This window comes from Homo sapiens, chromosome 2 (assembly GCF_000001405.40).
Source record: "Homo sapiens chromosome 2, GRCh38.p14 Primary Assembly".
Classification (NCBI taxonomy): Eukaryota; Metazoa; Chordata; class Mammalia; order Primates; family Hominidae; genus Homo; species Homo sapiens.
Window position 1 is genome coordinate 103,868,678 of NC_000002.12, and position 224,891 is coordinate 104,093,568.

A 224,891-nucleotide genomic window follows, 5' to 3' on the forward strand; every position below is an offset into this window, starting at 1 on the left:
CACTGACAGATACCAAGTGTTGGCATTTTTCTCTCAAAAATTTTTAACTATCCTGCATTGCTCCTGGCACACATTTTGGTACCAAGATCCTAGGTGATTAAATCTGGTACCATACTTTAAAATATTATCTGCATACTGATTTCCAATCTATTGTTTCTACCAGTAATCACTTCCTTGAAGCCTCAAGTTGTGTATCCAACCACCTATTCATCATCTCAACTTGGATATCTAAAGGACATCTCAAATATGTCCTTGACAGAATTGCTGTCACCTTCAAACTGCACCACTCCCTGCGCTGATCTCCACACCTCACAACCTTACCCCCCGCTCCACTTCCACTGGGGGTTTCTCCTCTCCGTCAATGGCATTCTCATTCTCATTCTGGCCAATTAACTCTGGCTAAAAATTTCAGTCTTCTTCACTATCTCTCTTTCTTTCACTGCCTTCTTGCTTCCTATCAGTAAATCCTGTCAGTGATGACCTATGCATTCCAAGCCTCACCTGAATCATGTCTCACCTGGATCTTTCCCATTGCCTTCCCACTGCTGATTTCCTTCTTATTCTCATGTCCAGAGTTGTCCTCATGTCGATCAGGCCCTGTAATTCTCCTGCTCAAAGCTCAAAGGCCAAGGACTTGGTAAAACTCATAGGATGAACATAAATCCTTTTTCATGGTCTGAAATAGTGATTCTCAACCAGGGGCAATTTTGCTTCCCAGAGGACATTTACCAATGTCTGGAGACTGTTTTGGCTGTCATATGGAGAGGGAATGCTACTATCTCCTTATGGACAGAGGCCAGAAAGACTGCTAAAGACCATACACCTCACAGACAGCCTCCCATAACAAAGAATTATCCAGCCCAAATACCAATTGCTCCGAGGGTGAGAAACCCTGGGTTACACAGGCCATGAGTTCTGGTCCTTGCCTAGAGATCTTACCTGATTTTCCACCACTGCTGCCTTTCATGGAGACTGACTTTCCCATTCCTCCTGCATGTCAAGCACTTTCTTACCTCAGGGGCATTGCCTCTGGTTTTTGTTTTGTTTTGTTTTGTTTTGTTTTGTGACGGAGTCTCGCTCTGTCGCCCAGGCTGGACTGCAGTGACGCGATCTCGGCTCACTGCAAGCTCTGCCTCCCGGGTTCACACCATTCTCCTGCCTCAGCCTCCCGAGTAGCTGGGACTACAGGCGCCCACCACCGCACCCAGCTAATTTTTTGTATTTTTAGTTGAAACGGGGTTTCACCGTGTTAGCCGGGATGGTCTCCACCTCCTGACCTCGTGATCCGTCCGCCTTGGCCTCCCAAAGCGGTGGGATTACAGGTGTGAGCCACTGAGCCCGGCCCGCCTCTGGTTTTTTTTTCCCCCTTGTCTAGAATGCTGTCACCCCAGATACGCACATTTTATTTTGTTTGGGCCACTCAAATGTCCCCTCTTCAGCAAGACCATTCCTGATCTTCCTATCTAAAAAAACTGAGAAGGTAGAGCCCCGTTCAGAAGCCTGTTCACATGAGGAAGTCGGGAGATTCCAGAGGAAACTCAGCCCAAAGGAAAAGAGATGTGAGCCAGCATGCATGGCCTCCTGGCCAAGGACTCTGAGAAAATTAGATTTATTCTGAGTGTAGCAGGGCTCTGTACTAGTCTGCTTTGGCTACCATAACAAAATACCTTAGAGTGGGGGACTTAAAACAAAAGACATCTGTTTCTCACAATTCTCAAGCTCAAAGTGCTCGCAGATTCGATCCCTGGTAAGGCCACTCTTCTTGTCTTGCAGACAGCTACATGCTCACTGGTCCTCACATGGCAGAGAGAGAGCAAGCTCTGATTTCTCTTCCTCTTCTGTTAAGGATATTAATCCCATCAAGGAGGTCTCACCCTCACAACTTCATCTAAACCTAATCACCCCCCAAATACCCCGCCTCCAAATCCCATAATGTTGAGGGTTATGACTTCTACATAGAAATTTTGAGGACTATAAACATTTAATTCATAACAGGGTATTTTAGATTTATCTTTAAGACATCATATTGGATTTACTAATGATTCATGATTTGTGCGTTTGTGTATGTGTGTGTGCGTGTGTGTGCAAGGTTATAGAAAGAATACAAACTCGGGTAACTATGGGGTTATTATGGAGTAAACTATAGAAACTACAAGTAAAATCATTTTTAAAAAACTACCTCACTACTATCTTATATTTTCTAATATTTTTATTGATCATAGATTGATTTTTTTTCTGAAAAAGGTCTGATAAAAATTTGTCAAAACCAATTAGTTATTATAGAAAAAATATATAAAAGTCCTATTTAGTGCTCTCAGACAACAATGTTATACAATACTTTCTTAATTGATTTTATGGAAATACTGTCTCTGGTTCATAAACTTCTTAAGTTCCTTCTTTAGAAAATGCATATCTGTTATCAGAGAAAGACTATAAAAAAAACATAAGTTTCTGTGACAACTTTAAATATAAGCCATAGGGTCGACTGGGTCAGCATTAAATATCGCCTCCCCACTTATGAGCTATGTGACTATGGTCCAGTTGTTTCATCCCCCTGTGCCTCGGTTCACTTATCTGTAAAGTGGGAATAATAATAGTATTTTCCTCATAGGACTAAAATGAAGAGTAAATATGTTAATGGAGGTAAAACAGCTTACAGTAAGAGCTCAAATAATCTGGGGTAACTATACGTCCAGGTTGCCTGAGACAGCCCTGGATACATTCTATCTGTCTTCCAGTTTATTTAAGAGCATTTTTTTAAAAAAAATTCTACAAAATGAAATGTTTGGAACATAAATTACATGTGTCAATTATATGGCACTCTGGCTATGAGTCTCATATTCTCCGTCTCTACCTCATCATCTGTAGACAGCAAGCTTTAGATCAGACCTCAAAAAAAATAAAAATAAAAAAAGACCTAACTGAGCAAGTACATTTTGAGTTGCCCCATGTGCCTAGTATTGGAGCAGAAAACATAGGGAATGCCTAAACATGGCCTGAAATTATAGCAAGAATATGTGGTACATAGGAAATAAAGCGAAATAGTATAGAGGGAAGAGCTAATGAGATTCAACCAGTAAGTGCTAAGGATTCTGAAAAGAAAGAGAACTTTGTGGGCTGGTGAAGAACAGAAAAGCTTCATTATAGTTAGGACGGGCAAGATGTGGAAGGAACAGTGAAGAGAAATCAGCAATGGCCCCGTCCACTCCTTTTGAGGGAGAGTTTCAAAAATATCCATTAATTGATAAAATAATAATTTGCATGCCAAGAAGAGATTATCATGCACTTCTTCTCATTTAGTGAGAATACTCACTTTCTTGATAAGAAACAAGGAACATAAAATGGAAAACGGGAATGCATGCTAACAATATTGGGTATAATAATACAAGAGTCATTTGTAAGAAAGCCCTTTCGCTGTTGCCAAATGAGTGTGGCAAGGCTATTGAAAGTTGCATTTATTTCTAATGTCAGCATTGGCAAAGTACAGCAATGTTTACATACATTCAATTAGCAATTATTGTTTACATTTGCACATTATACCACTAATGATGTATCCTTATTACTAAACTGAAATTCCTCTGTGAAATGCTGTAGAACTTGAACTTTGTAATAAAAGGAATAACAACATACAAATAAAATCCTGTTTATCAGGATACTATCCTTGTTTATAACTCGCATCTTGCTGGATGATTTAACAAATTTGATTTACACAGTGTTTTGTGATCCCAGAATATCCTAGAAATGAAGAATTGTGCTTAGCTCACCTCAGCAGGCTGCATTAGTTATCTTTAAGTCAATATATTGATTTGGGAATTGCTTGTTTATAAGATGTCAGAGACGACCGATTTATGTCGATATTTTTGTATCATATGTTCTAGCCAATCACAATAGGCCTGAGATATGCCATTATAAACTTTTTTTTTCAGCGACTGAAAACTACAGATGTTCTCAGATATCAAACTTGGATTTTCAGAAATTATCAATAGGCTTCTTTGTTTTACAAGTGGGACAGTGCTTCCCTGGTGGAAGGATGAAGTGAGTCATAGGGTAATGGTAACCAAATTTGCTCTACATAGTAAAGGTGCCCTGCTACTCCAGTAGGTAACGTCACGAAACAGAAGGTTTCAGTCCCTGAAGTATCTGACTGCCAATGATTTGAGACTCAGTAGCTGTATGGACAAGGAAGGTTGAAATTAGGATAACCTGCAATGGAGTCTTAATTTCATAGCTGATTCGATGTGTGGCTTCATATGTCTTTCTATCTTTTCATTTTCCAACAAATATCCTTGTGAGATATTTGTGCCCACTTGATTGATTCACTACCATAGAATGATAAGAAAAATGAAGAAGAGATGGAACACATTTAAAAAAAATGGTTATGCCCTCCTGTGGTTACCATTTAGAAATATATTTTGCAGAATGTCTGTTTTGAATGGAAGCCTGATATTTGGGCCTCGTTTGCCGGATCCCTCTGTAGATTGTATATCTCCTATATGGTTGGGGTAAGCCTGCCAAAGCTTTTCCTTCCTTCGTCTGCTAACCTAATCAAACATTTGCTCTCCTAAAACAAAGATGGAGCCAGGAATGTTTTTCTTATATTTCAATTGCCACTTGAAACTGAAGACTCAATTTCTCCTGGATCATTTCAATACCTCATTTATGGTTGGCATTTACCCGAATTCACAGGTTGTAAACGCTTTAAAAGTTACACTGAGTCCTTATGGAGAACAGGGGTTTCAGTTTCTGAAATGGAGCTGCAAATGTGCCCTACACTGTTCATGGCATACACCAAATCCAGTTTTTAATGGATCAGGTTGGCATCATTTAGGTATGGCATGGATGCAAAATGTTCCTGGAGCCCCCGCCCCCCCCCCCCCATCAAGGATACAATTGTTTCTAAGTTTCAGAGTTGAATGCTTCATTAAATGCTGGAGCATGTGACATAATGGGCTTCCCAATTGCTAACTTAATATTTAGCTTCCAAAATTCTGAGACAAACACCTTGATGCCCCCTCAGGTCTCCACAATTAGCCACATTTGCTAATCTTTCCCAATAAGTCTCAGTAGACAGAAAAGAATGCAAAGTTTTAATTTGCTAATCACCCAGTTGGAGAGGGGCCGTGGGGGGAGATGCTAATCATCTGCAGACATCTGTAATGACCCTTGGACAAAACCGAGGAAAACTAAATCAGAGCTTTGACAAGGGCAGGAGAGCGGAAACAGAAGCCCTAATTGTGGCCATGTGAAGTGCACTTTCCCGTTTTGTAGCTTTTGTAATAGAATTGCACAATACTTTATAAAGTAACTTTTATAGACAGACCCAGAAATGACTTTTTCCATCTTTGGGGATAAATGGTCAGACTTGATCTGTGAAATATGCGAAGAAGAACTGACATTATGGTGCAAATGTAGCAGACAAAAGGGTTTGGGCGAGCTTTTGCCGGTTAAATTTGGCTAACCTGCAGAAAGCCTATTGTCAAGCCAGCCATGCTTCACTGAGCTCTCTTCCCTCTTTATGGTTAAGTGAACCTCAAAACAATGACAAAGAAATATGCACTGAGTCACATATTCTAAGAAATAGACTGTACTCTCCTCAAATCGAAATAACGGCACTTTAATTCTTGGATTTTCCACATTTTCGTTGGTAAAGCTCCTATTTGCTTTCTCTGAATCTGTATCAGTTCATGCAGTTCTGCCAAGTGGGGAAGCTTTGCAGGACACTGCCACTGTAGCACTTGAAATATTAAGATGAACAGAACAAGCAAAAGGTAAGCTTACTTCCTTGCAGTATTTTGAGTGTCTGTTTCTTTGCTTGCAAAAGTTTACGTGTTCTTGATTGAGAGAGGTTTTGTTTAATACCCATCCTGATTCAAATAAACTACTCTTGTTACTGTTTTTAATAGCTGAGGTATAGAAGGGAAGAAAAAGAAAGAAAATGTGATGCCAACTCACTTATAAAACAATAAAAATCCATAGGTTTTGCACTTAAATATAGATATACACGGACATAATTGTCAGAGTTGAATTGTATTCTCAAATGGGAAAACTGGGAAAATGGTTCATGATTTTTCGTAGCTTCAAAAGTTAATTTTTGGATTATTTTTAGTGAACTTCTTTTTAAGAATGAGATTTAGGAAATTTGATAGAGAAAAAATAAGCATGGTCGAACATCAAACAAGCAGCCACTTATGAAAATATTTTCCCATTCTCCCCTGCTGCACTTTCTTGTGATTAAAATAACCTTTATAAATGGACATTTTAAAGAGTTTTAGTTTAAAATGGCCTCCAAAACCGGCCAAACATCAGAGATCTCGAATTTTTTGTTGGTAAAATTTGCTCAGTCAACTCAGGCTGACATTTAAGTAGTCCAGTAATTGCCCCTCCCAGAGTGGTGTCCTTGGGAGAGGGTCTAATGGAGTGGTGAATCTTTTTACTTGTCTCTTCCCACAGCAAGTTCTCTGGTTTCAGTGTTCCAAGTTCTCCAGTATTGAGTTTTTCTTGCTGGAGTAAAGGCAACCAACTTTCTCTAAAACACTTCCTAAAAGCTCCCAGTCAATAATTCCGTGCTACTCCCTCCATGGTCTTGACAGTTCCTCACAGGGTTCCTTACTGTTTTTCAGCCTCAGTTTTCTCATCTCAGCAGGGGTCTAGCAACCCACATTCTGATTTAGTAGTCTTTTACCATCTCCAGGAAATGCAAAAGCTCATTGATTGCTCCTGCTCTTTTTGTGTTTCCTACCTTCTCACATAGGAGTAAATGGAGTTCTTAGATGAAGAAACTCTCATGTTCAAAAACCTTTCACCTTTCTAGGAGTACCCACCCCTTTGGATGAACAAAAAATAGGAAGAGTCTATATGCATTTCAAAGGCTGCTTGGAGTATTTCTGTAATAGGAAAGGAACGCCTTAAAAAAAAAAAAACTTCTTAAAGATATGTAAAAGCTGCCAGATTCTGATTTTGTAGCAAGTTACTCTGCTTTCCTGGGAGTATATGGATTGTGAAAATTGATACAGAACTGGAAAAGAGTTCTGAGTAGAGCATCCCAAAAAAGTATGGCACCCATGTGACCAACGTCATCCATTTTTGAGGATGAAGGATCCAAACATAACATTCAGTGTTATCATGTTGATATGCTCAGTAAAGCGCCTTTCAATAAGTTAAATATAATACAGAGAAACTTATTATGGAACAGGGAATTATGTGGTTAAAATTATATCTACCAATTTCACTTGCTAATCTCTCCTAGGAAAGAAGTAGATTTATAGTGAAGTATAAGGGCTTCATGATGGCTTGCTGATGTCATGTTTAAACTCAGAGAACTTTGCCACAGAATGGCACTTCAAAACCTTTTCAAATACAGACCATAACAATAAAGAATACTCAAAATATAACTGTTTGGGAAGAACTGATAGGACTACAGATATTCACTAACGTGTAACCAATATGTATTTTTAGTGACCTTACTGTGGATATATGTCATTTTTATAAAGATTGGGGAGTTCTCTAATTTTTGAATTTGAATAAGCAACTATGAGGGAAAGTTTACAAAAATGATTCATAATTTATCTCTGTGGAATTAGAAATTCAAGGACTATTCTTGTAAACTTAGAGGATTTTCTGATGATTATTTACTTTGAAGTCTAAGATTCTGTTTGCTGATAATTATTAAAATGCAGTTTAAACAGTATCTTAGCTACAAATATGTGATAAATTACTATTTGTAGCTTTTATATTTTTCATTGCTTCCAACAATATCTGATAGTAATGTAAGGAAACTTTTGAAAAGGTACTATGAAAAAAATCTTAGGAATGATTTGTAACCCTCTAAAATGTGTAATTTCCATAAACATCAATTACTTCAAAACTTAATACATTCTTTAAATTTTTGGAACATAATTTATATTTCCCTTTCCATATCTGTGTACTCAATGCCCCGTGTGTGAGTGCTGTTAAGTTTATATATGGGGGTTAATCGAATCTGGAATGGAAGAAGGAGTTGAAAACGGAAATGGCTAACATATGTCAATTTTACATCTCAGTTAGATAAATCATTAGTTTCTAGGGAGAAAAAGCAATTAAAAAATTGGTGGAAATAAAAATATTGTGAAGACCGTGGTACTGCACTAGGGCTGTAGGCAGCTTCAACTATTGCTCTTAAGACCTCAAGTGTGGTGCATTCCTGCTCCCAGCTCCCTGCACACCGTCTGCAGTTACAATATTTTACCAGTTAAAAATGATCACTTTACTCTTTTACACTAAATTTCCAGATTTTGACTGTTTAATAAGTGACCTAAAATAATAACCTTTCATATCTAAAGTACTCTCCTAACTATGATCAACCTTTACCAGAAAATCTAATTATTTTTTGAAATAATCTAAATTACAATGAAACTTTAAAAAAGTGAATACTACTTAGTTAAATTGACATCTTATAGGTACATATATATTTGTATGTGGGTATACATATTTTGTGGAGTATATTTGTATGCGGGTATACTTATTTATTTATATGAAACCATTGCAGATGATATGCCTACATGTATATGATTATATGAATTTGCTGACACTGTTATCTCTTAAAGTTTCTCACACAAGTTTCCTAAGCTTTTAATAATGACTGAACACACAGCAAATGATCCAGAGCAGATTACTATTTAATTTATTTGCTAGGAAATGAATGGATCCACTTGTATTCAATAATTGTGATTGGAATTAAATTAACCTAGAATGAATAAGAGTACATCTTCTTTTTACTTTGTAACTAGTATGAAATTTCTCATGGATTTCATTCACTACCCTACTTTTATGAATTATATGACTATGATTTTATTGCTGTCAGTTTACACTAATACGATTTTTATATGTCAGAAATATATATAATATTGACATGAATGTAATATTAATCTAGCTATGCATTAAATATCTAGGTTCATATCTGATATAAAGACAAGAACCTTTCAAAGTTTGAAAGACTCTCATCTTCAAAACTGTACATTTTGTTTAAAAATGTTATTTATAATCTTATTAACATACTCCAATTATACATATGCTTAAATTGCATTAGCTAATGGTGAAGATTCAGACTTTTCTAAGTTTTGATTTGTCTATTATTTAATTTGAATTATTGATATGATGACATTGGAAAAAACATATAATTTATATTTTTGCTTTAGAATATTCACTTGTGTAAAACATTGAAAAATAATAGGGGAAACCATCTATCCCCAACATATACATAGTTGTAGATAACTATGCACCCTTGCCTTTTAACAAGTTATATGTAATACAGAGAAAATTTATTATGAAACAGGGAATTATGTGGTTAAAATTAACTGAAAAGTAATTTTTGTTTCATGGAACCTGACTTTCCTTACTTTTAACTTTCATATGTATTTTGTCTTTCAAAGAAGGCCTACTCTATGCGGTATTTAAATGGTCTAATTCAGCTTCCTTTAACCTATTGTTCATTTATTTTATTCAATTTATTTTTATAATTATTTTATAATTAAAATTATTCTTGCTCTATGTGAGAGTGTTATAACTTGAGTAAAGCAAACACGAACTCAAAGAACAACATTAACTTTGGACTGAAACTAATCACGGAACATTATAATCTTGAAGTATGATTCCTAAGGAGGTTATTACGGAATGAATAAGTTGATTATGATGGAAATTTTCCTCCTGGTGTCATTCTGGTCCTCACTTGCATACAGTGCAATAGAACTTCACTAGCACTCATGTTCTTCAATATTTGCTGGTGTAACAATTCACAATTGAAGTCTCAACAGTGATGGTAACACTTAAATGAAATTGTTCTACATAATTTCATGATATATGAAAGAGATTAAAATAATTAAATTGCTTTAATATATCCCATTAGTGTTTGAGATATCTTGATTCACATTTTCTTTTAAGCCATAGAAAGTGCAGTTTCTGTCCTAGTAAAGCAGCATTTCATGAAGTTGGGGGTGGAGAGGGGTGACTCCAGATGCTGAGAGAGAGGGTGTTGGGGCAGCGAGACCAGAGCTGAGGTGGAATAGAGTCAGTAAAGGACAGTGACAATATCTAAATTTTTATATGAATCTGTGAGTTTGAATTAGGAGAAATCTTACATGCAAACTTTCATTTTACATTTAACTGTTGCTCAAAACCTAGAGAGTCCATTTTAAGACCAAAAAAAGCCTGTTTTACTTCTTAATTTCTATGCTTTGAGAACTCAAAATTCAAGGAAAACATACAAGAACTAGTCCTCAAAATTTTTCTGAGATTAATTGACAATTTCAGTGTTATTGCCTAGTGACTGCACATCTGAGCAATGCTTAGAGTTGGAACAATATGTGTTCTTCATTTGAAAGGGGTTCTACGGTGGTAACTTGTCTCCTTTTTTATATAGATATATTACAATTGAGTGGCTTCTTGCTGCTACTGTAATTTAGATTTATAATCAAACCACTGCACCCATATTAGAGTGCAATTAATTACATGGTATCAAAAGGAGAGTGAACATAAGAGGAAACTGAGAGAGAAGTAAGTTGCTTCAACGTGGGGAGAAATGATGAAACCTTATGGTACTCTATTCTGTGAGTATGGCTTTGCCCAAGAATGTAAAAATTGCTATGGTTATTCACTGACAGGATCTTGTCCCTTTTACAACACCAGAGTCTGTCTTGAGAGACTTTGCCAAATGTACCCTGCCCAGAACTCCAAAGGCTAGGAACACACTCCCAATCACAGTCAATAGCATTAATAACCCCCCTCCCCATGAAATCATTATGCTAAATGCATCCAATTCTCTTCTGAAGACATTTCTATTTCTAATTCTATTCATTACTCACATGGCAAAAAGCAAAGTTATTTTAAAATCCAGCCTCTGTATGGCTGTATGGTAGAAATTGATGAGGCACACAATTTTTCCAAGTGGATATATTTTTGACATTAAAATTATTTCTTTAAATAAGAAACGTTTATAGGAAAAGTGAACTCAGTTAGACGGACTCAATTTAGGTAAAGAAAACTTTGTGAGCTTTGCTCTGAAAGATTATTCATATTTGACCATGATGGGAGGCTGTTCTCTGCAAGGCTTTCTATATTTGTACGATGCCCTTTCTAGGAATATGAGCAGGAAAGGAATTTCACACATCTTTCATTCCATTCTTCGGATAACAGTACATTTCCATGATACTTTGCAACATTTAATGTTTTACAACTACCACAGAAGGGTTTTTTTTTTTAAATAAAATTAGATTTGTAAAAATAGGGTAAAAAGAGCTCAACATGTGCAAGCTATGCAGCAAATAAAGTAATTTCCTCTAAGTCTGTGATATTGCCACTTACCTTAGCAGTCTTGATTCTCCTTCATGATGGCAGTTGCTTAGGACTTAGAGCCACAGAAAACATAAAATACCTAGGGGACATATTCCAGTACTGTACATTAAATTTGAGGATTTTACATGTGATAAAGTATGTCAGTGTTGCTTACAGGGAATTCCAGTGATACCTCAGCTTTCTTGGACTTATTATAAATCCTTTGTTGGAATTATTGTGGCTGGTTCAATAATTCAGATTAGCCCTCATGTTTATTAATGCACTACATCTGTGCAAACAACATGTCAAGCAGAGAGTTTATTGTAATTGCCTGAGCAAACAGAACCTGAAAGAAGCAATTTCCAGTTACAATGTGCTATGACAAGTAATGAGGTAATTGGCATTCTGTCCTGATTACTTCCACCTTCTTTTTCATCAGGTCTATATTGTGTGTGATAGATAGTTTTATAAGAAATGAAGGTGTTTGATAATATGGTTCGCTGCTGCTTAAGGTTAGTGATTAAAGACAATCATCATTTTCTCTCAGAGATCTTATTAGCTTTAACATTATTTATTCATATGTGTAAGGATGTGCGCAGGACCCAACTTCTCAGTGCACTGCATGCCGTTAAAATGTAAACACAACTGCCACTGAGTGAATGCAGAGCATGTTCTAGGTTTCCAAGCATGATGGGACACAGTGACTTTCTGCAAATGAAATCTCTGTACTAACAGTGTGTGTTAGAATAATGGCTTCGAGCTGCATCTGTATCCAACATTCACCTGCTTTAGAATAACAGAAGCAGCATGATATTTAAGGGCAAGATGGTAATTTGATGCTGAATCCTCATTTTTGTGATTTTATAACTTTCTACAGACATTACCCTTTGCTTGCAGCCTGCAGTGAGGAAAAAAGATGAAATGCATCATGATTCCAAACCCATCATTAATAGTTTAGAAAGTTTAGGAGTCCCAGTCTTAGAAAAAGAAAGAAATTAGGAAATAAGCAGAAGTTACTTCAGGAAGAAAGAAGAAAAACTGTTGTATTTTTATTTCAAAGAAAGGTTTTCTTCTTAATTTATACCCGTTGCTGTTGACATTTTCAAATCTATCAAGAAATTTAAAAAAGCAGTACCTTTAGATGAAGAAAATGCCTGGAGAATAATGCACATTCACTCTTTTTGCTCCCATCATTTTAAAGCTATCTTTAGATTGGTGTTTTCCCTGCTACTGACCTCCTATCATTTTCCAGGTTTCACCCTAAGTGCCCCTTCCTGACTGCCCTGGCTATGTGCTCTCAAAGCTCCCACCATCCTTCATGTCACAGGTCAATAGTTGTTTACATATCCATCTTTCCAGCTAGACACTATAAACTACATATGGACAGGATCCTGTCTGCTTACTTGGAAGGGCTATAGCTGATCGACAGTGATCTCAGTATTGAAATTGTGCTGTCCATAGTGAAATTCCAGTTCTGCCCCTAACAGGTGACATAAACTCAGACAAGTCTAAAAATTTTCTTAAACTTTATCAACCCATTTGAAAAATCAGTCTAATAATTCTACATTTCTCATAAATGCCATTGAAAAGATCCAATATCAAGGGTGTTAGAACAGTGCCTGGCATGCGTCAAAGAAACTCAGTCAATATTTCAGACATGGATAAATGTCCACTTGACAAAACTCATCTTCCAGGTCTCACTTTCTAGAATGCCCCATTTTTCCTAGTATTAATAAGTCAAGCAAAATCAAGCAGGAAATGCCAATCTATTCAGCCATACCTTACATTCTGAATGTACTCAATTCTATAAGATTGCTAATAGGAGACATAATGAAAATGGGGGAGTGGGTACACGTAGAGAAAATTGGTATAACTTTTATGGTTTATTTCCTTAAAAAGGCCCAGAAGGGCATTAGATCTTTCAGAAGCTAGTGGAACTCATCCTCACAGTTGGTAAGCCTAAGAAATCTTCAGACACTCATGACCTACCTTTGACAAGATTGTGGGCTACACTACAACATTCCAGTCTTCTAGTTGGAGAGGGACTCTCAGTTCCATACCCAGCACAAAATGAATGAAGACCTGCAGGAAAATTCCTATTAAGTATCCCATAGTCAGAAACTGATGACATTCCACATATTCTGATGGGAGGCCCCATAAAGTCACTATTGCTAAAGAGAATTCTTCCTCTAATCCATTTGCAAATTCCAGTACCAACCTGTGCTTCAGTCCTTGTGCTTACATTTTTTTCGTTGTTTTAAAGTGTGGATAGCTTTGTAAAAAAATATCCAGGGCAATTGCTTATGCCTCAGGAAGTGGAGAGAAAGAAAAATAGTGCTGGCACACAGAGAAGACTGTGAGTCTGGGACAGAGCTGTAAGGAAGACAGGCCATGGTGAGCAGGAGCAAAACACCACACTGAGACAGGACCTCTTCAACTCCTCATTTTCTTCTTTGTTTTCTTCATTTTTTCTTTACTTTATCAATATTTTTGAAGGCATATTATGAGCCAAGCCCAGTGTCCAGCAAGAGTAGCTACCTACAAGCCCTTGTTGAAAGAATGGATAGCGGGGTGGATAAATTGATGAGGGCTGTGCCAGGTGTCTCTACCTGGATTTCCTATTAGTTACAGCAGACACTCTGGGGAGAAGTCCCAAACTGTATTTAAAGGTAACAGCAACCATTTATCCAAATGCCATGTGCTTTCTTACTTGTGTCCACCTTCTCTGATTCAGAGTAATAATAACCATCTAACTTGGAGATGGCAAGCCTAGAAAGGAATCATTCCATCACGATTGCAGGATTAGTGGTTCAAAAAAAAAAAAAACTTATATCCCCACCCAAAAAAATGCACTTTCTACTGAAGAGGACACTTTATTGAGTGTCCCCGATGTAGTAATGGAAAAGCAAGCACCCAGCACTAACTCTTGCCTGAGAAACTGAGGGGCATCTCCACAGAATTGAGGCCTATTTCATGCTCTGGTCTTCAAAATCTTTGATAACATCTGATGCATAAGGTGACAGAGCCGACAGAAAGTCCAGAAAACTTTGGAGATTTAGACAGATATAATTAGTCAGAAGTAGTAAAGATTTGTATTAACTAATTTACAGAGCCTTAACTTTTATTTCTTCCAGATGAGCTTATGTTATGAACTTAATGCTAAGTACATTCCAGAGGAGGGAGAATCAAAGGAGAGAGAAGGGTAAAATTAATTAGTGCATTATTTATTTAGTTAGTTAGTTTAAAACCTAGAAAAGGCAAAAAATGCCGTGTGCAAAAGGTTTAGGTATTTCCATAGAGTGAGGTTGACCCCAGGCAGCAGTAGCATCTAGCACTTATGTACCACTCATTTTGTATCAAGATGTTATGTCTATATTTGATATTTAATTTTCACACAATATTCTGAAAATATTGAAACTAAGAGGTCACACAGGTAAAAAGAAAAAAGAACTTTGTCCATCCCCAATGTCCATGCATTTTCTACTATTCATCATTTTTACTCAGGGGACTTGTTAGAAAACTAGAGAAATAGGCTATACATAAAGGATTAGGAGGTGGAAAAGCAACGACCGATTTGTTTCTGTAGAGGTCTTGCCCAGATCAACTCTTGGTGAGGATATGAGAAGCGGCTGTGGTGCTGGTTGAGGAGGTGAGCCAGGCTGGGGCCTTCTCTGGAAAGCGGCTGTGAGTCCGGAGTGCAGGGAGCTTGAAAGCAGAGACCCAATGATTCCAACAGAAAGGAAGTGAGCAAGAGGCCAGGAGCACAAAGAAGCGACCTTGCCTAGAAGTAGCTCTGTAGCAAGAAAGGGCACAGACTTGACCTCACAGATCCTGAAGCCGGTATTGATCAGAGAAAGGTCTGCAGCCTCAAGAATGGGCTGTCCTTTGAGCTCAGTCGGCTCCCGAGTGCAGAAATGAGCCTGAAAGGACATGGAGTGCCATTGATTACAGGGTGCATGTATCACTGCAGATTTGGTGGGATTTTAATTTCTGTGAAAATAATAATTTAAAAAGGAGTAGCACCCCTCCCTCACACAGGAAAATTGCATGAAGGAAAAAATAATACGTATATATAATTTTAAATAAATATAAGAATGCATTTTATTAGTTGAAATTTACATGTACCCGATCCAGCTAAAAAATTAGTAAAAGCATGAGTGCTGGCTGAGAGCTTCAATAATTAGGATCATTAGTGAAATCATGAACTAAAATTATATGTATACCTTGATATTCTTCTTTCATTAAAGCCATTAGTTTTCTGTGACTAAGTAAAAGGTACTTTTAAATATATTTTAGGTGCACGTTAAAATCCAATAAATCTTTCCAATGCTAAAGCCTTCAATCAAGATTTTTCTTTAAAGATGGTTAGTTGTGTCCATAGAAGTACAAAGTCATGGTTCATGAGCTTACTAAAAATTCTGTTCTAACAGAGGTATTACCTTGTTATAATAGTTAAAAACAGCATTATTTTAGGTGGCTACGTATAGATTTACCTAAGGATACAGCAAAAAACAAAACAAAGCAAAAACCTATACAGATAATCAGACTTAAAATAAATAGCCAAATAACCGAGTTGCCAAAATAAAAGGACTGTTTTTACGCCTACTTTTTCATTCATTCATTCATTTGTTCATTCATTCGACAGATATCTTCCAGTATATAAGGAAGTTTGCTATATGACAATGAAGAGATCAATGGTCATCTGTACCCTTTATCACTCATTCGTGCATGTCTACTTAGCCCTCAAATACTTACAAAGTCTGTTTTCTTCATAATTCTCAAATGATGTTCTCATTATATATTTCCACATCCACTGAATTAGGAAGTCATCATTTCTTGTCTAGAATTGCAGCCGCCCCTTAACTAAATTACAACTCTCATAGCAGAAGAAAGGAATAGGATTAAAAGATGGCATGGGGCATTTGAACAACATGTAATTCATATGTCTGTGTAAGTGTGGAAAAGGTATAATACCTTCCTAATCCATCATAAGAGTCATGGTTGATAGTACTATAACAACAACAACAAAAAAGTTAACAAAGAAAGGCATAGCAAATTTATTTCATCAAAGTTTTACATGACACAGAACGCTTAAAAGTGAAGACCCCAATAATTAGGAAAAACTGTTTTTATGCTTAGGTTCAATGAAGAATGGGCAGCTATGTAGGGACAAAGGGTATGATCTAACAGTAATCCAGTGAGGAGAGAAACCCAGCAAGGCCTATCTGCTCAGACTCTTCTTGGCTTCTGTGTAGCATTTCTTCCTTCCAGGTATGAGGCAGGACCCCTCTGAAATGCGGATCTTCAAAGGAAACAGGAGAAGAAAGAGAGTGACCGTTTAGGTTTTATGGCTTGTTTAATGTTCCAGTTTCTATGACCCAACTTACGAAAGAGGAATTCTGGTTTCTACGAATGCTTCGGGGAAGGAAGATGAGCAGGAGGCTGGTTCTGAGGCCTCTCTATCGCCTGTAGTTCAAAGTACTTAGCACACCAAAGTGCCACAATTTGGGGTACATTTTCTGAGCCCAACAACTGGAAATAGGTAGACAAGAATGTCTAGTGGGTACAGCAGTATCTAGAGAGGTAAAAGGGGGCAAAATTATCTAGTACCAAGTTGACTAAGTCAAGGAGTTTATATCCTATTTTGGACAGCATAAGAAAACATGAAAGGTTTTAAACAAGGGAAAGACATTCTGTGATTTGCTTTTAGAAAGTTTAGCCAGTGGATCTTGGGTTATATGAAGGGCTGTTTAATTTGTAAAGTACCATACAAACTCAAGGTATGACTACTGTTATTTTTTCTTACTAGTCTAACACTCTTGAAATTAGGCATACTGTTCTTTGTATTATTTTATATTGTTTTATTGCATTTTATTTTTGTATTCCTGGCATGAGTTAAAGCATATAGCACATATTAAGAGAACAAAATAAAAAAGGAAGATCCTTACCTCATAAAAATCAGTTAAATATGCTTAAAACCTAAATGTAAAGGGGAAAACATTACAACCTTTAGAAGAAAGTATAGAATGTTTTTAGGTCCTCAGGATGAAGGAGTTTATATATAAAGCACAAGATGCACTAAATTAAAGGAAAAGTCTGACAACAAATTACCTTAAAATTAAGAACCTCTATTCATCAAAAGACTACCATAAAAAAGTAAAAAGAAAAAGTACAAACTGACAGTGGATATTAGCCACATACATAACCAACTAATATTCAGATTCTATGAACTCTATTAATTAAAAAATTAATAGAGAAAAGGGCAAACAATATAATAGATATGGACTGGAGGAAGAAGCATGAAGAATCAATAAATATATGTAAAGTCATTTGATCTCCACAATAATTAAGTAAATTAAATCATAATAATATCCCACTTGCAACCTCTAGATTTTCAAGAAAAGAAAGGTAAAAGTCTAACAATAACAAATATTGGCAAGGATATAGAAAAACCAGGGACTCCCAAAGCTGCTAGCATTGAGAATGGCACTGAAAATTGGCATAACTTGTGTGTGAACAACTTGGCATTATCTAGTTTACTTGACCTTCATGTATCCTATGATCTAGCAATTTCACTCCTGGAGAAACTCTGGCACACATGCATCACTCAACATGTAAGAAAATGTTTATAGCAGCACTGTTTGTCAGAACAGAAGTAACTAACTCACTCAAGTAAATTCAAATGTATTTCTACAATTATATAATGGAATGAAATATGGTGGTGAAAATGAGTAAACTGGAGCTACATGCAACAAATATGAATCTTAGTTACATCATGTTGAAAAATCACCAAGTTACATTTTAGACTTTATTACTAAAGGTAATAATTAGGTCTTAAAAATAAAGTTAAGAAATAATAAATAATACATTACATAGGAGTATGTCCAAGCGTGATAAATCCATAAATAAAAGTAATAGTTTTTTTTTTTAAATACAGGATAATGTTTACATCTAAGGGAGAGACAAGAGTTTGGGATTTGACAGGAGAGAGCTACAAGAGATATAAATGGTAATGCTAAGATCTATTAAAGAGATATAGTTGCTGACATTTGTTAAAGACAGTAAGACAGAATTTATTCAATAAGAGGCCATTTCAGTAGGTATAGGGACCATTGCAATGGGAGAGAGATTGGATTAGGCTCTGAATACAGCACAGGCATGTAGGAATGTATAGCCAAGTAACAGGGTGGGGATCAGTGGATAGAATATTACCAAGGGGAAACATCAGGAGTAAGAGGGAATTCTGGCAAAACCAAACAAATAGAATTTTCTCTGAAGACAAGCCGGGGTGCAGACATCACATGGGAGGTGGTGGAGGATGAGGAACCTGATTAGATATCGAGGGTGATCAGATATGGAGGATAGGAGATTCTGACTTAAAAACTGACTTAGGATTCTTACTAAAATTGGACAGTGCAGAAATGAACACAAAAGTCCAAAAGTCAAAAGCTACTTGAAAGAAAGTTCAGAAGAGCCTGAGTAGAATTTGGTCTAGAAAAGAATCTTTGCTGGATTCAATTTCTGAAGTTGGGTATTTGTTTCAGAGGCGTTTGCTTTATTATTATGCTTTATAAGGTATATGTATGACATCTATATTCTTATGCATGTATCAAATACTTCCCACTAAAACATATGAGAATAAATAATTAACAAATAATTCCATTAAAATAAAAGTCATGTATAGGCATTTCTCAAAAGAAGATATACAAACACCCAACAGGCATATGAAAAAGTGCTCGACATTACTTATCACCAGAAAAATGTAAATCAAAACCACAAGAGATATCATCTTACCCCAGTCAGAGTGGCTATTATTAAAAACACACACACACAAAAACATGTTGGTGAAGATATGGAGAAAACTCTCTCTAGTGGTGGGAATGTAAATTAGTACAACCACTATGGAAAACAATATGGAGATTTCTCAAAAAACTAAAAATAGAATTACCAGTTGATCCAGGTAACCTACTACTGGGAATTTACCCAGAGGAAAAGAAATCAATATATCCAAGTGATACCTGTACTCATGTGTTTATTGCAGCAAAATTCACAATAGCAAAGATATGAAATCAGCCTAAGTGTTCATCAGGTGATGAATGGATAAAGAAAATGTGGTGCATATATGCATATACACAATGGAATACTGTTTAGCCATGAAAAAGGACGAAATCATGTTATTTGCAGCAACATGGATGGAACCAGAGGTCATTATGTTAAGTGAAATAAGCCAGGCACAAAGAAATATACCTTAGATACCTCGTGTTCTCATTCATATGTGGGAGCTAAAACATTTGATCACACACAGGTAGAGAGTGGAAAGATAGAAACAGAGAAGTGAGTGGAGGGAAGAGGAGGATGAAGATAAGTGGATTAAAGTGTAGAAACATACACCAAACCAGGAGGAATAAATTCAATGTTTGCTAGCTGAGGAAGGTGACTATACTTAACAAAAATGTATTGTTCTTAGGTGATAGACACCCTAAATACCCTGATTTGTTCACGATGCATTCTATACATGTAACAAAATTTTTCATGTACCCCATAAATTTGTAAAAATAAAGATAAAATCATAAAAGGAAAAATCTAAGCAAGCTTCTTTTTAAAAAATAACAATTTACAATGTAGAAAAATAGTGAATGAGTGCATGATGCTCAATGTTAACATCAAATAAATTAAGCAATACACAAATATTATCACAATGGGATCTGAGATGCGGAAATACATGCATAGGTTATGTTTCAAATTAAGAGCAAATTCTCTAGGATTTATCCCACCATCTTCTTCCCACCACTGTGTTGGTTTTGAGTGTCATCCTTTGGCTGAGGGCCCCTCTACAGCTTTCCCCTCTTCTACTCCCTTCCTGTAGTTCAGACAACACCTTGATCACAAGCTCAACTATATATTGTGAAACTGATCATTATTCCCTCCTTGAAACCCTTCAATAATCCCATGGCTCTCAAAAAAAGTCCATGCTCTGTAAAATACCACATGCTTTATTTTCTTACATAATCCATTCCTTGTGGCCTTCTGACTCCTTCATCTTCCCTTTCCTTGCTACTGTCCACTGCTATCTAGGTGCTAGGTACAGTGAAAACATTAGGGAACACTTATACAACCCATCCTATGTCCCAGATGCCCCTCCAAGCACTTTATATATGTTAGAGTCACAGCAATCTTAAGAGGTACACACTGCTTTGTTTTCAGTATTTGACCCCTCCAAAACTCATGTTAAAACTTAATACCCCATGTCACAGTAGTGAGAGGTGGAGCCTTTACAAGATTATTGGGTCACAAGGGCTGTGCCCTTAAAAATGAATTAACCCATTCATAGATTAATGAGGTAAGGAATTAATGGGTTACTATGGGAGTAAGGCCTGCGGCTCTATAAGAAGAAGAGAGACCTGAGCTAGCATGGTCAGCCCCTCTCAGTGGCCCTGTGATGCCTTGTGCTGCTTTGGAACTCTGCAGAGTCCCTACCAGCAAGAAGGCTCTCACTAGATGCAACCACTTGACGTTGGACTTTCTGGCATCCATAATGGTAAGAAATTAATTTTTTTTTCTTCTCTTCTTTTGTTTGAGACAAAGTCTTGCTGTTTCACCCAAGCTGGAGTGCAGAGGTGCTATCTTGGCTCACTGCAACCTTCGTCTCCCAGGTTCCAGCGATTCTCCTGCCTCAGCCTCCCAAGTAGCTGGGATTACAGGCACACACCACAACGCCCAGCTAATTTTTGTATGTTTAGTAAAGATGGGGTTTCACCATGTTGCCCAGGCTGATCTCAAACTCCTGGGCTTAAGCAATCCACTCACCTCGGCTTCCCAAAATGTTGGGATTATAGGTGTGAGCCACCATAATTACAAGAAAATATAATTAATATTTAAAATTTTAAATAATATTAATTAGTTAATTGTAATAATATTATTAAGTTGTAATCAGGTATTCTGTTATAAGCAATCAAAAATGGACTAAGACAATTACTTATTATTATATTAATTTTACATTGAGGAAACAGATCCAGAGAAGTAGATTGTCCAAGCTGTAACAGCTAGTTAAACAGCAGGGAATGGAATGGCTGGCCCTTCATACGTGACGCTTTTTTCCTGCCTGATTCCTGCTTCTTCATTCAGACCCACGTCAGTCACACTCTCCTTTGTGAATCCCACCCTCCAACCACACCCCGTCCCTACGACTAGAGTTGATGTCTTAGTGTTCCTGCGTCACCTGGTACATGCTCCACCACAACACAGTTCGCAATTGCCCCCTTGTTATTTCACCATTACCATCATCAGAACATTGTCAGTTGCTGGCACACAGTAGTACTCAATGCATATTGACTAAATTCATGAATGAGTAAAGGCATTTAGCTAAATAGTGATCAAATCCAAAATTTACAGAGTATTTCTTTTATGTCTTTATAAATATTACTTTCTGTATTTCTCCTTGCTAATTGATTCTTAATATTATTACACTCTTATTAAAACAGGAGTTAAGCATTTAGAAGCCATGCAAACAAGTAACATTCAAATGTGTGATTTACTACATTTATATTAAATTAAGAGTTATTACAATCACAATAAAAAAAATAAACTTGAAATAAGAACAAAAATGAGCTCCTAAAAGTTCTCTAGAATAAATGTTGGAGAAGTCTGTATTCTGCAAGTAAGTATGGTTTTAAATAATTTAATTCATTAACTATGGCAAATTGAACCCTTTTAGAGAATTAACTGATCACCTCCAGCTGTGGACTAAAGGGTTTAAGATTACACCACCAGGGGATAAATAATTTCATTAGTCAGTCAATTTCAGATCTCTTTGATTGGGCAGCTTGTCTGCTGTCCCTGATCAAGGAGCTTGGCTGACTCTGGTCCATACGAGGTACCATCAGGAACTGGGCTGAGAGAAGTTAGGAATCAGTCAACTCTAACAGAAGTTACGGGTAACAACCATCATGAATAAGGAGATAGAAACCTGCAGTGTAAGTCACATAGCTTTAGACATGATTCATTTACAAGTACTTTCTACAATTTTAAGAAGAAATATTATTTCAACTGTAGAATTCAGTGATTTCAATATTTTCTGAAGCAAAAAATTACCAATTCTTTCAAGATCCAGGACAATTCCACCAAGGCTACCTGTTGGCTATGAAATGCAGCCCAGTCTTCTTGTGTAGGGGGTACAAAAATCATGAAAATCAGGTTCTCCACTAGAGTAGTCTTGTGGTTATTCTGGAATTAACAGGTACCCTAGAGATACTTCCTTCAGGGAAGCATGTGGGTTGTGAGGTGCTCTTTGCAAAATCATTAAAACATGGAGAAACCAAAAAAAAAAAAAAAAAAAAAGAAGAAGAAAAATCAGTCTCTTGAGTCTTTCATTTATTATTTGATGCCAATAAAGTAATGGAATGGCTTTTTCTTCCCCCCTCCCCTACCTTACTTCTCATCTCCTCCTCCTCTTCCTCCTTCTTTATCAGGAAATGTAATTTCTTAGTTGTTGTGTCATGTCCAAATTGCCCGGTATGATGGTATAGCAAGCAATGGAAGAAAATGAGGTGAAGAGGAGAATGAAAGGATATTGGTAAACATGAGATTTTGTAGAAAATATCTAATTCGCCCAAAAGTGCCCACTGGAAGAAGTCAAGCAGGTGGGGGAGGGAGGCAAGGAGGGATTGACCATCATCTGTGCTCACACGTGCACCAACAGCTGGGCTAATGGGAGATCAAGAGACCACATGATTGCAGAAGGAGATCAAGCCAGTACATCAACATGACCTGCAGACTCCTGAGCCCTATTTGAAGAAACTCATTTGCAAATCCCTCAATAGTTTCATGCCTTCATAAGGCGTTAAAGTGCTCCATCCAGGATGGAGAGGTCAAGAAGGGAATCCAGGTGGGAAGCATGTGTCAGGAGCGCCTGATTATGTCTGATAAAGAAGTAAGAATCACTGGTAATTCTATTTAAAAACATTATATCAAAGCATCAAATACTGTTTTCTACAAGTAGATCATTTAGAGATTAAAATAAATCATTTTTCTATTTAAGATATTTTTAGGATTTCTTCATTTTTACAATGTGGACTGTAAACTAAGTCCTTCAGCAATCTTTATTTTTTCTTTAATATTTCTAGACATGTGACCCTATTAAAATTAGAATAACATCATCAAAAAATCTTTATTGTGTACCTACCAGGTGCATGACTCTTTGCTGAGGCAGAATTTATAACTATTTATAGTGTAATACTGCATATAATGTATTTTTTAAAGCCCAAAGATAACTGTGCTGCCTGCCTGTGTTGTCAATAATAGAAGTTCATGACATTTGATTTGAGTCTTTGTGAGAGGCAATGTTATTCTCATTTAATAGCTTCCATCTGCTCTTCCCATTTTCATTGCTCCTTTTACAGTTTCCAAATTCCACCCTGTACCCTCCAGGGAAATTTTCTCAAGCATTGATTCTATTCATCTATGAATTGGAGGAGGGGGAGGGTTCTTCTACAGCCTTATGGTTTTGTTTATTGATCTTGATTGTGAGGCAACTTGTTGACATGCATACACTTGCTTTTTTATTTTATATACATACATATATATCTATGTATGTGTGTATGTATACACACATGCACACACATATCTGGTGTTGATAAGTGCTTAGTAATCTTAATGATTTAGCTCCTAAACAAAACTTGGTGTTGAAACCTTCCTTTACAAAGTAAAATAGGGGAACATTCCATGAATAAAAATGCATAGAAGAGAAACTCCTCCTATATTATTAATCCATCACCAAGCAATTTTTCCCTGTTACTATAAAAAGAAAAAAGTATGTTAAAAGTTTACTTTTTTGACTTAAAAGAATGTGAATCTAAAGCCTTATTTACAATTATTACAATATATTGCAATGTTAGTCAAATATAAAATATTAACACAAATTTAACACATTTGGGAAGGTTTATAGACATACTGGCCACATGTGGCATTATTTTAAACTTTTTCATTTTAAAAGTAGGTATTATTTTCAAGTGAATAAAATAATGTAATTCTGTCTTGACATTATATACCATCAAATATTATACTAGATTTCTGAAGTCAAAAATTGAATACAGAATATTTTTACTCTACTATCATCAAGGTTTTACAAATGTGTTTATCCTCAGACAAATAAAGAATAAAAATATTTTACAAATACTCATCATAAGCATGATTCATAATTATTATAATATGTTTTATCATTATTTTTTGAGAAACTGTGTTTTATAGCTTAACACTGAAATGCTTTCAACATAAAAATCTCAGATGGGGAGACTAAGGAAAAGTTTCAGTAATCTATACCTTTAGTATAGAACTTCCCATACTTATTGGCCTCAGAATAGGATAAATATTTTTTAGATAAACACTTTGGGGAAATTCGCCTTAATTCCTAAAGGAAAGGTGAAATATATTAAAATGAATAAAGTTGACTGTGGTTGTGGTGATAGGAGCTGCCTTTGCAGAAACTTGGAAGAACCATACATATGACTAAGAGGAACTGGACTTTAAATTTTCCTTCTGGGCTTTTCCAAATGCCATTTCCATTGCCTCAGTGTCATTTAACTATAGACCTACCTGAAGGGTTTTCGGCCCAGCTCTCTACACTCTGATAATAAATAATCAAGTAACAGTGCACAAGTCAATATATCAATATTTTATCTGCTTCACCTAGACTCTCCCCTCTAATTCAGAATTTTTAAATGGAAAATTAAATTCATGCTTTTGCCTTTACTTTGCTGTGGTTTCCACTTTTTATTTTACGTGATTCTTACCTACCAGCTAGATAACAAAAATAATTCCATCTGCCCCACAGTAGCCCAAACTGTCACTGCAATCACAATACATTCAACTACTATGTTAACTATACTTTGCCTTATTTTATACATACTTCTATCCATGTCATCTACTTAACTAAATTTTATATCTTTTGGTGGCAGAAAGCTTGTCTTTTTATCCTCTGTAGCACAAGACACAGTGCCTTATACATAGTAAGTTTTAAATGCTTTTTTTTTACCAAAATGGAACCCCAAAATAGTCATCCATGTCTATGCTGATAAATTAATTAATTGATTCATTCATTCATTTATTCTTTTATTCCACAAACATGTAGCAAAGGCCTGATGTGCTAACCATTGTTGAAGATGCTTGAGATATAAACATGCATAACACAAAATCCAGAGAATCTGATAATGACCCTGGGTTTGAGATTATACCTCCTGAAACAATGAATATATTATTTAAAATAAAATCTGTAGTAGATTCTACATGAACGGATATTCTTATATGTAATGAAATTCAGATATCTACATCATCCCAAATCAATTTCACACTTCAACAGTTCCTAGAGCTTGGCCCTTTTTAATTACTCAGCTGGATCCTCTATTAACCAGCTATTTCTCACATTTTCAACTTTTTCAAATAATTCATTTAAGAGTTTCTCTAGATGATTTAAATAATTTCCTTAAATAGTTTCTGGAAGACTTTTTTTTCAATACCACTAGCATCATGTTAAACAATACTTTTTTCTTCTTTTCGTTTCCTTTCTTAGTCATTATTTTGGTCAATTTTAACTTGCTAATTCTCTACCTTAAAGCAACTTTTTCATTACTTGAATCCAGATATTTTAGATGCTCTTTTATATCTAATTGATTTTTTCTCTTGATGTTCTTGAACTCATTGTTGAGTCATTAATTAAAATGTTGAAGTCAATTCTACCCCCAAACAATAAAACAAATTAAATGAATTATAAATGCCTTTACCTTAAAAACCAAGTATGGGAGGGATAGCATTAGGAGATATACCTAATACTAAATGACGAGCTAATGGGTGCAGCACACCAACATGGCACATGTATACATATGTAACAAACCTGCACGTTGTGCACATGTACCCTAAAACTTAAAGTATAATAATAATAAAATTAAAAAAAACCGAGTATATATACCAAGAGTATAAATCCAGCATATTGAGGCAATTCACTGTATAACAAACATAATTTCTGTCTAATATTTACCAAAATTCTCAAAGCTGCATCAATTCTCCTGATTAGTCATACTTTACTTCCTTTTCCTTTATGCATTTTCTAAATTTAAATATAATTTTATTCTTTTAGTTATATTTTTAAATGTATTTTGTTCCATTGCGTTTTTAGTTTTTATTCATGCCAGCATTAGTAACACCACTCAAATTTTAATTCTAGTACAGAGCGATTTATATATAATCATTCTCACATTTTTTCAAACATGTAATATATAATCATTTTTATGAAATGTCAATTGCCTTGACTTTCTACTAGAAGCTCCACTCTCTACACTTATGATCAAAACAAAATAATATAAACAAGTATGAGCACCAATAAATACATGTGCAATGGCCCGATATAAGTTATATAAATATTTATGAATGTTTAATCTAAAAAACTAGACATTGACAGAATATAATTAAGAGAATGTGCTATGCAAAGAGCTAACTTTTGTAAGACCAGCCTACTTTAAAATATTGGTAAAGTAATTAATCAACTAATATTACCCAAATGCTGATGACCATCATAAAACATTCCAGGGGAGTACCAGTGCCGTGTTATGAAGTTTTATGAAAAGCAAATTATCTTTGTTTCCTTTCCTACTTCCAGTGCCAGTAACTATAATCCACAAGCAAACATCTCATCACCTGAACAATAACTGTCTGTGGTTGTCCAATCTTGAATTAAAAGAGCAAATTTCCCTATGTGTTTAGTGATGACAAGATGGCAACTGATTTGGCTTAGTGACTCGACAGACTTAATAATGACGAAATGTTTTCAAAAGCTGAACTATTCATACAAACTAAGAACATGGCATGTGTTCTTCTGAATATGGCTGAATGGGATAAAATAGGGAGGTTCTTGCAAATAGACATGTTTTTGAGATGGACAGAACATGAAATGGTGACTGAGAAGATTAACATTGTGAAGTCACTCGCCTATGGTAATCAATATCGACCTATACATTTTCTGTATTATTCTTATTCACTGTTTCCCAACTTAATTTTTAAACCATTTCCACGAGATAGAACCTCATATTTTAATATGTGAACCTGAAATGTGACATTTTGCTTTTCAGTTGGACTGAAAGAGCATATAATCAACAATTCTTTCTAGGATCAGTGTATTCTATGGGCTCTCTTGTTCTCTCTCTCTCTCTCCCTTTCTCACCATTCCCTTCCCTACCCTCAATAAAGCATCTGCATCTGTTACTTTCTAGAAACCTTTTAGATATCTCAGTCACTTTTGTTAGGCTTTTGTGTTTCTTAGTTGCCACAATTTCTCCCTTCTTTCAGCCACAACCCCAGGCAATTCCTACTAAAGAATGACACCAAACAACATGTCAAGAGCGTTTCAAAATTGCTGCCAGACTTCAGTGACATTCTTACAGCATATGGAGTACTGATGTGCTGAAAATATGGCAGAAAACTACCTGATGCTTACTGTGTCAGGAAGTTCCAGCCTGATGGAGTGCTCTGGTTCAGATTTGCAACATAAACAGGACTTTTACTGTTCTTTAACAAAGCAGCTAAGCAAAACTTACCAAAAATGTCTTTTTCAGTCAATTATATCTCCCAGCCCCCATTTTTCAAGCTCTGCTATTAAAAAAAGAAATAGTAAGATTAAACAAAGACTAAAATCCCTAAGCATGACATATAATCCTAGTAAAATAATTTAGCTATAATTTAAATGTGTTATATGTTGTCTTAAATCATCAAGACGATGTCACATGAGAGCTATGTGCTTGCTATTGTCTTTTATATAAGGCAAATTTCTTATAGATTATAAAACTAAGGCATTCAGTAAATACCCATTATTTATAATAAGCACACGTTTAATTGAAATATGAACTTTTAATTTGCTAATGAATTAGTATTTGTTTAACAATATGGACTGCATGCATATAAGTATGTAGGTAAAGTCACATGTATACTTATGTGCGTGTGTGTGTCACTAACAGTTTTTTCTTATTCTATGAGAACATTGTCTTAATTGAATTCTAGTTTAGAATTACATATTGTACAACAATTTCAGGCAGATGTGTTATTGCATGGTTTCCAGATGAAGGTAAATTTGTCCCACAGATTCTATATTTCCAAAAGTAAACTATATTCCTTTTTATGACAAACAAAAATATTGAAATTAATAATATTAGAGGATAATACAAGTGCCTTGGATGGGTCCTTGTAATTCAGTTTTATTATAGATAAAATCAAGAACCCTCAAGAAGATTGTGTAGTATTCATATACTTATTGTTGCCTTTTAATAAATATTTTTGAAATTTTTTTGTGTGTAAACGTTTTTTGGACATAAAATGCAGGTCACTTTAATAGGCCTTGAGCCCTTGGGCAAATTGCTAAAATTCACAAAGCTCAGTTTGCACAATATATATAATCATTGAAGTGTTCTTATAATAATAGACTGTTCTTGTAAGATCAATAAGATAATGCACATGCATTTAATAGCATGATATCTGGCAGGTGGTGAGTACTCAACAAATATGTCATCAATTTTATTTAAATTTTCTACTTTTTGATACATTTTTTTCTCAAACACATTTTGGAAATAGATATTAACTCTTGTGTATTTCTAGGAGGAACAATTTTTAGGTGAATTATTGGAGCGTTGGCTTCTCTATCCTCCATGTGTGACTATCCTCGAATCTTACTGAAAATTCTCTTAGGTATCTCTTGAATCTCTCCATGCCAGTCTGTCCTCATTCCCAATACCTAATTAGGCAAAATTCACCTCAACTTGAGCCTTCTATTTAAATCTGTAGTTGGCCTCACCTACCTTTTGAATCTATTCCCCCCACTAATTTGTAATAGAATCTCTTTTCTCCAAAATGCTGTTGTACTTCTCATCCTGTCATTGTTCCCAAGTAATAATTTCATACCCTAAATAAAGTCCCCATCCTATCTAAATTGCTCCAACACAAAATATAAATATTTTAACAATGTCGTTTTTGATGCTGCTATGTAACCACAATGCCAAAGCTTGACCGGAAAAAAAAGCATATGAAAAGAGAAGAAAACAGAAAACCAAATATATTAATAAAACACATTCTAAATAAATATTAGTGATAAAGTATGGTATGTGAAAGCATTAATACTTCAATCGGAAGTATAATTTATTTAGGAAATAGGAAGATTAATCTTATAATACTATTAAAATAATTCATTACATAAGTCAAAAAAAGCTATATCCATAGATATTTCAAAGTCATGGCAATCTAATCCAAATTTTTAAAATTAAAAATGAAATATGGAAATATTACCTACACCAGCATTAGAAGGATGCTTTTTTGACGTGAAGAAAGAAAGCTATTTTAAACTAACACATTGTAAATAGGTAAAGTAGAAAGAGAAAGAAGGAGGAGTCTGGGGAGAGAGGGAGAATCATTAAGTTCAGGAACAAAAGATGCATGTATATTATCAAGTGTTACAATTGCAATATTTCATATAAACTAATGAGGAAAATAACCATTGTAAAGGAGAGAAAATTTTTTTATTATTTATAAACATTTTCTCTCTTCATTTGAAATACTTAGAATAATAATCAGCAAAATATAAAATTAAATTATAATGTTTAATTATAAAATTAAATTGAATTAGAGTCTAATAAGAATAACTACAACAAAATAAATGAAGTCAATAGATTCCCTAAAATGAATAGAGTATGATGTAATGGAGGAAAATTCCATGCACTCCTGTGACTAAGCATAAAAATCTTTGGAAGTGGGCGTTCTCGTATGCGCCTTTAGTCCCAGCTACTCAGGAGGCTAAGGTGGGAGGATCACTTGGACCCAGGAGTTCCAGGCTACAATGAGTTATGATTGCACTACTGGGCCTCTCAAAGGAAATTTTTCAAAAAAGCCTTTGGAATAAAAAGGAAACATAGGAATTATTTACATGAAAAACTTCCAGGTATTTTTTTCTGAGAGCTATAAAATGTCTAAATGGTGACATAAGACCATTCATAAGAATAGTTAAGGCAAAATTGCACAGTTATCAGTTTGTCCAAATTAATGTGTCTGTATGCTACTTCACATACAGTGAGATAGGAACACCCTAGCTCCCCAGTTCCAACCAATCTCTTAATCTGTACCTTCCACTGGCCAAACTACCCAGTGTAACCGGAGTTGGCAGGCAACATACATGAAGGATTGGTCCCTTCAATTGGAAAGGAGGAGAACAGATCTAAGAGCAAACAAGTATGTACACGCACATTCATTGTGTATCTCACTCTTGGCTAGCATGATGCTACAGTTCTGTTACTCACTCTTTGCTATTTTTATACTTATAGCTATATTTAACTTGTACAACATGAGTTTATGTTTCCTTTTAATATGATGTAACTGTAAATAATACAAAGATGCTCTCAAAATCGTGCAAAAAAAGAACAGGGGCTGGAGGAACTCACTATATCCACTACTGAGGATGTTAATTCTTCAGCCAACATCTTACTGGGCCATGCTAAAATCAACAAACTGATTACAAAATTAAATACTTTCAACATTCTTCATACAAAATAGTAGAATAAGTAGAAAAAAAAGGAAGGATTTATTAATTTTAACGAATATATGCATAAGAATATGCTTTCTTGGTTTTATTCCTAGTACTGTGAATTAGCCTATAGCTGATATTTACGAATTTCTTTTTTTATGACTGTGTTTCCATTCCTTCATCCAAGGCATACAAGACTTAGAATTTCAAGTAAGTGCGCCCTTAACCTACAAATTTGATGGAATCCAGCTTTTAGACTAACATGTTTAGAACTCATTCCACATATTTTTGGCTTGTTTGTTTGTTGTTTGTTGTTTTTTTGAAGCAGAGTCCCGCTCTATCCCCCAGGCTGGAGGGCAATGGCACGATCTCGGCTCGCTGCAACCTCCGCCTTCCCCGTTCAAGCGATACCCATGCCTCAGCCTCCCGAGTAGCTGGGATTACAGGTGCCCGCCACCACGCCCAGATAATTTTTGTATTTTAGTAGAGATGGGGTTTCATCATACTGGCCAGGCTAGTCTTGAATTCCTGACATCAGGTGATCCGCCCACCTCGGCCTCCCGAAGTGTTGGAATTACGGGCATGAAGCACTGCGCCCCGCCATTCCACATATTTTCTTAGATATCCCACATCAATAATCAACATTTTGCAATTATTTTGCACTTGTCTTCCTGGGGATGCTGGCCTCTGATTTTGGTTACATGTCTGAAATCGAAGACAGACAGTGCACATGAGCCTTGAGGAGAAGAGCTTTCTCTTGCAAGCAACTGCTTATGATGAGGGCCATATTAGGTCTTTATTTCTAAAATAAGAAAAAAAGAAAAGAAAGAAAACCTCACCTGACAGAAGAAAAAGAGCTGCTTCTGTTGGCAAGAGAGGCTCAAAGTAACTGAGGGATTCAAAATTCTCAGAATTATCTGAATCCATCCAGATCGCCCCATCCAAGTTCTTTCCCATTCTTCCCAAATCAGTAAATCTGTATCCCAAACTCTACATAGAAGATGTGGTGAGGCTTTGCATTCAACTTTTCTTGAGATTCTGCTACAAAAACAATTAAGATCTGGGGCTTTTTTTTTTTTTTTTTTTTTTTTTTTTTTTTTTTTTTTTTTGCAATTTCTGTCCTAGAGTTAAAAGAAGTAAGAGTTAATTTTAAGTTTTACAAAAACCCTAGCTTTGGTAAAATGTGCTTTTCTAAGGTAAGAACTAATTCTTAAATTTTCTGATTTAATGTCATAACGTTGAATTTTCTGAATATCTTTTGGAATGTTTATAGAACCTCTGATGTTGACTGCTTTTTCATTACTGATGCTTGGTCTTGGTGCCTTTGCTATATCTAGATTTGCCTTGGCACCTGCTTATTAAATTTATTAGCCTGTTCAAAGAGTTTTTCAAATCCAATCTATTGAAAAATGATTTCTATTTTACTAAAGTCCACCCTAAATTTATTACTTATTTTTCATCTGTCTGCTTTATTTGACTTAAATTATAGTTTACATTCTAAACTCTAGAAATAAATAAGATTATTGATTTTCAGCTTTGTCCTTTTCTAATACATTCATTTAAAATGTCTGTATTTGTATAATTATAGCTGCAATTACACAAGAATGATATGAAGTGTTTTCATTATAATTCAGATCATAACTTCTCTTTTTCTCTTTGTTACTTTGTTGACCAATGAATATTACATAATTTCTAAAAATAGGAGATTTTTTAAACAGCTTTTTGTTATTGATAACTAGCTTAGTTATACTATGGCTAGATAACACAGCTAATATCCTTTCTGTTGTCGGGCATTACTGGCCCCTCATATGGTCAATTTTGGCAAATGTTACATGTACACTTACTCATACTATGAATTTCTTGTGACACATGTTTTTGTTGTTGTTGTTGTTTTATTTGTTTGTTTTCTTGAGACAGAGTCTTGCTGTGTCTCCCAGGCAGTGGAGTGATCTCAGCTCACTGCAACCTCCACATCCTGGGTTCAAGCGATTCTCTTGCCTCAGCCTCCTGAGTAGCTTGGATTACAGGCGCGTGCCACCACACCCAGGTAATTTTTGTATTTTTAGTAGAGAGAGGGTTTCACCATGTTGGCCAGGCTGGTCTCGAACTCCTGAACTCAAGGAATTCACCTGCAGCAGCCTCCCAAAGTGCCGGGACTATAGGTGTGAGCCGCCTGTAAGCCCAGCCAACCCATGTTTTAAATATGTCAATTAGGTTATCTTTATTTACAACACTGTTCAAATCTATATTCTTACATTTTGACTGCTTTTTCAATCTATTCCTAGGAAAAATTTGTTAAAATCATCCCCTGTGGTTTTGATTTGTGTCTATTTGTCTTTTATTTGGGCAATTATTGCTGTATATATTTTGATGACATGTTTAATTACATATAACTTTGGAATAAGCATATCTCCTGGTTTATTAAAAAGCATGATCATTATTAGACACAACCTTTATAATTATATTCTTAAATTCTATTTTTTAAATTAGAATATTTACGCAACTGTTTTCTCCCTCTCACATTCTGTGATATAATTTTTTGTCACTACCTTCAAACATTTTATTCCTCTTATTTAGAATATGTCTCTTTTAGCAGGATAAAGTTTTATTTTTTATCCTGTCTGACAAGTTTTATTTTAAATTTCATTATGTATAATAACATTTAACGTAACTAATATTGTATTGAGGTAGGTTTTTGACCTCTTTCCTGCAGTATGTAGCAACGGTTTAATGTGCTATCTTTCTATTTGTTTTATATTAGATTTTGTTTCTATTTTCTCTCCTTTTTATCTTGTTTTGAGTGAAATGAGTATTTTACTGATATTTCTTTTTTTCTTGCTATATTCTCCTGTTAGTTTTATATTCTTTCATTTTTCTTTCAGATAGCCTTCAGATTAAAATGTGATCCCTTGTCTTAATTCTTATATGTAGTAATACATTTATTATATCTGGACAATGCTATGACTAAAAATATTTTTTACCTTAATTTACCATCCTGCTATTCCCCATATGACATCATCATCATCATTAGTATTGTTGTATGTAGTCCATATTTAGTTAGATTTACTGAAATATCTACTTTTTTGTTACTTTCTTCTTTCCTGAAATTCAGAGCATCCATCTGGTATCATTTCCTCTTGACAATTCCCTTTACTATTTCTGGTTGAATGGTCAATTTTTTTTTTAAATGTGAAAATGCTTCTATTTACCTTCACTTCTGAAGCGTATTTTGCTGGATGTATATTTCATTTCTTAATAGTTTTGGAAAGTTCCTAACCATTATGTCTTCATGAACTCCCTCTCTCTCTCATTTCTGCATTCTTTAGTTCCTGGACTGCAATTATATCACCCACTTGTTAAGCTCTTTTCTGTTTTCTGTCATTTTATTTCCTGTATGATTTTCCCTGGATTTTCATCTTGCCTATCTTCTGGTTTATTATTTACACTTTACTATTATTGAGACCTCTATTAATCTGTATTTAATCAGCCGTTAAATGCATCAGTTGAGTTCTATTTTCCAATTATTGTGTATGTATTAGTTTTCTACTGATGCTCAAACTTAGTGCCTGAAAACACAACAGTCTATTAGCTCACAGTTCTGCAGGTCAAAACTCCAGGTGGGTTTCTGCTTTGAGTCTCATAGGGTCAAAATCAAGGTGATACCTATACAGGCCTCTTATCCAGAGGATCTGGAGAAGAATCGTATTCCAAATTGATTCAGTATCAGCTGAACACAGTTCTGTGCAGTTGGAAAGCAGAGGTTGCCATTTCCTTTTCTGCTGTTGGGTGGGGGCTTTCAGCTCCTAAACCACCTGCACTATTTGATGCAAAACACTTTCCAACTGCAGAGCCAGGAACAGCACATCGAACCCCACCATGATTTGAATCTCTGGCTTACTCTTCTGTTACTGACTGGAGAAAGCTCTCTGCTTTTAAACTGTCAATGTGATTAGATTAATTCCACCTGGATAATCTCGCTATCTTAAGATCAACTAATTAGTCATCTTAATTACATCTGAAAAATCCCTGTCATGCTGAACCTTAACATAATCATGGGAATAACATGAGAGGGCAAAGGTCATGGGCCCTCTGGAATTCTGCCTACCACAGTAAATCTCAGTGATAAAATCTCTATTGATTATTATTTTTTTCAGTTTTTGCTAAAATCGTCCGACATTTTGTTTTATTTCTTAAACAAATTAATCATAGTTAAAGAATTAGCTGATAATTCCAAAATCTGGGCTATCTTGTACATCTGTTGTTTCTCTTTTTAAAATTTTGACTTGTGTTCAATTGTTTTCTTTTTTCATACCTTGCTATTATTTATTTAATGACTGACATAGCATACAAAAAATTATAGAGTTTTTTGCCTGAAATACATGATTTTAAACTTCTGCCAAAACGATTATTTTATTTATTTATTTTTTGCCTTTGACAGACATTCCAGCTAGAAAAAGTTCATCTGGGATCAAACTAATATGATAAAGAATTTCAGTCTTTAAAAGGGCAGCTCTATCATGATGCGTCATAAATTACATGTTAGGTTCCCAGTTGAAAGCCCCAATTTATCAGCTACCTCCGACTTGGTGAGACTAGAGTTTCAAGTCTTGCCCCCTTCTCCAGAGACTGCTCAAAGCCCTAGTCTGCTCTCCCAGTTGCTCTTAAGCTATCTTATGTTCAGCTTTACCATCTTTCATGCATAATTTTAGAATTAATAAGTGCATGAAAAGGCAAAGTGGTATAAAATATTAGACTCAGCTCTCTTAGCTAATTTTCTCTTCATGATGAATGCCTCTATTCTTCATTGTTTTGGTAGCTACTTAACATCTTAAACAGTGGGCTTTAAAAGATCCACATTACTTAGTTGATTTGATTTTAATCAACTTTACTGAGACATAATTTATAAATGATGAAATGTACACATTTTGATTGTAAAGCTCAATGAGGTTTGACAAATGAATGTATCCAATGAAATTACCACCTTAACAATAAAGATAGAGAGCACTTCTATCATCAAAAAGATTCCCTTGTGACATTTCCTAGGCATTCCCTAATCCTTACATCTTACCCCAGGTTACCATTGATTAACTTTCTATCACTGTAGATTTGGCTTTCCAGAGTTTCCCACAAATAGAATCCTAATGTACTATGTTGTCATTTATCTGGCTTCTTTGTGCAAAGCAATGCTTTGGGAGGAGTCCATTCATGTTGTTTCATATAGCAATTCTTTTTTCTTTTTATTACTAAGTATTACTATATAGAAGGGTTTATCTTGTTGATGGACATTTGGGGTGTTCCAATTTTTTAATATTATGAATTAAACTGCTTTAATTTTTTGTAAAAGTTTGTGTTGTCATATGTTTTTACTTATATTGGGTATCTAGGAGTTAAAATATTGGGCCATAAGTTACATGTATATGTGACCTTATAGAAAGTTGCTAAACTAATTTTCAAGGGTCTCTCATTTTACATTTTCAGCAACAATGTATGAGATTTTCAGTTCTTCTACATACTTGTCAACACTTGGCACTGTCTGTATTTTAAATTGCACCTATTCTAGGGAGCTTACAATGATATCTTATGGTAGTTTTACTTCGTATTTAATTTATGAATAAAGATTTTAGTACCTTTACCCATGCTTATTTGTATATGAACTTTGTACAATATATGTGCAAATTATTGCCATCTTAAATTGTTTTGTTTTTTAATTCTTGAGTTGTAATGGTCCTTATACATTCTGGATACATATCCTCTTTCAGACATATGGATGGTGAATATTTTTTCCCAATGAGGGTCCTTGCCATTCCATTTTCTTAATGATATATTTTGAAAAGTAATTTTTAAAATTTTGATAAAATTAAGATCCTTATTTTTTCTTTGTCTTTTTTGTCTCCTATCAAAGAATTTATTGCCTATTTAATGTTTGCAAAAATGTTCTTTCATGTTTACTTCCAGAAGTTTTGTCACTTTACCTTTTCCATTTAGGGCTTTAAGCCAGTTCCAGTTAATTTTTGTGTAGGAGTGGGAGGTGATGTTTGAAATTCAATTTTTTCATACAGTTATTCAATTGTCTAGTACTATTCATTTAAAAGACATTATTTTTACTTTTGTAAAGCAATGTTTGAATTTTTGGCATTATATAAAAAGGGACTACATACATAGAGAGATAAGTTAATTTCTGAATCCTATATATTTGTGGGTTTATTTCTGGACTCTATTATCATCTCTTTCTTATATATATAGCCCTTTTTGATTGATATGATGACCTTTTGATATGAGATTTATGTATATATATATATAGAGAGAATCCTTTTAAAATTTGATATATGTGTGTGTGTATATATATAATACATATATATATACATACATATATATATATACACATATATATGAGGAACTGGACTATATTCCAATCATTGATGAATATGCCTATTCTTATACCAAATACCAAATATTGTTAATTATTTCAGCTTTGTAGTAAGTGTTGATTAGGTGTGGTCAGTCCTCCAATTTTGTTTTCCTTTTCAAAATTACTTTGGCTATTTTATATCTTTTGCATTCTTTTATAAGTTGTAAAATCAGTATGTAAATTTCTATCATTAAACAAAGGGTTGTTGGGCATGGTAGCTCATGTCTATAATTCTAGCACTTTAGGAGGCTGAGACAGGAGGATAACTTGAGGTCAGGTGTTGGAGACCCATTTGGGCAACATGGTGAGACCTTGTCTCTACAATTTGAAAAAAAAATTCATTGGGCATGGTGGTACCCACCTGTAGTCCTAGCTACACAGAAGGCTGCGGAGCTTGAGCCCAAGAGTTCGAGGTTGCAGTGAGTTATGATCATGCCACTACACCACTCCAGCCTGGGCAAGAGAGCAAGACCCAGTTTCAAAAAAAAAAAAAAAGATGCATGTAATTTTTGTTGCAATTGTGTTAACTATATAGGCATATTTTTGGAGAGAATGGTTATTTAACAATATTGATCCTTCTAATCCATTAATTTTGTTTTACTTATATCATTCTCAATTATTTAAGGCTTCTTTAATTTCTCTTTGTAGTGTTTTATAATTTTAAATATACCCTTGTATATTTTTTAATGAAACCCTATTTAAAAATCATTCCCTGACAACTTATACTAAAATAGTACCGTATTTACTATATAATTATTGTTTTATTTTTCTTCATACTACTTATCATTACCTAGCATTATATCCTATGTCAATTTTGTTTTCTACTGCCCATCTCACTGAAGAAGAGCAACCTTCATGAAGGTAGAGCTAGTACCTCTGTCATTCACTGCCTCATCACCAGTGCTAAGGAAAGGTCTTGGCTTACATTTGGCACTAAATGAATATTCACAAAGAATGAAATAAGATTCTTGCTCCAGCTATGTTACAATTTGCCTGCTCACAAGAAAAATTCTTTATTACATATCTTGTATGTAAGATCTTTTTTCTTTCCCCATTGATCTTGGTTCTCTTTTTCTGCCTTTACCCATATGTATCTATGATCTCTCCTTGACAAAATTTTCTGGAGAATGAGAGTTTCCAGGGAAGTTACTCTACATTTTCTCTTAAAGGCTGATTTTTTTTGTTTGTTTTAGTCACCAAGGAGTGGGAAGAAATGGGGTTCATTTCCATTATTCATATTACTTCTGATTATTATACACATGCACTTTTGATTTTTACAGGAGTGAAGTGGAACTTCCTTTAGCTTTTTACTCTGTGTAAAGAGATCCCTTCTCTTCATGCTCTAAAATGAGGTCTTCAGAGTCCACCTCTTAAATATAGTGTGATATAAGTTGGTATACCTAATCCACAGCACTGTTGTATTGGATCTAATTTAATAAGTTTGTTTTATGTATACCCACACATGCGCCCGTGCACACACACATACACACACACATTCACCACATATCATAGTGTCTGATACAGTTTTTTTCAGGACATTCCATTAAGTATCATATACTTCAGTGTGCAAACATTTAATAATATACAGGAAATTAAATAAAAGCACATAATTAGAGAGTATTTGGTACTCATTTTGAGGGAATATGTTGATAAATATAGGATATGTCCCCCAAAATATTATTTACTTAAAAAAAATGAAAATTCATTTGAAAATAATTAAATTTAAGCTCATTATTTTTTCTGACTCCTAACATATGAACATTACAAAGTGTTAATAGCATCTCAATTTCTTTTCCATTTAATTAATTATGTCTACTTACATGAGATCCAAAATCTACAAGACATTGCTTCTCTTAGAGAATTTGGTAATATAAACTTTATTTGTTGAATTTAGAAATATTTTTGGCAGCCACAGAAGTATCCCAGGATTATCTTATACTTTTGCTTATGTACAGGCTACCTCACAATATCTACTACTCAAAAAAAAGCAAAACAACATAAATTACTAACATCTTTTTCCCTTTTTTAAGGCTTATTTTTTTAGCGCAGTTTTAGGTTCACAGCAAAATTAAGAAGAAGGTATAGAGGGTTCCCATAAACACCCTGACTTCACACATGCATGACCTCCTCCATTATCAGCATCCTTCACCAGGGCGACACATTTTTTACAATTAATGAACCTACATTGACACATCATAAACAGCCAAAGTCCATAGTTTACAGCAGGAGTTCACTCTTGGTGTTGTACATTCAATGAGTTTGAACAAATGTATAATGACATGTATCCATCATTATTGTGTCATACACAGTACTTTTGCTGCCCCTAAAATCCTCTGTTTCTCCTCTTCATCCCTCTCTACCTCCACCCCTTGCCAACCACTGTCTCTTAAATGTCTTTAACTTTTGTCTTTCCCTAAATATCATAGAGTTGGAATCATACAGTATGTAGCCTTTCCCAATTGACTTCTTTCACTCGGTAGCATGCATTTAACTTTTGTCCATATCTTTCTATGGCTTGGTAGGTCATTCCTTTTTAGCACTGAATTGCCTGGATGTAGCAGAGTTTATCCATTGGCTGGATGTACCACAGCTTATTCTTTCACCTACTGAAGGACATTCCTGAATATTTCCAAGTTTTGTCAGTTAAGAATAAAGCTACTATAAACATTTATATAGCAGGTATTTGTGTGAATGTAAGTTTTCAGTTTCTCTGGATGAATGCCAAGAAGCGTGTTTGATGAATCATGTGGTAAACATACTTATAGCTTTGTAAGAAATGACCAAACTATCTTCCAAAGTGGCTGTACCATCGTGCATACTTACCAGTAATGAAGGAGAGTTCCTGTTGCTCCACATTCTCATCAGTTTTTGGTGATGCTAGAGTTTTATATTTGGGCCAATCTAATTCTTAGGTAATGGTATTTCATTTTTTATTAATTTGCATTTCCTTGCTGACATAGAATGTGGACCATCTTTTCATATGCTTATTTTCAATCTGTATATCTTCTCTGATGAGGTGTCCATTAAGATCTTTGGCCCATTTGTAAAGTGGAGTGTTTTCTTATTGTTGATTTTTAGGGGTTGTTTGTGTATTTCAGATAACAGTCTTTCATCAGATGTGTCTTTTGCAAATATTTTCTCCCACTCTGTGGCTGGTCTTCTCATTCTCTTGACATTGTCTTTGACAGAGCAGACGTTTTTAATTTTGATGCAGTCAAGTTTGTCAATTATTTCTTCCATGTATTGTGCCATTGGGGTTGTATCTAAAAGTCATCATCATATGAAGGTCATACAGGTTTTCTCTTATGTTATCTTCTACAAATTTTATAATTTTGTGTTTGCATTAAGGTTTATGGCTCATTTTCAGTTTATTTTTCTGAAGAGTGTAAGGTCTGCATCTATGTATTTTGCATGTGAATGTCCAGCTGACCTACCATCATTTGTTGAAAAAAGTATCTTGGCTCCATTGTACTGTCTTTGCTCCTTTCTCCAAGATCAGATAACTTTGCTTATGTGGGCCTATATCTGGGCTCTCTATTTTGTTCCATTGATACATTTTCTATTATTTTACCAATAACACACTGTTTTTATCACTGTCACTTTATAATGAGTTTTGAAGTTGGGTAGTATTAGTTCTCCAACTTTTTCCATTTTCTTCAATACTGTGTTGGCTAGTCTTGGTCATTTGCCTCTCCTTGTAATGTATCAGATCAGTGTATTGATACCCACAAAATAATTTGCAGTGACTTCAGCTGGGATTGCATGCAATCTACACATTTACTTGAGAAGAACAAAAATCTTGACAATATTGAGTCTTCCTATCTATGAATACAGAATATCTTCTTTGATGTCATTCATTGGCATTTTTGTAGTTTTCTCTGATTTTGTTCATCTGCAATTTGTAGTTTTCCACATATTAATACCTTTTATAGATATTTTTTTTATTTATACCTGAGTATTTCATTTTGGGGTTTGCTAATGTAAATGGTATTGGTATTGTTTGTAATTTCAAATTCTACTTGTTTATTGCTGGTATACAGAAAATTGGTTGACTTTTATATATTAATCTTGTATACTAAAATCTTGCAATATTAGTTCTAGGATATTTCTGTCAATTGTTTTATATTTTTTACAGAGATGATTATGTCTTCTACAGATAAACCCAGTTTTATTTTTTCCTTCCCAATTTATATTTGTTTTTTTCCCTTCCTTTTCTTGCTGCATTTGTTGGTTCCTCTATTACAGTGTTGAAAATGATTGGTGAGAGGGGACATACTTGCATTGTTGCTGCATCTTAGTGAGAAACCTTCAAATTTGTTATAATTATGATGTTAGCTGTAGGCCTTTTGTAGATATTCTTCATCAAATTTAAGAAGTCTTCCTCTATCCCTAGTTTACTAAGAGCTTTTATAATGAATAGGTGTTAGATTGTATCAAATTCTTTATCTGCATCTATTTATATGAATATGTGATTTTTTTATTTTTTAGCCTGTCAATGTAATAGCTTACATCAATAGATTTGGGGTTTTTTTTTGTTTTTCTTTATTTCTTCTAAAAAAATAAAAAAATGGGATACATGTGCAGAACATGCAGGTTTATTACATAGGTATACGTGTGCCATGGTAGTTTGCTGAACCTATTTACCCATCCTCTAATTTCCCTCCCCTAGGCCCCCAACCCCAACAGGCCCTGGTGTGTCCTGTTCCTCTCTCTGTGTCCAAGTGTTCTCAATGCTCAGCTCCCACTTATGAGTGAGAACATGCAATGTTTGGTTTTCTGTTCCTATGTTAGTTTGCTGAGGATGATGGCTTCCAGCTTCATCCATGTCCCTGCAAAGGACATGATCTCATTCCTCTTTATGGATATTCCTTATATGGAATACTGCATAGTATTCCATAGTGTATATGTACCAATTTTCTTTATCCAGTCTATCATTGATGGGCATTTGGGTTGGTTCCATGTCTTTGCTATTGTAAATAGTGCTGCAATAAACATATGTGTGCATGAGTCTTCATAGTAGAATGATTTATATTCCTTTGGGTTTATGCCCAATAATGGGATTGCTGGGTCAAGTGGTATTTCTGGTTATAGATCCTTGAGGAATTGCCACACTGTCTTCCACAATGGTTAAACTAATTTACATTCCCACCAACGGTGTAAAAGCATTCCTATTTCTCCATAGCCTCGCCAGCATCTACTGTTTTCTCACTTTTTAATAATCACCATTCTGACTGGTTTGAGATGGTATCTCACTGTGGTTTTGATTTGCATTTCTTAGATACTCAATGATGTTGAGCTTTTTTCATATGTTTGTTGGCCATGTAAATGTCTTCTTTTAAGAAATATCTGTTCATATGCTTTGCCCACTTTTGGATGAGGTTGTTTGGGTTTTTTTTTTTGTAAATATGTTTAAGTTCCTTATAAATTCTGGATGTTAGACCTTTGTCAGATAGGTAGAATGCAAAATTTTTCTCCCATTCTGTAGGCTGCCTATTTACTCTGATAATAGTTTCTTTTGCTGTGCATAAGCTCTTTAGTTTAATTAGATCCCATTTGTTAATTGTAGCTTTTGTTGCAATTGCTCTTCACGTTTTTGTCATGAAGTCTTTGTCCATACCTATGTCCTGAATGGTATTGCCTAGGTTTCCATCAAGGGCATGGAACTGGACAGAGGATCTGATGGACAAATTGACAGAAGTAGGCTTCAGAGGATGGGTAAAAAAATCTATGCTGACCTAAAGGAGCATGTTCTAACCCAATGCAAAGAAGCTAAGAACCTCAATAAAACTTTAGAGGAATTGGTAACTAGAATAACCAGTTTAGAGAGAAACATAAACGACCTGATGGATCTGAAAAACACAATACGAGAACTTCGTGTATACACAAGTAATAACAGCCGAATTGACCAAGTGGAAGAAAGGATATCAGAGTTTGAAGACCACCTTGCTAAAATAAGACATGCAGACAAGAATAGAGAAAAAAGAATGAAAAGGAATGAACAAAGCCTCCAAGAAATATGGGACTTCACACAAAGACCAACCTACGACTGACTGGAGTACCAGAAGGAGACAGGGAGAATGGAAACAAGCTGGAAAACACACTTCAGGTTATTATCCAGGAGAAATTCTCCAACCTAGCAAGAGGAGCCAACATGGAAATTTGGGAAATACAGAGAAGACCATTAAGATACTCTACGAGAAGTTCAACCCCAAGACATAAACATCAGATTTTCCAAGGTAGAAGTGAAGAAAAAACTGCTAAGGGAAGCCAGAGAGAAAGGCCAGGGCACTTATAAAGGGAAGCTCATCAGACTAACAGCAGACCTCTCAGCAGAAACTCTACAAGCCAGAAGAGATTGGGGACCAATATTCACCATTCTTAAAGAAAAGAATTTTCAACCCAGAATTTCATATCCAAACAAACTAAGCTTCATAAGCAAAGGAGAAGCAAAATCCTTTCCAGACAAGCAAATGCTGAGGGATTTCGTTACCACTAGGTCTGACCTGCAAGAGCTCCTGAAAGAAGCACTAAACATCAAAGGAAAAAGTGGTATGAGCCACTGCAAAAACACACCAAGATATAAAGACCAATGACACTATGAAGAAACTGCATCAACTAATGTGCAAAATAACCAGATAGCATCATGATGACAGGATCAAATTCATACATAACAATTCTAACCTTAAATGTAAATGGGTTAAATGCCCCAATTAAAAAAGACAGACTGGCATGTTGGGTAAGGAGTCAAGATCCATTGGTGTGCTGTATTCAGGTGATCCATCTTACATACAGAGACACACATATAAGGCTCAAAACAAAGGGATGGAGGAAAATTTACCAAGCAAATGGAAAGTAAGAAAGAAAAAAAAAAACAGGGGTTGCAATCCTGGTCTCTGACAAAACAGCAAAACAGACTTTAAACTAACAAAGATCAAAAAAGACAAAGAAGGGCATTACATAATGGTAAAGGGAACAATTCAACAAGAAGAGCTAACTATTCTAAATATATTTGTACCCAATAAAGGAGCACCCAGATTCATAAAACCAGTTCTTAGAGACCTACAAAGAGAATTAGACTCCCACACAATAATAGTGGGAGACTTTCACACTCCACTATCAGTATTAGACAGATCAACGAGACAGAAAATTAACAAGAGTATTCAGTACTTGAACTCAGCTCTGGATCAAGTGGACCTAATAGACGTCTACAGAACTCTCTACCCCAAATCAACAGAATATACACTCTTCTCAGTGCCACATGGCACTTATTCTAAAATCCACCATGAATAGGTTTTTTGATTATTGATCCCATCTTGCATACCTGGAATAAATGCTATTTAGTCATGGTTTATAATATACATTATAAAGTACACTTTGTACATTTTTGGATTCAAATAGTTAATATTTTGTTGAAGATTTTTGCATCTATGCTTATGAGACATATTTCATTATAATGCCTTGATCTGGTATTGGTATCAGGGCAATGATGGCCTCATAGGATAAGTTAGAAAGCACTCCATCTGCTTCTAGCCCCTGAAAGAGATTGTAAAGAATTGTTGTAATTTTTTCCTTAAATATTTACTGGAATTACCCATCTAGGCCAGATGCTTCTATTTTGGAAGGTTATTAATTATTGACTACATTGATATTATTATAAATATCTATATTAAATATAGATATAAGGAATAGCTAACAATGTCTTTAATAGATATAGACCAATTCAAATTGTCTATTTCTCCTTATGTGGGTTTGGCAGGTTTTTTCTTTGAAGAAATTGGTCTATTTAATCCAGGATATTACAGTTGTGGGCACAGAGTTACTCATGGTATTTCTTTATTATCCTATTAATGTCCATAGGAGCTGTAGTGGTGTCCCCTCTTTCATGTCTGATACATGTAATTTATGACCTTTCTCAGTTTCTCTTAGTTAGCCAGATATAGGCTTATCAAGTTTATTGACATTTTAAATAACCAGATTTGGTTTTGTTAATTCTTTCTACTGATTTCCTGTTTTCAATTTCATCTATTTCTGCTCTAATTCTTATTATTTCTTTTCTTCTGCTTCTTTTGGACAGAATTTGCTCATCTTTTTCCAGTTTTATAAGGTGGATGATTAGATGATTGATTTCAGACCTTTTTTTCTTCTCTAATATATGCATTCAATGACATAAATTTCCCTCTAAGTGCTATTTTTGCTATATTTCACAAATTTTGATAAGCTTTGCTTTCATTTCATTTGGTTCAATGTAATTTTAATTTCTTTTGAAATTTCTTCTTTAACTCATGTGTTATTTAGAAACGTGTTGCTTGATCTCCATGTATTTTGGGCTTATCTTGTTATCTTTCAGTTAGTGATGTCCAGTTTAGTTTCATTGAAGTCTGAGAGCAGACATTGCATTTCTATTTTTTAAGCTGTGTTTTAATGCCCAGAATGAGTTCTATCCTACTGATGTTCCATGTGAGCATGAAAAGAATGTGGATTTTGCTGTTGTTGAAGTAGTTTATAAATATTGATTATATCCAGTTGGTTGATAGTGTTGTTGTGTTAAACTATTTCCTTACTGATATTTTGCCTGCTGGATTTATTTATTTCTGATAGAGAGATGTTGAATTCTTCAACTATGATAATGGATGTGTCTATTTCTCCTTGCAGTTTTATTAGTTTTTGCCTCACATAGTTTTATTCTCTGTTGTTAGGCACATACATATTAAGGATTGTTATCATTATCTAATGGCCTTCTCTATATCTGATAATGTTCCTTGCTTAGAAGTCTGATCTTTCTGAAATTAATATAACTATTCCTGCTTTCTTTGCATTAGTGTTATCATGATATATTTTTGTCTATCCATTTACTTTCAATCTATATGTTACTTTACATTTTAAATGGGCTCCTTCTAGACAACACACAGTTGGGTCTAGTTTTTTATTCAATCTGATAATCTCTGTCTTTTAATTGGTGAATTTTGACCATTGAAATTCAAAAGGATCATTTATATAATTGGATTAATCTCTGCTGTATTTGTTAATGCTTTATATTCATTGCTTTTGTTTTTTGTTCTTATTTTTGTCTTTTACTTTTTTTCTGGCTTTTGTAGTTTTAACTGAGAATTTTATATAATTCTATTTCCTTTCTTAGCATATCAATGATACTTTCTTTTTTACTTATTTAGTGGTTGATTTATAGCTTGTAATATGCATTTACAGCTAACTCAAGCTACTTTCAAATAACGCTATACCACTTAAAGGATATCTTATAATAACAAAATAATCTTAATTTATTTCTCTCCTATCATTGATGTCATTCATTTGACTTATATATAAGCATACATGACTATATATGATATATACATAAGCATAAGTAATATAATGCAATGTTACCACTATTATTTTGAGGAAACTGTTATCTGTTAGGCCAATTAAGGACAATAAAAGTAATAAGTTTTATTTTACATTCCTTTATTCTTGCTCTGATACTTTTCCTTTTTTATATAGATCTGAGTTTTTTACTCAGCTCTATTATTTTCCTTTATTCTTTTTTATAATCTTTTTTGATGGAGTTTCTGTCTTGTTGCCCAGGCTGGAGTGCAATGGCATGATCTCAGCTCACTGCAACCACAGCCTCTCAGGTTCAAGCAATACTCCTGCCTCAGCCTCCCAAGTAGCTGGGATTACAGGAATGCACTGCCACACCCAGCTAATTTTGTATTTTTAGTAGAGACAGGGTTTCACCAGGTTGGTCAGGCTAGTCTCAAAACTCCTGACCTCAGGTGATCCACCTGCCTCAGCATCCCAAAGTGTTGGGATTACAGGCATGAGCCACCACGCCTGGCCAAAAGTAGTTTTTAAGAATAAAGGAAAATAGGCCCGGCGTGGTGGCTCAAGCCTGCAATCCCGGCACTTTGGGAGGCTGAGGCGGGGCAGATCACGAGGTCAGGAGTTCAAGACCAGCCTGACTGACATGGTGTAACCCCATCTCTACTACAAATGCAAAAATTAGCCAGGCATGGTGGTACACACCTGTAATTCCAGCTACTCAGGAGGCTGAGGCAGGAGAATGGCATGAACCCGGGAGGCGGAGCTTGCAGTGAGCCGAGATCATGCCACTGCACCCCAGCCTGAGTGACAGGGCGAGACTCTGTCTCAAAAAAAAAAAAAAAAAAAGACAAAACAAAACAAAACAACAACAACAACAACAAAAATCTTCTTTTAACATTTATTGCAAGATAGGACTATTCCTTCAATTTTTATTTGTTTGAGAAATTATTTCTTTTTTACTTTTGGAACACACTTTCACAAGGTACAGAATTCTAGGTTGTTATTTTCTTTTTCTCTCAACACTTTAAATATTCCACTTCACTCTCTTATTGCTTGCATGATTTCTGAAGAGAAAGATTATCTTTGCTTCTATGTAGGTAAGGTATGGTTTTCCTCTAGCTTCTTTCAAGAAGATTTAAAAGAAAAACTTTTTGGTTTTCTGTAGACTGAAAATAACATGCCAAAATGTAGGATTCTTTAAAAATCTTGCATTGTGTTCTCTGAACTTCCTCGATTTGTGGTTTGGTATCTGACATTAATTTGGGGAAAGACATTATTGCTTCAGACATTTATTCTGCTTTCTCTCTTTCTTCTCCTTCTGGTATTCCCATAACCTGTATGTTACATTTTTTACAGTTGTCCACAGTCCTTGCATATTCTGCTCTGTTTTTTTCAGACTTTGTTATATTTCCTCTTTAGTGTTTGAAGTTTCTATTCATGTATCTTCAAATTCAGAAGTTCTTTACTCAGTCATGTTCAGTCTACTAATACGTCCACCAAATGCCGCCTTTATTTCTGTCACTGTTTTTGGTAATTTGCATTTCTTTCCTGTCCTTCCTTTGCATTTTTGTCTGTCTGCTTACATTGCTCACCCGTTCTTGCTTGCTGTTTATTTTTTCCATTAGACCCCTCAGGATCTAATTATAGTTGTTTTAAACTTCCAGTCAGATAATGCCAACAGTCCTGTCATGTCTGGTTCTGATATTTTCTCTTGCCTTTTCAAATTGTGTGGGTTTTGTCTTTTGATATGGCTGGTAAATTTTCTTGATAGCAAGATATGATAGTAGCAGAAACTGCTGTGAATAGGCCTTCAGTAATATAGTGGCAAAGTGTCGGGGCACAGGGAATGTTCTATAGTCCTGTGATTTGGTCTCAGTCTTTTTGTAAGCTTATGCCTCTGTACTTTGAACTTCACGAGTGTTCATCAGCTATTTTCTTCCATCTTAGGTAGGACAGAATGACTAGAGTGAGCTGGAGTTGAGTATTTCCCCTCCCCTACATGGAAGGCTAGAGGGAGTTGAAGTTGGATATTTTCCTTTATCCAGATCAGTTTGGCTCTGATAATGTACCAGCAGATTAGACTCTAGTTGAATAGTTTCTCGTGAGGGCAGGCCTTATTTAAAAAAAGAGTGTTCTAACATATTTCAGAATGGTTCCTTTTCCCCTCCCCCTGGTGGAAGCATGAGGGGATTTTTCTATTATATTTATTGTGGAATCTGGTTGAGCTCCTGAAGGTAAATCTCACAACATTGTGCGGACTCCCCTACATCTGGTTCCTCTCGAGTTTTAACTCTCAAACTTGTCTACACTGCCCCTCCTCCAGCAATTTGTCAATTAAAATTGTTTTCTCTACCCCAACACTGGTTCTCATAGCAGTTCCATGACAAGTCTCTGCTTCGCTTAGTTGGGACTTTCTGTATTCACTTGTCTATCCCTCCAATCTTTAGGGCAGTGGGTTTCTCTATGTCCTCCCTTCTCTTATAAATCTATGAAAAGTTAATTTTTCAGTCTATTTAGCTTTTTCCTTGTTGTTAGAATGAAGGGGTGACTTCCATTCTCCTTCCAAGTGATACCAAAAATTAGATATCTTTGCATTTTAATTTTTATTAATAAATAAAGGTGCAATGGGGAAAAGATTAAAACATAAAATGTAGTCATATAATAAAGAGGTGACCCAATGACTGCTAGGCATAATTTTGTGTGTGCACACTTTAGAGTTATACAGAACAGATTTAGAATAAATGTTAAAGGACTTTCTATTGTCTCTTATTCTTAGTGATATCATCCAAGCACTGGTAAAACTGAAAACATTGTAGAGAAAGTGTAATACGGAGAATGAAGGCAGTATGTCCTAGCTTCCGATACTGTCTTCCTCTTAAGCTCCATTTTCTTTATTTCATAGAAATTGATTTCAAATAGGTGGTTTTAAAACATCTGTTTTGTTTAAATCGTATATGTTAAGCATTAGTCATCTCCATCTAAAAGAATTTTTGGAAGAGACTTTATTATTTCACACACCTACCTAACATAAATTTAAAGCTACATGTAAACTCCACCTAAGCAGGTATTATTTTAGAACTTGTTATGTCTGTATCCCCAAAGCCTAGTCCAAACTTTGACATATGATAAGTACTTAATAAATATATATTGAATGAAAAATGAGTGAACTGAAGTAATAAGATTTAAATATTAAATGAGGAAATTAACAAAATAAAAGTTAGCATTATTATATGACCCTCATAACTCTAAAAATTTTGTGCTGCTAAGTTTTGGTCTAAAGTATTAAAGGATCTTTATGGACCTCTAAAGAATTATTTATTGGTTAGATACCAAATCCATTAGGTCAAACATAGGTTGAAGAGGAAAATTTTGTACGGATGATTTTGGGTACTTATTTTCTTGGTACCTAAAAATACAGATACACTTCTGACATTTGACGAATACTCTCAGAATGCATAAATTGGAAATTAATCACGTGCGGTCATTAGGGCTCGTTGTTTGCTCATCTATGTTGAGACTGAAATCAATCAAGCGAACTAGCCTCTGTGCAAAATGTCAGTTGATTCCAGGCTTATGAACAATAAAGCTAATAACATTACCGTTATTGAGTTCAGATATTATTAAATTAATAAAATACATCCAGGATTTTAAAAAATCAATTTTATTTCAATACTCATTTTTTTAACTAAATAAAATTAACTTCAGGCTTTGTTGCTGTTGTTTTGTTTTTCTGTTAGTTTTATGGTTCACCTTGACACGTTGATATTCTTAATGTTTGATCTATTGCAATAACCTTTTAACAGGTTTCACTGTCTTGGGCATCTCATCCATTCGATTTATCTTGAATTGCAAATGAATAGCACTGTTCCTGGCTCCTCTGATCAAAAACCTGCAGGGACTCCCCATTACATAAAGAACAAAATCTGGATTCCTCTCCCTTCAAGAAATGCTCCCTGCTGCTTCTACCTGCCTCTTAAATATATTTCAAACACAATAATTTCTTTCCATCGTCACTGCTAACATCTTAGTTCAGCCTACCTCCACTATTACTTGGATCATCACACGAGAAACCTCCATGGTCTTTCTCTACTCTTGCCTTTCTCTACCTGCAACATCATACGGACAGCAGGGTGATATATATTTCAGATTAAACCTGATCACATTCTCACAAAACTGTAGCTTTGCACTCTTTGGTGGTGTGGCCATTTGCTGTTAGATATATTTCCAATCTCTTCTGTGCCAATCTTTATCACCGGGAGCTATTTCTTAAACTTCCTTGCTCCTGGCTGGTTTCACGCTGTAGGTCGCTAAAGTGGGAGGGCAGTATCTTCAGCTGTAGTTTCAACTTTTTCCACTTGAAGTCACTTCCTCTGTGGCCCTGTTTATCACCAGAATGCTAACCACGTTCCTCTCCTTCATACTACCTCCTCCCTATATCCCTTCAGCTTAATAGTAAATAGTGTCTTCCATCTGTACTAAATTTATAAATTGCTTCACTATCCTCTTCTTGGCTTCCTAACTCTTCCATCACCTGTGTAATTAGATCTGAGTATAAAATCCCTTCTGCTTGAAGCATGCGTAGTGGTTTCTGTTTTTCTGATTGAGCCGTGATTGATACATGGCTCTACCTATTTTACTTGGGGTAAAATTCAGTGGCCTTGTGGCTTTGAGATCCTCTGTGACCTGTTTCCCCTTACATTGGTAGCTTCATCTCTGACCACTTTCCTCTTTACTCACTGGAAATCCACTGTAATAATATCCTATTTTTGATGCCAGGAACATCCTTGCTTCTACTGAGTCTAGGAACATACTACTTATCTTTTAGTTCTAAACATGAATGCATTTTTTAATAAAAACCTTCACTGACTTCCTAAAATCATTAATTTTCCTATGGTAACTTAGATTGCCATAAAATATTTTATCGTGTTATGATTTCATTAAGTTACTATCTCCCCTATTAATCCGTGAGCCCCAAAGCAGAGGGAATGTGGATTGGACAAGAGACTAGCAGAGTGGCTGACACAAAGGTAGCTGTCAGTAAGTGTTTGTTAAACTCACTTCAAAATCCCCATTTGTTCAGGTAAAAAGAAATCTTGAATGCTAGGTACTAGGGAGGCAAATAATTTGTATTCTGGTAGAGATGAGAAATAGGAGATAAAAGATTGAAATAAGATGTGTTAGAAGCCATGGGGGATATGAACACATAGGAGCATCACAGAGAAGATTCTAGCATGGACTATGGAGGGGTTGGGTGAGTCAGCATGAAAAAAACAACGCAGGTGAATTTGCAGGTATAAATATTTACAGCAGGGAATCTCTGCTGTTGACATACACAAGGATCCAGCGTTTTAAAAACCAGTGCCCATGCTGCCTCACTCCTGAATAAATAGACTAATGAATTCTGGTGTGGTTGCCTGATTTTGCTGCTATTGTTATTCTATTCTGCAGCCAGGATTGAAAATAGCTGATTTGTTAAAGTATTTAGTACATGCAAAACCATGGAAATATTAAAGAAAGGTGAGTAAGTAAACTTCGCACAGCACATTTATAGCTGGGCCCCTGCAAATATTACTTGGGGTGAAGGAGAATAAGGTAAAACAAACAAACAAACAAAAAACAAGAAATGAGTTAATGGAAGTAGGCAGGGACCTAGTGATAAGCTACTTCTTGGAGTTTACATTTTATAATGACAGAAATGGGAAGCCATCAGAACATTTTAATCAGGAAAGGAGGGACCTGATTAGATAAGAGTTTGAAAGAGATCACTGCTAACTCTAATGGAGAATAAGTTAATAGGCTAGACTGAAAGCAGTTCATAGTACCAAGCGGATGTGTTTTGGAGAAATGCCTGTGATGGGGCATCAAGACAAAATGCCTGAGAGTTGTTCTGAGTGTATTTGCAAGGAGCTATTTTCTGCATTTACCTGTGTTGCTTGAAACATCAATTCTAACCTTTTTGTGATTAAAGGAGTTTAATTCAAAATACACATCTAAAATTAAGCAAAATACAATATTTTTATAACTGAAAGCATCCTTATCTCATACATTCTTCCCAGCTTTGGAAGACCAAATTTCTAGACTGTGTCACCTGTACTGTACAGATTACATGTAAGGTGTGATGTCATCATTGCCCTTGCACTAGGGTATTTGAGTGTGCACTTACAGCTCAAAGGACATGTACCTTTAGATTGGATTTTAAGCTGCCTTTTACTTTGTACAATTCATTTGAAAACAGAATGGTCAGCCATGATATTGGAAGATTCAAAGCAGCTATTCTTTTAGATTCCTCTGGCCCTGTAGAAAAACTGTGCAAGTTTCTGAGGGTGAAAAAGTAAAGGATAACCTCCCCCGCTCTTACAAGGAGAAAAAACAGAAGTGTGCATTCCTATATGTCACTGTTCCTTAAGGCTAAGAAGCCTTATCCTGCCTGCACTCCCTCCCTACCCCCCAGTAGCCCTTCAATATAGTTGGTGAGAGTTCTGCTCTACTCTGGTCGCTGCTCTCAGGCTCAGGGGGCCCAGTATTCCATGGGGTTTCCTATGGAGACACTCAGCCAGTTCCACCAGCTGTGTTGAATTGAATAGGGTCACCCTGAGTAGTGACTTTTCTTCCACCCCTGTAGGAGACAAATAAGCACATGGCTTATTTGGACTTGTGAGTGGCCTTCTCTCTGTGTGCCCTATGTGGCCAGTTGTTTCAAGTGCCTCTTGTTCCAGCTCTACATATCAGTTAAGCTTAGGTTACTCAATTGCTTGCAGGTAGCTGAGTGTGTTGGATGTTTTAGTTGGGACTAATCTCTGGTTCCCATATGGGGACAAGAGTATTATCACACTTCAGCCCACTAAAAAAAATATATATATAAGTGGGGGAAGTAAAAGCTTTGCAGGTGTTCTCCTCCCTAATGGACCAAAACACTGCAGCTTGTGTATACTTTTATTTGTAAAGTGTTTTTCTCTGTCTGCATGTTTAGAATAAGAGTAGTGTAAAGCACTGCTGTTTAATTACTAGCAGGGCCAAAGATTTCATTTTAATTCAAGATTATTTAAATAAAAACATTATTTATAAATGAAGTGCTGTTTTCTGTCCAAACATGTAAGAATACTGCTCTAGCTGAGATCCAACACTGTTACAGAAGAATTTAATGTTTTTATGTTAGTTTTTTTAGAATTAGAATTTCTATTAAACCACTCATTATTTTAATCATTTCCAATTTTAAGATAAAATAAAACACTGTAATACCCATATGTACCAGTATTTCACTTATACCAATACTGATTATCTTATATGCTAGTAAGATATCAATATTACTGTTTTTCCATCTAGTGGATAAAACCAAGTGATTGCCATCATAATCATTATCATGATGAAAACTTATATTAACACCATTTATATTTGCATTTTACTTGTTACTTTTTGAAGTGCACATGTATTCATCATCAATCAGCAAATGTTTATTGGGAGCCTACTTTGTTCTGTGTAGTTTGCCAAAGTGCAATGGAGATTGCAGTCAATATGGGAAAAACTCAAGTAAACCACCTAAAATACTTATAGAGTGATATTAGACTATGATATTTCATCTATCTACATAATTATATATCTCACTATAAAAAACACTGAGGAAGAGTACCAGCTAAAAAGTTTTATGGACCTATATCTTTATCTGGAACATGAAAAAGCCCAAATGAAATCATTTGTAGGATTTTTCTTCTTCTGATGTGGTGTCCTGTAGCATATAATCTTTATTTCTAATACCAAAAAAAGTGTATACTAGAGTTAGGAATTTAGTTCAAACTTAGTAGAAGTGTAAGGACCAGTAAACAGAAAGAGGAGATCTGAAAAAAGACAGAGAGACACGATCATGGCCACATCAAACAGGAGTAAAGGCTAGGAGACTTTAAGAAACTTAACATCGTCTTCCCAATTAAATGAAGAACAGGCCGTATTTTCACAATTTTTGTTTTACACAATATGTCTCATTTGAGCAACTTCAGGTATTGTTTTAGGGCAGACCCAGCAATTTAACTCATGGAGTGCCCTTCTTCTGTAAATTACCCCAAAACTGGCCTAACACAGTTAAGTAAGTTTTAAAACACAGATACTTTTGCAATAAGATATATTTACACACACACACACACACACACACACACACACATTTATAAGGAAATTTCCTGAAACATAAAATAGGCAAGCAATTTATAGAAAAAGGTTTGAATTGGCTCTAGATATCATTTTTAATCTGTCAGCAGATGGGTTGGAAAGGAATTAATTACTCTATAATCCAGTCATTTATTCATCAGTCATTGACTGAGACACAACAATACATAAAAAAGACTGACTGGACCTAATCTGGCCTTCCAGGACTTTGAATTTTCATCGAAAAGACAGAAAAAATAAATACGAACAGAAAAACAAATATTAATAATTGCAGACTTGAGAATATGTTAGAAGGAAATAAATAAGGGAGAGCAGTGGATAATGAAGGAGGCTGATTTTAGTTAGCTTTGTTAGGAAAAGGAAGCTTTTGAGAAATAATCTTTTTAGACCAAGGGAAGAGAAGAAATTAGGTAGCCTCAGTGAAAGTGTGGGGAAGAATGCTTGAGGAGGCCCAGAAGGCATGTGCAAAGGTCCTGAGGCCATAGGGTGCTCATCCCAGCTCGGAAAGTAAATAAAGGAAACAAGCCTGAATGCAGCACAAAGGTCTTTGCACATACATATATTCCAGTATTTATAAAAATGTTATATAATTGGCAATTCATGTGTCTGATTTTACATTTTTAAATAATGTTATTAACTCTGTAAAAATTATAATCAATACATATGCATATAGAAACTTTTGAGAAGCAAAAAAAAAAAAGAAAAAAGCAAAAACCCCAGAAAATAATTAGGGCCTAAGGCAAACCCTAATCCATAGGCAATGACTGTGACCATTTAGGTGTAATTTTACATAATCTATGCATATAGACAAATATGTATATATATACATTTCTATATATGTACATATACAGATATAGACCTATATACATAATTATTCTGTATTATAAACAATAAATACTTTGATATACACACTGCCATCTCATTTCTAAAATAGTTTTGTAATCTATATCCACTTAAAAAGATACCAAGAAAATATTTACATACATAAGTATCACAATTATGCTAAGATTTTAAAAATCAAAATAATGTGTCACTTTTCATGAAAAGGTTTTTGTTTTATTGAAGTTGTGTATTTTTATGTTAAAATTTTTCTTTACTGAAAACACATTAGAAAATGTTTTAATGTTCAAGCTATCATATAGTAGTAGGATAAGTCATCCCACTTATGATTATTCTTTTAGTGACTTGAAGAATTCTATTTGATAATGATTTTTTAGGATTTTTATATCTATATCCTAAAGCAAGACTGACATATAGTTCTCTTTTTCTATTTTTTCCTTATTTCATGGTAGAATCAGGCTTTATTTATTATTGTAGAATTAGCTGGGGAAACTTTTCTATGCTCATAAACCTCTATGTGATAAAAATTATGTGTCTATTTGATGATAGATCTCTGACTATATTTGTACTTATTCTCTGGCTTTTGGTATATTCAGCTTGTCTATTTTCTTTTGGGTTAATTTTTTTTTAATCTTTTAATGAAAATAATTTATTTTATGTATATTTTAAATTACAAGGATATAAAATTGCACCTAACACTATAGTGTTTTTTCTTATTTCTTCTTGTTTCCTTCCTCACTACCTTAACCAGGGTTTGTTTCTTTACTAGGTTTCTTGTTTTTTGTCTAACAAAGGACAACATATAGATTCCAGAGGTAGGATGGGAATCTACCCCTGTTAAATGTATTTAATCAGCTTATCTTTCTTTTTTTTTTTCCAATACAGCAAAATTCATTCAATTATTTAACAAAAATATTTTTGAGCACTTGTGAAATGGCACTCTTGTAATCAACATTTTATAGAGTTAAAATGAATATCTCAAAGACTTAAAATCCTGAAAGTCACCTTGTGTTGGGGATGGAGTTGAGATTTTGGGTTTCTGATTTAATCCAGCCCGTCATCTTGAGTGGGGACAGGAGAGAAGAGGAGCAGTGACTTGTGACTTTCTCACCTGGCCTGCAGCATGGGGCTGGGAGGAGGCCGGAGCCTGGGTCAGGATTTCCTCCTGTTTTATCCCTGGATCAGTGTTCTTGCCATCATCTCACAAGGTCACCTCCCATCACAGCTCACGTGAGCCATCCTCAAGCCTGGCTTCTCATCTAGTCTCAGTCAAGCGCTTTGCCTTTTTCTGTGCTCCCACAGTGCAATCTGGAGCCTGTAGCATCCTGGCTTAAAATGTTTTCCAGCCTCATGCCTCCAACACCACAAAGGAAGATAAAGGATTAGAGAACTTTTAGAACAGGACCATCTACTTTCACTAACATCTGTTATCTTTCTACAAACAGGAGTTGCTCACACCTCAAAGTAATGCAAAGTTCTCTGGTTGCTAGTCCCTTTCTAAATCCCAGATTCCCTCACTCTGCTGACTCTCTTGTCAGGGAGCTCCACTTCCATTTTATTTTGGGATTGTGGTAGGAGTGGGATAGGTAGGCAGTCTATGTACTGCAAGGTAAGTTGGTGCTCTCTGGCCCCTTTAGTGATGTACCCCCAAGCCACATGTGGTCCATGTTCTGATATTGGGTTTCTTCTTGAGTTCTCTGGAAGAACTATCTAACAACGAAAAGCGTTTGAATAGGGTTCAGCTCTGAAGGAGTTCGTCGACAATTTATTTGTATTCATTTTAGGATTTCCAGAAGTGTTCTAAAATAGCGTATTGTTTATAAAGTAACTAAAATACTAAAGTTAACACAGAAACATACAGAAATGGCACATTTTATGACTTGAAAAAGCTTTGAAGACTCAAAATAGCTACCTCATAAAAATATGCAATGTTGCCTAATATTTTCTAGGACTAGAAATGCATGGCACAAAAAGAAAGTTTAGGAAAGAAGAGAGTATAAATTCTGTAGTATCTGGAGACTTCTGAAACTTTACATAGATGTCTTTACATAGATTATCCCATTTCATCCTTGTAACAACATTGTGAAGTAGGAATTCTTAACAGCACCTAGGAGCAGAAAGGTTTAATAACTTGGCCAAGGTCGTACAGCTAGTTAGTGGTAGATCTAGAACATGAACCCAAAGAGTCCAATACATGGTCAATGTGATTTATCAGTAAGTGGTTTCATTTAGTGACAATTAAAAATTAAAATTGGACAATTGTCATGAATTTCCCTTGGTGATATATAACATTATGTATACATATATATGTCAAATCTATTTATAATTCTATGTCACAAAGTAAAATATATATATATATATCTGTTTCAATCAAATACCAATTTGATAACTCAAATTTTAAAATATTGAAAGTTACTTTATCAGGAATGTGGCGATACAGGTCTTTGGAACTATTTTTGATGTCAAGTTACTAATGTATGTTTTAAATAGAAAAGTCAGAAATCTTACGTCTCAGAAAAGATTATGGGGTGACTTGGTTAATATCGTTGTTGTTACTGTTATTGTTTTCCTATGACATCATTGACTTCAGCTGTCAATGGTCTATAAAAGCCCAACTGTGATTCTATGATTCTTTGATTTTGTCAATATTTGCAATACTCTGAGAATTTATTTTGTAAACTGAGCATCATTATTCCCAGTGACATTTTATAGTTCCAGAGATCCTACAATAAAAAATTTTGATTTACTGTAAATTGGCATTTATCTCTTATAGCTGTACCTCTCTCTGGCTGACCTCCATGTTAAATAAGCAGGTACAAGTTTCTAGTCAGCAACTTGAATTTTCCATAAGACAACATTGTTTTCAGGTGATAAATTTTTTTTTTAAATTAGCTTTCTTAAAAAAAATTGTGTGTGTGTGTGTGTGTGCGCATGTTTGTGTATCAGGTATGAATCTTGGATTACAAATTGTTTTCTTATAATTTGACTTAATTTCTGAACCCCTCTCCAGTTTCCTTTGACTAGCAGGAATTTTAACCACATTGATTTTTATGACTCCTAGCAGTAGCAGCAAAGTTGAGCCACCAATCCAGGCCTTCCCAAATGTGAACCAAAATGTAGAAATTACAAAGAAATGTTGGGAAAACTGAGTAGTACATGAAAATATAACCACACATCCAGAATGAAGACTAGAAACCAACATCTGGTTGATTCTAGTTTCAATCCAATATTGAGAAAATCAATATCCAAGAAGGAAGACTTGGGAAATCTATAAGCTTTCAGAGACCATATTTTCGGGATGGTGGCAATTTAGAAAAAGACTGGAGATAGACATTCTTAGAAGATTTAATAATTTAGCATGTATTTTTGTCTTTAAAGGGACCCTTTGGGTATTATTGGATGATTTAGTATCTCAGGGAAACAAACAACAAAGCATCAAAATTAACTATGAAATGACTATTGTCTTGTTATAAATTATGAAACTTCAATGTTTCAGTGCACCCTAAGAATTGTGGTCTTTCCTCATTATTAATTGCCAAGAAATAACAAAGGAGAGAGTTCATCACAAATAAATAACATTTGTAGAAAAGAGAATCAATGCTGTAATACTATAAACTGTGAAGAGTTAAAAATCAAGAGTGATTTTGATTCAAAATATTCTAGTAAAAGTGTCTATGGAGAAACTTGCTTATTCTTTCATAAAGTGCAAGGTAAGTAACTGAAAAATCTAAGTAATTAATTTTTTAAAAGAAGGTCAGCAAATATGTTCTTTGAGTTGTGAGTTCACAATTTGCCATAAAATCTGTAGTGTTTATTTCAACAAGGGAATACTTGTGTGAAGAAATTTTTAAATTATTTTTTCTTTTTTAAAGTTGTCACTGTCATGGGAAAACAAATACCTTTGAAAATTGGGTTTTGAGAAGACTTTTACCCAGAAACTGATACTTTCCCCTTATTTAATGGATCAGTTTGGATTTTACTAGCATTCTTTAAAATTCTCTTTCATAAAATGGAAAAAGAAGTTTTGTTTGAGAAAATGTTTTCCTCATATGAATTCATTCTGAACAAGAACTTTTCTATTAAGTGTAGAAAAAAAGCTTATTTTCATTATATTTTGTATTTTAAATGCAATAAGTCACATAAATTCTACCTACATTTCATTGCTTTTGGAAAAGAGGCACTTCAAGGAGCTTTCCTTCTTAGAAACCACTGGTGAATGACTCAAAACAAAGATCCTCATGCCCTGTAGATGATCAGAACCTCGGAGGGACTTACTCCAAACATATGACTGCCTCTAGAATCCTGTATTTGATCAGAAGGTCAGTACAAATTAAAAACAGAGCAATTGGAAAATTTGCTTCATTGACAAGTAGCTGCTTAGGACAATTAGGAGCTTTCTTTTCTTGACTTTGCTAAGATAACCAAATTTTATTAAGTAAAACATAGCTAAGACAAAGTGCACTGAATCGTTATAGTATGCTGGAGCACGTGGGGCTTAGAAAATTATTGAAGAGAAGCAAGTTTGTAGTTCTATACCTGCCCCTAAGAGGATATTTTTGCTAGGTTCATGTAAGAGTAATCCATCCATTACCTAAAATGTCAGCTACTAAAGTTTTAGGTATCACTGGATGAATTTGTGAAGTAGTGCTAAATATTTGCTTCATTCTAAAGAAAATGCGCCCAGGGCTAATTAATTAACATGACAATCAGTAAAGTTTCTGGTAGATTTGCCCAACATTCACCACCTCTTCTGCTACACTTTCCTACTTCTGTCTAAAGTAGTCAAGTTCATCACCACTTGGTGGTCCTCGTCCTCACGATGTTCATGATTTCAGAGGGAACAGTGTACTAATGAAAGTTGATCAACTGAGGACATTAGATTTGTTTGATTTGTAGATGAGTATGTCGAGAGCCCTTAATTTAATGGGTTGTGTACTCTTCATACTCGTACATAAGCCAGGGTTTTAGAAATCTTAAGGGTGTAATGTAAAAGGCAAAATACTACAGGCAAAATTGAAAAATAAATATAACTGTGGCTGAAAATTGTCATGCTTAATTTTTCTTGAAAGGATTTTGATTAGTGCTTCATATTCGTACTAGTAAAATAAACAAAAGTACTTCATTTTTCTACTAATATTGATTTGGTATACCTTTTAAGTATTCTCAAATATTTTCTTCTTTGACTATTATATTGGTCGAAAGTAGTGGCATTCATTAATGATAAAACCCACATTACTTTTTAGTTGAAAATGACAATTTAAATAAAATAATTTGATATGCTCTTTGAAAAGATTTTGCCTTATTAAGCACTTGTGAACTTTTAAATTTTCTTTTATTCACTTTTTCACAGATTCTTTATTTCAAAGAAGTCAGAGCTCTTTACAAATAACGAAAATTATTCAAAAAGTTACATTTCAAAATAACTTTGAACGGTATAAGTGAGAGCAGAATAAATAGCTTTTTGAATAATGATTTGGATGAGACTTTTCTCAGAACTCAAGCTAAATTAGTTATTTTTCAAGCTTGAAAATGTTTAGCTAGCTTTTTGCTCTCTACCTTACATTATCTGCCTGACACAGTCTGCCTTTCCCTGAAAGTAATAGTGTTGAAATAGACACAGAATCTACATGACCGTGTGTGGGAAAGTGTGGCTTGGTGGACAGACTGCTGGATAAATAGGCAATGCATCCAGACATCTACTTCTCATCTCTCTCTCTTCACATGGTACTTGATTTTAATACTACAATTCAATTGCTTGGGCTGCATGGACCCATCTTGAAAATAAAGAAAGAATGTCTGGTAACAGCAGTATGAACAACTGGTAATGATCCGTCTTGCCATTATAAACAGTAACACTTATCTCTCAGATTTGGTCCTCATCATCCGTTTTGCTTAGTTACTTTATGAACATAATGAAACTGTTTACCATTTTAACCTAGAAGGTTCGAGGAGAAAACCATTTCTAGCCAAATCAATTGTCTTCCTAACTCAAGGAAAGTATTTACGAGCAAACAAGTTAAATGTCTTCCATACAGAGGAGAGAGCCCAGCAAACGTTAAAAGAGGTCAGCTAGACTTTGTATCCATCTTAATAGTTATTGCAGCTCATTCCTCTCACAGAATCTCACAATTCCCACATTCTGGTAATGTGAATGTTAACAACGTAGTTCTGGTATATTGTTTACCATCTTTAAAATTCCTGCAAATTAAAGAAATCTCTCATTCAAATAATAGTATAAACATGACTTTCTTAGCCAACTAAAATGTTTAGATTATCTAACTTTTGGATTTTTTGGTATAATTGCAAGTTGTAAAATATTTGTATTAGACATAGTTATAAACATGAAATGGATTTTAGGCATAGACTGATGAATGTTATTTCTCTTCTTAAAAGCTTGAAACTAAAATAATATGCTTTTGAAGCTATCATTTTTGTTAACAACTTCTGATTTTAATTTCTATTTTTATCTGTTGATCTTTATACGTGAATTTGTGCTTTTATTTTATTTTATTTTATTTTTAAAGAGGGAGTTTCACTGTGTCTCCCAGGCTGGAGTGCAGTGGCGCAATCTCAACTCACTGTAACCTCTGCCTCTCGGGTTCAAGTGGTTCTCCTGCCTCAGCCTCCCGAGTAGCTTGGATTACAGGCATGCACCACCACGTCCAGCTAATCTTTGAATTTTAGTAGAGATGGGGTTTTGCTGTGTTGTCCAGGCTGGTCTCAAACTCCTGACTTCAGGTGATCCGCCTGCCTCCACCTCCCAAAATCCTGGGATTACAGGTGTGAGCTACTGCACCCGGCCCTGAATTTATTTTTTTAATAATCTACAAACCCTAAATTGCATTTACAACAGATATTACTAAAATAATACAAAATAACCAAAAGACAAAACTGGATATAGCACATTTATTTACTGTAATAATTCTCTCACTGTTACAGAAAATTAACATTAATGCTATGACAGTGTTTTAGTTTGAGTTGCTTCTTACAAAAGTTTTCACACTGGGTATTCATTGTTGTTGTATCAGGCTGCTCTTGCATTGCGATAAAGAAATTCCTGAGGCTGGGCAATTTATGAGGAAAGAGGTTTAATTGGCTCATGATTCTCCAGGTTATACAAGAAGCATAGCATCATCTGCTTCTGGGGAGGCCTCAGGAGGCTTACAATCATAGCAGAAGGTGAAGTGGAAATAGGTACATCACATGGCAAAAAAAAAAAGAGAGAGAGAGAAAGAGAGTGGAATGGTGAGGGAGGTGTCACACACTTTTAAATGCCAGATCTCATAAGAACTCACTATCACGAAGACAGTACCATGCCATGAGGGATCCTCTCCTATGATCTAAACACCTCTCACCAGGCCCCAACTTCGGCATTACAATTAACATGAGATTTGGGTGGGGGCAAATATCCAAACTCTATGTTATTTATCTCTTGGGAGTGTATGAATGTCAAACATTTCATAACTATGAAGTGATGTTCCTTAGAGATTCCTGAAGTGGGGGATTCGTGGACAAGGGGTTCAGTGTGGAGGCTTCCCAGGGTCACTGCCCTTCCTGATCACTATATTATTTGGAAAAGCAACCATCTGTGAGATCCACAGAGAGGACTGGACAGCAAAGAAGCATCCTGAAAGAAAGAGGAATAGAACCACAATAATAAAAACGTGGAGGGAGACCCTCTGAGGAATGGCTTTAGAAGATATGATAAGAATTTAATGTTCATATCATTGCAAGGGTCAAATGCCCTGGAAAGACGCATTTAAGTTTGGAAATGTAAGTTTGTGAATGTCCTATTGTAATGAAAAGGTGAATGGGAAGCATCATCCCATACCCACTAGATAAGAAAGTCCTAAGGTGGGGCCTAGGTGTCTGCGTTTGAAATGTCCACTCTCATGAACAGCAGGATGGAAGACGGTTCCCTGGATGCAGAAGGAGGCTTAGGAGGCTGACTGAGGAATCAAAGAGGCAGCTTCTTATCTCAGAAGATCTTCAAGGACACAAGATAATAGTTACTGAATACAGTTTTAACTCTGCCAACACAATAGCACCTACATGCAATAAACTCTCATGAGTTTACTACTATAGTTTTTTGCTTCATCAAAAATAATCAATTATGAGGCTTTTGCTGGTACAGAGAAAGTATAAGAGGAAATTCTGGGGATTTGTCTCCTCCATCATTCTACACTGAGTTAGACATAAGCAAATTCTATCCAAGTTTTGTCGTCCCCTTCAAAATGCTCAACGTGTACTATGACAGGAAAAATACTACGATGTTGTGTTGCTTCCCAAAAGACATGACCAAAATGAAAAATACCCTTCTACCTTAATCAAAGCATTACTGACTTTTGAACTATTACTGACATTTCTTTTAACCTTCCAATTCATTGCCCCTTCCCTTGAGGGAAGGTAGGAAAAGGGAGTTAATGAAGATAAAACAAACCCAAGCTAATAAATATGTGTACTTTTTAAGCAAGTGGTATGGGTAAAAAGTTTGAATGATTAAGGATAAATGGGCTGTGTGCTGTAATCCTAGCACTTTGGGAGGCTCAGGGGGCTGATCACCTGAGGTCAGGAGTTCGAGACCAGCCTGGCCAACATGGTAAAACCCCATCTCTACTGAAAATACAAAAGTTAGCCGGGGGGTGTGGGGTGGCGATGGGCACCTGTAATCCCAGCTAGTTGGGAAGCTGAGACAGGAGAATCTCTTGAACCCGAGAGGCACAGGTTACAGTGAGCCGAGATTGCGCCACTGCATTCCAGCCTGGGAGACAGAGCAAAACTCTGTCGAAAAAAAAGAAAAAAGAAGGATAAATGAATCTTATATGTGGATCCAACTTATTTTATTATTTCCTATTAAGTTACATAATTCTCAGTTTTTTGGAAGGTATGAAACATCTACAAAATAAAATACCTGATACCATATTACCACAATGATATTTTATGTATTAATATTTGTCTACAAAACCTGACATGATGTAAGTCACACACACTGCAGTTATACACTGGAAAAATAAAATGTCTATGTTAGAAATCTAGGTATCCTTGTTCTTAGTAAATGTTCATATTTTTCCTACAATAAACCTTTCTTCAAAATTGAAAATTTACTGTTAGTACTTTAGCTCCATAGAGGAAGTATAGTTTTGGTCATGTGAAGAACTGGGTGTTCATTTTAAAAAGGATGAGCAACTGAGTAGAATGCTCTCCACACTGGTCAAAACTGAGAGTGGAAATTTAATGGTGCCCATGCTACCACCAGCATCAGCCATCGGTTTTGTGTTTCCTCTGACTGAGGCTATTGGCTTAGTGAGAAAAGTTGCTAGCCTTAGAAAGAATTTGGATGACAATGGTAAATTCACAAGAAAAACTATTTCCATGGTTACTATTTTAAATAATGTGAAAATAAGGATTGTTTAGATATGACCTGTATCATTTCAATAAGATAACAAATATCTTGTTTTATTTATTTCATGAATCACTTCAATGGGGATACCAAATAAAGGTGAAACATAGAGCAGAATCATTCTCAAAATATAATTAGTTAAGAGAGAAACTAACTTAGGAATTGGTGTTTTACAGAATAAAATTACACACAGTTAAAGACTATTGAGCATGTATATGTAGCTGTGGAAAAATGTATTAAAATACAATAATCTAACTATTCCAGCCATGAATTTTAATATTTAAAATATTTTTTGCTCTTTTTAAAGAGATGGTTCCTAAACCTACCATTCATTTTGTTTAAAGATATTATAGTATTCTTTTATCCAACACATATGTTGTGAAGTGTTAAGCATTATTTTCAGTAGGTATTTATTAGAATAAAAACTATTTAAGACATGAACAGTTATTACTCTCTCAAAGTTTAACATCTAGCAGACTAACTAATAATTTAGAAAGTGCCTAAAATGTAAGGGAGTGATGAATGACTTTTGAATATTTAAGAAAGCAAATTATTTCTTCTGGATAAAGCATTTAAAATACATGGTTTCAGGTGAATTTGAAACACAGGTAAAAGTTTGTCAGTCAAAATAAAGGCAGCAAAACCTACACACTTAATAAAGTAAATAACATTAACAAACCCACCAAAATGCAGACACTGTATATGAAAAACAGAAATAAAAATTGACTCACAAGTTTGGAAAAAGCAACAAGAACCATCAAACAAGAAAAAAAGAAAAAAAACACGTAATTTTTAATACTGTTAGTACTTTCTTCGTAGATAGATGGTCATTTTATACTGAGAAAGATATAACAATCATAAAATATAATAATCATGAATCTGTATGTGCTATATAATATAGCATCAAAACTATAAAATCAAAGGCACTGTGTTAGTATAGACTCTGAAAGTATGATACCTATATAGTAGAAGAACACAGCAAAAAGTAAAACAAAAATTTCATCATAGTGACTGAATGCACAAGATTCCAGTGATGGAGGGAGGGAGAGGAAGGGACAGAACACACACTAGAGAAAAGCTTAACATTTTTTAAAAACCGGAAATCACATGAAGAAATACATACCATGATAGAGAATGAACAGAAATAACAAAAAAAAGTAAGCCCAGATAGATCTGTAAAATTACAATACATGAAAAATGCATTTAATTTGTCGTTCATGAATTTACAGATATTCATATAAAATTTTCAGCATAAAATATAACAGCACAAAAAGTTTTAAAACAAATGACAAAATGCTATACTTAATAACAAATAACAAATATTAGACAGCAAAGAATTACTAATATCAGATCACATACATACTAAGAGAAAATAGCTATTACAATTACTGAGGGATATTACATAATTGTATAGAAATTTTTTTTAGGAAAATACTACAATAATGCACCCAATAATATTTGATAAATATTGATAAAACAGCTTCTAAATATATAAAGCTTTAGTTGAGGAAATTACAGTGTAGGATTTTAAATAAACAAAACCTAATGCAAATTTTTAAACACCTATGATAGAAAGTGATAGAATACATAGAACAAATGATAATAAAAACACTGATTTTAAGTATTCAAACTTAAATGTTAAGAAGATTGAGCTAGTTAATATTCACAGAGTCTTGCAACCAACAATTAGAGAATAATATATATTCACTTCAAGTGTACATGAAATATTTACCAAAAAATATTTATGTGGGACAATAAGAATATATGTATTGTAGAGATCATATCAGGTCCTCCGACCACACAGCAATAAAATTAAAAACTGTCATCATAAAACCATCTTCAAAAAAAAATAAAGAAAAGAAAAAAGGTACAAGGAAGGGGAGGAAAAAAAAGAAAGGAAAAAATACATGTGAAAAATACTTATTAATAAAATAAAAATTTTAATGGAAACTGTTCTATTTAAGACTAAATAACAAGGAAAGAATTGCCTATTAAAACATGTATCATGCAAATACATTTTTAATTTTAGGCAAAATTCAGTATTGGATGCATATATCAGAAAAATAGACCAAAATCAAGTAGCTCAGCATCCAAATTAGAAAGCTAGTTAGGAAATAAAATAAATCTAGATATAAGAGGAAAGAAATAATACTGACAAAATATTATAGGGGAAATATAATGAAATGGAAGGCAAGGATACAAAAGTAAAATACTTTTTAAAATATAATAGAATGGGGAAAATGAAAAAATATTTATAAAGGTGAAATGGGTTCTTTAAAATACTCATATAACAATATCTCACAATATTGATTTTAAAAAAGGGAAGAAAATGGACAAACTTCTAGCTTATTAATTGTAGAGGAGACAAATTAATGTGGAGATCTTAAAAAAAATTAAGAGTAAACTATGTACTAGTTTGAAACAAGCTGGCCATTCTTGTTATTTATTGATGAAGCTGAAAACTGTCCAGGTTCAACTGTTCCTGCCCTATTTCTAGGCCCCCAATTAAATACCTTGTTTAATAAGTCTATTAGATCCTTTACACTATCAGCAAAATTGATTCCAGTCTGATTAAAGAGCTAGATAAATAAAGGTAAGTTCAATACTTCTAAGAAGATTTCAGAAAATTTTCTTTGACTTTGGAACAAAAGTGATTAACTCATAAAAAGCACAACTCTTAAAATAACACCAATAATAATAATAAATAAAATCATCTACAGTGTAAAGCAGCATAAATCAGATTTTGAAAAAAACCCACAGACTTAGGAAAGATAATCATAACACAACTTTCAAATTGACTCACTACCTGAATAACTTTTACATTTCATAGGAATAAAAATGTTCATCAACCTAAATATAAAAAGGCAAAAGAACAATATTAAGTGTCATCTGAATGGTTAATAAACACATAGATAAAAGCTCAACTTCTTTAGTAAGCAGAAACCAAAAAATGCAAATCAAAGCAGCCAAAAGTTTCCACTTCATAATCATCACATTGGCAAAAATCATAAAACGAGGCAATAAAACTTTTTGAGAAAAATATGGAAAAATGGAACTTTCATACACTGTTGGTAGGATTAAAAACTACTGGCAACATGATTAACTTGAAAATGAAGATAGTATACAACTCAACAATTTGCTTTCAAATCCTCCCTTAACTAAGCTGTCAAAAATGTACAAGAATTGCCATTGCAAAATTGCGTATAATAAAAAAACTAGAAAACATTGTTCAAAATACAAGAAAGATGATGTATTATGATTTATTCTTAAGAGGAAATACTGCATGGTGGCTCATGCCTGTGATTCCAACATTTTGGGAAGCTGAGGCAGGAGGATTGCTTAAAGTCAGGAGTTTAAGGCTAGCCCGGGCAATAAAGCGAGATGTCATCTCTACAAAAAATACAAAATAATAATCAGGGGCTGTGGTGGCACATGCCTGTAGTCCAGCTTCTCGGGAGGCTGAGGTGGGAGGATCTTTTGAGCCCAAGAGTTTGAGACTGTAATGAGCTATAATTGCACCACTGCACTCCAGCTTGGGTGATAGAGTGAGACCCCACCTATTAAAAAAAAAAAAAAAAAGAAAAAAAAGAAAGAAAAGAAAGAAAAAAAGAAAGAAATAGTTCAAAACCCTCAAGATTAGAGTAGATTATGTCTAAATGTAACAGCATGTTAAATCTGGGAGGCATAATATTGACAGAAAAAAGTTGCAGGATGAAGAGATCTTTATGATACTAATTATGTAAACTTTAAGTTCATAACATGTTATTTATATTATATGGATAAATAAATATATTAAAGTATAAAACTTGCTTGGATTGGTGCATGCCATCTTTAGAATAGGCACCTTCAAGAAAGGAGGGCAATAAATGGGAGAAGACACTCAAAGAAAACTGTGTCCACAACAACAATGCATCAAATATGGCAAATATGTACATTTTTATCATGTGGATGATGAGTGTATGTGCACTGAATTATTTTTGTAATCCTGTGTATTGAAATATTTGATTAAATTAAGTTAAGTGAGGCGAGACTTGAATTTCAACTGACACTAAGAAAACTCAAATCAGCTAAAGCTGATAGAAAATCTATTGACTCATGATTTTAAAATGTATAGGCAGCAGGCACAGATAGATTCAGGTGTTCAAATAATATAATGAGTAGTGATTCTCTTTCTCTTATTCTCATTCTCTCCTTTGATATTTACCCTATGTCTTTTCTTTCTTCCTCTTTTATCTCAATTTCTTCATTATTTTATTCTGGCTAGCCCTCTCTACATGATGGGATATGTGGTCTCAAGTACCTTTCCCTTTACATGGCCTCTGCATTTTTATTATAAAGAGATAAAGTATTATGACCAATCTCCCAAAATGGAACTGAGTGGTCTGACATTGGACAAAGGTTGGACAAAACCTCTCAAGGATTAGAGGAGAGTAAGACTGATACTTAGAAAATGTGCATGAGTCAGACCCTATTGGTTCTTTATGACTGGCATCTGTTCTCAGTGGTTGGCAGCCTATTCAGAATGGTCAGTACAGGCACTACACTGGTTATTAACTACTTTTAATGATATTTCTTGGAATAAAGTACCTTCATTGGTTGGCCTTAGTGAATGCTGGGTGAAACAGCAATCCTGATTAACAACCAAATGCAAAGGAAAAGGAGAACCTCCTAGAAAGACGTCAGGCAGGTTGATGTCATGCCATTTGTCCATTTTTGCTTGGATTTCCTATGCTTTTGAGGTCTTACTCAAGAAATATTTACCCAGATCAATGTCCTCAAGCATTTCCCCAATGTTTTCTTCTAGTACTTTCAGAGTTTCAGGTCTTATATTTAAGTCTTTAATACATTTTTATTTGATTCTTCAATATGGTGAGAGGAGTCTAGCTTCATTCTTTTGCACATGGATATCCAGTTTTCCCAGCACCATTTGTTTAAGAGACTGTTCTTTTCCTAATGTACGTTTCTGGCACCTTTATCAAAAATCAGTTGACTGTAAATGTGTGGATTTATTTCTGAATACTCTATTCTATTGGAATATGTGTCTGTTTTTTATGCTAGTACCATGCTGTTTTGGTTACTAGAGCCTTGCAATGTATTTTGAAGTAAGGAAATGTGATTCTTCCAGCTTCGTTCTCTATGACTGCTTTGGCTATTCTGGGTCTTTGGTGGTTCCACATAAATTTTAGGAGTTTTTTTTTTTCTATTTCTGTGAAGAAATGTCATTAGTACTTTGAGAAGGATTGCAATAAATCTGTAGATCACTTTGAGTGGTATGGACATGTTAACAATATTGATTCTTCTAATTCATAAACATGGGATATATTTTCATTGATTTTGTGCATGTCCTCCTCAATTTCTTTTATGAATGTTTTATAGTTTTCATTGTAGCAGTCTTTCACTTCTTTGGTTATGTTTATTCTTAGGTATTTTTTTCTGTAGCTATTGTAAATTGGATTGCTTTCTTCATTTCTTTTTCAGATTATTCACTGTTGGCATACAGAAATACTACTGATCTTTTTATGTTGATTTTTTATGCTGCAAACTTCCTGAATTTATTAGTTCTAATAGTTTTTTTGTGGAACATTTAGATTGTTCTAAATAAAAGATTACATCATCTGCATAGAAGGATAATTTGACTCCTTCCTTTCCACTATGAATGTCTTTTATTGTATTTATGTATTTATTTATTTATTGAGACAGAGTCTCACTCTGTCGATCAGGCTGGAGTGCAGTGGCATGATCTTGGCTCACTGCAACCTCTGCCTCCCAGGTTCAAGCAGCTCTCCTGTCTCAGCCTCCTGAGTAGCTGGGATTACAGGCACGCACCACCACACCTGGCTAATTTTTGTATTTTTAGTAGAGATGGGGTTTCAGCCTGTAGGCCAAGCTGGTCTTGAACTCCTGACCTCGTGATCAGCCTACCTCAGCCTCCCAAAGTGCTGGGATTACAGGCATAAGCCAAAGCGTCTGGCCAAATGTCCTTTATTTCTTTCTCTTGTCTAATTGCTCTGGCTAGGACTTCCAGTATTTTGTAAATTTAAAGTTGTGAAAGTGTACGTTATTGTCATGTTTCAGAGCATACAGGAAAGGCTCTTAGTCTTTCCCCATTCAGTATTATACTAGCTATGAGTTTTTCATATATAACCTCTACCATGTTTAGGTATGTTCCTTCTACACTCAGTTTGTTGAGGGTTTTTAATCATGGAGGGATGTTAAATTCTATTGAATCCTTTTTTGACATCTATTGAAATGATTATATAGATTTTTTCCTTCATTTCACATCATTGTTGATGTGATGTTATCATGTTTTTTGATGTGCATGTGTTTAGCTGTCCTTGTATAGATAAAAATAGTGGATGCAGATAAGGATGTGGAGAAAGGAGAGTGCTCATACAATGTTGGTGGGAATGTAAATTAGTACAACCACTATGTAAAACAGTATAGAGCTTTCTCAAAAAAACTAAAAGTAGAACTACTTTGTGACCTAGCAATCCTGCTGCTGGATATATATCCAAAAGATAGGAAATCAGTATATCAAAGACATATCTGCCCTCCCATGTTTATCACAGGACTATACACAATAGCCAAGATGTGAACTCTACCTAAGTGTTCACCAAGAGATGAACGGATAAAGAAAATGTACAGACACATAACGAAATATTATTCAGCCATTTAAAGAAATGAAATCCTGTCATTTGCAACAACATGGATGGACCTGGGGGACATTATGTTAAATGAAATAAGTCAGGCACAGAAAGACAAATATCATATGTTCTCACTCATATCTTGGTGCTACAGATATGATCTTATTGAGGTAAGAGGTGTAATAATGGTTAGCAGAGGCAGGGCAGGGTAGTAGTGAGGGAACAAAAATGGGTTGTATAATAGGTACAAAAATACAGTTAGATAGTAAAAATAATATGTAGTGTTTGGTAGCACAACAGGGCTACTATAGTTAAAAAATAAACTATTGTATATTTCAAAATAGACAAGTGGATTTGAAATTTTCCAAACAATGAAATGATAAATATTTGAGGGAATGGAATATCCCAGTTACCCTGATTTGATCATTACACATTCTATGCTTGTTTCAAAATATCACATGTACCCTATATATATGTACAACTGTTATATACCCACAAATATTAAAAATAAAAGCAGACAAAGTAAACTTGAAGTCAAAGAAGTCAGGCAGGGAAGACAACTGATAGCATCCAAATATGCAGAACAGCAAGTTGACATAAATCCAATATAAATATGAAATTTCAACATACTCCTCTCAGGTGTCAGTAGATTGACAACAGAAAATAAGGACGGAGAAGATTTGAAAAACATAACAAATTAGGTGGGACTAATATGTTTGCATCCTGTGAAGAACACAGTTGCTTCTCACACTTTCATAAAAAATTAATCATGTAGTGGATCAAAAAAATACTCCCGACTAAAAATTGTTCAGGCTGCAACTTCTGATCACAATCCATTAAAACTGTAATTAACTAAAGAAACTAAACAACTCCCAAAGTTCTAATAACCTCTTTAGTTGAAAATAACTTTTAAAAACTACCCTTCTCGACAACAATTAAATCCTGAGGAAATAAAATCTACCTTTGAAAATAATAAAAATAAGAATGGTTGGGGGAACACATATTCATGACTGTACATGGTTTGCCTCCAAATTATTACTCATTATTCTAAAACTTTAATCACTAGCAGCTTATTTTTATTCCTAGTCTTAAAAAATGACCAGGACTTCATGCTATTGTGAGCATATAGCAGAAAATCTAACTTTTGTGTCATCAGAGTTTAAGAATGAGAAGAAGAGGAGGTTAGGGCTAAAAATACTTGAAGAAATAATGACTTTTAAAATTTGCTGATTGATAAACACACAGATTCACAAAGTTATGCAAATCCCAAAGGGAATTCAAACCAAGACACGTCAAAATTAAACTTCTGAAAACTAAAGAGAATGAGAAAATCTTACGAACAGCTAGAGATAAAATAGTTCCATATCTGTAGAAGGAAAATTTATATTTTCAGTGGATTTTTTTTTTATCAGAAACTATGGAGGTCAGAAGGACTATTTCTAAAGTGCAGAAAGCAAAGAACTATCAAATCCAATGCTATGCCCAGCAAAAATATCCTTCAGGAGTAAAATAAAAATCAAAGCATTCTCAGACAAAGGATGAAAAGGATAATACCTTGTCAGAAGATTCACTCTAGAAGAATGGCTTCAGAATGTTCTACAAACAGAAAATAAACAGTGAAAAGAGGAACGTTATAAAAAAGAAAGAATATATTAAACAAAAATATGGGAAAATACATTGGTCTTTTCTTCTTATTTTATAAATTATGTTTGATGATTGAAGTAAAAATTATAGCATTGTCTGACGTGATTCTAAATGTATTTAGAAGGCACATTGAAGATAATTATGTCATAAACAACAGGGAGTAAAGGAATATAAAGGGAGGTAATGTTTTTAGACATCATAAGAACTGATAAAATAAGAATACTAGTAGACTGTGATGGTTATGACATAAGTATAAATAATGTAATAACAAGAGAAATAACTTTTAAAAGCTCTACAAGAAGATACATTCAAAAATATAATAGATAAAACAAAATTCTAAAAATTGTTCAAGTAACCTGCCATGAATTAAGGAAAGGAAAATAGTAAAACATATACCAGTAAGAACAAACAGAAAATAAAGACTTTTAAAATGATGACATAACCTTTAAAATGTCAGTAACTACATTAAATATAAATGGCCTAAATATGCCAATTAAAATACAGAGATTGAAAGAGTATATTTAAAAATATGATCCAACAGTATGCTGTCCATAAGAAATTTACTTGAAATGTAATTATATGGTCAGGTTGAATTAAAATAATAGGAAAAAATATTACATAAATATTAATGAAAGGAAATCAACACTATCTTAATAACATCAGATAATATTTTAGTGCAAAGAAAACTAAAGGGAAGAAGAGATAGATATATAATGATAACAGAGTCAATCCACGTAACAAGTCTAGATGGGTATGCATCAAATAACAAAATGCAAAATATTCACAACACAACTGGTAGAACTGAAAGAAAAAAAAAATCTGAAATTAAACTTACAGAATTCAACACATTCTTTTATCAATTTATAGAACAACTAGAGAGGAATAAACAAGAATATGTAAGAACTCTCCAAGACCATCATCAATTAACAGGATCTAATAGAAATTTGTAGAACATTTCACTTAACAACAGAAACATATACACTCTTTACAAGTGCTGAAGAGCATATGGAAACACAGACCATAAGCTGGACCAAAACCAAAAATCTCAAAAATGTCTTTAAACAATGAAACCAGACAGTGTGTATTCTCTGACTACAAAGGAATCAAACTAGAAATCAATAAAATAAAGGATAGCTCCAAACACTTGGGAACTGAATAGCATATTTCTAAATAATTGATGGGCCAATAAAGAGTCTCAATAAAAATAATTTTAAATTAAAAAGAAAGAAAATAAAAATATAACTAAAAATATATAAAAATATAAATGTTAAAATGTATATTTAATTTTAGTATATCTTAATTTAGTATAAATGTTAAAATTTATACTAAAAATATAAACGTTAAAATTTGTAGTACACAACTAAAACAGTGATGAGAGGAAGACATATAGCATGAAATGTATACCTTAGGAAAGAGGAGCAACTTTAACTCATTAAGCTATATTCTCTCATTAAGAACTAATAAAAAGAAGAGCAAAGTAAATCCAAAGCTAGCAGAAAAATAATATTATAAAAATTAATGCAAAAATCCATAAAATAGACAACAGAAAAACAATGTAGAAAATAAATTAAGAGCTACTTCTTTTACAAGATTAATAAAATTGACAAACTTTTTGTAAGACTGACAAAGAAAGCAAGAGAAAATATATAAATTACCAATATTAGAATGAAATAAAATATTACTACAGATCTTCAGTAATATAAAGAAAACTACAGGTCAATATCCTCATAAATATTAACACAAAAACATTTAATAAGTGATTGCAGCAATATAGAGAAATAATTATATACCATGATCATGTGGGATTTATTTCAGGGTAGCAAGTCTGATTTTAATATTTGAAAATCAATAATTATAAGCCACCCACTAACAGGCTAAAAAAGAAAAATGTATCTTATATCAATCAATATGGAAAAATAATTTATAAAAAAAACACTCATACATAATAAATACTCTCAGAAATATAGGAAGAGAGAGAACTTTATCAGCAAGTTGATAAAGAACACTTACCAAAAAAATCCTACAGCTAACATAGAACTTAGTGGTGAAATACCGATATTTTGTGTAAATTTAATGAGATATGCACAGTTCTTACATCCTGAAAACTATACAATATTAATGAAAGAAATCATAGATCTAAATAAAGGGAGAGGCATACTATATTCATGGATTTGAAGACTGAACATAGTAAAGATGTTAGTTCTCCCCAGAACGATACATCATTTTGATACAGTTCCTTCAAGCCAAGCAGATTATAAAATTTATGATGGAAAAGCAAATAAACTAGAATAATCAATACAATTTCAAAACAGAAGGACAAAGTGGGAGGAACTTGACTACATGACTTCAGGACTTATTACATAGCTACAATTATTGAAACTGTGTGGTATTAGCAGAGTGATAGTCAGACAGATAAAAGGAAAGGAGCAGAGAATCCAGAAATTGGCTCATACAATTATGCTCACACAGTTATACTTTTGACAAATATGACAGAGATTCCAAAATAATTCAGTGAGGAAATGATAGCATTTTTTAACAAATGGTCCTGAAACAATTGAATATCCACAAGGGTAAAAAAAAAATTAACTTATATTTTAGTCTCCTACTTTATAAAACTTTAATTCAAGATATTTTAAAGGCTTAAATGTAAAAAATAGGAGAAATGTTTTGGTATAGCATTGGAAAAAAGTATTCTTTGATTTCACACCAAAAGCACAATCTACAAAAGGAAAAATTGATAAACTAGATCTCATCAAAACCAGTTTCTCTGAAAAAAAAAAAGAATAAAAAAATCCCTGTTAAAAGGAATAAAAGAAAAGCTATAGATTGGAACAACATATTTGTGAGCCACATATCTGACAAAGGACTCGTATCTACACTATATTAAGAACTCTAAAAACTTACTCCGGAGTAAAAGAACAATCAGAAAAAGAACAAAGGCACAAAGACAGATTTCACATAAAAATGTAGAAGGCAACTAAGTACACAAAAGATATTTACCATCACTAGTAATCAGGAAATGCAAATTAAATCCACAATGAGATATTACAATACATTTATCAGAACAAGTGAAATATTCTGACAACACCTAATGCTGCCATATATGTGGAGAAACTGCTATTGAGTTACTATTGAAATGCAACTCACTTAAGGACTCTGAAATACTAAGAACTAACATAGCTATTAATGTTGATATTAATGTTGCATAAATGTTAAGAATCTCATAGCTAGGAGAGATGCTAGTGTATGTGTGTGTGTGTGTGTGTGTGTGTGTATAATTTTAAATCTAATGGATGTCAGAATGCTACGAATGATTATCCATACATTGCTAGTGGAAATGTGAAATGATGCAATCACTCTGGAAAACGGTTTCTTACACATGTATGGGAATCTATACTTTTCTCAATAAAAATGTTAATTAGGAAATATCTGTTTTTAGTGTTTAGTAATATATACTGGTGCACAACAACTGGTCAATAGTTGTTGACATGCCAGTCAGTTAAAATTTCTCCTGGGATCACTAATAACTGTCCACTGATAATCATTTTTCAAATTTACTTAAATTTACTTCCTAATTCACTTTGTGCCTGCATATATCATAGCTAGGAGAGATGCAAGTGTGTGTGTGTGTGTGTGTGTGTGTGTCTGTATGTGTGTATAATTTTAACTCTGATGGATGTCAGAATGCTATGTGGCTATTTGTCTCATACTTTCACAAAAGTAATTAAAATGTTTTGGGATTTTGGAGTCTATTTTCCTTTGTAGAGTACCCTTATTAGTATTACTATAGCTATTATTATTATTATTATTATTATTGTTATTTGATGTCCATTACTTTGTAGGTAAGGTATAAATTATTGAAATCATTTGCTTAAAAAAGTCACATCACTGGTCGATAATAATGTGTTTCAGACTCTAAAGGCAATCCCAAATAATGAATTCCAATAATTAGCCTTCTTAAATTTTAGATTTGTTTTTATTTCTGTATGAGAACTATATCAAAATAAATATGAAGAATCTCACCAAAGAAAAAGAAGATGTAACTAAAAGGCATTGGATATGTACTGAAGCACCAGGTGGTATAGGCTCAGCACACCAGTCTTCAGTATACTCCACACCAGTCTTCAGTAGTAATGAGGACGTTACTATTCCCATTTCACAGTAAGGAAATTGAGTTTCAGTGAAACTGAATTTTTATTTTAGAGAAAATGCTAAAATGAAAAAGCTAGTATTACAAAATCCACACTCTTTCAGTATATGAAACTCCCTCTCAAATGGTGGGAAGAAAAATCACCAGGATGTTTAAATTATGGTATGTTTACTTTTAAAAATGGATATAAATTTTTTGCCTTAAGTATACACACAGAAGAAATATTTAGAAAACTAAAACTGTGTCCGGTGTCATTTAATCCAATCTAATGATCTCATCTACTAAAAATGTATTGGTACTTTCCCTATTTATTCACAAGCAACATCCCTTGAAATATTATCTGACATAGATGTCTTTTTTCTAGATTTTTCTCAATAGTGACCTTATTTTGTGGATATTGCTGGAAATAATCCTCCAGTCACTCTTCTGGCCCCCTAAAATGCTTGGTTCCAGCATGTCACTAGTGATTTATGGCTACCCACTACTTGGCTTCATCAAGGTGGTAGAATATACATTTGCCCTCAGGAAATGAAAAGGAAACATAAATAAAAATTGCATGGTTGATTGGCCTGTTTCTGGTGAGGTAGGCCACAGTTAGAAGAAATCACTTTTTTCCCTCTCTTTTTCTAGCTTTCTCTATCACTAAAATAAATGGAATTTTTGTCTGGATGCCTTCCCTCCCTCACTTTTAAAATATAATTAAGCGTTAAATTATGTGATGTGAACTCAAAGTACTGAAGCACTACCGGTGGAAAAAAAGTTCAATTAGGTCTTGTGTAGTCAGAAAAGACCAGATTAAGAGTGTCTCACGATCAGTGAGAGAGGAGACCACTCCTGGCAGGAAAGTGGCTGGGCCAAATGCAAGCCATCATCCCTAAATATATGGGGTATAAGGAGATGGCTCCAGTCACAGCAGAGGCTGTGGTTGAGATAGAAAAGAATATAAGCTTATAAAACACTGTAAAATAATCCACAATGTGTCAGCAAAAAATGAATATGCATATTGAAATTATTTTTCAAATTATTTAATGATCATCATGAATTCAGAATAATGTGATTGTTGCTGAATATACATTGATAATAGGTTCTGAACTTTCTGTAATGCTTTAGAGTTTCAAAGGTGTTTCTTTTACATTTCTGCATTTGATGCAATCAGCAGCACTCTGCAGTACAGGAAGCAGGCATTGAACATCTTTTTACAGGTTGTAAAATTCAGTCTCAGAAAGGTAAAGATCTTGTCTAGTTCGTTCCAGGGAGAGTTGCCAACTGCTAGCTTATTTCCTTCTTCATGATTCTGTGTTGTGGATAAATTCAGACTATATGCCTTCACCCCTTCATCTATCTCCACATTCCCATCATGGCAAAAGTCCACCGTATTGCAAATGAAGTAAACATCTTATTCACTTCTCCTTCAACAAACTTCTTGTCTCCTTCAGGGAGGCCAAATGAAAAGAAGATAAAGGGGAACTAATCTATTGAGCAGCTATGATTTGCCTCTAGCTTTAAATCACCATAAAATTTGTATATAAAGTATTATGTATAAAGCACATTTCTTTTACACATACATAAATGCATGCATTCACATACACATGCACAATGAAATAACACCAAAATCAGTCAAATAACTTCTGCAGGTATACACAGCCAGGTGATGGAAGAGAAATGGTGGTGGACTCAAATATGCTATACGTTTCCAAATAGTTCTTCAGAAAAGTATTTGTACACAGCTTTTTTATATAGGATAATTGAGAATGAACAAACTTATTTTTATACTATTTATATAACATTGTCATAGAATCAGTATTATGAAGAATCCGAAGCTGAGAGATGCTAATGCTTACACTCTTTTACATTATCACACATTACCTAAAACTTCGGAGTTGTAGTCTGAGGATAGCACACATGTTTGCTAAAGCCTTAGATAACATTAGTCTTCTAGGTACCAGTCATTTTGTATTTGCATAAGTAGCTACTTTGCTACTTATTACAATTAGAAGATATCTAATTGAGACATAGAAAATCTATGAACAAATGATAGCACGATGTTTTTTAATGCTGAAATCACCAAAGAACATATAGCTTTTGTTTGAAGAAAATATGCATTGACATTAGCATGGTGCCTGCCTATTGGTGGGGATTGAATACATGGGACTTACAGCACAAGAGTTTGTGGTGATTATGGTAATGAGGGTAACGGGTAAAGTTGAAATTAAGTTTATCCTTGAAGTAATCTATTTGCAGGAGAATAAGTTTTGTTCTCTCCCAGAAAATCAGGTGTTGGGGCAATAAAAGGATAAGGAGACTGAAACTGACCTTTAGTTTCCAGTTATATTTTGGTTTAATTTTACATGTTTCTCATTTGTGTGTCTGTATGTTCTTGATGAAAGAAAACATTAAGTCAGTGTAGTTTTAGAACACCTTAAGTTATTGTTATAACTACACAGTAATATATAGATATTTAAGACCAAAAGCAAAATTTCATGAAGTATTCCATTAAATTTGTTAATGTCCCCTATGTGGAAAGACATAAATAGAGTTTTAGTAGTTATGTTTAACTATATTGACTCCCTTGAGAATCCATCCACAATGGTCACCCCAATCTGTTCCCAAATCATTAAGCCAGTTATGCAAACATCAAGATTGTGTATAATTTGCAGATCCAAGAAGAGGATACTTTTTTTCTCTCTTCTTCTTTTTTTCCTTATTCCTCAGCCATCCTTCCTTCTATCTCCTCTATATTTTCTTTTGCATTGTCCTATTTTCCTCCATTTTACAATGTATGTGACTCTCCCTCTTCCTCTGGCTTTATCATTGTACAGGTCATAGTAGCCATTCATCTACCCCCAAATGCCAGAGAAGGTGAAACATACCCAGAGTGTGTAACTAGGATCTCTGTGCAAGGGCCAGATTTACAAGGCATAGACAGAAGGCTCCCAGACACTCTCCTGCTACTGTCTATCTTCTTTTTGCTTGTTGTTCTTGGATTCCTGGATTTTCTTTTAAATTATTGGTATTACTATCTATAGTGTTAAAAATGCTATAGTATATAATACACGCTAGCCTAGTTTGTATAGTCATTATTTACAGTTATGGGTTTTTGAGTCACAGACCTGGATGAATTTCTGAGTTCTCCTATTTACTAACTATATGAACTTTGCCGAGTTACCTAAATTCTGTAAATAGCTTATAGAGTTAATTAAACTAAAAAATGACATGTAACAATGGTATGTAGCCCATAGGCTTATTTTCATGGTGCTAAGTGTTGAAAACTTTGTTAAGTGTAGTTCGTGGACCTAATAATAGAACCTTCCCTTCAAAGATGTCCATGTCCTAATCCCCAGAACCAGTGAATACCTTACCTCACATAGAAAAAAACACTTCTAAAAGAAGACATTTATGCAGCCAAAAAACACGTGAAAAAATGCTCACCATCACTGGCCATCAGAGAAATGCAAATCAAAACCACAATGAGATACCATCTCACACCAGTTAGAATGGCAATCATTAAAAAGTCAGGAAACAACAGGTGCTGGAGAGGATGTGGAGAAATAGGAACACTTTTACACTGTTGGTGGGACTGTAAACTAGTTCAACCATTGTGGAAGTCAGTGTGGAGATTCCTTAGGGATCTAGAACTAGAAATACCATTTGGCCCAGCCATCCCATTACTGGGTATATACCCAAAGGACTATAAATCACGCTGCTATAAAGACACATGCACAAGTATGTTTATTGCGGCACTATTCACAATAGCAAAGACTTGGAACCAACCCGAATGTCCAACAATGATAGACTGGATTAAGAAAATGTGGCACATATACACCATGGAATACTATGCAGCCATAAAAAATGATGAGTTCATGTCCTTTATAGGGACATGGATGAAATTGGAAATCATCATTCTCAGTAAACTATCGCAAGGACAAAAAACCAAACACCGCATGTTCTCACTCATAGGTGGGAATTGAACAACGAGAACACATGGACACAGGAAGGGGAACATCACACTCTGGGGACTGTTGTGGGGTGGGGGGAGGGGGAAGGGATAGCACTAGGAGATATACCTAATGCTAGATGACGAGTTAATGGGTGCAGCACACCAGCATGGCACATGTATACATATGTAACTAACCTGCATATTGTGCACATGTACCCTAAAACTTAAAGTATAATAATAATACAATAAAATAAAGAAAAAAAAAAAACAGAAAAAAAGACTTCTCCCACGTGATTCAGTTAAAAATCTTGAGATGAAGAGGTTATCCCAGATTATTCAAATTGACCCAATGTGATCACAAGGATCCTAATAAGAGCACTGTGTAAGGGCCAAAGCCATAAAGAGAAGAGAAGTGGCAAAGGGAGCAGAAGCTGGAGTGATACACTTTGTAATGGAGGAAGGGGTCACTAGCCAAGGAATGTGAATGGCTTATAGAACTGGAAAAGGCAAGGAAATAGAATGGTCTCTAGAGATTCCACAATGAATGAAGCTCCCTAAACCCATGATTTTAGCCCATAAGACCCATTTCAGACTTCTGTTCTCCAGAACAGTAAGATAATATATTTAAAGTGTTTTAAGCCACTGAGTCCACAGTAATTTGTTATGGTGGCAACAGGGCACTAATACAATTCAAACATTCAGGACTCTGGAAGAAAGACTATAAGTAGAATGGCTGTCATCATTCTCTCCTTTCCCTTTCTATTTGTTGTTCACCATCTAAGCCTGGTTATTTATCTCCTTACCTACTTGCCTAAGGGAGAAATGGTGAGCAAAGGTGGAATAGACTGAGGGAGAACAAAAACAATATTTCATTTAGGTAGAGAATAGATTCTACAGTTGTCTTCATCTAAGAGAAGAGAAAAGAAATTAGAGACTTGAAATCAATAAATACATCATGAAAATAATGTTTATAAAAACAAAAGCAAGACATCCTTTGTTTTATTTTGTCATTACAAGATATCTAAACCTCACTCATTCCTCAACTCAACACAACCAGGGTTCTACCCGACCACTTCAACTGAAAAAATGTTCTTGCCAACATCTAATAAATGTCATTTCTAAATCTGAAATTATCTTCTTTCTCAACCCTAAAATGACATCAAACAAAATTGTACAAGACAAACAAGAAATAAATAACCTTGTCTCTGTCCTGTATTCACAATTTTGGAAAATTTAATTACCCTCAAAGTATAAGCCTTAGTATTTTCATCAACCATTTCCTCTCACCTCTCTTCAGGGTATTTTATCAGAGATATGTATCTTGAGTCTATTCCCCCCTCATTTTCCTCATCACTTCTTGCTTTAATATTTGCATTAAATATTTCCCTGGGACTGGCAGATGGCAATCTCTGCTTCCCTCACTTTAGCGACACTGTTGTCACACTTATCCATCCAAAACACAAATTTGACTGTGTTTAAAAATGTGGATGATGAAAATGGTTGTTTAAACATGAGCAGCATAGGAAGAACAACCATGTGATAAGTAACAGGTGCTGGCAGTAAACCAGGTGGGGATGGCAGAGCAGGGAAAGTTGAGGCACAGGGATGGTGTCAATGAATGAGTTGGATATGGGGGAGAGATTATTTAAGTGTATTTTGGACAAGAGAAGCAGGTTCTTCACTGTTTGAAAAGGGAGGTACATATAAGAGTGAAAACTAAAATGTATCCTAGAATGTTGAATTGATAGAGATATCAATATTAATTCATTATTTTTGATATAAACAAATAGATTTAGATGTATAGATATAGATATACACGTGTTTATGTCTATACATGTATTTCTATCCAGTGGCAAGACCTGGAAGAAGAGTCACCCCAGTGTTAATGGGGTGACACTCCTAATATCTTATGTTAAGAGTGTCACCCTAATATATAGGGGTAACTCTCCTAGCACCTAGGTATTGACTTCTAAATATGATGCTACTGGCCAGGGCTCCTTGGGGAAATGACTACATCGAGTGCTGAGGCAGAACAGGTGAAACATTAACTTGGAACATCTTACTGTGTCCCTAAGCAAAGCAGTGTCCCAAAGATGATTGTGACTTGTCAAATTCACAAGATAAAAACCCTTTTGAAAAGCCTGTTGCTGGTCAAATAGGGTGCAATTTGATTATCAAAATAAATAATGATCATAATAGGTTATAATCCTTTGATTAAATTAGGAATTGATTAGGCCATCTGGATATAAACAGATAGACATTTCAATAAGGAGATGTTTATATGGTATCCAAATATCTTCCAACAAAATACTTATTAAATTACATTGGGAAAAAGAGTTATTCTGCATTGAAGACATCTGGGAGAAACCACCTTAATCAGGTGATAAAAGACAACATCAGTATTATGGGAACAAATTGAAATTGGGTGCCACCTGATTGGATGCAACAAAAAGGACACTTGATCTCTTCTGCCAAAGTTGTACAACCTGGATCTAAACCTGAAGAAACATTAGACAAAGGCAAGTTGAGGACATTCTACAAAATAACTGGCCCAACATGTGTGATTGTGTCAATTTCATGATAATCAAGGAAAGGGTGAGAAAATATTCCACACTGAACAAAACTGAAAAGCATGACAACTGAATGCAGCACACGTTTTTGGACTCGAGCCCTTTGTTAAAAGAAACATTTTGGGGACCACCGGCAAAACTTGAATGGGGCCTACCAATTAAATACTAATATCATATCAATGTTACTTTCCTGATGTTGACGACAATATTATAGTTAGGCAGAAGAATGTCCTTATTTATAGTGAATATGCACTAAAATATTCGTTGGTAATGAGGCATCAAGTCAGCATCTTACCCTTAAAAGATTCAGAGAAAAATAATGTTCCTTGCACTGTACTTGAAATTTTACTGTATGTTTGACATTGTTTCAAAGTAAAACCTTTTAAAAATGTTTGATGGCCTTTTAATGCCCATGGACATAATTTTGCTACATTAATATGCCATTCTCATTCTGTCCATGCCTACCACTTTCTTTATGAAATATTTTATTTATCTTTATTCATGTTGGCTCTTTGTGAACTTCTAAGATGAATATCTTTGTGTGAGGTCTCAACTTTTCCAGAGTCTTACAGGCAAAGTAACTTGATGAAATCTTAATATGCTTAGCTTAAAACAAAGTATAGTTGACAAAAAAGAAAAGTATTGAAAAATCTTTCCCTGGGACAGAAACATTTTGTAGTTGTCTACTGTTTCTTGAAACCATCAGACCGTCCTACATGCCCTGTGCACCAGTTTGATGAAACACCTACCCTTTCCCTAAACATGCAATGTCCCCTGGGACTTTATGTTTTCATTCCTGGTTTTCCACATACCTGATAGCCCTTGCTTGTTGCCTCCGTATTTTAATCCCCTAATAGAGAATGTCTGCCCATCTTTCAAGATCATCAATCTCTCCAAGCCATAGAAAGTTCTTTTTGAATACTCCCATCCTGCTTTGTATATAACTGTATTATAACCCTATTATGTACTAAATTATGTGTTTATCAATTTGTCTTCCTGCACCAGAATATATGTCCTGGGAGATAAACTCATAACCATCCTGGTAATCCCCAATGATACTACAGTGCCTATCACATTGTAAACACTTACTGATAGACATTGACTGAACGAACGAGGTAAATCTTAAGAGAATTAATAAATCAAAAAAAAAAAAAAAGAATGAGCAGAAGTTGAATTCTAGTGAAAAACTATTAACCAATTTTGTTCTTTTTTTTTTGTTAAATGTGGGACCATGTGGTATTCCTGTGGTTTATGAAAGACTATCAATGTTGGATTTTTGTATGTTTTTGCTATGGTATCAGTGATTTGTTGTTTGTACAAAATGTCACATATTTAAATATTGTTATTTTGTTAGTATGTGAACGAAAATAATATGTAGTGGGAAGTTGGAAAGAATGAGAAAGGGGAGGCTGAAATATAAAGTGCTCATAAAATTTGAGGAAATACAAAATCAAACCAAGATGTTCACCCATCTCTATTTATAGTAGCAGTTAATATTCAATGACCTTTGTAACACTGGGAAGCCAAACATTCATAGTGTTGGCCTTTTGATAATTTGGGGTGAGAGGCAGGAAACTCACTAAAGATGTATGAGTTTATGCTACTCATGGTATCTCAAAAAATTACAAAGGATTTGCTTAGTAAAAACTTATTTGTATATACAATTGCATAATCGTTATAAAAATATGCTCAGTGTTTTTGGAAAATTTTATAACTGTCTCAAGAACACCAGGAAGACAGAATTTTATTTGTTCTTAGCTTAAGTCAAACATTTTGGCTATTCTAAGTGAAATAAGGCAGGCACAAAAAGACAAATACTGTATGATGTCACTTATATATGGAGTCTAAAAAAGCTGATCTCATAGAAACAGGGAGTAGAAATGTGGCTACCAGAGGCTGGGAAGGAAGAGGTGAGGTGGGGTGGGGAAAAGGAAAATGTTGACCAAAGGGTAAAAAGTTTCAGTTAGACTGGAGGACTAATTTTTAGTGAACAATTGCACTGCATGGTGACCACAATTAATAGTAATGTACTGTACTTTTCAAAATTACTAAAAGAATATATTATTAATGTTCTCGCCACAAAACAATGATAAGTTTGTGAAGTGATGAAGATGTTAATTGGCTTCATTGAATCTTTCTACGATGTATACATAGGTCAAAATATCACATTGTACCCCATAAAATACACAACTGTTATTTGTCAAGTAAAAATTTTAAAAACTTGAGAAAAATTTGGACAATGCTTTTGTTTAAAGTATATTTCTAACAGATAAAACTCCTACTTTTAAATATAAAATACTTTTTAAGCTCCTTTTGTAAAGGATTGAGTCTTTCTCATCTTTCTATATCTCTTTCTAACTCAAACACTGAACTGTGTAATTTCTAGGTTTTCATTCCAGAGTGACTAAATGAAAGTAAAACGACTTTTTTTTTTGAAAACAGCACAACACTTAGCCAACAATATTTATGTGACTTGAACTATTTCTTTGAGTTTTACAGCATCCCATTATTCCAGTATTTTTATCCTATAGGCATTAAAATACTAAAAAAGGTAAACATATGTTGATGCATACATAGGATATATTGTTTATATAAAATTTCAAAATGTATGTGTGAAGACAATGATTTTAGGGTTCCCTTTCTCTCTAATCTGAACCAGGATTACTATCTGAATAGTGAATTACTATTATTATTATTTGCATTAGAAAAATGATATGTTCCTAATCTTTTGAAGTGAGATTATTCAAGTTTAAATGTCTCCCTAAACCACACAGTGATGTTGAAAATGGAAGCTTTATACACATGTAGACTTTTCCAATAAAGCTTTGAAAAATCTTTAATAGGATGGGTGCAATGGCTCAAGCTTGTAATCCCAGCACTTTGGGAGGCCGAGGCAGGCAGAGCACGAGGCCAGGAGATCGAGATCATCCTAGCCAACACGGTGAAACCCCGTCTCTACTAAAAATAAAATTAGACGGGTGTGGTGGAGTGCGTCTGTTGTCCCAGCTATTCGGGAGGCTGAGGCAGGAGAATCGCTTGAACCCAGGAAATGGAGGTTGCATGCAGTGAGCCAACATCGCGCCACTGCACTCCAGCCTGACAACAGAGCGAGACTCCATCTCAAAAAAAAAGAAAAGAAAAGAAATATCTTTAATAAACATTCTCTTATTAACCCCTTTACAAGGGGTTGGTATGAATGTGGAGATGGTAAACTAATAAATCTATCAAAATAAAGAGAAAATCTATTTTATAAGAAAGCAATCTCCTGATGCGTCTTTTATTTGAAATTCATACTAATTAAATGTCAACTTTATGAATGTTATTAAATGGTGGAGAGTTATAAGAGTTTGAAATAGTGGGTCGAATCTCAGTTACTCCATAATTTTTCTGTTTTGTAGGGAATATTCGTATCCAACCTGACCTCCTCATAGGGTTGTTATGAAGATCAAACACATACAAACATTCTCTGTAAATTCTCACTTTAAAATATCAACAGAAACCAGTTCAGAAAAATAGAGAAATATTCTATATAAGCTACCAGTCAATGCTTAGCAGGAATTCGGAGGATTTGTGCTTATGTTTTGGCAATCCAAAGGTTTCCTTGTATCCACCTTTGCTTTTTAAAATTATTCTTCCCATCTTAGTGGAGCGGCTTGATACCCCACCTAAAAAGCCCTTTAAGAGCTTTCCATCTTTCTTTGCACTTAATAACAGTATATTGAAGAAGAAAGGGCTCCCAGGACACAGCTGGCCTCCCCTGGGGGGAGCTGGCAACCTGGGGTTGCCTTCCACTCTGCTCGCCCTCACTGTACCCTAATCCCACCCCATTCGTCTTCCTCCCGTCCTCGGAGGCTTTCCCACTGCACTACCTTTACCTGTGCGATGCTGCATTTCTCCCCTGCCTAAAGTGCTCTTCCTGTAACTTCCTTGCCACTCAAATGTAATAAACACATCCTTCCCTACATTCTTTCTCACCTTCAGGATCCCATTACTTCATTCCATTATCCTTCACTGAGTCTGACACCAGGTGTCAACCTATTCGCCTTTATAAGATCTCGTAGCCTGATTCTATTTGGCCCAGTGTAACACTTTTAAAAGCGCAATTCTATTTCTGGTTGTATAATTATTTCATTCACATATATCTTCCCCTCTAAATTGTAACCTCCACGTGAACAATGACTTTGTTGTTCATCGGTACATCTCCAGTTACAAGTGCCATTACCTGACACTAAATAAGTATTAGTTGAACAAATAAATTTGAGACAAAAGTGGGATACCAAAGTGCATAACACATTTAATCATGTTTCCTGATAAACTCTCAAGCTAAAGTTGAGGACCTATTGTTTACTTCTGAAAAGGCTCAATCTACTACCAAAAAGGATAAAGTGGCCACTCTCTATATTGCTTTGGGTTAGACAACTTTGAATTAAGGTGTGACAAGAGATGATCTAGCTAATTCATTAATTTTCCCAAATGTATGCTTTTATGATACCTGGAACATTTCCTCTCTGATATTATTTAAAAAAGTGATAGAAAAATTTCACAGTGCAATTTTATTGCGCAGATGGAGAAAGTGAGGAAGAATGAGTTAATTAAAATATTTTACCCTTAAAAATGAATCCAATATAGTGGTATTTACAATCAGCTTCTGTTGATAAATGATAATAGAAAGAAATAATGTAGTTTACCTGAATCTGTACATAATACAAATTACTTTTTCTTGTTTGAAATTTAGGATAATTGTTTCAAAATTTTAGAAAATCCTATTTTGTTTTGCTAAAGAAAATATTAAAATCCGTTTGTTTCTTGTTTGTACATCAATTACTAATAGTCTACTACTATGAGAAGGCATATTGGATGTTAAAGAAATCCTACAATGAAAAATCCACTGAAATAACTGTCATATATAATGCCTTACAGAAATACAAAATTCTTCTTGTATCAGAAAAGAACAATAGAGTATAGTCTGGATTCTGAGCTTTAGGCAGATCACCCAGTTCCCTGAGCCACTGTTTCCTCATCTTTATTCCAGGATTGTATGAGCCATTGGGTTGAGGTAATAAAAACCCACCAAACCAGAATAAAATAAGGCAAAATGACTATTCTACTGCATGTGTTAGAAAGGAAATTATCATCACTCAGATTTCTCATTGATTTTACATAAAAAGAAGAAAAAGTCTATTGTGACAGATCATGTACATCTTTCCATATCTGATTTATTTTATTTCCCCCAAGCTTCAACTCCACACATTCACTCAGATCTAATGCAATCCCCAAGGAACTACCTTATTTCAGTCTCTACTGAGATCAGATCAGCCCCTGCAGGACCCCTTTCAGTGAAACAGAAGATAAGTGTACTTGATTTTCCCCTAGTTAGCTGCATATAGACAATTGAAGATTTAGTATTAGGATTCTGATTAACTTGGAGACAAAAAATTTTACCTTATTTGTATATTTGCATATTGTTGAAAAAACACTTGATTCTATCAATTTATTGGTAATCAACACCAATACCATTTTTTAATTTAAAAACTTTTAAATATTCTTTAAGAAAAATCACTCTATACATTTTAAACAACAATGATAAGAATGATACCCATGTGGGTAAGAGTGAGTTTCTCTTCATTTCCTTAAACATTAACTTAAACTAATTCTCAAAAAAGCCTGTCCTTTAAAAAGAGAGAAACTAAGCTGTTCAGAATAGGTAAGTCATACGTGCATTTACATCTTCCCTTTACCAAAGAATTCAATGAATAGTGTGGAATGGTAAATCCTAACAATTATAGGTAAGACTTGGTCCACATTAGTCATTCCTCATAATACATTAAGAAACTTCAGTACATTTAGCCATGATTTATATCCAGAATTGAACCTTAATATTTCTTTGATTATAAACTAGATCAATGCACTTCTCAATAGCAAAGTTTATTTGTATGTTACATTGGATGTAGCAAAATTCTTTAACTTATATTTTAACCATTTAAAACTCAAACCCATAGTATTAATATTTTTATAGAAAAACAAGAAGGCATATGCTTTTGATTTCAGTATTATGCTCAATACAGTTTCTTTCAGATAAGTTCCTGAACACATTTGGGGTTATTTGGGGTTAGAAGCTGTTGTAAGGGGATGAGGGTAAGCTGATGTATTTTTAAGGTGCAGTGGTGTGGCAAAGGGCTTCACAACTAGGTTTATTTGTGACACCATTGTTTCTGACATCTGGGTGAGACGTCATTAGTGTTGTCGGCGCTGTTGTTGCCGTGGCTGCTGCTGTTTTTGCTGGTATTCCTATAGACGGGCCACTGTGCTGACCATGCACTGAGTCCTATGGAAGGAAGTCCAGGATTATTTTGGGACAGCCCTTCAAGGTGCAAATGGAGTGGCCCCTCATCTTCCTTATTCTAGCTACATGGACTTTCAATTCCATCCTGGTAGCGGCGGCCAGAGGAGGCGGGGGGAATGCCCTACTACATGTTGTTTATGATTTTGTTGCATTAGTTGGTTTCTTTTATTAAACCAGATACAAGTTGTGACATGCTGTTAATTCAATCATTAATAACTAGCTCAAATTGCAATTCTATGTCAGCAGGTTGGTGTTGATTAAGATGTAGCCGTCGCTAGCATATTGTTTTAAATGCTTGATAAATTTTATTTTCTGCAATGATGACTGGGTTGGCTTATTTTTTTTCCCCCTTTTCTCTCTAAGCCAAAAGAATTACACAAATGTCCCTCTGTGGGTCCTCTGAAGATCTCGGCATTCCCTGTGCTGCAAGGCGGGCTGGTAACCACTAGAGGGGAGGAGACAGCCGGATTTATTGAAGGCCTCACCACAGAAACTGATGGTGGGGAAGCTGTCAGAGGACGAGATGCCAAGCAAAAGGGTTTAAGTATATTATAAAGGTCCCCAAAAATGGAAAAAAAAATAGGCTTCTTAAAGTATGCAAGAAATTTGCTTCTAATAAATTTGAAATGACTGGGAAGGTAGTTAGAATGCTAGAATGTGGTTACCTGTTAACCCGTAGTCTTAAGCATTAGCAAGATGATCTATGAAATCAGAGTTAACCCTTATGAAAATAAATGGCTCTCTCCTTAGGCCTATAGCTAATGCACATACAAGTTAGGAAAAGTAGCTATAGGGGAAGGATGAGGGAGGGAATCAAAGATGATTTGGCTGTTCAGGGTAAAGTGGAAACTCAGCGTATAGCTCATTTTCTAAAGTATTCTAACACCTGCCCCCTCTTCCCATCACTTTAAATCCCTTCACTCCATTGCTAAAAGGGGAATAGAGAAAGAGACATCACAGATAGTAAAATATTGATATAGTAAACAAAGAGAGAGGGGGCAGAGGAGAGAAACTTTATTTAACCTTCCTGATCATTCCAAAGTACAATATCCTAATGCGGGTAACTTAAATAAAAAATAGTCATCCAGGATTTATGAGGTAGCATATATACCATGTGAGCATTATTTTTGTTGATTTTTAAAATCCAACTTGACCTTTTTAATCTTTCATTTAAAAAAATAAAATATACTTAATATTAGTATTGTTAAAGCACTATAATGTAGAACTAGAGGTTGTTCTATGTACTCTCCTGAGTGTAATTGCACTAAGATCATTCAGTTTCCATTTGGAAAGCCAGTGGCAATTACTGGAATACAATGTATCATGCATTTGCTCACTGGATATAAAATGTATATACTAATTCGCAATAAAATGTAACAGCTGTCAGTGCATTTTCTGCTCTGTTACTTCAATAAATTGGAACTCTGACTAGAAAATGGGAATATTGCATTTTTACACACTCTGTAATGTGTTTGCTTTTTGCAAATACAATTTATTTTTTTCATGGCAAAAATTGTGGTTTGTTATTACTGCTAGTGGATAAATATTCCTATATCAGAATGAATTACATATGGTATCTGTAAAGAAGTAGTAATATTTTCTGCTTTTTATTGTAGCCTGTCTCCAGTAAACAAAATACACTTAACCTACTTCTGTCACACACTGAGTGTGTGCGTGTTGTTTTATCTTTTTTTTTCCTTTTTTTTTTTCTTCATTGTAATGTGTGTGTGTGTTGGGGATAGGGAAAGAAAGTAAAAGTTTATTTTTTACTGTACATTCTCAGGTGTCTGAGTTGATCGTTAACATTTATTTCCAGATATTATCAATTTCCTTCAGAGCTTATTTTTGTTGAAGTTTCAAATCTCTTCTTTCATACATTTGCTAATCAGATTTCTTTAGAATCGGAAGCAGTGTCTCTGAGTTTTATTTAAAATAAAATGCCTGCACATTTCTGTAATTTTGTTACTTGAGGTCAGACTTTTCACAGATAATTAGCCTTTTACACACTGTGAAATCAACCTGCATTGGTTATTTGGCTAGACTCTTTGCTTCTGTTCTTATTTCCCAGAAGGTTAACGTGCTGAAAATCTAGCTTCAAGCTCATAGTACTGTCTCTTTGTGTTGCTAATTATCCCGTTGCATAATTATTAATATCAGGAGCAGGAAGAGGAAACAAGCACACCAAATAGTCGTGAATGCTGGTGTTCTGGCAGGAAGCAAGCCCTGCATTAATAAAATGTGCCTGTGCCAATATCACAGGAGATAGGAGCGTTCCTTGTTAAGGATCATTTATTAACTGAGATCATCTTTTAGTTCGCCTTGGGGTAATGACTAATGTCAATGGCAAATTTCACAGTTGTCTAGAGAAATGAATTAAATTTGTAATAAAAAGCCCTTCGGCTTGTTGTACATGTTCATTTATTGGAGTAGTTGAACTAGGAGAACTGTAAGGCAACCAAGAACATCGGCTTAATTTTCCTTACATATAATAGTGACCTTTAGCTCCATATTGAAAAAGTTACCTATTATGGACTGGTAAATTAAATGAGAAGTTCCTCTAATGCAAAATAAACTAGATGACTGAGCTAAGTTAAACGGCCTTTGAGCCTATGAGATTCTTGGTAGAAAAATATTCTTTCTTTTTTTAATATGACTTTTCTATTTAAGCATTTATAAAATTAGTCACTTGACATATAAGCAAGAGAATAAGATAATTCAAAGTGAGATTTCACAAAGAGTTACACCTACTTACATTACTACAACTTCTTTGGGTGGTTTCATTTTGTGTTCTGATGCAGAGTTTTTAAAAGTGTTGTTTTAACATTCCTTAATTCTAAATATACAGCGTGTTTTTTTTATTTACTTGGCATAACATGTTGTTACTGTAATTATTTATAGAAGTTTTTGTGTTGCTTTATGTAGTTAAGGAAAAGCATATTTCCCAGGAGGAAGAACAATTACACCACTGTCTCTTTTTCTGTTTTAGAAAGACTAATTCTGGATTCCTTTTCTGAGAGTGAATTGGACTTGGAAAACGATAATTACTTTTAAAACAAGCATGATGACCAAGCATGGTATTCTCATTTTATAGTAGAAAATATAGAAGCGCCAGTCTTCTTATGCAATCTGTTATCTATACCGTAGTGCACTCGAAACAAATTATCCTAATCAAGGCACCAGCCCAGCTAAGGATAGCAAGTGAAAAATGGACACTATTTTCAGGGAGTAAAGACAATTGCAATATTTATACAAATCAAAATGTAATATTTCTTTCAGAGAGGTAAATTCTCATCACATATTTTAAAACTTTAAGGTAATGTCTCAATATTTTCACCTCGAAATCATATTAGTGAAACATATTCACAGTCTTACAAAGCTTCATTCCCATTTACAGTGGGACTGACCATACTCAGACAAATACACACATGTGCACTACATGCCCTCCCACACTAGATGTGTTGCTGAAGATGAATAAAAATATCTGTGAGACTCATGGAAGATAAAAACAATAATAAAAAGACACAATCAGAAGTATGGTTAATTTTAGTTGCCCTTGTTTTTAAACACGTATGAAAATGCCTGCTTGAAGCTTATGCCTTCCAAAATTACAGGCTTATGGAACTATGACAAAATGCTGATTTTTTTCTCAATTGTAATTAATTTTCCAATTACTTATGTTTATGTGTCCTCTTTTGAACCTAATATTCTATCTATGTTATACCAGCCGTTGTATCATCTACAAATGGGTGGAGTTGCCCCCAAATTATTTTGTCTCTCTGGCTTATTAGGTGTGCTATGGGGTGTACTATATGCTTATTCATGACGTAGGAGAACCCAAGAAATATGGACATCTTTTTCTCCTTAATGCAGATGCTCACAGCATTCTAATAAGGCCAGGAAAAGAGTTCCCAGTCCCCTTTTACCCACTCTCTCACCTCAGCCCTTTTCAGCACGTAACCTTATTCTCTGTGGGATTACTTGGATGAAAACCAATTAGGGAGCAGCTCGCAATATAAATGCATACAGATTACTGCAGATTGAACATTCCCCATGCCAACTCATCATAGAGTATATAATGCCCTGAATGGGATAAATATTAAAGAGTTGAACGGAAATAGACACAAAATATTGAGAAAAGACTCTGAATGCCAAATCAGGTCTAATAAAATATATTAACTAAAAGTGTGGACTTCTCTTCACCCCACCTCCCACGGCCCTCCTGTTCTCTGCTTTTTGTGGAGATAGGCCCACAGGCCTCCTGAAGTGTGTTCTCCTCCGCTAATCCTTCCACAATGGTCCACATGAGTTTCTGAGGGGTCCCTCATGCCCTTCATTCTATGTCTGTCAATTTCTGTCTAATAAGCCAGTCTCCCTCCCTGCTTCTTCCAGAGGGCCTCATTCTCAAGCTGGGAGGGGACAGCTGTCTCAAAGGCCTGGACAGCTCTAAGAATTACTGAATGGGCAAATCAGTATTTAGCGACCATGCTTTTGAGCATGCTTATTGGAATAAGTGCAGCAAAAAAACCGGCAGGGGAGGGAAATGTATAAAGGTCCTCCAGTTAGGACTTCTGGGACGTGGTTTGGAAGGCTAACTTGGAGTCCCAGAGAAACTGCAACCAAAGTTAATGATTAATGTAACACTTTTGAATGATAGAGTGATGGCGATCAGCTTGGAAGCTTTTTTTTTTTTTTTTTTCAGTAACCAGAGGGAGCAAAGGGGTTTTTCTCTTTCTCTCCACACCTCTCTCAATGTAATTGTCTTTCCATGCTCTCTCTCTCCACTTCCATTAATTAGAATATATTGACAGTGTGCAAGCTAAACACACTAAAACATTAAGGTTATACCAATACTTTTTGGTTACATATTCAGACCTTTTTTTTTCCTCCCTTAGATCTGTCTCCCTAATGATATTGCATATGCTAACTTCTTACTCAGATAGAAAGAAACATTCCCAGACTTCATGTGGACTATTTGATTCCTGGGCATAAAGTTCCTATTAAAGTGGACCCAAGTTTCATGATCCTAGGTATAGAGTGAAATGAATCACTGTGCATAATTAATCATCATCATTATTCACTCAGTTCTTTCCATTGGCCCTTTGTGAGAAGTCCAGCGAGTCATAAATCCAAGAGGATGGGGAGTTTATTCAAAAGTGATTGAAAGAGTCTGCAGGTTTTGGCCAAAGACTGGTGTGGCCCCTTTGAACTTACACCTTTCTCTTCTCCATTTTTCAGTTTCCACCTATGGCTTCACTTGGCAGGTCACAAGCTAAAATGCTTTTCATGGGATCAAAATCTGTGACCATTGCAAATTAGAATACTGGAAGGAAGAGGCGAATATACTATTTTTTCCATACACTGTAGTATTAAAATGACATTTCTAAGTGTTTTAAATAGCTAAGTGGGAAGATGTTACCTGAAAACAGAATTGTTCTTACGAAGTTGTATCTCAGGAGAATAGAGCTTTATGACTAATGAAACTCTATAAAGAAAATTCTGGGGTTAGAGACACAAAATATATGTTTTTCACACCCTTTTCTTTCACTACATACTCTTTTTTTTTTTTTTTTTTTTTTTTTTTTTTTTCCCTATTACTCAGCATCACTCCTTTGACCACGACAGGGAAGATCCACTGGGAAGGATCTGAACTCTAGAATCTAACTTTCTGGAATCATGTTTCTAACTCTATCACTAACTCTCCACATGAACTTGAGCAATTTACTAAACTTCTCTGTGCCTTAGTGTCTCTTTCATAAAGATGGAAATAAAAGTAGTTGCAGCCGGACGTGGTGGCTCACGCCTGCAATCCTAACACTTTGGAGGCTTAGGCGGGTGGATCGCAAGGTCAAGAGATTGAGACCATCCTGGCTAACATGGTGAAACCCCATCTCTACTAAAAATACAAAGATTAGCCGGGCATGGTCGCACATGCCTGTAGTCTCAGCTACTTGGGAGGTTGAGGCAGGAGAATCACTTGAATCTGGGAGGTGGAGGCTGCAGTGAGCCGAGATAGCACCACTGTACTCCAGCCTGGCGACAGAGCGAGATTCTGTCTCAAAAAAAATTAATAAATAAATAAAAATAAATTTAAAAAAATAAAAAATAAATAAAATAAAAAAGTAGTTTCCAATATATCAAGACTAAAGAAAGAGGGGCTCAGGGCAGTGCTGGGCACAAAATAAGTGTGTGATAAATGTCAAGTCTTATTGTTTTTGTTGACAAAGAAAGAAGCAAGGCATAGGTGCCTACAATTGTTATTTAAATTTTTGGGGTAACCTATAGACAATGCAATAACTCAATAAAAGTAAATAAGTGTTCTATATAATAAAAGAGAGAAATAAAATTTTTTGATTATCTGTATTTAATAGATATTACCAAGAGTGCTTAAGTAAATCAAGTAGAAACTGTACAATCAGTTAATATTTTTACTGAGATGGAGTTGACACTAAATATACAAAATCAAAAAACTGATTTATAGAACTAGTGATAAAAACATGTACAGCTTTGGGGAAGGGAAAATCACATTCATTCACAAGCACATTTAGTAACAAATAATTAAGTCTTAAAGGAAGAACACTAAAAATATTGTCAGGACATCAAGAAGTCTTGAAAACATGGAGGTGTCAATCAAAAAATCTTGTATAAAATTGAAAGTGTACAAAATTAAACTTACAAATACAATTATTTCTAAGTTAAATATATAAGTACAATAAAATTTCAATAACAACAAAAATAGTGGATTATTTTAAGATTAACCAAAAAATTTCAAAAAGTAAATTAAGATAAAAAAGCAAATAAAAGTTTGAAATAGAAGAATTATATGAGGGTTTAGCAGTATCAGCTACTAAAGTATGTTATAAAGCTACAATAAGTTAAACAGTGTGGTAGTAGAGGAAGTAGAACAAAGATAAATAAGTGCAAGAGAAAGTTCAGAAACATGATGAATGAATGTATTCAACTTAGTCATAGTTTAAATTAACATAGACAGAAAGAGTTAATAACTACCACTGGAATAATTGATTAATTTATTTCCCATAGGAGTAGGGTCACAGAATATGAATAACAATTCACAAATGAAGAAGTCAAAGGGCATGCAAAATAAAGCTACAATATCTACATTTTGCCTATCCAAAAAAAAAAAAAGTAATACAAGAACTTTAAAACTGTTTCAGGTGGCCTAGAGTATAAGGAAGCAAGGCTTGTCATATAGTTCTGATGTAAATGTTAATTAATAAAAAGCCTTTGGTAGGGCAACTCAGCAATACATATCAGCAGTCTTAAAAATGCTTATTCTGCTCGGCAGAGTATTTCCACTTTTAATAATTTATTCTGAGAAATTTACTAGAAATAGAAACAAAATATTATTTATAAATATTCACCCAAAATTTATGTAATAACATAAAATTAAGAAAACCATACAAATTACCAGCAAGAAGGTATTTTTTTAAAGTATAGCATACTTGTAAGTTGGCTTGCAAGTTGTAGCATTTAAACAATGTCACTGCACAGTATTTAAAACATGGAAAATTATTATAATGAATTGATACTCCTAAATATCTATTATTATTATTATTATTATTATTATTATTATTATTATTATTATTTTTGAGAGAGAGAGAGTCTTGCTCTGTCACCAGGATGGAGTGCAGTGGCACAATCTCAGCTCACTGCAACCTCCACCTCCCAGGTTCAAGCAATTCTCCTGCCTCAGCCTCCAAAGTAGCTGAGACTACAGTCATGTGCCACCACGCCCAGCTAATTTTTGTATTTTTAGTAGAGAAGGAGTTTCACCATGTTGGCCAGGATAGTCTCGATCTCTTGACATCGTGATCCACCTGCCTCAGCATCCCAAAGTGCTGGGATCACAGGCATGAGCCTCTGCACCCGGCCTATTATTTTTTAAGTATATAGTTTTGTCTCAATGTTTTGTAAGCAAAAAACACAGATAGAGAAAAACTACTAGAAGACTGGAAACTAAAATATTTGGCTTTTGTATAAAATGGGATTACTGATTATTGTTGCTTTCTTCTAATGTTTTCTGACTTTTGTTGATTTTCCACAGTAAGCACCTTTTATATTTAGGAGAAAATGTTTATAGAAGAGATTCTGTAGTGTTCCAGTTTGAGTGAAAGCAAGAACTATGGAGTGTGATAATCCTATCATAGTAAACCTGCTCTTCCAGATAGTAATTCTTAGTAGTTTCTACAATAACAAGAGAGATTTTGTCTTGGCATCGTCACATAGTCTGTTTTCTCTGCTAGGAACATATTTTCATATCTCCCTCCACTCTCATGGCCTATGAGATTTTAATATCCTTTGTACCCCCATTTACATGTGAGTTCCTTAAAGAGCCTACTTTGTCAATGTAACTAATAAATACTCTCCCTTGGTTCATTTCCTTTATAAATTGACACTTAATTTGCACATAAGTATGTTTCCTTGCATAGCATTTGTTATTCAATAGAGACTGTAGGTTTTCTTGGAACATGGTCCCTGAAAATGTGCTCATCACCATACACCTGGTGACTCCACAAGGACTGGCATCTGGCAGTTGCTCAAAAATAGTTGTCAGCTTCAGGAATGACTAAGTTAGCTGTGATACGGTGGTCAGATTCTGATTGCTAATCCTCATTATTGTCATCTTGAGAATTAGAAGACGGTTTTCCTCATGGGGTTGTTATAAAAACAAAGTGAGATAATATTTACCAAGTGCTTAGAACACGGTGGTTGCTAGGATTAAACTTATGTATTACTAATTTATTACATAATGATGATTACAATAAGGGAAAGAAGAATGTTTAGAGGTTTAGAAATAGACAATTTTAAAAGTGATTTAAAAAACCATAAATTTCAGAAATAGCTTAGAATGTCCTGCCCTATGGCAGGGTGGGGACAAGGTTGGGGTGGTAATAGGCAAACTGGATTACTTTCTTGTTTTCTGAATCTTCCTACTCCGATAGTGAAAACCATGGTTCCCAGGATTGTTCATTCACTTGCGTAATTGCTCAATTCCAGTATACGTGCACAATGGTATCAGAATTGTTAACCCATATGTCCATGGGTAAAACACTTTATCAACAAGAGTATAACAACCACATACAGTTCCTTTTCCATTTAATCTAATAAATTTCACTCACTCCAAAGTTACTTAGGTTAATGCCATTTTCCCCACCGCCTTCAGGGAGATTCTTTCCCACATTCATAACATGATTAGACTCTCTTGTCACTCTCCATACCATCCTGGAAACCACTAATCTGTTAACCATCTCTAATGTTTTGTCTCTCTCAGATGTCATGTAATATACAATATATAACATTTACAGCCTAGCTCCTTTCACTTAGCAATGTGTATTTAAGATTTATCTACATCTTTTTATGAATTGAAAGCTCATTTCCTTTTATTTCTAAATAACAAATATTCCATTATGTGTATGTACTACGTTTTGTTTACTCATTCACCTATAGAAGAAAATATTGGTTGCTTCCAGTTTTTGGTGATTATGAATAAAGATGATATAAACATTTATGTGCAGGCTTTTGTATGGACATATTTTCAAATCAGTTGGATAAATACCTAGGAATCCAATTGCTGGATCATATGGAAAGACTATGTTTAGATTTCTAAGAAATTGCCAAACTATCTTCTGAAGTGTCTATACATTTTGCGTTTCCACCAGCAAAGAATAAGATCTCCATATCCTTGCTGTCATTTGATATTTTCAGTGTTTGGATTTTAGCGATTTTAATGTGTATTGCTATTTCATTGTTTTATTTGCAATTCTCTAAGTACCATTGATATTGAGCATATCACATATGTATATTTACTATCTTATATCTTTGGTAAGATGTCTGCTCGGATCTCTTACCTATTTTTAAAATTGGTTTGGTGATTTTAGATATTGAGTCTTACATTTCCTTGTATGTTATATATACATAAAGAACATTCAAGTTCTTTATAAGATATATGTTTTGAAAATATTATTTTAAAGCTGATTGCTTGTCTTGATTCTTTTAACACTGTCTTTCACAGAATACAGGTTTTCAATTTTAATAAAGTAGTCAAACCAAATTTATTTTCATGAATTTTGTTTTGTGTGTTGTATGTAAAATATCACTATTAAACCCAAGGTCACATAGATTTTTCTCCTATATTTTCTTCTAGAAGTTTCATAATTTTGCATTTTCCATTTAAGTATATGTTCATTTTGAATTAACTTTGTGAAAAGTGTAAAGTCTGTGTCTAGTTTCTTTTTTTTAACCATAAACGTCCAAAAGTTTCAGCAACATTTAATGAAAATAAATGTTTTTTCTCGTTTGTCAAAGTTCAGGTAATATTTGCATGGGTCCGTTTTGGGCTTTCTGTTCTTTCACATTGGTTTATGTATCTGTTTTTCTGCAAATACCATACTGTCTTAACTATTGTAGCTTTTAATTATGTCTTCAAATTGATTATTGTGAGTCCTCTTACTCTGTTATTCTTCAGTATTACATTGGCTGTTCCAAATCTTTGGGCTTTTTTACATAAAGTGTACAATCGGTTTGTTGATAACCATAAAATAGCCTGCTGGGATGTTGATTGAGACAGTATTGAATCCGCAGATCAAGTTGGGGAGGACTGATGTATCACCATATTATTGATTTTTGACATATTATTGAGTTTTTCAATGCATGAACATGCAGTATATCACAATTTATTTAGGTCTTTAATTTCCTTTATCAGAATTTTGTAGTTTTGCGCATTATAGATCCTGTACCTGTTTCGTTAGATGTATGCCTATGTTGGTCTTTCTTTCTCTTTCTTCCTTTCTTTCTCTTCTTTCCTTCCTTTCTTTCTCTGCTTTTCTGCCTTCCTTCCTTTCTTTCTCTCTCTCTCTCTCCTTTCTTTCTTTCTTCTTTCTTTCTTTCCTTTCCTTCTTTTCCTATCATAAACAATATTTTTTAAAAGTTCAAGCTCCAACTATTCATTGTTGGCATACAGAAAAAAATTTACTTTTGTGTATTAACCTTGTATCCTGCGCTTTACTATACTTGCTTATTAGTTCTTGGAGGCCTTTTCCTTTTATAAGTTTTTAAATCCATTATTTGGGAATTTCTATAGAGATGATTATGTCATCTGTTAATGAACATAATATTATTTTTTCCTTCACAATCTGTATGTGTTTTATTTCATTTCCTATCTTATTAAGCCAACTAGGACTTCCAGTACACTGTTGAATAGAAGTGGTGAGAGAGGACATCATTGCTTTGGTCATAATCTTGGAAGAATGTGCCCAGTTTTTCATGATTAATTATAATATTAGCTGCCAATTTTGTTAGATGTTCTTTATTGAGTTGAAGAGGTTCTCTAGCATTTTTTTATTGCTCCAAGTTTTTATCATATATGGATGTTGACTTTTTCAAATGCCTTTTCTCTAACCACTGCATGATTTTTTTCTAATTTGTTTCTTCTATTGAGTTAAAATTTGTCAATTAGGAATCATCAGAGATAACAAGGATATTTCTCATTCCATATCTTTCTGAAGGTTACCAGCCATTTAAAGTTTTATGTGAATTGATTTATTGATTACTTTCTTTCTCATTTGTCATTTTTCTTGGAAGGCTTTATCCCTTATCCATAAAATGGTACAAGAAAACTATGTATCTCATAAAATTATGGTAAGAAATAAGTAGGCAAATAGCTATGAAGCCTTCAGAAGAATGAATATTCCATAGAAACAACTCAGTCAATATTTCTTATGGCTATCATTATGAATGCAAACATTATAATAGTTTTTATTTATTAAGTTTAATGCTGGGCAGATTTTGATAGGTAGTTAATGCTTAGATGACGGTCTATCCTGAGGGGCAGTACACTTGCGGGAAATATAAAGACAGTGACCACCTGAGGTACTGAATAAGTAGTGGAAAGGTTCCTAACACAAATTAAATATTTTTAATGTGTGCCCAGATTTGTCTCTGAAGATGGAGACTCCCCACCTCTCTGTTGCTCCATTTGATCCCTGCTGACATGCTCTTGTACACAAATGACCTACGGTCACAGTGAAGGCTTATTATGTTTTATCTGGTAGACCCCACGTGCTTTTCATTATATTGTCTTTCCATGGAATGAGAATGATCTCAAGGTTCCAAACTCACTTGTGGGACACTTTTTTTTTTGAGACGAATTCTCACTCTGTTGCCCAGGCTGGAGTGCAGTGGCATGATCTCTGCTCACTGCAACCTCCGCCTCCAGGGTTCAAGCAATTCTCATGTCTCAGCCTCCTGAGAAGCTGAAACTATAGACACATGCCACCACACCTGGTTAATTTTTGTATTTTTAGTAGCGATGGGGTTTCACCATATTGGTCAGGCTAGTCTTGAACTCCTGACCTCAAGTGATCCACCCGCCTCCGCCTCCCAAAGTGTTGCAATTACAGGTGTGAGCCACCAGGCCCAGCCTGGAACATACATTTTCCAAAAGTCCCAGACTGAGGCCACGGAAATGAAACTAAGCCCCCACCAAGAACTGGCTCATCAAATGTCAAATGAAACAAATATTACACTTAGGTTGCAACCCTCTCATTCATATAACTTGTTTTCATTTTGGGTTATGTCCTGCTTTTGAATGATTTTTTTTATCATTTGTGGCTTTGGCTGTACTTTATGTGAATTTGACGCATTCAGGGACAGTCTATCAAATTTAAAATACAGAAAGCCAAACAAGGATATAGGAAAGGCCTAAGGAAGAGCTTGAACGGTAAAGATAGATGCAGTTTATTTTTTTAATTCTGAGAAACAAATTATATTTTGGCAGACAATTATTTTTCAAACCATTTCAAATTTTACTAACCATTTTTCTCTCTTATGTGCTCAAACTATGGTGGAACTTTCATTATTTCCACAATTCAGGTTCTTCCACTCGGGAAATGCAACAATTACTGCATTGGGAAAAGGAAGAATGCCTTTCTGAAGAGAAGCTGCCATCTGCAGCTCGGCTAGGATTTGTCTTGGATGCTACTACCATTTGTAGACTTGTAATATCTTTCTAATTGCAGTTGCTGTTGACTTACAGCAAAACAGCAGAATACTTGCTGGCCATGGTCTATAAATGAAAGCAAAAAAAAAAAAAAGACAGGAAAAATCAACTAGTGGTTAGTACAACAGAAACTGAAACATAGTATTATAAACTTTATCTTTTTGTATAAATTTTTAATTGTCTGTATCAATGGAAAACAGGTCTGCCAATCAACTGATCCACTATTTTTCCCCAAATTTAATTTAGTCAGCCATTTGAACTATTCTACCAAAGCTGCTAAAAATCCAAAGGAAGGGATTTAAACGTTCTTACCTTGCTCTAGTCTAGATTTACTAGCCAGCATTTTACTGCAAAAGAGAAAGAGGCCATGTATCTTACCCCAAATATCCAACAAACATTTAGGATTTTGAAACCTTGATTTGTCTATAATATTCATAAATACTAAGTTTCTCTTATTGGCTAAATTAATACGTAAATATTAGTTGAAATGGTTAAGTGCAGATGCAATTCGACTTGCCTGAATCTGAATGTTTGTTACACCACTTAGTCACTGGGTGAGAAAAATGTGTTACATAACCTCTCTGAGCCTTAAATCCTTACATCCATTGTAACTCTTGGACACATAGCATCTGCATTGTAGGACTGTTGCATAATTAAGTGAAATGATTCATGTAGGATGCTCAGAACCATGTCTTCTGCATAGTAGGTCCTCATTAAACATTTTTTAAAAGATGGAGCCAAATTTTGCACCTTAAAGCTTTGTAGTATTCTACATGCCCCACATTTTTTTCCCTTGAGGACACAAAAGAAATCCTGGTTTCTTTGTTTTTCTTCCTGAATTCTTGCTTGGATTTAATTTTCTTTTCAGACCAAATTAGGGTGTGTTTAGTACAGAACCATACAGCATCAGATGGATTTTCGTTGGAGCAACTGAAACTTCATGTGCAGCAGCCTTTGTTCTGAATGTAATAATAAAATGTGAAGTTACGTTCAGGTGAAAGTAGGGCAGGCCTGCCTTTTAGAGATTTAAAAAAATAACAAAAAATGCCCCAATTCTCTTTTCACTGTTATAGAGATAGCAAGAAACCTCAAAAATATCTATCTCAGATCATCTTAAAAACAGAAGTTCTATAAAGAATATGGATAATGCCACCTGCATGGTTTTCCTTCCAAAATCATGAAGGCCTAATTAATGCATTCCAGGTTTTGTAAACTAGCTGTATTTCATTCTATCAAGTCATGTACCGGCATACCACTAATTGATTATGATCTTGTTTTTACTATGATTATGATCTTGTTTTTACTAGCCATAGATAGTTTAAAGACCCACATGAAGACCTGTATTTGTGTCTCATGTGATACACATTAGGAATTTTATAAGAAAAATAAAAATTAAATGTCATGAAACATTTTATAGTTCACTACTGTTCACTAATTAGTAAGTGATTTATATGAGAACATGATTACTTTTACTTTAATTAATCTGGTTACCTAAAAATAGAATATTAAGATCAAATTATTTTTACTAATGTTGAGAAAGATAGCTCTATTCAGAGCTGAGACAAACCATTTTCCTATACTGTCTACACAAAGCTAGACACACAGCTGAAATATACAGCATGTTGATAATGGATAAGAAATGATTAGAGACTTTGTGTTCAGTATGACAGTAGAAAAGCATATAGAAACAAAGGAGAAAAGGTTTATGCATTTTTCCTAAATCTATGTGTGTGTGTGTGTATTTGGATACATACTTTACATGCCTGCACACACATTCACATGCAGACACAAGCACACACACTCATCTGTATTCTCAGGAAGACACAAAGCTGGCTACTACATAACTGTTATTTGATGAACATTTTCTGAATGCACTGCATGCAATTATTATTGGTATTATGTTTCACATTTCTGTAAGCACCAACATCATGCTCTGAGCCATGCAGAATGACGGAACAGTACATCACATCTGCCCTGTAGGCTCACAATCTCAAGTCAAGAAACTGACAAATATGCTAAGCCTGGGGAAAGGGGGAGAAAGACGGGGACTAGTATTGGGCAGAGATTAGGAATATATAATACCACAGAATTCGTTTCAATCATCTTCGGTTCTTTGTTGTGATTTAGCTTTAGTTTCAGACAAAAGAAATATATCATTAGTGGACCTTTGTGAAACAGAAACATAAATAAGGGAATGAGGAAATAACTCAATGTGTAATTAGTTGAATGTTCTTAGCAGTAAGGCACATATATAAAATTATATGACTATAGGAGTGAAATAAATGAGTAGAAGTGACAAATGATATTGAAAATACACCAAAAGAAAGTTAGAGTGGGGCAAATATAAGCAAGGAAGACCTGTGGCTATGTCTGAAAGACTATAGGAAATATATGCTTATTTATTTATGGGAGTCAAAGAAAGTCAGTCATTTTAGAAGATGATTTCCATATATGTGCTTGTGCATATATCTAAAGACTCATTTAGAATGTTCCTGAGAACCTATGACCTTACTGAGGGGTGGGTCAGTTTAGTTCTCCATGCCTGTGTTCGCCTTAGCTCGGACTGTTAAAATAAGTAAATATATACAAGATATCTTGAGGCCATCTTACCTGCACCCATACCTTTTTGTTAATTGTGAACTGCTACCTAATCATTACGTGTGATATGTTTTTGCTCTGCTTTCGGGATGTTCAATTTTGCTAAATCAAAATAAAAATTTGTTTATCATGAGTCATAGACATGCTGTTGTGAGAAGAATTTATATTTTCAAAAAGACAGGTTATAACATGGAGGCACATTCAAATGCCTAATTTGTTTTTCTTTCATGCCCATTATGTTTTCTTTCTTTTCAAAGAAGAGAGAAACAAAAGCACCGGCTGAAATAATAGTAATAATAATAAAATAACAATCTCTGTCATTTTTGCTAGCCATTAGCAAACTACTGACTCCATCATTATTCAATTTCAATCAGGTCACGTTGAGTCAATAAGAGTTCTTGATTGTTGTGGGTGCTGTAGAGAGCAACAAGAAACAAATTCTCTGAAAATCTAATCATTCAGGATGTAGTGTGTTGACTAAAGCCAGACTTCTATTAGTTAAGCATTACATCAGCGATTAAAAGTCTTTTGGGGTGTGGAATCGGGCAGCGTCACTGGAGCTGAGAGCCAATCTGTGAGGGCTCCTAGGGCAGGCACATTCGTCCCTCACTGCTATTGCAACTTTGGCCCATGCTGCCCCATATTAGTGCCTGCTGCAGTTTTAAGAACATCAGAACCCATCGGCCAACCTCCAGGGAGGCACCCCTCTCCCTGGTTGCTTAGGGCCGAAAACCCCGACCCTCATGTTTTTAAAGAGAATTGGAATCCTATGTGAATAAGGTGAGGAAAAGATGCAAATATATAAATATATATATATTTCAAGCATTGTTTTGGTTCTGTTTTGCTTGGAGGTTTTTCTTTTCATTTGTTTTAATAAATTTTATTGTGTATATTTAAGGTATACAAAATGATGTTTTGAGATGCATATATACAGTAAGATGATTACTATAGTGAAGCAAATGAACACATTCATCATCTCACAGAGTTGCCCATTTTCCCCTCTGTGGCAAAAGCAGCTATAATCTACTCATTTAGCAAAAATCCTGAATACAGTCCACTGTAACTCTAAATAATAATGACAGTCCTTATGCTGTATGTTAGAGCTTTAGAATGTTTATTCTACATATCTGTTACTTTTCCTTTAAGCTATATCTTCTCATTTTCTCCAGCCACTCTCAACTCTGGAAACCATGGATTTATTACCTATCTCTGTATATTTGACTTAAAAATTCCATATAGAAAGTTATGCAATATTTTTCTTTCTGTGTCTGGCTCATTTCACTTAGCATATTTTCTCCAGGTCACCTACACTGTGGCAAATTACAAGATCTCCTTCTTTTTTAAGGCTGAATAATATTCCACACACATACACACTACACACACACACACACACACACACACACCCCACAGTTTATTTGTTCATTCTTCTGATGATGGGCACTTAGGTTGATTTTATATCTTGGCTATTGTGAATAATGCTGCATTGAATACAGGAGTGCAGAGATCTTTACAGCTGGAAACTCCGTTTTCTTTTGGTGTATACCCAAAAGGGAAATTATTTTTAATTTCTTTACGAACCTCCATATTATTTTCCATAATGGCTGTGTTTTATGTCTTTGTACCACCTAAAATTCTTTCTGGAAGAAAGGAGAACTATAAAGAAATAAAATTCATAGTCACCTTTGTATCGTCCATAGCATCTTGCACGGGATTGTACTTGTTATAAGATTAATAAGTGTATACTGAATAAATGAAAAACACTGGATGTGGCTTGTTGGAGGTCTAGATAAGGCCTTGATGTGATTGTAATCAATAGCCATTTCACTACAACACACTGCTTCTTCTGTAGGTAGACTTTTCCTCTTTCTTCCCTCAAAATCTATGATAATTCACAAAGTTATCAACAACAACAACAAAAGTTTCATTCATCACTTTTGATCAAATGAAATGCTTCTTCAATTAAAGGGAATGATTAAGTGTTTTTTATTTTTGTCTTCCCATTCTCACTTCAATGACAAAATCTAAAGTTTTCAGTAACAATGAAGAAAAAGGATTTTAAATTTTTGTTTCTATCTAAAATGGAAATTAAATGCAATAAATAAATATGAAAATATTGATTACTGTATTTCACTAAATCTTATTGCAGACAGTCCTTTATCATTGGGGATTTTATTTTAAAATTGTGAGACGACACAAACATTGAGGGAAAATATTTCCTCAGAGGGCCCTTTTGTTTTTCTTAATCTTAAATTGTTTAATGCTAAATTTGTTTGATATTTTGAGATTCATTCAGCATCAACAGCATCCTTGGGTCCATTTTGTTTTTTTTAATTAAATCTATGTAATGTTAAATTACTTGCCTTTGAAAGCTTCAAGACATTCAGCAACAGCACTCAAGCTGTTTAAATATGACCAAATAATCTTTTCACTATGTCATTATGTTTGCTGAGTTTATTTCTTTAACTTTTTGCCTCTTGGTGTTTATCTTATTTTAGAAAAATTAATTTAGGAGTCTACACATGAAATTCCTTATAATCCATCTCATCGCGAGTAGATTGAAATTCAACCAGTGTCTTACTTAGGGTTTATTTTACAAAATAAGTGGAATTCACTGGTAATCTTCAGAGTGTTTCTCTATACTGTTAATCAGCTAAACATAACCATCAATTATAAATGCAAATTTTCAGGGTTAAATTGAGTGTTCAGATGCTCTAACGTAGCTTTTATTGGCTGTACATTGCCAAGTCTACACAACACAAAATAAAGTGTTGGGTTAATATTTATTTTTGAATTGGTGCTCTACAGAGATCTAATATGGGGGTAATTCAGGTCAAGAAAAAAGAAATAAGGATGCTACAAAGGCAATAAGAAGAGTTTTTTATTTGCGTATTTTTGCATGAATTATCTGGATTATGTCAACCGTGTAGACGTCTGTCTAGGAGTAGGTTCTGGGAAGTTTATTCAAATGTTGACATTTGCAGAGAATACTAACATGAAGACAGTCCAGAAATCAAGAAAACAAATTTTCACATGTGAGAAAAAGAAAAAATCATGGAAATTTTAGACTATTTTTATGTAGATTCATTGTCCACAATTTTCTGGTGGAAGCCTAATTAATAATCCATTTTCCTATTGAAATTTTATAAAGAAAAATAGGCAGAGCTTAATATACAGGTCAATGTTTTCCTTTTTTTATCAACATCTCCAGAATGAAAATCATTTGTAAGCTTTACTAGCAGTACACCATAGTGACAGGCTTCCAAACAAGGAGAAATTATTTATTAGCTCACAATGTTTTTCCAGCCTTCCCTACCACCCCACCCTGAGGTGGTGTATAGGTTGTGCAATGAATAAATTAAGTATATTTCCTGCCTTGTGCTTGGCATAAATCATTACTTTTCCAGGTCCAAAGAGTGAGTGACTATTTGCAACACTATTCTGAGCTAAATAAGCTTTGTAATCAAGTAGAGTGGAGAATTTACTTTATTTTTTTAAAATATTTATTTGCAAGACAACTCTTATGAGTAAAATCACACTTTCTAATGGGAAAATAAAACAGCCTTAAAAAGAACAAGAGAATTAATCAATGCAAAATCAAATTGGCCTACTGAATTTTAACTTAATGTAAAGGTTTTTTTCCCTTTGGTTAAAATGACAGCTTTTACACAAAACAGAACATATCCATAATGTTATTTTTGTTATAATTATTGCAGTTAATATCTCAACTTACAAGGAGGACTTGCTTCGCAAAGATAGTCACACACATGTAAAATGTATCTTATTTCATAATGTGCTGTTTCATGTATTCCCAAGGAGACTGACTATTACTGAAGAATATATTTTAATGTGGGACCGTTGAGTAAATGCTTTAAGGGAAGACAATTAAGCCACTAGTCAATGATGTATATTTACACATTACATTTTATAGCCGTTTTACATCTTAATAAACTAAAACAAATGACATTTTCCCTTTAACAGAGATTTTAGGAAAAATAAAGATCACAGTCTCCTCTCCAGCTCCTTTCAAGCTCCAGGCATTAATGAGATTTTCGAATCAGAGCAACAGATGCAAGCAGTACGTTGCACCACAAGCAAGGCAAAAAGGGTCTAGAACTTGTTTTTTTCATCCACACTAAATCTTGGATAGATGTGGAGCAGAATGATTCTCCAAAGTAGAATGTGGGTCATGGGGTGAATATTTATCAGAAATAATAATAATAATGACTAACTTAAAGCTGATTCAAAAATTAAGTTAGTAACATAAATTCAATGATATGGCACCACTAAAAATGATGTCAATGATAAATTTATGAACATGGAAATGTGCCCATAATGTATTTTATCTGGACAAAACTAGTTACAAAAACCAGTATGTGCATTAGAATATAACTTTTTGAAATTTTCACAGACTTGCAGAAGTAAATGTGATAGGAGACATTCCAAGATTTCAACAATATTTATTTCTTAGGTTTGGATGATTATTACTTCTTGCATGCTGTATTTTCTGGTTGTCCTAAAACAACTGGAGTAGAATTGCTTCAGTAATAAAAACTAAGTTACTTTGAAATTTTGAAGCACATGTTAATTTTAGAATGTTTTCTTCACAGTTTAGCATCAGAAGGACTTTCCAAATTACCAATATTTTATTGGTAACATTAGCAAAGCATTCTTTTACTTCTATACTAACATATTCATTTGTTTTGTCATCCATTTATTTGTTCTTCAAATATGCATATGTTAACTGCTGTGCCGGGCAGCTGTGGAACAGCATTGAAAATAAACAGGCATTGGTCATACCCTCATGGAGCTTCGGTCTAGCTTTGGTTAGGATGTTATTCTCTAGTTCTATGGAATTTTATAGACACTACTCTGTATTTAATTTATGAATTCCACTCCTGAATTTTTATCTAGCATAATATGAGAGATATTTTCCTTATTAGTCTAGCGTAGTGTCCTTGAGACTCAAATGATGTTAAGGAAAGAGTGTGTGTGTGCGTGTGTCTTTGTGTGTGTTTGTGTGTCTGTTTATGCTTATCTGATGCATTCTCAAAGAAGAGCAACAAAGCTGTAACAAAGAACTGCATATTAACAGTTCACAGGTACTGAAACTTAAAAACAAGATAAAATTTTAACTGAACCCGATGTTTAGATACTATTTCAGACTCCATGAGGAGAAAAACAGAAATATGAGCAATGACATGACTAGAAATATTTTAATATTTAATCTGTCAACCCAAACATTACAATTCCTTCACATGGATTTTGTGGAAAAGAGTGAGATTAATCCAAGGGCATATTGAATTAAATATTTTAAGGTGACTTCTTAACCAATATACATTATGTTAAACATGCTTAATAGGAAAAATTATGAGGTTTTTTTTACTCTAAATGGTATAACTACAATAATTATTTGTGATTTCTGTTATTACAACAAAGGATAAGCAGAGTTGAATTTCTGAAAAGCTATGGTTTTTAAATTCTAATAAATATCTTCCCATTCAGAGACCCCGGGAAGTTTTCCTTAGGTCATAGAGACGTGCTGTGTTCAGCACACTTGTACCAGAAATAAAAATGAGAGTCACCCTGGGTGGAACCAAGAAGGGAGCTTGTCTGTGGCATGCAGCATTCAAAACAGTGTGCTGCTGCTTCAAACTGTAATCTACCTGGAATTTTCAGTTTGGTAGTATTCAGAAAAGAGTTTAGAGTTTTGTGTGTTTGTTGTTGACTTTTTTTCTTCTTTGGAGAAAAGATATGCTGTGTGCTTAATAAATATTTATACATTGTAATAAATAATACAACACACCTTAGACTAAGACAGTCTGGCAAACAGGTACAAATAATTTACCAGACCACATTTATTTTTCCTTTTTTTTTCCCCAGGACCGCCAGGTTGGTTAGGTTAGAATTTAGGAAAGTGAGAAGAAAATACTCACTGTTGCTGGATAAAAGAGTCATATTAAAAAAAAAAAAAGTGGAACTAGCTCTGGCATCATAAGACTTGACCCTAATTCTCCCAGGATAACTTTAGCACAGCACTTCCAGTCAGCAATTGGCATCTTTTTTTGTTTTGTTTTGTAAATTCCTTGTTAGTCAGCTGTACCACAGTAATTCTTTTGGCCCTCATATTTCTAGTTCTGAAAGAACTAGAAACAAGTTACTACCCAGTCAAGGTACTAATTTAACACACCAGGTTTAGTCTTTAATTAGAGTGCAGTTGAGCACAGAAATCTCAGAATTTATACATGACAAAGAAAAATTTTAGCGAAAACTACTTTTTCAATGGTGCACCCAAGGTAGCAGAGCACAATTCAAAACTTTGTATCTAAATAAAAAAAATTATCCATTCTGTATTCTAGAAAAATATTTTCTCTAAACATAGAGAGATACTCTCTTTACTGTACCACATTCACTTAAAAAAAAAAGTTAGAAGGAGGACTCACTTGATTACTGGTATGATGTCACTGAATGATGAAAGTTCTCAATTCTCTGTCCCAGGCATTCTGCTCTTGGTTAAAATACTATCCAGCATATCGTGTGTTCAATGAACTCTGGATATAAAAGGGAAAAAAAAAAGAAACCAAAAATAGGCTGCCCAAGATAACTCTTGTCCTCCATTTCTACCAGATCCAAGAACCTGCTGTTGACCAGCATTTACCTACAGAGAATTTGGGTGAGGGATCTTAATAAAAATGAAATCCTAATTAGAGCTGACCTTCAATGAATTACCTGCACGTGAAAGGAAAACAGAGAAGTCATTCTACTTTTGTCTGGTCTCTGCAGATTCTTTTCCAGTTAAGAGCGGGAAAGAAATGCTGAAATTAGGATACCGAGTCTGGAGGGTAGGCAGGCTGCAGGAATATCTTCAAAGGATCGTGTTTTTCACCCCTCATATCAGAGCCTTGAAGTGATTTAAAATAATAGGTTTCTTCTTGATTATATGTAATTTAAATATCTCATTAAACGGTAAAAATTCAATATTATGACTTCTCTCTTTTTACAAAAAAGACAATTTTTTCTCAATTGTTAACCTATATGTTATTTTCAACGTGCTACCATACTTTCAACAATTCTCCTTGTTTTGAGGAAAAATTTTGAAATTTTACCACTGAGAGATGATATACAGAAATAAATGGAAATATAAAAATTTTGCAACCAGTATGTCAAGTCTGTGCTTTGAAAAGCATTATCAACCAACTTGAACACCAAATGAGAGACTGGACACTTTAATAAGATGGTGGTGAACATGACAAACACAGGATGCTAGTCCTGATTTTACAAGGTTCTACATATTGAAAAACTCACTCTGTTCTTGGGAACATAAGCAGCGGCATGCACTCATGGACACATTTGAGGCTTACAGTATGGAGCGCAGAACCAACCACTGTTGAGGTTTCAGTCAGATTGGAACCAGAAGTGAGAGCCAGAGGTGGAGTAAGTGGGGAAGTATGGGACACTGTGTCCAAGTGGGTTTTGTGACAGGGGCCACTTTATGGGCCAACGTTGATTCTGGAAGGAAAATGCAGGGCTTTACATTCAGTCTTTCTCAATTTTACTTGTTGGTTTTGACCAGATTTTTAATTTATCCATTACTTGTGTCTTTTTAAAAATTATTATTGGAAAGCAACACCATTACTGCCTAAATTTTAGAAAATGTTGGAAAGTAAAAAAGAAAACTTAATCCCATCATTCAGAGACAGCATCTGAAATGATAGTATGTTTCCATCCAGTCTTTTTTCCTCTGGACTATATATTTATATATACACACATGATATGTATACATATGGTTTAAAAAATGCCTTGGCGCTAATCTTCAAAAGTAGCCGTTCATGGTGGCATAAGCTTCCCTTTATTAAGTCATAACATACATAAAACTTTGTTTTGGTTGTTGAGAATAATGTCACTAAGACTCTTTCAAAATGTAGTTTTCTTACCCAATATAAGCTCTTTATCTTAGGTTTTTCTATCATCTAAAAATTAAACTACTGTCAATATCCAAATGTTAACTTTGGTTGCCCTGTTGATAATATTATTGATCAAGACTGGGTCAAAGAGGGAATGTTGAGGAAAAAAACTAGAAATGGAATTCTTCTTTCTGTTTCTAACCAAGCAATTAATCAAGTCTTGGCAATTTTTATTCAGATATTCTTGTATTATGCTGTTAACATTTACCTGTCATGTCCAAAAGAAAAGTCTGAGAGTCATTGTTTGCCCTAAATGCCTGACTGAAATCAAGTTATACTCTGTCAATGGCATTCTCCTCATCTACCACTCGTTAACCATATCAAAAATGGAAATGAGTTTAGTTTGGCATAACTCATAATGTCATTTGGGAAGAAGGCAGAGGGAGCCGCGCCAACATTAATGTGCACTGTGTGAATCATTTACTTTAATTTCAATTACAGCACCAGGATGAGATATAGGAAACTTTTCCTGTAACTGCTGTAAGCTCTGGGATTTAACTTGGTTAGCAGAACAATTTAGATAGCTTAGGGACCTAAATTTGGAGCCAAGATGTTATGGATAAGGATACAAAATAAATAGTGGTCTATGGTGTCTGCAGGCTTCACAATAGGAGAATTAAAAGCTAGGAGGAAAACGGCAGGACAATCTGTATGGCTGGAGGCTGTAAATTAGCAACTTTTATGAAGGGCATTTTATGAAGAATGGAGTGGATCAAAGATAGCACCAGAGACTAAGTGAAGAGGTCAGAAGACTCTGCACTCATGGGAGATGAGGTAGGCAGCTGAGCACAAGACAATGTATGTTTTCTTTTTTTGTTTTATTTTTGTATCTCAGAGATTTGGGGTTGTCTCTATTTGATCCAGACTCTTATCTTTGTTTGCCAATATCTGAAACTTTTGGCCAGTTTTTCATAACATCTCCTAGAAAATTAGCCACTATATTCTGAATAACTAAGCTGAGTGTATCCTATTTCTCCTTCATAATTTCCCTGTTCCTCTTTAATTGTTCTCCTGCTGGCTTTGCCTCTTCTCTCAGAAGTCTGAAATGTATGTTTTAGCTACACTCTCTACTGGTCAACACTAATCCAACTGGACATTCACTGAGGTCTCTTCTGTCTCAGTACCTACAGTACCTCCTCCTGTTTACAGGACCATGATGGTTAATTTTAGGTGTCAACTTAACTGGGCTAAGAGATACCCTGAGAGCTGATAAAGTATCATTTCTGGGTATAACTGTGAGGGTGTTTCCAGAACAAATGAGCATTTTAATCAGTAGACTGAGTAAAGAATGTCTGCCCTCATCCATGTGAGCAGCCATCATCCCATCCATTGAGGGACTGAATAAAGCAAAAAGGTGAAGGAAGGGCAAATTATTTTTCTCTCTTCTGGAACTGGAACATTCATCTTCTCCTGACCTTGGACATTGGATTTCTTGGTTCCCAGGCCTTCAGACTTCAGAACTTATGCCAGCGGTCCTTCAGTTTCTCAGGCCTACAACTTTAAATTGAAACTTACACAATAAGCTCCCCTAGTTCTTACACCCTCAGACTCAGACAGAATTACATTACCAGCTTCCTGGAGTCTCCAGCTTATAAAAAAAAATTGTGGGATTTCTTGGTCTCTATAATCTCATGAGCCAATCCCCACAATAAATCTCCTTCTATATATCTATGTCTTATTGTTTCTCTTTCTTTGGAGAATCCTGACAAATACAGCACTTTTAAATCTATAGCATTCTACTGGCCACTTTCTTCCCCTGCCACCCTGCCCGCCATGCCCAAGACTTGCTCTGTCACCCAGGCTGGGGTGCAGTGGCACGAACTCAGCTCACTGCAACCTCCACCTCTTGGGTTCAAGCAATTCTTCTGCCTCAGCCTCCCAAGTAGCTGGGATTACAGGTGCCCACCACCACACTCAGCTAATTTTTGTATTTTCAGTAGAGATGGGGTTTCACCAAGTTGGCCAGGCTAGTCTTGAACTCCTGACCTCGCAATCTGACCACCTTGGCCTCTCAAAGTGCTGGGATTACAGGTGTGAGCCACTGCACCCGGCCTCTACTGGCCACTTTCTTATATCCTGAAAATCCAATTTGACCTCAAAGTCATAAGCAATGCAAAGGCACCTAGTATAAGAACATGAGATCAGGGGCCATGTGGATAGTGTTGCATCTGTTTTCAAGACTGTAGTGTGTAACTATTCTGTGATTTGCCAAAGACAATAAAGTAAAAAATTAGCTAGTAATAAAAGCCACAGCTCCCAAATTTCCCCACTAATTTTAGCCTTCTTAACCAGTCTACCTACGTTATTGAATAACAATATATGAATGATGCAAACTACACAGATAGGCAATTTTATTTATTTAGGATATATTTTATGTGTAATGAACATCACTACCTAGTTATGAAAACAAGAACAATATTAAATATACTTTCAAAATACTTAGAGAAACGGTTAATTCAAATTTCATATATTTAACAAAACAGTATCACACTAGTCATCTATCACTGTGGTTGGCAAACTACAGCCATTGGACCAATTCTGCCCCACTGCCTGTTTTTGTGAATAAAGGTTTATTGAAACATAGAAATATGCATTCCTTTTCACATTTTCTATGTCTGCTTTTGTGTTAAAATGGCAGGGTTGAGTGACTCATGCCCCCGGGAAGCCTGAAATATTTATGATGTGCTTCTCTACAGAAAAGGTTTGCCAAGCCCTGGTCTTCCCCATTAGGCTTTACACAAAAATTCAAGTAAGGGAAAATCTCACACATAATGAGAAGGGAATACTTGCATTTGTCTAATTCAAATGGCTCTGTGAGTAGGAGGATGCTCCCTTCGAAAAATGGGATTAGATGGGCCCATTAAAATGTTCCATTTATATACAGGGAATATCTGTCCTTACTCTTTTGTTATGTTTGTAACCACCTTTAAGGAGTCCCATAATTGCCCTTTTACCGCCCCAGAACATTAGTTCTCAAGAACAAACAATATGCTGCACACTGCGCATGGCTCTAGAAAAATAACCATAAAAAAGAGATACTATTATGATCTTTGAGTAGTTACAATTTTACTTACTTTCATCAGATCATTATTTTTGTGACATTTTCTTCATTATCACATCTGCTTCCAAAAGATGTGTGTATTATTACTTCAATATTCCTCATTGTGTTGAGAGATAATACATATCTTCATATTATTGAATTAATTTTATAAAGAGGCCATTAAATAATAGATAACACACATTATCTAATCCAAAACGATTTCCCATTCTTACACAAAATGACCTGGTATCTTCTGCATTTTTGCAAAACAAAATGTGTGGGGAAAGGAATTAACATAAAGTTAATCTGCCAGCATTCATTTAACCAGTGTTTACACAGTACCTGTTCTTAACTGAGAGCGTAGAAAAACAGTAGAGTCAAGATCCCCATCTCTTAGTGTAGGATCAATTGTAGAAAAAAATTGTATCCATAAACACTTCAATAAGAATAGACGGGGAAAGGCAATGTATTTCGCTTTGCATGGTCAGAGGGGGCACACAAGCTCCAAAAGGCAAGAAGACCCCCGTTGATCTAGCAGAGGAAAACACCTAATGTCAAAGTCCTGTTGTGCTTATTTCATTGGCAAAATACCTCAGCAAGGAGAATGTGGGAATTTGAAGCACCTTCCTAACAAAGTGCTGCTGCTGTCATGCTGGCACTGTTCCCAGCCAGCAAAGCCAGGAGGACCAGGATCTTGGCGCTCTACTCTAGATACCTAAGAATGTTACTTTCCCTCCAATGCCTTCTCCACCTCTATAGTTTTAAATGTCTATGATTCTATGATTCCATCCAAGTGATCAAAAGGAATTGCCGAGGTTTAAAATCATACCAGGTCTCATATTTTCAAATATTAGTAAATCGTCAAAGACAGTCATGGCCAGCATTCCTTGTGCTGATGATTTATCATAGGTTTGTATGCCGTGTTGGTCTTGATGCATCTGTTTGACTTATGTTCATCAAATACTTTTGTTTAAAGAGGATTTAAAATCACCTAGTTATTTTCAAATGGCCAATGCGTATATGGTTTATTTACAAATGCTCTTAAGTTCAAATATTCAAAGGTTTCAAGTAAAAATCTTGAAATAAGTTTCACTGCCATTCACTATGTTGAACACACCTTCTCACACAGTTTGCACTATGAAAATAAATAAATGTACAGCAATGGTAGTGGGTACATAAAGAATTGTTACCTAGTTTCATTTGTTCATTCATCTACTCAATTACTACATAATTAATGATCTCCAATTTTGCTTCTCCACCTTCTCCAATAAAAATTTTCCCACTGATTTTTAAAATCTACCTTTAAAATAAATTAATTCATCCATGAATGTCGGATTCTCTACCTTTTCTTTTAAAATGCAGTTATTTGTGGGCAAAGAAACATAATCTTATAAGTGATTAATGAGTGTCTTAATTTTCTGATGATACCAGCTAGATAGTTTCAGAACTTTCCTTTCTCTTCCCTCTGCTACCTATGCCTACCTGCCAAACCTAACAAGACTGTGGTGGGACAGTTTATGTCTCCACTCTCTTACACTTTGGGGTTCTAAAATGTTGTCATTTCGAAACTGTTATATAAATGCTATAACACAGTATAGGGTTGGCTTTTGAGATTGGTTTATTTCATGCACCGTAATACCCCAAACATTTCTCCACATTGTTGCAAATAGTTCTTTCCTTTGTGTTACTGAGTGGTATTCGGTGACGTGGATATACTATACCCTTCATCTGTTGAAAGACAACTGGACTATTTCTAGTTTGGAACTATTCTAAATAAAGCTGCTAAAAAAATGTGTATTTGACATAAACATACGTTTTAAAATTTTTTTCTGGGTTAAATGACCTAGAGTGCGAATGTTGGGTCATATGGTAATTGCATCTTCAGTTTTACAAGAAATTGCCAAAATCGTTTTCAGAGTGGCTGTATTATTTACTTTCCCATGAACAATGTATGAATAATCCAGTTTCACTGCATCCTCACTAGGAATTGATATTGTAACTATTTATGTTGGCTGTATTTTAATCATTGTTAGGTAGAGATATCCTATGGTGATTTTCATTTGCATTTGGTGATGGCTAATTCCTGGGCATCCTTTCATGCGCTTACTTGTCATTTGTTTGTCCTCCTCTTAGTGAAATGTCTCTTCATGCCCTTTGGTCATTTTCTTTTTTTTAATTATTATTATTATTATTATTATTATTATTATGCTTTAAGTTTTAGGATACATGTGCACAATGTGCAGGTTTGTTACATATGTATACATGTGCCATGTTGGTGTGCTGCACCCATTAACTCATCATTTAGCATTAGGTATATCTCCTAATGCTATCCCTCCCCCCTCCCCCCACCCCACAACAGACCCCGGTGTATGATGTTCCCCTTCCTGTGTCCATGTGTTCTCATTGTTCAATTCCCACCTATGAGTGAGAACATGTGGTGTTTGGTTTTTTGTCCTTGCAATAGTTTGCTGAGAATGATGGTTTCCAGCTTCATCCACGTCCCTACAAAGGACATGAACTCATCATTTTTTATGGCTGCATAGTATTCCATGGTGTATATGTGCCACATTTTCTTAATCCCGTCTATCATTGTTGGACATTTGGGTTGGTTCCAAGTCTTTGCTATTGTGAATAGTGTTGCAATAAACATACGTGTGCATGTGTCTTTATAGCAGCGTGATTTATAATCCTTTGGGTATATATGCAGTAATGGGATGGCTGAGTCAAATGATATTTCCAGTTCTAGATCCCTGAGGAATCGCCACATGGACTTCCACAATGGGTCAACTAGTTTACAGTCCCACCAACAGTGTAAAAGTGTTCCTATTTCATTTTCTAATAGGACTGCTTTTTTTTTCTGTTGACTTTTTATAATGTCTTATATTTTCTAGATACAAGTCTTATGTCAGCTACGTGGTGTGCAATATTTTCTCCCAGTTTGTAGGTTGCCTTTCCATCCTCTTCACAGGGCCTTTGACACAGCAAAATCATTTAATTTTGATGAGACTCAATTCATAACTTGCTGCTTTCATGGATTGTGTTTTTGATGTCAAGTCCAAGAATGCTTTGCCAAGTGCCAGATCTCAAAGATTTACTTCTATGTTTTTGCCTAAAAGTTTTACAGTTTTACATTCACTTTTAATCCATGTTCCATTTTGAGTTCATTTTTAGATCAGATATGAGGTTCAACTCAAAGCTTATTTTTTTGCTATGGACATCTAATTGATCCAGCACCCTTGTTGAAATCAAGTTTTCCTTCCTCCACTGAATTCTTTTTTGCATTGTTTTCTCAAAAAAATCAGTTGAACATGTTTGCGTGGGTCATTTTCTAGTTGTCTATTGGATTACACTAATCTATGTGTCTATCCCTGTGCTATATTACACTTGATTACTGTAGCTACCTAATAAGGTAGCTTGTATCTACCTTGATATAAGCTAGAGGGATTTCTTGTACTTTATGCTCATTTGTCAAAGTCATTTTAGCTATTCTTGGGCCAGTCCTTTCCCATATAAATTTTAGAATAAGCTTGTCTATGTCTACATAAAACTATGCTGGGATTTTTAAATAAGCATGACATTTGTCTCTCTTTCTCTGTGTGTGTGTGTGTGTATGTATAAATATGTATGTATGTGTGTGTGTCTGTGATATGTACACACACATATATAACTATATATAATTAATTAAATATATATAGTAATTATATCCCCTGTTTCATTCATGATATTGGTGACTTTTCTATCTTAGGGGTTTATCAATTTTATGAAATTTTTCAAAGAATAATTTATTTCGTTGATTATTCTTTATGTTTTCCTATTTTCCATTTTATTGATTTGATTTTGATTTTTATTATTGTCTTCCTGTTGCTTTGTGTTTATCTTGTTCTTCTTACCTAGTGTTGAGGTGGAAACTAAAATGGCTCGTGCAAATATTGAGTCTTGGAATACCAAAACTTGCAGGGTGGACTGGCAGGCTTGAGACCAGAAGAGTTGATCATACTGATGAATTCTATAGGCAGACTGCTAGGAAATTCCCTCTTGCTTGGGAAGGCCAGGCTTTTTGTTCTATTTGGGCCTTTAGTCAGTTGAATAAGACCTGCCCAAATTATGAATGGCAATCTGCTTAATCAATGTTCATTAATTTGAATATGAATTTCACTCCAAACACCTTGCAAATTAACATCTAAAATTAATCATTACAATCGTGTAATTTTTCTCTCAGCACTGCCTCAGCAGCATTCTACATATTTTGATATCATATGTTTTTATTTTCATTCAATTCTATGTATCTCTAATTCCTTAGGGATTTACTATTTCACCTACAGGTTATTTAGAATGTATCATTTAATCTCTGTGTGTCTAGAACTTATCCCCTTTTCCCTCTGTTTCTGATTTCTGGTTTGATTCCATTATAGTCAGAGAACACACCATATGATTTCAATTCATTTAAATTTGTTGAGGTTTGTTTATGACCCGGGATATGGTCTATCTTGGTAAATATTCTGGGAGCACTTGAAAAAAGTGGCATATTTGTTGCAGTAGAACATTCTACATTTCCTCCTGCCTTTCACTGTTTTAGAAGAGAAGTTTGCTATCCTGATCATTTACGTTTTTACAGGTAATTTGTTATCCTCTTTAGCTACCATTAATATATTTTTCTTTGTCTTTAGTTTTCAGCAATTTCATTACGGTGTGTCATTGTGTGGATGTTTTCTTTTTTTTTAGTTTGTTCTTTTGGGTATTTGCTCATTTTTGTAAATCTGTAGACTTGTGTTTTTCATCACATTTGGAACATTTTCAAAGAATATTTCTTTAAATATTTTTTCAGCTTCACTCTATTTCTCCTCTCATTATGAGATTCCAAGTGGCCCATTAATAGTCTTGCTCTTTTTTTTTCAGTCTATTTTCTCCCTGTTGTTCAAGATGGGTAAGTTTTATTGATCTATCCTCGAGTGAACTGCTCCCATTCCCTGTCATATCCACACTTCTACTGGGCCCATCAGAGAGATTGTGTGTGTATGTGTGTGTTGTGTATGTGGGGGTGGGAAGCAGTGTTATTAAGTTTCAGTTCCCTAATTTTCATTTGGTTCTTTTACATAACATTTGTTTCTTTGCAGGTTGTTTTTAATTTGTTTCCAGAGAATTTGAAACTGCTGGTTGAGGCATTTTTATAATGCCTGCTGTAAGATCCTTGTTAGATGATTCCAACATTGATTTCATCACAGGGTTGACATCAGATAATTGAGTTTTCTCATTCACATTATGATTTTTCTTGTTCCTTGGTATAATGAGTGATTTTCAGTTGTATCTTGTACATTTTGTCTATCATGTTATGATTCTCTGGATCCTATTTACATCATTTAACAGTTAATTATTCTGTCATGTTTAGCACACGTTTGTGGGATGGAGTTCAAATGACAATTTCATTTTTACTGCCTTTATGGTGTTATTTTGGTCTGCTTGGTTTGTCTGATACTGCTCAGATTCCCACTGTTCCCTGATGGTGCCTTCTAAGGGGGCAGAAGGAGCTTCCTGCCATATTTCTGAGGGTCTCTCAGTGGGGGAGGCAGCAGGCCTGCCTGGACAAAGAGGCTTTTCAAGCCAGCCTGCTTATTTTAGCTATGTCTGCCAGCCCTGAAGCTTCCTGGTGGGGGAGTGGAGTCTCAAATTCACGGGAACAGAGGGTCTGTACCCACCACTGCCCATTGGGAGCAGAGAGTGTGGCCGATCCAGGCCTTGCTGTGGTTGTGTTGCCATCTCTCTGTTTGTTTCTAGGGAGGGGACAGGAGTCTCAGGTCTGTGGTCACAAAGGGGCTTCCTTGTCTGGTCCTCTTGTTGTACATGTTCATGGCAAGTACCATATTAAAAGAGTAAATATTTCAATATTTTGATATTTGTAGTAGCACTAAGCCAGGTTGTTTGATCTTGGAAACTCACATTTGGAAGCCTATCCAATCACTTGCTGTTGGTTTTAAGTGTCTATTAACCTTTACAAAGGTGAAGATGATTATATCTAATTTTGGAAACAGAATACTATTGTGTCACTAAGAAATTCCGTGAAATCCAGGGAAAGGAGGTTGACTTGTTTGGGACTTTTTCACTCCAGAATTCCGCCCCTATTCTTGGTCAAAATGACTATCTGTTCAAAATGCTATGAAGATTAAAAGAGAAATCATGAACAGCCTTGCAAAGTCACCATTATATTGCAGGAGACAGAAATTGCCAAATACCTCTTCTGGAAACTAGAGGGAGATACTGAGCATTGGTGGTTCAAACAAAGAATGAGGCAAGTGAGTATCTTATTCAAAGTCATGAAAGAGCAGGACTGCCCCTAGCCCAGAAGAAACTCCACATCCTATCTATCCCCAAGACTCACCCACACTGTTTCTCTGTTTGCCATCATAATACAATATATGTCATAAAAGCAAAGAGGGTTAGTTAAGTTCTTTTTTTCATTTATCAAGGAAAGGACATCCTTAGGAGACCTGGGCCTATCTGATTTTAGGCAAATATTGTTAAGACCTTTTTGTAAGAAACTTATGATGAAAGGCAAGCCATCAGTAATGTCAGAGCATATCAATGCAGCCACCAAAGTTAATTATTAAGTAGTCACTATCAACAAGTATTTAATATTGCCCTGTATTAAAAAAAGAATATGCTTGTAAACGCCAATGTGGGAGGAAATTTATATGAAGTGTGTATAAAAAGATAGTGATCAGGGGAAGTAGAGCTTATAATAGTTCCATTTTTCTTTGATATGCTCTTTAAACACAAACACACACACACATATACACATTCCACAAACTCCATTTAAGTTAATAGAAAATCCCTCATTATATTTTAATGTTGTCTTAAAACGCTTACCTCTTATTTGCATAATACATATTCAGTCTTAGTAAATTAAACACAATAATCACTTATTAAGATAACTTTCCGCAATCTATTTGGCTACTCCAAAAACACATTGTGGTATCAGTAAGGTGCTAAAAATCTTCACACTCTTACTTTTCTTCTCAACCTCCCCCCGCTTTCTTTTACTCTTCTCAATTTAATATGTCTAGATGCAATCACATCACTGCCCTATCCCACCCTGTGCTATGTTAATGAATATTTTATTTCTAAGCCATCTTTGCTGCATTATAAAAACAAAACAAAATGTAATGCAATAGCCACAGGTGAAAATCACTATGTATCCAGATCTTCTGTGATAAGAGAGCATGGTAAACTTCTTTAAGGCAAAGTTCAAAACCTACAGTAGGTCTAGATTTCATTATTAAATTTTGAAGCCAAATATTTTCTTTTTCTATACAATTTTAGTATCCTTCAGAGCTGTATCTTGTTTGTGTTTTTTAAGGCAACTTTCTCTTTGATTGCTGAAGCATTTCACCCTCTCTAACATGTTATACCCAATTGACATATATTTTCTTTTCCATCTTTTCTTCTGAGAACAGGCAGCAAAAATTGTGGTCTAAAGTTCCCTGAGAACAAGGGCATTGATCTCCAGTTGGAGTTTAAGGCCACCTTCCTCTAGTCACTCTCAGCTGTAATTTAAGATATCAGCTCTAAATTATTTAGCGGTGTATAAGTATAAATAATTCACCAGTCAACAACTGAAGTGACAGCCCATTAATCAGCCTGTGAACGTGGGCACAGGTGTCAGGCGTTGGGCTGAGTCCTGATGAGGTCAACACGCTCAGAGTCCTTCTCCTTTCCTTTCCTTCCCTAAGATGTGACCCATCTCGCTTGTGGATTGGGGCTCATATTGAGAGATATGCTCAAGAACTCTAACCTTCAGAGATGGAACCAAACTCTGTTACTAATGTAGATGCAGTATAGATTTTTTGATACTGACCAGTTACTACTGTATTATGATATCACCAAAGGAGATGTGTGGAAAAAAATAAATTGAGGGATAACACTTTACAAGAAAGTTGTGATTTCTTAAATAAAATATGTATGGTAATGTTGAGTGTTTACATTTATTTTTATCTTCTTGTCTAGGCAGTTGGTTTGTAAGTGTTGACTGATTATTTTTTGAGTAGCTACGTTCCCTTCTTTCATCCATGAGTTCTAGTGAAAACATGACAGTTTATTTCCATAACTTTTGGGTGTTTTGTTTATAATTCAGATTGTTGATAGACTTTTCCTCTACAATAAGGTTAGTGCCTCTCCTAAGTCTATTTATCCTGGTGAGAATGTACGGCACTTCCTATAAAAATAATAATTTACATTAGCTTAAAATTTACTCAAATTTTTTACACAGACTGATGAGGATATGCCTTTAATAGAATCGTAGACTGTTTACAAAAGGTGAACTGGTAAATTCCAAATGATTGCATTATTATACAGACCCTTCTTTTAGATAGTAAGATGGAAAGAAGAGAATAATCCACAGAACAGGTATTTACAAAGACCATTCTAATAGTCTCTAACTGTTCCTTGCTTCCTGGTTCTTCTCCATTAAGTCTCTGAAGGCACAAAGCAAGCCCCAAAGTTTGGTTCTGCCCTCCTTTCCCAACAGAACGCTGCAACCCTGTCTCAGCTTCGGGTGTCTCCATGAGAAGGAGCCCCCAAGGGCATGGCGTCTCTCTGCCAGGATGAGCCTTTATGGTCCAGAGCTTCACTCTGACTTTAAGGACCAGAAAAAGATGTTCTTTCCCCAACTCTGAGTCGCATTTAGATAGCTGGGCCATAAATTGCACAGTTTGATTCCAAAGTCTTTCAGCGCTGATACGAATTGGCCCCATTTGCTTATGTAATCACCAATGCTGGTTTTGAGGTGATGTCCGAAGTTCACAATGAAATTTTATTTCCAAGCAGCAACATGAGCCCCCGACTTGGGACAAGTCTCCCCTATCGTCATGTTGCAGTCATCTTTGCCCTTGCTCAAGGAATTCTCACTTAAAGTGAAGCTTTTTTTGAGTCTCGCGCTCTGGCACCCAAGGCTGGAGTGCCGTGGTGCTATCTCGGCTCCCCAAAAGCTCCACCTCCCGGGTTCACACCATTCTCCTGCCTCAGCCTCCCGAGTAGCTCTTTACTCAAGCTCTGCACAGACCCAAATTTTAGTCTATAGAGTTCACCTGTAGTTTCTTCAGGCATAATGATTAGTCATCTGTTCATTGTCTAGTCTACATAACTATCCTTATAAGAACTGATTATGTGCCAAGCAACAAGGAAATTAGTTTGCATAGTGTTACCACTTAATTCCCCTCATAACACAAACATGTTAGCAAAAATGCTCTAGATTACTGAACTAAGTAGTATCAGAGTGGGGATCCAATTTAGGTCTATTGACTCCAATGCTCATGCCCATAAACACCAACGTGTTGCTTCTAGTTCAGTCTAAACACCAGCATCACTTCCTGACTTCCATCTGAGATGCTCCCCTCCTCCCACTTTATTCTTACTGTCCCTCAATTTCCTTCTCCAATGGAGTCACTTTTTTTAGACAAAGCTGATTACTCCAGCCTAAAAATGCCTTTATCTCTGAAATCTGATAATAATTATTGTAGTGATTGATTTGTCTCTTATTAAATATATTTGTGAATCCTTACATGAGAGCGGTCAGGTGCTATTCTGCTCCATATTCAATAGTTCATTTTAGTATAATTTGAAGAAAGACTGTTCTGCACCTAAGTCTGAATTAGACTGCATAACAAATTGCTTTCCTGTATCCTTTGACTCCAAAAGGTAGGTGCTGGTTCCTACAGCTCTTCTCTTCCTCTGGGCCTCTGTTTCCCCAGGGTGGACACTGCTCCTTTAAGATGTCACTGTGCATCAGATTTTTCCTAAAAGTTTTGGGTAACAGGGGAAATCAGTTTGAAGGGTAGCACAGCACAGCAAAACCAGAAGTGTAAAACATATGCTGGGCCTCTTCAACATAAGGATTTCCTTGTGGCAAGTTTCCTTTAGGTTCTTGTTTCTTGCCAACTTCCTGGACCTCTTCTCTCTCCTAATTCTCCCCATACTTTTCTTCTCCTTGAACTTCTCTGCCCTAGTCCCTCTTTCTCTCTCAATCCCTGGTTGCCCATGAAAAGCCTGACACTTCCATTTTAGTGAGCATTTCACATCAGAACTCTCTTTTTTTAGCCTGTTTTACCCCAGCTCTGCCCAGAATCAGAGCTCTTTCAACCAAAATCATCTGTCAAGGACCATACATGGGAGGCCAAGGCAGGTGGATCACTTGAGACCAGGATTTTGAGACCAGCCAGGCCAATGTGGTGAAACCTTGTCTCTACTAAAAATACAAAAATTAGCCAGGTGTGGTGGTGAGCATCTGTAATCCTAGCTACTCGGAAGGGATTACAGGCGCCCACCACCATGCCTGAGGCAGGAGAATCACTTGAACCGGGAGGCGGAGTTTGCAGTGAGCCGAGATTGTGCCATTGCACTCCAGCCTGGGCAATAGAGTGAGACTCCATCTCAAAAAAAAAAAAAAAAAAAAGAACCATACATGTATTTTCATGCATAAAATCAGCCATCTTCATAAAGGATGAATTATGCTGTGCTCTAAAAAGCATACGTTATGGTCAATCAATTATTTGTTGAGTAAAGAAAGGTGTTTTCTTGTACTTACCATTAATTTTAGTATGTAATTAATAATGACGACTTGTATTATAAAGGTATAAAATCTCTCTAACTAGCCTATATCGTTTTTAAAATTACCCATTTTAGAGTTGAGCAATGAGAACACTGGACACAGGGAGGGGAACATCACACACTGGGGTCAGTCAGGGAGTGGGGGGCTAGGGGAGGGATAGCATTAGGAGAAATACTTAATGTAGATGACAGGTTGATGGGTGCCGCAAACTTCCATGGCATGTGTATACCTATGTAACAAACCTGCACGTTCTGCACATGTATCCTATGACTTAAAGTATAATAAAAATAACATAAAATAAAACAAAATAACCCACTTTATACCCATTTGGAAACTTCCAGGACAACTGACTGAAATGGCAGGCCCAGGGTCAAGCAACAGTAGGTTATGTAGATAGTTACTGAATTTTGCTCAGCAAACAATTGCAGTCACCTATTATGCTAAAAGCATTGCTGAAGTAAGCGCAGAGGCTGTAAATACATACAAGAGACACTCATGCCGTTCTTTACATGGGAAGCTTCCCACACCACAATTTTCCCACCCAAGTAAGTCCCAGCTGTCATTAAGCTTCACCTCATGAGCAAGTCTTCTCCTAGGCTCATTTCTATGCCTAGCACTGTGCTACCTCAATTTCTCTATGTCCAGTGCATAGTATAGCATCTGGCACAGAATTGACAATCACCATGTACTTGTTCAATTAATTAAAATAATGATTCCATCTTTCACGAGTTCCCTGCTGTAAATAAAAGCACAGTGGTCTTATCCAAAGAGAAAGCAATAGCAGTCAATTGTGTATTTCTAAGAAGAACATAGCAGCCAATCTTAGCCTTTAGTCAAGCAGACATTGAATGTTTTCGCCAATATAAACTATTGATAGTGTATTTTAAAAATTATTTTGGTTTCTTCTATCGTTAAAATATGTCTCTTGTTTTTTCATTAATTATTCACATCACATATTCAGCAAATTTGGGACATTTATGCCTGAATAGTTGTAAGAAAATATGGTTTATCAATGAAATAAATGGTTACCTGTCCAAATTATATTGTGATTGGTGATAGAGTAGCTGGAGAGAAGCTCTTGTTATATAAGAAAAACTATGAGAATGTTTAGAATATAAAGGGACCATTTCTGGAAAGTTTTAAAACACAGACAGTCACACCATCAAAACTCAAAGTTAGGCAAAATTTTGCACCCAATAACAAGATAAACATCTTAGCAACATTTTTGATTTTTGTAATTATGGCTTTTTTAGCCTATTATTCAAATAAATGAAGAATAACCTTTGTAAATGCATATTAAGCTTTGTAAAATGCATATGATAAATCAGCATTTTTACAAATACATGCTAAGAAGCCTGAGCTTTTAACTATCAAACTTTATTGTGTAATATTTAGGAACATACAAATGTATTGGGTTAGAATCTGTTTAGTTAATAGGTTTATATTTGAAATAGTGGTTTCAGTAACCTGAGTTCTCCCACAGCTACGAAATTCCCCGTGCAATTTTTTTGGCAGGGGTAGTAGCAATTTCTAAGTGTCCATGTATTAGAAATGTCCTCATAGAAATGCTTAGGACTTCCAGGAATGTCCACTTCAATCTTGGGTTTGGTGCCTTACCCTCTGTTCTACATGAAAACATGTCATTTTATTTAAGGGGAATTTTATCTTAATGAACAAGTAATATCTCTTAACGAGCACTCATAGTCTCGGTATATAGCTGAAGGATTTTCTCCCTGTTTTCTCCTTCTTTAAAATATTTTTACTGGCAATTAGCAGTGAATGGATAAGGAGATGAAATCCAACAACTTATGAGTTCAATATTATCAGGCTTCATAAAAACAGTAGGTATTTTTTAAATGTGGAACTTATCCAGACCCCTGAGGACTTATTAATAATCATAGATAGAGGTAACTAAAAATTGATGGTATTATATAACACATATTATATACACTTAATATTAGAGGTCAGTTTGAAATACTGAAAACTCAGGATTTTAGAGTTGTGGAACAGAATCTCAATGTGAAGAGGACTCTGAAGACAGAAAAGGCAGGTGAGGCACAGAGGTAGAACCTAAATTCCCCTTTTCTAGAACGTAGAGTCACTTGAACCACTACAAGCACATTCAGTCCATTTGATGAAGTGATAAGAACATCTAGTCACAGATATGCAATTTTTCTCAGAAGTTATCTTTTCTCAAAAAAGTTGACCAAGTACTTACAATTCTATTTACACCATCAATTTATCTCGCATTTGTGTTTTTACAAACACTATGATGGGTGGATATCACCACAGGCAGGCAAAGTTGTCACACATTCTATGTAACTGGCATCAAATTAATCAAATTTGCTCATTTTATGGTCATAGCCATGAAAACATTCATGCCATTCATCAATCCTGCAAAATGTAAAAGTTACTTTTATTCTGTGGTGAAAACTTAGCATGCATTAAACAAAAGATGTTCCAGGGAATCCTAGGCTAACCATTTTTTTTGTAAACTTTCATTGAATAGATTTCATGAGTAATGATGAATTTCTCATTGTTTCAGGGACAAGACTGCATGATATTTCAATAGTACTGCTCCAGACTGAAATAATGCAGTGTGAATGTTGTGATAATGACACGTAGCATATGAAACTCAGGAACTATGAAACAGCAGAAATATTTAATGAGTGAGTTCTACTTTGGAACACAGGGAATAGAAAATATTTCTCCTGTACTTTTAGAACCTAACTCTTTTACAGAATTTATAAGTTTTACAACCCTATTACTAGTTTATAAAATTTTATATTATTTATATTATCCAGTAGGTATTCCCCAAATTGTCTCAATAAATAAATGGAATGCATAATTAAAATGGTTTAAATAAAGACCTCAACTCCTACTTCAAACTAGATGGAGAGGAAGATACAGCTATCGTTCTTTTCATATACATACATGTATATGTAAGCAGATAAATACTTAAAGCAAAGAGCTATATTAGAAAATTCAAGAATATAAACAGTGAATTAAAAGACAAATTTGCCAAAGATTGTTGAAGAATATATCTTGTTAGGCTTCCTGAAAGAAGTATACCATTTATCTTTCTTAGAGTATGCAGGTAAGTACATTATATAACTTAAAAATGAGCACAGTATTCCAAACAATAAAAGAAGTCTGTTTTACCCTATAGCATAATGTTTTAGATTTGGAGGTCTGAAAAACATTTTAAAGGCACGTGTTAATGTGTACATAAAATGTAACAAAAGGAGTGGCAATATAAAATAAAAAAACAAATGTTTCTTTTTTTTTTTTTTTTTTTTTTTTTTGAGACGGAGTTTCACTCTTGTTTCCCAGGCTAGAGTGCAATGGCTCAACCTTGGCTCACTGTAGCATCCGCCTCCTGGGTTCAAGTGATTCTCTTGCCTCAGCCTCTGGAGTAGCTGGGATTACAGACCCTCACCATCATGCTACTAAAAATACAAAACAGTATTTCTAAATGAATTTGTGTTTTCCTGGGGGTTTTGAAACTCACTGGGACCATTTTCATAACAGAAATGTTAGCATGTGTGGAAGGTAAAAATCAGCACAGAGTTTAAGGAAAAGTAAGATGAAAGGGTGGCAAATGCGATCTAATACCCTTCCCGTTGCTGTAAAATCATACGTTGACACTGAAGAGCCAGGATGAATGCAACAACGACAAACTTCTGAAACAGAAAGTGTCCTGCATTTCTACTCTCAATCACAAGGCTGGAAAATAATCAGGATCAAATGTCCTTAATGTAAATGACATGTCTATATATTCTATAAAGGAAGTAAGTTCCTTGAGTGTGTGGTGCATTAAAGAAATTCCCAAACATTAATAAGGTGCTAGCATCATTCAGAGACAGTGAGAGAGAGCGGACAAGGGGAAGGAAGAGATAGGGGGTCGGGGGGAGAGAGAGAGAAAAAAAATATCTCCTATTCTGAGAAGAAAGTATTAGAAGTATAAAATAGCTTCATAAAGCTTACAATTAATTCTTAAAATTCAAGAATCAGCTTTGTGATTGTGCACGGTGGCTCACACCTGTAATCCCAGGATTTTGAGAGGCCAAGGCAGGCAGATCATCTGAGGTCAGGAGTTCTAGACGAGCCTGGCCAACATGGTGAAACACTGTCTCTAACAAAAAATTAAAAATTAGCTGGGCGTGGTGGCGCCTGTAATCCCAGCACTCGGAATGCTGAGGCAGGAGAATAGTTTGAACTCAGGAGACGGAGGACGCAGGGAGCTGAGGTCACACCACTTCACTCCAGCCTAAGCGACAGTGAGACCCTGTCTCAAAAAAAAAAAAAAAAAAAAAAAAAAAAAAAAAAAAAAAAAAGAAGCATCAGTTTTCTGAGAAAAAGACACTGTTATAAGTCAGGAGTTTGGGAGCATATCTTTAGATAAAAAATAGGGAAATAAAAAAATCTATTTATTAGCAAAAACTGAAAACGTGAAAGCATCCTGATTTTGACCCTTGTGCTTAGACTAGCCATCTGGATAGGGAAAACATGGTCCTTATGCTGAATTTAGAGGATATTTTCTGTCTTAATGAAGGACAAATCTTTTTTCATGTGTAGGTCTGTTTGTGGCTTTAATTAGCTCTGCTTTTCTTAGACTACACTTTTTGTAGGTTACCTTTGTGATCTAGGCAATGTCAATGTATCAAAAATGAAGCTACATCATTCGTCAAACCTTAAAATAGAGAATGTCTCAAAATCCATCCTTTCATTGCCATAGCGTCTGACAAGATGTAGCAGTCAAGTTCATGCTGGGAAATACTCATTTATAAATAGAGTAAATGCTCTCTCGCCAAGAATTCATATTTATTAGTGAGTAACTACCAAAAATTTTGAGCACACCTAGAAAATAATGTGTGTTAATTAGCCGGGCGTGGTGGCGGGCGCCTGTAGTCCCAGCTATCGGGAGGCTGAGGCAGGAGAATGGTGTGAACCCGGGAGGCGCAGCTTGCAGTGAGCCGAGATCGCGCCACTGCACTCCAGCCTGGGCGGCAGAGCGAGACGCCGTCTCAAAAATAATAATAATAATAACAATAATAATAATAATAATAATAATAATGTGTGTGACTATAAAAGAAGTAATAATAACTTTAAAACAAATGAACAATAACTGCTGCCTGTCGTCCTTCAAGAGAGTTAGCAAAATTCAGAAAGGGACACATGATGTTTGCCATTTGTAAAAATTGTGGCTTCTTTTTTAGACGTATGGCATAAGCTAAATGTAGTAGAAATTATTTTCAAGAGTCTCTAGGCCATTAGACCTGTCTGTGCTAGGGCTGATAGAGTGGTGATTCCACGTTGTGGTTTGTAGTCAGGCTCAATCAGCTAATGCACACTCGTCCCATCCCAGGATTTGAGGGAGGCAGCAAAGTGCTCTCTAAAGGAACAGAATTTCCTAACATACTCCTTAAAGACATGATCTCAAAAAAAGTATTAAATGGTAGGAAGAATAGATGATCCTATTTTTGACTTAATTTTTGGTTTATATCAGACAAGGAAAGGGCCTTGTGGACTTGACCTTCAAATGATATGTGGTCCCATGTGATACCTTTCATCTCATAGACCTGTCACCACTCTAAAACTGTATCAGCTAGTTCTCCAGCAGAAAACAGGCAACTTAAAGAGATTACCAACCAGACGCTCATGGAGGCCATTTTGCAAAGGAGTGAACTGGTCTGAGAGAAGGAGTGATGAATCACCCAGGAGCCAACAGGAATAGGAGCTGTTACCATGCACAGATCTGGTACCATGCACAGATCTGGAGGCACAATGGCAGGAGCAGTGTGATTAGGATCCAGAGACAGCTGACCTGGAGAAGAGGGTATCTGGGCAAGAGCTGTCAGATCAGATTGCTGTCATCGTCATGCCCTGCTCAGCAAGTGTAAGGAGGGCAGGAAAAAGTGCCCTCACTGCTTCCCCTTCATTCTCTAGACTTCTGCCAGTGCCTCCTGTTGGCCAAAACCTAACTATTGTGTCTCTCCTCGAATGCCTCTCCACTCTCCTTGAAATACAACCTGAAAGTTCAAATATCTGTCAAGGGTCTACCTGAACGAGTTTGTGTCTACCTTTCCAACCATGCCTCTCACACTCCACCCCTGTTGTTCATGATCCTACAGCTGCATTTCATGTTCCTGCTGTTTCTAGAACAGCCCAACTGTCTTCTGTCTAGGGACCTTTCCTGCATATGCTGTTTTCTGTGCCTGAACCAGAACTCTCGTAGAAATTGCTTGGCTGGCTTTTTCTTTTCCAAATGCAACCTTGGAGAGGCCACCTCTGCACATCAACCAAAGTTGGCCTACCCTATTTATGTCCAAGCAGACTACCTAAGTTATTCTCTTCCTGCACCAAAATTACCTTGTTTATCTGTTAACCTGGCTATTGTCTGTCTTTCTTCATTCTAATGTTAGCTCCGTAAAAGCAGAGGCTTTGCCTTTCTTGTTCACAGAGTCTACAACATGATCTAATAGAGGGTAGGAACTCAATAAATGTTTGTTGATTGAATGAATGCATACGTAATTGAATGAAGTGCATTCAGACCAGCTTACCTAGCTCAAAAATGCTTTTAAAGGCCAGGTGTGGTGGCACAGGCCTGGAGCCCTAGCTATTCAAGAGGCTCAGGCAGGAGGATCACTTGAGCCTAATAGTCCAAGTTTGCAGTGAGCCCTGGCCATGCCACTGCGCTCCAAACTGGGCAACAGAGTGAGACCCTGTCTCAACCAAAAAAAGAAAAGAAAGAAAGAAGAAGGAAGGAAGGAAGGACGGAAAGAAGGAGAGAGAGAAAGAAAGAAAGAAAGAAAGAAAGAAAGAAAGAAAGAAAGAAAGAAAGAAAGAAAGAAAGAAGGAAGGAAAGAAGGAAAGAAGGAAAGAAAGAAAGAAAGAAAGAGAGAGAGAGAGAAAGAAAGGAAGGAAGGAAGGAAGGAAGGAAAGAAGGAAGGAAGGAAGGAAGGAAGGAAGGAAGGAAGGAAGGAAGGAAGGAAGGAAATTCTTATAAACATGCAAAACAAGATTAATAGTTATTAAATTTTTTGAAAGGCAGACTCTCGCTCTGTCACCCAGGCTGGAGTGCAGTGGTACCATCACAGCTCACTGCAGTCTCAACCTCATGGGCTCAAGCAATCTTCCTAACATACTCCTTAAAGACATGATCTCAAAAAAAAGTATTAAATGGTAGGAAGAATAGACGATCCTATTGTTGACTTAATTTTTGGTTTATATCAGAAAAGGAAAGGGCCTTGTGGACTTGATGATTTTAAAAAGGAGAGTTTCCCTACCCAAGCTCTCTTCTCTTGTCTGCCACCATCTGAGATGTGCCTTTCACCTTGCTCCATGATTGTGAGGCCTCCCCAGCCATGCGGAACTGTACTTCTAATAAACCTCTTTCTTTTGTAAATTGCCTAGTCTTGGGTAAGTCTTTATCAGCAGCGTGGAAACAGGGTAATAAATGTATGTTGTCAATTTTTATATTGGGATGCTTGAACTTATTATTATGGATCTGAAATAACTTTTTACATTACAAGGATTAAACCTTTCTTACATATTTTTAGTATGTGAAAGAAGGTATCCCATGTAGGTACTTTTGGCTATATAACTTAACATATTTTTATATCACAAAGCTTTCACAATTTTATATAGTCAAATTAATATTTTCATTTATAGATTCACCTGGGTGGTATGCTTAGGAAGCCCTCCCTCACAATAAGAGCATGTTAATATTCACCTGTGTTTTTTAGTTTGTATTGTTTATTTTTACATTTAATACTTAGTCCATGTGGACTATTATTTATTTACATTTAACACAGCTGCTTCTACATTGTTTCATTTGTTTTATTCTAGGATAGGCTCAGTTATTGAATTGTAATGTGTGTCTTCCATTCTAAATTCAACATTTCCTCAATATCTAGGACTATCCATCTGATAGCTAAGCTAAGACTCCTGTGAGAAATGACAAATAAGACATGGCCTACTTTTAAGAAGTAACCAATTTATTAATAGTTTTAGGGAAATATAGATTGACCAGTATAACAACTACACTATAAATATGGATTCATCAAAGCATTGAACTGGATCTTAATTACATGTAGTGTTTCAAAAGGAAAAAAAATGTAGTAATAGACATTCTAGGCAGAGAAAAGATACTCTTTTAGAGTTTTTTTTTTTAAGGCAAACCACAATTTCTAACATAATTTAATGTATTGACATCAGAGGGGAAGAAAGTTTTCTAGTTTTAAAATCATCGCCCTCTGATATGTTGTCTCTGTCTCATGATACCATCTGTGTTTGTATTCATGTATGTATTCATTACATAACTACTCACCCAATAGGGATTTATCCAGTCTCATAATTTTTTTAATAAATCACTTTGCTTTAAAAAGTTATCCCAAGAATTCTGAGACGGTTCATTTCAATGTTTCTCTTCATTTGTCTCTTATTGTTACTATATTTGACTCTCATTCAGTCCTCAAACCTCCTTACTGCCTTAGTCAGTAGGGTTCACAATGAGATTTCACAGAGTAAGGATCTATCTTGGGTCATTAACAGTAAGTTGGCTATAAAGCCATCTGAGTTTTTTTCATGATCAAAAAGTTGTACTGGCTGCAAGATTATAAGGCAGCAAGAAAGCTATGCTGACAACTGCAGAAAGTATTTCATAGAGATAAAAAAAACTCATCATTTTTCGCAAGCTGACTCTCTTTTGCTCAACCTATATTGTAAGCTTGTATTGTTCTCACGCCCAAGCAATGAATGTATGTTGATGCCTTTTTCTCCTTTAAGAAATACATTCCCATCTGAGTTCTGTTTGTCACAAATGTTTAGACACACAGCTGTCTATCTGTAGTGGTTCTGCATACTTGTATATTGAAGAATGCATTCCAGTAAATGTTCTTTATAAGCCAACAGTACAGCCTGTTCCTTTGTTCCTGACTTGAGTCCCAAGATTTCTTAACTTTAAGGAATTGTTACTTCTGCATATGACTAATGGAAAACAGCAATCCTAAGATGACTTGGAAATCATAACCTAGAGCTAAAAAAAAATTGTCATTTTAACACGCTAAAATTCCCAATACTCCTTCACTAGTTGCTGCTGCAAAGACAGTACTTCTGTAACGAATAATACATGATTGAGGGTGTGGGGAAAGACACAGATGTTCTGTAACAAGGGGTAAGGGGAAATAAAACTGTATAAATGCTATAATGCTTTTGTGTAATAGTGCACACTTTCAAAGTAGGAGGACAGTCAGCAAGCCTATTGCAAACTGCTAAATATCCATACGGTGTCCCAGGGAGACCCATCAGCAGAGGTTCAGGTAAATGTGCAGCAAAGGCTCTCATGCCTGGAATGAAATAAGAGGAAAAATATTATAATTTAAACTTTTAAAATTTGATATGATAGCTGTAAAAAGAAACCATTTTAGAGTTCTTGTTTTCAGGGAACAGAAATCACTGTGGGTTATGGCTGGCTGTCTTCAAATAAATTAGTTGAAGGAAAATAGTGGGATAAAGCGATGTACAGGAGACTGGATACTAAGTGTGGGAAATAGTCAGGATACCAAGACCCTGTTGATGGGCAGGCAGGAGGAATCCAGTAAAGACAGGAGCAGAGGTCTGCACTGGTGCTGCAGAGCCATGCCACCCAGCTACCTCCTCCCACTCACTCTGTGCCCAGGTCTTCAGTGATGCCTGCCCAACAAGCCTCTTCTATTCCCCTCTGCAGTTCACGCTCACATTCTCGACAGAAGTTATTTCTCATCTTCTCTATTCTCCTAAGCTCAATGATGCTGCACTAGTTTTAGCCACCTCTACAGGTTGAGGGAGCACAGTCCACACAAGACCAGTCTCAATTCTGACACCAAGTCCAAGTTCAAGGAGCTCCCGAGAAATCCCAAGCTTCAATAATTCACTAGAGGGCTGCTCACAGAAGTCACAGAAACTGTAACACTCATGGTTGTGGTTCTCATGGGGAAAGGATACAGATTACAATCAGCCAAGGGAAGAATTGCTTAGGGCATGGGCTGAGAAAGAAACGACATGGAACTTCCATTGTCCTCTCCCCATGGAACTGAGACATGGTACTTTTCCAGTAGCGATGTGTGACCATACACACAGATATTGCCAACCAAGGAAGCTCACCTCAAATCTAGAATCTTTAACAGGCCCCTATCACATCAGTGTGACTGATTGTTCCGTTGTTCATGTGTTTGATCTCAGTCTACAGGATAGACTAACACCATATGACCCAAAGAACCCACCACCCTAGCTCACATTTTCAGTCTCTCTGGCATTGCCAGTCCCTACTCTAAATCATATTGTTAGACTATCTAACGTGGGTCAAGGCCCTAGGCAAATAAAGACATTTCTGCCAGGCATGAGATTCCAAAAGTTTAAAGATTACCACCCAAGGCCAAGAGCAAATGTCAGACCTCTTTGGGGTCTAAGATTAAACTCTTTACAACACAGTTGCCACCTTTGACCTTACTTTCAGTGGTTGTCTTCATTTTCTAACTCAAAGAGGATAGAAGCAATGAGACAGAAGAGTCTTCAAGCCTCACTCATCAAAAACACCCCATTATTTGCATTTGCATACGCCCTGTTCTCTGAACCTCCTCTTAAAACAGATGAGAATCTTTCTTCCTTTCTAAAACTAATCTCTGTACTTGTGCTCTCAATTCTATCCCCTGATGCTTTTTCAGGAACTTCATTCTTATGACAAATGCCTTCTCTTTCCTTTACGCTCAGTCTTCCTCTCTGTATTCACACTTTTCATTGACATTTAAATATGCTCATGTCTTCCAACATAAATATAAAATTTTCCCAATCCCCACTACCATCTTCTGCTAGCATCTTCAGCTGCTGCCCTCTGCACCTACACTGCCTTTTCTTTTACTTTTTTTTCTTTTTTATTTCCATAGATTATTGGGGAACAGGTGGTGTGTGGTTACAAGACTAAGTTCATTAGTGATGATTTGTGAGATTTTGGTACTGCCTTTTCTAAGGTTACCAGTGCCTTCCTTAGTGTAAAACTAATGGCACTTCTCAGTTTTATCAATGCAAATCTCTTAGCAACTCTGAAAGTGTTTTCACATTCGAGAAACACTGCTTTATCTTCTTCCCTACAAAATGCTCTGTCTTCAGTTTTCTGGCTCTTTCTCCTCAAATTTGTGACCATTCCCCCACCCCCCCACTCCCCGCCTTTTCTTTTAGCATCCCTCAAATGCCAGAGTAGTGACTGCTCTGAACATTCAGTTGGACTCTCTCTGCCCTCTGTTCTGGGCAATTTCATCTATTTTCACGGCTTCCATTCCCATTCAAACTTCCATCCTCAAATATTTCTCAAGCTCTGGATTTGCTCAGCTTCTTGAATCTCTCTTCCTGGGTAACAGATAAGCTCTTCAAACTTAATATTCCAAACTAAATCATAATCTCCATTCTCTCTTCTGCAACTCATGCCAATTCTGTTACTCTTCTTATGCAGTCAGCCTTAGAAATGGATACCAGCAAACTTCATTGCCCAGAGTAGAAACCTGGGAATCCTGTTTGATGAGCCCCTCTCCCTCCACAGAAAATGACTCATGTCACACTGTTGATTCTATGCTTTTGAAAGAACGGAAGAACTCATCTCCATTCCCATTCCCACCATGCTGGGTCAGTCCTACATTTTGTGTCTGTGTATTGCAAAAACAATCACTTTCTTTTATTATCTGCCTCCTGTCTTACCAGGAACTGTTTTCCTCTGTTCTTGCTCCCCAGTGAGACAAAGTTTCCTTGCTAAAATGCAAAGTTTTATGTCATTCTGCTGCTTCGTTACTTCAATCATTTCAGTGACATTTCTCTTAGGATGAAGTCTAAGATCCTTAGTGTGACCCAAAGGACAGTTGTGTTTCTTTCCTACCTCCTCAATGTTTCCATCTCACTTTGTGCCTCTTTATAAATCTACAACTCTGCCCTATGCCCCCATGCTGCCACCTCTTCAGCTTTGAGTATTCCATGCTCCCACTTCAGGCCTTTGTCTATGCCTGCCTAACACCCATTCAGTTGTCGGCTCTAAACTTGGAATCAATTATCCTGGGAAGCAGTCTTCACTTCCCTGAGCCTGAATTGAGCTAGGTGCTCACAAATCTCTGTCCCTTAGCCTTTATTCACTATATTGGAATTGCTTGCCTTGTCTGTTACATTGGATGTTTTATGATGATAGATGCACTGTAACTTTTGAGCACTACTGCATTTTCATTAATTTAGCATTGTGTTTAACACATAGTAGCTACCTGAGAAGGTGAGTGGACAGAAATAGGCTGGAAATGAAAATTAAGACTTAGTTGTGAAAGAACTCGCATGCCAGGCTGCTGACTTTGTCCATGGAAGCATCAAAGAAGGAAAGTCCATGAAAGCCTTTGGAAAAACTGTAACATCATGAGACCTTACATGTTCAAAATGACCACAATGTCAAATCCAGAAAGCACATACCTATTTTTTTCTAACTTTTCTCTATAATTTTTGCTGGCTTATGCATTATAAAGTGCCTTTTGCTCCCTTTGGTTACAGAGATTCCAGGTAGATCCACGGAATGTGTTCCATGAAATCCACTGATCCATTGAAATCCATGAATGCTTTCCTCTGCAAGATTTCTCTAGCCATAGTTTATATTAGTCTTTGCTTTAACAACTTGAGCATTATGTTACGTTAGAGTTTACAAAGCACTTCCAAATGAAAGGTTCATGTCATCATTGTGACAGCTCTGAGAATGCCCATTGGAGGATAAAATGAATGAGGCCAGAGACTTTAGAGACATGCTGGCCCATAGACAAATGCTAATGGAAGTGAATCTTGCTAGGGCACACACATTATTAAGTTGGACCCTATGAAATTGCCATTTTTGTATGTAAAAAAATGATTGAATATTGGCAATTTCATACCCTTCAACCTAATACATCTTGAAATAATTAAGTGACTAAATAACACAATTTACACATAACCAATTGTCAAAATGAGTGACAAATGTAATAAATGTTATGGACAGACAGTAATTACATCAGCTGAGGATGAGCCTGGAAAAGACTGAGTTATCAATCTTTCCTCCATGACTGTTCACTTATCTTCTCCCTTGTAATGGTACCAACTTTTCTTTATGTCCTGAGTCATGTATATGTTTCGTTTGAAGATCCTGCCATAACACCAAAGACTTTATAGAGTACATTGAAACCAACATCTCCCTATTCAGACCTTCACCATGTCCTTCACTCTTATGGCTCCTAAATCAGAAACTCTAGATTTCTCTGGGCCACATTCTTCTCTCTTTTTTTTTTTTTTTTCCTATGCAAAGTCTGGGATCAAGTCCAAATGAAGTAACTTTGAAATAATTAACACACCGATTTCTTCTTTAAAAATGACTACAGTTTGCATAATTCAACCACACCTTACCCAAATCAGCAGTAAAGCCAGTTTTTAAAATAGCTTCTTCATTGTAGTATGAATGCATGGAAAAAATGCATACATTATGACTACATAGCTCAATACAAAGTTAGCTCAATACTAACAAAGTTAGCAGACACATGTAAACAACACCTAAAGAAGAAAACGTAATATTGCTCATCCTCTAGAATCCCTCTCATGCCTACTCTCAGTCACTAACCTACCTCAGATCATCACTGTCCTATCACCATGAAGTTATTTTGCCTTTTTTGAACTTTATATCAAGATGATTACAGATTATGTACTTTTTGTGCAGAATTGGTCTTTTTGGTCAATATGTTTGTAAAATTTATTCCCAATATTAAGTATTGCAGTGGTTTATCTATTTTTATAGCTTTAGAGTATCCCATTTAATTAACCTACTGGGTTGTTTCCAGTTTCTGGCACTTAGACATCTTCCTGCTATTAACATTTTTGTGCATGTTTTGAGGTACACATATACATGCATTTCTATTGGGTATAAAATCAATAATGGATGATGTAATTCTGCTACCATAGATAATGCACTTATTTCGAAAGTATTTGAAATAATTGAACTATTTTTGCCAACAGTAAGTATTGCTCATCTTATTAATATTAGATATTCTCATGGGAGTAAAATGATATCTCATTATTGTTTTCATTTGTAGTTTTCTAACATGAATGAGGTGGGGCTATTCATATGTTTATTAGTCATTTTGATATCATCTTTATGAAATGCCAACTTAAGTATTTCATCTTTAAAAAAAATTATCTGACCTGACTATTCCTTGTCAATAATTGAGAGTTATATGTTCTGGATGCAAGTCTTTTTTGTTATGTATATATATTTCTGTTGCTAATATTTTCAATCACTCTCTAGTTTTTAAAATCTCTTATTGGTGTCTTTTGATGAATTGAATTTATTAATTCTAATACAACCTTGTTTACCAAACTCTTCATTATGATCAATGGGATGTGTATCTTATTAAAAAATAGTTGTATATCCTCAAGACTTTGAAGATATTTTCCTATGGTATTTTCAAGAAGTTTTATGATTATTCACTTGCATAATTAAATCTGTATTTAACCAGAGTTAATTTGTGTATGGTATGAGTCAGGTTCAAGATTTATTTTTCCCATAAGAATATCAAATTGACCTAGTAACACCCATTAAGAAAACTATCAAAGCTTTGCCCACTACACTGCAGTGTCAATTTTGTGATAAATTAATTGGCCATATATATTTAGGAATATATTTCTGGACTCCTTATTCTATTCCATTGGTCTTTTTGTATACACTTAAGCTAATATTAAGTTATCTTAAATATCATTTATTTTTATCTGGAAATGAAATTCATGAAATGTCCTTCATGATTGCCTTAGTTACTTTTGACCATATACATTTCAATATAAATGTTAGGGTCATCTTTAGAAGTGTTCGAAAAAATTAAACTACTGTAAATACACTTGCTAGAGTTTTTATTGGTATTGTATTTAAAAAGTGACTATAGAGAGAATTAACATCTTTATAATATTCACTGAACTCATGTGCCACAGTCTTGCATATATTTTGGTAAATATATTTGTAGACGTTTCATATTTCTTAGTAATACTCTGAATAGGACTTAAAAATATTTCAACTAATTTCTTATTGAAATAGAGAAATGCAATTGATTTTTTTGGACATTAGCTGTGTATCCACTGAGTTTACTAAATTCACTGAAGACATAGGTTATAGACTTGAAAAATGTTATTTATATACAATAATGCCATCTGCAAAAGTTCACATTTTTATTTTATTTTTTCAAAATTATACATGTCTCTTGTCAATTACACTGAATAGAACCTCCAACCCTCCAACATAATGTTGAATAAAAATGTTGATTCTGAGCTTTTTTTTTTTTTTTTTTTTTTTTTTTTTTTGAGATGGAGTCTCGCTCTGTCACCAGGCTGGAGTGCAGTGGTGCAATCTCGGCTCACTGCAGTCTCTGCCTCCTGGGTTCAAGCGATTCTCCTGCCTCAGCCTCCTGAGTAGCTGGGACTACAGATGCACGCCACCACACCCAGCTAATTTTTGTGTTTTTAGTAGAGACGGGATTTCACCATGTTGACCAGGATGGTCTTGATCTCTTGACCTCATGGTCTCCCAAAGTGCTGGGATTACAGGCATGAGCCACCATGCCCAGCGGATTCTGAGCATTTTTGTCTTTTCCCCAATTTAATTTGGGAAAAGCCATTAATATTCTAGTATAAAGAATAATGTTTGTTTTACTTAGATACCATTTATTAATGGTATTTATTAATTCATCAAATGGTATCATTAGTAAAGATATTCTAAGATACCTTTCTCCCTCAGTTTACTAAAACATATTTTTTGTTTTTTAAAATTAAATTGTAGATGTGCGATGAATGTTTTTCATTTACTTTCCATTGTCTTTCTATCTTTCTCCTTCTGTCTCTTACTTTCTCCTTCTCCTTCTCCTAACCTCTTCTTCTCCTCTCCCTCCAGCCACTGTATCTATTGAAAAGATAGTATAATTTATCTCCTCTCATTGTTCATGTGGTAGATTACATGGATGTTTGTTTATAAAGTTAAATTAACCTAATATTCCCATCTTGATGATGATATATTTTTCTTTATTTATAGATCCCTGAATTCGATTTTGAATATTTCCGGGATTAGTTTTGAATATTTTGTTTCAAATATTTGTTTTGGAGTTTTTCATCTATCTTAGTGAGATCAAAGTGTAATTTTCTTATTCGTTAATGTTCTGGAGAGTTTAAAAGCATCTCATAAAATGAGTTTCAAAAGACTATCCTTTTGCTATTGTCTTCAAAAAGTATAAGATTCATGATATTTCTTTCTTAAATCTTGAGAAGAATTCACCAGTAAAGCTATTTGAGCTTACATTGGTTATTTTGGGGAAAATTTTTAATTACCAATTTAATTTATTTAATAAATGTGGTTTCTCTATATTTTTTATTTCTTCTTTTGTCAGTTTTGGCACATAATTTTTCTAGGAGTATATCTATTTTATGTAAATTGTCAGACTTATTGGCATAGAGATTTTAATAATATTTTCCTTTTATCATTTTAGTAACTGCAGGATCTGTAATGAGAGCCTCTTTTGCATCCTGATATTAGTAATTTATCCCTTCTCTTATTTTTATTTAATAGTCTGAATATTATTTTCTCAACTTATTAGATTTCAGAGAACTAATGACAGCTCTGTTAGAATTCCTCTTTTGCATATTGCATTAGAGCTTTGTTCTGCAGTTGTGCTTTTGCCTCATTTTCCTTTCACTTTCTTTGGATTCAATTTGTTATTAATTTTCTAATTTATTGAGGTGGATATTTTGATTATTGAGATAAAAGCCTTTCTTCTTCCAAGCATATGTATTGAAGGATAAGCATTCCCTTGCAGGTAGGACTTTATTTGTATCTCACAAACTTAATATGTTGCATTTTATTATTATTATATATTATTCAGTTAAAAGTATCTCAAAAATTTTATCTTGATTCTTTCCTAGATCTACGTGCTATTTAAAAGTTACCAAATATTTGTAGAATTCATTAAGTGCCTGTATTAGTCCGTTTTCACACTGCTGATGAAGGCATACCTGAGACTGGGAAGAAAAAGAGATTTAATGGACTTACAGTTCCACATGGCTGGGGAAGCCTCACAATCATGGCAGAAGGCAAGGAGGAGCAAGTCACATCTTACATGGATGGTGGCAGGCAAAGAGAGAGAGAGCTTGTGCAGGGGAACTCCCATTTTTTAAAACCATCATATCTCGTGAGACTTATTCACTATACGAGAACAGCATGGGAAAGACCTGCCCCCATGATTCTATTACCTCCTACTGGGTCCCTTCGACAACACATGGGAATTGTGGGAGTTACAATTCAAGACAAGATTTGGGTGGGGACACAGCCAAACCATATCAGTGCCTTTTTACTCTTGTTTAATCTTGCTCTTGTAAGAGAATATGCCTCCATATAATTTTCATCCTTGTATATCTAATAAATTTTGCTTGTTTTGTCAATATTATGGTCAATTTTTAGAAAGAGTCCATGTTCAACTGAAAAAACGATAGGCTGCAATCGTTGGTTGCAGTGTTCCACGTATGTTGATTAGGTCCATTTCATGAATTATGTTATATGTGTCCTCTATATCTCCATAGATTTGCTCCTGTGATTCTGCCAGTGAATTAGAAAAATGTGTCAAAATCCTTCACAATGTTGTTAAATTACCTTTGTCCTTTTATTCCTCCATTTGATTGATATATCTATAAATATATAGATAGCTACATATAGATATTAATATATTAGATATCTATATCTACATAATATATATTTTTAATGTAAATTATCAGACTTACTGGCATAGACTTTTCAATAATATTTTCCTACTATCATTTTAGTAACTGCAGGATCTGTAATGATAGCCTCTTTTGCATCCTGATCATTAGTAATTTATGCCTTCTCTTCTTTTATTCAGTAGTCTCAATATGATTTTCTCAGCTTACTGAGAAACAAGCAAAACTCTGTGTTTTGATTAGGTCCATTTCATGAATTATGTTATTTGTGTCCTCTATATCTTTACTAATTTTCTCCTGTGATTCTGCCAGTTAGTTAGAACAATGTGTCAAAATTTTACAGGGAGATATTCTCTGACAATATATATATCTTTTTATATATATATAAATGTATAGATCTATATCTTTACAGGTATTTATAGATCTCTATCTAGATATACATATAGATATTTATATAGATATATCTTATCTCCCTATCCAAAAGCTCTGAACAATTTCTATATAGATATTTATATCTATATATCTAGGTATACATATAGATATCTATGTATACAGATATATAGATATTTATAGATATACATTTATAGATATATATTTGTTTTTATAGGTCTATAAATATATATCTATAAATATCTATGTATCTACATATTATATTTATATAATGTCTGTATATAGAAAGATATATGGATGTTATATCTATATTTTATTAATAATATTATAATATAAATAGAATACTATAAATATGATATAAATATTATATATAAATATAAATATAATAGATATTTATTTTCTTATAAATATAAATAGAATAGAATATTATAAATATAATTATAAATATAAAGCTATATATTTACTATATTTATATTATACCTATATCTATATTAGATATATCCACTATCTATATTATATTTTATCTATATTATATAGATGCATATAAAATACAGATATATATTTAACCTGTGTTATCAGTGTATACAAAGTAAGAATTATTATCTTTTCCTGGTGATTGAACCATGAATATACTAGTATTGCATCTTTCTTTAAAGTCTAGTCAGTTTTATATCAATATTTCTAATTAATGTCATACCAGGTTTCTTAGGGACAGGGATTTTAGGGTCTTTTTTTTTTTACATTTAAAGTGTTGATCTCATAAACAGTATATAGTTGTTGTCAATCCAGTCCGATAAGTTTTAATTCTAATTTTGAATTATTTAGCTCATTGGCATTTAATTAATTACATATTTCTGTTTAAGTCTAATATCTTATTATTAGTTTTGTATTTGTCCTGTCTGTACTCTATTGCTTTTTGGCCACTTCTTTCCTTTTCTGTTTTGATTACTCACTTATTTACTTTTTTATCATTCCTTTTTCTCTCTTTGTAAGTTTTTCATTATACAGTTTCTTGTTTTGTTAGCTATCTTAAAACATCAGCATGTATATTTGAAATATTATAGTATGCCTTAAATTAGAATTATTTTCCAATTTCAGGACAGTGCAAAGACTTTAACAGTACATTAATGCAATTTATCTCCTTTTGTCATTTGTGGATTTTGAGAATTTATTTTAATAGTATATATATTAAACCACATAAGACATTTTTCCATAGTACATATTCATGTAGATTTACCGTAACTTTTTGTTCTCTATTTCTTCTTGTATTTCGATGTTTCCATCTGTGATAATTTTTCTTCTGCTTGAAGAATTCTTTCTGTCATTTTTTCAGGTCTGCTGTTTGAAAAGTCCTTCTTTCACTGAAAATAATTTTATTTCATTTTTGAAGGATGATATTTTAGCTGGCTATAGAATTCTAGGTTAAATTATATTATTTTAGATTTTTGAAAAAATCGTTATATCATCTTCTAAATTTAGTTTTTGAGTTGAGAAGTTCGTTATTATCCTTATTGTTGCTCTTTTGAAAGTGATTTGTTTTTTCCCTCCTCTGGAAGTTTTTAGTATGTATTTGGATTTCAACTGCTTTGCTATGATTTGTATCTTTTATAATCGTGTTTCAGATTTGTAGCGTTTCTAGAATCTATTTTTAATTATTTAATTGTTTCTGAAAATTTTTCCAAATCATCCCTGAAAAATTACTCTGTTGCATTTGCCTCTAATTTTTTCCTGGAACTTCAGGAACATGTATATTTTCATGCTCTATGAATTTGTTCCTTTTTTAATATTTCCCACGAGTTTTTCTCTATGCGTTTCAGTGTATATGCTCTACTAAACTATATATGAGTTAACTAATCCTAATCAGTAGTGTTCTATCTACTATTAAACTCATTTTTTTCAGTTTACACTCTTCCTTCTTTATATGTGTTCCATTTTCCTTTTCAAAGTTTACATCTAGTCACACATTTTTATTGTATTAATCACAGAATTTTTATCATCTGTATTTCATAAGAGTAGTTCTTGGATCATCTGTACATCTATTTCTATTGTCTCTTTTTTTTTCTTTTGTTTTTGGTCCTATCTCCATTAATTTTTTAATAAAATTTTGTAGAAAAACTTTATATTAAATATAGCAAAGGTTGAAAATAACGTTTTCCTTCCCTAGAAAACATTTACTTTTGCTTCTCAAGCCTGTTAGAGTAGAAATATTTTACTTTAATCCGGTTTGTGACTGAGCTGATTTGACAGTGAATTTTCATCTTTGTGAGTGCTGGTTCATTTTAAAGCTAGCCTTACCTTTAGGGTGTAGCTCTTCAGTGATCGCAAGCAAAAGTCTACATTGTTTTCAGTTCCTTCCCCATCGATAGCCCCTGGACTCTAATTCTTGTCTCCCTAGTCAAAAGCTCTGATCAATTTCTTACCACCGCTTATAAACAGGTACATGCTATGAAATAAAAAGCAGTATAGATGTTGCACTCTTGTCCCTCTGGAATCCTGATTTCTCAATCTTGACTATAATGACAGATCTGAAATATATTCTTTTCTCAACGCCATGGGACTACCAGAAGCTTTGCTCAGCATCTTTGCTGCTATTCTATCTTAGATTCTCAGTCTGAGAAGTAAATGCCTCCAGAGAAAATGCAGAGCAGAATGTTAATTCACTTTAATGCATTTTCCATTCAGAGACCTTGGCCCCTAAAGCCTTGGCTGCCTACGTGACTCTCCGATTCCATATTTTACCAGATTTTCTAGTTATTCTTGGCAGGAGAGTTGGTTACATCTAAGCCACAGTTTAATACTTTTTTGTGCCAGAAGTAGATTCTAAATTTTAGAGTCACAAGTGAGCTTAGAGATTAATGGCTTCTATGCCCTTTGTGAACTTCTAACCCATATTTTTCCAATATCATTCAGCTCTGACATGAGCACTGTAATGGTAGAAAACATAATTAGGTTCAAATCCTAGTTCTGTAATTTACTAGCGACGCTACCTTTGACTTATTATCTAATTAAGAATCAGTTTTCTCATCTGTAATTTAGGGATAATACAAAGGACCTACCACATAATGCTGCTTTAAGAATTAAATGTAAAAATGCACATAAACTGATTTAGAAATCAGCTTCATGAACATCCTGGTATAAACTTTTGATCTCTGATTTTATGATTTTACTTGAGCATTACAGTGTTGTGAATTTCAGATAACCAACGAATATATTTTTAGTATAATTGCACAATATTCAGGACATATTTACACCTCCCAAAAATCATTTATCTAAATTTCAAATTTAACTGGGCGTCCTATATTTTATCTGACAACCTTATGTTAATTTAAACTGGAATTGTCTTTTTCATTTCCACCCATATGTCTAACTACAACCCCCACCCATCTTCCCTTGTTTCTACTCAAGTCTTTCTTTTCCTATGATTCAAAGACTTTGTAACATCTCCCTCCCCCCAGCCAATAAAAGGTATAAAAAGTCATTAAGAATGTTTTATGTTGATTACATGCTAGATGATTAAATTAATTGTAGGTCTATTTATTTTCTTTTTCATATAACTACAGAAAATACAAAAATTGTGCACACCGCTTACATCATATTTCTATAAGGCAGTGCTGTTCTGGAACACCCTAGGCTCCTTCGTATAGGCTTTTGAGCATGAATCCTTACAGCCTGATGAAATTTAGACCATTTATGAATACAAAGATGAAATTGGTATATCTATGAAGCAGCCCCTTAAGTCTCCCCAAAAGAATTATTCTCTCCCTATCTCTGTTCCTAGAGTATATTATAACTATGCCTACTAAACACATTATTATAGGTGGATAATCAGAGTATAGTTTGTTTCCACCACTAGGGTGAGATTCTCTAAATAAATGAATAAATGCTTTAATGATGCTGATTAATTAGTGGATTATGTAAGTGAATTGTCTGTTACCTTTGGCTCAATATTTGGAAAATTCATTTGATTAATAAATGCTTCCATTTATCTTATGAAAGAATATTCTGCTTTACCCCTCTCTTTTCCTTTTGACTCTATAACCTCTTGCATTGTCTTAAAATAGATTCTGACCTGGATGATTGAAACATTTCCCTTCTGTACTTGCTTTCTGTCCCCGGAACTAGTCTTCTGTGCTTTGAATGTTATCTTCTTCATTTTATTTTTGTTCCTTGCCGGAATTTTCTTTTACTTCTTTTTTTTTTTTTTTTTTTTTTTTGTGTGTGTGTGTGTGTGTGTGTGTGTGTGTGTTGGAGTCTCACTTTGCTGCCCAAGCTGGAGTGCAGTGGCATGATCTCGGCTCACTGCAACCTCTGCATCCTTGGTTTAAGTGATTCTCGTGCCTCAGCCTCCTGAGTAACAGGGATTACAGACATGTGCCACCACACCTGCCCAATTTTTGTATTTTTAGTAGAGATGAGGTTTCACCATGTTTGCTAAGCTGATCTCGATCTCCTGACCTCAAGTGATCCACCCACATCAACCCCACAAAGTGTTTGGATTAAGGCCTGAGCCACCATGCCCGGCCATCCTCAATTTTCGCAGGCACTTTCCTGTGCCTTGTGCCTAAGGCCCCTGCTCAGTGGAGTTCATCAAAATACCCCTTTTCACGTAGCTGGTTCCTCATGCTTAGATGATCTAAATTACACAAGATTAAGTTGTCCTTCTATTACTTTTATCTGCTGGGCTGCAACTCCCAGACTATATTCTCTTATCCTCCCTGCCTCTGACTCCTTGATCAACATAGAAGTTCACACACACACACACATTTTTAACTTCAAATCTATGAGACATACCTATTTTAGTAATCATCTAAAGGGCCATAAATTTAAATTATTTCATAGAGAAACTTTCAATTATTTAAATTATTTCATAGAGAATTTTAGCTTTGTGGATTTAATTTAACTTATATTTGTTTTCTCATATTTGGGACATTTGTCTAATAGAAGTACTTTAAAAGTCAGGTGGAATAATACATAATGAATTTTTGTTAGTAAAGCCAATGAATGAAAATCATGAGAAATTAATTTGTAAGTAAAAAGTGCATTTAAAATGTTCAATTATTTGTTTATGTTTCAATAGGCAAGGTTTTTTTGTCTTTATGGTTTTTTATTTTAAAATGAGATTCTTCCACATCTTTATGGGTGGGGACTAGGGGATAGGGATGCAAATATATCTACAAAAATAAGACCTAGTTCTTGTATTCTGCAAGATAATAATTCATTTGATGAGATAAGATATTAAGCAAATAAAAATGAAATATCACCATGTGGAATGGAATGGGCGTTATGAAAAATAGTGCTCTGACCACAAATAAGGGTAGAAAATGAAGCCTCATCTAGCAGGAACTATTCAGAAAGGCTTTGTGGAGGATGAGGGGCTTCAGTGGGGTGTTTCTGTAACTAAGGGTGAAGATGGCATTCTAAGAAGGGAAATAGCACACAAAAGAGGCAGGGAAGCCATTGAGGACAACACATATCTGGGAGCAGGCAAGAGTAAGGTATGAGTTGGGTGTGTGCAAGGACGGGAAGGACCTAGAGACAGAATTAGGGAGCTGCTGAGAATGCAAGGTCTCGGAGTTTGAACTTGATCCTGTGTGCAGGCAGTGGAGAACTGCTGGAGAATATTGATCAGGGATGGGATACAAGGAGAAGGAGTGTAAGAGGAACCGCCGGGAGGGAGACACAGCTTGGAGGGAGCTGAGGGCAGCTTACCCATGTGGTAAGTGATTCAAAGAACAAGTGCCAGCACTGTGTCTGGACACACTGAAGACTTATTAATCTCAAAATGTATTGTGCTCAGATTTGTTGAACAGACATAAGTTGAATTAGTAATCAATAATTAATCTGAAAAATCAACAGTTGAATGGAAAATATTCGGCACAATATTCCAGCACTATTTTTGGAGGAGATGAATGAAAGAATACGAGAGTGGCTCTACATGACTATTTGGTATCTGAAACTTCAAAAATGTTTTTGTATAAAGACTGGATATTCAATATACAGATTCCATCTTATTTGAGAGCATTTTATTCCCTTGAATGTGAATTGAAGGTGGCCAAAGCTGCAGGCAAAAACTAGAGGTTTTATCTAGAGAGACTACATTCATAGGTAAAGAGTTCTATATCAAATGAAAGTAGGTAGAGCATCGAACCTTTAAAAATTTCCTGGTGTTATATAAATTCAGTCGGCTGATTTCACAAGTTTCAGAAAATCAGTGGAACCAAAGGGTTCTTGTCCCGATCAAAACTCAGGTCAGCTTCTGGTTCCCTAGGAACTACAAGTAGATACACTGTCCAGGCCTGCTTGGTATTTCACGCATGTTAGGCAGCCAGGAAGCAGTTAAAAGCGCTGTCCACTGGCTTACAGTTAGTGTGGATATCTTATCACTGTTTTGGCCCTTTTTTCCTATTGTGAAAAAAGGCACAGGGCATTTCATTATGTTAATGGGGCATCAGAGACACAAATAAAAAAAAGCACTTGGTTCATACTGAGTACCTGTGAGAAGAGAATATTTTTAAATATCTGTAGGTGGTTCACTAACACAGGTAATTGAGTTTCAACATATTTCTCCTTTGAGCCCTTCTCCTGGATGTTCTGTCATCCTGTTAAGTAAGGTGGGAAATAAGAAGTGAAACCTTTTAAGGAAGTATTACCTTCCTTAGCTTGATCCTCTAAAAAAGTACTTTGTTAACTTGCTTAATGCTCCCTTTTATAGAAATCTCTTTTTTTTTAACTCAAAAAGAAGCAAACCTCATTTTTAGAGAAATGGCAAAGGTGTTAACACTCCCACTTAAAGTAAGTGACATGGATATTCCACAAAAGACCTGAGTGCTTGCTCAATGCAGTGTTCACGGCGATGATACAAGTGCCCCTCCGCGTGCATTAGGAGGACAAATAGCTCTCTGGGTAATTCTAAACATGTGTAAGTTATAACTTTCCCTCCTGAAGAAAGATTTTCTTCCCTCTCTTTATTGTAATCATATGCCTTTCAGTGTGGACTTTCATCTACATTAAGAATAGTTGGCATTAAGGGATGCATTTAAAATAAGGGTTTTTTTTTCTTGTTCTTTTCTTGATTTAACAAATCTGTAGATGTTCTTCGTCAAAAAAAAGGGGGCGGGGATCGAGGATACGGGAATATGGATGGGATCCCGGGCTCCAGGTACTGCCACAGTCTCTTGGTTTTATTTCCTAGTACTTGTTTTTTCTCATATCTTCCAGTGATCAGGGTAGTTACAAAAGGTGAGCCTTCAATGCTATTAATGCACCAGAAGTCATGTTTTACCATAGAATGGAATTAGACATAAGATGTGGTGGATCTGGGCCGGGTGCGGTGGTTCTAGGCGGAGGCGGGCGGATCACGAGGTCAGGAGATCCAGACCATCTTGGCTAACACGGTGAAACCCCGCCTCTACTAAAAAAAAAATACAAAAAAATTAGCAGGGCATGGTGGCGGGCGCCTGTAGTCTCAGCTACTCGGGAGGCTGAAGCAGGAGAATGGCGTGAACCCGGGAGGCTGAGCTTACAGTGAGCCTAGATCGCGCCACTGCACTCCAGCCTGGGCGGCAGACTGAGACTCCGTCTCACAGACAAAAAAAAAAAAAAAAAAGTGGTTGATCTGTCCTTTACCCTATCTAGCTCATGGGGTACAACATGAAATGCCAAAATTTTCGGAGTAGTTTAGTGCCAGACTGGAAACTAAATCTGTGCATGTATTTTTTAAATGGGGAAATGGAAGTCCTGATGATTCACCAGCTTGTTCAAAACAGGCAGAGACTAGAAGGTGGTTTCTAGGCTTAGTGACTTGGGCTACAACAGGCTAGGTCACTATGCCACACTGCTGGGTCATCGACTAGGTGGACAGCATAGTGCAATTTTTCCACCTGGCCGTCCAACTTCGATAAGGGAAACATTTTCTCGAGTGGACAAAGGGTTCCCTTCCATGCTAGATTTAACGTCAGATGTGCCTTGGGAAACATGCTTTAAAAAACACAGACTTTACTTTGTACATTTGGAAGAAAATATTCTATTTGGCCCCTGAAAGGTTTAGGAAAAGATATTTTCAATAAATTCATTGGCAGAGAATCCCACGTAACTCCACAGGATGGAAAAGAGATATTTTAAATAAATCTAGGCTTTCCATTCATTTATTAATGTAAAAATTTATTTATCCACTCATCTAATCCATATTTACAGAGCTGGTAATATAATTTGGATCAGAGCGTGCAATGGGGATGGAGTAATAAACAAAACAGTCAAAAACCCTTGCTCTGGTGAATTCATATTCTAGTAAGAGAAAGACAGACAAGAAATGAAGCAAACAGGGAAATCCTGGAGTTCAAGGGTAGACAGTATTGCAGAGAAAAATAAAGCTAAGAAGCTGGAGAGAGTGTTCCTTGGGAACGGGGGAGGGGATGGGTAATACGTACCCCTGAATTTTACATGAAGACTTGAAGGGGAGGGCTGTTAGATGCCAGCAGATGTAAGAAGCAGATCTCATGTAGAACTCCCCAAAGCTACACGGTAATTTTTATTTTACCAAAGTTTAGGAATTATGAGGTTCAAAGAGGTTTGGCAACTTGTGCACGGTCACAAAGACAAGATACAGATGCATAAGAACTTTGCACACAGGTAGATTTTTGTTAACACAGTATCAGTAATTTCATATTCACCAAGCTCTCATTTATCACCCAATGATATGCTGTGTGTCTGTGTGGCATTGTGCAATAGAGAACCGGAAACTCCCTCTAATATGTTAAGGGAAAAAAAAGAATAAAAGATAATTCAATGCCTTTCTTTAATAGCAAAAATAAAGTACACCAAATTCGCTTTTCCTAATTCCTCTAAGAAATATTATCAAAGGCATTGCTGCAGTTGCCTGTTGCCACTGAGGCACTGAGTAATCAAACACGGAGCACACACCCTTGTTTAGCATCTCAGCATGTGGAAAATCATCCTGCACAGTCCCTCTAAAACAGAAGGTTACAGCCAATATGTCTGTGCAAGGAATGCAATGAACAAAAAGACATCTGTTTGAGATGAGCACAATAAGGAAATAGTTCAAGAGCCACTGTATCATCCTTTGCATTGTGAAGAATCTTCACATAAATTTCCATGCCAGGTAGTTCTCAAAAAGTTCTTCAGTCCCCACAGGCGAATATCAATTTTGTGTGACTTAGTTCGGGGAGCCCTATCCTTCTACATTCCATATGCTGAAAAATCACACTTGCATGAAGACTACATCAGAAAAATAGTGCACTTTGGGATCCTTGGAGCAGCAACAGCCAATTTCTATGCCAACCAATCTTTCCTTATCACTTGAACTTGCCTCTATCACTGTGATCATTTCCTTTCATATGTATATGTCCTCCATTAGATTCTTAAAGGGATTCATTCATTATTTAATCCATGTGGATTTTTTTCTTGCTTGTTTTCTCTTTTCTTTTTTTGAAATAAAACAAACTAAAAGCTAGACTTTGCATTTCAAATCCACACATTGGAGGAAGACGTGGAGGTGCGGGTGTGTGGGTTGGTTCAATTGCACGTGTCGAGGTGCCAGGATCCGTGATGTACTGGGAGAGATGGTCTTCTGCAAGCTGATTATGCATCAGACCCTGTGTTTAGAGAGCAGATGTTCTGGGTTCTCGGTGGGGATGGCAATGACCCACCAGCACACTGAGGGTGCTGCTGGATCTGCTGTCGCTATTCAAGTCACTTCCTGTAACATTTGGCAGGCAGTGCTCAGGCAGCAGGGAATGATGGAGGTGGAGGGAGACCCAATCAGGCCCCCCGCAATTGATATCTGATTGATGAATGCAGGAAATTTTGGAAACAACCCATTAAAAATAGAGCTTTGAGAGTGAAAGCATTGAGCTGCACTTTTATGTAACTGTAAAAGCTTGAAAATGATTTTACTTTTTGAGGGGGAAAGAAAACTGTTTTCTAGCTAACTTACCTGCTAAAAAGAGAAATGCAAATTGTGTTTTCATATCAAGGAAACTAAACAAAAGGAAAACAGGTTTAAATTATTCACAGAGGAAATGAATTAAGAATCTCAAATTAGATTGAAATATTTAAAGCGTTAGCATTATTGGTCTTGCAACCTTCTTCATGTACAGTAAAATAAAAATAAATAAACATTGCTGTGAGCTCAAGGGAGACTTAGAAAAAAGAACAACTTCTTTTAGTTGAAAAGTAAAGTAAAATAAACTTTATTCTTTTTCACCTGGAGAAATGTTAGTTTTGAAATCCAAGGTTAAAAAAAGCATCACATTGCATTTTGACTCATGTTTATTTTTATTCCTCATTTAAATATAGTAATGAATATCCCCTCACCACATAGTCTCACACCCTCACGTATTTCCTTTAAAAAAAAATAGATTGAATCAAACATTTGAAATCTTCCAAATTTACTTTTCCTATAAAATGTGAGCTATCATTCACGGCTCGAAAGGAGAATTCATTCTGATATTGATTATGCTGTGTTAGATTTTAGATTTTTCTCTAAGTGTGTAAAGGCTGTAAACATCAGCAATCCCTGATGGTCTAACAGAATCATTCCTCCTCTGACCACATAATTGCTAAATTGTGCATGTCAAATGGCTTCAGGATACTCTGTCCCCTCTCCAGCAGGTTATCAAGGGAAACTTGCTGGAGAATGGTGCTGTTTGTATGTCCTTTAAGTTAGGAACTCAAAGGTCAAGAGTTGCCAAAAGCATTTTCACTGGGTAACTGCTCCTTTCCCCAAGCTCTGTAAGGTGTCTCTCCAGTGATCCATACCATTTATTACTAAATGCGTGTTTTTAGTTTCTAAGACAAAGCCAACTTTTACACCCAAGCTTTATTATAATTAATTATAATGATTAGTCATCGAATACATGTTTATTACATGTCTATATGCCAAGTTTACATGATAATATGGATTTATTTTTTCATAATTATTTTTGAAGATATTTAAGAAAAATAAATGTGCATTTTTTCAATGATTTAAATTCCAGTACAAACAATAATTAAATATTTAGTGTATAATAGTGTTTAGTATGAGTACAATCTAAGAATCCTTATTTGTAGTGGGATGGAAATGTCTCTTCTTAATGAGAGTGTTTTTGTCTGATTTCAGTGCTAACTTAGGAGTAGAGAGGCTCTATTAATACACTGTGAGTAATGCTAGAATTGAGTTGTTAGAATCCATTTAGTGTTAGTTCGGAATCTCTGCTCTTCCTGAGTGTTTTCTATGAGTCATACTCCTCAGCAATTGCCATTGGTTGTTCTTCTGGTTAAACTGCTATTGCAAGATTAATCTTTAGTTTTGACAGTTAAAAAAGTTGCAGCAATTAATTACTAAGGAATAATTTCTCATCCCAAAGGTTCAGACCATGAAAACACATTTATAAATATGCTGCAATACTTAACTGTTTTCCTCAAAGTATAACTTAAGACATTTTTGTGATGACAAGTCCTAAAACTCACAAATTGCATATTCCTATAAGTTAAAAGAGTTGAGGGGAGCATTTTGATTTTTTTTTTCAAATGATATGTGGAAACATTTGTCATTCACATTTGATCAGGATTCTATGATTACATTGCATATGTAAACTTCACTTCAATCGTCTATGTATTTTTCCTTTATTCCTCTTTGCTTAATGGTGGCGATATAATTTCAAGAAATGTAGTTTATGAATGTAAAAGCAGAGAGAACAAAAGAAAACAAATGATGAACATGACAGGACACTATATTCAAAATGCAGACAAAAAAACCTAACTAGCAGATGAAATCTCCTGCAGCATCTGAAACAAATGAAAGGAAAACAGATTGTCATCAAATCTTCACTTTTTTCAAAAGTTTGATACATATTTCTTTGGGGAATAGTTTGCAAATGATATATAGAATATGTGAAATACAATTGTAAACAGACAAGCAATTTACCTAGGTTACAATCTGTTCCATGATCTTTGTTCATTCTTAAGAAAAAAGACAGGGCACACCACTTGGAACAGGATTGTAGCAAAATAAATCTGAGTTTGAATTATTAGAACTGACATTATTAATATTTTTTTAATATTCTATGGCTTTCTGGTGATTCTTTGCATGCCACATCTTTAGCAAACTCCAGTGCCTTAATCATTTTAAGATTTGCTGGGTTCTCAATAGCTGTTTGCTGGTATGCAGACAAAATCTCTTTGAATGGCAATAAATATGCATGGCTAAAAAGAAAGCCATAGTCAGAAAATCGTATGTCTAAAGAATTAACTGCTATATTCAGTGTTTCTTACACTCTTGTTCGCTGAACACATGTTGCCCTGGGGTCTGAAACTGAGCTACCCTTGCCCTTTTGTGGCACTTTGGTCTCTTTCTTTCACCAAAGGCAGGGCCCGGTGGGGATGAGGTGAACAGGGAGGGGTGAGGGCGGAAAGGGCAGGAGGGGAAGGTGGATACGCAGGAAAAGAAAAGGAAAGCTCTCCGTGGGTTGCTGGTTGTCAGATCATGGGAAAACCAAATGCTATCACTTGAAAGTGGTTTCCTTCTACCCTGCTTCACCCACACTGGCAGCGCAGCCCCGCCACCAGTCACTGACCACAGCCCAGTCGCGACTTCTTTCACCCTTTGAGGTTGCACATGTGCCAGAGCGCTGACTGACACCACATTTTGAAACCGATTGTACAACATTGTCCGGCACAAGCCATGCAGAAACCTCTGCCGGCTGTGCACAGGGCCAGGACTCACAACAGAGAACGTTTCTTTCTAGGTGGTCAGCCGTGGAGCACGGGCTCTGACAATTGTTATTGTGTATGTATCTTGCTACAGAATCACTGGAGTAGAAATGCAGGAGGCAAGACTGGCAGGGGAATGAAAAGGCAAAAGATCAGATATATACGTTTTATCGTGTATCTTGGGTTTTGCACGATTTTTCTCATGTAGGAAGACCCCAGTAGAAGCGCAGTTCATCAGCCCTTCTTACCGGTGCTGTATAATGTTCCAAGTCAGTCCGTTTTTATGGAGTTATTAAAAGGTGTAGTTTGGATAAGCCATATGCTGATCTTATTCAAACGGAGAAGAGTTTTTAGGAAAAATAAGAAATTGCAGCTGGTAGCTACGGTAGTTTACTATTTTTGAACAGCTCTTTAGTATATGGTATTTTAATTCATCCCACAGATTCAAATTGGACTTTGACTGTGTACACTAGGATATACTGTATGGTGTTCTGAGTAATGCTGCTTTGCTAAAATTGCAATGTAGATTGATGCTAAAGAGGCAGCTTTGCCATTTCTAAAATCTTCTCAGGCATTTTGTACAGAATGAAAATGCTGACAGGCTAGCTACCTCTGCAAACATGGATGCTGTAAATGCATATAGTCTTGATCCTTCTACTTTCTAAGTACAGAATGGGTAATTAGTACTGCTAAGGCTGTTATAAAGATATGCAGTATTCCCATTATACCAAGAATGCTGATTTTCAGGGGTTTATAATCAGGCTTGGAAAAAAAAATGCTGTAGATAAAATTGGTACCCAAGTTTCAGTTATGGACAATTTTATTTTTCTTTTAAAAAATTTGAAGTAAAGTAAAATAATCAGGGCTACTTCCAGGCTACAGAAATCCAATAAGTGGACAATATTAAATTTTCTATATTTCTGTCTGATGTCTTGCTTTCACTTTATTTTCCACTGTGCACTTGGAACATAACCTTTTATGCACTGTGTGTTCGAATCTCACAAATGCTTAAGGACGAAGTCTTTGTTGCTTAAAGTTAGTAGACCACATCAGGGTAAAATACTTCTGTGCTTTGCATATCTGATGATCCCTCGGTAACAGAGCTTTCCCATTGGCCGTTGGCTGCCTTAGCCTGCCAGAGTTCTCTGTCTCTAATATTGGTGGTCACGTTGTGTTGGGTTTCCTTATTAATACTCTGCTAAGCCAAGGAAAACCTTACTCAGGCTATTCCACCACTGAAAGCAATTAACCTGTAACATGAGCTCTAACATCGCTGTGCACTGCAGAGAACCAACAAAGATTTGTTATTTGGCTTAATGACAAGTTTTAATCCTCTCCCAGTAGAACTCTCTAGAGGATTTTTAGCACATGGACATTACAGAACAGACATGTTCCAACTGCCCTGGTATGATGCTTTGGATTTGTTCCAAACAGGGAAAGTCTACCAAAAAGCCAGTACATAATATTAACAATAGACCATAAAACATCCATTATAAACTTCATTTTCCTCGAAACTCTCTAATAAATAAAGCAAGTCCTAATAATAATTTACACAACCTATGGGTGAAAACATACCATGATTGAATTTGTTGAGCTACAAAAACTTTGCCATTATTTACAGCATTATCTGAAGACAATTTTTTAAATTTTTACTTATTTTTTTTAATAATCAATATGGCCACAACCAGGTTATGTTTGCAATCTATGTATCTCTGCCTACCCTGATGGAATCCCTGGCTATGGCATCTTTCATTCATTCATTCCAGCACCCCACAAAACCGATTGTATGCCTGCTCTGTTTTAGGTTTTGCATTATGTTTTTAAACAAGAATTAAGTATATTAACATTTACTTCCTTCTCTATCCCCCAACAGCATTTCATGTGCATATTTCATACATAAAGTCTTTCCCTACTGCCTACTCAACATGATGAAGCTAATTTTGTCTAAATATGCCCATTATTTACTTCTAATAGTTTCTCTATATTATGCTATTAGATACTAGTTGCTTTAAGTGGTTTCCAATTTGAAGTTTGTATGTGTTAGATAACCTACTCGAATTAATGTAACAAAATCCAATCATAATACAATCCCAGTGTTTTACACGTCAGCTCATTTGCCCCATCATTTCACAGATTCTTCCTCCTTTCACTTCTCCATCTTAATCCCCATCAAAACCAGAGCAAAACAAAATTGATAGTGAAATAATGACTGTATAGAGTTATTATCCCTGTCTCTTACAGAAGAGGAAATATAGGCTTAATTTTACTCCTGTTTAACTTCTAAGCTAGTAAACTATCTGATCAAGTTGTTCTGAAGACTGACTGTTTCCTTTGATTAATATTCTCCTTCTAACTAAATTGCTTTACTTAGCAATTTGTGTTGCAGCTAAAGTACTGATTTGGTATTTTTCCACATGGGAATAAGTGGGTCATCCAGTGGCTAAGCCCAATCTCTGTATCACAGTGTTTTTTTCAGTACTATTGAGAATATTCATCAATAGCATATCTTTAGTACAACAATTAGTTTAGAAGGTACAAAATATTAAAAATTGGGTGGTTGCAGTGGCTCACTTAATCCCAGCACTTTGGGAGGCCAAGGCAGGAGGATCGCTTGAGCCCAGGAGATCTAGATCAGCCTGGGCAACATGGCAAAACTCCATCTCTAACAAAAAAATACCAAAAAGTTAGCTGGCAGCGTGGTGCATCCTTGTAGTCCTAGCTACTTGGGAGTCTGAGGCGGGAGAATCACTCCAGCCTAGGAGATCAAGGTTGCAGTGAACCTTGATCACATCATTGCACTCTAGCTTGGGTGATAGAGTGAGATTCTGCCTCAAAAAACTATACAAGGACACAAGGGGAAAGAGGTGAAATGGAAACACAACACGTAAGATCGAAGGCAACTGAGTAAGGGAATGCCTAGAAGAACCATCAGGTGAGATGAGACCCAGCAAAGTAGGATGTTAATGTAGATGAATTCTGCATCTTAGGCATGACTTCAACAAACGTGTAACACAAATGTTATTATTAACAAATGCTGTCCAAAGAGAGTGTTTTGGAATTGTTAATACCTAATTGTGCTCAGTTAATGTAAGTAGCATTCAAACGTCAAGCTGAGGTCTTCTAAGCGTCTCTGGCTTGGATTTAAGTACGATTAGCTGTATTTTTTATTCATTCAAAAATATATGCATTTAAGAATATTGCTTATGATGTCAATAATGGGCCAGTCAAACCCCAACTACCAGGATTTTTTAAAGGACTCAAAGAGAGAAAAAGGTTTATTTTCCTTTGTCCAGCAAGCAATGCTGTGTAATCTCCTTACCCCAAGTAGAGCATGCTGTTTCATTTTCTCTGTGATTACAAGGATGTGTTCTGGACTCTAGTTGGCATATTTATCCACTTCTCCAAAGGCAACCAGACAGAAAAGTTTCACATCTCCTATGTTTTGAGCAACAGTTGCTGAAGATACTGTGACATGCATGAAATGAGAAGAGCAGGCAAACCTGAATGCTGAAACATCAGTTTCCTGATTCCTCTGGCATATTTTGCCATGCAAGAGGCAGAATCAGATCTTGTTGTACCAACAGTAGCTTCAGAAAGAGAAATGATTCAGCCATTAATACTTTGACAGAAGCATTCTCTACAATAAGATTTATTTTAGGGATAGAAAAAATATTTTACAAATTGAAGCTATTTTCAAGTGTAGACAAGAAAAATTTTATTGAAATATTTACTCAGTATTCAATAATATCAAAAATTAGCCAGACACAGAATTTTCTATAGTGAAAGTGAAGGAGTTCATTAATTCTGTAAATAGTAGAACATATTTAAATATTATATAACTGAAGTGAACTATTTTGCCCAATTCTATCAAATCTGGCCATTTGGTCAGCAGCACATCATCTTGAGAAACAAAGGCTTTGCAGATAGTGGTGACTGATGAGGATTACTTATAGTTCTCCTGTTCCCTGGACCTACACAAACTGTGTGCATGCACTGTGGGAGCATGTTGATTCCCACAGCTCTTCCTGGTTAGCTAACAGTGGAACTAACTCTGTATCCATCAATTCCAATGACTACACGTGCCCTTTATTTGCATGTATGTGTGTGTATTTTAATTCCTGCTCTGTTTTAGATGCTATTGATAATCGTCATATATTATTATGTACCATCTCTTTCAAGATATGTATTAAGATATATACCTTAATGTCACTAGATGTGCTTTATGTCAAGCCCCTTACAACTACTCAAAATATCACTCTTAAATGAAAATGTACAGGCTTATTTTTAGAAAATTTTCTGGAGACTAATTGAAATGGTAGAATTCGGTGCCAAGTTACATCTGGGTTATAAATTTAGCCATCCTATGCTTCAGTGTTTGACCTGAAGTTGTGTTTGTTTTCCCACCTTTAAAATAGTAATAATTCCTTTTTATATGTTACAACCAAGTGACTTTTCCTTTACAAGAGACTGCTTTGAAGTACTGTGGGTCATATCTAATGAAGTATTATCACTGGACACTTTGTATTTCCATGTGAAAACTAAGGCTGTCATTACCAGCTTGCTTTTAAAAATAAGGGCTTTTTCTAATGAATCAGATCTTTCTGCCTTTTAAAAAGCTCATCTCTAAAGCTTTAGTTACCTGAAGAGTTTGATTTGCGTTTTCCCTTTTTCATTAGTGGTCTTAAAGGAACAGACTACCTCAAGATATTTTCTTTTCCTTTCCATAATTTATTTTGTAATCTCAACCTTTATGTCAGTTTGGAGTTTTGCTTCTCCTTATCCTTAGGATATTGATTCAACATCAATAGCAAAAAGTACTAACAATAAAACACATCGTTCTGTTTTAAATATGTCTGATTTCCAGAGTGCCACTTTCATAAAAACCAAAAGCTTTGATTAGCCAATATACTGGCCACATATCTAGAGGTGAGATTTTAGAAATGATTAATTGTTCCTTTTTCATGTAAACTAGAAAACTGAATAATCCTATACAGACTTATTGTTTCCAACTTCATGAAATATAAACTTGTCTTTTATGTTTCGCTTATACATTTACATATATATTTAATTTTGAACTATGTTATTACAGAGTTGAATTATGAGTAACACATATTCTGCAACATGTTTATAAATAAGATCTTTATTCATTTGGGGAGGCAGCATATCTTCTTTTAGTATGAGAAGGAATGTAAATTGTCTGCAGATGACTTCTGCTATAGGTTAAAGAAAAAATACCATAGAGTAACATTTACTTTAAAGAGCAAAAGACAACCAACTTTTGCTCATTTCAATACAATAAACAGTTACATTTCTCAGTTTAAATATTTGGAAATGAGATCTATAACATATGTGTCCTTTGTTCAAAATTCAAAAAAAAGGTAGTTTTGTTTAAATTTTTGTTTGCTGTTATTCTATGAAATCTGTGTTCCAGAAAGCAGCAGATGTATAACATGCTCTATTAAAATATAATAAAATAGCACCCAGGGCACTTTATGAAAAGTAGGATTAAAATAATATTTTTTGATGCCAAAGAACTGTATTCTTGGAAGTTGGTTTAGTAAAAGTAATTGGAATCAATGGGTTAATTTTTTCTAGAGCACTTATAAGTAAATATTATTAGCGAAGTATTTTAATTACTGTACTTTATGTGGCCTAAATGTAAGCATTTATTAATACAAACCAAGCTCTCATTACAAATTTGCACAGAAAATGATAAAATATTATGTATGAAATGAAGCATTAGCATGGACCATTAAGTCCTCTATTTTCATTTAATTGAATTTGTCAGTAGTACCCTCTTTAACTGAAAACCAGTCATAACCACAAAATTAAATAATAATTAAAGAAACAACTATTGAAAGAGTTGCTTGGAAGCTAAGGTGCCATTTAACCAAAACATAGCAATTTAATGTAAATTGCAGGCCATGTAGACACAGTTCTGAAAATTATGCATCCTGTGGTTCCGTATATGTTTGATTTAGCAAGCATTTTCAGCATTACAGATTAGAAGTTCTAGTTGAAGAGCCAGTCTAATTTTAAAAGAAGGGAAATGGTCAAAACTTCTGGTAAACTAAATTATACTGTGATAAGTCAATAAAGGTTGCATATAAAAATTCAATTTATTACTAGATAATCAATGGTTTTGGCCAGCTAATATCTGCATCAACATATAGGACTGAGTATATGTCTTCTTAGTGTTCCAGATAAGCCATTGTGCAAATTGTGTACGTGATAACATAATGAAAACTATTGACTCAAATACACTTCACTATTCTAGCATATATAAATGTGGGATATATCTTGAGTATCTTTCATGTTATAACTATGATATTACTCTTTCACATAAAATTTTGTTTATAGATTATTGCCTTAACAATTCTCATCTAAGACTAAGTCTAATTTATAAAAAAATCTAGTTTCATTTTGTGTGTACATGTGTATATGTATTTGTAAACATATATATGAGCGTATGTATTTTTACGAGTTGCCCTTCTGAAAGGTCTCCAACCTTTGCAAATTACTTTTTACTCTACCTAGACACGCTCCATGTTGCACAACCAGCAGGGGGAGGTAAGATTTAAGGAAATAGCAAAATGAACTTCACAGAAGCAACTATAGAAGGCAAATAAACAAACAAACAAAGGAAGAGAGACTTGTCAAGGAGCAGAATGGAGGGTTTCTAATGCACTTGGGATAGGTTTAGTGTCTTAGATATGGTGTTGGCTATCAGAATTTTGATAAACATTTGCCAATGTACTTTAGAGGTCCAGGTTTTAAGTACTGTAGACATGAATTCTAGTTATTGAAAACCTTTGTGATGTTTTTCAACATGCAAACTGTAGCTGAATTTATATACGTGGATCTGTGAGTCAACTGACATAATACAAAAGTATAGCATTCATATAAATATTCCCATAAGCTTCGAAAAAACATCAGTCTTATTTTTAAAATTTCACAGAACTGCGTTTTCCCACTTAACTACTTGTATGCAGCAATTCATAAAAGAAAACTACATGAGTAACTGAAGGATTCTAATTTTTTCAATATTTTTGTTAAAAGCATCATTGAAATTATGTTTCTGTATTTGTATACAAATGACTCAAATAAATGTGGATAAGTTAGATGCAATGTGTGTTACTGAAAGAGAGTTACGTTTCCTTGAAAATGATCAAGTTTAGGATTTGGAGTAAATAATATGATTTTTATATTTACAAACCACATTTTGATAAACTTCAATTTAGCCAGGATAAATGTTAACTCTTGCTGGGTGCTGCGGTGGTATGCACTTGTAATTTTAGCAACTCAAGAAGCTGAGGTGGGAGGAATGATCGAGGCCAGAAGTTCAAGGCTGCAGCGAATTATGATTGTGTGTGTGAATAACCACTATACTCCAGCTTGGGCAACATAGTCAGACTCCCTCTCTTAAAAAAAGAAAAAATAGTTAGCTTTCCTGGTATTTACAACTTTGACAAGTACAGTGAATGTGTCTGCAGTTAATATGAAGAAGTAGATTTCTTACATAAAGATGCAGATTGATGAGAAAAATATATTGCATTACATTAAAATTGTTGCCAAGAAAAATAAAAAATTAAAACCATATCTTAAATTTGTTAAGTTGATTTCTTATTGGAAAACACTTTCACATATTTTATTTCATTCTATCATTAACTGTCTTTTAAGAAGAACTTATTATACCCATTTTTCGGAATGAAAAATATAGCATGTTCTTAATGACATTTTAAAATAAACCTTCGTTCCCCAAATTACATGGATTTTATTTCTCTTTTTTAAGATGTAATAATGAAGTAATTACTAAACTTACAGGACTTAAAAACTGAGCTTTTTCTATTGATAATTTTTCTAATGTAACTCAAAACAGTTAGCATGTGTAACTATACCCTTTCACATTTTAGTTGCCTCATTGCACATATTGAGACCCAAAAGTCAATTTTTCAAGGATTTCATTTCAGATCACCATGTTAAGCAAGAGTCAAATTTTGAAAAAACTGAATTAAGTTGAAAGCAATTAAAAAATCTGCGAATCCAGCTACACACACGTGTGTGTTCACAAGCACATACCACTGATGCCCCGAGGCAACTTTATTGTATTTGCCAATATCCCTTTTTTCTTTTTATGTAATTTTCAACTTTTAATTGAAATAAAACCATTATGTATATTTATGAGGTACAATGGGATGTTTTGATCTATGCATACATCGTAGAAAGAGTTGATCAAGGTAATTAACATATCTATCACCAACTTATATTTTTGTGATGAAAATGTTAAGAATCTGTTCTAGCAATTTTGAAATATACAATACATTATTAATTATGGTCACCATGCAGTGCAGTAGATTACTAAAACTTATTCTTTCTATTTAACTGAAATGTTGTACCCTTTTCTTATCCTTTTCCTTCCTTCCCACCCCCGCCCAGCCTCTAGTAACCATCACCTTTCCACTCTCTGTTTCTATGAGATTGACTTTTTTAAGATGCTACATATAGGTGAGATCATATGGTCTTTGTCTTTTTGTGCCTGGCTTATTTCATTTAGCATAACGTCCTCCAGTTCCATCCACACTGTAATGAATGACAGAATTTCCTTCTTTTTAAAGTTTGTATAGTACTCCATTTTGAGTGTGTGTATATGCACACGCACACACACCATGTTTTCTCTATCTATTCATCCACTGATGAACAAAGCAAGATAGGTTGCTTACCTATCTTGGCTATTGTGAATAGTGCTGAAATGAACTTGGGAGTGCAGATATCTCTTCAACATACTAATTTCAATTCCTTTGGATATATACTCTGAAATGGGATTGCTGGATCATATGGTAGTTCTATTTTTAGTTTCCAATATTCCATTTTTTTCTCTCTCCAGCCAATGTATAATACCTGACTGTGATTTCAAAAGATTAATGAATAAAAAGAATGATTGGGGACCATGAAGTTCCAGGATTGAGGATTATTGTAGAAACAAGACCTATAGTTCACAGGTGTGCTGAGAAGACACTGGGCCCACCTCCCCCCGACAACTGGGCGTTTCTGTTTTGGACCCAGTGTTAAGTTCATGTAAGAGAAAAAAAAGAGACTGTGAAAGACTTTTGCTAAAATATCTAGTTCTTACTAAAATATTTAATTCCTTTAAGCTCCTGAATATTTTATCATATATAGATTAAACTGAGATTCATAGAATTTAATGTGGGGATTTGGGCTATTTTTGGACTTCAGATATGCTGATTTTGTTCCTCCACAATATCAATATACTTTCTTCTAAATTGGTGCAGAACAGTTGATTTTCTTTTATAATACTTCACCTGTCATGCCTTTCCAGAATCTCCCTTTACATTGAACAGATCACTACAACTCTCCATTAACCACTACAACCAATTTCTTATATGTGACAGAAAAACTTGGAGGGTTTTATGCCACAAACCCTCAATATTTGTGATTCTATGAATAGAACATTAATATGTAAGTATGGCCATATCCCATAGTCCTAAAATAATAGGACAAATGTTGAGCTGTGCTTTACTAGACCATTTAAGGGGGATATATGATGTTTTCACCAAACTGAGCAAAGCAATCTATTCAGCTCTGGCATTTAGAATATGAATTCAAAAGACTTTGAAAGTTGCTATACAAAATCCAGATTCAGAATGATGTACAGATAACCAGCCATTTAATAGAGAACATATCATTCCAGATGGCCAGAATTATTCCAGATGGCCAGAATTATGCTCCCATAATTCATAATCTGAGAAACCTCAATAGCTTGAAGCAACAAGCTAATTTTTCAGTCATGCTTGAGGTCTAACATGGATTGGTGTTAGAGAGGAAAGAAGAAAAGTGTTCTGCTCCATCAGGTCACTCAGGGACCCAAACTGATGGAGACTTACCATGTGATGATATTGACATTTCAAAACAGAAATCTGCTGAGGCAGTGGAAGTGAGAACAGGGAACTATGCTTTGCCTTTCAAATGTCTCATCCAGAAGTCACCTATGACATTTACATTACATATCATTGGCCAAAACTAGTTGCATGACTACTACATTCCACTTCCAAGAAGTAGAGGATTGTAACCTGCCATGTGCCTGGAGATAGAGAATACGACAGGTCGGCTAATGCCTAATATCTCCCTTAGAAACCAGTGGCAATCAAATGAGTGTTAATGTGATGGGAATTTTAGAAAGGAATACTTTATTTTTAAATGTTGACTATTTTTATAATCAATTTTAAAACAAAAAATTTAAATCTTCTTCAAGAAACATTTAAATAATTCACCAAGAACTTTAAAAAATCTTAACTGTTAAAGGAGTATTTAGTGTTCTTCCTTTTAATAGGCCCTTATTTCAATTCTGGTGTCACCTAAAATGTCCATCTGTGCACCATATTGTCACACATTGGCATGGCTGATCCTTAGTATTCCTATTTTTTTAAAAAATTAAATTTCCATTACATGGGACAAGTAGGGGCTTCCTGTACTTATATGATCCCTGAGTCATGTTAAATCTGGGTGTTATTTAATCTTTGAGTACTTTTGACAGATTTTGATCCTGATGTTGATGCTTCTAACTTGCCTCCTGCATCTGACACTTTGCTGGTCAGAAGTATGTCTGGATCTATCAGTATACAGTCCTCACTTTATGTGTAAAGGCTGATTTCTAGGGCATCTGTAAATAATGACTCACTCATCTTCCCAATAGAATAATTTGCCTACATTAACTGAGACAGAAAAGCATTTAAGCCACTGTTTATGACCATCGATATAGAATATGAAGGAAAAAAAAGAGATACAAGAAAAGGACAAAGACTAAACAAGGTTAAAAAAATAAAAACCTCACTGTATATTGTACTACAATCCAGAAACAGGGTGCGATAAAAAAGTCAAAACATGAACAGGGATAAAAAAGAAAGTTCTGAATTAGACATAGGTATTAATAGGATCCTGAGTCCTGTGCTTGGAATTCCAAACTCCAAAAGAAGTGTTTGTTTGTTTTATTTATTGTCTCTGTAAATTTGGCAACAAACTCATTATGTAGTAGAACCCAACCTGAACTGAAAAAAGAGCATTTTAATTTTCATTTAGCCAATTTAGTATAAATAGCCATACCTTTCACTGTAGAAATGTTAAGATACTTGTTTATGGGGAAATGTCCCAGATCTGACTGAGGATGCTATGAAGTCTAGATGTGCAGCTAATAATACTCCACTCCACTCTGAAAATGTGTGGTTCCAGGGGTTTCCACTAAGGAATTGTATGCCTGTAGACAAAAGTTAATTTGGAGGGAAATTAAGAGATCTCATACGGTTTGCCACCCACTCTTTAATTACCATCTTGCCTCTCTGTGCCCCACGTCCTTCATTTGCCTGTGAAGAGCGTGTGTGCACTCAAAGACTTACTCCCAAGGTGTTTTATTCTTCTAGTGCTCTTTGACTTCATTAATTTTCACCTTGTAAGTTCTCCATACTTTTTGTCTTGTAGGAGACAAGTATAGTTCTCAGCTCTCTTCTACCACATGCACTGTGCATGTCAAGCATAATGAGGGTATTTAGGGGATTTATCCTCTTAGTTTCAGAGTGTCCACAAGGAAAAAAATACTGAAATTTAAAGCAATTGAAAATTGATTTAGACATAAAGTGAATAGAAGAACTTTAACTTTGTGTTTGCAAATAAGCTTGTCGTTCTCCCAAAATCATTTGGTTTTTATTTTGGCTTTTTAATGCGTTACATAAAACCTTTTAGACCTCTGCAAGAATTGTGGTTTAGTCTAAAAGAAATACTTTATGATGTTGCCTGTGTATGATGGAAAATCAAGCTTTATTACAGATGTTGTGGTTGTGTCCCAAATTCCCGAATCAATGTCATTTTTGTTAGAAGTGGTCGATATTATTCACACAATGAAATAATTCATTTGATTATTCCCTATATTATTCTTGTGAACATATTATGAGCCAGATTCTGTTCTTTATACTCATAAAAGTCCTACCTGACTATAATACTTTGAATGGAATCTAATTGATGTAATTGATTCCATAAGAGTTTGTGTGTTTGTGGATGTGTATATGTGTTTTCATGTGTTCACATCTAGCTTTAGATATTTATATTAATTTATATTAGGAAGATCTTTTAAAAACTAAGTTCTTTTACATAACTATTGGTTATGTTATGTAACTATTTTACATAACAACTTTATTTCATTGAGAGGGACTATTAATGAATAAGTGTAATAAACATTTTGGAGGACATCTTTCAAGTTAATGGATGTATCAGTTATATGTCACTGCAGAGCAAACCACCCCAAATCTTAGAGACTTAAGACAACAGAGTTCTAAGTCCTCCAGATTCTGTGGGTGGGCGATCTCGTTATTGCCTTTACTGGTTTCCCTCAATGCAGCTGCAGAGCTGAATGTTCCAGCGTGGCTGGCAGCTCTGCTGGCTAAGGTGCTTAGGTTCTTCTCCACTTGGCTGTTCATCATCCAGGAGACCGCACTGGGCTTCTACACAGCATGGTCAATTGAGATTCCCAAGAGTGTCCAAGCAGAAGCTGCAGGGCCTCTTAAAGCCTGGACACCAGAACTTACACATCGTCAGTTTCATGACTTTCCATTTTTCACACAAGTGGAAAAGACAGTCATAGAACAAAGAAGGAACACATCATATGGCAAAAGGGATCCGGACACAGGGAGATGTAATTCAGTGGAATTCAGTTTTATGAGTATATCTCCATGGGTTTTAGAACTACTGAGACTCTAAAGGCCTTCCTCAAATGAAAAATTTCTCTCATCTGCCCATTATTTTCCTTCAGAATGACATGTTCTCATCACAACTAATCTTCCCACACTTTACAAAATGAAGCATACTGACTGCCCATCCATCATTGCACTATGCACATTATGCTGAGGTCTGGAACAAAGGGAACCTTCAAAATGTTGTAGGTGTACACTTCTTGGTATTATTTTTCTCCAGTACAGTTTTCTTCTAAGGACAGACTATGATATTAGAAATAGATATTTTAGCCTATAAAATCAGATGCTCTGAATTCAGACATCTAATAGAGTGAAGAGTGATGGTAACTTTAAAAGTTTGTTGCTTCTTTCTTAACTGCCCTACTGTCAAAGAGTGTATCACTTCAAGGGGAGGGTCTTACAAAAGCCAAGCAAATAGAGCACCTGAAGGAAACACTATGGGGAAACCACCCCATTCCTAGCTCATCACAAGGCTCCCTGCTTTTGCTATTAATCTGATCATATGTTTATATTGTTTTCATCAACTGTGTGCTAAATATAGTTATAATGATAACTCCATCCAGAAAAACATAAATCATTATGGTCATAAAATATTATTTTTAGAATTTTTATTTACATACTTTTTTATTGCAAGAAGCAAGATTTGATTATCAATAAAAGACTTCTAAGCATAAAAATATATTATCCCAGAATCAACTTCTTTGGGGGAAGTGGAATGAAAATTGGGTTCAAGGAGGAAAAGGAACAATATAAAATTCCTGACTGTTAAAGAACATTCTGTGCATATTTTTTTTAAATGGATGTTGGTAAAAATCAAATCTCAATGGTATTTAGATTTCATTGGATATATTTTAAGGAGTGGTACAGCAGTTTTATTTTTAAATGTCAATATTTACAACATGCCAGAAGTTACACTCTTTAAAAATATTTAAATTTAAGAGAAAATATTTTGTATGCTTATGTATTATATGCTAGACGGCACATAGTTTGTCCAAATTTTTTAGGTTGTGTGAGTACGAGAAAAAGTGGGGGGAACCACTGATATAGAGAGCCCTCTAACTCATGGTAATGGACTTCAGGAAAAAACTAGTGTCCCTTTGATTATCTGAAAGAGACTGATCAGGCCCTCAGATGCAGTCAGGATACCACTGATTACACAGGGCTTAAGCCAGATTAGTAATCACCAGTCACACTGAACTGCATAAGAAGCCCCACGTCTAGAACTATTTAGCATAATAGCATCACAATGAAAAGAAGGCTAGCATTTGGGCTTTTCTCAGCTACCATTTAGATGTGATCCAAGGAAATTAACAGTTAACATTTTGGCAGTCATGAAATACTTTAAGGATCAAACCAAAAAATGTTGATACTCTCACAACTTATACTACCCTTGGTCCACCTCCCACATCAAAGTACAGAACATTCACACACCAAGGTGTGCATATAATTTCAGGGCTGCCTGGACATGATGCCCAAGCTTTCATTAATCAAGTTTAAGAACATCAGCTTTAAATGTAAATAACGTCTCATCATCCACCTGCTTTGAAAGCCCTGTAACACTGTACATAACTAATACGTAGAATTCAGCAAATATTTGTTGATGACAGCAGCTGATATTTGCCTTCCTTGACACTGCTTTTTGATATTCATTTTCAAGCAGCCTCAATTCAACATGAAAAAAAAAATCATTTTGGAAGGGGGTGAATTCACACAACCCACTTTCAACATAGTTCTCAAAGCATTTTGTAATAGACCAGCCTGACTGAGGCAACACCTAGCAGGCTGAAGCCTGTTCCATTTTGAACACACCAAGAACAGATTCTTGCTTTCATGCTTCAAAATATTCTTGTCTCAACTCCAGATCAGCCTTTCCATGAAGCATTCATTTTCTGTGATTTCTTATTTCACATATTCTACTTTGAAATAATTTAACATCATAACACTCAAACATAAGACAATATAAGAAAGAAAATAACTTGTATGGTTCTGTGAAGTTTCCTTCTGCCCCCATGCTTGTTTAATCTCAGGGGGCACCTCTATTCTAGTGTTTTATCTGCTAAAACCCTAATCTTAATTTTGACTATGGGAGATGCTAGTTAGAAAAGCTCATCCCTATCGATGAGAAGAAGAAAAGTTTCATATGAATTATAGATTTGTGAATATAAGCATTTAAGTTTCCAATAGTAAAAACACATAAATTAGTCTAAACGCTATATCTTTCTTAATTTGAATGTCCTTAGCACCATTGGTTATACAACTAATGTGAAAACAGCATATTTTATGCAGTATATACAAATCAAATTTTTTAATGTTTTATAGCTTTATTTTCACCTGCAGATGTTCAGACTTATTCAACTTCATTCAAAAATAGTATTTTTAGAGCAGACTACACAATCTCTTAAAATCACTGTGCTTCCACCTAAGAAAAGGTTGACTGGCCTGTCACTTGTACCCATTTGTTAGAGAAAGTTCCAGAACTTCACACTTACACTACAAGTAAAAGTTGAATTTAACCTATTTGTTGACATAGTTACAATTATACTTCATTTATTTTGGTTGCTAACCTAAGAAAATAAAAGCTAAGCTGGGTTGACTGCTGTAGAAATACAAACCTATGTGATAGCAATGGCTAACATTTATTCATTATTCAACATATGCCAGGCACTGGTTTAAGGTCTGGTATCTTGTTAAATCTTCATAACAACCTACAAGGTGGGCACTATTACCTGTATTTCACAGATACAAAGACTGAGGCCCAGGGAGTGTAACATCCCAAACCACACAGTAAGAGATGGAATCAAGTCTCAAATGCCCATGTTCTGGCTCTAGACCAGTTGGTATTTAAATATAACTATAGAGCAATTAAAATTAAAGAAAATTAAAAACGAAGTTTCTCTGTCACAAGCCAAATGTCATGTGGCTAGTGGCTACCATATTGGACATGACAGACATAAAATATTTGCATAATCATAGAAACTTCTATTGGATGGTGCTGTACTAGATCACTCTGCCTTACCAATTACTAGGAAAAAAAAATTAGATTACAGGTTTTTGTTTTAAATCACGGATGACTTTAATCTGTAAATGACATCCACATGTTAAATTTGCTGATTTTTCTCCCTTATTGACTACAACTAATATTTTGTTATAACTAGCCATTCATTATGCAGGCAAAAAGTTTTCATTGAGAAAATCTAAGTGGCAACGATCACATCCTATACACAGACACTAAATAATGCTTGAAACATCAAGAAAACGGGCTGAAACGATGAACCAAATTAAAAATGTTTCATCTCCTGGCTCAAAAGGGAAAGATGGCTTATAAGAAAGCATGAAAGGATTATAAAATTAAAATTAAAACGTAAGACAATTAAAATTTCTGCTGACGTACCTCTTAATGCTTAAATAGCAATTGGAACATTGGTGATATTGGCCATAAATACCACAGTCCCAAGTCAAAAACATAAAATTGACATTACATATACTTAAGTTAAAGTGGAAATTTGAGGGATAAATTTTGAAGCCTAGTACATGGCAATAAAAAAATCTGTATAGCAAATTGGGAGTTAACAATAATTTTAAAGTAGGCTTTATTTGATAAAAAATTGCACCATCAATTTCATTTAAATAGCAGTCTCAGGAGGAATTAGAACGTTCTATAGTTGAAACGCAGCATTGACAAGTAAAGGGGAAAAAGGCAACTTTACTTTCCCTTAATAATACCAAAATATGTGTTAAAATAAAGTAAGTGAGCTAAGATTTTCAAAGGCAATTTGATTTCTATGTGGGGTTGTCATGCAATACTACATGCTGTTAGAGAAACTTACTCTTGGTACAACTTGGCTAATACTAATCTACCTTCAGAATCCTCGTTTTAAATCCAAGTTAACAGTTTCACAGGTTCTTTTTTAGTATATATTATGACTTACAATGTGTAAAATCCTTCCAAATAATGTTGGCCTAAAGTGCCTGCTAAATCCACTTCCATTTGGGTTAAAAGACTTTTGAATGGGCATTAATGTTGGTGCTGGCAGGACAGACAGCACTTTCTTCCTCATTCCAATAATGAACATTCTGTGGGCCTCTTGCTGTTTAGAGCGCTTGCAAAATAGAAATGTGTCCTGTTGTCTACTAGACATTTTAATAAAATTTCTCGAAAAATAAAGAGGAAAAGCTCAAGTAGTGACTACAGGATGCCAATTGTTAAGATTTTGTGTCTGTAGTCATCTCTGGTCTTGCTTTCTTCTGTCTGCCCTCTCTCGAGTGTGCACGGCAGCTGCAGCCCCAGTTCATACTGGAGCCTCCGGCCAGTGTTTGAGGAGTTATTTATAACCACCTCTGCTAGACTCGGTCTAGGTCAGACAAGAGAGTGTTGAAGACCAAGGGAACCTGTAAGACTCGGCTGCTACTGTGAGTCCTCAGGGATTTACATCGAGTACCTTTTGTCGTTGCTGTTGTTTTAAAAATGTCAGGAGAGCAAAATTTAGCATGTGGAGTTCTATTATAATCTGAAATACTTATATCATCAAAAGTAAAAGTTCAAAGGGATCGTGATGTCTCCCTGCTGACTTCCAAAGGCAAACGTTTAAGGGAAACAACAATACAATGAAAATTACCAAATTATGAAATTAAAAACATAAAGTAAGGGGTGTATACATGTAGACTTAGTGATATTTTTAATATCTGAAAGCTGATATTTTAAGTAATTTTTTAGGAAGAAAGATAGAAGTCTCCATTTCTTGAAACCTTAGCCTAAGTCTTTTCTATGTTTGTTTGAAATTTTTGCCAAGTTTCCTTACAAAGTATAAATATATAAAAGCATGACATAAAGAGCTAATGGTATCCAGGTCTCCAATTAAAATCCCCAACTACCAGGAACAAATATTGCATCTTCTCAGGGTAAATTAATGTTTAGTAAATTCGGACTTTTGCATGTTTATATAATTATACTTGAGACATAGTTGGAACAATAATAGGACATTATTTAATTTGTACCTCTGAATGTCATGACCAAATGTTAAAAATAAACATCTTGTACTTGCATACACCAAAATAATGTAACTGGACAAATCTCATAATTTATGATGTTAATTTTATCTTCAATATTCCTGGTACAGTAAAATTAAGATCACTGAATAAACTGATAATTTCATCAGATTTATGTCAAATATTTAATTTATTTGTATTTTTAAGTTGTGTTCAAGGGAAATTAGAAAATATTTTTAAATTCATATTTACTCCAAAATTTTAAAGCTTATAAATTCAGACAGTCTCACTTGAGTCCCCAAATATCTTAATTTGCTTTGAAGAGAAAGTATTTTTTCTTTCATTCATATAATTCAAAACAGCTAAACAGATTCTACTTCAACAATTTAAATGATTCACATGTGAGAACAAATATGGAAAATCTAAGCCCCAAACAAAATTGCAGACTTAAATTATAATGATAATTTAAAATGTGTGTAATATAATTATAGTATAGGGTCTGCTATAATGAGCTCGGCGATACTATATCTATATCAAATGTGTTAGGACCGCGATATTAGATATGCCTTTCTCTGAGCATTTTTTTACACATTTCTGAATTACGATACCTGTGCCAGAATCAGTCTACTGTATCAAGGATTTTTTGGATGGAGAAATGAATTTTTTAAATTGTCAAAACATGATAGAGCAAACTTTCATTTTCTACATAGAATCTACTAAAATATGAATATCAACTATGTATGAATTTTAAATGTATAAAGATAGTATGTACTCATTTTGAAAATATCTCTGTAAGAAAGTTGATACATAAATTGATAATTCAGATTGAATAATTTTATATAATGAAAGTAAATTAGAAACTTTTTTTACAAATATAAATTAATAATCATCTGTTCTTCCACGTAAATGCTTAATTTTTTCCATATAAATACTTTTCTTTTAGACATAAAAATATGTCATACTAAAATGCAGACCCTCTTATGGCACTTATATGTTTTTTGAATATTAAACTAATACTCTATTGTTGAATTGACAAATATACATCATTACTGCATATAAAAGTTTAGTGTAGTAACAGAAAACTATTATGCACACAGACAATTGTGTTTACAGTGAGTAGTTCTATGACAAAACAAAATTATCCTATTTGTTAATTGAAAGGGAAATACAGTTTAGATTAAAAAGTCATTGATTCCAGGTTGAGGCAGGAAGGCAATGCAGAATTATTGTCTTGAACAGTCATGGGCAATGTACTGTGGATTCAAGAAACAAAAAAGGGCTTAATATTCAACTGCACATATCCAAATAGTCATTCATTCATCCATCCATTCATTAGTCAGTCCATCCATCCATCCATCCATGCATCCATCCATCCATCCATCCCTCAGTCCATAACCTTTCATTTAACCAAAGAACAAATTAATAATATCAATGCATAAAATATTGTATCTGTGCCAAGATAGTACTGAAGAATACATAATGAGCATATAGCTTATCCTTCTACTGGGGAGACATACATATAATTAATTAACATATAAAATACAATTAATTAAAATATACAATCAAACTCTGGTGAGATCTATCTATCTATCTATCTATCTATCTATCTATATATATATATATCCCTATGGTGACACATAAAAAGGTGTGATAAATTCAAAATTGGGAAGAAGAGTGGGTTTTTTATAGGAAGGTAGAGCTGAGTCTTGGTGGACAAGTTTGGTGCCTTTAGTAACAGGAAGCTCCAGAGGTTACTGCGTCATTTCATCACTTCCAAGCACAGATTAAACACATAGCTGGGGTTCCATAAATGTTGACTGCATAAATGAAGAGAGAGAAAACTGTCTAGGCTGAGAGAATAGCATGAGCAGGTGGAGAAACAGAGAAATACCCTGTGGCTTTCAGAAGGAGTTACAGGTGTGGCTGGTGTATGTGGTAAGTGGAGAGGTATAGTGGGAAACGAAGCCCCAGACACAGGGGAGAGCCAGCTGGTGAATCATATGGAAATTATGAAAACTGATGAGATAGCATCTCCCCTGCTTTGAACTCTGTTGAAAAAGGTAAAATTATGTTTGGACACTGATCCATGAATCAATAAAAACAGCAGAAAGATCAGTGCAAAGACAGAAGAACGAGGTCTTGAAATGATGCATATTTTACAATATCTTGTCTTTCCAGTTCAAAGAAATCTTCATTTTTCAGAAATCAGAGTTGGACAGAAATAAACTGACCCCAGGGGAGTGATATTTTTCCTGTAGTTAGTAGCCTTTTAATAATGACTAGTTTCTGAATAAACAACCTGCATAAATAGGTCTCTATCTCTAGATCTATATAATTTGCTACTCCTGTCAGCGTGGGAAGTCACTCCCTCTTCAGCAGAAGCCTGCCAGGCCTGGACGCCAGGTGTGTACCTTGACTGATGAGGGGGCCGTAACCTGCTGACCCCACCCCCACCCCTGGTTTCCAGGCTGCCTTTTATCCGGAGCCCTCACTTCATTTTCACTCACTCTCTCTAAAAACACCAAGAAACCCTGGGCCCATCATCAGCTGTCTACTGTCCCCAAGTCCCAGCTGGTGTGGACTTCCTGGCTTACTCCTTCTTGTGCCTCTTGACCCTGATTTTGGATTCTGATTCAAGTTTAGGTAACTCCTCCTCTCTAGTTGCTGATTGTGGCTGGATTTTGGAACTACCTGTCACCTTTCATTTACCTTTATCAGAAATCCTGAATTAGGCTTTCTGACATTGCCTCCCTACCTGGGATTCTGACACTAAATCTAGACTTGAAAAGCTTCCGGGTTTTATTTATGTTTTTATTTGTTTGGGTCTTGTACGGCATCAGCCTTTATCCTAATAAAGATAATCCCCGATTTCTAACAATTCACATGCCGAACAAAGACGTGCATACTGCAGAGCTCTGCCACGTGTAACTTTAATGCACACGCCGTGCTAGGTGCAAATTGGCACATTGGGTTCCTAAGGACGGCCCGTCTGTCAGCAGGCAAGCAGGCCCTGCTAGAGTGCCCAGAGAAGCTTGAGGTGGGTTTTCAAAAATGCATTCTAAATCAAAGCAAGTGCATGTAAAACAGAGTACCTTTTCAAATATTTTAATACAATGATATTTTGAAATTTTTTACAAAGAATCTTGAGTGAATGCAGATTCTTTTTCTAGCCTATCTCCCTGCAATTTTGGATTGTACGAGTTAGAATGTAGTTATGTATAAATATAAGCATAGAACACTCCTTCACAGCAGAAAATTCTTCCTAAGAGCCTGCTGCTGCTTGTGGTGAGAAATATGTGAAATAACTCTTTTACAAAGTAATAGAAGTTTTAAGTCAAATTATGCTAATTTTTTCATAAATAGACACAAATTCAGGGGTGTAATAAGATGCAGTATGAATCATGCCCAATCTTCTAGACTGCCCTTATGGGAGAAAAAAAATATTTTTCTAGTTAGAAGACAGAAAAAAAAATGATATGTTAAGCTATTTCCCAAATGCCTGTTGACTCATTAATACATATTTAAGAAATACCTCCACCAATAAAATCACCTATCTTGGACTTTCCTAGGAGTTTCAAAAAAATTAATTTAACATACTTTCAGTAGTGTAAGAATATTTCTTTTGGCACAGCCATTGCATTCTGTGGACACAATGGCCTTTTACGTAAAATAGACCATATAGAGCAGTTAATTTTATAACTTTGTTCAGAGTTTTGCAGGGATTATGTGACGTTTCAGCAGTATGGATACATTTTTTTCATAAATATCAGTTCTCCATAGTCCACTAACTGCTGCTGCAGTGTCTTTAAATGTCAAATGACTTTTATCGCTCTTCCAAAATATTTAAAAAGGATTTTTGTTTGTTTGTTTACATCAAACTCTTACTTCTATCCTAGAGACAGTTTTAAAGTTTCTCAATGCTGATCTATCCCATTACCACAATTACCACCACCTCTACCACCGTAATACCACATGCAATCACAATCGACTTGCTGGAAAAAAAGGGTAATTAAATCCTGAAATAAACCAAAGGAATATAAATTATATATGCAACAAAATCTATAGCAAGTGTTCATCAAATTGGCTATAATCTCCTTTCCCTTAATATTATATGTGTGCTGAGAGTCTGTCTACCTTCCCTCCTTCCTTCCTTTTACTTTCCCTTCCTTCCTTCCTTCCTCTTTCCTTCCCTTCTTTCCTTCCTCCCTTCTCTTCCCCGCTTTCTTTCTGCTTTCCTTCATTCGTTTCATTTTTGGGGGTTTGTTTCTTTTGTTTCTTCTTTCATTTTATCATTGTATTTCTTTCTTTCTTTCTCTTTTATTTATATTTTGCACCTTGTGTCCTTAGCTTCCTAGTCTGGGCTCCTTCTGTTTCTTCAAATGCAGGCTCTGCGTATACATAGCACAGAACCTGCTTTCTTCCGGCCACAATTTGAGGGAAGAGATGACAAACATAGGAAAAGTCAGTGGAAAAGATGGTTGAGATAGTTCGTTTCACCCTTGTATTCTGTCCTGCTATTTTGGTGATGTTTGTTATTTAGTGTGATGAGAGTTCTGTGCTGTTGCTAAAACTTACAGAGGGCCAATAGGCAGAAGTAGCTGCTATGTCTGTTCTTGGAAGTTCTTGAAAATCAAAAGGAAAACATTAACAATTCTTTTGGGATCCATATCTTGTGTTTTACTGAGGTGTCCTAAGGAGTCATCTCTCTGCATATTTTTATAGGAAGCTCTCCAGTGGTGCCTTCTGTCTGTCTCATGTCTGTCTGGTGGAAACTGGTGCCTGAGGCCATGACACAAGTACTAACTTTTCCTTCCTCCACATCCTCTGAGTCTCCCTGTCTTTTCAAGGCCTAACCTGCTGAACTTAAGCACCCTTACCATGGGTACAACTGTGGGCCGCTTCCTGGCCAAACTATCCTGGCTCGTGAACTTATGTAGACAAATTCACAATGTTCTTAGGTTATGATTTATGATTTGTTTTTGAAATTGCAAAATCACTTTGATGTGAACTGCTGTTCTCCGAAACCATTCCAGATGTTTTTAAAACTCCAGAATTATCAAACAAAAATAAAACGTAGTAATAATAATAGCTAATATTACGGAAAGAGAGCTCATCAGTAATTTAGGCTTGGCAAAGTATCTTGGCCTGGTTTGTGAATTTTTTTGGTTGGGCAAAATTCGTTTGGCCAAGCGTTTCCCTCTTAATTTTTAGGCCCCTGAGTATTACAGAGGAAACTTAATCCATATGTTTCTGGTTCACTGCCTCTTAAATCGTCAAAATGTTGTTTTCCAAAAGCTTTTTAGTGTTAAAAGAATTTATCGGACACTACACAAGTTCTCGAAAGTGTTTTTTACCTCAACTGGTAGATCCCAGTGGACATGAACTCAAATTCTTAGAGTTTGGTTCTAAATTTAACATCAACAAAGCTTGACTGGGGACCAAAGCAGCCCGACAGCAGTTAGTGCTTTGAAAAGTACGACATTATTGGAAGAACACATGTGTTGAATGGAATGTACAAGTAAAAGCACACCAAAAAGCAAAGTTTGAGGGATGGATGGCAAGCCTTCCAAGGAATGACTGTTGTGTAAATTTCTATTTGATGAGCATTCCTTTACATTCTAATTTTCCAGCCACTTCTCCCCAGGCCCTTCAGCTGTATTATATCCTGGGTAATTCCGTTTCCTATACAAAAAAGCAATTTTTTTTTTAAAGTAAGTATTCTGATAATCTTGTCAGAGTGAAAAGGATAAAGAAAAAGACATAAGAACTTATTGTTTAGAATGCATCTTGTAATTTCCATAATTCACTACAAAAAATCATTCCCTGCCAGTTTATTTGATTTAACATCATCCAAAGTGTAAGGTTACATGGAATAAATAGCTAATTGGGTTAATTTAATAGCAGGTTAAATCTTTCTTTTATTTTGTCTAAAAGGCACATTAAAATAGTGCAATTTTCAAGTGGTCTTGGAAATCTAAAGTAGATTTTCTTGATAAAAAAAATTTATATAGCTTTCCCACTGCTGAGTTTATAGTGGGAGTTGCTGGCAAGCTTCCAGTTCACCGCATGAAAATCTAAGCTGCCTGTATAAGTGCAGAATTTAGTGTTGGGTCTTAAGGTTTTGTTTGGCATCTTGCCAAAGATGTTATGCATTTAGCTGGGAAAATTGCCTAGAAGTTAATTGAGAGGAAAACACTAATATACAACCTCCCCCCCTTAAGAAAAAAAAAAGCTACAGATATGCATATGGTGCTGTTCATTGATAAGATTTGTATGTATACAATAAAGACTTATAGTAAAGTTGCTTAGAATGGATTTTCACTGATTATCCACCCACCATATATCTGCGCCTTTGAGAATGCTGGTAGTTTCTCCAGGATCAGGATTTCTTCATCACAGTGCCTGCTCGGTAGAGGTACGAGATCACTGAAGTTCCTTTAAAAATGTTACTGACTAAAGGATAGTTGATGATTCAGGAATTCGGAAGAGGATATATATTAATTTAATTTCATAATCAAATATCTTAAAAGGGACACTTTGGTGCAGGATCTCAGTGTCTTCTCTCCAGAGAAGATAGGTGGAATTTGCTCTGTACTCTCCTATAAAAGCACACTTGAGCCTCCACTGAACTTCTCTTTTCCCCCGAGAACCACCAGTGCCTGGGTAAGCTCTCAGGCTTGGTCTCCTCAGGGCTGAAGCAGCACTTCTTGTTCAGAAATTCATGACTTTTTAATTTTATCAATAGTCCTTTTTACCTGAATTTTGCATTTCCTGACCCTGGCAGCTAACTTGTATTTTCTTCTCTCCTGAATTTTCTCTCTAGTGCGATAAATACACCTCTCCTCTTTAGTCTGTGACCTTTTCCCTTCTGTGGAATGCCTCCCCGCCAACTTTGTTTTGTTTTTTATTTTTCTTTTCTGATCAATAATCACGACAGAGACCCACCAGAATCACCAAAGAATTAACTGCGTGTATGTCCCACTTCAAAATGAAAGTAAAGAAAGCCGGTCGTATATTTTTGTTCATTGGATTTAGATTAAAATTTATCTGGGAGAACCCACTCACACAGTCATGCCCAGTAGTAATTAAATCACAGTTCCCCATACTTTCCATTCCTCCGCAACCCCCTCCTTTCTTAGAGATGCCTTAAGCCTTGGATAGAAAAATAACACTTCCCCAAAATCCAGTCCAGCCTGAAGCTGGAAAGCCTTGCTCTTCAATGACAAAGCTCGCAGTAAGTGGGCTTCTTGGTCACTTTCAGAGCCTTTCTTTATGGTTCTCACTGTGGTCTTGCAGAAAGAGCTTGGAGGGGGAGGGTAGTTAAGACAGAAGAACAAAGCTGGGGGGTACGCTTTGGGCCCGAAACCGAGAGAAAAGTGATCCTTTCATTAAGACGAGTGTTCTTTTGTACCTGCACTGTATCCTTTTGATGTGTTGAGGTAGAAAGGATATGAGGAAAGAAGAAACAATGAGAGTTGCTACTGTATGAATTCCTTCTCCTTATACTTAATCCTGTCCTTATTGGGGCCTTGGGTGGAAAGCTGATAATTTTGGTGAGCCCTAAAAGGAAGGCAGTGGCTTGAATTCCTGCCACCATCCCCTTGATAATGAACAAGCCTAATGAATGTGGGTAAGTGGTAAGAATCTGTGACCAGCTGCATCGGGGCAGGTAATACAGCTCAGATTTAATTGGGAGCAGGTATTGGAAGGCTGTATTACTTTAATTGGTGAGGGGTTTTCTAAATGGAAAGGACAAAGTATAATGGACAAATTGTGTAGTACAATAGCACTTAAGCTGGGATTGTATGCATTCGTTAATCTGCTGAGGAATGAGGCAATTCTAAACAATTTTCTCAGTGAAACCAACTCCAGAAAGCTTGTCCCTTTTGTTCTCCCTTGGGAAAATGCAAGATTGAAACAGAAAATACCTTTACCGAGGCAATCATTTGCCACGTGTGGAAAGCGGATACAGCTGTAAACTATGAAAAAGGGATCTTTGTAGTACAATAAAGGATGGAAAAAGAGATAAAGCTTGGGATAAGAGTGGGCCTGTCAGTGCATCTATAGGAGGAATAAAGTGATGGCATTTACAGTGACAGATGAGACTCTAAAGAGAAGGCAGGACAGTTTAGAGAGGGAAATTTGATATTTAAAAGAAAGGGCTGTGATAATTAAAAGTAGCATTACATTAAGCTCTTATGCATATCATTAATGACAGAAGGAAACTGGTGGCTTTTAAAAAGTTAATGATTCCTATAAAACCATTCTGGATACCTTACATTTTTTAAAAAGTCTGTATGAACATAAACCTGGCCTCTCAGTTTGTATTTCTGATTCCCAAATTTGCTTAAAAATATAAAACGCAATGAAGTTAGAATTAAACTCCAGTAACTGTGTGTCATTGTCCACGGAAGAGTGCTCAAGCACTGCTCAGTTAAGAAAAGGATGGACTGAGACCAGCCGCGTACACATTGCTGCAAAGGGCTCTCTTATTAAGATGTGGGCCTGAAATGAGCCCAAGGGACATTCATTGTCAAACGCGCATTAGTGCCTTGTTTCTTTTGATAATTTATATTTGACAAAATCCAATAGCATATCTATGGAATGGCATTAAAACTGCTTCCAGATTTGTGGTTCAATGATGAGTGAGCTCTGACGAGGTTGCTTAACAGGATTCTCAACAGGTTGAAACGTAAGAGTAGAAGAGCAATTGTATTGAAATTCTTAATGGGGCTTTTACACTTGTATATTTCATTACAGGTGGGAAAACTGGAAAGATTGAATGTCCTTTGGAGTTCACAGAGGTTTGGCAGTGGGAGGAGAAAAACAAAACGAAGCATAGTGGGAGTGTTGAACAGACTTTCCCAAGATCCCCAGGTGGGTTTCATGTATTGCCTAATGGGAAGAGTGGGACCGATTCAGCTTTTCACACTGGCTGAATTATCTTACCTGGGCTATTGTTCACAGCTAGAACCAAATCTACAAAGCTACAGTTTATCTAAAGAATTCTTTGGAAAGAAAACTATTTCACTATCCACACATCTAGATCCCACATATTGGACAGCGCAGGCTGTAGCCTCAGTCTCTAAAGTCCAGACTATAAAATTAAAAAAAAAAAAGTTCACAGTGTGAAATCATATTTATTCTAAAAGTAAAGAATAAAACCTTTTCTGGCCATTGGTGCATAATAGCAAAATTTTGCTTGAAACTCAGCCAAAGATGCCATAAACTATAATAAAACGAAAGATACCTCATGTTCATCAAAGTATATTCACAACGAGTAGTCAGGAGACTCACTACTTTCACATTGGAAGAGATATTTCTGGTAATGGCCACTGAAATTCACTACTGGGCTTCCACATTAAAAAATTAAAGCCTGTCAAATTCCTTGGGCCAGGGTAGAAGTAAAATAGAAAATAAATAGCTAGAGTTCCAAACCATTATCTGTTTTAAAGATTGTGATGTGGAGCATTGAAGTGCTAATCTATATTGTAATGCCATCCAATCTTTTGAATGGAGTGCATGTATGTGTGTGTGTATGTAGTTTGATTATGATAAAAGTTGTTAATATGTGACTATGCTATGTGCAAGTGTGACAAAAACTCAAAATCAGAAAAAAATTAATTAGAACAGATCAAGTTCATATAAAACTGCTATCCTTCTGGCCGCTGGAGTTAAACTGAAACATTTTCCTGTACTTGCCATATCTCCACATTCATTTCTCCTTACCAAAAGAAGAAGTAGAGAATGTCTCTCCTCGTAAAAGTCGTATATAAATTTTAGCTAACAACCATTCAGTGTTGGCAATTTCAACTTATAAAAGAATCCATTACCCCAAGAGCCATTTACACTGGGAATGTGAATAAGAAGAATCTTGACACACACACAGGCAGGCACACACACACACACACACACACACACACTTATTGATTACCTACTATGGGTCATTTAATCCAGCTAGTTGATGTTATCTGCTTCTTAACAACCACAAACTCAGCAACTGTAGTTATTTTCTACAACATTCAATTAGGGGTTTAGTAATCATAAATATCAACAAAATAGAGATTTTAATTAAATTTAGTAAGGCAGAAATTATACAGGTATAATTATACTCTTTTCTACCACTGAGCTATGCAGAGGTATAATCACTAAGTGGAGAAATTAAAGTAGCATTCTAATAGAACTTGGAAGTTCTATGAGATGAATTCCTATATATTTAGATACTATCCCCTGAAACTTCTGCTTCTGTACCTCTCCATCATCCTTTAACTTTATGACAATGATATTGGCTAAAAAGAACACCTGACTGTCCTCATGTAAGGAGAAATCTTTAATGTAGGACATTGAGGTTTCAATTTTATGTTCAATATTTATCATTTATGCTCTACATCTATAAAGTGAGGGAGACAGATACAGAGAGGGAGAGACAGGCATACACACACACATGCACACACACAAGCACACACATATATACACATCCACACATGGTTAAAATAAATATTAAATGTTATCCCAAGACAATAAGTAGAAAAATATTGTAATGAAATTCACAAATAGTTTCACACATGGAAAAGAGTTTGAAATTTTAGGAGGCATATTGTTACCTCTTTAAGTGACAATAACGGATAAATAGTTTAGGAATCTCAATGAAGAAGTATTTTCCTCTTAACCTTTATTAAACATTCCCATGTATATGTATGTATGGCCAGTAAAGGAAGTTACAAAGTAACAATATTAAATATTATCATTCTTTGTGTATTTAGCTAAAATATATCTGTCTGGAGGGAAATATATTATTTTAAATAATAAATTTATCTGATGCATCTTTAAAATAAATTATATTTATGCATTGACATTGAATAAAGTCTCTGAAATCTCACAAAGTGAATATTGACGGTTCTATGTTGGTATTATTCAACTATGTCTGGAGCATATACACATTTTGTGCTTTTGTAAAACGTAATTAATTAGTCAATAAAATAAAATGAACTTCTCAAGAGAAATGCCTTTCTATTGTTCAAAACAGATATTGAAACATGAGAAATGAAAAGAAAAAAAGAGAAAAAGTGGAAGCTTCTTATAGTTAAAAAAAAAAGTATAGTGTTACAAGTGAGATTACCTGCATAAAAGCAGGTTTCTAAAAGTCATGCCCACTTCATAAAAAGGGCAAATAAAATATCCACTGCACCAAACCATAGTAGAAGAAAATAAGATTTCATGTTTTCAAAGCTCTGGTGTAGAAAAATTTTCTATGAGAAATAGAAACATTAAATCTGTGCCACACTCAGGTGTTGAAGCTAGAATTTATTTATTTATTTTTCTTACTGTAGACAACACAAATTTGTTACCTTACAGTCCTGATTTGAGATTTTTAAAATTTGGGAATCTCAAGATACATATCCCAAAAGCTCTAGCAGAAGAAAAGACAAAACCATCTATAGAATAAATCCATAATACAGGGCATCTAGTAAAGCTACAGAAAAAAATAATGCTGCTAAAAATGAGCTCAATGATTTCAAGGAACCACCACATAAGGAAATGTGCCAGCATGGAGAGAACCAGCAGATACAACAAATAGGAGAACTGTTATTCTCACATACCCAAATCGATACAATAACCTAAAAATGAATGCAAAATAATTGTGTTTAAAGTAATTAGTGAAAATTTGGAATGAAAATCACATTAACAGAATAGCAGGTTATGGGGAAGAAAGTAGAATTCTGAAAGAACCATGTCTTAGTCAATTTTCTGCTGCTATAATAGAATACCAGAGACTAGGTAATTTGTAAAGAAAGCAGAGATTTATTTCTTACAGTTCTGGAGGTGGAGAAGTCCAAAGTCAAGGGGATTGCATTTGATGAGTGACTTCTTGCTGCATGATCTCATGGCAGAAGCGGGAGGGGCAAGAGAGCACATGTGAGAAAGAGGAGAAGGGAGCTGAACTCAGGAACACATTCCTGCAATAACTAACCTAACCTGTAATAATAGCATTAACCCATTCATGAGGGCTCTGGCCTCATGAAATCACCTCTCAAAAGGCCTACCTCTCAACACTATTGCATTGCAAATTAAGTTTCCAACATATGAACTTTGGGGGATACATTCAAACCATAGCAAAACCACAAATAATTCCAATTTTATACTACCTGAACTCAAGTAATAAAAAAAATACATATTTATTTTTATGAAATGCCCCATTATATTTGTGTTTATAGAAAGATGAATTAATTAATTCATTATTTCTATATAATTGTTGAAGTTTAGTAAATGACAATGTATAAATAGCATTAGGTAATAACTGAGAACAACAAGTAATGACAGAAAAAAGAAATGATCATGAAATGTTAAACTTGACTGTGGAAACATTGACACTTTCCTAGAGGTCTTTGAAAATAAAAAAGGAATAAGTAAAGTGTTTCTAGACTTGTCAAAAATAGGAACCCTTGTGGTGTGGTGTCAGCAAAATGGCAGACTAAGAAGTTCCAAGCTCTTATTCCTCAAACATAAACACAAAAAATAAAGTAAAATAAAACATAAACAGTGTGAACCAACTTTGTAGAAGCTCTGGAAAATGATCAAAGTTTTACAGCAACTAAGTACATACTCAATCAAGAAAAAGCCATCTTCAAAACGGTAAAAATGTTTAGTGATGGTTTTATTCTGCATCCCCAAGACCCTTCATAGTAGATGATGGCGTGCTTTTCAGCAGTGACAGATTAGTTACCAATTCCCCACTTCAAAGTGGAGGAAGCAGAGCAGACTTTACTTGAAAATTATTGTGTATGTTCATCCTAACTGGACTAGAGAAGCACTTGAAGAACTGACTTGCTCATCTCTGTCTTGTATAGTTCAGAGTACAGGTAGGAAAAGCAACAGGAAAGTCTCATAAAAACCACAAGAGGACAAAAATCCCACAGACATCTGGAACTAGAGATCCTAGGTGGAGACATACAATATACCAGCTAAGGCCCAGAGGGGAAACATATTGAGACTCTTTGGGAAATTAGGGCATTCAAAAAGAATTCTGTATACAAGGGGATTTAGAACATTACTAGCATGCCCCAGAAAGACACATGCTCAAAATTCCTTAAAAACCATTAATCTTTCACCCTGGCTGAATCCCAGACTCATGGAAGGCCTAGAAAATCATGAAGAAGTACATTAGCACAGAGGCAGTCTATAAAATCTGAGAAAGGTGACTGTCCATTTGTTTGTTTGCTTGCTTGGGGTTTTGTTTGTTTTTGTCTGTTTCAGATCCTGAAATTCAAGAAAATATTTGTCAAAGTATTAGCTGAGTGCAAGCTAAGGTATCAAAATAGTGAATACACACACCAAGGAATAATCTTTGCAAAAATACTTTGTCTCAAGACAAATAGAACACAGCAGACTTTAATAATCAAAACAGAAACACCAACATAGAGAACCTAAGGAACGAAGAGAATCTGATTTCCAAAGTCACCACATTATAAAAATCAAATGCCAATCTTCAACAACAACGAAAACAACAAAATTCACAAGACACATAAAGAAACAGGAAAATGGCTCATTCAAAGGAATAAAGTGATTAATTGGCATAAACTGTCCCTGAGAAAGCCCAGATACTAAAGTGACTTGACATTTGCTCAACTAGATAAGAGTGAGTTTCGACAAAGAAGTAAAGGAAATTTGGAACATAATATTTTATCTAAAGGAGAATATCATCAAACAAAGAAATTATATAAAAGAACCACACAAAAATTCTGGAGCTGAAAAGTACAGCAACTGAAGTTTTTAAAATTACTTGCAGAGATCAACAACGGATTTGCAGATTAGTGAACTCGAAGATAGGAAAATTGAAATTATTGAGTCTGAGGAGCAGAAGAGAAAAAGGAATGAATAAAAGTGAATAGAACCTAAGGAAACTGAGGGACACCATCAAGCAGATCAAGGAGAAGAGAGAGGTAAAAAAGAGTGGTAAGATAAATAATAGCCAAATACCTTCCAAATATGAAGAAAGACATGAATATACAGATAAAATAAGCCCAGCAATACCAAATTGGATAAACCCAAAAACATCTACACCAAAGCACATTATAATCAAATTGTTGAAAGCCAAACAATGACAGAATCTTAAAAGCAATAACAGCAAGGCAATTCAACAAAATAAAAGGGATGTTCAATACAAGTATCAGCCAATTTCTCATCAGAAGCCTGGAGGCAAGAAGGCAGAGAAATAATATATTTAAAGTGCTGAAAAAAGCCAGGCACGGTGACTCATGCCTGTAATCCCTGCACTTTGGGAGTCTGAGATGGGTGAATCACTTGAGTCAGGAGTTTGAGACCAGCCTGGCAACCATGGCAAAACTCTGTCTCTACTAAAGATAGAAAAATTAGTCGGGTGCAGTGGCATGCACCTGTAGTCCCAGCTACTTGGGAGGCTGAGGCAGGAGAATCACTTGAATCTGGGAGGCAGAGGTTGCAGTGAGCTGAGATCATACCACTGCACTCCAGCCTGGGCAACAGAGTGAGACTCCATCTCAAAAATAAAATAAAATAAAATAAAATAAAATAAAATAAAATAAAATAAAATAGGGCTGAAAAAAAAACCGATCAATGAAGATTTTTATATTTGGCAAAGTTGTTCTTTAAAAACAAGGGAGAAGTTGCAAATAGTGTAATTTATTTACTGTTCATCTGTGTTCCCAGATAAAAAATAATAATTTTCTTGTTTATCTGTATTTTCAGATAAACAAAAGCTAAGGGAATTCACTACCACTAGAACTGCTCTGTAAGAAATTCTAAAGGGAATCCTTTACAATGAAATAAAAAGACAATATGCAGTAACTTGAAGCCATATGAAAATACAATGTTCTCCTGTAAAGATAAATAAATGGGCAGATATAAGCCACAGTACCGTAATTTTAGTCTATAAGTCCACTTTTTATTTTCTACAGAATTTAAAATACAAAAGCATAAAAAGAAGTTTAAAGCTGTATTATATTATTAGTCACTCAATGTATAAATATGTAATTTGATATGCTTATGATAAATTGTAACATATTTATTATTAATAACATGAGGATGTAACTTTATAAGAGTATATTATGCAATTGAGGTCAAGTTATAATTAATTCAAATTACTTATAACCTTAAGATATTATATGCAATCCCCATGATAATCACAAAGAAAACATCTATGGAATGTAAACAATAGGAAAGCATAGGGGAATCAGACATGTCACTACAAAAATCCAATAAACGCACATAAAAACTCTAATGGAGAAAATGAGAGACAAAGAAGCTATGAGATGTATAGAAAGCAAATAGCAAATGGCAGAATTTCCTTCATATCAATATGTATTTTTAATGTAAATGGATTAAGCTCTCCAATCAAAAGTCATAGAGGCAGAACAGAAAAAAAACATGATTCAACTCTATGCTATTTTTAAGAGACTCACTTTATATTTCAAACACAATTTGAAGGTAAAGAATACAAAAAGATATTCCAGGCAAGTAGTAACTAAAGGCAAACTAGATATTATATTAATATTAGTCAAAATAGACTTTAACTCAAAAACTGTTACAAAAGGCAAAGAAAGGCATTATATGTTAATAACAATTCAATTCACCAAGAGCATTTAACTATTATAAACACATATGCATAAAATATCAGAGCCCCAATATATATGATAGAACAATGACAGATTTGAAGAGAGAAATAGACACTTATACAATAATAGTTAGAGACTTCAATACTCCCAACTTCAATATTGGGTAGAGCAATAAAACAGAAGATCAATAAGGATTTAGAGGACTTTAAACAACACTGTAGACCAATTGGATCTAAGAGACACACACAGATCATTCCATCCTATAACAGCAGAATACACATTTTTCTCAAAGGCACATGGAACATTGTCCAGTATAGTTTGGACACAACCAAGACTTAAAATTTTAAAAAGATTAAAATCATACAAAGTACCTTGTCTGATTACAATGGAATGAAGCTAGAACACAACTAAGTCTTAAAATTTTAAAAAGATTGAAATTACACCAAGTACCTTGTGTGGTAACAATGGAATAAAGCTAGAAATTAATAAAAAGAGAAAACTAGAAAACTCAAAAATACGTGGAAATTAAGCAAAACACCTTTAAACAACCAATTCATTAAAGCAGGACAAGAAAAATTAGAAAATATTTTGAGACCAATAAAAACACATGTGGAACCTCATGAGATGCAGCAAAAGCAGTGATAAGGGGGAAATTTATATCTGTAAATGCATACATTTAAAAAGAAAAATGTATTAAATCATTAGCAATATTTTAAATATTAAGAAGCTAGAAAAAATTAATAGAATGAAGTGAGGGAAAACAGTCAATAATGACAATTGGTACAAAAAAAGGAGAGAGAACAGCTAACGAAAATCAACATTCTTTCTTGATAAAAAGCACCCAATAAACTAAGGATAAAAGATAAATTCATCAACAAATTTATATGAAAAGCTTACAGATAACATCCAATATTTAAAAATAATCAACTTTTTCTCTAAACTCAGAAATAAGCAATGATGCCTGCTTTGGTCTCTTCTATTCAACGTATTACTGGAAGTTTTTTCTTTTAATATATTTTATGTGTATAATTTTTTTGTTGTACTTTAAGTTGTAGGGTACATGTGCACAACGTGCAGGTTTGTTACATATGTATCCATGTGCTATGTTGGTGTGCTGCACCCATTAACTCGTCATTTACATTAGGTATATCTCCTAATGCTGTCCCTCCCCCCTCCCCCCACCCATGACAGGCCCTGGTGTGTGATGTTCCCCATCCTGTGTCCAAGTGTTCTCATTGTTCAATTCCCACCTACTGGAAGTCCTAATCAGAGCAATAGGCAAGGGAAAGAAAGAAAATGCATCTAAATTGGAAGGGAAGAATGAAAATGATCTCTGTTCACAAATGACATAATCTTAAATGTAGATAAGCATAAAGATTTCAGAAAAACTGTTGGAATTTAATAAACAAATACAGCAAAGTTGCAGGATAGGAAATCAACATGCAAATATTAGTTGCATTTTTTTCTTAATCACTTAATAAATCATTTATTTGTAAATCAACACATGTGCTATACAGAACCTAAGAATTTAGACAATTTTAATAACCCATAAGCATGTTGATTCCTTTTGCAGATTTAAATTTTGTATAAATAGCAGTCATTGCATTCATATAACTTAAGTGTACTTTGTTTATAATCTCATTTATGCTACCGATACGCCTCAGAAAAAAACAGATTCTACTTGGTTCTAGCTGAAGTATTATGAACTCCAAATAATGCTTTGAGGACCTCCAAAGGAAAAAAACAAACAGATTCTACTTGGTTCTAGCTGAAGTATTATCAACTCCAAATCACGCTTTGAGGACTTCCAAAGGAAAAAAACAAATTCTACTTAGTTCTAGCTGAAGTATTTTCAACTCCAAATAATACTTTGAGGACATCCAAAGGTAAAGTACTAATCCCTTTGGCCATTTATTGGGAGAGAGAGACAGACAGAAAGAGAGAGAGAGTTTTGAAGCAACAATGTAACAATGTACCATTAGTAAAACTGCTGTGCAAAATTATCCCTCAGTCCTATTCTAAGCTTACAGTTCAGTTGATTTTGTTGTCCTCACCTAAGTATATACAATTCACACACAGGAAAAAAACACTAAATCAAAATGGTTATTTTCACTATTTTGCTTAAGATTCATATTTAAATATAAATCAAGAAGTTAACCTACCCAGTTTAAGAGACACTTTTTACATTACAAATGTTTTTTAAAATGTTAAACTGATACATTATTGTAAATATTTATGGTGTATGTACTGTTTCATGTAAAATGTGTATCAGTCAAATCAGTGTAATTAGCACACCCATCAACTCAAACATTTATCATTTATTTGTAGCAAGAACATTCAATACATTATTAACTATAGTCACCCTACTGTGCAATAGGACATCTGAACTTATTCCTCCTAATTTAACTTTGTACCCATTAAAAGTGGTTTTGTGTGCAAATAATAGACAGATGTTCAACATGCAAATATTAGTTGCATTTTTTACGCACTAACAATGAACAGTGTAAAAAGGAAATTAAGAAATAAATTATATTTATAAGAGTATCAAAAAGAAAATAGACAGGTATAAACCTAAACAAGTAGATAAAAGACTCATACACTGAAAACTACAAAACATTGCCAAAAGATTAGATAAATGAAAAGACATCTTGTTCATGGATTAGAATACATAATCTTACCAAGATGACCTCACTACCCAAAGCAATTTACAGATTCAATGCAATAGCTATCAAAAATACCAAGGATTTTCTTTTTGCAGGAATAGAAAAATTCATCCTAATGTTTATATGAAATCTCAAGCACCTTCAAGAGCCAAAGTCATCTTGAAAAATAAGAACAAAGATGGAGGAATTACACTTCCCAATTTCAAAAGGCACTGCAAAGACCTAACAGTGTGGTGCTGGCTTAAGGACAGACATATAGGCCAATGCAATAGATATAGAGCCTCCGAATAAACCTTTACATATAAAGTCAATTGATTTTTAGCAAGGGTGCCAAGACCATTTAATGAAGGAAAGGACATTCCTTTCAACAAAGTGAACTTAAGAAAACTGGATATTCACAGGCAAAAGAATCATGTAAAACTTGTACCACATGCCACTTACAAAAACTTACTCAAAATGGATCAAAGACCTAAACTTAGAAGGTAAAATTCCAAAACTCTTACAAAAAATAGCTTGTATGACATTGGATTTGGCAGAGATTGCTTGCATATGATATCAAAAGCAGAGGCAATAAAAGAAATAGTAAGTAAATTGGACTTCATCAAAATGTAAAATGTTGTACATCAAAGGATGCTATCAAGTGAAAATATTTGTAAGTCATATACCTGATAAGTGATTAATATCCAGAATGCATAAATAACTTCTAAAACTTAACAAGAAAAACAAACAATGGTTAAAGGACTTGAATAAACATGTCTCCAAGGAAGATACACAAATGGGCAACACGCAGTTGAAAAAATGCTCAGCATCACTCATCATTAGCAAAAGGCAAATCATAAACACAATGAGGTACAACTTCACACGCATTACAGTGCCTCTTATTGAAAGAAAACAAAAGTGTTAGGAAAATGTTAGAGAGAAATTGCATCCCTTGTGCAACGCTGGTAGTAATGTGAAATAGTGCAGTCTTTGTGGAAAATAGCATGGCAATTCCTCAAAAAGTGAAACCTAGAAGTACCATACGATCCAGCAATTCCACTTCTAGGTAGACACTCGAAAGGACTGAAAGCAAGGACTCAAAGAGAAAATTATACACTGATGTTCATAGCAGCATTATTCAAAATAGCTGAAATGTGGAAACAACCCAAATGTCTGTCAATCATCAACAGATGAGTGGATATAAGAAATATGCTATAAACATACAATGGAATATTATTCAGTCTTAAAAATAAATGAAATTCCTCTGAGACATACTACACCGTGGATAAACCATGAATGCATGATGCTAAGTGAAAGAAAGTAGACACAAAGGAAAAATGTAGTATGATTTCACTTATATGAGGTACCTAGAAAAGGCAATTTAATAAAAGCAGAAAATAGAATAGAGGTTACCAGGGTCTGGGGGTAGGGAGTAAAGTGGGGGTGATATTTAGTGGGTACCAAGCTTCTGTTTTAGATGATAAAAATGTTCTGGAAATGGATAGTGGTGGTAACTGCACGACATTATGAATGTCACTGAGGTGTACATTTAAAAATCACTTACAGATGTTTTATGTTATGTATATTTTACCACAATTAAAAAAAACTAAAAAAAGAAACTCCCTTTCTACTCCTCACCAATATATTACTAAATCACAAAAGGAGCCTGTTTTCTGACAGTGTTCAAAATTCTCCTAGCATTAATAATTATAATCCAGCATTTCACTGAGCCAGAAGCAGCCTTAACAACTGGTTAAAAAAAAAAGTAGTCACCTGTATGCAGTGATTTTAAGTGCATACAAATGGCTCTAGATATTAGAGAAAAAGCAATTTTTATTAAGCATTTGATATTTAGTTATTTTAACATTTGGAAATAATGATTCAGCCCATGATCATCAAAATAAATGCAGAAAAAGGATTTGACAAAATCCAACACACATCCATGATTAAAAATGCTCAACAGACTAATGAAAGGAAATGTCCTCAACTTGCTAAAAGGCAGCTGCATAAAACCTACAGCTAGCCTTATACTTAATGCTGAAAGATTGAATGCATCCCCTGAAAGATGGGAAAAAAAAGCAAGGATTTCTGTTCTCACCTCTCCTACTTAACATTTTAATTGAGCTTGTAGCCAGTATATAATGGCAAATAATAATAATAGAAATTAAAAACATGCACATTTGAAAGTATGAAGTACAATTGTCTTTATTCACAGATGATGTCCTCATATACATAGAAAGTCTTAAGGAAGCCACAATAAAACTACTAAACCAAATCGAAGAGGTCAGCATGTTTACCTATATAAGATCTATATACAAAGGTAATTGTATTTTCAAATACAAGTAACAATCCAAAAATGAAATTAATTATATTCACAAAATTATCAAAAAAGAATGAAATGCTTAGGAATAAATTTAACAAAAAGTGCAAAATGTATAACATGACAACTACAAAACATTGCTATGACATATCCAAAGAAGATTTAACTAAATGGAGAGACCTTCCATATGTTTGAATTGAAAAATTAATCCTTTTATGATGTCAATTCTCCCCTAAATTGATTTATAAATTTAACACACACCCTATCAAAATCTCAGTAGGTTGGGGTTTTTGTTGTTGTTGTTTGCAAAAATGGACAAGCTGATTCTAAAATTTATAAAAAATTACAAAACACCTAGAACAGCCAGAATAACTTTGAAAAAGAATAAAGTTGAAGGACTTAGACTTCTATAATTCAAAATTACTATAAGTCCACACTAAGCAAGATAGAATGCTGCCAGTGTGAGGATAAACATATAGATCAGTGGTACAGAATTGAGAATCCTGAAATAAACACATTTGTGGTCAAATAATTTGAAAAAAGGTGTCAAGGCAATTCAGTGAGGAAAAAAATAGCCTTTCATATAAACAATACAGGGACAACTGAATGTCCACATGTCAAAAGACTGATGTAGACCTGTATGTCCCATCGTACAACAACTCAAAAATGTCTCAGAGACCTCATATAAAAGTCAAACTCATAAAACATCCACAAGAAAATATATGAGAAAATATTTGTTAACTTTAAGGAGACACCAAAAGTGCAACTCATAACAACAAAAAAAGATAAATTGAAATTCATCCTAATTAACAATTTTAAGCTTTGAAAGATATCATGAAAAAGTTAAAAGACAAGACATAAAGTGGAAGAAAATACTTGCAAATCATATATAGGATAAATGACTAGTTACGAGACTTTATCTAGAACTGTTACAATTCAATAATAAAAAAACAATCGAACAACCCAATTTAAAAATGGGTAAAATATTTGGATAGACATTTCACCAAAGAAGATATATGAATGGCTAATAATCACATGAAAAGGTGCAAACATTATTAGTAATTACGAAAATGAAAATTTCCTGGCTAACACAGTGAAACCCTGTCCCTACTAAAAGTACAAAAAATTAGCCAGGCGTGGTGACAGGCACCTTTAGTCCCAGCTACTCGGGAGGCTGAGGCAGGAGAATGGCATGAACCTGGGAGGCAGAGCTTGCAGTGAGCCGAGATCGTGCCACTGCACTCCAGCCTGGGCGACAGAGTGAAACTCTGTCTCCAAAAAAAAAGAAAGAAAATGAAAATTAAAACAACAATGAGATGCTACTTCACACCCACCAGAAGGGTTTTTCTTTTCTTTTCTTTTATCTTATCTTTTCTTTTCTCTTTTCTTTTCTTTTCTTTTTTTTTTCTTTTCTTCTTCTCTTCTCTTTTCCTTTTTTCTCTTTTGGAAAAAGACAATACCAACTGTTGACCAAGATATGGAAAACTAAGAACCCTCATAAGTTGCTGGGGAAAATGTACTGCCACTTTGAAAAAGTTTGGCAGTTATTTAAAAAGTTAACATAAACTTATCAAATAACCCACCAATTTCATTCTGAGGAATATAAGAGGAAAGGAAACAAACACCCACACAAAGGCTTGCATAGGAATGTTTATATTTATAGCAGCATTCTTCATAGCAGCCCCAAACTGGAAGCAATACATATTTTCCTCAACTGTTCAACAGACCAAATGAAAGGTAGCCATATAAAAATTCAATACCATTCAGTAATAAAACGGACAAGTTATTGGTAGATGCTAGGTTGTGAATGAACTTCAAAATGTCATGCTAAGTGAACAGAGTCAGATGCAAAAGAGTCAGATGCAAAAGACCATATTTTGTATGATCCCATTTGTAGGAAAAGCTCAATAAAGGCTAAAATATAAATACAGAAAGTAGATTAAGGACTGCAATGTTCTAAAACTAGACTGTTGATTGCACAACTCTATAAATTTACTCAAAATTGAAATACACATACACACATGCAACTAGAACTCTCTATATAGCTGCTTATTAAAATTTATTTTCCCTTAGTCCATGTGCAGTGGCTCACACCTGTAATCTCAACACTTTGGGGAGCTCAAACAGGAGGATCACTTGAGCTTAGGAGTTTGAGACCAGGCTGGTTGTGTTAGTCCATTTCATACTGTGGTAAAGAACTGCTAAAGACTGAATAATTTATAAAAGAAAGAGGTTTAATTGACCCAAAGTTCAGCATGGCTGGGGAGGCTTCAGGATACTTACAATCACGGAGGAAACAAGGCACTTTCCTCACAAGGCTGCAGGACAGAGAAGTGCTGAGCAAAGGGGGAAGAGCTACTTACAAAACCATCAGATTTTGCGAGACTCACTCACTATCACGAGAACAGCATGGGGGAACTCACCCCTATAATTTAATTACCTCCACCTGGTCTCTCCTTTGACACAAGGGGATTCTGGGGATTACAATTCAAGATGATATTTGGGTGGGGATACAAAGCCTAACCATATCACTGAGCAACATAGCAAGACCCTGTCTGTACAAAAAAATACAAAAATTAGAGGGCTGTGGTGGTATGTGCCTGTAGTTCCAGCTACTTGGGAAGCTGAGGCAGGAGGATCACTTGATCTTGGGAGGTCAAGGCTGCAGTGAGCTGTGATGATGTCACTACACTCTAGCCTGGGAAACAGAATGAGACCCTGTCTCAAAAAAACAAACTTCCCAATTCCTCTACCACTACAAAAAATATTTTCTTATTACTTTTTTTTTTTTTTGAGACAGAATCTCGCTCTGTCGCCCAGGCTAGAGTACAGTAGCCCAATCTTGGCTCACTGCAAGCTCCGCCTCCCAGATTCACGCCATTCTCCTGCCTCAGCCTCTCGAGTAGCTGGGAACAAAAAATATTTTCATGTGTTACTATGGAGTTTGCGCTTATTGTGTTTGCTTTCTCTTGGTTAATCATGAATATATATTTCAATATCACATGATTTTATGATGCTGCTCAAACCAATAACTTTACTACAATAATGTAAGTAAAATAAGAAGGGAACAGCAAAAAATCATAAGAATTTCATGGAAGGGAGCACATCCCCATGCTGCTCAGGAAAGCATTAAGGGACAAAAAAAAAAAAAAAAAAGATAGAGTCCTCACTGTTTTAGATGGATAGTAAATATTCTAGGTATTGTAGATATTTATAAGAAAAAGCACAGGAAAAAATATGTTCAGTGTATATTCAGGAAACAGCCATTACTACAATTCCCAATGAGTAGGGCTTGGAAAGAATAGTTGCCATCATTGGACAAAGGAACAGAGAGCTTGAACTCCAACTGGTGGAAAAGCACCATACACTTTAGGAGAATCTCCTGAATGAATGAAAGGATCTCATTACGAATCAAAGTTGCCTTATTTATTAAGTGTATTGGTCTGTTTTCACACTGCTGATAAAGACATACCCAAGACTGAGTAATGGAGGTTTCATGGACTTACAGTTCCACATGGCTGAGGAGGCCTCATAATCAGGGCAGAAGGCCAGGAGGAGCAAGTCACATCTTACATGGATGGCAGCAGGCAAAGAGAGAGCTTGTGCAGGGAAACCCCACCTTATAAAACCAGCAGATCTTGTCAGACTTATTCTCTATCATGAGAACAACACGGAAAAGACCCACCCCCATGATTCAATTACCTCCCACTGGATCCTTCCCATAACACATGGGAATCATGGGAGCTACAATTCAAGATGAGATTTGGGTGGGGGCACAGACAAACCATATTAGTAAGGAATGTACATCCCATTTGAAGAGATATTATTATTTCAAGTGTTCCTGAAGCTCTGTTTTCTAATGAGTACATTTTAAATTCTGTTGTGAGTCCTCATTTTACTTTCATAGAAGTTATTAAATTATTGTTATGGCATGTATTTGGAAACTGACACAAAGCAATATTTTTATATATAGTCATCATCTTCACATGTGATAAAAAATTTATATAGAATTAATTTCAACTTGGTTGTTGATAAAAGTAAAGTCACAGAATTCTTTAAAATATATCATTAAATATGGGGATATTAGAAAAAGAGATGCTCAGGAGCCATATACTCCTGTGTTTTTGTGATCATTTTAGAGAAAAGTCTTTGTCTTCTACACTTGCTTTTAAAAAGAGACCAAAAGAAATATAGTATAAAAGAAAAAAGTATAATATAAATGGAGTATAAAATATCCATGAAGTATACTTTTCTTTCCAAAATTGAATGTTATTTTATAAGTTTTAATGAAATAAAAAATTCCATTATTGCCTTTCCTATGTCTTTGTGAGAACTGCAAAATATCACTAAACAAGACCTTTTCCCAATTTACTGAATGATTTGAGATGTAAGATTTTTAATTGTCTGCTAAATGCCACCAAAAATATATATTTCCTACTATCTATTCAAGGCATCTTTTTATTCAACACCTGTGATAATGATAATTTTTTAGAACTTCTAATCAGTGGAAAATTTCAGTGTAAATTCCAATGTATTAAAGACTTAAAAAGCAAGAAAAGATGTTATTGTAATTGTTATTATATTTATTTTATATTAGATATAAGTATTGATTCCAGATTATTTCTAATATCATATGTATCCTTAAATATACATTATTATTACCAGTGTTGACTCCTTCATTGATATATTTGCAACTCTTTCTAAGCAAAATTCTATGACTTCTCACAATATGTTTTCTCTCATGTAGACAGCTCCAAACAATGTATTTTATCATTTGACGTCACTAAAATTATTAGAAGACCCAATAATAGACCTGTTTTATTAATATATGTTGAAGACACTTATGGAGTTAGGAACATTTTCTAAAAAGCACACAAGGAGATAGCCAAATGAGCTACATTTTGTAAAAAGTAATTCTCCTAGTCTAGATAAGATAGTGAGACTAGCCATTAGTTTATTCAGTAAACTTATTCTACTTTTAGTATGTAGTATGTAGGGGTGAGTTTAATAATAAAGCTATGCTTTTTCATTTAAAAAATTTTAACTTTTTTTAACTTGTGATTCTTGATAGTTTTCTTTATGACAAAATTTAGTCCATATCCAGCTTAATACAAAAAATAAAAAACAAAACAAATACTTATGATCTCAAAATCAAGAAAGAATAATTGTGGGCAGGACTCACTTAGAAGTCTTCTTTCTTGAGCTAACTTTACTATCTCCTGCTGTAATTTCTAGAAAATTTTCCTAACTCTGTGTTTCCAACATATATTAATAAAGCAGGTCTATCATCAGGTCTTCTAATAATTTTATTGAATTAAAGAGAAAAATATTGAGTGAGTTGCCTTTAGAGTTTTTATTAATGGCTAAAATATGCATTTGTCTGCAATGTCTGCCTAAAAAGTTAGTTACCAAGATCTAGTGAATCTTAAAATCAGTTTGCTTCATTTACATACAGAAGTAATATTAGTTGACAGTGTCAGTATATCTGTGGGAAACACCAGATACATTCAAAACATAAAATACAAAATAAAGAGCAAACACAAAGTTTATATTTAATTAAAGCAAAATAGATAATCTAATAGTAAATTTTGCAACAGAGAATAATCTGAATTTATTCAGTCCCTTTGGAAGATTTTTAGATTTTTTCCAACAGGATCTGCTCACACACAAAAATTCAATGCAGTTTATTAACAGTTAGCATATCATCTCTAAATGAAGCTCATTGCAATCTAAAATGGACCCTGTAAGGAGCTAATGAGCAAGATCCTGCCTGATATCGACAATTAATCAGACATAAAAGCATTTAGGATCAGGACCCGTTGACAAGCATGTACACTCATACAGACTTCAATGAAAGATGGTATGTGAACATATTTGTCTAATTGTACATTGGGTTTTCGAACAAATTCCCACCAAAACACTTAATTATCTGCAGAGGTGATGCTTCCATTTCAGAATCTGTAGGAAGCTTTTTGGTTGCTGTAACCATATATAATGGATTAAATGAAGTTTAATAAGCTTTGTTTCCAATTTTCCCATTTTAATTGCTATAGCAACCTGAAGCCAAAGTTGGATCACTGGATAGAGTAACTGAGCAATTAAAAGCAACCATCTTTGTCCTCTGATAGAATTATCCTTGGCCCTTAAGGAAAAAAAAAAAAAAAAAAACAACAAGTATTTAAAATAAATGAAAATTTGGAACATGACAAAAATATCTTTTTACATTGAAAATGGGAAATTATACATTAGTTAGCATTTATATTTCTCCTTTTAAAGTTTATAGTTGAAAATATTCAAAATGAATATTTTATATCAACTTTAAACATAAGAAATGAGTTATAACTAATATGAATGAGTGTATCTCATAACTAATAAATTACTTACATCTGATTTCACCCTGACATATGAAAAAGAGGAAACAAAAACACATACCTGTTGTATCGTTCTTTGCTTTTAAAAATAAAATATCTTGATTTATTTTTGAAGTAATTTTGTTATATTTAAGGGACCTTTGAGTTTAATTTCTCTAACAGGTCAAATTGTAGATTAATCTCTCCTCTGCTCCCTTTCCAATATGTGATTTTTTTCCATCTTCACATAGTTTATTTAAAATTTGTAATTTCTGAAACAATAAAAGGAAAACACAAAATTTGTTTTTTAAGTGTTGTAGTTAAATATAGCCTTTGCATACTATTGAAGATAAAATAGCTCCAGGTGTTTCTGAGTGAGATCTTTAGTTATAGATACATTCATTGCTTTAGAATACAATATCATACTAATAGTTTATGCTGATTTGATCTTTCTTAGTTTAGAAGCTTGCTTTTCTCTTTCAAAGGGAAATCAACAAAGAGTATTGCTTTCTTGCAAATTGGCAGGAAGGTTTCCAGCATAATGAAAGAGTGCAGAAAAAACAAGTTAATTCAAGGATAAAACTGTGAATAAGTAGAAGAGAAGACTACACCAGGAAAAGAGACGGAGATAGAGGCCCAATAGAGTAAGTAATTTTAGAAGAAATTTAATACTGGAAGAATAGATGTTTTCCAGAATAAAGAGAAACATAAGCTAAAATGGATAATTTCCTTAACGCTATGCCATATAGAAATGCAAATTTACATACAAATAAATTAACAGTTATTTACTGTATAAATATTATTCTGATAATATTATTTCTTTATAGATTTAGCTCCTATATTTTACTTAAAATGAGAGCACAATTGTTAAATACAGTTTATACACTAAGTCTTTGAGACAGAAATATGTGGCTTGTAAGAGAATGACCTGATTCAAATGCCAAATTAAACCAATAATTTTAACTAAACGCATACTCTGGTCATCTATCTTCATGTAATCTCTCCAAATCTATCAATAAAATATCAATGCAAATATAAACAAAAAGAAAACAGCAACAAAAACTAGTATTTATAGCCAACTTATTGCAAAATTTGGGAGGTACAAAACTTTCAGAGTTGAAAGGAGAATTACATATACATTTTGCTTAAGATAATACAAATACAGTAGTTTGACAAGGATGTAGAGATATTTTATTTATTGCTTATAGATTGGATGATGGCTCATAATCTGTAATAGGCACTGAGAAAACAAAGCAGATGCAATAAAACAGCTGAGGGTTGCCACCTCTCTTCCAATTTCTTCCTCCCATAATCAACTTCTCTTCAAATGTAATCAGAAATGACAACTTCATCGCTCAGAAAACCACAGGTCAGATACAGAAAAGTAATGCTTGGATAAATTATATCATGGGAGATATAAAGCTCAGCTACAAAGTCCAGAAATACAACAGACAGAAACAGAAAGAGCCATGGGGAAACTTGATGCTGAAATTGGGGTTTTTAGCATTGACTGTTACTTCTGTGGGGGTTGGAGTTGATGCCACTTGGATTAGCAGAGCTTCTTCATTAATGCTTGCTAACCCTTAAAATCAGTGTGCAAATATCAATTAGTCCTTTAGCTGGGCAAAGACAGTTCAACATACTGATAGGCAGACAACTAGGCTAAGGGTAAGCCCTAGCCCCTGTTTATAGGAAATCACTCAGCCTGGAAACAATCAAGCTGAAGTTGAAAACTACAAAAACTAGAGTCAGAGAAACATGATGACCCAAAAATATCAGTGTAATTGAAGTGAATAATCTTCAATTGAGTCTTTACCCTGAAGACTCAAGTGAAGATTAAATCTCTCACTGTATTTAAATATCACAAAAGAATACAATGTTAGAATAAAAAAAACACTAATTTCTCAAGTAATTCAATAAAATAAAATAACATATTAAGTCTGTGAAACAGAATAAGTTTAACAAGAAGGAACAGATTAAAATTAAAATGGAATTGGGTAAGAGGATGTATAAAAGGAAATTATCTGTCTATGAAGGGCAATTTGGTAATGTTTCTCAAAAATACAAACAAAAAAAAAAGAGGAAAAACACAAAGATTCTGAATGCTAACAATTATGATTTTTAGGAATGTATCCTATATATCTTCACTCCTGTGAAAGAGACTTACATACAAAGACTATTTGAAAGAATTGTTTGTACTGTCAAAAGATTGAACACAAAGTAGATCTCAAAAGAAACACTAAATTATGCAAATCCATTTAATGCAATATCCTGTAACTATTAAAACTGAGGGACAATTAAAGAAGATTGAAAGATATTGAGGGATATATACATATTAAAACAAGGATTGATTTCTAAGATAGATAATTTTGTAAAACAAATCAAGTTGCCAAAAATGTATAATAAAGTATATTTCTGGCCGGGCATGGTGGCTCATGCCTGTAATCCCAGTACTTTGGGAGGCTGAGACGGGTGGATCACCAGGTCAGGAGATTGAGACCACCCTGGTCCACACAGGGAAATCCCGTCTCTACTAAAAATACAAAAAATTAGCAGGGCGTGGTGGTAGTGGGTGCCTGTATTCCCAGCTACTCAGGAGGCTGAGGCAGGAGAATGGCATGAACTTGGGAGGCAGAGTTTGCAGTGAGCCAAGATTGTGCCACTGCACTCCAGCCTGGGTGACAGAGTGAGACTCCATCTCAATCAATCAATCAATCAATCAATCAATAAATAAATAAAGTATATTCCTGTAAATACTTACAAATGTACAGGAATATAAGAGCTAAATTAAATCCACCTGAAAATCAATGAACTCATAGAATTTTGTGAGACTTTTGAATTAGTTATGTGAAGGACAGGAATCATTTGCTCTCTCAGAATGAAGAAAAAATTGGCAATGAGATGAAAATTATAAAAGAATATTGACATGGAAGAGTGTGAAAAAAGGAGTCAACCTAAAACGATTTCATATTCTTAAGATCCCAACCTAAAAGGATTTTGTATTCTTAAGAAAGAAAAAAGTATAGAATCAATAACATAATGAAAGAATAATTTCTTGAGCTAAAGAAACAGGCAACATTGTGAACCTACAGGATCCATACTTTGAAATGTAGGAAGAAAAAACAGAGTATTTTAGTTTCCTAGGTAGATAAGAAATACTTACCAACACAGGAGAAAATATGTTTTCGAACTTTACTTCTGAAACATTATTTTTTAAATCAATATCAAAATATAAATATAAAATAATTGCCATGATTTTGAAATTATGTTTTGCCTAAATATTATTCACATTGGATATTAATTTTGGACATACATAAGTAACAGTAGGATAATCCGAGAAAAAAAATATATACACACACATCTCTGACAAAAAAATCATAGAATGTTTAAAAACAAAAACATCAATCAGTCCAATTAAAAAGGAGCAAAGCTGGCAATATTATTTCATACAAAGTAAATTTTAGACAAAAAATGACTGAACTCTTTATAGATACAAAAATTTTACTAATATTATAACTATTAATATTTGTGTACTAAATTAGTATAACACTATTAGAAAAATAAGGGTAAACGTAAGGTAAGAAACATGCAATTGCTTTGAGAAATTCTACCTCCATCTTTGTCTTTCTTTGATAAGGCAATAAATCAAAGCAAAATACTTGAAAAATGTAATCCCTAAGACTAGATTTATAGATATGCATAAACATCTCAACAACAGAAAATATCCTTTTCCCTAAGTTTCCATGAAAATTTAGCCTTCCCAAAACATAATTACCTTCACTCCCATATAGTATGAAACATACTCTGTGATAAAAATCTAATGAGTTAGAAAATGATAATTAATATTTTAAGCAATAACAAGAAAGCATTTTAACATTTAGAAATTAAATATTTATGGAGTCAAAGACGAAATTTAAGAATGTTAAAGAAATATAATGTAAGAATGTAAGAAAGGTAACGTTACAGAAGACAGTAGATCCAAAATGGAGTCACTCCATTCCACCAAAATGAAACCTAAGTTTTTGACCTTTCAAAAAATCAGGCAACAAATGACAGCAAAATTATGTTACTCCAACAATATTTTGCTTTCATCCCTGTTAAAAAATTAACCTCAAAATGATCAATTTGCTATTTTTTTCTTCTTTCTTCTTTTCTCCACATTTTTGTACATGTGAAACTCATTCATTCTGTTTAGTTTATTGAAGCTCCTTTATATTTTCCTTTAATGAATTGTTAATAAAAAGCCAATTAGATCTTGGAAACTCAATTTGTGGAAATGTTTTTTACAGTGATAATCATAAATTGTTAAAGAAAGAACAAAATAATATTACAACATGTGAAATTTATGGGAAACCTCCCAAATGAAACAGTATTCTTTGCTTTAGATATTTATTATAAAAAAAAATAAAAATAATTCAGAGTCAAATCTCAAAGCATATTACAAAGTACTGGCATTTTATACAATAAGGTGTTATTTGCTTTACTTTTCTGTTTACGTTTTTAATAGATTTTATATATTTTTAATTAATAAACTTTATTTTTTTAGAGCAGTTTTAGGCTCACGGAAAAAGTACATGGAAAGTAAAGAGAATTCCCATATATTTCCATTCCTAAACATGCACATCCTCCCCCAGTAATAACATCCCATGCCACAGTAGCACATTTGTTATAATCGATGGACTTACATTGGCACATTATGAACCAACTCATAACTTACATGAACATTCACTCATGGTGTTCTACAAATGTACAATAACAAGTGTCATCCATCCTAGTATCATTCAGAAGAGTTTTGCTGCCCCCAAATTGCTCTCTGCTCTACCTGTTTACCCCTCCATTCCACCTAACCCCAGGCAACCACTGATCTTTCACTGCCTCCATTCTTTTGCTTTTCCAGAATGTCATATAGTTAGAATCATATAGTACATAGCCTTTTTAGATGTGCTTCTTTCACTTAATAATATGTGTTTGAAATGTTCTCAACACAGAGAAATGATAAATGTTTGAGATTATGAATATCCTAAATACCCTGATGTGATCATTATATAAGCATGTATCAAAATATCACTTGCCCCATAAATATACACAATTAATATGTATCAATAAAAATAATTTTTTTTTTGAGACAGAGTCTTGTACTGTCATCCGGGCTGGAGTACAGTGGCATGATCTCGTCTCACTGTAACCTCCACCTCCCGGGTTCAAGCAATTCCCCTGCCTCAACCTCCAGAGTAGCTGGGATTACAGGCGCCCGCCATCACACCTGGCTAATTTTTGTGTTTTTTAGTACAGACAGGGTTTCATCATGTTGGCCAGCTGGTCTTGAACTCCTGACCTCGTGATCCACCCGCCTTGACCTCCCAAAGTGCTGGGATTACAGGCGTGAGCCACCGTGCCTGGCCATAAATTTAATTTTTTAAAAAGATCATGTTAACTAAATTCATGTGTGTCTATTTCTCAGTTCTCTATTCTGTTCCATTAATGTATTTGTCTATTTTTTTGCCAATACCACGTGGCTTGAATATTGTAGTTTTATAGTAATTATTCAAAATAGCATCAGTCAGTCTTCTGACTGTTCTTCTTCTTCAATATTGAATTGTCTATTTTGCATGCTTCACCTCTTCATATAAACTATAGATTCATTTTGTTGATTTCCACAATATAGCTAGATATAATTTAATGAGAATTTGTTTGAGATTGCATTAAATCTATAGATCAAGTTGGGAAGAACCAACGTCTGACTGGCAATTATGCATCTTTCTATCAATAAACACAAAATAGCTCTTCATTTGTATATTTCTTCTTCGATATTGTTACAGGATCAGTGGAGTGTTGCTGTTCTGGCCATAAACCTCTGTGGACAGTGGCTCCTTTGCCAGGGTTTTGCTTGGGCCTACTGGGCTAGTTCTGCTCACTCAGCCTGCCAGGCTGTGCTCAGCACACACTACATGCCTGGATCCCATGTCTGCCAAGGGCTAGTCAGGGGTGGAGCAGTGAGGGGTGTGTGAGTGAACATGAAGTCTGGCCACTGCAGCTGGGTGGGCAGCTCCAGGTGCCGGCATGGGCACCAGCTCTCTGTGATGCTGTGGCTGAACCAGATGCACTGCAAGCAGCTTCCACAGCTGGCACTGGAGGACGTGGTGACGCCCAGAAGCTTGGAGATGCCAGGAACCACAGGGCCCCAAAGAGGAAGTGACAGCCCTGGCTAGAGGAGCTCCCAGATCTAGGCTCCCTGAAGGCCCACAGCTCTTCTCTCCTCTTTGTCCGCAATGTGGTGAGCATGGGACATGTTTCAGCCCTGTTTGTTTTACAGCTGTTTTAGCCCTGCCATCCAACAGGTCCCAAGTTCTTGTCCTGCGACCAGGAAGAATGAGATACACAAAGAAGTGGAGGGTGAGCAAGATGAGGAATGGGTGTTCAGCTCTGAGCTGAAAGGAGACCCTGGAGTGGGAAGCTCCTCTCTACAGGCAGGTCATTCCATTGTCTCTGCAGCTCTCAGCAGAGAGGAGGCCTTGGTATGGGTAGTACCTCTCTGCAGCTTGTCGTCCTGATATCCGCTCAGCTCTGGCTGAGCCCAGGGCTTTTATGGGCCTCAGAGGGGAGAAAGTGCATGCCAATTCGTCCATGGGTGGCCATGGGCAGGCCCAGAAAAGGGACCACAATTTTCCACTCTAGTGTACAGGACTGGCAGCCTAGTTTCCAGCCTTCAGACCCTCCCTGGCCTGAAGGTGGGGCCTCACCGGGGACCTGCCCCCTTATGCCCAGGAACCTATCTACCTCCTGCTGCTATTCATGGCGCCCAGACTATCGGTGCCAAGGTGCAGCTGCAGGCCAGCACCGAGCTGCCCTCAGTGCCCCCTCAGCTTCCCTCCCATGCTTGTCAGTGCCCAAAGTCCAGAGGGGGCTGAGGGGGCAGTGGGTTGGTGTGTCCAAACATGTGCACAGTCAGCGGGGCTATGACAGCACCTGGGCTTGGCTCTGACTTTGCTCCAAGATCAAAACAGGTGCTGACAGCAGGGAGAAGCCAGCAAGCAAGAGCAGGCACTTCCAAGCCTGCAAGGTCAGGGGAGGCCTTCCCAGGCCCCCAAGAGAGCAGAGATGCAGTGATGCCTGGGTCTGCAGCTGCAGTTTCGGTGGCTGCAGCTGTGCCCAGGGGAGCACAGTTCCTGCCTGCTCTGTGGTGCTGGAGGCCTGGGTCCACAGCCGCAACTTGGGCTGCTGAAGCTGTGCCTATGAGAGCTGGGCGCCACCCCTGCTCCCGGGCCCTGAGAGCACAGAGATGCCTGGGTCCACAGCCATCGCTTGGGAGGTTGCAGTGGAACTGGGAGAGCTCCCACTTCAACTCAGAAGGAGCAGGGCTCCCACTTGTCCCCAGCTCCTGCTGGCTCCATGGAGTGTGCAGCCCCAGACATGCCTCCCTGCTGCAGTCCACATGATGGCAGCAGCTTCTCCAGACAGCTGCCACTGCCATCAATATCTTTTATCAGTTTTTTAGTTTTCCTCATAAATATATGAGGGTAATGTATGTATTTTGTTAGGTTTGTACCTAAGTATTTCATTTTGGGAAATGTTAATGTAAATAATATTGTCTTTTAAAATTCAAAATTTCTTCTGTTCATTGCTGGTATGAAAGAAAGCAATTGATTTTTCTGTATTAACTTTGTGTCCTGCAACCTTGCTGTAATCAATTATTAATTTCAGAGGTTTCTTTGGCTGATTCTTTTGTATTTTCTACGTAAAAACATTGTGTCATCTGTAAACAGAGATAATTTTTTCTTCCCAAATAATATACAATTTATTTCTTTTATTGTCTTATAGCATTAGATGTGACATGAAAGTGGTGAGAGGTGATATCCTTTAACTTGTTATTGATCTTTGCTTCCAGTTTCTCACCATTAAGTATGATGTTTGTTGTAGAACATTTGTGTAAGTGTTCTTTATACAATTGAGGAAGTTCCCCTCTATTCCTAGTCTATTGAGAGTTTTTATCATGACTGGGTGTTGGATTTTCTCAAATGCTTTTTCTGCACCTATAAATAGGATCATGTGATTTTTCTTTTTTAATTTTTTGAAGTCATGCATTACATTAATTGATATTCAAAGATTGAACCAGTCTTGCATGCCTGGAATTAATTCCTCTTGGTCATAGTGTGTAATTTTTTGTATACATTGTGGGATTCAATTTGCTAATATTTTGTTGAGATTTTTACACCAATTTTCATGAGAGATACTCTGTAGTTTTCTTAAACTGCCTTTGTTTGATTTTGGTATTAGGGTAATGCTGGCCTCATAGAATAAGTTAGAAAATATTACTTCTGTTTCTGGCTTCTGAGGAAGACTATACAGAATTGGTATAATGTATTTCTTACATGTTTGCTAGAATTCACAGGTAAATACCTCTGGACCTGGCGCTTTCAGTTTTGGACAGTTAATTATTGATTAAATTGCTTTCATAGGTATCAGCCTATTTAGATTATTTATTTTTGTGTAAAATTTTCTATCAGGAAATTAGTTCATTTCATCTAGATTATGAAATCTGTTGGCATAAAATTGTTCATAACATTTCTTTACTATCCTATTAATGTCCATGGGATTTGGAATGGTATCTACTCTTTCTTTTCAATATTAATAATTTTTATTTTCTTCATTTTTTTCTTAGTTTCCAAGACTAGAGACTAATAATTTTTATGAGTCTTTTCAAAAAACCAGTCTCTTCTTTCTCTACTGATTTCCTGTTTGCAATTTTATTATTTTCTGCTTTAATTTTTGTTATTTCTTTTTTTCTGCTTACTTTGGATTTAATTTTCTCTTTTTTTTTTCTAGTTTCCATGGGTGGAAGTGGAGATTATTAATTGTATATCATTCTTCTTTTCTAATATATATATCCAAAGCCATAAATTTCCCTCTAAGCATTGCTTTAGCTATATTCCACAAATTTTAATAAGTTGGGTTTTTGTTTTCATTAGTTCAAATATTTTAAAATTTATCTGAGATTTATTGTTTGACCCATGTGTTATTTAGAAGTATGTTGTTTTATCTTCAAGTATTTTGAGATTTTTTTTGCTACATTTCTGTTATTGATTTTAGTTTTTGTTATTTCCAAAAGTCCATTGAATTCAATTGTTGTCTGAGAACAGGCATTATATGATTTCTACTCTTTGAAACTTGTTAGGTATGTTTTATTGCCCACAATGTGGTCTATCTTAGTAAATGTTCCATGTGAGCTTGAGAAGAATGCATAATGGGTTGCTGTTGGATGATGTTGTCTCTAGAGGTCAATTATACACAGTTGATTGATGATGCCATAAAGATCAACTATATGCCTACTGACTTTTGGGCTACTGGATATTTCATTTTCTTATAGAGTTAAAGTCCCCAAATATAACAGTAGATTCTTCTATTTTTCTTTGCAGTTCTATCCACTTTTGGCTTGTATATTTTGATGCTCTATTGTTAGGTACAGAGACATAAAGAATTATTGTTTTCTTGGAGTACTGACCCCTTTATCATTGTGTAATGCCCCCTTTATCTCTGATAACTTCTCTTTTTCTGAAGTCTGCTCTGTCTAAAATGATTTTAGCTACTTCAACTTTCTTTTCATTAATATTAAGATTGTATCTCTTTCTCCATCCCTTTACTTTTAATTTATATGTATTTTATAGTTACAGTTAGTTTCTTGTAGACGACATACAGTTAAGTCTTGTTTTTTCATCCATTTTGATGATTTTTGTCTTTTAATTGGTATATTCAGACCATTGATGTTTCCAGTAATTATTGATGTAGTTGGATTAATATGAACCATATTTGTTACTGTTTTCTACTTCTTTCCCTTGTTCTTTGTTCCTATTTTTTGTCTTCCATGCTTTTTCTGCCTTTGTGGCTTTAATTGAGTGTTTTGTATAATTTCATTTTCTTTCTATTTTCAGCATGTCAATTATAACACTTCTCTTTAACTTTTTTTAGTGGTTACCCTAGAATTTGCAACATACATTTACAACGAATCCAAGTTCACTTTCAAATAACACTATACTGCTTCACAGGCAGTGCAACTTTGGGAGGTTGATGGGGTGAATCACTTAAGCTCAGGAGTTCAAGACCAGACTGGGCAAAATGGCAAGACCCCATCTCTACAAAAAACACAAAAATTAGCCAGGCATGGTGGTATGTATCTGTGGTCCCAACTACTTAGGATGTTGAGGTTGGGGAGAATCACTTGAGCCTTGGAAGGGGAGATTGCAGTGAGCTGAGATCACACCACTGCACTCCAGCCTGGGTGACAGAGTGAGACCTGGTCTCAAACACAAAACAAAGCAAAAGAGAATGTCCTCTGCCAAAGCATGGTTATTCTTCTCAGATATTCATATTCACTGTGAGGACCTGGTAGAGCTCATGGAGGTAAAACACACAAAAATGTGAGGGGCCCCTCTTTATCATGGTACCTACCCTTTGAGTTTTTAACTCTTACTTTCGTCCACACTGAGACTCTGGCAGTTTCTCAACTACAGTTTAGTTTTTCCTACTCTGGCACTGGTTCCCATGAAGGTTTTTAGTCATGGGTTTCTGCTCTGGTACCTTGTGATTTTTCCATATTTACCTGCCTGTCTCTCCAATTTTGGAGGCAGTGGTTTATCTTGTGACATCACTTATCTTACTGATTTAAAAAAATTACTGGCCGGGTGCAGTGGCTCAAGCCTGTAATCCCAGCACTTTGGGAGGCTGAGGGGGGTGGATCATGAGGTCAGGAGTTTGAGACCAGCCTGGCCAACATAGTGAAACCCTGTGTCTACTAAAAATACAAAAAATTAGCCGGGCGTGGTGGCACATGCCTGTAATCCTAGCTACTCCAGAGGCTGAGGCAGGAGAAGAGCTTGAACCCGGGAGGTTGCAGCGAGCTAAGATGGCACCACTGCACATCAGCCTGGGCGACAGTCCAAGGCTCCATCTCAAAATAAATAAATAAATACATAAAATTAAAAAATAAAATAAATTACTGGTTTTCCATTTGTTCAGTTTTCTATTTGTTGTTAGGATGCAGTAGCAACTTCTAAGCTTCCTACATGCTGAAGCTGTAGTCTTTATTTTTAGGTTCACAGCAAAGTTGGTGAAATGTGCAGAGTTCCCATGCACACCCTTCTGCCCCAACATGTAGAGCCTTCCCATGGTAAACATCTAACAATAAAGTGTATTTGTTACAACAGAAGAAGAAACATTGCCACATCATCAACCAAAACCCATGGTTTACAAAGGTTCACTCTTGGTGTTGAAGTTCTTTGGGTTTTGACAAATTTGTGACATGTATCTACTATTTTAGTATCATTTAAAATAGTTTCATTGCCAGGAAAATCCTCTCTACTCCACCCATTTAGTCCCCCTGCCATTACCCCAAACCTGAGAAAACTACCGAGTTTTTTTACTCTCTCTGATTTTTTTTCTTTTTCAAAATGTCATACACTTGGAAACATATGGCCTCTTAACACTGGCTTCTTTCACTTAGTAATTTTTATTTAGGGTTCTTCCATGACTTTTAGTGGTTTGGTGGCTTATTATTTTTAGTACTGAATAATGTTCCATTATATAGATGTATTATGATTTATCTATCCATTGACCTGTAGAACATCTTGGTTAGTTCCACATTTTGGCAATTATGAATAAAGCTGCTCTAAATATCCGTATGCAGATTTTCCTATGGATGTATGTTTTCAACTTGTTTGGTTAAATACCAAGGAGCACGATTACTGGACCACATAGGGAGAATACGTTTAGTTTTGTAAGAAACTGCCAAGCTGTTTGCTGAAGTGGCTTCACCATTTGTATTTCTACCAGAAATGAATGAAAGTCCCTGTTGCTCCACATCCTTATCAGCCTTTGGTGTTGTGTTTGGGATTTTAGCAATTCTAATAGGTATGTAGTGATAGCTCATTGTTGTTTTAATTTGCATTTCCCTAATGACAAATAATGTTGAGCATCTTTTCATGTGCTTATTAGTTATTTATATATCATCTTTGGTAGACTGTCTTCTGTTTTTTCTCCACTTTTTTTGACTGACTTATTTGTCTTTTCATTATTGATTTGTAAGAGTTCTTCATAAATTCTGGATAGAAACCTCATATTGGATATGCGTTTTGAAAATATTTTCTCCCAGTCTGTTGGGAGACTGCTCACGTTTTTATTTTCTTAATAATGCCTTTTTATGAGCAAAAGTTTTTTATTGACAAGGTTAAACATTTTTTAAAAAATTGTATGCACCATGCTCTCAATTTGCCCCCTTTATATCTACCTACCTATTAATCTATGTCTGTAATGCATTGTCTTGATAACTATAGCTTTATAGTAAATTTTGAAACCAGAAAGTAGAAGTCCTCCAACTTCATTCTTATTTTTAAATAATATTTTGTTTTTAAATTGTTTTGACTATTCTAGATGTTTTGCCTTTCCATATAAGTTTTAGGATTTGGTTATCAATTTCTGAAAAAAAGCATGCTATAATTTTGATAGGGATTATGTTGAATTCATACATCAATTGGGGAGGAATTGTCATCAACATAAACTGAGTCTGTAAACTCATGAACATGGAATGTCTCTCCACAGTTTTGTGATCAGTTTATACGCCTTACACTTTTTTGTTACGTGTACTTCTAAGTATTGTACTTTTTTAGTGCCACTGTGAATAGAATTGTATTCTTAATTTTAATTTTGGAGTGGACACTGCTTGTATATAGAATAACAATTGACTTTTTATACTAATCTTGTCTCATGTGGCCTTGGTCTACTTGTTTATTCTTTTTTTTTTTTTTTTTTTTTTTGAGACAGAGTCTCACTCTGTTGCCCAGGCTGGAGTGCAGTGGCATCATCTTGGCTCACTGAAACCTCCACCTCCTGGGTTCAAGCAATTCTCCTGCCTCAGTCTCCCAAGTAGTGGGGACTACAGGCGTGTGCCACCACACCTGGATAATTTTTGCATTTTTAGTAGATACGGGATTTCACCATATTGGTCAGGCTGGTCTTGAACTCCTGACCTCGTGATCCACCCACCTCGGCCTCCCAAAGTGTGTGTTTATTCTAATTTTTTTTTGTTTTACTTGTAGTTGGATTTTTTAGGATTTTCCACAAACAGGATGGTATTCACTGTGAATAAATAAAGTTTTACTTTTTGATTTTCAATCTGGATGTCTTTCTTTTTTTTCATTTTACTTGTAGTTGGATTCTTTAGGATTTTCCATAAACAGGGTGATATTAACTGCGAATAAATAAAGTTTTACTTCCTGATTTTCAATCTGGATGTCTTTCTTTTTTTCCCCTTTCTTTCTGTTTTACTGGTTTTGTTTTGTCATTTTGCCTGATTTCCTTGGCTAGAACCTCCAATACTATGTTGTAATGGAGTCTGACTTCATTTTTCACATTTGACAGCTGACAACGTCCAAGTCCCACCATTCCCCTTTTCCTTTGGCCTAACATTTCTTCGAGCTCATAAAGAATGTCCAGGTGCTCTTTTCCTAGATACACAAAACCTACCCTGTATAGAAACCCTCATGCCAGCTTCACCCTCCAAAAACTGGAAACACTCACCCTTCCCTTCACTCAGACCATTTTCAGAGAGGCTTTGGTATCTGCCCTGCTTTCCTCAGAAAGCCTATATATGTGATAAATCTGCTCAGGCCCTCTTAGTGTGTGTAGTAGACTGAATAATGACCTCCCAAAGATATCAGGTCCTAATCCTTGGAACCTGTAAATGTTCCATTTCATAAAAGAGGGTCTTTGTAGTTGTGAGTAAGTGAAGGATTCTGGAATGGCTAGGCCATCCCAGATCATCCAGGTGTCCTTCTTAGAGAAAGAGGGAGATTAGATACAGCCAGAAGAGAAAAAGAAATACATATAGAGAAAAAGGCAATGTGAAGGCAAAGGAAGAGATTGGAGTGACAGAACCACAAGCCAAAGAATGCAAACGGCCACCTGCAGCTGGAAGAGGCAACAAACCTACTCTCTGTTGGGGCCTCTGGGCAGAGCACACCCATGCAGACAGCTTGATTTTGGCCCACTGATACTTATTTCAGACTTCTGGACTCCTAAAATGTAAGAGAATAAATTTATTTTTATTATAAGCCATGAAGTTTGCAGTAATGTGTCACAGGACCCACATGGAATTAAGCAGGGTGTGTGTGGCATCATCTGTCTCAACATCTGAGGGTGGTTACTCCAGGCCTCTGAGGGGCAGCCGCAAAGCACGTGTTAAACAGCAGAGAAAGAGCGAGTATCTTTGTCTTGTTTCTGATCTTAACATTTTTCTTTCCATATTCTCAAGGGATATTGGTTTTCTTTTCTTATGACGAATTTTATTTGGTATCAGGGTGACACTGAAATCATAAAATGAGTTAGAAATTTTATTCTTTCTCTATTTTTGGGAAGTGTTTGTGGCACGTTGGTATTAATTTATTTAAATCTTTCCTAAAATTCACCAGTGAAGCCATCTAAGCACGAGCTTTTCTTTGTGGGAAGATCTTGCTTACTAATTCATGTATTTACTTGTCATAAACGTAATTTTTTTCAAATATTTCTGTCCCTTTCTCCCCCAGCTTTCAGCAACTAACATTATGCATATGCTGCATATGTTGTGTTTGATGGAGACTCACAGGTCTCTGAAGCTCTGTTTATTTTCCTATATTTCTTTTATTTTAGTAACAGACTAAAAGAGGAATCACTACAGAAACATCTTGTAGTTTGCTGATTCTTTTCTCTGCCAATTCAAACTGGTGTTGAGCCCCTCTAGTAAATTTTTTAAATTACTATACTTTTTATCTCTAAAATATCCACTTGGCCATTTAAAATATATATATTCTATCTCCTTATTGATATTTTCAGACTTGTGAGTCATCACTCTCCTAATATTCTCTACATATTGGTAAGAACTGATTCAAAGTCTTTAATACTTCTACCACCTGGGCTTGCTCATGGGCAGCATGCACCTGCTGCTTGTTTTCTCCTGTGGGGGCCATTCTTTCCTGTTTCTTCGCACGTCTTATGATTTTTGTTGAAAACTGTATTTTTTGGTAATATCATATGATAACTTTGGAAATCAAATATCCTCTCTTCTGGACAGTTTTGATTGGCAGTGGTATTTTAATTTAAGAACTTTTCCAGAATAATTCTATAATGCCATTATCCATCTAGTGTGCAGCCGATGAAGTGTTAGCTTGGTTAGCTTAGTAGTCAGGTAATGATTGGTCCGAGACTTCTTTAAATGGCTTGATCCTGTATGTTTCCTGCCTTTTGCCAAGAGGCTTTGTGTGTGTTGGGGCATTTATTCACCCGCCACTCTGGACATTAAAAAGCCTGTCAGCCTTCACTGCATCCTTTTGCAGAGATACAAGTTGGGCGGAGGTGAATGATTGGTGCCCTTTAAGGTCTTTTCTGGACAGGCATACAACACTGCATGTGCACATGGCCTTCTGTATCCACATAAAGCACCCTATAGACATTTTGTTTTTAAATCTTTTTGCATTTTTGTCTGGGTTCTTGTTTGCCATCACTGGCATCACAGCATTAGGCAGTTTCCAGACTTTCCAAAAAAGTGGAATAAATTGTGTAATCTTTTGTGACTGTCTTCTTTCGTTAAGCATAATGTGTTCAAGCTTCTTTTAGGTTGCAGCATGCATCAGTACTTCATTCATTTTTTTATTATTATTGAAGGATATTCCATTGTTTGGATATACTACGTACTACATTTTAATTGCCTATAAATTAGTTTATGAACATTTGTGTGGATTCTAATTTTTTACTATTATGCATAATGATGCTAAGAACATCTCTGTACAAGAGTTGTACTGAATAGAATTACAGAGCCATAGATCAATTTCATGTTTAATATTTTAAGAAAATGTCAAACCATTTTGGGAACATTTTACATTCTTGCCAGGAGCGTATGATGGTTTCAATTTCTTCACATCCTTACCAACATTTGCTGTAGTCAGACATTTTGATTTTAGCAATCCTAGTAAGTGTCAAGTGGTATCATTAATGACTAATGATGTTAATTATCACTCTATGTGTTTATTGATGATTTGCGTATCTTCTTAAGAATTTTCTATTCAAATATTTGTCTAGTTTTAAATTGGACTATTTATCATTTTTATTATTGAATTGCAAGTGTTCTTTATATATTTGGGTTCAAGTCCCTTATTAGTTATATGATTTGCAAATTTTTTCTCCCAGGCTATAGCTTATCTCTTTTATTGTCTTTATAGTATATTTGAAGAACAAAAGTTTTTAATTTTGGTGGAGTTCAATAATTATTTATTTTCTTTTTGTGCATCTGATTTGTTGTCGTGTCTAATGTAACATTGCCTAACCCCAGGTCATGAATGTTTACTCTTATGTTTTCTTCTGATAAGTTTGTCATTTTAGAGCTTACATTTTGGTCAACAATTTATTTTGAAGAATTTTACATATGATGTGAGGCAGAAATCTAGATTTCTTTTCTTTTTTTGCATGTGAATATCCAGTTGTCCCAATGCTATTTTTTGAAATGACTATTCTATATTTCTCCCCCATTAAATCATCTTGGCACTTTCTTCAAAAACCAATTGGCTATAATGAAGAGTTTATTCTAGACTTTCAGATCCATCCCATTAACATATACATCTCTCCTTGTGCCATTACACAGTATCTTGTTTACTGAGCTTTGTGGTAAGCCTCAGAATCAGAAAGTTATTCCTCTTAAGATTTTTTGTTTTTTCAAAACCTTTGTATTTTCATATAAATTTTCAGATACGCTATCAATTTCAGCAAAAGCCATCTGGGTTTATGACAGTGATTTTACTGAATCTGTAGATTAACTTGGGAATATTACCCTATTAAAAATTTTAAGTCTTCTGATCCATGAAATTTAGCTGCCTTTACATTCATTTTTAAATTGTTTTTAATTTTATTTAACAATATATTATAATTTTCAGTGTGAAAGTCTAATGCTTCTTTTGGAATTTGTTTCTAAGTATTTTATTTTTTATTCTATTGTAAATGAAATTTTCTTAATTACATTTTCAGTTTGTTAATTTCTCAGGCATAGAAATATAATTCATTTTTTATATTGATCTTCTATCCTGTAAACTTACTGCACTCATTTACTAGTTCTAACAGTTTTTAATAGATTCTGTAGGATTTTCTAATTATAAGATGATATCATTTGCAAGTAGATATATTTTTATTCTTTTTTCCCAAGAATAATGTCCTTTATTTCTTTTTGTTACTAAATTGCATTGGCTAGAACAAACATAAAAATATTTTAAAGAAGTGGCAAAGGTGACGTCATTGTCTTGTTGCTACTTATGGGGGAAACATTCAGTCTTTTACTATAAAGCGCTATGTTCGCTGTGGGTTATTCGTAGATGCGTTTCATCAAACTGAGGAAGTTGTCTACTATTCTTAGATTGTTGAGTATTTTTATCACAAAAGAACATTGGATTTTATCAAATACTTTTTCTGACTCTATTGACATAATCATGTGATTTTTGTTCTCTATTAACATGGTTTATCATTTCTTACTGCTGCTGTAACAAATTACGGCAATTAAGCAGTTTAAAACAATTTGTTATTTTAAAATTCTGAAGGTCACAAGTCTCAAATAGGCCTCACTGGGCTTAAACTAAGCGTTCAGAGAACTGAGTTCCTTTCTGGAAGTGCTAGGGAAGAATCTATTTCCTAGATTTTTCCAGCTTGAATGGGATTTCTGCATCCCTTGGCTTGTACTTTCCTCCCATTCCAAAGACAGCAATAGATGGTGGGGCACGTCTCACATTGCATCATTGGGTCATTGGCTCTCTTACCTCCCTCTATTGCTTATAAAGAATCTTGTAATTATATTGGATCCTTCCTGACAATCCAGAATAAGCTCTTCATCTCAGACAGCTGATTAGCAAATCTAATTTCATTTGTAATTTGGATTCCCCCTTGATGTGTAGCCAAGTATCATTATTCTGCCTACCTACTACACAAAACAGCATGGTACTGGTACTACCATTTGACCTAGCAGTCCCATTATTGGGTATATACCCAAAAATATATAAATAATTCTACCATAAAGAGACATACCTATGTGTGTTCATCCCAGCACAGTTCACAATAGCAAAGACATGGAATCAACCTAAATGCCTGTCAATGGAAAACTGGATAAAGAAAAGTGGTACACATAGACCATGGAATACTATGCAGTCATGAAAAAGAATGAAATCATGTGCTTTGCAATAACATGGATGGAGTTGGAGGCCATTATCCTCAGCAAACTAACACAGGAACAGAAAACCAATTACCACATGTTCTCACTTATAAGTGGGAGCTGAACACCAAGTACATATGGGCACAAAGAAGGGAACAACAGACACCTTGGCCTATATGGGGGTGGAGGGTGAGAGGAGGGTGAGGATTGAAAAAAATACCTGTAGTGTGCTATACATATTACCTGGCTAACAAAAAATCTGTACACCAAATGTATCCATGTAACAAACCTGCACATATACCCCTGAACCTAAAATATGTTTTTAAAAAGAAATAATATAGAAATATTGCATATACCCTACATCTAATTCCCCTCAATGTAATATCATATAGATATATAGTACAATATCAGTCCTGGAATATTGATATGGATACATTTACAATTCTGAACAGTTCCATCATGACAAGTATCCCTAGTAGTGCCCCTTTACAAACACATCCATCACCTTCTCTCTCAACCCACCTTTGTTTCTGACTCCTGGAAACTACTAATCTGTTCTCCATTTCTATGATTGTGTCATTTCAAGAATGGAGATATACCTAATGCTGGATGACGAGTTAATGGGTGCAGCACACCAGCATGGCACATGTATACGTATGTAACTAACCTGCACATTGTGCACATGTACCCTAAAACGTAAAGTATAATAATAATAAATAAAATAAAAAATAAAAATAAATAAAGAAAAAATAAAAATAAAATGATATAAATTAAAAAATAAAAAAAGAATGTTATATAAATGAAATTATACTATGTCACATTTGGGGAAGGGCCTTTTTTATTCAGTGCAATTCTCTGGAGATTAATTCAGGTTTTTGCGTGTAACAATAGTTTGCTCCTTTTTCTTACTGAGTAGTAATCCACAGTGTCGATTTTCCGCTGTTTATTTACCCATTTGCTTTTTGAGGGAAATCTGTGTGTTTCCAGTTTGGAGATATTATGCATAAAATAGCTATAAACATTCATGTACTGGGTTTTATGTGAATATCCCTTTCATTTCTCCGAGATAAATGCTCAAGGATGGAATTGATGGATTGTAAAATGATTACATGTTTAGATTAAAAGAAAAATTCCAAAATGTTTCTTCAGACTGGCTGTACCATGTTAAATTCCCATGAACAATAAATAAACCATGCAGTTTTTCAACATCCTTTATAGCATGTTTGTTTGTTTGTTTGTTTGTTTAAAAATAGCCTTCTGGTATGTGTGGAATAATAACTAATTGTGGTTTTCTCTTTCATTTCCCTAATGGCTAATGATGTTGAACATGTTTTCATTTATTTATTTGCCCTCTGTTTACCCTCTTTGACACAACCTCCCTTCCTGTCTGTCACCCATTTTCTAATAGGAATATTTGTTTTTTTTACTATTAAAATTTCAGAGTTCTTGATGTATTCCAGCTATGAATCCTCTGCTGGATGTATAATTTGTAAATATTTTCTCCCGTTCTGTAGCTTGCCTTTTCATCCTCTTATTAGGGTCTTTAACAAAGAAAATGTTTTTTAATTTTGATGAAGCCCAATTAATCAATTTTTTTTCTTTTCTTTCTTTTTCTCTATAATTCTTCTTAATATGATGGGCTCAGTTGGCTAGCATTTTGTTGAGGGTTTTTGTGTTTATATTCATAAGGAATTTAGGTCTTTAGTTTTTGTTTTGTTTTGTTTTTCTTGTGATGTCTGTGTCTAGTTTTGATATTTGGGTAATGGTGGCTTCATAGAAAGAATTGAGGAATGTTTCCTCCTATTCTATTTTTTGGTAGAGTTTTGTAAAGGATTTGTATTAATTTTTCTTAAATGTTTGGCAGTAAAGCCATCTGGGCCTGGTCTCTTCTTTGTGGGAAGTTTCTGAATTACTAATTTAATCTCTTTACTTGTTACGAGTCCATTAATATTTTCTATTTTTTATTGAGTCAGATTCTTGTTTGTCCCAGCTGGCATTGCAGCTCAGACTGCTACAATATTAAATAATTGTTGCTGACTGGTTTGCTGAGAAACACCCCAGAGATAGGGCTTTTTCTGCAAAGCAAGCTCTGAATCAAGTCAAATAATGACAATGCCCCCAAATGGGGCTTTTCCAGGGAGCTTCAAGACAGGTCAGATAGTGGTAAAGCACTGGGGGTGGCATCTTTTGAGGAATTTCCATCCCCATCCAGGGACTTCCAGCCTGCTGGCTTTTACAACTGCTTGGTTTTGAGGCAAACAGCTTTCAAGGTTGTGAGGCACTTGAGAGAGGAGAATGGGAGTAGGCCAAAGTGAAAGCCACTGACCCTTCTATTCTTAACCAGATTTGGCAACTTTGTTTTAATTAATGCTTTTCAGAGTGTTGTAAGCCTTTGGTTAATTTCCAGAGATGGGAAAAGTTTAAAGTTTAATGTTGACAATTTTTGCCAACAGTTTCAGTGCTTCTAATGGAGGGCTGGATTTACAGAGTTTCTCACTACACCATTCCAGAATGTTCCCCAAACTGTACTCTGCTGTTACTGTCTGGTTGTAGGTAAGATAAAGCAATTAAAAGTGGGTGGGGGTGGGCGGGGAAGCAACTTAAGCATTTCTAACCCACTTTGGAAAGTCAAGCATCCTTCAATGGGCTTCCTTGGTTTTGCCAGTCATAATGTAAAATAGAGTCAATTACAAATTAAGTTGTGAGCACAAAGGTAGCCATGACATATGTGGAGAAATTTATGGTCACCTTCATAAGTAAAAAACTATTTATATACTCATTTTTTGAATGGCTCAACTACAAGCCCATATTTTTCTGATTATGAAATATTTTAGCCTCCAAAACAGTATAGTGAACAATATGATAAATATCCACATACCATCACTTAGCTTAAGAAATTAAGCATTGCCAGTCCTTTTGTTTCCTGAAACTTATTTTTTTTTAAACCAAGCTCCCAAATCAGTGATATTTTCCTGAAATTTTCTGGAAAGTAAAAGATTTTGGTTTCTATTGTTAAAATAAATAAACCTAAATAGGAAGGGGAGCTGTGGTTACTAATTTCTTAAAAATTGATATAACAGAGGTCTAGAAAAACTTTAGGCATGATTTCCAATCAGCTACTACATTTCTAACACAAAATAACGCATCAATAGTGATGTTGAGCTCTGAGGAAATCCACCCTATTTACAAGCAACAGTGCTCATATTCACATTTGCACATACTGAAAATATCATTTGGATGAGTTTTTGATTTACGAGGGCAGAAGAGAACTTCAAATGAACAGCAAGAGTAAAATTCCTGGTACATTAGTCGATATCTGTTTTTAATATTGTAGGAATTCATTTGAATACGTTGCTTTTGTTCCCTAATCCCCCGAACTAACATTTGTATCAAAGTTACCTGACGATATAAGCACAGTACACTGTAGAATGAAAACGTCTTTTCAAATATTTATCCTTTCTCTGGGGAATTTTAAGAATTGCTGAATTAAGGGATGGTTTTAACCAGAAACACAAGTACTCGCTAATTCCAAACAAATGAAAACCAAAGACATAATTGTAGTTTTCATCATGGTGTTCTTTATACGTGATCAATGAGAAAATTTTCTACCATTTTAACAAAAAAAATGTTTGCTAGTCACTTTTATATCATCAATATTGCTGGCAATAATAAAAATAATATGCTTATTTTACTCATACGATGTCACCATATTTTATTC

At 35.0% G+C, this 224,891-nt stretch overlaps 2 long non-coding RNA genes across 11 annotated transcripts in view, besides 3 other annotated features; one reads left to right on the plus strand and one right to left on the minus strand.

Annotated features, from left to right (window-relative positions):
• LOC107985927 (uncharacterized) overlaps nt 1–1,031 on the minus strand; it is a 14,109-nt gene extending 13,078 nt beyond the window's left edge. For 4 of the 8 annotated variants that reach the window (XR_007088670.1, XR_001739618.1, XR_001739620.1 and 1 more), the window contains exons 1-2: nt 940–977; nt 518–676 (exon numbers count right to left, since the gene is read on the minus strand). This is a non-coding gene — a long non-coding RNA (uncharacterized LOC107985927). Of the gene's footprint in view, nt 1–517; nt 677–939 lie in introns of all 8 variants that reach the window. The other 4 variants (XR_007088673.1, XR_001739619.3, XR_007088672.1 and 1 more) reach the window with 3 other exon arrangements.
• A 4,580-nt stretch (nt 1,032–5,611) lies between these two features.
• LINC01965 (long intergenic non-protein coding RNA 1965) lies at nt 5,612–211,593 on the plus strand. Of its 3 annotated transcripts, none has more exons than XR_001739621.2 (3): nt 5,612–5,768; nt 184,827–184,943; nt 208,788–211,593. It is a non-coding gene; the product is annotated as a long intergenic non-protein coding RNA 1965 (long non-coding RNA). The 3 variants fall into 3 exon arrangements; XR_001739622.2 differs by lacking the exon at nt 5,612–5,768 and adding an exon at nt 175,420–175,490; XR_007088674.1 differs by lacking the exons at nt 5,612–5,768; nt 208,788–211,593 and adding exons at nt 175,420–175,490; nt 203,494–203,601.
• Nucleotides 93,021–95,353: an enhancer, noted in NCBI's record as "VISTA enhancer hs1529". NCBI's record gives its function as "enhancer in: forebrain[4/4]" and the evidence as "EXISTENCE:transgenic organism evidence [ECO:0001131][PMID:17130149]".
• Nucleotides 182,737–185,513: an enhancer, noted in NCBI's record as "VISTA enhancer hs1303". NCBI's record gives its function as "enhancer in: forebrain[7/7]" and the evidence as "EXISTENCE:transgenic organism evidence [ECO:0001131][PMID:17130149]".
• Nucleotides 201,555–203,503: an enhancer, noted in NCBI's record as "VISTA enhancer hs1554". NCBI's record gives its function as "enhancer in: branchial arch[5/13]" and the evidence as "EXISTENCE:transgenic organism evidence [ECO:0001131][PMID:17130149]".
• Nucleotides 211,594–224,891: the final 13,298 nt, after the last annotated feature.